The sequence below is a fragment of the Aotus nancymaae genome, unplaced genomic scaffold (genome assembly GCF_030222135.1).
Source record: "Aotus nancymaae isolate 86718 unplaced genomic scaffold, 86718_ANA_hifiasm-v0.15.2.pri h1tg000106l, whole genome shotgun sequence".
NCBI lineage: Eukaryota > Metazoa > Chordata > Mammalia > Primates > Aotidae > Aotus > Aotus nancymaae.
Genome location: NW_026988521.1, coordinates 1,811,848 through 2,092,634, shown reverse-complemented (window position 1 = coordinate 2,092,634; position 280,787 = coordinate 1,811,848). Strand labels below are relative to the sequence as shown.

Here is a 280,787-nt window from a genome sequence, read left to right as displayed (position 1 = left end):
GGCAGCAGAATGACATAGTAAGTGACATCATCACCCCGTTTCAGATGTGCGGATGTCTAGCTGGGTTCGGGATGATTTGAGACCACGCAGCCTTGTGCCACAAAGTCGAATTCCCAGGCCAGAGGGAGACATTCGATTGCCACGTTACGATCCTGTCATTGAGGGCAAAGGCAGTCTTGTTTCATTTTGGACTCTTTCTTAAATTTATATCTTACTTATGTGGGCTGTTTAAATTTCCAAGCATGTAAGAATTTTTGGTTAGCTTTTATCATTGACTTTTGGCACAATTACATGATCAGAAGCATGCTACGTGATTGGAGTCCTCTGAAATATATTGAGATTTTCTTGATGAACAGCGTAAGTCAGGTTCATTTTTGGAAGTGAACCACGTGTGCTAAGAATGGATGCATCTGCAGCATGAGTTCCCGAGGTGGAAGGAAGATGGTCGAAGGCGATGTGATGTGAGGGAGATGGTGACCGCTCGGTCCTTCTGTGCCCCGCGGGTGTTCTGTGCTTAGGCTATGAATGGCTGATGGGGAGCCTCCACTCTGCTCATGTGCGAGCTTCGTCCTGCCGTCCTGCCGTCAAGATTTTTATGTGATGCAGCCGAGACTGGCCATTAGGAACGCTGGGAGCTCAGGAAGGAAGGGGTGGCCCAGAAGCAGGGACGGGGAGGACCAGAAATCAGAAGGTCCCGGAAGGTTCCAAAGAGGACCTGTCCTTGGGATGTGCGTGGGGGCCAAGGTGGGGGAGGGGTGGTGGCAGAACATGGGTACCTCATTGAATGTCCACTGTGAGGCACCAGCCACCTGGGCCAGGGATTGGTGGAGGGGGAGTACAAAGCCCCAGGGTTGCCGAGGCAGCGCCCAGACAGGAGCAGCTTTGGTGGACACCAGGGCCCTGGTCTCCCTCCAGCTGCTCCAGAGCCTCCCACTGCCCCACCCCGCGCGTCCCAATCCTTCTCTAATCGACTTTCCCACTGACCTGTAGCTGAACCTCCCACCCAAGCTTGAGGACTTAGTTTGAACTGATCCTTTCCCAGAACCTGTTCTCCTCTTACCGCTGCAGGCACCCAACAGCCCCCCACCCCCTCTGCTCCTTTCCCTACCCACTCCCGTACCCTCCCCAACTGCCATCTCACCCCCATCCCCATTCCCTTCCCATTCCCTGCCCCAGCCCTAAGCCGCCCCCACCTCTGTCCTGGCCGCGCAGGGAGCGCGGGAGGACCAGGACGCGCAGCTGGAGGCTGGGAGGACCAGGACGCGCAGCTGGAGGCCGGGAGGACCAGGACGCGCAGCTGGAGGCTGCTCTTTCGGCTCCTCAGGTTGGGGTTTCCCGGCCATCAGTCCGCCCACGTGAGTAGACAATGGACCCACGGCATTCCTTCCTTTTCATGGGGCTGTGTCCTAATTGTGAAATGACACAGCTCATGCCTGTCATCCCAGCACTTTGAGGGGCTGAGGTGGGCAGATCGCTTGAGACCAGAAATTCGAGACCAGCCTGGGCATCAGAGCTGAGGTGGGAGGATCGCTTGGGCCCAGGAGGTGGAGGTTGCAGTGAGCTGAGATCGCCCCACTGCACTCCAGCCTCAGCGACAGAGGAGACCTTGACTCAAGCACAACAAAGTGAAATGTCATTTGAGTTCTGTGTCATCTGGTTTGATGACTTTCTAGGAACTTCGGAGTCATTGTGTCTTCGGCTCCTGGGAGCTGCCTCCAGGGAGTCTGTGTCCAGTCAGAGTGATGGGAACCCCAGAAGCCCATCAGACGGGAGAGAAAAGGGCTGCACCCTGTGGGGTGTTTGCAATGGGGGAGTCACCAGGAGTGACATGACCAGGGTGTGAACGAGGACTGCATTGCCCTTTGTTCTGTCAACTGTGTCTCCTGCAGATCATTGATTTACCCAAAGCAGAACAGGTCTTAATGTCCTTATGATTATCCAAATAGAAAGAAATCGTAGGTTTCTGCTTTGAAAGCTTTCACCCTCACATTCTAAAACCTCTCCACTCTGCTCAGGAGAGGACACCTTCTAGAGAAGAGAGTGTTTGTTCTGAGCGGCATGCACCTGATTCTCAGAGAGGGGTCTGGAAAAGTCTAGTGATGGGGAGCAACCACTGCATGGAGGCAGAATCGCCCACAGGAATGCCTCCAATCAAAGGAGAGCCTCTTGATTCTTTTCAGTCTATGAAGGAGGAAATGTCTTGATAATCTTTGTTGGAGTTATTTCCCTTTACCTGGCGGCATTTTCATAAATCAGTTAAACTCTCTTTCCCTCGCTCACCTTTGAAGTCTTGGATAAAGGTTTCTCATTGCATTTTCCACCTCTGCCCTTGCTCATGGCCATCAACTGTCAGAACCTAAGCTTTTCCTGGCCCCATGGGACCTAATCGGGGTAGGAGCCCACTGCTGATAACCTGCCTCCAGATAACTGTCAGATGTGACAAGAGTGCCCAGGACGGGGGATGTTTTCCTGGTCAGTGACAAGATGGCCTTTGTCCTTCTAGTGCATTTGATCCACACCTTTCACCATTGTGCCCAGAGCTCCTGCTTCCTTCCCAAGGGAGGCTCCTCAGGGACAGCACATCCCTCCCAGAAGCCAGGCTGCGGTCACCTCCACTGTGAGGCTGAAGACGAAGGTGCCACAGAGCTCAGAGGCTGCTTTCTAGAGAGGTTTCATTTGCACAAAACTGAGTCTTGGTATGTGGATCGGTCTGAATGGCACTTTGAATTTATTTTGTCCCCCAGTATGTGTAAGTCCAGTGTTTGTAAGATAATGTGCGCCTTGTGTGGTGGTGGCCTACATTCCAGAGTTCGTATTGTTTTCCATGAGGATTCCCAGCATTGCTCCTGAGTGCTTTAGGCGCAATGCTCTAAAATATGAAGGTGAACTCTTGCTAGCGATTACTTGGTGCTGTGTTTTTAACTGACCTAAATTCTCACAGTTTCAATCATAATTCCAGGAAGACTATGTTATGCAAATGTTTCTGGACTTTGAAAATCTGACATGAAGTGCTCCGTTTCAGCAGTAGTTGACATTGATTTTCAAAAGTTAATGTTTCTAGAAACTTGGGCTAAACAACAATCTGTGATTATTTCTGCTGGAATATAGCCTAGGCGTTCTCATTACAGCAGCTGTCCACGCTCAGCTTTGTGTGTAGACAAACATATCTTTATGTAATATTTTCATCTATAACTTTGAGGTTTTTTTCTTATATTTTTCTCATTTTTCCATACAGTGTGGGCATATTTTTGGATATATTTCAAAGAGTGTAATACAGATTTCTAAATATTAAAAAGAAGACCTTGGCTTCTTGAGCAGTGTTTGTATTTTCTTATCTGCATTTGAAATTGAATCATAATTTCTAGATAAAGTTCTATAATTATTTTAAAATATTGGCAATGTTTTTTCAGGTACTTTAATAGTTTGTGTCTCATTTCCTTCCTACTGTTTAAGTGATGTACAGTCCTGTGTATTAAGTAGCCTCTTTGTAAAGAATATGATTTGCTGACCTTTACATATGGATACAGCAGTTAAAGCATCACCACATTCCAGATTCAAGATCGTAAACACATTCCTCCCTCTTCAAAGTTTCCTCCTGCTTTTGAATCCATCTCTCCTTCTCCCTCCATCCTACTGTCCTGCCCCTGCACTGCCATTTCATGGCATGGAATCGTACAGGAGAGGTGTTCTTGCTGTGCTGAATTCCGTAAAGTCAGCAGGATCATGTTCACATTGATTTGTATTGTTTTAAATATTTTTGTTTTATTGCTGAGTAACATTCCTCTGTATGGACATATATATGGCAGTGCGTCTGTCCTCTCCCTCGGAAAGAGCTAAAAGGCTTGTTTTTCCCATTTGGTCTTCGTCCTGGGAATGAAAACCCAGAAAGCAGCACCTCTGCGAGCTTTCCCTGTGTGTACTTGCATTTTGCAACACTGAGACCAACTGACAGAAAAAACATCCAACTGATGTTGCATGTGAAATTGTTCAAACACATAGAACATAAATAATAATTATTCTGGGACTCTTGTTTAAAGGGAGAAAATTACTGACATGACAAGTGATTTTGGCAATGACCATCAACATTTAATTGTAAAAATGTTTGTAAATACAGCATCGATTTGTTAACATTTTAATGAACATGACAGCACATATGGACCCATCTTTCCATCCCTCCATCCATCAGCTCATCTTATTTTAGATGTATTTCCAACTGAATTGGAAACATAAGTGTACTTCCTGCTGAATGGTTTAGCAAAGCTAACATTAACTAGGATTCAATATTTCTTTAGAAAAATTTCTTCTCAAGAAGAATGACATAGAACGAACTATACAAATCTTAAGTGTAACGTTGCTTACTCTGAGGAGTACACACACCGGCATATCCCAACCCCCTTTCAAGATCTACAATGTTATGTCACCCCAGAAAGTGAACGCCCCCTCTTCCCAGCCAATCTCTTTCTCATCAGAGGCTGATTTTGCTTCTTTGGAAATGACGTCTATAGAGGCATGCCATGCCCTAGGTTCTCTTTTGTGTCTGTCTGATTCTGCTCAACACGGCATTTCTGAAATCGTTCCCATTGTTGCGCGGATCTCTAACTCAGTCCTTTCCATTTCGGACTCTGCATATGCTGAGTCCAACCTGTTGAATACCTGTCTCTGTTTAATTCACCATCTTGAAAGAAACACTTAAAATTAAGGTATTTTCAAGAACATACAGATCAATCCTGAGGAATCTATGTAGCAATGTTCTCAGAAGCCATCTCAACTTACTCGGGGGGAGCCTTTGTCTTCATTCGCATGAGAGTCTAATGGAATTAATATCAAGAATCATATTCATGCCATTTTCATGATCCCCACTTTGGTATTTTTAAGCACTAAAATTTGATAGTTATTTCTGAATGAAGTCATCGCTTTATTGTAGTTTTTCGACTTATGCCGATCTTTTATTTTTGAGACAGAGTCTTACTGTGTTGCCAGACTGGAGTGCAGTGGTGTGATCTCGGCTCACTGCAACCTCCGATTCCCTGGTTCAAGCAATTCTCCTGCCTCAGTCTCCTAAGTAGCTGAGGCTACAGGTATGCACCACCACACCCAGCTAATTTGTGTGTTTTTAGTAGAGACAGGGTTTCACCATGTTGGTCAGGATGGTCTTGATCTCCTGACCTTGTGATTTGCCTGCCTTGGTCTCCCAAAGTGCTGGGATTACAGGCGTGAACCACCACGCCTGGCAACTTATGCTGATCTTTAAATGGCAGAGATTCACGTAATCTAAGAAGTGTGATTCACAGGGATTCTTTTATCATATGACACATGATAAATACTTCCAATGTTATAAGTCAGTTTAAAAAGTAAGTAAGAAACTTTAAAAAATGATAATTCCTTTATAACCAGCTTGTCCAACCCACAGGTGACAGGCCACATGCAGCCCAGGACAGCTTTGAATGTGGCCCAACACAAATTTGTAAACTTTCTCAAAACATTATGACATTCGCAGCAATTTTTTTTAGCTCATCAGCTATTTTTAGTGTTAGTGTATTTTATGTGTGGCTCAAGACAATTCTCCTTTTAATACAGCCTAGAGAGAAGCCAAAAGTTGGACATCCCTGCGTTAGACCAAGAAAAAAGACACCCCACATTCACAATGCTTAAAAACACTGCCAGCCGTGCAGGAACCACGAGACTGTTAACTTCTAATCCTGCTTGAAGCAGTGGGCTCCCTGCTGGTAGCTGGGGGCTGTGGTTCCCTCTTGGAGGAGGTTGAGGGTTTCTAAGGATGATTCCTTGGGACTGGAATACGGTAAATGTCATTGAGCCTGCCGTTACTCCAGCTGTTTTATTCCAGGTCGTCGACGTGCTGCCTGGAAGTTTGCACCCCGGGCCTGGCTTTTCTGAAATTCCCTGGATGCTTATTATAACTGCCGTTTCCCTGGGAATTTCTTCAGTTGCCGCTTTGCTGTGGATAACTGGCCTCGGTGCGAGTACACTAACTTCCTGTGGAGGTACACTTGGAACCGTAAGTCAGAAGAAAGTATTTACAACAATTCACGGTTCTCAACTTTCCTGTGAATATTGGGTTTTATTTAAAAATCAGGGAAATGATTTACTACCCTAAGAATAATGAAACTATCTACCATCTACAGCATGGAAATTAAGTAGGCTGATGATTGTTTAATAGGATGTCAACAGAGCTTTTGGTGAAAAATGCGTTTTTTACCTTTGTGCTGTTTTATCAGAAATGAAGAAAAGGTGAACGCTGGAGTCGTTTTCACTCTGCCTATCACAGGACACTTCTATCTTTTCCCACAGCGCCCTCTCCTGGCCTGGCCTCTGCCCTGCGGGTTCTGGGTGCCTTTTCTGTCTGGCCCTTTTCAAAGCAACGTCTTCCCAAGAACTTCAGGCTTCTCCATTCCCAGCTGGTCATCTTTGCTGGCACCGCCAGAAGCCGTGCATGCTTAGGGGCCGAGGACTGAAGGGCTTCCAGTGTTCTGTTAGTGGAAATAACACGAGGCGATGCCACTGAGCTCCACTGCTGGAGGGCTCATGGCCCAGGGAACCCTGACTGATCCAGTTTACTCCAAATATTGTGGGGTCCCCTTTCCAAAACATGTAGGGTTTTGTTTTGTGCTGTGATTTTTTCTCTTGTCCTGTAAGGTAGGTGATTAACATTTAGAATATCTGCTGTAATCCCAGAAGTGAAAAAAAGTCAAAACTCATTCATCCAACATGAGTATGTGCTGTGTGTCATTTTGAATACTCTTCAACAGAGTCGATTCCATAACTCATCAGAGTCCCATCTGTCGGTAAGTGTGTTGTGCAAAATCGCTCCCGCCCCCACCCGGTGGCGCCCTAGATCTAATATTCTAGGTGTAAGAGCTTCCACATTTGTAATAGAAAATGTACCCTGGCTGTGAGGTAGTGAAGAGTGAGCGTCACTCATTACCTACAAGGACAGTTCCCAATGAAGACCTTCAGCGATGCTCAGTGAAGCTGGTTCCCGTTGGCCTCTGTGGTTTTGAAAGCTGCTGAGTCCTCTGATCACACATGATGGGACTTGTACACCTGCAATCAAACACATTTTTTAAACTTCTGTTGTTTAGAATTCCCACCTCATTTTTCATGGAAAATGTTATTTTTTATGTCATAGTGCACTTAAAAGTTGGTATTCCCTGGAAGTTAAAAGAAGCATGATAGCTGTGTAAACTAACATCTGGACATAGGATTGCTGTGTCAGAAACCCTCTCCCAGTTCCCCTGCAGATCTTCAGGAATCCACATCTCCCCAGAGATCTCTGCACCCACAGGTGGCACCGCCAGAGTGGAGAAGACCCTTTGTCAAGAAGGGAAGCAGAGCGGGGCTGAGAGGGTCCTGCAGCAGAGCTGGAACCGACGTCCACTCTGCCTCCTGCAAGCTGTGTGACCCTGGGTGAACGTTCTCCTTCTTTTGGGAGCCTCCGTTTTCTTAGATTTGGAGCAGGGTGGTCACACTGACCTTGCAGAGTTCTGAGACTCAGAGACAGAACATGAAAAGCCTGGAGAACATTCTCTAAAGAATAGCTGCGACTCATGTGTGAGCAGTAGGCTTTCCGTTCCTCTCTTTCTCTCTGTGGATCTGATGCAAGAAACGTGCTCTGGTGATGGTGGTGAGGGAGGACTGAGGATCAACGTAGACACCCCTGGGTCAGAAACATGCTCCTTTATTACTGCGTAGTGCCTCTGTCTTCCCGGGGACAGGCCCCCAGCCTGCCTACATTTGCAGACAGACACAGTGGCATGTGGGGACAACAGTTTGTCCCCATGACTTGTCTTCACTCCCCTGCTGTCAGCAGGACTCAGTGGAAGGGAGGCTTTATGGCACTGATGCCGCCATTTAGACACTTGAAGATGGGCAAGGGGCAAGGGGCAAGGGGCAAGGGGCAAGGACCGTCACCTGCGGCATCGGGTGCAGCCTGTGTGGGTGTTGGTGTTTTCTCTCTCGTATTAAAAGATCGTAAAACATTTCCTCCTCTGCCTCACAGGTCAACATGGCTGAACAGGAGCCTCGTCCTCTGTCGGAATGGCCCTACTTGCCCTACCTCATGGCTTGCCCTTCCAGACCATTGATGGGCTGCCGGCCACCTCCTCCAACTTCCTGTCCTCTGGGACCTCAACCACCCTCTGCAGCTGAAGGTTTTCTGGAACCTCTGATAGCTCCTCCACTGGAACATCCTCTGGAACCTGAAATGCCTTCTCCAGCTGAAGGTTTACTGAGACCTCAGACACCTCATCCACGCGCGTTTCCTAAGAGACCTCAGCAACGTCCTCCAGTGGAGTGTCCCCTGGAACTTCAGTCACCTCCTGCACCCGAGTGTCCCCTGGGCCCTCAGCCACCTCCTGCACCCGAGTGTCCCCTGGGCCCTCAGCCACCTCCTGCACTCGAGTGTCCTTTGGAACCTCAACAACCTTCTCCACCTCAGAATTCTCTGGACCTCAGACACTACCTTTACCTGAGTGTCTTCTGGAACCTCAAGTCCCTCATCCAACTGAAGCTTTGCTGGGACCCCTGGTACCTTCTCTAATCGAGTGTTTTCTGGGACCTCAACCAACAACTCCAGCTGATTGTTTGGTCGGAATTCTGACGTATCTACTCACATATCCTCCAGAACCTCTACCTTCCCCTCCAGGTGAAGATTTTCTGGAACCTGAATCACTTTCTCTACTCAAGTTTTCTCTGGGACCTCAGTCATTTTCTCCAGCAGAAGGTTATTTGGAACCTCAATCACTTCCTGTACTCAAGTGTCCCCTAGAACCTCAATGACCTCCTGTAGTGGAATGTCAACTGGGACCTCAGCCACCTCCTGCACCCAAGCGCCCCTGGGACCTCAGCCACCTCCTGCACCCGAGTGCCCCTGGGACCTCAGCTACCTCCTGCACCCGAGTGCCCCTGGGACCTCAGCCACCTCCTGCACCCGAGTGCCCCTGGGACCTCAGCCACCTCCTGCACCCGAGTGCCCCTGGGACCTCAGTCACCTCCTGCACCCGAGTGCCCCTGGGACCTCAGCCAGCTCCTGCACCCGAGTACCCCTGGGACCTCAGCCAGCTCCTGCACTTGAGTGTTCTCTGGAACGTCCACCACCTTCTCCACTCGAGTGCACTCTGGGACCTCAATGACTTCCTCCCCTACAGTGTCCTCTGAGGTCTCAACTACCTTCTCCACCTGCAGATCTACTGGGACCTGAGACAGCTCCTCTACTCAAGTGCCCACAGGGACCTCAGCAACTTTCTCCACTCGAATGTCCCCTGGAATCTCAACCACAAGCTGCACTCAAGTGTCCTCTACAACCTCAACCCCCTCCTGTACTAGAGTGTCCGCTGAGCCACACAAAGATCCACCCACACAAAAAACTGTGAGATAATAAATGTGCCTTGTTTTAAGCCGCCAAGCTTCAGAGTGACTTGTTACACAGCAGGAGATAACCACTACACCACCACCGTGATCTGTTTTCTGGCGTTTGAACACATCTCATCGATTCTCTTTTTTCTTACCCTGTTTGCTTCACCAAGACCGTCACTGACCTTGCTCAGGTTCTGCGCAATTCCTTACCACCCAACTCAGCTTCCACTTTCCCTCCGAGTCTTTCTGATTATTTCAACTCATGATTGTTTTTCCCTTCCACAGACACAGGCTTTATTGTCTCAAGCAGGCCAGGGTTTCTTTGGGCATTCCCCTGTCCTTGGAATAGCACAGCCTAGAACACAGCACAAGCAGGATTTATTTTTGTTTGTTTGATTTCTGTCCTTCCTATCTTTGTATTATACACCCTTTCACTTTTTTCTTTCCTTTTTTGAAGATACAATATGTAGTTATTAACTAGTCACCATGCTGTACGACAAGTCTGTGGAATATATTTCTCCTGTTCCGCTGAAATTTTGTATCTTTTCACCCACATTTCCTCAGCCTCTTACCCCAGACCCCAAATCTCAGCCTCCGGTAACCACTATTCTTCTCTCGGCTTCGGAGGGGTAGCCGGCCAGTCAGGTGCTGCCAGCGGAATGATCTGGGCAAACAGACTTGCACTAGACGTGATCCCAGCAGGAAAAGGGGTGTGTCTGTTCTGCTGGGTGGAAAGTGTTGCTCTTTCATTCCCAACAATACTGCCCAGATGGGGGCATCACAAAAGCCTTACAAGGGCTAACAACTCTAGCCAACACATTGGCAGAAAATGCCAGAATGAATAACCCATTTACTAACTGGCTAGATGGTTGGTTCGGAAAATGGAAAGGGATGATCGTTTCTACCCTAACATCCCTTATAATAGTGGCTGGAGTCCTAACAGCTGTAGGGTGTTGCATTATCCCCTGTGTTAGAGGATTAACCCCAAAATTAATAAACGACCATCAACAAACAAATGCCCATAACATATCAAGTGTTACTAGAAACCACATCAGATCTACTCTCTAATAGTGAAGAGTCAACAGCTCTTAAAACAATTTAAGAAGCAAAGAACACAAAATAAATAAGGAAATGGGACCAAACAGGGAAATAAAGAAAAGAGAAGGGAGTTGTAGGAAATAACGCATAGGGTGGTCCATTTCCGAGACAAGGTGCCCAGGACAGCTTGGGCCTGCCGACCGAGGAAGGAGAACCCACCGGGCCCCTGCTTTAACGGACGGCGCCGGTTGTTGGGGCCCCTTTAGTTGCCTTCTCCTGAACCAGAGTTTCGTCTAGAATGAAAGTTTACTAGCCTGCAAAATGCTCGCTGTGTCTACTCATCACCTTGCCTGACTACCTGGGTCACAAGTCAAATACTTTAAACGCCCCCGAGCTGACTATCATTGCAATGCATTATGGGCTGCAGCAAAATGCAGTGAGATGAACCTAAAGAAAACACCTAAAAGCCCCAACCCAACAACCGACAGGTAACATCCGTGAAGACCGTGACCCCACAGTACTCAGTCTGTAAGAAACAGTGGGATAGACTTTGTTGGAAATAGATGCTCGGTGACACAAGGAAGAATCAGCACTGAGATGAAGGATCTCTCAGCAATGCAGTTTTTACTTCCTGGACTGCAGGAAGGTTACTCTCACCAGCCATCATGCCGTGAGAGTACAACAAACAAATGGAAACACACAAGTTTATTCCTTACACATGTGGGGTCGTCCTTACTGCAGTGTCTGATCTCCGTTGGCTGAAGTCAGACCTCACAATCTAAACTAAAACCTGATTGGCGAACAGCTTAAAAGTTTCCTAAACAGGTAAAAGCAACGGAGAGCTGGGACATGCCTGTGAGCACGTCCAGCACAGATACCTTGGTGAAAGTACAAGGACACAGAGTGTACAACACACCTGTAAGCGTGGCGTGTTTAACAGCTACATAAGATAGGACTTAACAAAGTTATTAGCACACTATTTTTTAACAAGAAAGGGAAGTTTAAAAAGGAACTTTTTACTTCCAACAGACTTGCACTCTAGGAGACAAGCTGCTTCTTGTACTGCCCCGGGTGTGCCTGCCCACCAGACGCCCGACCCTGCAGGACCGTCGCTAAACGTCTTGCTTCCACTGTTCTCTGCGTCTCCGAGCCCATTCTTGGGGTTTGGATGGGTGAATTTGTTTCTCACACTTGTAGTCAGACAAGCTGATAAGAATAGATAAAGCAAGCTATTTTGCAGGCTAGTACGTATTCATTTTAGACCAAACATTTTGGTTCAGGTGAGGGTAACTAAGGGACCCCGATGAGCAGGCACTGGCTCTTCAGGCAGGGCGTTAGAGTATCTGTTATTTTGCAGTCTGAGGACCTATGCCTATATGAGGCATTCTAATTTGAAAATGGACCACCATACACATCATCTATAGTCAGAGAAAGTAGTTATGGGCCAGAAGCTAAAATCATGAAGAAATTGAGGAGAGGGTGATGTGGACAGCAGCCAGCCATAACAAAAGCAGAGATGGAGGCTCTGGAAGAGGGAGCGGGGTGGGCTGGTGGTGAGGGGAAGATATCACCCATCCTCTGGGACCACTTCCCAAACTAAATTGTCGGGCTTCTCAGATTATTCAGTTCCTCTAAGTCCTCACTTGCTTTTGTCTGATGATGTCCCCCATTCTGAAAGTGAGATATTGAAAGCTCCCTCATTATCATTATCATTATCATTATCATTATCATTATCATTATCATTATTAGAAGCAGGGTCTCACCCTGTCACTCAGGCTGGAGTGCAGTAATGTGATCCTGGCTCACTGCAGCCTCAAACTCCTGCTCTCAAGTGATCCTCCTGCCTCAGCTTCCTGAGTAGCTGGGACTACAGGTGGGTGCCACCATGCCCAGCTATTTTGTTTTTAATTTTTTTCATAGAGATGGGGTCTTGCTATGTTACCAAAGCTGGTCTTGAACTCCTGGGCTCAAGTGGGCCTCCTGCCTCAGTTTCCCCAGATTACAGGGATGAGCCACTGCACCCGGCCTGTTTGGTGCTTTGACCCTCAGTCCCACCTGCCACCTTGCTGCTCTGGGTTATTTTCTTTTCCTATCCTTTTTTTTCCCTTTTGCTGTTACCCACCTCCCTTTTTATGTTCAACATGTCTCTGTCACTTTGTTTTAGGTGAATTTCTTGGAAAACACATGCCAGAGTGTTGCATTCCACAGCCTCTGTCTTTACCAGAATTCAGTGTCCTCTTGAGGACTCCCGATTCTGTTTTCTCATTAGAACATCTCCTCAAGGAGCTCTGCAGGTGAGCACATCGGTGACATATTGCTGTGTTCCTGGGCAAGCGCATGTTGACATGTTGCTGTATTCTTAGGCGAGTGCATTGGTGACATGTTGATTTATTCTTGGGCAAGCACATTGGTGATTTATTGCTATATTTTTCAGCAATTACACTGGTGACACGTTGCTGTATCCTTAGGTGAATGCGCCGGTGACGCGTTGCTGTATCCTTAGGTGAATGCGCCGGTGACGCGTTGCTGTATCCTTAGGTGAATGCGCCGGTGACGCGTTGCTGTATCCTTAGGTGAATGCGCCGGTGACGCGTTGCTGTATCCTTAGGTGAATGCGCCGGTGACGCGTTGCTGTATCCTTAGGTGAATGCGCCGGTGACGCGTTGCTGTATCCTTAGGTGAATGCGCCGGTGACATTTGCTGTATTCTGAGGTGAATGCGCCGGTGACGCGTTGCTGTATTCTGAGGTGAATGCGCCGGTGACATTTGCTGTATCCTTAGGTGAATGCGCCGGTGACGCGTTGCTGTATCCTTAGGTGAATGCGCCGGTGACGCGTTGCTGTATCCTTAGGTGAATGCGCCGGTGACGCGTTGCTGTATTCTTAGGTGAATACGCCGGTGACATTTGCTGTATTCTTAGGTGAATGCGCCGGTGACATTTGCTGTATTCTGAGGTGAATGCGCCGGTGACGCGTTGCTGTATTCTGAGGTGAATGCGCCGGTGACATTTGCTGTATTCTGAGGTGAATACGCCGGTGACGCGTTGCTGTATTCTGAGGTGAATACGCCGGTGACGCGTTGCTGTATTCTGAGGTGAATGCGCCGGTGACGCGTTGCTGTATTCTTAGGTGAATACGCCGGTGACATTTGCTGTATTCTTAGGTGAATACGCCGGTGACATTTGCTGTATTCTTAGGTGAATACGCCGGTGACATTTGCTGTATTCTTAGGTGAATACGCTGGTGACGCGTTGCTGTATTCTTAGGTGAATACATCAGTGACATCTGCTGTATTCTCAGGTGAATACGCCGGTGACACGTTGCTGTATTCTTAGATGAATACGCCGGTGACACGTTGCTGTATTCTTAGGTGAATACGCCGGTGACGCGTTGCTGTATTCTTAGGTGAATACGCCGGTGACGCGTTGCTGTATTCTTAGGTGAATACGCCGGTGACATTTGCTGTATTCTTAGGTGAATACGCCGGTGACATTTGCTGTATTCTTAGGTGAATACGCCGGTGACATTTGCTGTATTCTTAGATGAATACGCCGGTGACGCGTTGCTGTATTCTTAGGTGAATACATCAGTGACATCTGCTGTATTCTCAGGTGAATACGCCGGTGACACATTGCTGTATTCTCAGGTGAATACGCCGGTGACACGTTGCTGTATTCTTAGATGAATACGCCGGTGACACGTTGCTGTATTCTTAGGTGAATACATCCGTGACATCTGCTGTATTCTTAGGTGAATACGCCGGTGACACATTGCTGTATTCTTAGGTGAATACGCCGGTGACGCGTTGCTGTATTCTTAGGTGAATACGCCGGTGACGCGTTGCTGTATTCTTAGGTGAATACGCCGGTGACGCGTTGCTGTATTCTTAGGTGAATACGCCGGTGACGCGTTGCTGTATTCTTAGGTGAATACGCCGGTGACGCGTTGCTGTATTCTTAGGTGAATACGCCGGTGACATTTGCTGTATTCTTAGAGAAGTACACTGGTGACATGTTGTATTCTTGGGCAAGTACACTGATGCATAGTCCTGTATTCTTGTTCTTCATGTCTAGCAGCTCATACAAGTTTACCAGAATATTCCTAAAGGTTCATGTTCACCATCAGTTGTACTCAAAACTTGGTTAGCCCTTTTAACAGGCAGATTCAGCTTTTCCTTTATTTCAGGAAATTTTTCTTTTGTGTTTCATCACAGCCTCTCCTCCATCTGCCTCTTTTCCTTCCCCTGAAGCTCTGCTGTTATTTGCACCTGATGTCCTAGGTCTGTTTTCAAATCTTTTCTCTCATCTTTTCAATTTCTTTGTGTTCCTGTCAATTCAAGATTTTTCTTCTACTTAATCTTCAAGACCACTAATTTGAATCTCAGTGATCATCTTCAGTTCATTTGCAACTGTTTTTCAGTAGACTTTAGTTTTTGGAAGAATTTCCGGTTCACAGCAAAATTAAACAGAAAGTGAAAAGAGCTCCCATAGCCACCTGACCCCACACATGCACGGCCTCCCCTACTGTCAACATGCCACGTCAGAGTGGTACATTCCTTACAACTGATGAGCCTACATGGACACATCATTATCACCCAAGTCCTCAGTCCACACTGGAGTTCACATTCCATGTTGCACATTCTATATAAAAAATAAGAGGGAGGCGGGTGCTGATAACCAAGACTTCAAATGTATCTCAGGGGTCTTTGGCCCTTCCCATCACAAGCTAGAGGACCCAGGCCTAGGGCCCCACTCCCCAAAAACTTATCAGGTTTTGATAAGTATAATGAGAAGAGGACAGACCCTGATCCCCACTCTGTTCTGTGGCTCTTTGTGGGACAAGTCTTTCTCCAAACCCTTCACATTCCAATCTTCTCCCAGACCATGGTCTCCAATGCTGTTCCCACGTTCTGTCCAGCCCAGGGTTTCAAGTGAAGCCTACAACCTTATCCACAACCTCACAAGCTCCACGCCCGCTGTGCTGCAGAGCGGAGGCTGAAACAGGTTGGAGTGATGGTCAGCAGGAGAGGAGAGGCACTACCTACTCAAGCCACCATCTTCCACGAACACCCTCCAAACTTTAATTCTGAAAAGACGTGCAAAATTTCTAAGTGTTAGTCAACAGAATTCAATAGGGAATCAAAATAGACACACACTATGACCAAGCTGGATTCACTGCAGGCATGCAAGGATGATTTAATACAAGGAAAGCGAGTTCCATACACAGAAGCAGAGACAACTGCCTGGTCATTCTAGGGAGGCCTGGAGATGGGTGAGTAACCCAAACACAGATGCTGCTGACTGAGCTGTTAAATTCATTTAATCAGGTAAAAGCCTGCCTTTATGAGATGCAGGTGCATTTCTGCAGAGATTAACATATAATTTGCCAGTCTGGAGGGCACCTCATCAGGACTGGGATCAGAAGTAGGGACTGATGGGGAGCAGAAGGAAAGGAGAGAAGTTCTCATACAAAAGGGAGGAATCCCAGGCATGAGCAGCTGGGCCTGGGGCCTGAGAAAGAAGGCAGCCAATGGGAACCAATGCCCAAGAGTGTGGCCAGGAGAACTGGGGAGCAGGGACATCTGGTGAGCGGACTTCAGTTTTCTTTTCAGTAATGTGCTCCTCGTGCTCTCCTCAGGGTGCAGCACACATCCCTTGAACAAAGTATCCTGGGATTAGCAGTGGTTTGGTGATGACAGTCTTAGTCTGTTGTTGCTGCTATACCAGAATATCTGAACTGGGTAGTCCGTAACGAACAGACACTTACTCTCTCACAGCCCTGGAGGCTGGAAAGTCCAAGTTCAAGGTGCTGGTGTCTGGTGTGGGCCTTCTTACTGTGCCCTCACATGTTGGGAGGCAGAAGGACAAGAGAGCATGAATATGGTGTCCTCACATGGAAAGCAGAAGAGGGTGGATGCTTTCCCTCAAGTCCTTCTTATAGCATCACCAACCCGTTACAAGCACCTCCCACTAGGACCCACCTCTCAGCACTCTTGCGTTGGGGATGATGCTTCCAACACGTGAATGCTGGGGAACACATGCAGACCATGGCAGAAAGGAACCTCTCTCCCCCATGGAGTAAAACTGAGCAGAGACCCAAAGTGGGCAGCTGGAAGAAGCAGCCTAAGTGGGGTGAACACTCTGAATGGGGAAGAGAGAAAACAGGAGCAGGGAAATCTGTGGGATTTTCAGACACTCTCAAGTAGAGGAAAAGATTCCCTGCAAACACCAGAATGACATTATATTATTATTTGTATGGCAAAGGGAAAAAATACTGGCTGAGTGTGGTGGCTCATGCCCGTAATCCCAGCACTTTGGAAGGCCAAGGCAGGAAGATTGCTGCAGACAAGGAGTTTGAGACCAGCCAAGGCAACATGGCAAGACCCATCTCTACAAAAAATTTAAAAATTAGCTGGGTATGGTGACACACACCTATAGTCCCAGCTACTCAGGAGGCTGAGGTGGGAGAATCCTTTAAGCCCAGGAGTTAGAAGCTGCAGTGAGCTGTTATCACACCACTGCACTCCAGGCTGGGTGTCAGAGCTAGACCTTGTCTCAAAAAAAAAAAAAAAAATGAGGGGATTTCCAATGATATCGTTTGGATGTCCCCTCCAATTCTTATGTTGGTGGGGCGGGATAAAAGATATTTGGATCGGCTGGGCGCAGTGACTCACGCCTGTAATCCCAGCACTTTGGGAGGCCGAGGCAGGTGGATTATGAGGTCAAGAGATCGAGACCATCCTGGCCAACATGGTGAAACCCTGTCTCTACTAAAAACACAAAAATTAGCCAGGCATGGTGGCACACACCTGTGGTCCCAGCTACTCAGGAGGCTGAGGCAGAAGAATTGCTTGAACCCAGGAGGTGGAGGTTGCAGTGAGCCGACATTGCGCCACTGCACTCCAGTCTGGCAACAGAGCAAGACTCCATCTCAAAAAAAAAAAAAAAAAAAAAAAAGATGTTTGGGTCATGGGGGCAGACCCTTCATGTACGCCTTAGTACCATACTCTTGTTGATGACTGAGTTCACCCAAGATCTGATTGTTTAAAAATGTGTAGGCCAGGCGTGGTGGCTCATGCCTGCAGTCCCAGCACTTTGGGAGGCCGAGGCGTGCGGATCACCTGAGGTCAGGTGTTTGATACCTGTCTGGCCAACACGGCAAAACCCCATCTCGACTAAAAATTCAAAAAGTAGCCAGGCATGGTGGCAGGCACCTGTAATCCCAGCTACTCGGGAGGCTGAGGCAGGAGAATCACTTGAACCTGCGAGGTGAGGTTGCAGTGAGCCAAGATTGTGTCACTGCACTCCAGCCTGGGAGACAGAATGAGACTTCATCTGAAAAATAAAAATAAAATTAAAATGTGTGGTACCTCTCCCCTCCACCTGCTCTCTCTTGCTCCATGTGGAGTGCCTGTGCCTGCTTCACCTTCCATCATGAGTAAAAGCTCCCTGAGGGCCTCACCAGAAGCCAAGCAGATATTGAAGCCATGTTTGTACAGCCTGCAGAACCATGAGCCAGTGAAGCCCCTTTTCTTTACAAATTGCCCAGCCTCAGAAAATTGTACCAGGAGTGAGGTGTTGCTACAAAGGCACCTGAAAGTGTGGAAATGATTTTGGAACTGGGTAATGGGCAGAGACTGGAAGAGTTTGGAGGGCTCAAAAGATGAGGGAAAGTTTAGAGCTTCGAGAGACAGGGTAAATGATTGTGACCCAAATGCTGATAGTGAAAAGGACAGTGAAGTCCAGGCTGATGAGGTCTCATATGGAAATCTGGAATTCATTGAGAACTGGATCAAAGGTCACTCTTGTGACGCTGTGGCAGAGAGCATGGCTGTATTGTGTTCATACCCTAGGAATCTGTGGACATTTGTACTCAGGAGTCATGATTTAGGGTATCTGGTGGAAGTAATTTCTAAGCAGCAAAACGTCTGAGGCATGACCTGGTTCCTTCTAACAGCCCACACTCAGACGCAGGAGCAAATCAATGACTTAAAGTTGGAATTTATGTTTAAAGGAAACACAAAGCATAAAAGCTTGGAAAACTTGCGGCCTGGCCAAGTGACACAGCAAGAAGAAGCATTATCATGAGGACTTCAGGAAGGCTATGGAGCAGCCACTTGCTAGAGAGATTTGCATGAATAAAAGGGAGGCAGGTGCCGATAACCAAGACAATGGGAAAAAGACTTCAAATGTATCTCAGGGGTCTTTGCCCCATCCCGTCATAAGCTAGAGGACCCAGGCCTAGGGCCCACTCTCCTGTGCAGCCTCGGGACATCATTCTCCGCATCCACGCCACTCATAGGGGCCCAGGTACAGCTCAGGCCACTGCTTCAGAGGGTGGAAGCCATAGGCCTTCGCAGCTCCCACGTGTTGTTAACCCTGCAGGCATGCAGAGTGCCAGAGTGAAGCTGTGGCTGCCTCCACCTAGAGTTAAAACCGTCTGTGAGAAATCCTGAGGGCCCAGGCAAATGTCTGCTGCAGGGCACAGCCCCCACGGAGAACGACTAGGGGAGTGTGAAGGGGAAATGTGGGGTCGGAGGTCCCACGGGCCCACGCAGAGCCCCCACTAGTGCACTGCCTGTGGAGCTGTGGGAAGGAGGCCACCGTCCTCCAGGTCCCAGAATGGTGGAGCTGCTGGCAGCTTTTATCCTGAGCACGGGAGAGCTGCAGGACTCAACTCCAGCCCATGACAGCAGCTGGACAGAGTGAACCCTGCAGAGTCACAAGGGTGGAGCTGCCCAGGGCCTTGGCGCCCACCCTCACACCAGTGCACCCTGGATGTGGGACAGGGAGTCCAAGAGATTATTTTGAGCTTTGAGATTTAATGGCTGCCCTGCTGGATTTCAGACATGCATGGGGTCTGCAGCCCCTTCCTTCTGGCGGATTTCTCCCGTTTGGAGTGGGAATGTTTACCCAATGTCTCTACCTTCATTATATCTTTTTTGGCCTTTTTTTTTTTTTTTTTTTTTTTTGAGATGGAGTTTCACTCTTGTCACCCAGGCTGGCGTGCAGTGGCACAATCTTGGCTCACTGCAACCTCTGCCTCCCGGGTTCACGATTCTCCTGCCTCAGCCACCCAAGTAGCTGGGACTACAGGTGCAACCAACCACACACAGCTAATTTTGTATTTTTAGTAGAGACAGGGTTTCTCCATGTTGGCCAGGCTGGACTCGAATACTGGACTCAGGGGATTCACATGCCTTGGACTCCCAAAGTGCTGGGATGACAGGTGTGAGCCACTGCAACTGCCCCTCATTATATCTTAGAGGTAAATAACATGTTTTGATTTTTACAGGTTCATAGGTAGAAGGAACTTGGACTTGGAATGAGCCAGGACTTTGGGGAACTGTTGGGTAGAGAGGATTGTGTTTTACCGTGTGAGCAGGACCTGAGATTTGAGGGGTCAGGCATATGATGATCTAGCCAGGAGGTCCCCTCCAAATCTCTTGCTGGAATGTAATCCCCAGTGTTGAAGGAGGGGCTGCGGGGAGGTGTTTGGATCATGGGGGTGGATCCCTATGAATGGCTCAGTGCCGTCCCCTCGGTGATGAGTGGGTTCACTCAGATCTGGTTGTTCACAAGTGTGTGGCCCCTCCCCCCTTGCTCCCACGCTCACCATGTGCCGTGCCTGCTCCTGCTTCGCCTTCCGCCATGAGGAAAAGCTCGCTGAGGGCCTCCCCAGAAGCTGAGCAGAGGCGGGTGCTGTGCCTGTGGGGCCTGCAGAACCATGAGCCAATCAAACCTCTATCCTTTATACGTCATCCAGCCTCAAGCATTTCTTTAGGGCAATGCAAAGAACGGTCTAATATACCCAGAAAGCTGAGAATGGCACGAGTAAAATATTACCTCATATAATATATATGAACATTTATATTTATATTATGCTTGCAGAAATCTACCAAATCCATCTCCAGGAGACACGATAATGAGAAATTTGTTTTCTGCTTCGTGTTTCCTGTAAAGACCATGGATAAGGTTTGACATCTAAAAATGTAAAGTTAATATTATCGGGGCAGTCAACACAGGAACATGAGGGCGCTTGGGCAGAGGCTGCCACCCATTGGTCACATGTGGTCAGCAGAGAGCAGGTGACCAGCACCCTGGGGCTCTGTGGGAAGCACCCACAGCCTGCAGCTAAGGTTTTAATTATAGGGGCCAAAACAAATAGGGAAAAAGACAAATTTAGCACACAAAGAAAGTAGACGCTCATCTGAGCCAGGAGGAAGTCACTAGCAAAGAGGAAAAAAACAGAGCTCTGGAAAAATAGTGAAAACAGTCACAAGGAAGGGCCCCGTGTCCTGCCTGACTCCGGACAGGTATATAGAGAGCCCGGGCTCAGGGGGCTCCACACCTGCCCCTCCCTCTCACCTGTTCCTCCACCTGCTCCACCCTCAACCCACCAGAAACATGGGCTGCTGTGGCTGCTCCGGAGGCTGTGGCTCCAGCTGTAGGGGATGTGGCTCCGGCTGTGGGGGCTGTGGCTCCGGCTGTGGGGGCTGTGGCTCTGGCTGTGGGGGATGTGGCTCTGGCTGTGGGAGATGTGGCTCTGGCTGTGGGGGCTGTGGCTCCGGCTGTGGGGGCTGTGGCTCCGGCTGTGGGGGCTGTGGCTCCAGCTGCTGTGTGCCCATCTGCTGCTGCAAGCCCGTGTGCTGCTGTGTGCCAGCCTGTTCCTGCTCCAGCTGTGGCTCCTGTGGGGGCTCCAAGGGGGGCTGTGGCTCCTGTGGGGGCTCCAAGGGGGGATGTGGCTCCTGTGGCTGCTCCCAGTCCAGCTGCTCTAAGCCCAGCTGCTGCTCCTCAGGCTGTGGGTCATCCTGCTGCCAGTCCAGCTGCTGCAAGCCCTGCTGCTGTCAATCCAGCTGCTGTAAGCCCTGCTGTTGTCAATCCAGCTGCTGTAAACCCTGCTGTTGTCAATCAAGCTGCTGCAAACCCTGCTGCTATCAATCCAGCTGCTGCAAGCCCTGCTGCTCCCAGTCCAGCTGCTGTGTCCCCGTGTGCTGCCAGTGTAAGATCTGAGGTTCTCAACCCAGACCGTCAGGTTTCTCCTGTTTGGTGAAAGCGTTTCTTACGGTTTTCCTGAATCAGTTCATCCCACACATCCTCCCTGAGGCTCCTGCACCTGCTCCAGCTCATATCCATGCACACGCCTCCTTCCATGGCTCAGCTCTCCACTGGGCCCTGCCTTTGGCCTCCTCACTCCAGACAAGCGTGTCTCCTTGATGCAGGAGGTGTCCTTGCCTGGACGCGGGCACCGAGCCGACTGCCACAGTGTTCCCCACCTTTGGGTGTGAATCTTCTCCCGCCGGGCTGACTGAGATGCAAGGTCTGACCCCACAAGGCCGGGCCGGCGTTTCGGAGTGATGGCTAAGAACCAGCTCCTCAACACCATCGGGACACTGGGTCCTCCTGGCCGCTGCCTATTCTCCTGTGACCCACCTGTGACCAGGAAGGGCTCCTTCCTTCCTGTTGTCTCCATCTGTTTAAAAAAGAAAACCAAAATAACTGGTGAATTTCCTTGCAATAAAGCCTCTCCTGTCTGTAAACCAACTGTACACTTGGTGCAATTCTGTCCAGCCCCTTTCCTGTGCGGTGACTGAGTCTGTGTTCTGGGATCTGTCCGCTAAGCTGGGAAATGCCTGCCAGCAGGCCTGGTGCATTCACAAAGCACCCCACCGTTCACTTCTGCCCTCCTCAAATATCTTCACCCTCTCTACTTGCAGAAGAAGAGGGCTCAGCCTGGGGCGGACTCGGCATTCAATGACTGCACTAGAGACGCTGAGGGGCAGGAGGGCCCTGAGTACTGAAGACCAGCCGAGCAGGGCGTGGCCCAGGACTCCTAGCTGCCAGCTTCCCGCTCTCTTCAGGGACCTCGGAAGGACCCCAGGCAGGGCAAGGTCGGGGAGGGGGAGCGAAGCACCGCTGAGCCACAGCGCACCTCTGATTCAAACACAAAATCCGCCTTTTAGAATTATGAAGTCAACGGGCTTTCCGTAACTAAAAGTAACCAGAAAGTTATAGAACGGCCCAAGGTGTGCTCAGAGCTCAGTCTCCCAGCAGGAAAGGGAGTTCCTGGGAAGTGACACATTTGGGGAGCCTGATCCAAGTCCATCTGTTTCATGGTGACGCATCACCACACAGCGACACAGGCAAGGCTTTAGAAATTACGCCATTGGAGGAGGGGACAAGAGTGACCTGAAGACCATCTCCTGCCAAGCAAACACGGAGGGAAAAGGTGGAGGGAGGACAGCACACAGGAGCGCCGGTGAGAAATGAGCTCCCACGGAACGCCCGCAGATCTGAGCGACTGCTGATACTGCTGGGGAAGAGCAGGGTGGAAATTTCAAAGACATCTTTCTGAGATAAAAGACGTGCAGCATAAGGAAAAATGAAATAATCTAGAAATAAAGGCTTAGATTGTTTCAAGCACATGTAGGACTGGGAATAAAAGCGTGTCGAAGGCGCATCTCGTGGGGGACACGGCTACCGTTAGTTTCCCGACGTTAAAGGGAAATGCTGCTTCAGGTAGTTTACTCAAAAACCCAAACTGGAAACTCCAGAAGGTGCAGCAGACGTGAACGCAGGGTTGACTGCATCTGAGCCCTGCACATTCCCACAGCCCACAAGGCACCAAGCAACTCAGTAACAAAACCGAAAATGCATGGTGGAGACTTATAATAAAGCGAGGTAAGCCGGGCCTGGTGGCGCACACCTGTAGCCTTGGCTACTGGGGAGGCTGAGGCGGGAGGACGGCTTGAGCCTGCGAGCTTGAGACTACAGTGAGTTTTGATTGTGCCTCTGAACTCCTGGGCAACATAACATGAGACTTTGTCTCAATAAACCAAAAACAACAAGAACAACAAGTGAACCTGAAAATACAAGCCTGTCAGGACAAGTTTCCAAGAGCCACAGTCGCCCAGGGTTTCAGGGTCTGTGCAGGAGAAAGCAAAGAAACATCTAACAGAGCGGAAAACAGGGAGCCTCACAATCACCAACAGGTGTTTGCTGGAAAATCACAGCATGAATTTTGAATTCGGCTCCTGAAATGGGGACGGTTTTCCCCTCTCCAGTGGTGAGTGGGTGAAAGGGCCCTCGGTAAGTCCCTACAGGCAATGAAAGAATGCCCGGAAGACCTGCCATGAAACAGATCACAGTGGTAGCCTACTGTTTCCAAAGGAGCTAATCAACAATGAAAGGAAATGATACAGACATAAATGAGGCTGCCTGTGGTGGCTCATGACCATAATCCCAGCATTTTGGGGCTGAGGCAGGAGAATCACTTGAGGCCAGGGGTTCAAAACCAGCCTGGGCAACATAGTGAGACCCACAGCTCTACAAAACATTTTTAAAATTGAGTGGGCATGGTGGTGTGTGTCTTTAGTCCCAGCTACTAGGGAAGCTGAGATGGGAGGATGGCTTGAGTCTGGGAGGTTGAGGCTGCAGGGGGCTATGATCCTGCCACTGCACTCCAGACTGGGCAACAGAGTGAAACCCCGTTTCAAAAGAAGAGACAAAATGAACAACAAAAGCCATAAGTAGAAGAATTGCTAAATGAGGTGACATCGCTCAAGAGGAAATTACGGATAAATCACTCTAGAAATAAAGTCTAAAATGGGGCAAACACATGAGTAAGTAAGTACAATAAATTTTAGGCCGGGCGCGGTGGCTCACGACTGTAATCCCAGCACTTTAGGAGGTGGGTGGATCATGAGGTCAAGAGATCGAGACCATCCTGGCCAACATGGTGAAATCCCATCTCTACTAAAAGTACAAAAAATTAGCCAGTGTGGTGGTGCCTGTAGTTCCAGCTACTCGGGAGGCTGAAGCAGGAGAATTGCTTGAAACCGGAACACGGAAGTTGCAGTGAGCCAGGATCACACCACTGCACTCCAGCCTGGTGATAGAGACTCCGTCTCAAATAATAATAATAATAAGCACAATAAATTTTAAAAATCAAAAAGAAATGAAGAGCTAAAAAGAATTCAAGAGACAATGACAAAAATGGAAAAGAAGCAAAGAAGATCCAAGACTCCTGCATACAGCAGGAATCACTAGGGAAGGCAACCACAGCTGTGTGCGACAGTCAAACTGTTACAGAAAAAACTAGAATAATAAAAAGGCACTAATAAAAAAGAATATAAGAGAAAAAGAAACATAGATCAGGTGATGCAATAGAAAATTCAAATTAAGAACACAGATTTAAACCCAAATAGTTCAGTAACTATAAGTAAATGCATAAAGTGCTCGTTTAAATATAGATTGCTAGACTAGTTTTCTTTAAAAATGTGTAACTCTATGTAAAGTCAAATGTTGCATCTAAAACATTAGGATTCAAAAGGTTAAAAAAAAAAAGGGGGGGGTAGAAAAAGGCATAACATGCAAAGAAAGCTATATTAATAGTAGACAAAATAAAAACAAGGGCTCAGTGGGTGCCACAGCTCACACCTGTGATCCCAGCACTGGGAGGTGGAGGTGGGAGGATCACCTGAGGTCAGGAGTTCGAGACCAGCCTGACCAACATGGTGAAACCCTGTCTCTACTAAAAATACAAACAACAACAACAAAAAAAAAAAGAAAAAGAAAAAAAAGAAAACCAGCAGGTGTGGTGGCATGTGCCTGTAATAATAGCTACTCAGGAGGCTGAGGCAGGAGAATCACTTGAACCCAGGAGGTGGAAGTTGCACTGAGCCAAGATCGCACCACAACACTCCAGCCTGGGCAACAAGAGTGAGACTCCAGCTCAAAAAAAAAAAAATAAATAAAATATATATATATATATATATATATATGCACACATAGTTATGCATCATTTATGTGCTGAGAAGTGTATAGATCACAATCCTCGGCTAATGAACCCTACATAGCCATTCTTGTTATTATTGAACTTTTTTTTCCATCATTATCCCACGTCCCACCTTCCTCTCTACCCATAGGCATTTATCCTTGCACGTATCTTTCCAATTCAACTTCCATAAGTTTATTTACATACATGTCCATATACTCATGACAAATATGCAGTATTTTTCAGTGTATATGTTTTTTGGTTTTGTTTTTCTTGGGTTTGTTTTTGTTTTTGAGACAGGTCACGCTCTGTCACCCAGGCTGGAGCTAGAGTGCAATGGTGCAATCTCAGCTCACTGCAACCGCCACATCCTGGGCTCAAACGACCCTCCTGCCTCAGCCTCCCAAGTAGCTAGAACTACAGTCGCACACCACCACGCCCAGCTAATTTTTGTATTTTTTTGTAGAGACAGGGTTTCACCATGTTGCCCAGGCTGGTCTCGAACTCCTGGACTCAAGTAATCCACCCGCCCCCACCTCCCCAAAGTACGGGGATTACAGGCATGAGCCACCGCGCTCTGCCAGATTGTGCCGTTTTAAATGGATGAACTGTATGATATATGCCTTTTATCTCAATAAGGCTGCTCTTTTATAAAAGACACATGGAGACACGTAGCAGATTTGACATTCGTCTGACTAGACACGAGAGAGACTCAGGAGAGATGAGACTGAGAGAGTTCCCAGGGTGGAAACCGGAACCCGAGGTCCGGAAAGGACGTGGAAGAAGCCGGAACCCCAGGTGCGGGAAGGACGTGGAGGAAGCCGGAACCCCAGGTCCGGGAAGGGTGTGGAAGAAGCCGGAACCCCAGGTCCGGGAAGAGGAGGAAACCGGAACCCCAGGTGCGGGGAGGTCGTGGAGGAGACCGGAACCCGAGGTCTGGGAAGGACGTGGAGGAAGCCGGAACCCCAGGTCCGGGGAGGGCGTGGAGGAGACCAGAACCCAAGGTCCGGGGAGGGCGTGGAGGAGACTGGAACCCCAGGTGCAGAAAGGACGTGGAGGAAACCGGAACCCGGAACCCGGAAGCCCAGGTGCGGGAAGGGCGTGGAGGAAGCTGGAACCCCATGTGCGGGAAGGATGTGGAGGAGACCGGAACCCCAGGTGCGGAAATGGCGCGGAGGAAGCCAGAACCCCAGGTCCGGGGTGGGCGCGTAGGAGACCGGAACCCCAGGTGCGGGGAGGGCGTGGAGGAGCCCGGAACCCCAGGTCCCGGGAGGGCGTGGAGGAGACCGGAACCCCAGGTCCGGGGAGGGCGTGGAGGAGACCGGAACCCCAGTCCGGGGAGGGCGTGGAGGAGACCGGAACCCCAGGTCCGGGAAACATGGCATGAAGCCAGCGGGAGAATCAGATGCGCAAAGCAGCTTCCGCGGCGGAAGCGGAGGTCCGGGGCCTCCAGCGGAGGGCAGAGAAAGTGAGCCGGCCGCCGGCGACGTTTTTCAAGCGCTGAGGAATTTCGTGTGCAGCCGAAACATTATTCTAGAGTGAGGGCAGGCGGGGCGCAGGGCTTACGCCTGTAATCCCAGCACTTGGGGAGGCCGAGGTGGGAGGATTGCCTGAGCCCAGGAACTCCAGACCAGCTTGGACCCCTTAGGGTGACCCCATCGCTCCAAAAATAAGTAGAATTAGCTGAGCGTGGTGGATGCGCCCGTGGTCCCAGCTGCTGGGAAGGCTGCGGAGAGAGGACGGATTGAGCCCAGGAGCAGGCCACATAAAGCCACCTCCTTACGAAACTGCGGGCTGTCTACTGACGAATGCTCAGGAGGAAACTTCCAGAAGACGTTTTCAGGAAGGAGGAAAACGAACCCAGCAGGAGGAGGAGGATGTAAGCAAGAACCACGCCTAGAGGCCTTGGTGGACGTGTGACGAGTTTATGAAAACACTGACTGTAAACAGACAATGACGAGCAACGTGGGAGGAGCTAAGACACCAGAAACGCGGAAGCTGACACAGGAGGAGCTGGGCAGGAGGAGAAGCTGTCCCCAGCTACTTGCACCCTCACAGCAGGGGAGGGAGAGAGGGCAGTCACGTGTAGACAATGTTTTGTTTAAAAATACACATGAAATGCTGCTAAAAACAGGAATAGAGTATATAACTTCTAAGTCAGTCAAAGTAAAACAAAAACAGAACCTTAAAAACTCCATGTAAGAGAAGAGGGGGAAGGAAGCACTAAAACGGGACAGGACAGTTGAATGCAAAGGATGGTGGGAGCCAGCCCACATATATCAGAAATCATAACCCCATGGGCTCAGCTTATTGGGTAAAAAACAGAGACAGACTTCAAAACACGGGAGTTTTTAAAGCAGCTCCACGGTAGTCACGAGACACAGCCTTTGCCTGGAAGCACACAGAAAGGCTGAAAGAAACTGGATGAAAATGACTTCAGAAAAGGAAGGGAAAGAGGGAGCTGGAGATTGAAGGAAGGGCCAGATGGCAGCATCTCTCTGTTCCACAGTTCCTGGCCTGACCCCACATCCAGCAGACAGCCATGCTCCCCAGCACCACCATGTTGAGAGAGTAGAAAAAGAACAATGGAGAAAATAAAGGTATGAGCAGAAATAAACAAAAATATTTAAAACATACAACAAAAACAAAAACCATACAACAAAGAATCAACAAAACCAAAAGCTAGCCTTTTAAAAGACAAAGAAAATCAACAACCTTTAGCAAAACTGATGAGAAAACAAAGGGTTGGGCAGGAGAAAGGGCACGTATAACCTGAAGCAGGGATGAAAAATGGCAAATAATGGTGAATTTAGCAGCTATTAAAAATAAGAGGCAGCCGGGTGTGGTGGCTGTCTCGACCAAAAAGAAGTAATAATGATGTAATTAGCTGGGTGTGGTGACACATGCTTGTAGTCTCAGCTGCTCAGGAGGCTAAGGCAGGAGGATCACTTGAGCCCAGGAGATTGAGGCGGCAGTGAACTGTGATTGCACCACTGCACTCCAGACTGGGTGACAGTGTCTGAAAAAAGAAAAATATATATTTTAGCAAAGCCAATCCAAAATGTAAAAAAACAATAATACCTGTGTAAGTTGTGATAACCCCCAGGAATGCAAGGATTATTGACATTTTAAATTCTATCCTAAAATTCACCATATTAACTAAAGGAGAAGCCTATCTGATCATTTCAACAGCTGCAGAAAGCTATCCAGTAAAGTTCAGTGTCCTCTGAAGACAAAGGAAAGATGACTGGCAAATTAGGAATAAAAGGAACCTCCCTTCATCTGATAAAATGTTCTATCAAAACTTTAGGCCAGGCATGGTGGCTCATGCTTGTAATCCCAGCGCTTTGGGAGGCTGGGACGGGAGGATGGCCTGAGCCCAGGAGTTTGAGACCAACCTGGGCAACATAGTGAGACCCCTGTCAAAAAACAAAAAAGGAAAAAATGTGTAATATTTTACCTAATGGTAAAATGTGAGAAGTATTACCTTTAAAATCAGGAATGAAACCACATTACTCACTATGCTGTAAAACATTGTCCCCATCAGTAGCGCAAACCATGAAAAGAAATAAAAGATATAAGGATTACGAAGGAACAACAAATACTTTCAAAATTCACCAAAAATATGTGTTGACTTGGGAAACCACAAAGAACCTACAGAAAAATGAGTAGAATGAAAACTAGAACTTGGCAGGTTTGTAGAGAACAGGATCAATATGCAAAACTCAATCAACAGTAGTCAGAACATACAATTTTAAAAGGTACCATCTATGACAGCAGCCAACGAGGAGGAGTGGATGACAATGAATCTCACCAACGCAAGCTCTTTATGCAAAAAAAAAAAATTCAGTTTTAAAGATCTAAATAACTTGAGAAATAAATGATATCCACAGATAAGAATATTCAAAATCTTTTAAAAATGCCCATTCTCTCCCAAATTAATCTACAACCAAGGCAAATGTTACAAAATGCAGACGAGGATTCTTCACAAAATTTGGTGAGTCCCCATATAGACAGAGGAACACAGGGTTGGGGCTGGCCCTGGCCGTCCAGGTCACTGTCAGCTTCGCCAGTGAAGGTAGTAGGATATTAGAACAGGGTGACTGAGAGACCGAGGGAGCAGCCAGAAAGCCAGGAAACTGCAGTGCGGAGAGACATGGCATGGTCGTCCACTGGGAAGGCCAAGGGCGCCAGCCAGGTGGTTATCCATCCGGAAGGAGAAACACAGGGAATCCCCGCTTCAAAAAAGACACAGTTCAACTCCAGGTAGGGTTGTTAAACTCCAAAGTTCCAAACTTCAGTGCACGCACACACATGCACAGGATTACTTAATGATCTTGGGGAAAAGAAGGATTTTCTGAGTGAGAAACAAACATATAAATGCTCAAGAAAAAGATTACTACATTTTACAACATTCAAATTTTAAAACTCGGGACACCAGACGTCGACAAAAAAGAACAAACTGAAAAGAAAAGCCACAGACAGGAAAAAGAGAGCCACAAGAATGCAGGTTATTGATTAGAATCCAGAAAATTCAGCCGAGTGCGGTGGCTCACCCTGTAATCCTAGCACTTTGAAAGGCTTAGGCGGGTGGATCACCTGAGGTTGGGAGTTTGAGACCAGTCTGACTGACGTGGAGAAACCTCGTCTCTACTAAAAACACAAAATTAGCCGGACATGGTTGCAGGTGCCTATAATCCACCTACTGGGGAGGCTAAGGCAGGAGAATCGCTTGAACCTAGGAGGTGAAGGTCGTGGTGAGCCAAGATCATGCCATCACATTCCAGCCTGGGCAACGAGCAAAACTCTGTCTCAAAAAAAGAAAAAAAAAGGCCGGGCACAGGGGCTCACACCTGTAATCCCAGCACTTTGAGAGGTCGAGGCAGGCAGTTCCTGAGGTCAGGAGATCAAGGCCATCCTGGCCAACATGGTGAAATCCCATCTCTACTAAAAATACAAAAATTAGCTGGGCATGGTAGCACATGCCTATAATCCCAGCTACTCGGAAGACTGAGGCAAAAGAATCTCTTGAACCAGGGAGTCAGAGGTTGCAGTGAGCCAAGATCACACCACTGCACTTTAGCCTTGTAACAGAGTGAGACTGTTAAAAAAAAAAAAAAATCCAGAAAACTCAGAGAACTTCAGACATCAATAAAAACAAAAACGATCTTGGCCAGGCACAGTGGCTCACGCCTGTCATCCCAGCACTTTGGGAGGCCGAGGCAGGTGGATCACTTGAGGTCGGGAGTTTGAGACAGGCCTGGCCAACATGGTGAAACCTCATCTCAACTAAAATACAAAAATTAGCCAGGGCGTGGTAGCACACGCCTGTAACCCCAGCTACTCAGGAGGGTGAGGCGGGAAAACTGCTGGAGCCAGGAAGGCGGAGGTTGCAGTGAGCCGAGATCGTGCCACTGCACTCCAGCCTGGGAGACAGGAGGAGAGTCTCCGTTCAAAAATTAATAATAGTAATAACTATCTCAATTTTGTGTAGTAGGCCAAGGTCATGAAATTTACAAGACTCTAATGACAGGTGATCGTGTGGAAAGAGGCACGACATCGCTAGTAACGAGGAAGAGGGCACATCAAACCACAGTTACACACCCACATGAAGGGTGTAAGTTGACAGTTGCAAGTTTGGGTGGGGGTGCCGGGAAACGAGCTCTCAGGCAATGCTGGTTGGACAGCAGCTGGCTGGGAGGACCCCTTGGGAAGACAGCTTGGTAATAAGAACCTCCTCACCTTTAGGTACCCACACCTGCAGGAGGCGCTTTGGGCAAGAAAGTTGCAGTTTGCTTGAAATAACAACAAAAAGGAAACAAAATGTCCAGCATGTAAATGGAGAAGTAAAAATATTTAGAGACCAGAGAAAACGAATAAAGGACAACCATACGTGTCCCCTAGAGAAAAGTGTCTTTAACCTAACACCCATTTTTTTTTCAAAAGCAATTTATACAAAGAGAAATACAGTGTAATACCCCTTACGTAAAGTTTTAAGCAAGTAAAACTGTCTTTTCTTTTTTTTTTGAGATGGAGTCTTGCTCTATCACCCAGGCTGGAGAGCAATGGTGCGATCTCAGCTCACTGCAACCTCCGCCTCCCAGGTTCAAGTAATTCCCCTGCCTCAGCCTCCCAGTAGCTGTGATTACAGGCACATGCTACCATGCCCAGCTAATTTTTGTATTTATAGTAGAGACAAGTTTTCACCATGTTGGTCAGGCTGGTCTTGAAATCCTGGACTCAAGTGATCTCCCCACCTCGGCCTCCCAAAGTGCTGGGATTATAGACATGGGCCACCGTGCCCGGCCGCAAAACATGTTTAAAGGAACATACATACGGAGTAGGAGCGTCAAGACCTTCACGAGAGTGGTAAATTCCAACTTCAAGAAATTGTTAGGATGGGATGGAAACGACATGGAGAGGTGAATGAACAGAGACTCCAGCTCTTCAGGCCATTGTTTCTCGATAAATTATTCTAGAGAATATGGAAAGAAATGAGTCTCTGTTCATACATCTCCCCATATCGTTTCCATCCAACCCTAAGAATTTCGTGAATTTCTCTACACCATTTGTATAGAGAATAATTTATTTTTAAGAGACTTCACTTTTTTAGGCCATTTTTTGCAAGTTGAGTGAGGGTTTTTTTTACAGCCTTTAAATAAATTTTCTCTATATCATCTGTACAACTAAAATAACTTTTTTTTTTTTTTGAAACAGTCTTGCTCTGTTGCCCAGGCTGGAGTGGTGCCATGCAGTAGTGAGATCTCTGCTCACTGCAACCTCCACCTCCTGGGTTCAAGCAATTCTCCTGCCTCAGCCTCCCAGGTAGCTGGGACTATAAACACGCACCACCACGCATGGCTAATTTTTATATTTTTAGTAGAGATGGGGCTTTGCCGTATTGGGCAGGCTGGTCTCCATCTCCTGACCTCAAGTGATCTGCCTGCCTCAGCCTCCCAAAGTGCTGGGATTACAGACATGAGCCACCACACCCGGCTAATTTTTGTGTTTTTAGTAGACATGGGGTTTCACCATTTTGGCCAGGCTGGTCTTCAACTCCTGACCTCAAGTGATCCACCTGCCTAGGCCTCCCAAAGTGCTGCGATTACAGGTGTGAGCCACCATGCCCTAAAACAGATGCTTTTGTAAATCCAGTGTGACTCAAGTTAACAGTGAGGGGCTAGACACTTGGGGGCCTCCCTCAAGTCTAGACACAGATTCAGCAAGAGCTGGGGCTCACCGAGCAGCCCATAAACAGTATTGGCACATGGGTCTGACACCAAGGGCTGATCTAGAGGAAACAAGAAAAGTGGGCCCTAAAAATGGCACAAACAGAAACCAGGAAGTGACTGTGTGCCCAGCCTCACACCTGACCCTGGGCAGGTGTATAAAGCGCCCAGGCTCAGGGGGCTCCACACCTGCCCTTCCCTCTCACCTGCTCCACCCTCAACCCACCAGAAACATGGGCTGCTGTGGCTGCTCCGGAGGCTGTGGCTCCGGCTGTGGGGGCGGTGGCTCCGGCTGTGGGGGCTGTGGCTCCAGCTGTGGGGGCTGTGGGGGATGTGGCTCCGGCTGTGGGGGCGGTGGCTCCGGCTGCTGTGTATCCATCTGCTGCTGCAAGCCCGTGTGCTGCTGTGTGCCAGCCTGTTCCTGCTCCAGCTGTGGCTCCTGTGGGGGCTCCAAGGGGGGCTGTGGCTCCTGTGGCTGCTCCCAGTCCAGCTGCTGTAAGCCCAGCTGCTGCTCCTCAGGCTGTGGGTCATCCTGCTGCCAGTCCAGCTGCTGTGCCCCCATGTGCTGCCAGTGCAAGATCTGATTTCTGGCTTTGCAGGACTCTTACCATGGCCATCTCTGGTCAGGAGCCAGGGGTTGCTTCCCAGCCTTTACCTCCTTTTCCTGGCACCCAGTGAGCCAGACTCTCCTTCCACACCCACTGCCCTATCTCCCGCCCTCCTGCCTTGGCAAGCATGAACACTTCTCTTTGACCTCCTGCTAAGAAATGCCATGGGCCCCTGTATCCAAGAAGAAGGACTTTCAAGGCCTCCTTCCAGGCATCTGGAGACCACCCCGCCCCCAGCCTGCAGCACATGCCTGTCCCCAAGCCCTGCCTGCTGGCACCACGTCCAGCACGGACACCCCTGCAGGACAACCCAGGGTGCTCGCTCACTATGCAGTCACTAGGAGTTCAGATCTCTGTCCTGTCAACGTCCAATAAACCACTCGCCCCAGCACCCCATAGCTGTCTTGGTGTATTTATCTGCTTAGTTCCCCCTCAAGGCAGGTGGGGGCATCTGTGGCTGCATTGTGTCCCCTGGTAACCCCACACACCTGCCCTGAACCAGACCAGGGCTGCAGGTGTGGTGCCCGGGCCAGCAGGGGCCCTGGACACCCGGTGGCGGTCACAGGCAGGAGCACCAGTGGCCACCTGGCTCCGCCCCTCGCCGTGCAGCCTCTACCACACCCTCTTGGTATCTGGCCCAGGGCAGGGATGTCTTGCCTTGATCCGGCAAAAGCAATCACTCGGTGTGGGGGTGTCATGGCCTGTTCAACGCATGGTCATTCTCTTTGGGCCGATGTAACAGAATACCATGGCCTGGTATGTGCAGCTGAAGTGTTTCTCAGGGTTCTGGAAGCTGGCAGTCTGAATTAAAGATGCCAGCAAGGCTCACACTTGTATTCTCAACACTTTGGGAGGCCGAGGTGGGAGGATCACAAGGCCAGGAGTTTGAGTCCACTTGGGGCAACAAAGCAAGACCCTGTCTCTACAAAAAATAGAAAAAAGTTAGCCAGGTGTGGCAGCACACAGCTGCAGTCCCAGCTACTCTGGAGGCCGAGGTGGGAGGATCACTTGAGCTGGGAGGTTGAGGCCACAGCAAACAGTGATCATGCCACTGTACTACAGCATGGGTGACAGAGCAAGACACTGTCTAAAAATAAACAAATAAATAAAGATGCCAGCAAATCTGGTGTCTTGTGAGGGCCAAGGGAGCTCTTTGAGTTTTCATTTTGTTTTGTTTGAGATAGTCTTGCTCTGTCACCCTGGCTGAAGTGCAGTGGTGTCATCTCAGCTCACTACAGCCTCCACCTCCCAGGTTCAAGTGATTCTCCTGTCTCAGCCCCACAAACAGTTGGGATTACAGGCACGCACCACCAGGACTGGCTAATTTCTGTATTTTTAATAGAGACAGGGTTTCACCAGGTTGGCCAGGCTGGCCTTGAACTCCTGACCTCAAGCAGTCCACCCATCTCCGCTTCCCAAAGTACTGGGATTACAGGCGAGCCACCACGCCCAGCCTGGGGTCTCTTTTATAAACTCACTAATTCCAGGCTCCACCCTCACGATATAATCACGTCCCAAAGGCCTCACCTCCTGATATCATCACAGTGAACTTGCGGGGACGAACATTCAGCCCATGGCAGTCCCCACCTTGAGGAGGAAGATGCTGGGCTCTTCTCCCTTCCCCGGTCCTCAACCTTGGGCCTCGTTCTGCAGATTTTGGGAATGAGGCTTAGAGGCCGTTTGATTATTTGGGGTGTGGGGAGATAAAATAAATTTACATGCATAACTTGAAAATGTAGATAAAACAGACAAATTCCTTGAAAAACACGACTTCACCACAACTGACACACGGTGAAATAGGAATTGTAAACAGTCCTACAGCCATCAAATAAATTTAACCTGTAATTAAAAACCTTCCCGGGCCAGTCATGGTGGCTCACACCTGTAATCCCAGCACTTTGGGAGGCTGAGGTGGCCAGATCACGAGGTCAGGAGTTCGAGACCAGCCTGGCCAACATGACAAAACCCTGTCTCTACTAGAAATATAAAAATTAGCTGGGTATGGTGGTGGGCGCCTGTAGTCCCAGCTACTCAGGTGGCTGAGGCAGGAGAATCGCTTGAACTCAGGAGGCGGAGGCTGCAGTGAGCCGAGATTGTAACACTGCACTCCAGCCTGGGCAACAAGAGCAAGACTCTGTCTCAAAAAAATTAAAAAAAAACCTTCCCATAGTCAGGCACAGTGGCTTACACCTGTAACCCCAGCACTTTGGGAGGCCAAGATGGGGGAACTGCTTGAGCCCAGGAGTTAAAGACCAGGCTGGGCAACGTCGTGAGGCACCATCTGAAAAATAAAAATTGAAGATTAAACAAGAACAGCAAAGGAAGCGGCAGGCTAGATGTCTTCACATATGAATTCTTCCAGACACTTAAGGAAGAAATAATACCAATTGCGGGAGACAGGATAACGGACACCCAAAAATGTGCACATCCTCATCCCTGGGACCTGTGGCTGTAGCTTTCTGATTGACTCCTGTTACCCTCCATGGCAAGAGGGACTTTGCAATGCGATGAAAGTTAGGGACCCTGAGATGGGACCTGGATCATCCAGGTGGCTGTGACGTGATCATGAGACTCTGGATAAGATGGAGGTAAGAGGGTCAGAGTCAAAGAGATGCTGACAGGCACCGAGGCTGGAGTGCTCCGAGGATGAGGATGTGCCACAGGGCAGGCACCGTCTGAGCTGGAGACTGCAGGGAACACATCCTCCAGAGCGCCCACTTCCACTCCCTGACCACCTCATCGCAGCTTGTAAGACCTATTTTGGATTTTTTGTTTGTTTGTTTTTGAGACAGAGTCTCACTCTTGTCACCCAGGCTGGAGTGCAATGGCGTGATCTTGGCTCACTGCAACCTCTGCCTTCTGGGTTCAAGCAATTCACCTGCCTCAGCCCTCTGAGTAGCTGGGATTATAGGCGTGTGCTAACACACCCTGGCTAATTTGTGTATTTTTAGTAGAGAGGGGGTTTCACCATGTTGGCCAGGCTGGTCTCGATCTCCTGACCTCGTCATCCGCCTGCCTCGGCCCCCCGGAGTGCTGGGATTACAGGTATGAGGCACGCCCAGCCATTAAGACCTATTTTGTACGTAAAGTAATACATGTGTGTTGTTTTAAACACTAAACGGCTGCACCTGTGGCCACTACTTCCGCAGCAATTGGAAATGAATGTGCAAGCCTTTCACAGACTCCTCGAGAGTAGAAAAGAAATGTTTCCCAATTGACCTCATGAGATTAGCACCCTCTTGGTCGCAAAACTAGACAAAGAAACAGCCAGAAAGAAAATGTGGCTGTTTGCACACACGCTGGAGCCAGCCACCCAGGTGACAGCTTTGGGGCCAGGCCTGGCGAGCAACTTGTTCATGCTGGGACGCTCTAGAATATTCCATCTGAAGTCAGGAACCACACAGACCCCCTCACGTGTGTCTCAGCTGCTTGGTCCTGCCTGCGCCAGCCTCGGTCCCTTGCCCTGCTGCCCATGGAGGGCCAGCCTGTGATTTGACCATCACATTCCTGCAGCAATGGGAGCTCCAGAAGCTTCTGCACTCTGCTCCAGCCTCCCCAAACCCTCAGATGCTCCAGCCTGCCCAGCGGCTGCCCAGAGGGGCCAGTAACACCACCCGAAGGTGCAGGGATGTTAACCCCCTGGAGGGTAACTCCGACCCACGAGAGCAGAAGACAGGAAGGGCTTGCAGAGAAACTCTTCTCCCCTCATCCTCCCTGTGGACTGTTCTGAGCTGAGTGTCGCTGCGAGGTCTCACAGGAGGGGGTGTGCAGATGCAGCCAGCTCCAACTTCAAAAACACCCACAGCAGCTGAGTGAGACGCAGCCCTGCCTGTGCTTCACCCCTCCCTGGCTCGGTGCGTTCCTCCCCCACGCACACATCCCTACGATTCACCCTTCCAGAAAACGTGTGCACTGAGCTTTGCGTCTGGCTACTTTCTCGGAAATGGAGGCTGAGGCTCCCACCATCACCACATCCACTCAGCACCGTCACGGTGATCCCAGCCCAGGCAACACACAAGGAAACGAGCAACGTGAGGTCACCAATGATGTGGCCATCTACCCGGGAAGTCCAAGTGAAGCTACCGACAGCCGCCTGGAGGAGTAAGAAACGTCAGAAAGGGTGATCGACAGCCTACCCACGACAAATAACAGCACAGCAGAAATCGTGGTTTTTATAAGAAGCCTTTCACAAAGCAATTGAAACCATACGCTCAGGAGTAATGTATGCAATAGGAAGACATCAAGCAATATGGCCGGTCGCAGTGGCTCACGCCTGTAATCCCAGCGCTTTGGGAGGCTGAGGCAGGTGGATCACAAGGTCAGGAGTTCAAGGCCAGACTGGCAAAGATGGTGAAACACCATCTCTACTCACGAGTCAGGCAGCTAAAGCAGGAGAAGTGCTTGAACCAGGGAGGAGGAGGCTGCCGTGCGATGAGATGGCGCCACTGCACTCCAGCCTGGGCGACAGAGCGAGACTCCATCTCAAACAAACAAGCAATATAGAAGGACGTCTTCAAACTAAATATGCAGCCTACGTGAGAAGACACCCCAGTGTCCTCCTCAATCTGTCAAGCAAATGCAACTACAATCAAAATGCCTAAAATCCCAAGTGTTGGCAAGGGTTTTATTTTATTATTTTTTTGAGACAGAGTGTTGCTCGTCTTCCAACCTGGAGGGCAATGGCACAATCACAGCTCACTGCAACCTCCGCCTCCCGGGTTCAAGAGATTCTCCTGCCTCAGCCTCCCGAGTAGCTGGGATTACAGGTGCCCACCACCACACCCAGCTAACTTTTGTATTTTTTGGTAGAGACGGGATTTCACCAAGTTGGCCAGGCTGATCTCAAACTCCTGACCTCAGCTGGTCCACCTGCCTCAGCCTCCCAAACTGCTGGGATTACAGGTGTGCACCACCACGCCCGGCCCTGGCAAGGGTTTTAAATGGCGTTCTCCTAGCCTGCTGGCGGGCTGTGTGTTCAAATTCCCCAGTCAGGGCAACTTAGCCATATCTGAGGACCTGGAAGGTGGGAACCCCTGCCACCTGGCAAGCCCACTTCTCAGACCCACATTCCTCAGACAAACCCGCCCCAGGGTTGCGGTGACCGTGTTTCTCCCAGGTTGCGGTGCGAATGGCATGGCTGCTCTGGAAGACGGTCCAGCAGTTTCTTCTAAAGGAAACCTATACCTTCCATGCAGCGGGCCCCCTCCTAGGCATCGGCCCTGGAGAAGTGAAAACTGTATACGTGGACGTTTACTGTGGCTTTACTGGCAGTCTCCAAAAACTGAAAACAAGGCAAATATCCCGCAGTGAGTGAATGCGGAAACGGGGTACAGCCCTGCGACAAAACACGGCTAGGACTAAAACGGCACGGACGGCTGCCACCCACAGCAACCTGGGTGAACTCAAAAGCGCTCCCAGGCTGGAGTGCAGTGGCACGATCTCGGCTCACTGCGACCTCCACCTCCAGGGCTCAAGCGATTCTAGCGCCTCGGCCCCCCGAGTAGCTGGGACTACAGGTGCACGCCACCATGCCAGGCTAATTCTTTGTGTTTTAGTAGAGACGGGGTTTCACCACGTTGCCCAAAGTGGTCTCAAACTCCTGAGCTCAGGCAATCATCGGCCTCAGCCTCCCCAAGTGCTGGGATGACAGACGTGAGCCACCGCACCAGGCCCCAAAGGCTACACATCAAGGTGGAGACCAGACCTGTTTCCCCGGGCGGTGGGGAAGGGAGGCAGGCAGGCATGACTCTAAGACAGCTCGAGGGAGGTTTCCCAGGAGATGGAGCTGCCCGTATCCTGATGGTGATGATGGTATGTGAATCCACGTGTGTGAAAATTCACAGAACTGCACACCTCAAAAAGTCCTTCTGGCAAGGAAGTCAAGAAATTGGAACGCTTCCGTGTTGGTGGTGGGACTGGGACTCGGTGCTGCCACTGTGGAAGACAGTTTGGTGGCTCCTCGAAAGCTAAACAGAGAATTGGTGTGGGATCCAGCGATTCCAATCCTGCGTACACACCCAACAGAATCGAAAGCAGGGCTCAGGTGGATCCACGTACACCCACGCCCACGGCAGCCTCGTTCACCAGAGCCGAAAGCCGGACACAACCCAGTGTCCACTGACAGATGAACGGACACACACAATGGGGTCCATCCACGCAGTGGAATACGACTCAGGCTAAAAAGGAGGTGGGTTCTGACCCCCGCTGCAGCATGGATGACCTGCCTAGAGAACACCACGCCAAGTGAAACAAGCCGGCTGAAAAGGGCAAGTGCCACATGACTCCACAGATAGGAAGGTCCCGGAATAGGCAAAGTTATGGACAAAAAGCAGAATGGGGTTTGCCAGGGGCTGGGAGGAGAATGAGGAGTGAATGTTTAATGGGAATGGAGCTTCAGTTCGGGACGATGAGAAAATTCTAGGTGCTGACAGTCACACAACAATGTGAATGTACTCAAGGCCACAAGCCGTACACTTAAAAATGGTTAAGATGACTGTTTTATGTTATGTGTATTTTATCACAATTTTTTTAATGCCATGAATGAGTCCACTTTACCGTACAATACTTCTTAAAGTGAAATAAAAGTGTGCAAAAAGGACAATAAAACACTCAGATGTGGCCGGGCCCGGTACTCATGCATAATCCCAGCACTTTGGGAGGCCGAGGCAGGCGGATCACCTATCACCTGAGGTCAGGAGTTCAAGACCAGCCTGGCCAACATGGTGAAACCCCACCTCTACTAAAAATACAAAAAAATTAGCCAGGCATGATGGCACACACCTGTAATCCCAGCTATTCAGGAAGCTAAGGCAGGAGAATTGCTTGAACCTGGGAGGCAGAGGTTGCAATGAGCCGAGATCGCACCATTGCACTCCAGCCTGGGCAACAGAGCAAGACTCTGTCTCAAAAAAAAAAAAAAAAAAGCTAGGCACGGTGGCTCATGCCTGTAATCCCAGCACTTTGGGAGGCCAAGGCAGGCAGATCACAAGGTCAAGAGATCGAGACCATCCTGGCCAACATGGTGAAACCCCATCTCTCCTAAAAAAATACAAAAATTAGCTGGGCGTGGTGGCATGCGCCTGTAGTCCCAGCTACTCGGGAGGCTGAGGCAGGAGAATTGCTTGAACCTGGGAGGCGGAGGTTGCAGTGAGCCAATATTGCACCAGTGCACTCCAGCCTGGGCAACAAGAGCAAAACTCCATCTCAAAAAACAACTAGGGAAGAAAATAATCCTGTAATCCCAGCATTTTGGAAGGCCAAAACAGGAGGATTGCTTGGGCCTAGGAGTTTAAGACCAGCCTTGGTGACATAGCGAGACCTCATCTCTACAAAAAAAAAAAAAATTTTTTTTTTTGAGATGGCATCTCACTCTGTCCCCCAGGCTGGAGTGCAGTGACACGATCTCAGCTCATTGCAACCCCCTCCCGGGTTCAAGCGATTCTCGTGCCTCAGCCTCCCAAGTAGCTAGGATTGCAGGCATACAGGCCACTAGACCTGGCCGAAAAAATTTTTTTTTAATTAGCTGGACATGGTGGCACACTTCTGTAGACCCAGCTACTCAGGAGGCTGGGGTGGGAGGATCCCTTGAGCTCAGGAGGTTGAGACTGCAGTGGGCTGTTTCCACCAGTGCACTCTGGCCTGGGTGACAGAGTGAGCTCCTGTCAAGAGAGAACAGGGAGACAGGAAGGACGGAATGATGTAAGGAAGGAAATAGGGAAGAGAGAAAGGGAAGAAAGAAAGAAAAGGAATCTGAAGTGTGTTAAAAACATGTAGGAGTTGGGTGTGGTGGCGCATGCCTGTGATCCCAGCTACTTGGGAGCCTGAAGCAGGAGGATCACTTGAGCCCATGAGGCGTTCAGTCCAGCCTGGATAAAATAGTGAGACCCTGTATCCTTTTTTTTTTTTAAGCATATATAACAGGATGCTACCCATTGCAGTTTTTTACAGCCCAAATATGAAACTAACCTAACATGTAAAAAATGAAGAATTGGTACTATCGCTGTACACCCATGAAATACAGTACTACGCAGATAGTTATTATCAGGTTGTGAGAAAGCAGCAAGGTGGATGAATCTCAAAAGTATTTCCTTAAGGCCGGGCGCGGCAGCTCACGCCTGTAATCCCAGCACTTTGGGAGGCTCAGGTGGGCGGATCACTTGAGGTCAGGAGTTCGAGACCAGCCTAGCCAACATGGCAAAACTCTGTCTCTACTAAAAATACAAAAATTAGGTCGGCGTGGTGGTGGGCACCTGTAATCCCAGCTACTCGGCCAGCTGAGGCTGCAGAATCGCTTGAAGCCAGGAGGTGGAGGCTGCGGTGACCCGAGATCACACCACTGCACTCCAGCCTGGCGACAGAGAGACTCTGTCTGGAAAAATATATATATATAGTTTTTCCTTGATGGAAAGATGCCAGGGCAAAAGTCCACTCACTGTATGTTTCCATTTCTATGAAGTATATGAACAGACAGCAGTAACTGACGGTGACAGGTCAGAGGGTGAGGATGGGGCACCAGGGAACTTCTTGAGTAATAAAGTTTCTAGGTCTCATTACAGTGGTGATAAAACTGTATATACAGTTGTCAAAACCCATCTACTGGCCAGGCGTGGTGGCTCATGCCTGTAATCCCAGCACTTTGGAAAGCCAAGGTGGGAGAATCACTTGAGGTCAGGAGTTCGGGACCAGCCTAACCAACATGGCAAAACTCCATCTCTACTAAAAATGCAAAATTTAGCTGGGCGTGGTGTCACGTGCCTGTAATTCCAGCTACGCAGGAGGCTGAGGCAGGAGAATCGCTTGAACCTGGAGATGGAGATTGCAGTGAGCTGAGATTGTGCCACTGCACTCCAGCCTGGACGACAAGAGTGCCATTTACTTGAATAATGGGTGCCAAACGCTACGGAGGGGCGTTGGGAACTAAGAACTAACTGTCTAATAAGCACAGAGTTCCAATTTTGCAAGATGAACAGCTCCAGAGATGGGTGGTGGTGATGCTCACACAGCGATGTGAATGTACTCAATGCTGATAAATTCACTTGAAAATAATTCGGCCGGGCGTGGTGGCTCATGCCTGTAATACAAGTACTTCGGAGGCCAAGGCGGGCGATTACCTGAGGTCAGGAGTTCAAGACCAGCCTGACCAACATGGTGAAACCCCGTCTTTAAAAAATAAAAATAAAAATAAATAATTCATATGGTTCATGGCATGTTATCGTATGCTACTGTATTTTACCACAATAAAAAAATAAGGTTTTTAAAGACATTACTGGAAAAAAGCCTACTTGAACAGCTGGGATGGGCATTTTATTGAGTTAACTATGCCTTGACTTTAAAAAGGTTGGGAAAACCGCGGCACAGAGGTTTGCTATATATAATTAGTTGAAACAATTATATGCGCATCAGCAAGAAAGTGAGCCCCACAGCTCCTTCCGCGCGGTAAGGATGCTTTAGGAAACGACCTTGGGCGTCCTCCTGGCGGCGAGCCTGCGGACGGCAGAGGGCGCGCGCGAACCGCCGGGCCGGACTGCTCAGACCCCACCCGTCCGGCCCCGAACGCGCGTCCCGCGCCACGACCCGCCAGACCCCGCGCCAAGGCCCCGCCACGACCCTCGCTGCGGCCTTGGCGCCTGCCTGGCCCCTCGCAGGGTCCTCCCTAGCCCCGGAGACCCGAGGCGGCGTCTACAGGCCCGGGTCGGGACTGACACCGCAGCTCCCTCCCTGGGTCGCGCCTGCCACCCATGTCCACACCTGTGCTGGGAGTCGGTGCGGCCGCCGAGTTAAGCTGAGCCGAGCTGAACTGAGCTGAGCCGGTCGGGGCACGAAGGCCCCTGCGCCCACCCCAGGCATGCACCCAGCCCGCCGGCCACTGCTGGGTGCAAAGGGCACAAGGATCCAAGCAGCGGGGCTGCAGAAAAGCCACCGCCAGTCCTCTCCAGAGCGCCACCTCCCCAGCCCTCCACCCTGGTTGGGGGCAGATCCTAAGGCTCTCACTGCTTATTTGCACGAAAATGACCACGAGGATTATAACAATCGCGCCCAAGGGCGCTCCCCTCCCCAGGGACAGCCCAGGCCCTCCAGGGGAAGCTGAGTTCCCCGCCAAGCCACCCCCTGGGAGCCTCCAGGAGGGATTCAAGGTCGCTGCCTGCCACCTGCTCCAGCCTGGCCAGGAGCTGCCCAGGGTATAACCAGAGCTCTTAGGGGACAATGGGCACTCCCAGGCCACAGGCAGATGCGGGCCACATCCCAGCTGGGCAGCAGACGCACCGGTCCCTTCCCCATTAGGCTCACCTAGGCCTTGCAGGGCGGGGAGTAAGCCAGGTGAGGCTTTCCCCAAAAGACAGCCCCTCTATCTAACCAACAGCCTCCACGCATGGGGTCCCAGGCCCTTCCAAGCCTGCGACTATCTCCTCAGGGGTCTCATTCGCCCCCTGTGGCCACCCGGCCCCCTCCACGTCTCAGCCTGAATCGTCCTGCTCCCTCCCAGGGCCAAGCCTCTCCCATTTTTTAAACCCAGCAAGCCTGTGTCCCTCACCCCCACTCACCAGGACCCGCGTCGGGATCCCGCAGCTCCAGCCCCGGGGTCCCCTCCAGCCAGGGCCTCCCTTCGCGCAGGGCTCTCTGCTTTGGGGCGCAGCCCCAACCCCACTAACCCCTGGGTTCCCAGAGCTTCCTTCCGGGACAGCCCCACGCCCGCCAAGGCATTTGTCCTGTGTGCCAACTCTGCGCCGGGAACGTACGCCACCGCCACCCCCACCCCACCCGGGCAACTGCCTGGTCCCCTCAGGCTAGCCAGGGAGGGAGCTGTAAGCACTTATTAATCGCCAGCTGTGTGCTCAGCTCTGAGGCCGGCAGGGAGACTGGGTATGGAAACGGGGGACCCGGAGCCCCGCTCAGCACCCCCTGCTGCCCACAATCCTCCCCACCCCCAGCCTGAATCGCCTTCACACCCCGAGCTCTGGGGTCCCGGGTGCCCACCGAGACTTCTGCGGTCGTCGCGCCTGCTTCATTTTCTGTGGCCCTTCATTCAACCAGCGGCCGAGGCCTCTCACAGCCCCAGGGTGACCGTGGGAGGCCCAGGCAGAAGGCGGACCACCCGCACGCTCCCTCTCCACCCGGCAGCGGGAAGGGGGAGTTTTAGAAATGGTCTGGTGTGTCTGGTCACCCCCCCAAAAAAAATCATTACCTTCAAAGGCTCCCAGGCTCCTTGGCTCCCGGGCAGGGGTCTTTGTCCCCTTCCTCCGGGACAGCGAGGCCTCCGCCCGCCCTCCCCGTCCAGCGCGAGTCTGACCCCGTCGCTCCTGCCCAGGACCAGCGGGTGCAATTACCCACGCGTTCTTCCTGCCCCGGGCTCGCCGCGTCCCCGCCGCGCGCGCGGAGCTGTTCCCACAGCGGTCGGCGGGGGGCGGCCACTCAGCAGCTCGCACGGGGGTCGTCGGGGAGGCTTTCCACGGAAGCGGGAGGGCCGGGTGTCCTGCGGGGCAGCGTCGTCTTGGGGAGCCCCCCTGGGGTTCGTGGATGTGTGGCCAGAGGCGGGCGGCTCGCCGGTGATCACAGCGTCCCGGGTCCGACCGAGTCCAGGGGGGCTCCGGCTCCGTCCTGCGGGGGTCGCGGCAAGGCCAGCGCAGCCGCTGCAGGTAAAACGTGCGCCCGGGACGCGAGGGGCGACGGCGCGGGTCTGGGGAGGGCTCCCGGCGGCGGCCCCGCGCCAACGAAGGCTGGGCGGAGAGGGGAGCGGGCCGGGGAGAGGACTTCGCGCCCGGGGCCGCTTGGCGGGACCGCCTGGGGTCTGTGCGGCGCGGTGGGGGTCCCGGGAGAACGCAGAACGCGGGGCCGGGAGGGCTTCCTGGAGGCGGGGTCCGCGCGCACCGGGCCCAGGCGCCGTGTGGCTCCTTTAAGAGCCGGTCCCGGAGCGAGCGCGGAGGGCGGAAGGCGGCGGCGGCGGCGGCGGCGCGACCCGACCCGCACCCCCCCGCGGCCGCCGCCTCGTGTCCTCACCCCGAGCCCGGGCTCCGCTGACGTCACCTGCCCCCGAGCCGCGCGCGCTGATTGGCTACAGGTGACGTCAGGGGCTTTTTTCGCTCGGCATGACCTCATCCCCGCCGGCCGCCCCGCCCTCCGCCCCGGGCCTGTCACTCGCGGCCGAGCGCGGCGGCCCAGCCGGCTCCGCGGCCCCCCCGGCGCCCCCCGCCCCGCCGGACGCCGGACGCCGGAGCCCGAGCCCGAGCCCGAGCCGCGCCGGAACCGCCCGGCCGCGCCCGCCGAGCCGCGGGGCTGGGATGCGCGCCGCGAGCGCGCGTACCCGCCCGCAGTGCGCGCGCCCCGGCCCGAGCGAGCGCTCCCCGCGGCGTTGGCGGCGGCGGCGGCGGCGGCGACGGCGACGCGGCCCGCGCGCTCCCCCGGCCCCTGCCCCGGCTGCGCGGGCCCCCGCCGGGCCCATGGACGGCGCAGCCGAGCGGGCGCCCTGAGCGCGGCGCGGGCCCCCGGAGCGCCCTCGAGGCGAGCGCCAGCGAGGTGAGCTGGGGCGGGGGCGGGCGCCGGCGGGGACCGCGTTGGGGTTCACCAGCCCGGCCCAGGGGCGCTGGGGGCGGCTGCACCCGGCGGGCCCCCGGGAGAAGGAGGCGGCGGCCCTGGAGGCGCCCGGGACGGCGAGGCCCTTCCCCGCCCCCCGCAGCGGCCGGCGGACCCCGGCCCAGCCCACGCCCGCCTGCCGCGCTGCCGCCCTTCTCCCCGCAGCTCCCTCTCCGGGTGGGGAGGGCGGGGGACGCACATCAGGGACCCTCCAGGGCCACCTGCGATCCAGCGCGGATCCGTGCGAGCCCCCGCGAGAGCCCCCGACGCCCCGAACGGCTCCCCCGCGGGGGGCAGAACCCGAGCGGGCGGACCCCGGCCCTGAGCCGACCCGGGAGGTGCGGAGCCTGGGCCGTGGGAGGGACGTGGCGGCCTCTGGCCTGGGAGACCCCGGAAGGGGCCGCCCGCTGTCGGGGGGAAGGCTGCAGATCCATCCTCCCGAATGTCCAGGAACCCCCATCCCCCACCCCGGGGTGCCCAACCGGCCCTGCGGGATGAAGCCCCCGCGTCCTTCCGCCTGATGCAGAGGCCGCCTCGGCGCTGGGGGAGGGGCTGGCACAGCCAGGCTGCTGCAGCCACCTCACAAGGCCCTGCTGCCTGGCCGGGGATGCGGAGCAGGCCAGGTGGGGGTACCTGAGAGTCTGGCCTGGAAGGGAGAGGGTGACAATAGGCCCAGCCCCCACCAGGTCACCCCGTCCGGGATAATCTGCCTCCGACTCCCTGCTCCTGGGTGTACCGGCCTCTGCTGGGGGCAGAAGGGGCCCTGGTGCTGCATGATGGGGGCGGGGACGCCGTGGGATGGAGGAGGCAGCGTGGCTCCGCAGTGCTTTTGCTGTGCGGCCCGGGGTGGGGGTGGGGTGCTGCAGGCCGGGGAAGCTCCTTTTGTGCCCCTGCAAGGGGTCTGAGTGGAGGTCCAGGCCCCTGCCCTCTCCCTTGCCTCCCTCCTGGCCCAGCCGTCTCAGACACTGTTGCACCTGGGGGGGTCCGGGGGTGGCTATAGCTCCCTAGGCCCCAGCCCTGCACCCGGAGGACAGTGCTATGCATTCACTGCTAATAAGCACTGGATGCGGATGGCAGGTCATGTGACCCAAGCTGGCAGTTCATCCTGAGGTCTCACTGAAATACCTCCTGCTGCAGCCAGTCTGGGGCTGCACGAGTGTTTCTGGGCATGCTGCCGGGCAGGTTCTGTTCCTCTGGTGCCCTCCGTCCTCGAGGAGGCTTCTGGGAATAAAGTCCCGTGAACAGAGATGCAAAAAGACATTTAGAGCCAGTCTGCTCCAGGACTCCTCTCTCCTCAGACTGGGGCTGAAGTCAGGACCTAGAGGCTACCACTAGACAGGAGCCTTCTCGAAGGGGCATCGGCCGGGGACTGAAGAGACCTAGGAGTCACTTCTTGCAGAAGGTGGGGAAGGGGGTGGACCCAGGGCGGGAGAGAGATGGTTGGACTCTGGCCATGAGAACTGTACGGGCTGAGGCCCCTTCTGCCTGAGTTGCTCAGCGCCGTGACCTGTGGAAGCCCTAGGCTTGTCCCGGTGTTTCTCGTGTGGTACAGTAACTGGGAGGAGGGGCACAGGCCCGGTGGGAAGGGAGGGAACCTGGATTGTCCGGCTCTGAGGGTCAGCTGTCACAGTCCCCTGTGCCAGGCTCAGACCCTGTTGCTGGGATCGCAGGCAACCTCCAGCCCACCCCACTTTCTCCCAGGTCCACAGCTTCCCAGGCCAGGGTGGCTCTGCCTGGCCTTGCCGTTGGCCCAGTCGAGCAGAGTGAAGGCAGTTTGAGTCCTGCAGCACTAACCCAGAGAGCTGAGGCGATGCAGGGATGAGGGGCTTGGGGGAGCCCAGCGGGGCAGATGAGCTAACCCGTGAGAGTGCAGGGCCCCTGCCTCCCAGAGGTACCGCCCACCAGTCTCTCCCCAGTCTCCTTAGCATGATGACTTCTGCCTCCAGAGGCACCCCGGTGACAGTGAGCCGGACAGCTCCGAGGGCCTGCCTGGGTGTGAGGGGGAGGCGTGGTCCCATCCCCCCATGATTGACAGTCCTGGCAGCCGTCTCTGAAGGTAGTGAGTTCCCTGTCTCTAGGTGCTGAGCAGAAGCTAACCTGGTGAGGATGCTGTCAGTGGAGGGTTGGGGATGGCCCAGGACTCCCTGGTCCCATCTGTGCTCAGGGTCAGGGATGTGCTGCATGGGGGCCTCAGGTGTGGGAGCTCTCTTGTGTGAGGAGTCTGGAGCTGGCCCCTGGGGCACTAGGGTCCTGGGGTTCCTGGAATTCTGCGTGCAGAGGGCAAGGATGTGCATGGACTCTGGTGCGTGCCCAGCACCACGTGCGTGTGCGCACATTCTCACGTGGGTACTTGCACACAGGCAGGTGGATTGTGGGTAAGCTGGGAGCACCAGCCCGTGTTTGGAGTGGGTGTGCAAATGGGTGTGTTCTGGCACACACACAGGGCAGTGTGCACGCCGCACTGGAGTCAGGCTGCTGTGTCCCAGGGGAGGGCGGCTGTCCGCTGCCTCCTGGAAGGTGTGAGCCTGGGAGGAGCCTCCTTCTGACTTTGGGCTTGAAAACTTCCTCCTGGGCCCAAAGACCTTTGAAGAGGGTATATGGGGCTGCGCCGGGGTTGGGGGGCGGACATCCCGTCAGCCATGGCTCTCACCACCCAACCCACAGGCCCTGGAATAGCAGGGCCACAGGTGCTTAGGAGGGCTTGGGATGTGCGGAGGGAAAGGAGAGACAGAGCCAGCATCCGGTTTCCTTTCCCCTGTTCCCACGTGGCCAGTGCGGCCCCACTGATCTGCACCCGGCTGTCCCTAGTGTCTCCGCTCCCCGCCCCACCCAACCTGCCCCATCCCTGGCATAGCTGGGCCCTGATCCTTAGCATCTGGGGAGCCAGAGGTGAGGGACCTTCCCCCTGGGAGCTGTATGTCCAGAGACCCTGTAGGTGAGGATGCTCTCCCAGAGGCCAGCACGGCACGGAGGCTTCCTGCCAGAGGGGCACTCGGCCAGCCCTTCGAAGTACAGAGAAGGCCTCCGAGGGGCGGGAGCCAGTGAGCTGCAGGGAGCGAGCCTGGGCACAGCGGGTACTGAGAGTGGACAGGAAGGTTAGGACCAGGAAGACCAGAGGAGCGGAGGGGCTGGGGAACCCACCCCACTGGGCTCTGGACTGCCAGGCACCTGCTCGGGTGGGTGGGAGCGAAGGGAGGGGCACATGCCCACTCTGCAGAGAAGCCTGCTCCGTGGTGGTGGCTGCCGCAGGAGCAGCGGTTGCCTGGCACCTCTGCTGTTGCCATGGCGACGATGGAGGTGCTAACTTGCTAATGAGTCCCCTTCGGCTGCAAATAACAATACTGTTGGTGGTGATAGGCCCAGCTCCAGCTCGGGGTTACTTGGGAGGCAGCGCAGGCCCAGGTAAAGGCCAGACCCATCCTCCCGCGCCTCCAGCCCCTGCCCACCTACCTCACTGCAGCCAGACTCGCCCCCTCCCTCTGCCCCCTCTGGGGCTCAGGCCTGGCTGTCTGTGGTGCCAGCACCCCTCTCCACCTCCTGGTGGTGTCAGGACTCAAGGCTGTATGATGGCCAGAAACTGGCTGCAGGGAAGGCAAGGGCCTCTCCTCACGCCTGGCCTCCTCCCTGCATGGCAGAGGTGGGGGAGAGGTTGGCGGGGGGAGGGGTATTCGCTTCTGTTGATTTCAGTGAGAGGGGATCCACCCCCGTTAACGGATGAGGACATGGAGGCCAGGGGTGTTCCTAGAAGGACCCCCAAGTGTCTCTGCCCCCACGGCCTTCTTGGGGTCCTAGGCCTCTGAGCTGGGTCCTTGGGTGTCGTATGGGGCACCTAGAGCCACTGTCTCCCCAGGACCACACATCTGGGCCCTTGTGTGTTGCCACCTGCACAACGCTTGGGTAGAACTCAGAAGAGGCGGCAGGTGTGGCCCTGGGGAGGGCGCCCTGTGGTGGAGGCTGGTGCACAGGCCGGGGAGTGGCATCCAAGTGGGTTCCTGAGGCCCCGCCGACCAGATGCCACCATAGGACCAGGTGTCAGCCGTGGGGTCAGCTGAGGCAGATGTTTCCCTGGGCTCTGGTGGCAGCAGGGGTGGTGGGAACACACAGATGCCTGGGCCTGGGAAAGGCGGGAGGCGTGTCTGGAAGAGAGTGAGTGCGAGGCTGGGGCTCCTGGGCAGGGAGGGGCTGGGACCTGCCCCTCGGGCTGGATTCGGGCTGGGCCAGGGACACGGTCCACACCGGCCTTGCATCTGCTGCTCTGTGAACTTTCCTATCCACTGTCCCCAGCCCATTTGCAGTGATGGGTGTCCTCAGGGCACCTCCACCCAGTGCCCCTTGTGGCTGTGGTTGGGGGCCTTGCTTGCTGAGAGCCCTCTGCCCACCGGAGCCCCCTCTGCCCACCGGAGCCCCCTCTGCCCACCGGAGCCCTCTCTGCGCACCAGAGCCCCCTCTGCCCACCGGAGCCCCCTCTGCCCACCGGAGCCCCCTCTGCGCAGGGCCTGGGCTGCATCTGTCTCCCAGCTCCCCTCACCCCTGAGCTGGGTGGAGCAAACTTCCTGACTGACAGGCAGCCATGGGGGCACCGGGAAGATGGCCTTGCAGGGACACCCAGTGCCCATCTGTGTAGCCTGGAGTGGGTTCCACCCCTGCCCTAAGCGTCAGTTTCCCCATAGTTAAAGCAAACTCATCATCCTTACTCCGCGTGCCTCCTAGGGACTGTGAGTCTAAAGTGGACCCAGAGGAAGGCCAGTCCTGGCAGGTGACAGGGAGATGGGCCCCAAAGTGGGGCAGTGACAGAAACTTGTCAAACCAAGCCTGCAGGAGGGGCTTCTGGAGACCCCATCCCCAGACACGCCTCCTCCACCTGCCTGCCCTTCAGTCTGAGGGCTCTGCAGGCCATGCCAAGGGCCTGGCACCTTTGGGTTCCTGACACTGACCTTCCTGCTAGGGCTGCCCCCCATCCTGGGCTCCAGCAGCCCCTGAAGGGGCCCCCTAGACCCCAGGCTCTGCTGAGGGAGGGGCACTCTGTGGGTATGACACCCCTGCAGGAGCCGGGCACTCACCCCCAGCAGGCACATGGCGCCCACTAAGCCTCAGCCTGCAGGCCAGGTGGGCAGCAGTGGGAAGGGAGCTGTGCCTCTGTGCCCAAGCCTGTCCCATACCCTGCCTGCCATCCGGCTGCCCTGGGAGCCCACTCTCGGGCAGAGACAGCCACCATCCCAGGCCACCATCCGCCAGGGGCTGGATTATCGGCTTACGGAGCCACCCTGCAATCCAGGCTCTGGGGATTGGACTCCCCAGGGCTGTGCCGAGGGAGGGAGGGGCAGGTGTGAGAACAGCGAGCCTGGAGAAGGGCAGAGGGCTGCGCCATGAGGGAGGGTGAGACGCCGTCTGGACCCCTGACTTGCTGGGGGTCCTGTGGTGGGGAAGATGCAGAGGTCAGAGCAGGGAGACGCCTGCATCCCAGGGATGAGATGGAATGTTCTGGAAGGCATAAGTGTCCATGAACTCCAGGGCCCAAAGGAAGGACCCCTGGCCTCGTCCTGCCTGTCGGCCCAGTCCAGTGCTGTGGGCTCATTTGCCCCCTCTGCCTTGCTGCATCCTGCTCAGAGCTGGCCTTGTGACCTGGACAGGGTCTCTCCGGAGGGAGAGGGTCCCCGCAGGCACATTTTGGGCTCAGATGTCCTGGCGGGCTGGGGTCCCAGCTCCGGCCTGTCCTGGGAGCTTCTGGGTGCCACAAGGGGCTGACCATCCCCCTGTCCCTGCAGGTCCGGCACCATGTGCTAGGTCACTCCCAGCGAGAGGCCACACCCTGGGCCATTGGAGCAGCCCCTCCTCACTTCAGGGGTCACCCTCCCCACCACCCACTGCCCCACCATGGCCGGGGACCGGCTCCCAAGGAAGGTGATGGACGCCAAGAAGCTGGCCAGCCTGCTGCGGGGTGGGCCTGGGGGACCGCTGGTCATCGACAGCCGCTCCTTCGTGGAATACAACAGCTGGCACGTGCTGAGCTCCGTCAACATCTGCTGCTCCAAGCTGGTGAAGCGGCGACTGCAGCAGGGCAAGGTGACCATCGCGGAGCTCATCCAGCCGGCCACACGCAGCCAGGTACCCAGTCCTCCGCCCGCCAGCCTGCGCCACCTCCAGAGCCCACGGCCAAGGAGTCCTCAGCTCAGGCAGCCTCCCTCCTCTGCCCTCCAGCCCAAACTGGGCTCCTTGGGGTCACAGCCAGGGGCATGTGGGGCAGTCCCCTCTGGCACTTGCATTTCGCTGCTGCCTGCTGTCCCTGCTCGGGCCCCCCCGACCCCCTGCAGCACCCCTCCCCACCCTCCCCCCAAGTCCTCCTCACTCAGCACCTGCACGGAGGTGCTGGCCCTCCCCACGCAGACGGGACTATGTGGCTGGGACCGGCCCAGGCTCATAGAGAGGAGCAGTGAACGGAATAGCCAGGTGTGAACACACAGGGGTGGGAGCAGCCCAGACGCCCACTCGGGAGAGGGACAGCTGTGTCAGCCACTCCCGACTGCTGTGAGGACAGAAGGGGTGGTCAAAAGGCACACGTGAGCAGCATGTCCCCATCCCACAGCTCCCTCTGGCCCTGAGTATTCAGGGACCCAGAATTCTCTCTGTGACCCCCCCCCCCAGGAACGTCCTTCTGGGGAAGGACAGCTCGTTCTCGTTCTGTCTCAGGACTATCAGGTGCAGCTGGGAGGGACCAGCTGGGCTGTTGACTTGTGAAGGTAGCAGCACCTCCTCCTCCAACTGTCTCACAGGGGGAACGAGGGTGACAAGCTGTCAATCCTGGGGGCTTTGAGAGGGGTCTGGGTCACTGACATGCCCCGTTCGGAGCTGGGGCATGGGAGGACGCAAGTGAGATGGCCACTGGCCGGGAGTCCGCCCGCCCTAAGGCCAGAATTGGCTCCCTTTGGCTTCCAACAAGGGGAATCCGGTGATTAATGACGCCCCCCCCCCCCCCGCCCCGTGAGGACTCCCGGCAGAGTGCGATCCCATTGGCTGCCGGTGACGTCACCCAGCCTGGGGTTGGCGGCTCAGCTGGCTTAAGGGCTGAGTGTGCTCGCCGGGCGGGCCGGTGCTGTCTGAGCAAAAGCCGCTCAACATCTGGTCTGGCCCTTGGGGCAGGGGAGGAAGACAGGAGGAACCCAGCTTCCAGCTGCTGCCTCCGGAATTGGTGCAGGGACCTGGGGTCCTGCCACAGCCCTCTCTTTCTCCGCTGGGGGCTGGGGAGGGGAGAGGGTGGAGAGCAGAATTGCTGGCTCCAGAGTTAGCCCCACTGAGAGCCCACACCTGAAGGCACCGCCTCTAGAATCTCTGAAATGGGCCGAGCCTCCCTTTCCCTCCACCACCCCGGGAGCCAGCCAGGTCCTGTCCTGAGCTCCCATCGCACTCACCTGTGTCTCCTCGACACAGGCCTGGCCAGAGTGTCTGTCCCCTTCTCCCATGTGCATGGCATGGGGGCCCAGCTGCAGAAGCCCACCCCTCCCTGCCCCCGTGGCTGCTGTGTGGCGTGGGTGTGTGCACCTGGCCGCTGGCAGGTGGAGGAGAGTGTGTGACGTGTGTGACTGCACCTGCCCTCCCCCCAGGCAGCAGGGTGACAGCTTTCACCTCCCATCGTCCGACACCCTCACTATTCCCTTGGGCCAGTGTGGCTGGGACAGGGCGAGGGCATCAACAGGTGGGGGCGGCATGCTGACCTCTGCCCCATGGCCCGCAGGTGGAGGCATCGGAGCCACAGGACGTGGTGGTTTATGACCAGAGCACGCGGGACGCCAGTGTGCTGGCCGCAGACAGCTTCCTCTCCATCCTGCTGAGCAAGCTGGATGGCTGCTTCGACAGTGTGGCCATCCTCACAGGTGAGTCTGGGACCCACACCTCCCCGAGGCACTTGGTCTGTCAGCAGGGGCTGGGGCTGGGGCTGGGGCATCAGAGAGGCCAGCGTCTGCTGTGCACAGGGAGAATCTGTGGTTTCGAGGCCCCGCCATCCTCTCCCCACACTTCAGGACCCACCAATATGAGTTTATCCTCAACACAGAAGGAAACCCCAAAGTACAACTCGGCTCCGGAAGTGTAGTGCGAGGCCTGCGGGCATGGGACCCTGCTCCCCTTCCCAGAGCGCCTGTCAGAAGCCGAGGCAGAAGCCCCACCCTCTGGAAACTCAGTTGGAGCCATGGGGTCACGAGGAAGTCTCCCCACCCTGAAAGCCCAGCTGAGTGCAGGTTGCCTGGCATCAAGGCTGCTGCCTGGGTCCCAGCAGAGAGCCCCCAGGGATCCCCATGGCCCAAAAGCAGCCTGAGCAGCCAGCCCCAAGCTCTGGAGGCAGGGAAGCCACCCTGCCACACACTCATACACACAGATACACACTCATACACACAGATACACACTCATACACACAGATACACACATACACACAGATACACACTTATAGACTCATAGACACAGATACACACATACACTCATACACACAGATACATATATACACAGATACACACTCATACACACTTGTATACACTGATACACACTTGTCATCTCCGAGGGTGCTTTCCTCCCCTGGGCTGTGGCTGAGAGTGAGTCTGAAGAATCTACCTCCTGAGGTCTGCCCAGGTCCCAGAGCCAGGTGGAGCTGGCCTGTCCCAGGGACCTGCACCCTCCCCCACCCAGGGCTGGGATCTGTGTTCAGGCTTCTGCCACCCAACCTCTGCTACCAGGGGCAGTGGCAGGCAAGCAGAGGGTGTGGGGGACTGCGGGGTGCAGGCACGGTGGGGTGGGGAGTGGGCGGCCAAGCCAGACCCTTGGACCTGCATGCAGTGGGAGGGGGGCCTTCAACCCAGCCTGAGGGTGACTGTGGGGGGGTGAGGGGTGACAGCCGCTTTGGCCAGGCCGACCTCCCGAGATGCCATGTCCTGGGACCTAAAGGGCACCCAGGAGGCGTAAGGGTGGTCTGGAATCTCTGGCATCTCTGGCAGGAGCATTGAGGCCTGGCTTCCTCCCTACCTGTCTGCATGCAAGTCCAGCGCCCTACACTGCTGGGTGGCCATGGTCAGAGGGGGTCTGGGCGCCTGTGCATGGCTCTGGGCGTCTGGTGACCAGCATCTGCCTCTGCATGTGTGTGTACGTGGGTGCATGTGAGTGTGGGGGCGGGGGGGCCCGCATGCATGTCCACGCAGGTGTATTTGTGTGTGTACTCGCCCGTGCTTGTCTGGGTGGGCCGTGGGATTTGTGTGCACATGGGTGAATTCTCTGAACCAGAAGCCACAGGATGATACACTCTGATCCAACCCTCATCCCCTGGGTTCATTTGAGGGCTGAACTGGTGGGGAGGGGAGGGGAGAGAGAGTAGTTCGGGGCTTTTTACAGGTTTCCAGGCATAGTAGGACCCCAAGGGCCAGCTTGCTGCCCTAGCCAGGAATGAGAACCAGGAGGCCTATCTGTGAGGCTGAGAAGGGTCCCAGAGTGGCAGCCCCTCCCCCTAGGTGGATCCTGGGAAAGTCCCCAGCCTGGAAGGTCCTGTCTCCCTCACAGCCAGGGTGGGACGGTGTGGGCGGCTGGGGCCATCACCCAGCACTGGTGGGTGGGACAGCATAGGCGTGGAGGTGGGCATGGGTGTGGGCATGGGAGGGGCCGGGCTTGGGCTGGGGTTTGCCAGGAGGGCGCTCCTAGGGCCTGGCAGTGCCCGCTGACTCTCGGGACCCTCTGAGCTGCCTTTCTGTGCCGACATCCGCCCTGCAGGGCTCAGTCCTTGACCCTTTTCTCCCGAAGCACAGCTGCCAAGGAGTCCCAGCCCCCATGGTGTAGAGGGGGCTCGTGACGACACCCAAGCAGGACCCGCGCTCGGGATAGTCCCCCACAGGTCGTGCCCTCAGGCCCCTCCCACCCTGAGATGGGCACAGACCCTTCTCTGGGCTGGCTCTGGAAGAACCAGGGAGAGTGGAAAGTGACATATTGAGTACAGGGGTGCTGCACTTAGAAGAGACAGTCCGGGATCCCGCCGCACAGGCAGGACAGTTCCTTGGTCCATTTGCAGGGACAGCAGAGGCCAGAGCGTGAGGACCAACCCTCTCTCCTCCTCACAGCAGGGCAGGTTTTCCTGCTTCCCCAAAACCTGCCCTGTTGCGGGGAGGAGAGGCCGCGCTGGCGTCCCAGGACTGCGGTGAACCCCACCTCCAGATGCGGTGCTCATGATGCTGGGGGGCAAAGCGGCAGGGGAGGGGAGAGGGGCCTGGCCCTTTAAGCAGCGGCCCGCAGTTGGCCTTGGACCCCAGCCAGGGAACTGCGCTGCAAGTGGTGGAGTGGGGGCCCCATCCCGGCGGAGAGTCCGGGGGTCATGGAGGTGGCAGGCAGAAGCATGTCTGTGACTGTGGCCATAAGCACTTGCGGGGTCTGCAGGGTGGCTCGGTAGGGGCATGTGTCCTGGTACCCACACTTTCATTCGAGTCTGGGATTTCATTGTGAGTAGCAGGCGAGCTGCAGGCACCCCCTCACACACCCCTGAGTCAGGGAGCAGGGACAGTGGGAAGGCGCCTTTGGGGAGGCCTGGGGATAGGGGTGCCTCCCCCAGGCCCAAAGCATCCCTCACTGAACCCCAACGCCCCTCCCTTGTCACTCACCCGCCCTAGAGCCTGGGTGGTACTGAAATCCCTGGAGCCTCAGTCCACAGTGGGCTCTATAGGGGGCATCCATGCTACCCGCTCTGCCTGGGGAGGTCCTGGGAAGCTTCCCCAGGGAATTGCTGCCACAGCTGTCAGTCTCTGCACCTGCCCAGAGGCTTTCCTGCCTTACCTCCTGTGGGAGAGGGGAGGGTTCTGATGGAATCCCCCCGCCGCCACCACTCCCTTTGGCCAGGCCCTGAAGAAAGCAGAGCCACAGGGAGGGGGGAGGCAGCAGCTACCAGGGAGGAGTCTGTGGAGAGACGGTGCGGCCCCTGCCCTCTCGGAACATCAAGAGCATCCAGGGCTCCCCTGGCTCAGATCAGTGAGCGGAAGCCGGCCACAGCCCAGCCTCTGCTCAGGGGAACCTGCAAGCTGGGGCATCATTGGTGACAAGTCCCCTGCTTCCCCCTGTCCAGCCAGCAGGTTCCCATGGAAGGGACTGTTTCTCCAAGGCTGCTGCCTTAACCTGCCCAGCCTAGAGCTTCCACCATCTCCACAGCCCCCATCATCATGCCTTTTTTGGGGACACAAGGAGCTGGCACAGCAGGCGTTCTGGTTGGGGGTTTGCACACACTCCCCTATGCTCAGGAGTTATCCAGGTCCCTGGCACCAGCCTCTTCTGCAAACCAGGACAAAACAGCTCTGAGGTCCCCTGGCCCTGAGCCCCGCCCTTCAAAGCCCGGCCTCCTCCAGGGGTATCAGGCAGGCCTTAGCCCAGCGGTCTCATGTTCTGCACCAGCAGGAACCAGCTTGCCATGGGGGCTCATGTCCCAGAAGGTGTCCCTGGGGTGGTGCTGGGCAGTGCTGGCCTCACCCTTCAAGAGCTGGTGGCCATCAGGTGGATGCTTCCCAGTTTCTGGTCCGCATTGGTGGTCACCTCAGCCAGGTGGGGGCAGCCAGGTCCATTCTCGCTGTGCATCCTCGTCCCCAGCGCCTTCTCGAAGCTGCACAATGCCATGCAGCAGGCAGGCTGAGGAAGCAGAGACCTGAGGCATGACATGCACTGCCCATGGTCACTGAGTCACACGTCCCAGGGATTCACGCTCCGGTCTTTCCAACCGATGGAGTTCCTCCCACCAGCCCGTGCCTTGGACTTGGATGTGTGAGGAAGGAGGCAGCACGCGCTGGTCACATGTGCAGTGGATGCCCCCTGCCTGCCCCGAGTGCCCCCTGCCTGCCTCAAGTGCCCCCAGTGCCCAGGGCTCCTCCACTCTTCTCCCTTTCATGCTTGGTGGAGTGGAGCCATAACCAGACGCAAATGCCCCGAGGGCTGTGCCAGGGTGATGTCATGCCTGGGGAGGGGGAGGGGACAGCCTCTCGGAAGCCCTGGCCTCCTGGTCCTGGCACCCAAGCCTGGGCCTGGGGCTCCTAGCCAGCTGGAGGCAGGAAGGTGTTGCATCAGTGCCGGGGAGGAGGAAGGCCCAGCCTGGCCCCAGGCCACGCGTGTAGGGGGAGGAGCTGGCAAGGGCCTCTCTGGGCTGCATGACCCACACCCTCAGCAGGAGCCCCCTGTGGTCTCTGCGCCCGCCCCTGCCCGGGCCCAGTGCGTGCCACACTGGCCAGCCACCTCAACCCCACCTTTATGGGCATCACAGCCGCGTCCTCAGCTGGCTCAGCCCCTCATTAGCGTGAGGAGGAATGTGGGCGTGGGCTCGGGCTGTGGATGTGTGGCAGCACCCCCGCCCCTGCCGCAGCCAGAGCTGCCTTCCAGCAGCCAGACCAGGTGCTCGGCCAGAGGCTGGCCAGCTGGGCTCCAGCTTGGGTCTGGGCTGGGTGTGACTGATCCTTAGCAGTAGATGGGGTGCCGTAGTCAGACAGGGCATTTCAGGCAGACGGAGTGCCCTGGTGGTTATCTCAGCCCACCTGACAGGCCTCCTCCTCCCACAGGGGGCTTTGCCACCTTCTCCTCCTGCTTCCCCGGCCTCTGCGAAGGCAAGCCTGCGGCCCTGCTACCCATGAGCCTCTCCCAGCCCTGCCTGCCCGTGCCCAGCGTGGGACTGACCCGCATCCTGCCTCACCTTTACCTGGGCTCGCAGAAAGATGTCCTCAACAAGGTGTGTGTGCAGCGGAGTGGGGGAGGGGGGTCAGTGGGAAAGGGCAGGAGCTCCAGAGCCAGCTTGGCAGCGGAGTAGGGATGAGGGGAGAAAGGAGCTGAAGGCAGTGCGTGAGCTGGGTGTGCGAGAAGCATGGGTGGGGGCCAGGAGGACCCCAGGCTCCCACCCATGCCCCTGGCAGGACCATAGCAGGGCTTGGGGGAGGGCCCAGCAGGGCTGGGTGGAGGAGCAGGGAGCTGGCATGCCAAGCTGCAGATGTCACTGGGCCCCTGGCCAGCTCTGAAAGAATCCCGTGTTTTAAAAATGGTGACAAGTGAAAAGGGTAAAAGCCACCACCCAGGCAACCATAACGTTCCTGGGAGCCCACTGCCGGCATGGGCAGGGCCTGCAGACAGAGCCCAGCCTGCCCCTGTCCCCCGCACGGGCTCAGGATGCCAGGATGGAGACCAGAGAGGCCTCCTGGGCCCACCCCTGATACACTGGGATCCAGGACAAATTCCAGGGCTCCCAGGAGCACCCAAGATTCTAAAGGCCCTTCTGACTGCAGGGCAGGGAGAGCCTCCACCTTCGCGCCCGCCCCGGAGCCTCTCCCACCCCTTTCCAGACTGTCCTCCCGTCCCTCCAGGATCTCATGACGCAGAATGGAATAAGCTACGTCCTCAACGCCAGCAACTCCTGCCCCAAGCCGGACTTCATCTGCGAGAGCCGCTTCATGCGGGTCCCCATCAATGACAACTACTGTGAGAAGCTGCTGCCCTGGCTGGACAAGTCCATCGAGTTCATCGGTGAGTCTCTGCCGGCCAGCGGAGGGCAGGGCCTGGCTGGAGGAAGGCTAGGACCGGGCGTGGCCACAGCCACAGGAGGGGTCTGTGGGAAGTGGCCTGGACGGTTGGCAGTCGGGAAGGTGGGGTCTTCTACCCGGGGCAGGGAGGAGCTGCCCCCCAGGGCCCTCACCTGCCCCCATGGCCCACCTGACCAGATAAAGCCAAGCTGTCCAGCTGCCAAGTCATCGTTCACTGTCTGGCCGGCATCTCGCGCTCCGCCACCATCGCCATCGCCTACATCATGAAGACCATGGGCATGTCCTCTGACGACGCCTACAGGTACCGCCTTCCCCGCCACACACCTGTGGCTCACAGCGCCGCCTCCTTCCCCCAGCTGCTCGCTTGCGCCAGAAAGGCCCCACGTTCCAGGACCCCCGGCAAGGGAAGGGGGTCTGAGACCAGCCCAGCGCACACGAGCTCGCCTGCGGGTGCGTCGCGCGGGCAGCCTGGCCCCGGGGGTGCCTGGAGCTGAGCCTCCTCTCCCACAGGTTCGTCAAGGACCGGCGTCCGTCCATCTCGCCCAACTTCAACTTCCTGGGCCAGCTGCTGGAGTACGAGCGCAGCCTGAAGCTGCTGGCCGCCCTGCAGGGCGACGCGGGCACCCCGTCAGGGACACTGGAGCCTACGCCCAGCCCCGCGCCCGGGGCCCCGCTACCGCGGCTGCCACCACCTACCTCAGAGAGCGCTGCCACCGCCAGGGAGGGCGGCCCAAGCGCGGGCGGGGAGCCCCCGGCTGCCCCTGCCACCAGCGCGCTGCAGCAGGGCCTGCGCGGCCTGCACCTCTCCTCCGACCGCCTGCAGGACACCAACCGCCTCAAGCGCTCCTTCTCGCTGGACATCAAGTCGGCCTACGCGCCCAGCCGGCGTCCCGACGGCCCCGGGCCCCCCGACCCCGGCGAGGCCCCGAAGCTCTGCAAGTTGGACAGCCCGTCGGGGGCCGCACTGGGCCTGCCCTCGCCCAGCCCGGACAGCCCGGACTCCGCGCCCGAGGCGCGCCCGCGGCCCCGCCGGCGGCCCCGGCCTCCCGCCGGCTCCCCTGCGCGCTCCCCCGCGCACGGCCTGGGCCTGAACTTCGGCGACGCGGCCCGGCAGACTCCGCGGCACGGCCTCTCGGCCCTGTCGGCGCCCGGGCTGCCCGGCCCCGGCCAGCCAGCCGGCCCCGGGGCCTGGGCGCCGCCGCTCGACTCCCCGGGCACGCCGTCGCCCGACGGGCCGTGGTGCTTCAGCCCCGAGGGCGCGCAGGGAGCGGGCGGCGCGCGGTTTGCGCCCTTCAGTCGGGCGGGCGCGCCGGGACCCGGCGGCAGCAGTGGCGGCGACCTGCGGCGGCGGGAGGCGGCGAGGGCCGAGCCCCGGGACGCGCGGACGGGCTGGCCCGACGAGCCGGCCCCGGAGACGACGCAGTTCAAGCGCCGCAGCTGCCAGATGGAGTTCGAGGAGGGCATGGTGGAGGGGCGCGCGCGCGGCGAGGAGCTGGCCGCCCTGGGCAAGCAGGCGAGCTTCTCGGGCAGCGTGGAGGTCATCCAGGTGTCCTGACCCCTCCGCGGGGTCCCAGCGCCCGCAGCCGGGCCCGTTATACATATATATTATATATAAAGCGAAGAAAGGTAAATGGTTTTACTGCGATTTTTATCGAGAAGTAAATATTTCGATTTTTTATTTATTTAAGCTGTTCATTCTGGCAATGATTTGGCAACAGCGCGGGTGGTCCTCGAGCTCTATTTTTACTGTCTGGTATTTAAACTGAAACACACGTTTCTAAGCAATATGAGGCCACCTTCAGTCGCAAGCTGGGTGCCAGGCCTGGGGCCCCCCCAGTTTCCCCGCCCCAGGAAACACTGCTGACCTTTGCAAAGGCTGCCGAGCTTTCGTGCACTTTTTACATAAGAAAAAGGTGAAAAAAAGGAAAAAAAAACTTCTTTGCCACAAACTGAGCCGCAGAACCCCCCTTCTTTCCCCACCCACCTCCTCTGCCCTCTCCCTTCTCTATGCCTGCCTCGGGCTCTGCACCAAAGCCATAGGTTTGGGGAGCAGGAGCTGATGTGCCCCAGAGAGGCACGGCCAGCCCTCCACCAGCTCCAGGCACCAAATCTTGGTGGCAGGGAGGGCACCTGGCTGCCCGTTGCCCAGAGCTGCCCCAGAGCTGCCGGGAATGGACGGGCATTGGGCCTCGTGGTACCAGCGTGTTCAGAGGGGCTGAGGAATAGAACAGTGTGTGTAGGGGCTTGGGGCCAGGGCTTCTGGAGCGTCAGATGAGGTGGAGCCCGGGGAGGATGTGGGTGTTCATGCCCCCACTCCTGCCAGAGCCCTGGTCCAGCCACAGGGTGGCCCAGAAAGGCCATTCCCAGAGGGCTGCTGCCCTTCCCTCTCCCTTGCCCACGCCCCAGAGCTGCCTGCTGGGCAGGGCAGCACCACGGCAGTAGAGGAGCTTGGCCTTGGGATCAGGCAGGAGGGTCCCGGCTAGCCTGTGCTGGGTCCACTGGGCAGGGAGCCCTGGACCCCTAGGTATGAGGAGGGGTTAGGCTGAGGGTCCTGTTCCAGGCCCGTCCCCACCTAGCAAGGCCCCAGGCAGGACTTGGAATTCAGGTGTGCACCTGCAGGCTGGGGGCTCCGTGAGCAGGTGCAGCCTGGCATGGGGCGAGTCGGTGCCGGCCCAGTCCCCATACTTCCAGCAGGCCTGATAAAGCCCCTGATGCGAGCAGGCGCAGGATGTGCCCCCTTGTCTGCCCTGAGCCCCATGGGGGCCTCTCAGGAGAGAAACTCCCTTGCACCCTTCCCCAGGGCACTCTTCGGGTATCTTCTAGGTGGCATGCCAGCCCCCAAACACAGGTGGCTTTTGGGCTCAGGTGGGTCAGCCGGCTGCCCCTGCCACATACCCTCTCAGGCCATTGGGACCCCTGCCCTTCAGATATCCTAGGGTCTAGCAGTGGGGCCAGTCACCATGGGAAGAGGCTAGGGGCTCTCTGGGCAGGAGGGGTGGTCCAGGAAGGACCCAGTCAGGAGTCCTGGAGCAGGGCCAGGGAGGTGCCCACCCCACCCTGACCAACCACCCTCTCTGCTGTTTCTTCTGTTTGTTCTTCTTTTCACCCACAGCCCTGTGTTCCTGTCATCCCTCCTTTCAGCAAAAGTCCTGTTCCCTCTGTCCCCACCCACTCCTGTTCCCTAAGAAAATAAGCTATCGTTGTATTTGCAATCTATGGATTAGAGGTTTAAGTATTTATTATTATTGGTTAATTATTATTATTAATTATGTAAATTTGCCTCCCGTCTGTCTGTTGCGTTGGGTTTCTGAGGTGACCCCGGGTGTGGAGGGTGCACTGGCTCCCGATTCTTGACCCCCAACCCTATGCTGTCTGGGAGACAGTAGTCTGGGGCCACTGGTTGGGCCCCTCCCCCCTCTCCTCATCCCTTCTCCAGGGCATGGGGGATCTGTCTGTCTCAGTCCGTCTCTGCTCCCGCTCTTGAGGCACTGGTCACCCCAAAGTGAGCAGCCAGGGTGGGGAAGAAGGTCCTGTCTCAGCCACTGCCGCCTCCAGTGTTTCAGGAGGCGGGCCAGGGCCCCATCCTGGTGGCTTTCTCCCACCTGGGCCCGGAGTCCTCCCCAAGCCCCTCCCGCCCCTCCCACCCGGCCACTGCCCGGCATTGGGAATGCCTCACAATGGACCCGGCCCCTCCAGTCATTTGCTGGGAAGTCCAGCGGAGGAGTGGGTGCAGGTGCCCCGCCGAGCCTCCAGTCTCTGTGGACTGGGCTGCCGGCCCTCCAGCCCCCCTTGGAGCCCCTCCCTCCGCGGCTGCACCTACCGCTCCTGGCCCCTCCCTTTGTATTTGGAGACAATGTGTTGTAATAAAGCTTAAAGTGGATGTTTTCCCCACGACTCGCTGCCTCTTCCTTCAGACTGGTGGTGGGCCGGGTAGGGGCAGAGGCCGCCTGGAAACTTGCCCCAGGCTCACACTGTGACCCTGCTCTGAGAATAGGCCCTGGGACCAGGCATGGGCACAGGTCCTCAGCTGCGCTTTTAGGGTGAAAACACGCTGTTTTGGCTGTTAGGTGCTAGTACAAGCTTAAATAACTTAAACCGATATAAAATAAAATCTCAGTGTTACCCATCAACTCCCCTCACTCCTGCAATCCCAGTGTGAAGAGTCGGACGCTTCCCTCCCCATCCCGAGTGTGCTTGCGTGCGTGTGTGTGGGTGCATGTACGGACCAGCAGAAATGGGTTTAGCTGTATATAGTATCTACACCAGCTTTTCTTTTTCTTTCTTTTTTTTTTGAGTCAGAGTCTTGCTGTGTCACACCGGCTGGAGTGCAGTGACACAATCTCGGCTCACTGCAACCTCCGAGTCCCGGGTTCAAGCGATTCCCCTGCCTCAGCCTCCCAAGTAGCTGGATTACAGGCACGTGCCACCACACCTGGCTAATTTTTGTGTTTTTAGTAGAGATGGGGTTTCACCATGTTGGCCAGGTTGGTCTCAAAGTCCTGACCTCAAGTCATCTGCCTGCTTCGGCTCCCAAAGTGCTGGGATTACAGGTGTGAGTCGCCACACCCGGCCTCCAACCAACTTTTCAAATCTTAGATAATGTGCACATCGTACAAGCATCAAAGGCACACCCGGGTACATGGTAGGAACTACTGGTTTGTCTTCCCCAGCCTTGTCCCCAGCCTCCAGGTTCCTCTCCCTGGAGGCAGCCCCAACCCGGCCTGCAGCACCCACCCCCCTGCCCCAGGGCAGACCTGGCCGCTACCAGTCCCACAGGCTGCAAAGATTCACAGTGTGTGTGCAGCCTGGGCTGAGGCTTACTCACACCTCGGTGGAAGATACCAGATCAGTGCTCACCGCACAGCCCTCTGGCTCACACAGCTTCTTCCAGGTTTATCGTGCCCATCCCAAGGACCTCTCCCAACCAATGACACTGTCCAGATCATGTATGTGTGAGCGCTCATGAGATGGGAGGAAGAGGAGGCAAGAGAGGAGAAGAGGAGGGGCCAGACCCTCCTTGGCGGCTGCAGGAGGAGGCAGGGTCCTTTAATCCTGCATCCTTAAGAGTCTTCAAATAGGAGGAAAGCTAGAAACAGTCTGATGCTCCCGAAAGGCTATTTTTGGCTGAAGAACATCTATTTATAACTCTGGCAGCCCCCAGCAGTCAATAAAACCGAGGTCTGGAAAGAGCTGACGGCTGACTCAAGCAGCACCGAGGTGCCCCCCTACCCCTCGTGCACGGAGGCACCTGCACCTGCAGGAAGTGGGTGACAGGGCCTCTACCAGGATGACCATCTGGGGCACACAGGTCTCAGGACCCTGGGGGCAGTGTAAGACTCCAAATGGAGAGGGGGGGTCTCATTTACCAATTCAACTAGGCTCCAAGTCCAAGAGCTGCCCAAAGTAGGTGGTGAAGACAGAGTTGAACACTGGTGAGCTGGCCTCCAACTGCTACACAGGGTCCCCCAAAGGCTTGATGTCCTTCCTACACCTGTGTCTCCCCCAAGGCCAAGAGCTTTAGGTGCTAGATGGGTCTTGGATGGGTGGGTAGATGGGGGAGGAGGGAGGGAGAGATGGATGGATGGATAGGTGAATTTATGGATGGGCAGATGGATGAATGGTGGCTGGCTGGCTGGCTGGATGGATGGATGGATGGGTAGGCAGATGGATGAATAGGTTGAGGGATGAGTGGAGTGGATGGGTGGGTGGGTGGATGCATGGGCGGATGGATGGATGAATGGGTGGAAGGATGAATGGGTGGAGGGATGAGTGGAGTGGATGGGTGGGTGGGTGGATGGATGAGTGGATGGATGGATGAATGGGTGGAAGGATGGGTGGAGTGGATGGGTGGGTGGGTGGATGGATGGATGGATGGATGTGTGGATAAGTGGGTGGATGCATGGGTGTATGGATAGATGGATGAATGGGTAGAGGGATGAGTGGGGTGGGTGGGTAGGCAGCTGGAAGTGTGGATGGATGGATGGATGGATGGATAACTGGATGTATGCATGGGTAGATGGGTAGATGGATGAATGGCAGAGGGATGAGTGGCAGGGATGATGGATGGATGGGATGGATGGATGGGCAGATGGATGAATGGACAGAAGGATGAGTAGGGTGGATGGATGGATAAATGGATACATAAATGAGTATCATAAATAGACGTGGATGGGTGTATAGGGAGTAGAAGGGAAGGAAGTATGGGTGGATGGGTAGATAAGTGATTGGGTGGATAGGAGGTGGATGGGTGGATGGGTAGATAAGTGATTGGGTGGATAGGAGGTGGGTGGGTGGATGGGTAGATAAGTGATTGGGTGGATAGGAGGTGGGTGGGTGGATGGGTAGATAAGTGATTGGGTGGATAGGAGGTGGGTGGGTGGATGGGTAGATAAGTGATTGGGTGGATAGGAGGTGGGTGGGTGGATGGGTAGATAAGTGATTGGGTGGACAGGAGGTGGATGGGTGGGTAGATAAGTGGGTGGATAGGAAGTGGATGGGTGGATGGGTAGATAAGTGGGTGGACAGGAGGTAGATGGGTGGGTAGATAAGCGGGTGGATAGGAAGTGGATGGGTGGATGGGTAGATAGGTGATTGAGTGGATAGGAGGTGAATGGATGGGTAAATAAGAGGGAGGGAGCGAAGGTGGGTGGGTAATAATGTTATATTGCATTAGGTGCACTTCTGTTAGTCTTATATTGAAGCTGTGTGCTTACCTCCGTTCTCCATTGGACTACAAACAGTCACCTGGTCTTTGCATATAGAAGGCACCCAGTGAATGTCCAATGAATAAGCCACATACTAACTGTCTTGGAGTGGGACATCACAGGAGAGACCCAGTTAAACCCTCTCCAAGGCCTAGGGAGAGGAACGGGCTTGGTCAATGTCCCTCAGAGGGTCAAGGGCAAAGTTGGGGCTGGGCTTGGTTCCTGGTCTCCCAGGCACCATTCCTCGGCCTGCCAAGCAGTGCCTGGAAGTGACCCGGAGGCTGGTCTCAGTGGCGCCCCTGCCAGCTCCCACTGTACTCCTGTGGATGGACTTACCACGGCCCTTCCAGGGCTCAGAATGGAAGAGATTCCGAGCAGGAGAAAGGGCAGAGAGCCAGTTCTCAGGAAGACTTCCAGGAGGAGACAGTGTTTTGGCCTCTGAAGGCCAGGTTGTGTTTGGAGGGGCTGGGGGCATGTGGGCAAAGGTCCATAGCATGGGAGGAAGAGTGGAGGGAGGAGCACCCTACTGGGGGCCAGGCGGAAGCTGACGGCCTCTGGCCAGGCCAAGGCCCTACGGGAAGAGGGTGCAGCTGGATGAGACTCTGATGGTGGGCCGGCTGGGGGAGTGTCTAAGAAGAGTGTTTCCTTGGGGACAAGATGAGGGGAGACCATGGAGTCTTTCAGGAGCCTACAAAATGGACATGAACAGAGGTTGCCCCGACCTCCCAGGAAGGGTACAGGGCACAGGGCAGGCCCTGGACAGACGGGCGGGAGAGCAGAGGCTGATTCTCAGCAGAGCTTCACAACGAATGCCCCGTGTGATTCCTCGCCCAACCTGACCCTGCAGCCAGTGGCAGGGATGGGGCTTGGAGACTTTGCTGGCCTCGGGGAGGACGAACTGTGGCCAGTGTGGAAGCCAGATCCAAACCCGGGCGCCCTGGTGCCTGGCTCTGCTCGGTCACCTCTGGCCCACCTACCTAGCCGGTGCTCACAGGCTGGGGGCCCAGAAGAGGATCGGAAAACCACAGGCACTGGGAGCCAAGGGGCAGTGGCGCTTTGAGGATGAAGGGCACAGGACCTTCCTGGACACCCCTGAGCCCCCAGCTGTGCCAGGTGGTGACTTTAGCCCCGGTTCTCACTGTGGGACCTCCATCTCTTGGAGGGCATTAGGGCTGGCCAGGCGCGGCCCAGGAAACTCCAGGAGGGGCAGGATTGAGAGTGGGAAAACTCAATGATCCCTCCAGGCAGCTGGGGTTCGGGGGTGCAATTCCCTCCAGAGAAAGCACACCCTTCTGGCCCAGGGGTGAGGCAGCCCACGGTCCCAGGGCCCACTCCTGTCCCTGGGAATGGGTCTAGACAGGAGCCTTTATGGAAGGAGCTGGGCCCCTGAAGGTGTGATGATGGCTTTGTGAAGTGAGTGGCCCCTGACTGTGAGGACCAGAGCTCAGAGGGGACCCTGGTAGGGCAAAGGGAACATGCTTGTGCCCGCCACCTTCAAGCAGGGTGATGCCAGGGCAGGCCTTCGCCAAACACCAGGCAGGTGCCTGGGTGGGCACCCTTCAGTCCTTCCAAACCGAGCAGGGAGACTGTCTTGCTTCAGAGCCCTTCAATGTCCCCCTCCAGAGGGCTCTGGGTAGGGGGTGGTCTCAGGGAGGGGAGGGGTATTGGAGCTGAAGTGGAGTTGAGTGTGATGCTGAGGAGAGGGTGGCCTCAGTTGGCGGGGCAGGGGGAGGGGGCGCGGGTGCGTAAGAGGAGGGGAACTCAGTGAAGGGCCTTCATTCGGGAAGGTGCGGCGGAGGGGGGTACTAGGCCCAAGGGCATTTCTGCTAGTCTTTGCAGACACCACCTGTGAAACCAAGGAACAGTGGCCTGTCCCCACGCAGCTCCCAAGAGGAAGCTCTGGGAAGGAAAGGGGAAGACACCGCTTACTCCTTCCCCTCCACCAAGTCCAGTGCCCTCCACCAAGTCCAGTGCCCTCCCACTCCTCTCCAGCACTTGCACCCTCGCCCTCGGGGCTGAGCGCACCTGCAGAACGCCCTCCCGTCCCCTACACACCTGGGGCCTCCAACTAGGACCTCGAAGGGCAGATGAATGCCCGGGAAGGGTAGGGGGATGTGGGGGCACCGTTGGCATCGCCGGCCGAAGCCGGACCCGGACCCGGACTGACGCAACTGCCAGATGGACACAGCTATAAATAGCCAAGGAGAGCTGGAAATAGAAGCCCGGGAAGGGCGGGAGGTGGGTCGGGGGAGGAGTTTGGTCTTGGGCACCTGATGCCTTTGGAGGAAAACAAAACTCATCCTAGGGCTCCCCTCCCCCATGCCACCCCAGCCCAGAGGGGCCTTTGCACCCGGAAACGTTTGCGGAAGCAGGGTGAAGTCAAGAACCTGTCCGACAGTGGGTGGGGCCTCCCTGCCGCGAGGGTAGGGACGGGTGGAGCCTGCGTTGGCCAAAGCCCACAGTCTTCTGCTGGGGATTGTCTGTGGGGCAGTGGCCCCTCCTGATGTCCACCCCACCCCCCAGCAGAAAGAGATTCCGGTGCCTCTGCACCCTCCTCACCCCACTCCCCGCGTCAAGTCCCTGGCCCAGGAGACCCCTCCGACACCCCTGGTGCACAGGCCTCATTGGCAAGATCAGTGGGCACTAGGCCTCCCAGCACCTGGCCGGAGGGGCGTACTGGGGGCGGGAGCAGGGTATTGGGGGGAGTTTTTCTATCTTTCTCGCCCAACCCGACCGTCCAGCCAGCGGCGGCGGGAATGGGGCTCAGAGACTTTGCCGGCCGAGGGGAGAAGACTGTGGCCAGTGTGGAAGCCAGATCCAAACCCGGACGGCCCCGGTGCCTGGCTCTGCTCGGTCACCTCTGGTCCACCTGCCTAGCCGGTGCTCACAGGCTGGGGGCCCAGAAAAGGATCGGAAAACCACAGAACTGGGAGCCAAGGGGCAGCGGCGCTTTGAGGATGAAGGGCGCAGGCCCTTCCCGGACACCCTGTGTCCCCAGGCGTGCCAGTGGTGACTGCAGCCCGGGTTCCCACTGTGGGACCTCCGCCTGTCGAGGGCGCTGGGGCTGGCCAGGCGCGGCCGATGGGGCCCTTCGCCCGTTGGGACTCTAACAGGGAACTCCAGAGGGGGCGGGATTGAGGGTAGTAGGGCGGGATTGGGGTGGGCGAGGGCACGTTTGAGTACCCCTCCACCTCCGGGCAGCTGGCTGGCGGCCCCGCCTTCCCTGAGCCCAAGGACCCCGCGGCGGGGAGGACAGCCGCTGCCTGCCGGCGGTGGGTGGGCGCGGGCCCATTCGCGCGGGCGGGGTCCGCCTGGACGGGCGGTGAGGTCAGCCCCCACGTCCGGGACCCGGAGCATCGCCAGGGGGCGCGGGCGTCTGGGCACCCCCCGCGGGAAGCTCCCAGTCCCCATTTCCCCCAGGGTTCCCCCCTGCCCCGCCGCCAGGAGCCCAGAACCCGCCCAACCTGCGCGCGCCGCGGGGCCCGGGGCTCCGAGGCCCAGGAGGCAGGGGCGGGGGTGCGCCCGCTGCTCGCGGTGACCTCACTCCCGGCGGGGCCGCGCCCACTGGGACCGCCCGCCGCGCCCTTCATCCTCAAAGCACCGCCGCTCCTTGGCTCCCGCGTCCGGCGCGCCCCTCGCGGGTCCGGGGCCCCAGGCGCCGCTGGCGTGGAGGGCGGGCGCGGTGAGCACCTGCTCGGCTCCGGGTCCGGGTCCAGGTGGGCGGACACCTGTCCCGCGGGGGCGGGGCCAGCGCCCCTCCCCGGAGCCTGCCTGCCCCGGCCGGGGGCCGCGCTGTGAGCTCTTCTCCCGCCTCGGGCTCGCCGGCCACCCCCATTCCGCGCTCCCCGAATCCGAGGCGGAGCGCAGCCCGGCAGCGCCATCTGCTGCCCGCGCCCGCCGAGGCCTGGGCCGGTTCTCTGGCTGGGGGCCCTGCACGCACGCCCACCCGTTGGGGACCCACCGGCTGGGAGGAAGGCACAGCCCTGTCTCCACCCCGCAGCCCCGCCCTCCCTCCTCCGAAGGCCCTCCCCTTGGCCCGGCGGCAGCCTCAGCTGTGCCCACAGCCTGCAGCTGCTCTGGGCCTGCCCGTCCCGCAGTAAGGTCGCCCACACCGCGGCCCCAGGGACGCACGCAGTCAATGGCCAGCGGTGTCTCCAGCCAGGCTTCCTTCCTGTCCTCCAGACCTGGCAATGCCAAGCTGCAGCGGACACCTGCGTCTGGCTGGGTCCCCATCTCAACGCTTCCAGCACCCACCCCGCCCAGCCCCTCCTTCTCAGGTAAACAGTACACCCAGCTGTTGTTCTTGGCCCTCCCCCAGCACGCCCTCACCTGGATGGTGCCGCCAAACCCCGCAGGCCCCTTGGTCCGCCCCAGCCCTACCTAGCTGTCTACAGAACGCATTCCTGGAAGGGCCCCTCCCTGGTGGGCCTGTGTGCTCTGCACTCCTCCCCCAGCCCAGGTGCAGGGCGGCACTCGGAATCCCCCGCTCCTGCAGAGGAGACATTCACCTCGGCCCTCGACTGCCCAGCAGGGCCTGGCATTGAGGGTCCTGCCCTGGGATACTGTGTGTGGCCTGGGCCTGCTGGACACAAGCACTGAGAACCAGGCGGCTTCAACAGCAGAAAGGTCTCTACGGCCGGGCGCAGTGGCTCATGCCTGTAATCCCAGCACTTTGGGAGGCCAAGGTGGGCGGATCACTTGCAGTCAGGAGTTCGAGACCAGCCTGGCTAACACGGTGAAACCCCGTCTCTAATAAAACTACAAAAATTAGCCAGGTGTGGTGGCGGGCGCCTGTAATCCCAACTACTCAGGAGGCTGAGGCAGGAGAATTGCTTGAACCCGGGAGGTGAGGGTTGTAGTGATCTGAGATTGCACCACTGCCCTCCAGCCTGGGAGACAGAGCAAAACTCTATCTCAAAAAAAAAAAAAAAAAAAAAAAAAACGGAAAGAAAGAACGAGAAAATAAACGTCTCTCCAAGGTCTGGAGGTGTGGGTAAGTGGGCTCTGTGGAGGCCGGGAGGGAGCACCTGCTCAGCCCCTGCCGGCTTCTGACAAGGCCATCCACACACCCCACTCTAGTGTCGCCTCATCTTAACCAGTTTTATCTGCAGTGACTCTAGTTCCAAATAATGAGGTCACATTCTGAGGTAGTAGGGGTCAGGGCCCCACCCATAACTGATATTGGGGGAGAAGGAGGTGCGCACCCTTTGGGGCCTCCCATGGGAGCCCTTCAGACTGCCTTCCCCACACTGCTGGCAACCAGTCCTGCAGAGCCGGCCTCCCCTCCCAGGAGGCCAGGGCCCACATGGGTTTGATGAGCAAAAGCTGCCAGGCTGTCAGGGACCATTTGGTCCAGGGATGCCCACCCTCTGGCCCTTCAGCATCACCTGGGGGGATCTTTAAATGCCGGTCCCCGGCTCCTGCCCTGACCTACACCGCCAGCCTCTGTGGGGGCAGGGCTCAGGAATCTGTATTTGCAAAGCTTCCAGGGGCCTCTGCCGCATCTGTTGGTGAGACATTTGGGGACCTGTAATCTAGGGCCCTCACCCAGTGGGTGGAGTGGACAACAGTGAGCCCCAGCTGGCTGCATGCAGAAGCAGGAGGAGGGCTGAGCCTCCTGGCCTCCATCTGTAGTTTCCGTGTGGGTGTGTGCTCCTTCACTGCTCCCTACCCCTCCACGCCTCCAGGCCACGCTTTGGCCATCTGCACAGCCCACCCTGCCTCCCAGAGCACAGGCTGCCACTGGGACAGCTTTCCTCACACCCCAATCCTGCTCCAGGCTCTGTGTGGTTTGTGGGGGCAGCAGCAGCTCCCACCTGGCCCTGCAAAGCAGAGCTGTCCTGCCAGTACTCCACCTGTGTCATGGGCCTCAGCGTCCCCATCCGGGAGAGGGAGCTGGAGCAGGCCCGGTGCCTCCTCGTTCCGCCCGGGAGGCGGGGAGCCTGTGTTCAGGCTGGCTCTTCCATGGCTTCCGTGCTGCGCCGCACCCCCGGGCCCTCTGGGGCTTCAGGGTCTTGTCTGCAGAACAGGAGTTGGGAGGGGTGGAATGTCGGTGATTTAATTTCCTGTTCCGCTTTTTGTGGATTTTTTCCGTTAGCTGACATGCATGGGGGTCTTCTGGTGCTGGGGATGGTCCCCAGGAGTCGCCGTGCATGGGAAACAAGCCTCACTGTGAGATCAGTGGTTTCTGTGACAGGTGCGTACAAGAGGTGCCACCACTTAGGAAGAGGGTGGCAGGAAGGCTGCCTGGAGGAAGGGGCCTATGAGAGAGGCCTTGAGTGATGAGCAGGAGTTCTTGGAGAGGAGCTTCTCTTTCCCGACAGGAGCAGCACATTTGAAGCCCCGCAGTTCAGAAGAGCCCACGACAGCAGCCGCAGTAGCCCCAGTGGACCACGCACCCACCCTGGGGCCGGCACTCTGCGTGCACGCAGGATGGAGTAGTCCCTAGAGCTGGGGGAGGGGCAGGGTACCGTCAGCTCCCAAGGATCTCAGACTCTGTCCCCAGGGCGAACAGAGCAAACCTGCAGGTCCATGCCTGCAAGGGCGGTTTGTTAGGGGCTAGCACCACCAGCCAGGAGGGGTGGTGGATCCCCGCTGGGTGGGTGGCAGGAAGGGTGGTCACTGGGGACAAAAAGGGCAAATTCCCAACTCCCCAGATCAGTGACCTCTTTGCTTTGAGGGATGGCCTGCAGATGACTCTGGGGCTCAGGGCCTCAAGGAGCAACCACGGCAGCTTGGACGCTGCCAGCTCTGAGTGCTCTCTGCCCCGCCTGCACTTGCGGTTGGCAGGTGGCCTGTGCCCCCGCCTCAGGCCTCATCCGCATTTGCAGATGACCAGCACCTTGCAATAATGATTCCCAGGGGAGATGAGCGTGAGCAGCAGTGGTGGCCGGCAGTCAGCAGTTCCTACTGGGGGTTGGGACCTTGAGTCCTGGGTTCACCTGGGGACTCCCTCTCTCTTGCCACCACCTTCCTAAGTTGCCAGATCCAGGGTCTCCCCTGGGTCCCCTCCCCCTCCCCCAGCCTGCTACCCCTGGCCACTGTGCCGGGCAGCAACTACTGGAAAGGCTCTGCTAGGACCGGCACCTCCTTCCCCAGTCACCCCCGCCCCCCCTGGGAATGGAAAACAGGAGCTCCTTCCCATCACTCTCCTGCTCCACAATGGGAGGGACCCCCAGGAGAGGGGGGCAGGAAGACCCCTTGGGGACTTGGGCTACAAGAAGGTGCCCTCTGCAGGCCCATGAGGCCCCACCCCGCTTAGGGTGCAGCTCCCCAGTCTGAACTCTGGTCTGGAATGGGGATCCCAAGACCAGCGCAGACGCTAGGACGAGGGAGAGGCACTTTGGGCACCACCGCGGCTCTGGAGTGGGCGCCTCTGTGAATTTTGCCCCCTCCTTGAGACTCATTAACAGCTCCATTCAAAATCCAAGTTCACCCAAGCACCAGCCTGTGCCAGGCCCGGGGAGCTGTCCTGTGTGCTGGAATGGCCTGGAGCCTATTTCCCGCAGTCCGTGCTAGGGACTCACAGGCAGCCAGGAGCAGGAGCGCGTTGGCAATGCTGCACACTTGGCCACGTGTTCACCTTCTTCTGAAGAACGAGCAGACCAGGGACGCTTAACCTGGGTCCTGGGCAGGGACGGCCAGCAGGAGACCGGCCAGCCCTGGGCCCCACCCTCCGTGCTCATCCACTCACCTCCTGCCCTCCAGCGCCCAACAGACATCGGTGTGTGAGGGCCTAGGGCAGGAGGCACTTTGCTTCCTGAAATCAGTTCCTGCCGTGCCAGGCTCCAGAGCGGATAGCCAGCAGTGCCGACCATGCAACAGAAACCGTCCCCTTCTGTGTTCAAGAAAACCCACCATGACCTTTGAGGCCCATCCCAGTAGCTGAAGGCCCCCTTCTCCACTCTGCTGTAGGAAGGCCAACGAAGGAGAAGTTAAGTCCAAATGAGGCTGAGGTTAGCAACACTTTTGAAAACGGCCTCTGAAGATTCACGTGGGTGGAATCCACCAAGCTGGGGACAGGTTAGAAACACGGCAAGCTCTGCCTTAGGAATGACCTCCTCCTGAGAGAGGCCGGAGCGCCCATCTGGGAAGCCAGCGTTTAGTCAACACCAAGTAACGTGAGCTTAACAACTCAGGGAGGATTTGGGGAGCCCCATCTCAGCCTCAGGTAAAGCACACCCTGTGCGCTTTCAATCACGTGGCTGGTAACTACACCTGTTACAAGTTGAATTGTGTGCCTCAAAAATATATGCTCAGAGCTGGGGCACGGTGGCTCACACTCATAATCCCAGGGCTATGAGAGGCCAATGCGGGGAGGGTTGTTTGCACCAGGAGGTTGAGGCTGCAGTGAGTTTTTTTTTTTTTTTTTTTTGAGACGGAGTTTCACTCTTGTTACCAGGCTGGAGTGTAATGGCGCGATCTTGGCTCACTGCAACCTCTGCCTCCTGGGTTCAGGCAATTCTTCCTGCCTCAGCCTCCTGAGTAGCTGGGATTACAGGCACGCGCCACCATGCCCAACTAATTTTTTGTATTTTTAGTAGAGACGGGGTTTTACCATGTTGACCAGGATGGTCTCGATCTCTTGACCTCATGATCCACCTGCCTCGGCCTCCCAAAGTGCTGGGATTACAGGCGTGAGCCACCGCGCCCGGCCCGGGCTGCAGTGAGTTTTGATGGTGCTGTTGCACTCCAGCCTAGGTGGCAGAGCCAGACTGTCTCAAAAAAAAAATATATATATATATACACACACACACACATATACACACAAACATATATACACACACATACACACACACATATATACATATACACATATATACACACACAGATATATACACACACATACATACACACATACACACACATATACACATATATACACACATATATACACACATATATACACACACATACACACACATATATACACATACACACACACATATATACACATACACATATATACACACACATATATACACACATACACATATACACACACATATATACACACATACACACACATATACACACACATACACACACATATATACACATACACATATATACACACACATATATACACACACATACACACATATATACACATACACATACACACACATATATACACATACACATATATACACACACATATACACATATACACACACATATATACACACATACACACACATATACACACACATATATACACACACACATACACACAAAGATATACACACATACACACACATATACACACATACACATATATACACACACATACATACACACATATACACACATATATACACATACACATATATATACACACACAGATATATATACACACATATATACACACATACATACACACATATACACATACACATATATACACACACATATATACACACATATATACACACACATATATACACAAACATATATACACACACATACACACACACATATACACATACACATATATACACACACAGATATGTACACACATATATACACACATACATACACACACATATATACACATACACATATACACACACATACACACATACACACACATATATACACATACATATATACACACATATACACACACATATACACACATATATACACACATACACACACACATACACACATATATACACACACATACACACACATATATACACACACATACACACACATATATACACACACATACACACATATATACACATATATACACACATACACACATATATACACACACACGTGTGTGTGTATACAATAACAAATATGTATTTTATTTATTTTTTATTTTTTTTGTTTTTGTAGACTGAGTCTTACTCTGTCGCCCAGGCTGGAGTGCAACGGCATGATCTCGGCTCACCACAAGTCGCGGCTGCCCTCAGCCTCACTTGGGACTGTCCCAAGAGCAAGAACCAGCTCAGAGGTGAGAGGGAGCCATTGTTCTCCAGCCTCTGCAGCGTAGGAGAATGTGTGTGTCACGAGGCCCACCCCGTGCCAAGGCCTCTGGGCAGCACAGCCTGAGGGGACAGAGAGGGGATGCTGAGCACCGGCTGTGTCCCCTGCTGGCCCCAGAAGGCAATGAGTGGGCCCAAGAGAAGGACAGACAGGGTCACAGCAGAGTCCATGAATGACCCTGCAGGGCTTAGCCTGTGTCTGGAGTCAGCAGGTGACTGGGGAAATCAGCTCTTTCCCCTGAAACATGCCACGAGGTCATCCTTATCCTGGAAGCCTCGGCTTTCCACCCCACAATGGAGGACAACTGTCCTGAGGATCTCCGCACAGGTCCTGCCTTCAAAGGGCCCCCAGTCTAGATGGAAGCGTGATTGGGAAAATTGAGCCCCTCACTTCTCTGGCCAGGAACTCCCAGGGGGCACAGCAGCCCCCGGGGCTGCCCTGGAGCCAGGCAGAGGGGAGGCACCTGATTAGAAAGGGCAGGTGCTGTCACAAGGTATGACAAGGATCACAGGCACATCCCACCACGCCCAGAATATTTGCATTTTTAGTAGAGACGGAGTTTCACCACATTGGCCAGGCTGGTTTCAAACTCCTGACCTCAGGTGACCTGCCCGCCTCAGCATGAGGTACCGTGCCTGGCCATTTTTTAAGACAGAGTCTTGCTCTGTCGCCCAGGCTGGAGTGCAGTGGTGTGATTGTGGCTCACTGCAACCTCCACCTCCCAGATTCAAGCAATTCTCCTGCCTCAGCGTCCCAAGTAGCTGGAACTACAGGCGCACGCCACCACGTCAGGTTAATTTTTTGTATTTTTAGTAGAGACAAGGTTTCACCGTGTTGGCCAGGATGGTCTTGATTTCCTGACCTTGTGATCCGCCTGCCTCTGCCTCCCAAAGTGCTGGGATTACAGGCGTGAGCCACCGCGCTTGGCAAATTCCCCCTTTTTATAAGGTCACCAGTCATCTAGGATTGGAGTACTCCCACTCCACTAGGACCTCATGTTAACAAATGACATCTGTAGGCTGGGTGCAGTGGCCAAGGCGGGCAGATTACCTGAGGTCAGGAGTTCGAGACCAGCCTGGCCAACACGGTGAAACCTCATCTCTACTAAAAATACAAAAAATCAGCTGGGCGTGATGGTGGGCACCTGCAGTCCCAGCTACTCAGGAGGCTGAGGCAGAAGAATCACTTGAACATGAGAGGTGGAGATTATACTGAGCCGCCATTGCACTCCAGCCCGGGCAACAAGAGTGAAACCCTGTGTCAAACAAACAACAAAAAATCCAAACAACAACAAAAGCTCCCGCTTCGGACCTTACTGGTACGGGGGGTTAGAACTTCGTCTCATCTTTCTGGGGACACATCAGCCCGTGGCACTGAGCATGCCGTGACCCTCTCCCCAGCTCTGTTTCCCCCAGGGTCCCGGTCACTTTGGAATGTGCCGCCTGCTGTATTAGGTTTCTCGCAGACTGTCTGCAGCTCCCCGCGGGGAGGCTTTAGTCTGTGGTGTCTGCTCCTGTTCTCCAGGCGCCTCACAAGTGCCTTGTCCTTGTACGTAGTTGCCACTCACTACTTATTCGTCAGATGAATGGGTGAATGGAAGGAGGAAAGGGCTGAGTGAAAAGCCTACGGGTCTCCTTTCCTGCCAAAACCGTGAACCAAAAGCAAACCTTCATCGCCGGAGATGCCCGGAAATGGGTCCTACCCTCCCAGTCCCCAAAGATGCGGAGAAGGGGCCCCTCTAGGATTCCAGTCTCACTCCCACATCTTGTCTGTGCAGAAGATGGAAGGGTGTTGGTGACTGACAGTGGGTCGGAAGATGAAATGATTCCAGCTGCAGCTGTTTTTCCAGACGTGGCGTCCTCGTTGGAGCCGATCAACAGTTATGATTCAGTTATTGATCAGGTAGCCACGCCCATCTCAATCCCAATAAACAGAGAACACCAGAATCGGGGTGTGTTTATTTCATGAGATTGGCAGTATACCCCCCGCCAGGCCTCAGGGTCCCACAGACTCCAATTCGCTCTGAGTGTTTATTTCAAGAGATCCACAGCACACCCGCCACTCAGGCCTCAGCGTTCTACAAACTCTAATTCTCTCTGCCACAATTTTGTCCACAGACACTTTTTTTTTTTTTTTTTTTTGAGACAGAGTTTTACTCTTGTTACCCAGGCTGGAGTCCAATGGTGAAAACTTGGCTCACTGCAACCTCTGCCTCCCAGGTTCAAGCTATTCTCCTGCCTCAACCTCCTGAGTAGCTGGGTGCATGCCACCATGCCCGGCTAAATTTTTTTTGGTACTTTTAGTAGAGATAGGGTTTCACCATGTTGGCCAGGCTGGTCTCCAACTCCTGACCTCAAGTGATCCACCTGCCTCAGCCTCCCAAAATGCTGAGATTATAGGTGTGAGCCACTGCGCCTGGCCTAGTCCACACAGATTTTGATTGTCTCAGCCTGCCTCAGCATATCACATCATAAGAATGCTGCCATGTTCCCTAGAGCTGAGGACCTAGATACTCTAGACACTAAATAATACATGTGCTTGCCAAGAGATACATCCCATGAACATTCAGGGATTTGGTAACATTTTGGGGATCTATGGTCTGAGAATATGAAAATATTCTTTTCAAAGGAAAGGATGGGCTGTTGCACCTCCAGCACCATGACACACTGATGCATGTGTCAATTAGACAACTGTATTTTCCTTCAAGTAGCAGAGATTCAGAAGAACTATGATTTAATCAGTATTTTTTCAAATAACCTAAGCACCTTGGTAAGAAAATCAGGACCGTCATGGAGGGTTCTGAGTTTCAGCAGGAACCTAGGTTCTTTCTGTCTTTCTGCTCTGCCACCATCACTTCCTCATGCTCCAATGTGGCTGCAAGGGCTCCAGCCATCATTTTTTTCCATTCTGGTCAGGAAGCAGGAGACTGGGCCAGGGTTGGGGTAGACAGGAAGGACAAAAAGGATTTACTGGAAGCCACAGAACAAGCTCGTTTTACATCTCGTTGGCCATCTTGCCTACTTGGGAATCTGGGTAAAAGAGTTCTTCCTGTGGTCACATTGCTCAGTTGTTCAATGACTAAGTAACAAGAGGAGGAGGAAGGAGGAGGAAGAGGGGGAGAAGCCAAGAGAAGAAGAAGGAAATGGATGTTGACGAGAGGCAGGTGACCTGTCCTCTCTGGCCACTGCTTACTGAACGTGCTGTTCTTAACTAATTAGCAAGAGGCCCAAGAGTGCACAAAGCTTTAAATGTGCCCCAGATTGAGAACAAGGTTTAACTGGGGCTGCGGTACAAGCAGTTCTGACACTTATCACTTCCTTTTCCTTTTTTGTCTTTTTTTTTTGACATGGAGCCTCGCTCTGTCACCCAGGCTGGAGTGCAGTGACGCGATCTCGGCTCACTGGAGCCTCCGCTTCCTGGGTTCAAATGATTCTCCTGCTTCAGCCTCCTGAGTAGCCGGGAGTACAGGCGCCTGCCACCACGCTCAGCCAATGTTTATATTTGTAGTAGAGATGGGGTTTCACCATGTTGGCCAGGCTGGTCTCAAACTCCTGACCTCAGGGCATCCACCCGCCTCGGCCTCCCAAAGTGCTGGGATGACAGGCGTGAGCCACCGCGCCCAGCCACTTGTCACTTCTGACTCAACAGACCCAGTGGTGCCTCACGTGCTGCTGCGAGGAGAGGGCAGCAAGCTCTACTAGGAGGGTGAGCTGGGGGGCCCCAGGGCTTCGGAGCAGAGCCCTGTGCTCTTAGGAAATAAACATGGTTCTTTCAGATGCACATTCCAGCTTGCCACTGGGCTCCAGATCAGATGATACGTAAGACCACGGGATAGCACACAACACGTGATCTGGAAGGGGCACATGAAGCCACGCGTGGGGTGAGCTGGGCAGCACACCATCCCCGGGGGAGGAGGGCCGGGCCGAGGCAAGAGAGCTGCCCAAGCCGGGGGCCACGCATCCATCATGCCCATCCACTTCCCGATGGCTCCTCACCTCCTGCAAGTTTGCTAGTATCATTTCCATTCCACTAAAAAGGAAGCTGAGGCACAGGGACATTAAACAACCTGTCCAAGTCAGCGGCTGGGCGCGGTTGCTCACGCCTGTAATCCCAGCACTTTGGGAGGCCAAGGCGGGCAGATCACAAGGTCAGGAGATCGAGACCGTCCTGGCCAACATGGTGAAACCCTGTCTCTATTAAAATACAAAAAATTAGCCAGGCATGGTAGCACGCGCCTGTAGTCCCAGCTACTCAGGAGGCTGAGGCAGGGAAATTCGCTTGAACCTGGGAGACGGAGGTTGCAGTGAGCCAAGATTGTGCCGCTTGGTGACAGAGCAAGACTCCATCTCAAAAACAAACAAACAAAAAACCTGTCCAAGGCAGGCAGGTAGTCACCAGGATGGCGAGTGCTCCACGGGGCAGGAAGGAATGCGGGTGTAACCTAGGGGTTGCCTGAAGCACCCCCTAGGACCACCATGTTCAGGGGAGCAGTTGCTGGAAGAGGCCAGCACGCAGGAGCAGGCAGGGTCACTAAGGGCTGCTAGTCCTCAGGAATGATGGGTTGGGTCACTCTGCGAGGTAAAGAGACAGAGCCAGCCGAGTGAACGGTTCATTAAAGTGAGCATGGAGTAGGGAGAAGGGGGTCCTAGACCTTGGCCACACGAGTGAGGTAGCCTGTCCTCTCTGACCGGCGCTTACTGAATGTGCTGTTTTTGAGATGGAGTTTCACTCTTGTTGCCCAGGCTGGAGTGCAATGGCACGATGGCAGCTCGCTGCAACCTCCGCCTCCCGGATTCAACTGATTCTCCTGCTTCAGCCTCCCAAAGTGCTGGGATTACAGGTGTGAGCCACCGTGCCAGGCCGCTGTTCTTAACTAATTAACAAGAGACCCAAGAGTGCACAAAAGTTTTAAATGTGCCCCAGATTGAGAACAAGGTTTAGTCGGGGGTGCAGTACAAGCAGTTCTGACACTTGTCACTCTTTTTTTTTTTTTTGAGACAGAGGCTCAGTCTTGTTGCCTAGGCTAGCGTGGTGGCATGGTCTTGGCTCACTGCAGCCTCTGCCTCAACAGTCAGAGCCCAGCGTGAGTCTGTCTTTTCTTCCCTCCTGAGATGCCGTGTGTTAAGTGCGTTTCCCTCCTCTTTCCACTGTCTTTCCTCACTATTTTATCTCTAGTAGCTTTTGCTGGTCAACTTTGTGATGTTCACCCATGGGCTTTACAACCAGGAAAGCGACGCAGCAGGAGTGGACGCCTCCCAGTCTCCTGGTCGTTGCTGATAAGCTGCAGGCTGGTCCTGGAGGGAGTGGGGGTTCACCTCTATAAGGCTCAGTTGTGTTATGAGGGCAGTAAGGGGAGGTGTGGGCAGAATGGTGTTTGTGCAAAGCAGCAAAATAGTGGGCCATTTTGTTCTTCACCATGTAAGCATCTCAACTTCCCGAAGAAACCCCTCCTTAGCAGGCCGGGTGTGGCTGGCATTGGAGAAGCTGCCAGCCGAGGTGCAGGCAGAAGCCCTCGGCTTCCCGGTCAGCAGCCCCTGTCCAACTCGGAGCAGGAAGCAGCGTGCACGGGCCCAGCATCTCCAGCACCAGCACTCAGGATGTCGGCCGCTGGTGCCATGGTTGCAGCAGTGACGCCTTTACAGTCCCAGTTCTGTGCTCACACGTCAAGCAGAAAGAGGCTCAGCTGTGACCAGCAGAAATTCCAGTGCGGGCTGCATTCCTCACACATCAAGAACTCCGGAGAAGGCAGCCCGTGGCTGGTGCAGCAGCTTTGTGGAGTCATCCACAACCCAAGCTCTTCCTGTCTTCTCTGTCTTTGTTTTCTGTCAATGCCTCCTACCAAGGCAGCCCCAACGCCTGATTCCCGGCCTCCAAGTGTCCTGCCCTGCAGAAGCCTCTCTGCGGGGTGTCATCCTCTCATGCGGACGCGAAGCCTCCCTGGCCGACTTCTGCTCTGACTCCATTGACCATAACCGTGTCACGCAGCCTCCTGCAGCTGCAGGAGGGTCTGGGATTGAAACATTTCACTTGCTGGTCTAACTGTGGGGCAAAGCTGAAGAGAAGGGACTAAGAACGGAGGCCACTACGACTGGAGGTGTTCCTAGATGCACAGTCTTAGAAGTTCTCAAGCTTTCTGGGCAACGCTGTGAGCTACCCAGGATCTGTTATAATTCCTTTTCACCTTAAACCTTTCTTTTTTTTGTTGTTTTTTTAAGACCAAGTCTGGCTCTGTCACCCAGGCTGGAGTGCAGTGATTCATTTGATCTTGGCTCACTACAACCTCCACCTCCCGGGTTCAAGCTATTCTCCTGCCTCAGCCTCCTGAGTAGCTGGGATTACAGGCGCGCACCACCACGCCCAGCTAATTTTTTTGTGTTTTTAGTAGAGACAGGGTTTCACCATATTGGCCAGGCTGGTCTCGAAGGTCTGACCTCGCGATCTGTCTGCTTCTGCCTCCCAAAGTGCTGGGATTACAGGCCAAATCATTCTCTTGATGGCAACTGAGACCCCTGCCTGATGCCTAAGCATTCTTGAGCCTGGAGAGAGGCCAGGTGGCAGGAGGGGACCTGGGGAGAGCAGAGAGGGGCTGCTTCCCCCTGGCTGAATGAATACAGGGCAGCAGGCAGCAGGCAGGTTGCCCTTGGAGGGGCAAGGTCAGCCGGCCTGATTCAGTCACTTGTCTGACAAGCATGGTGGAGTGACACAGCCACTGGGCCTCAGACAAGTGACCGTGTCAGGCCAGCTGGCCCCACCGTCTCCAGGGTCAGCCCCACCTGCAGCCTGTATTCAGCTAGGGGGAAGCAGCACCCCCGACTCTCTTCCCATTCTGCGCTCTCCCTATCCAGGTTCTGGGCTCCTCGAAAAGCCTTGCCCGCGGGGAGGACGGGGGAATCCGGCCCTTTGACAGGCACTCAGTAACTGCTCTGGGCCGGGCCCCGGGACAGAGTGGCCAGGAGGGCAGATGCCCAAGGGACATGGGGACATGCAGGGTCTCAAGAGGAGAGTCTGGGATGGGGGAGGGACAGCCAAGAGCGAGGTGATACGCAGCCCACGGAGCGGGGACAGCGCAGGGAGCGAGGAGACGGCCTAAGGTGGGAGAGGACAGCCGGGGGCGCAGGGGGACGGCCCGGGAGGGAGGGGACAGCCAGGGTGTGAGGGACAGTACCCGAGCAAGGGGAGAGCGCCAAAGGCGGGAGGGAACCGTCCAGGGCGGGGGCGATGGCGCGGAGAGAGCCAAAACGGGAGAGCACAGGCAGGGCGTGGGGAGACAGTCCAAGTGCGCGGGGACAGCCCGTGGACCCAGGAGGCGCCCGCGGGGCCGGAAGCGCAGGGTGCAAAGCAGGAACTACGCGTCCCAGCAGGCGGCGCGCGGACGCGTCACTTCCGACGGCGGCGGGCGCGTGTGAGAGCGAGCGGGCGGGCGAGTGTTTACTTCCGGCCGCCGGGGCTGAGGCCGAGCGCGTCGGGCGGCGGGCGCGGCGGCCCCGCGCAGCCATGGACTGGCTCATGGGGTGAGTCTGCGGCCGGGCCGGGCTCGGGCGGGCGCCGGGCGGGGCGGCCGGGGAGTGGGTGCCTTGCGGGGCTCGGCGCGGGCACCGCCGCTCAAGGGCATCGGGCCCGGGTGGAGCGGGTGGAGCGGACGCGCCTGCCCTGGGCGGGCCGGGGCGGGCGTCTCGGGGACTGCCCGGTTCTGGTCCCGTCCGAGGCCAGGCCCGGCAGCGCCGCGCGCCCGGCTGTCGGTGGCCGGGGCCTCGCAGGCTTCGCTGCCCGCTCCGCTTCCTGCGCGGGGCTCGCTTCTGGAGTAAGTTGAATGCCGGCAGAGACAAGTTCCTGAGAGAGAAGCGAAAGACCCCGGCTTTCCCAGGGTACCCGCGGGGCCGAGGCCGGAGAGGGGAGCAGGACTGGCCGTTGCGGGCTGCGGACCGGCGGAGGGTCCCTGGGGGCACAGGTCTCGCTGCGGTCCGCGGGCGGCCGGGCGGGAGGGTGGAGTAGTAAGGAAGCCGGGGTCACTGCCCGCTCGTGCCGCCGAGCCGCGGCCGTGCCTCCCTTCCCCTCCGGTCTGTGTTTAGCCTGCTGGAAACGGAGAGGCGCTCCGGCTGCGGGAGCCTCGCCGCGTGGCCCGCCGGTTATTCTGGCTAAAGCGATTTGAAAGAAAAAAAAACTTTGCTCCTTTGGAAGAGCGATGAGGACAGACCCTTTCACCCCTCAGCGTGGCGCTTGCGCGTCTCTGCCCGTCCCGGTCTCTGCCCCTGTGGCCGTCCCGGAGTCCGCTTACCCCCCACAGGGGCCTGGGGTGGAGCGGGAGCCAGCGCTCTGGGTTTGGCTGGTGGAAGGGCCGGTGTAGACACCGCAGTTCAGAAAGTGACCTAAAGGCTGGATGGGCATTTCGCTTCAGTGTCTCTCAGGCCCTTGGGAGTCAAAGGGCGGCGCGGGATCGGGGGTCGGGGGCGCTGTCAGGATAACCAAGGAGAGGGATTAGAACCGTTCCTGGCATTGCATCCCGTGGACTCTGGTGACGGGGAAACCAGGGGTTGGGATGAATCAGGAGACCCCAAAAGTGCCCAGTGCAGCAGGGATAGTCTTGGGGCCAGAGTGCAGGGGTCAGGGCGCTGTGCAGGTGGCTCGGGAGACCAGCCGTAGGGTGGGGGGGTTCATGGCTTCTTGAAGAGGCGGCAGCTCCAGCCCTGCCGCTTTTTAGCTGTGTAGGTGGTCCTTCACATCTTTCTTTAAATCACCTGCTTTTAAAAAATCACCGGCGGAAGCTACGACTTGCAGTGTGTAGCGGCTGTGGAGGGAGAGGCCAGGATGAAGGCTTAGCACAGTGCTTGGCACGTGGTGAGTGTTGGCTGCTGTTAGTAATGCAGAGTTTTCTCCAAGGCCTGCGAGACCCACGGGCACTGAGAGTTGAGAGCGCACAGCTGTGTTTGCCTGGTTCCCAAGCATAGGCGCTTGCTTGCTTGCTTGCTGCATTTACTGGAGGGGGGACTGCGTTGAGAGGCTGAGTGCCTGTGCCTGCTGTGTTCTCTTCTGACCATCGTTAGGACCGGAAGAGTGGTCCACAGATGTGCAGGTGAAAAGCCACGTCTTCCTTGTCACTGGGAGAAGAGCTAAGAGCCAGGCGCTGCTGCTTCAGAGGGCCCTGACCAGGGAAGGGGTGTTTGCCGCTCGCTGCCTGGCTGTAAAAGTGTGCAGTTTCAAGAGGGCAGTAGTGATTTTAAAGTGGGGTGCGGTTATCTTTGTGTACTTGGTTTTAAATCCAGTGGATTGCTTATTGGACATTGTTGAATTGGCACCCAGGCCTCCGAGTGGGAAGTGGACTCTTGAGCGGGTGACTTGAACCCACGGGGATTCGTGCCAGTGGGACCGGCCCAGCCAGCCAGGTTCCTGAGGAAGCAGCTGATTGCGTTTTGTGAATGTGTGATTATTACCTGTGTGTGCTCATAACTAGCAGTACTTTCTGCCTGGAAGCTGACCAGCAATCGGTCTTTTTAAACTCACTGAGGTCTATGCTTTGTGGATTTTGCTGTCATCATTCTGAATATTCAGAAATTAACTGCTACTAGGCTTCTGGGGTACTGACTTTTTTTTTGAGACGGAGTCTCACTCTGTTGCCCAGGCCAGAGTGCAGTGGCATGTTCTAGACTCACCGAAACCTCCGCCTCCTTGGTTCAAGTGATTCTCCTGCCTCAGCCTCCTGAGTAATTGAGATTACAGGTGCATGCCACCAGCCCAGCTAATTTATATGTTTTTAGTACAGATGGGGTTTTGCTCTATTGGCCAGGCTGGTCTCGAACTCCTGACCTCAAGCGATCCACCTGACTCGGCCTCTCAAAGTGTAAGGATTACGGATTTGAGCCACCATGCCCGGCCTGGGGGACAGATTCTTGTGACCCTCGTTAAGACTTTGGTAACCAAGTGGTCCTCGTGGCACACTCATCTCATGGGCCCCAGTCTGGGTCTGGGTGCAAGGGGAAGGCTGGCGAGGACCTTGGTGCAGCTGCTTCAGAGGGCCCTGGTCAGGGAAGGGGTGTTGGCCGCTGCCTGGCTGTAAAAGTGTGCAGTTCCACGAGGGCAGTAGTGATTTTAAAGTGGGATTAGGATGGGGTGCAGTTATCTTTGGGTACATGGTTTTAAACCCAGTGGATTGCATATTGGACGTTGCTGAATTCTTTAACAATTCCTTAAATATGTGCTTCCTGTTTTAAGTGATGCATTTCAGTGGTCGAGCACTGCTTTCCTCCAGAGCCTGTTTTTAAGCTGGTGTCCAAGAATGCGGAGCAGAGAGGGCCCAGAGGTTACACTCTCTCTTCTTACCTCTGCTCATTTCACGTGTTTATTGAGCACCTACTATAAAAAATAAGTTGTAAAAGCTGAAGAGTGAGTGAGCCGCAGAGACCCTCAGGTTTCTTTCATTCTGGTCCACTGCTTGCTTAATCGGGCTCTGCTGCTGGAGAGGGGTCAGCCGGGAGTGAAGCAGCTTGTTCCTGTCTGAGCGGCTTTTGTGTGCTTGTTACTAGGGCTTCCTTTGGCCATTAATCCTTTAACTAGGTGTCAGTCTGGAATTGGGGAAGTGTGTTATTTTTTTCTTGCTATTTTTAATTCAAAGCATTCACTGTTAACCAAGTAGTTTGGAATACAGGTTTCTTATGTTTTAAGAGTCTTTTTTTAAAGAAAGGATTTCTTTGAATAAGTTCATCTCAGATGACAAAGTGTGGACTCTACAGTAGCAGCAAACAGTGTCTGTGCCTGCTGTGTTCTCCCCTGATCATTGTTAGGACCGGAAGAGTGGTCTGTAGATGTGCAGGTGAAAAGCCATGTCTTCATTGTCACTGGGAGAAGAGCTAAGAGCCTGGCCTGCTGAGCCTTCTAGCAACCTTATCGTCAGTGCTCCCAGCTGCTCCCGAGGATGGGGACCCTGCAGGGAAGCCTGCTCGGGAAACCAGAACAAAACCCCGCACGACAGCACTGGTGATGATGACGAGCTTTGACGGGGCTTTTCTGGAGAAAGTTTGCAGACGTGGCTCTCCACCGTGCTTCTCATAGGTTTCCTTTGCTTAGCATTGCTTTGAGTTTGCTGGTGAAGTAGCTGTAAAGATAAACTTTTTTCTTTCTCTTCCTTTCTTTCTTGTACAAAGAGTAATTCGTAACTTGAAAAAGGTTTCCACTTCTTGTATAGTCAAGCTCTATTCCGTTCTGGACGGCGTGACAGGGTGTCATCCCTCACCCCTGAGCTGTGGGCAGCTGGGAGGAGAAGCTTGAGCTGCGGCGGTTTCCGTGGAGGCGAGGGGAGGGAAGAACTCGACCTCACGGTGTTTGCAGTTTCGGAGAAACTTGTCTTATCTTTAACCCACAACAGGCATTTGTGGACAGAAGGTGTGAGTGCAGTTTCAGTGTTCCAGCAGAAAGCACAGCCCAGAAGCTGCTGAGCATCTGGGAATGCAGGAGAGGAAACACACTTCCTCCCCTCCTGGCTGATGGGAACGTCGCCGCCCTCCCGCTGGCCCTGCATAGGTCCCAGCATGGTGGAGTTTGCACAGAAAGACCCCTCTCCTCCAGGCAGCTTCTCCAGCTGGGCACAGCCAGGGTGGGGGTGGCGGGGGGTGCACATTGGGGCTCTCCTTGCTCCTTCTGAGGCTCTCCGGTGCCTTGACACCAGTGCCCTGGTTACTGTCCAGGCAGCAGGTGAGCTGTGGTTGGTGGGCTCGGGCCCTGGCATTCCTGTGCTGGCGACTGAATGCCAACTGCAGGTGAGGCGGGGAGGGCCTCTCTCAGGCCGAGAGCTTGTGCTTACCTGCTCGGCTCTCTCAGCTGCCTTCAGGTAGCCTCCTCTCTGGCTGAGATGAAACCCCGTGAGCGTGTGTCTCTGCAGGAATGTGAATGGCGTTTTGATGACCTTGTTTTTCTTCTTTCTTTGCCGAATGGGAGGGTGTTACTGCTGGTTAACAACTGAATCTGATTATGAGGACACCCAGGCTGAACTTGCTTGAATCTAGACTTTTTGTAACAGCCTCATTGAGGTTTACTTCACATACCGTAAAGTCAACTTAGGTTTGCAATTAAATAATTTCTAGTAAGATTACAGGGCTTAGTAACCATCACCACAGCTTAATTTGCGAACTTTGCCATTGTGCCCAGAGAAGCCTCCTGTCCACTGGCATGGCTCCCATCCCCACCTCCAGCCCCGAGGCAAACCCCGGTTCCCGCCATCTGTGTGGCTGAACTGACTCATGGAAATGGAATCCCAGTCGAGGGGCTGTGTGCCTGGCCCATGGAGCCCAGTGTTGTTAACGTCCGTCCGTGTTGGTGCGTGTCTGCAGTGCCATCCTCTTCACCACCACGTGTGATTCCATCCTGTGGAGATGTGCACCCACCGCTCTCCTTCCACCACCGATGGGCAGTTGGGTCGCATCCGCGGTTTGTGACCATGGCTTTTAGGACAGTGAGCTGGGCCTCTTCTTAGCTGGGTCCCAGCTTCCTGTCTGAATTCATGGGCTGCTGTGTACCAGGCTCTGTGCTGCAGTGAAGGTTGGGAGATGGAGACACAGCCATTCCCGCTTTTTAGAATGAGCCCCCTATATGCCCCTAGTGATACCCACCCACTTCTCCTGCTCGGACCATCTACTAGGAACGCTTGCACAGGTGTCCTTGAAGCTAGTGGGAGACTGGCTGGGGGTGAGCCCACCAGGGGAGCTGCACGTGGCCCCCGCTCGTCGGGGCTGGGAGACACCAAGGCTGCATTTCTCATTGCGGGTATCTCTGAGACAGCACAACTCCTGCCTCCAGCTTGTGCTTTAGTGTTGCCACCACCAAGTGCCACCCTGTGTCCTGGCTCATGAAGGCCTCTTCTCAGCCCTGAGAAAGCCAGCCCACGTTAAGGGTCTGCCCGCCAAGTGCTGCTGTCAGAGCTAGCAGGGGCTTGGTGCGCCACCAGACTCCCTCTCTGGAGGAAGCTGCGGTCTCTGCTGTGGTCATCCAGTAGGGGAGGAGGGGTGTCGAGGCCACTGTGAGGGAGGACTCCGTGCCATGCACCCATCATTCTAGCATTTCCTCTTCGGCCACACAGTGGTCTGGGTTAGAAACACCAGGCCCACTGCGACTTTTGTTAGGGCCACTGAGTGCTGGTTGGGAGCTGCAGGGCAGTGGCCTTTGTTTCTCCACGCTGGTTTCTGCTTGTCCAGCCTCCTGCCAGTGTCAGACCTGTCCGGAAGGGAAGGGGCGTGTGCTGTTCCTGTCTGTCTTGGCCAGAGGGCCTCCCATTCTTTGCCTTCACCGTGTTTGTTTTCTTTTCTGCACAGGATTTCTCCTGGCGGGGGCACACCCACTGGTGTTCAACGGAAGTAGACACAATTGGAGCAAGCATAAAATGTGGAAGCTTAAAGAGAAAAGGAGGAGATGGTGGGCAGGGCTTCCAGGCCACGTGTGATCTGTGGCACTGCTTGGCCCATGGACTGTGGCCACATTCGCATTGCTCTCCCTGGCTGCCTTCTCTTTGAAGGCCTCCTTTTTTTTTTTTTTTTTGAGATGGAGTTTCGCTCTTGTTATCCAGGCTGGAGTGCAATGGCGTGATCTCGGCTCACCGCCACCTCCGCCTCCTGGGTTCAGGCAATTCTCCTGCCTCAGTCTCCTGAGTAGCTGGGATTACAGGCACGCGCCACCATGCCCAGCCAGTTTTTTGTATTTTTAGTAGAGACGGGGTTTCACCATGTTGACCAGGATGGTCTCGATCTCTTGCCCTCATGATTCACCCGCCTCGGCCTCCCAAAGTGCTGGGATTACAGGCGTGAGCCACTGCGCCCGGCCCTGAAGGCCTCCTTTGCCAGCGTGCATGGCTCCGGGTTGGAATATCTGTTCATTCATCCCTGCAGTTGTTTGTGGATGTCCCAGGGCTAATGTGATATGGTTAAGCGCCACAGCTCCTGTTTTTTTCCCTGTGTGGTGGCGACTTTGGTCTGTGTCATCGAGCATTTCACTGTGGCAGGGAGGCAGAGAGTTCCCACAAAGGTATGCAGCTTTTCCCTGCAGAAAGCAGGCGAGCTGGAGGGTTGGAAAGCACAGAGGCGGCCATGCTGTTTCCCTTTTGCCCGTGACCTTTGCAGGGTTGGGAGACTTTTCTTCCAAGTACCCTGTCAGCAGTGTCTCTTTCCCTCCAGGCGTGGTGGCTGTGCAGGTGGTGGGTTGGCAGACTCTATCCCCCCAGCACCGTAGTCTCAGGAGCCCAGGTGGGGCTGTTGTCTCAGGGTTTGGCCTGCAGCATCTGTGTCTGCGGAAGCTCCTAGCTCCTGCTTTGCCAGGACTTGTCCTCAGTCTGGGGAAAGGCCTGATGGTGCCAGGCGGCCCTGAGGAGCCGGATGCCCGAGCTTGGGGCCAGGCCTGGGCGTGAGCCCAGGAGCATAAAATTAGCTCGAGTGTGGGTTTAAAGCTGCTGGTGTGAGTGTGGCTTGTCTGTGTTGAGTTTGTCATGCACAGCCCTGGCCTCTCCCCCGAGCCTGCGGCCGCCCTCTATAAGGAAGGCCGCTCTGGGTTTCTCCTGCCAGTGCGCCTGCCCTTCTGCGTGCCCTGTTCTTTGTGCCTTGTGTGACAGGACCATTTGTCATAGCAGCGGTGTCATGAAATAAAGAGTGTGGGCCTGAGAATCTGGGTTGAGTCAAGTTCCTGCTGGAGCCCTGCACGCGTACAGCCTGCTCTGAGCACTCAGGACGTGTGTGAACAGAGGCTGCAGGAGCCACCCCTGGGCAGCTTCCCTGCTCCTGACGGGGACGGGAGTCAGGAGTGCGACATGGGCCCTGGAGGGGTGCGCAGGAGAGCTGTTTGAATCCGGGCTCTAGAAGGCCGCTTTGAGAAGATGCTGTGAGCCGAGACTGCAGAGGGGAGGGAGGGAGTCGCCGTGCGGGCCTATGGAGTGAGCCTGGCTCCCTGTGCCTTGTCTCAGAAGGGCTGCCTTGCCTCCCCACTTATGGCGCCATGGACATGTGGGGTTTTTTTCTCTTTTTTCTTTTTTTAATTTTTTGACACTCAAGACCATACATTTTCCATTTGGGACATGTGGGTTTTTATTCATTTAATGTTTTTCAGTCGATTGTCATCTTTAATAATATTTTGATGAATGGGCTGTCTCAAATTTAGCCAGCAGGAGCATATATGACTCCGCTCCTGTATCGGTGAATAGATGAAGGGGCAGGGAGGGAAGCCTCCATGGGCAGGAAGCAGTGAACCTGGCTATGTATCACCTGGATAACCACCAAGCTGAAGAGCTGTGCCAGCAAAGCCCTCAAGCTCAAGTGTGGGCATGGGGGTGGTCTGAGGACAGGAGGAACAGCAAGGAGACCTCAGGCTGCGCTTAGGAGGCTTTGGTGACAGGTCAGATTTCTCTCACAACTTGGCAACCATCTTACGAATATTGTGGGTTAAAAAATAATCCATGTCACCGGTAGCCGAGTTTTTAATGTGGAAAAAGATACAATATAAAATAACAAACCCCTCTGCAGGGTTCAATGCGGCATATTACCATGAGGGGATAATTCTGTTTGTTGGCTCTGCACCCCCTGCCAGCGGTGGGCTTCCCAGTGGGCTGCCTTGGCTCTGTGTATGACCCGCTCGACCTGCAGCACCGTGTGCCCTCCTGAGCAGCTCTGCTCTGGCTGTTGCTCTCAGCAGAACTAACCCCACTGCATCTGCTCCGGGTAGGGCAGTGCAGCTAGGGTGCACTTGTGCATTTCACGCCCAGGACTGGCTGGCAGGCCACACGGTTGGCCCCTGGAGTCGGGTCAGGTGCTGCACCAGATGCATGCGTCTCTGATCTTGGGCATGCCTCAGCAGCTTCTGGCTTGGCCGTGGGTGGGTCCCGCTCACCTGTTTCTGAGTAATCAACCCTGGGATTTCTGGGCCCAGAATGAGGATTCATCACCCTTCCCGTGTCTGTGGGCTGGTGGGTGGGGCTTTGGCCCCACAGGTTATTCCTGCACTGCCACCAGTGGGGGCTGGGCTGGCTTCCCTCAGGGGCCTTGCTGTCATGGCTGTCTTGCTGCTGGCCGTCTGTTGTGCCACAGTTTCCCTCAATGGATCTCTCTGGCTGGAGTTTTATATCCTTACTCTAGAGCAGGGTTTTGGACTTCTTGCTCTCAGGACCCCTTTATACTCTTAAAAAAAGTCCTTGTTGAGGTTGGGCATGGTGGCTTGTGCCTGTAATCCTAGCACTTTGGGAGGCCAAGGTGGGAGGATCACTTGAGGCTAGGAGTTCAAGACCACCCTGAGCAACATAGGGAGACCCCATCTGTAGAAAAAAGCAAAAAGAATTAGCCAGATGTGGTGGTGCATGCCTGTACTCCCAGTTGTTCAGGAGGCTAAGGTGGGAGGATTATTTGAACTCAGGAGTTGAGGCTGCAGTGAACTGTGCACCACTCACTCCCAGTCTCCGTGAGAGTAAGGCTCTGTCTCTAAATGTGAAAAGAAAAAAGTTCTCGTTGAGTTTGCATGAGTTGAGCTATTCATCTTTTTAGAAGTTAAATTTCAGAATGTAAAACAACTTCAAAGAATTAAAAACCCAGTATATCTTAACATAAAAAAATAAATAAATTTTTTTTATTTTAAATTAAAAAAAAAAAAACTGTTATCTTCCAGAGTAAAATAAGTAAAGAGAGTGGCTTTACTTTTTGCCTATCTCAAGAGCTAGATTCTGTTAGCTTCTGTGTTCATCCTGTTGTAATTTTACAGGTCAGGTGGCTTCTGAAAAGCTTTGGCACGTGGCACCTTTGTGTTACTGTAGAGAGAGTGCTAACCTCGTGGTCGCAGACCACGCTTTGGTCTCTAGGGCTCCCCGAGTGGCATCTCTTTGCCTCTGCTGGGAAGGCCTTTATCCCAGGAACACCATCGTGGAAACAGCTGGAAGATGAGCATCCTTTCAGCCACTTTCTGTTGGTCAGGGAGTCATAGAGCCACCTGGATCTGGGGGTGGGAGTGGGTGGGAGTGGACAGCTTGCCTCTGGACGGAGGGGGGCTCCAGCCAGCCCTGGTTTTCCTGCCTCCTCCAGGAGGCCCTGGCTGGCCACCCCAGAGACCCAGACCTTTTCTCTCTCCCCCTAGCTTCTGGGCACTATGCTGCCTTCCTCTTCCTGCCTTTTAGTTTTCTTCCCAGGGCATGCAGCCTGGCACCACTGTGGGCCATGGGGTTGTACAGGTGGGGTGGGTGCCGTCTCTGGGTGCCACAGAGGGCCGCTGAGGCAGAGCCAACACTGGATGTCCCGTGTTTCCCTTGCTGAGCTTTCGTGGCACCTGCTCAGGTGAGCGTCACCCCAGGACCCACCGAGCCACATTGCCTGGGACTCACCAAGTAGCCAGGTGGTCCTAGCAAAAAAGAAAGGCGGAAATTGTGTCAAACAGGCTACGAGCAGATAAGCTGCTCCCATGTGGCTGCGTCCATAGTGTTTTAAGAAGCTGAGATTGGTTGGTTTTTGCCCTTTCTCATGTTTGGTCAGGCTTCTCTGCATAGGCACTGCACGCGCCTTCACCACATGGCTGTCTGCACTGGCAGTGGCATCAGCCCTGGCTGGGTTCCTTGGCTGATCAGCAAGACAGGCCTCTTAGGGCTTTACAAGGGCTATTCTCTGATTCAGTGAACGAGACTTCAGAGCACGGGCCCAGTGGTCCCCAACAGCGGGGGAAGACTGCATGGGAGGTGAGATGTCCTGAGTAGGGTCTCTGGCCCCACAGGGTGGGCAGAGGGAACTGCAGGCAGGGACAGTGGGACTCTCCCTGTCACTGCAGCTCCCTCTGGGTTGGTGCTTTGACAACAGCGGGCGGCACTGGCTGGTGGCTGGGGAGTGGTGCTGAGGGTGGGGCTGACCTGCACCTGCCTCTGACTCCCCAGGGCCTGCCCTCAGGTTGCTGTGCTCAGCGGCCGCTCATCTGCCTAGGACCCACTGGACCCTGCTGGTGTCCTGTGTTCTTTGTGTTGGGGGACCTTAGAAAGAAGGACACGTCCCTGCTCACCTGGGACTTGGTGTTACATGTCCATTGTAGAGACACAAAATACAGGGAAAAAAAAAAAAAAAAAGCAAATCCTCCTGCCACCCGGAGACAGTCTGTACTTGACGTTAAAACTAGCCTCACTCCGAAGTAGGACCTTGCCACCCAGACCCAGTTGTCCAGAGCTGTCGGTGGGTGCATAACACATGTGCTCCCCTGCCGGTGGGGATGGGGACGTTCCTGGGCTGTGTGAGTCCCTGCGAAGGGAGTGTGGGGCCAGTGCTGGTGTTTCCACAGGTCGATACCCGCATCGCGCACGGCCTTGCCTGCCACTCGCATGCGTCTTTTCTGAAAAAGATGTTTGTCATGTTTACAGGCTGAGAGCAGCGCCCTGCTCAGTCCACATTTCCTCTGGGAGGGCTGGTGTCACTCACGCTTCTGTGTGCGGTGGGCTGTGCAATCATCTGCTTGGTCTTTGCCTATTTTGTCTTAATTGGTCCTGTGTTTTCTTATGACTGGCAGGAGTTCTCTTTATTTTAAGGATATTAATCTTGAGTGTTAAGATTTTCGAGCTTGTTCTTAAAGAGACAGGTAAAAGCCCAGGTGGAAACTATGGGAAGTGCTGGAGCCGGAGTCTCCACGACTCCCCTGGGCCACAGAGGGCAGAGAACAGGTGCACCAGGAGCCAGACCAGAGGGCCAGGGAGTGCCAGGGGCCGGGGGAGCTGGGGGCCAGGGGGCAGCCTGGGAGGGCGAGTGCCAGGAAGTCCTGGGCCTGCTCCTGCTCTTGGCGGGGCCTGAGGGCTGCTTTTCTTTCCACCATTCTCTACCTTCTTTTACAGCCTCCCACCTGCCTCCTTCCTGAGTGGCTGGAGCTGCGTGCTGGTTAGCTTCTCTATCAGGAAGAAATCCAGGCCACACTGGCACTCAGCGCCACTGACCTGTTCAGGAACTTGGTGTGGCCTGGTGCAGGTTGGGACCACATTTGGTCACAGGCTCCACAGAACATAGGGCAGTGGGCACAGGGCCACGCAGGGGGCTTAGGGCAGTGTTTCTCAAGGTCTGTCAAGAACCACTAGCCCTCGTAGACAACCAGGTGAATTTGGGAAGCTCCAGATGAAGTCTGAGACCTCTTGGAAGCTCCGTGGACGGCAGTGGCTATGGGCTTTGAGCAAGGGAACTGTGGTTGACTGTGTGACCTGTTTCCACCCCCTGGCTGTTGCCACCCACCGTTCCTACTCCCGTCGCCTGCCCTCATCCTGCTCTTAGCTGTTGGAGGTGACAGTGGAACAGGGGAGCGTCCAAAAGAACTTAAAGCCTCAGACGGTCCACAGGCACCACCCCCAGTGCTGACGGGGTGTAGGCCTGGATGTCTGCCTGGCTCTGCTCCAGAAGTGATTTCACTTCCCCGCATGGGGGGTCAGGTGTTTTTGCACTCAGCGATGTTCCTTTCATGCCCTGGACCAAGCATGGTGGCTGAGAACCACAGAGGCTCTGTGACGTGCGCCCTGAGGCTGCCTGCGCTGGTGGGCGGCCGTGCGGCGGGGTGCAGTGGAGGCCTGCTGCTTCTTCGGAAGTGCAGTGGGCACTTTCATTTCCCAGAGGTGGCCATCTCTCCCTCGGTGACAGCGGCGTCCCTTCATTTCCCAGAGGTGGCCATCTTTCCCTCGGTGACAGCGGCGTCACTTCATTTCCCACTTTTCCCGGAGGTGGCCATCTCTCCCTCCGTGACAGCAGCGTTTCTGCTGAATGGTTTCCTGTGTCCTCCTTGCCTTCATAAATGTGTAACAAATGCTTCTGCTTTAGGGTGGGCTTCATCTTCTCCCCAGACCCACATGTAGCCTCTGCTGTACCTGGCGTGCCCAGGGCAGGGAGCAGGTGCTGGATGGGTCTGACCACGCAGGGTGTGCCTCTGCCTGGCCAGCCTGCTGCCTCATGGACGCCTGGATGCAGAGCTTCCTGAGATGAGCTCTGCTTTGGGATGCACAGAGGGGATTTGCTTCCTCTCAGGCTTGGGGTCTTGGGAATGCTTTTTTTTTTTTTCCCTCCGAGTCGGGGTCTCACTCTCATTCAGGCTGAAGTGCAGTGGCACAATCACGGGTCACTGTAACCTCCTCCTGCCTCCCAGGTTCAAATGATTCCCATACCTCAGCTTCCCAAGTAGCTGGGATTATAGGCGTGTGCCGCCCTGCCAGTCTATTTTTTTTTTTTTTTTGAGATGGAGTTTTGTTCTTGTCACCCAGGCTGGAGTGCAATGGTGCGATCTTGGCTTACTACAACCTCCGCCTGCCAGGATCAAGTGATTCTGCTGCCTCAGCCTCCCGAGTAGCTGGGATAACGGATGAGCCACTGTGCCCTGCCTTGGGAGTGCTTTTTGACATTCACTCCTGTGCTGTCAGTCAGCGTGAAAACCCAGGCGCTTTTCTGGAGGTGGCCGCTGTCAGGAAGTTTAGAAAACCTTTGTCATTAAAACCTTTATTTTCAAGTACATTCTGTTCCTGCTGGGAAGGCCTCCTACCTTTTTGGCTGAAGAAGTGCTGGGCCAGGCTGAGTTGTGTAAGGGTTCCTGGGCATTTATAATTCATGTGAAAATAAAAGCATTGTTTCATGTGACCCTGTGCTGCTCTGAGGCCCTTCCTCCAAGGCAGACCGAAGGCAGCTCTGTGCTGACGATGCAGGATCCTGGCCCACAGCTGTCCTCACAGACTTCTTGGTAGGAGCGGCTGTGTGTGGGGTGCTCTCCCCGAGCCGTCTTCCCTTCTTTGCTGCCTTCTCCTTGTTGGGCACACAGGTTCTAAGTAGTAGCATTTGTGCTTTATCAGCTCCTGAGTTCTGCAATGTCACCAGGAGTGCAGCAGGTCCCAGGGTTCAGTAACAGTGTCCTGTCTCCTGAGATGGCTCCTGAGCTGCCCTGGTGGTGGAATGGAGACTTGGGGCCTGGCTGTCCCTAGAAACCTTTGTGGAGCTCACATCCCACTCTCATGAGGGTTTGGAAAGGCCTGTGTCCAGGGGCTTGCCATGGTGTTCAGTGGCTGTCCACGAGGCACCTGTGAGGGTGGGGTGGGAGGCCTGTCCTTTCAGGGCCCACTGTGCAGCGTGGACTTGAAGGGCGCCGGTCTGTGCTGTGCAGGGGCCTGCGGCCACCTTCTCTTCCATTCCCCAGCAGGCTTCTGCTCTGGGGCCATTGCAGTTCCTGTTTAACTGCCAGAGACCTCTGTGCGTTGTGCCCCTCAGCTGTGTGCGTGTGCTCGTTGCTCCAGGTGGACAGTTGGTCCAGCCTAGCCCAGGGGGCATGTTGTTGGAATAGCATATGAGCAGGGTACCTGGTTGGGGGGGTCCTGATGTCTGTATCCCCACTTCCTGTCTGCCTCACCGTGTGCAGTGTTCATCCTGCCCTGTCATGACAGCAAAGACGCATTGGAATGGGGCTGACTGAGGGCTGGTACATGACAGGCAGAGGCACCGTTGCCTTTGCTGTCCCAGGGAGTAGATGGCAGTCCCCTGTCTGCTGCCAACTTTATGACCTTGAGCTATCATCAGGTCTCTGAGCCTCCTTTGCGCCACCTGCGGTGTGGGGACAGGGGTCTTTCTCTCTCACTGGTGTGCAGTGACTTCTGCCACAATTGTAGTGGTGGCCACAGTGGTAGGAGCAGGTGCCACAGTCAAGGCCATGGGACTGGTGTCTCCACAGTGCCCTGGCCCCTGCACTGACTTGGCAAGGAGGTTGACATCTGGCCTCCTTGTGAGCTTTCTTGGCATCAGTGAACCCTGAGAGCTGTAGAGATGCTGGCTCAGGCTGGCTGTTCCCCACAGGTACACATGAGGCTGGAGGAGCAAACACATGGGGCTGGGGTTGAGCGGATGGGGCTGCCTGCCATCCCCACGCTGCACCTAGTTCCTCCTAGAAATGGAGGGACAAACCTGCTTGGGTTTTCTCTGAAGTGCCCCCACCTGGTGACCTGAGTCAGGAGGCCATGCCCATGGCTGTATTTTTTGAGTCCTCTGATGCCTGGTTTTAGCCAATGGTCAGAGTGGGGTCAAGGCCAGTGTGTGCATCCTCTTAGGCTCCCTGCGTATCTGGCTGTCACTGGGTCAGGAGGTCCTCCTGGTAACAGAACAGCTGAGAGGGCCCCCTGCCCTTCTTAGGGCCAGCATGCCCGCCAGTTGTAGTTGACAGGCAGAGCTGCAGTTTTCTGTCTCATTTCTTCCCCAGAAGTCCAGGTCATTTCATTTCTTTTTCTTTTTTCTTTCTTTTTTTTTTTTTTGAGACAGAGTCTCACTCTGTCACTCAGGCCATAGTGCAGTGGCATGATCTCGGCTCACTGCAATCTCTGCCTCCCGGGTTCAATCCCTCAGCCTCCTGCGTAGCTGGGATTACAGGCACTCACCACAACACCCGGCTAATTTTTGTATTTTTAGTAGAGACAGGGCTTCGCCATGTTGGCCAGTCTGGTCTTGAACTTCTGACCTCAGGTAATCTGCCTGCCCTGGCCTCCCAAAGTGCTGGGATTACAGGCATGAGCCACCATGCCTGGTCAGGTCATTTCATTTCTAATCAAAATAATCTCCCCTAAAATGACATGTGGAAGGCCCTAGGGTGAGGATGGAGCCCTTTCAGTGAAGGACCTTTTGTGGGTGGGTCCCTGTTACAGAGCCTGAGGTTTCAGTGGTGGCCCGTGTGTCCTGGGCCTGGAGCCTGCTGCTTGGGAAGGCCACGTCCTGCCTCCCTTCACACCTCACCCTCCCTGCCGTGGGGCTCCATTCCGAAGCCTGTGAGGGTTTTGTTGGACTCCCTAGGCAGGCCCATGCTTTCCTGGGCTGAGGCCTAGGCTGTCAGCCATAGGCATCTGGTGGTGGAGGGGCACGTCTGTCCTTATCTTTGGCTCATGCTCCATACAGCCACCCGAGAGGACCCACATGTCATCCTCCTACAGACAAGGCACTTTGGTGGATCCCCATTGTCTGTGAGATGGAGTCCCCTGTCATTGTCTGTGAGGTGGAGTACCCTGTCTGTCTCCGGCCCTGCCCTGTGTGCCCCAGGTGCACTTCAGCCCGGCTGGCCCTCCAGTGTCCACAGCTCTGCTGAGACACCTGGCCTGTGTACACACATGTCCTTGTGTGACCTTGGGCTGTTTGTTGTCAGGTCTCTGAGCCTCCTTCCCACCACCTGTTATGTGGGCACAGGGGTGTGACCTGCCTGACTCCCGTCTGTCTGCCTGACCCCATGCAGGCTTCTCTGGCTGTGGGCTCTCAGGCACTTGATCTCTGGCCTCCCTTGTGCCCCAAGCCTTGGGACTGAGACACAGGTGGGGACAGGTGGAGGCAGGTGGAGCTTTCCATTCACTGGAAGATGCTTCTCCTTTCTTTTTTTCGTGCCTTCCTGTAGTTCCTCCACAGCCCTTGACGAGAATGCAGGGCTGCCTCACTGCCAGGGCCCTGGGAGGGTGTTGGAGAGTGAAGTGCAACCCCTGCCCAGGGCTAACACCTGGGAAGGAATTGGGGCCTGGGATGGTGGGCCTTTGTCCGCAGATCAGCTTGGCTGTATTCACCAGTCAGCGTGAAGATTTTAAAACCAAACTCACACATTTCCCCTGACAGGGAGAATAGGGAACCCACCTGGGCAGGCTGCATGCACCCTGTGCACGCTGATGGAACGTTGACCAAAACCTCTCTCATCTCAGTGAACTCAAGTCCTCTGGAGCGTGCTCTTGACCCAAATGGAGTTAAACTAGAAATCTGCAAAGTGACACTCCTTATACTTAGAAATTAGGAAGCATGCTTCCAAGTAACCAGTGGGACAAAGGAGAATTTGTAATGGAAATTAGAACATATTTTTTAGCTGAAAGATAACAAAAATCTGCCATGCCGTGACTTGCAGGGTGCACACCGGCCAGGAACGGTTCACACCCTCAGGTACCCATCACTCTCCGAGCAGTAGCTGAACTCAGAGACAGTGGGAAGAGGGAACTGAGGCCGGAGCGGAAGTTAACAAAGGGGAAAATCAGTCTTCCACAGAGAGTTCATCGAGGCCAGAGTTGGATTCTCTGAAAATAGGAATACAATAGAAAATCTGGCAAGAGTGATCAAGACAGGAAAAAGGAGATGGCACAGATAGCCAGTCTTTTTCATAAGTCATGCTGGCCAGCCAGATATCCATATTAAAAAAAAATTTTGACCTGTACCTCACAGCCTACAAAGAACAGTTCAGCCAAGTAGAATGTAGGTCGGTGTAGAAGGTTCTGGAACTGCTGTCCAGCACCGTCGTCAGCCATGTAGCTAGGCAGCACTGGAGGTGTGCTGAGTGTAAAATATACTAGATTGGAAATACAGTGGCACCTTGTGTGTTTTGTATTGATTGGAAGTCGAAAATATGTTAGATCTGTTGGGTTAAATAGAGTGAATCTTGGCTGCTGCTTTTACTTTTCACTGGGGCCATTAGAACATGTAAAATGACATCCATGGCTCGGATTATGGCTGGTGTCATATTTCTCTTGAACACCACTGTTATAAAAGATGCTGTTCTTGACCCATGGGTTCAGAAAAGTTTTTTAAAACAGGACTAGAAAGTACTCATCATCAAGGAAAAGATAGATAATTTGGTTTACATTAAAATTAAGCAGCTCTGTTTATCAAAGATATTCCTCAAAAACTGAAAAGGCCGGCTGGGCACTGTAGCTCATACTTGTAATCCCTGCACTTTGGGAGGCCGAGGCTGGAGGACTGCTTAAGCTCAGGAGTTCAGGATCAGGCTGAGCAACATAGTGAGATCTTACTTCTCCAAACAAACAAACAAACAAATAAAATTAGCTCGGTGTGGTGGCATCTACTACCTCATGGGGACTGAGGTGGGAGGATCCCTTGAGCCCAGGAGGTCGAGGCTGCAGTGAGCTGTGATCTCACCACTGCACTCCATCCAGGCTGGGTCACAGAGCAAGATTATCTCACACACACACAAAAAACAAACAGGCAACCTTTGCAGGGGAAATGCACTGTACCTAAAACGGACTGGAGCTCGGAGCCAGACTTCCCTAGGGGCTCCAACGAAGAACAAGAAACAACTGGTCCCGTAGAAGACGGGCAGAGGCTTGAACAGATGCCTCATGAAGAAGGACACGCAAATGGCCCCGAGCCATGGGAAAGAGCCCTTGACCGCGTCTGCCTCGGGGAAAATCCCAAGCCTTAGATGCACCGCGCGTGATGGCGAATGTCTAGTGAACACCGCACCACTAGAGTGGGTCTCGGGTTGCCTTCTAACCCTTCCTGCCTGGTGTGCTTGCTGGTATGTTTCACTCCCATCTTGCTGTGCTTTTCATCTTCCCGTGCTTTGTTTGAATTTATTCTTTTGTTTTGTTTTGTTTTGAGATGGAGTCTTGCTCTGTAGCCCAGGTTGGAGTGCAATGGCTCGATCTGGGCTCACTGCAACCTCTGCCTCCCAGATTCAAGGGATTCTTCTGCCTCAGCCTCCCGAGTAACTGGGATTAAAGGTGCCCACCACCACGCCTGGCTAATTTTTGTATCTTTAGTAGAGACAGAGTTTCACCATGTTAGTCAGGATAGTCTTGATCTCCTGACCTCGTGATCCACCCGCCTCAGCCTCCCAAAGTGCTGGGATTACACTGTGAGCCACAGTGCCCACCCCTCCTGTAGTGGTTTGCTTACAGCACACCCCCTAAACTTCCAAGGTCTGGTGTTGATTTATAGCTTTATCCACCTCTCTGAAGTACCCAAAATACGAGACCACTTCGGTGCACTTTCTCTCTTGAGTTGTAAGCACCTGATGTGTTTTAAATTCTGTGCACTTTAGACCCCCCACGTGTTACTGTCTTGTACATTGGTATTGGTTTAGATAGACTGGTTTTAGGCTGTGCCCTTTCCTTCTTCCTAGACCCCATGTTACTGTCCCGCGTGTCGGTATTGGTTTAGATAGACTGGTTTTAGGCTGCGCCCTCTCCTTCCTCCTAGACCCCCATGTTACTGTCCCGCATGTTGGTATTGGTTTAGATAGACTGGTTTTAGGCTGCGTCCTCTCCTTCCTCCTAGACCCCATGTTACTGTCCCGTGTGTTGGTATTGGTTTAGATAGACTGGTTTTAGGCTGCGCCCTCTCCTTCCTCCTAGACCCCCATGTTACTGTCCCGCGTGTTGGTATTGGTTTAGATAGACTGGTTTAGGCTGCGCCCTCTCCTTACTCCTAGACCCCATGTTACTGTCCCGCGTGTTGGTATTGGTTTAGATAGACTGGTTTAGGCTGCGCCCTCTCCTTACTCCTAGACCCCATGTTACTGTCCCGCGTGTTGGTATTGGTTTAGATAGACTGGTTTTATTGGCTGTGCCCTCTCCTTCCTCCTAGACCCCCATGTTACTGTCCCGCGTGTTGGTATTGGTTTAGATAGACTGGTTTTACACGCTGTGCCCTCTCCTTCCTCCTTTGTGTTTCTGGTTTTGTCCTTGCTTCTGTGCCTAGTTTTCCTCTGCCTGTGGCACAGCCTTGAGCTTTCTTGGATTTCCTTTCGGGTGACTCTGCTGGGGGCATCCTCTCAGCCTCTGTCTGTCTGAAATGCCTTCAGCTGGCCTTCGTTCTTGGCAGAGCTTTTCGCTGTATGTTGTCGTCTTGGTTGACTTTCTTTCAGCCCACTTTAGACGCCAGGCCGCCGTCCCGGCTTCTGGCCATGAAGAAGCGGCTGTCAGGTGCACTGCTGCTCCCTCAGGGGTGATCTGCCGCCTCCCAGCCCCAGCTGCTTCTGATGTTTACATTTTTAAATTTTTACATAATTTCAAAGTTAGAAGTTGCCAAAGTAGTGTAAATAGTTCCTGCATACCTTCTCCCAGATTTGCCAGTGTCAGCATTTTTGCCATATTTGCCTTATCATTTTCTCTGTCTGGCACACGCACACACGTTTTTTCCCAGCAGTTTGAGAGTGACTTGCATCTTGACCCCAGCATAGAATAGAATGCATTTCAGGAGGGAAACACTTGGGTCCACCCACACAGAAGGAGATGGTGAAGGGGTCAGACTCGCCACCCTCTTCAGGATAAACTTTGAAACAGGCTCAGAAGGCACTTTGTGTGAGACGTAGGGGAGACTCAGAGGCACGGGTGTGAGTGAGAGTGATGGCAGATCAGGCTTGCTGCTCATTGGGAGGGGGCTTCGGAGGAAACTGCCAGCACAGAGCAGAGCCACGAGGATGAAGCGAGCCAGGGGGTGGCTGGCTTGATGACCAGTACCTCAGTGGCATCTCCCTGGGCTGCAGCCTGAGGGGGGCAGGGCAGCAAGCACGGCTCCTCTCTGGGATCCTCACTCTCATTGAGGTGCAGGTTCACTGCCTAGTTCCTGACACCGTGGAGACCAAGCCCCTCTCTGGGGATTGGAGGAGAGACTGGAGCAGAGGGAACAGAGCATGCCCCTGAGAACCCTGGGCGGCGAACCCCAGGCGGCACAGAGTGGGCTGCAGAAACAGTGGACAGGCCCCAGATGGCCTTCTCACAACCTTGATTACTTACCGAAATTTTGTTTTTGTTATTGTTTTTTGTTTAGAGACAGGGTCTTGCTCTGTTGCCCAGACTGGAGTGTGGCGGCACGATCACAGCTAACTGCTGCCTTGACCTTCTAGGCTCAACAGATCCTCCCTCCTCAGCCTCCCGAGTAGCTGGGACCACAGGTGTGTACCACCATGCCCCACTAATTAATTTTTTTTTTTTTTTTTTTTTGTAGAGGCAGAGTCTTGCCATCTTCCCTAGGCTGGTCACAGACTGAAAGACTTTTAAAGCAGTCATTATTAATGGAAATTAGCAAGACTGTTTTTTATTTCTCTACTGATTCAATAGTACTTAATTTTATGTTATTTAAAAGGAACCTTAAATCCCTTTGCTTCTCCTTTGCAGTCATGATTCTTGATTTTGTATTACTGAAGGCTGCATTAAAACCCGTTTTGACTAATTATGAGGTTGGGAATTCTAAAGTCTATCGAGTAAACAGCTTGTGACAAATGAGGCTGCTGGTGATTTCTGGACACTTGATTCCATCTGAGCTTCCTTTTCCAGCATAACCTTATCCTGAACACCTGATTTTGGGGTAACTTCTTATAAAAATCCACTGTGTGTTATTGTGGACATGTTCCTCCTGGCGTCCCCCTGCATGTTGACAACCAGAATGCCCTCGGGTTTCCGACCCTCGCTGTCCTCACTAGTGGCTTATGCTCTTTTCCATGTCCTGCATCTCTGGTCAGCACCACAGTCTGTGTTTCCTGTGCTTCTGCTGAGGTGGCCAGAGGCCACCGAGAAATGACCCAGATTCACACCCTAGCCTCCTGCTCCCCTGTAGCATGCTGGGCTTCTCTCCACAGTAGCGTTTGCCTGAAACATCCGTCGTCCTTCCCATCCACTTCACTTGCTGGCCTTCCCTGGGAGCCAGGGGCAGTGAGTTCTTGGGTTTGGTGTCTCAGGGCAGTCCTGGGGCAGGTCTCCAGTAGATGGATGTGCACTGGGTAGATGTGGAGAACCCTGCAGAGTGCGCATCTAAGTCCAACTGCTACACTTGCTCACCCTCGAGGGGAGTCTGCTGCATGCCGCTGAGAACTGGGGGGCACACGGCCCCACTTGGTCCTTGTCGCATCCCTGTCCCAGAATGGAGCTGCATAGAGGCCGGGTGGTGTGTCTGGCACTGCAGGGCGATGGTTCCCCAGGTGGGGTGTGGGCGGCGGCAAGGCGGTGATGAAAGAAAAACTTCAGCCAAAACAGATGTAAAGAAGTTTCATTGAGCAAAAAGCAGTGCTCGAATTGGCAGCCTCTTGAGCCAGAGCAGACTCATAGACTCCAGCGCAGCCTTGTGGCGGAGGAAGATTTATGGACGGGAAAAGAAAAACGGAAGTGAGGCACAGAAACAGCCGATGGGTTACAACTCGGCATTTGCCTCATTTGAACACAGCTCCAACAGTTAGCCACATGTGATTGGCCAAAACTGGGTGATTGGCACAAGTATAGGCTATGTTCTGTTGACACCTCCACTTGTCACAGTTCACGATGTACAAAGAAACGTTTAGGTGGATCTTAAAATATGTCAGGAGGCAACTGTAGGCTGAACTTGGTTTCACAGCGGGCTGCCTGGACCTGGTTAGAAACGCATGGTCCTGGGCCCCGCCTGGAACCATTGCTGCAGAGATGCAGGGTGGCCCGGCTGGGTGTGCAGATGAGCCCTAGGCATGCGGCCTCAGGGGCCATGGGGCCACCTCCCCCAGGCTTGTCGGGCCCGGAGCTCCTGCTCCCTTGCTGTCGCATGTGTGAAGCCATCCTGCGTGCAGGCTGGTCTCATGAGGGTCACCACGGAGTGTGTGCACCACACTTCCTGTCCCTTGATCCACCTTTGGGCGCTGAGGTTTTCCCATGTCTTGGCTGCTGTACCTGGCGGCTCTGTGGAGTGACTGCTGCAGGCTGTTCCCGAATCACGCAGTGTGATGGGAGGGAGAAGCCACTGTGTCTCACCCTTCCGACCCTTCCTTTCCCCTTGCAAGTGATCTCTTTAAGGTGAGCCATGGAGGGCAGCGTCGCTCTGCATCCTCTTGGGGTTGTCGAATATGGCCAGGTGGGCCCTGAGGTGGGTCTGTCAGAGCAGAATCTGCGTCTTCCTGTTGTCCCTGGCCCCTCCTTTCTCTGTGGAGGTTATGTGGCCAGTTAGAGTGGCCTATAGCTGCCACAACGTGCGGAGTCACAGCAGGCACAGTGCTGGCAAGGCGGCGGCATGGTGGACCCCGGAGCTCTGACTGTTCTTATGCTCACTGCCACTACCCTGTTTTGTAGGTGCCAAAATGGAGGGACAGACTGGTAGTAGGAGCCTGCCTGAGGTGCTGAGAGGTGGGAGTTGCGTCTGGCCCAGCCGTGCTTGACCCTGTTCCAGGGTGCTCTGGCCAATGACAAGACGGAATTGACAAGCCCCACTGTGGGGAGGGAGGTGGTGGGGATGGCAACCAGGTGTCCCTAAGCAGTTGGGGGCGGGGCATCATCTGTGGAGATGGCAGGCATTGGGGGCGTGCCTCTCAGAGGCAGACACAGTGTCTATGTCAGACATCTCTGGACACAGTGAGCTGGAGGTGAGCTGTCTGGTGTGCCCTGAGCGTGCTGCCTGGCAGAGAGTGGTCTGGGCGAGCCGGATGAGGGGGGTAGCGGTGACAGTGGGAAGAGCTGGTGCGAGGGAGAAGGAGCTGGGGGTGTGACTGCAGGGGAAGCCGCAATCAGCCTCCACAGGTGCCTGCCCCTGTGTTACAGGGATGGGAATTGAGGACATGGCCAGTTGAGGGTGGCCTCAGCCAGAGCTGTCTGTGGTGTGGCAGAGGGTGGTGGAGAAGGAGAAGCAGGGGGTTGAACCCCCGGGAGGTGAGGGGGTGGAGCCAGCATGAGGGTGGCACGTGCCCAGCGTGGCTGTGGAGGGCGGGAGAGTGCTGTTGGCTTGGGAGGTGGCGCGTGGGTGAGTGCCCACCAGGGAGGTGGGGCCGGGAGGCCTGGCCCCTGGGCACTTTCTGCCCTTTGCATCCTTTCCAGTGAGCCTGGGGTTATGCTGGAACCGGAGCCAGAGAGGCTGGGCACCGGCCCACCCTGTCCTGGGGAGCTCGTCTTGGCTCTGTGTTTCATTTTTTGGTTTATGTAACATTTTTCTTCGTTTTTGAAAGAGAGACTATAAGAGTAAAGTCACACGCTTCACCTTCAGTGAGGAAAAGTAGCACGGAAGCCTCCGTCCCTTCCCACAGGGGCCCGTGTGCTGGACCTGGACACTCCTGTCTTCCTCTCTGTCCTAAACAAAAATGGGCTCTTCCTCTTTTCTGGGTCCTGCCTGATGGCACCGCCTGCAGGCCCTGCATTTGGATGCAGATGCAGCCCTCCTGTGGACAGGACTGGACTCCAGTTTCTCTCTCCTTTCTGTGAGTGATGGTCCACTCCATGCCACCGTGTGGTGCTTGGGGCAGAGCAGCAGGGCCCACGCGGGCCCATCTCTCCGGTGCTTGTGTCTGAGAAGGGGCACCCATCTCACCTCTGGCCTGATAGGTTTTGCCCCTGTCTAATTGTCCCCTTCCCCTACAGCGCAGGCGGGCAGGTGGGTGAGGGGCGGGTGCCAGTCTTTCCCTGCCCCACCCCGCTCCATTGGCGGCATGTGGTTTCACCTGCCTTGGGCTGCTCTGGTTATTGGGGAGGCGGAGCGTATTTCGTGTCCTGGTGACCAGCCGTTTCCTGTGATTGGCTCCCCATGGCCTCAGGATGCCTTGCTTCCGATTCATGTGGCCACCGCTGAGCAGTGGGTATTTTGGGTACTAAGGCGATTGGGGGGAGTGTCACAGTCAGACCCAGAGAGACCTAGAAAGCAGCCAGTGCTTGGCACCTTCTGTTTGCACAGCTGGAAGATTCAGCTTCTCTGTGGTCACTTGGAGCAGAGATTGCCACAGAAGTGTCTTTTTTTCTGGTCACCTTGGTTCTGTTGAAAATCATCGCTCAAATAGTATATTCAGAAGTACTTGGGTCACTGCTCCCCCTGTTGGTGTGGACCCTCCTTTTGGGCAGCTAGGAGGTGACTTTGCTGGCCTTGCTATGCCCAGGAGTGTCCAGGGGCTGCTGTTGGATTCCCTGGGGAGTGCTGTAGCCTTCCGCCCACTCGGGACATCCTGGAGGTCAGCATTGGCATTTTATAGGTGGGAAGCTGCAGAGAGGTGACATCACGGGTCAGGGCCCTGCAGCTGGGAATTGAGCCCAGGCCATCTGGTTGATAAGTGGCAGCCCCCTCTGCTCCGAAGCCCCTCGTGCTTCTGTGAAGGCTGTGCCTCTGAGGAGGGTCCAGGCCGATCCCTGCACTCTGCTCCCAGGAGCACCCCTGAGGCCTCTAGTCCCTGGAGGGCCAAGGAGTGCAGTTGTGGAGAATGGGGGCCTAGACCAGGGCGCCAGGGACCCTCCTAGGGCTGATGGAGAGAGGGCCATTCTCTAGGACTTGGGGACTTGACCAGCCACTGCCATGGGAATGCAGTGCCGCAGAGGCTGAGGCCAATCTCCACCAGAGGGCGCTGCTGGCTTTTGGAGGGAGCCGGGTGCCAGGCAGTAGTGGCTGTGAGCACAGTGGTTGGGGACCACTCTGGAGCCCCGACACGTGAGTGTGACTCCTTCTGTGAGTCCCTCTGCCACTGTGGGGTTGAGCTGGTGAGCGCAGGGGAATGCACCAGATGCCTGGGGCAGAATGGGAGTGGGGTGCCAGTGCTGTGTAGGAGAACACACGTGTGCACACGTGCTTGAGGAGGTGGGTGTCCAGGGCTGTCCCTTTACCAGCCATGTGGTGCAGCCATGGTGAGAGAGCTTGTGTGCCCCCTGAGTCAGCGCCAGCTGACATTAGAGCCTTCGCCTCTGACGGTGAGGAAGGGTATTGTCTTCATCAAACCCGTCTGCCCTGTTTACTTTAACCTCCCTGCCCCAGTGCTGGAGTCCTGTTTGAGGGCCTCCTGGCACCTGTCAGGACAAGGGTCCAGGATTGGTTCCCCTACTGAGCTGTAAGCCCTGAAGGCAGGCAGTGCCTGCGCCTGGAACCATGTCCAGCTTGTGATGGGGGCCAGTGTTTGAGTACCTTTTCTGAAGGGGGCACCGGGAGGAGGTCTGCATTTGCCCCAGAGTCGGCCCTGGGCTGTGTTCACTTGTTGAGGTCCCTCTAAAGGTAGTGCCCTGCTGAAGAGCTGCCGTCCACTGCTGTCCCCACTCTCATGTTGTGTGGGCCAGTCACTGCCGAGATTGGGGCTCCCTGTGGCTCTCCCCATCAGGGTGGGACTCTCTGAACCTCACGAGCTTGTTCCACGGTTATTGCCAGCAGGCTTGTGGCTGAGCTCGCATGCTGGCATGGATTTGGGGCCAGCACATTCTGTGCTGCAGCTCAGAGCTCCTGCTTGGCGGGGCTCCTCAGGAGCCTGCTATGTAAAGAGAGAAGCAGTGCGGGTGTCGTGCAGTAGCTGTTGTTGGGGGCCTCCGGAAGGGCAAGCAGGTGGCCTGTGGTGATGAAAGGCTCTGCCATGTTGTCCTTGCCGTTCCTGGGTGCTCCTCTTCCGCCAGCATGCCATAGAGCAGAGAGACAGGGCTCTGGTTGACCAGCACCAGGGAGCCTGTGCTGGCCCTGCCTCCCGACCCCACCTGGGATAAGCAGCCAGGAGTTTTGAAGAGGCAGAAAGCCCCAGGAGCAGAGAGGACAGAGGAGACGAGAGCAGACCCATTTTGGAAGCTGGAAAGCTGAGGCTCGGGTGGAGTGAATGCAAACACAGGAAGGCTGAGCTCTGACCAGCAGGGGAAGTGTTTTCACAGAGGAGCTGCGGGTGGTTCCAGGTGGAGTCTGGGAGCCCCCTGGATGGAGGCTGGAGGTGTATTTAGAAGCAGATGTACACCCCCTTCACGTCCGATCTAAGTCTGGAGGATGAGTCTGAGCGTGTGGGATTGTAGCACTGTCCGCTGACAGGCTGGCTCAGTGGAGGGTGTCATCCTGCACATGAAGCCTTGACAGCTCTCCACATCCACCGTGCAACGTCCCCTTCCTGCCACTCCCACCCTGGGTTCTCAGGACCCCAGCAGCTGAAGTCGACCCTCCAGGCAGAGAATGGGAGTCTGCCCAGCCCAAGAGAAAAAACCCTCAGACCCTGAGAATGGGGACCAGGGGCTGCCCCGTGTTCCCTGCTGTTCTGAAATGTCGCAGTTGTGTTCCCTGATGTGGCCTCTTCATTCATTGACGTGGATGTTGGGTGTGGGTGAGTCCCTTCAATCTGGTAAGTCATGTCCTGTGATGCTGGAAAGGTGTTGAATAGAGCCAGACTCCCCCAGCGAACCCCTGCCAACGTGCACCTAGAGCCGTTAGTGAGCTCTGCGGTGCCCCCCAGCCACGTGCGATGTGAGGGGCAGGGGTCACCAGATAGACCAAAGCAGATGAGAAGGCAGGAGGCCAGCCTAACCCACAGTAAAGCAGAGCGTCTGTGAGTCTCTTCAGGGCTGTAGAGACCAAGCAGCAAGCAGGAGGAAGAGCAGACTTGTACAGCAAGGAGCGTCCGGCGCACAGCAGAGAGAGCCTGCGTGAGGAGGGCCGGGCAGCGAGCGAGCAGTGGGAGATGGCGCTGGGCGCCCTTCCCAGCAGGCAGGCCAAGCAGGGCAGGCCACCAGGCGTGGACGGCAGGAGTGCGAACGCACAAAAACTGAGCGTCAGACGGGGGTCTCTGCAGCTTGCTAGGAGTTCCAGGAGGAGCAGGAAACAGAAGGGAGGAAATCATCAAAGGAATGCCACAGTTTCCAGAATTGAATTCACAGATTAAATGGGTTCACATGGTGTCCAGCACAGTGAATGAAAAGGCCACAGCAGAAGACACCAGGGATAGAGCTTCCAGAGGGAAAAACAAAACACACAAACCCCTTAGTCTGTTTTGTGCTGCTGAAACAGAATACCCGAGTCTGGGTGGTTTACAGAGAACGGAGGTTTATTTCTTATAGTTTGGAGGTTTGGAACTCCAAGATAGAGGGTCCCACGTCTGGCAAGGGCCATTGTGCAGTGTTGCCCTGTGGGGGAAGGCAGAAGGGCAAGAGGTGGAACTCACAGCCCCAAGCCCTTTCAGAATGGCATAATCCATCGGGAGGGCAGAGCCTCACCCCATTCCTGATCACCTTCTACCAGCTGCCACGTCCCAGCCCTGTGGCACCACATGCTTGTGGGGGACACGTTCAGACTGCAGCGCCAGCTCATCTACAGTGTACTGAGAATCAGAATATCAGTTCCAACCTGGAAACTAGGAGATGGTCATCAAAATGCTGTCAGAAAAGCGTTTCCATAGTAGACTTTAGCATTAGTTCACTCATCAATCATATAAAGGTTGAATGAAAATATTATTATTATTTTTTTTGAGACGGAGTTTCGCTCTTGTTACCCAGACTGGAGTGCAATGGCGTGATCTCGGCTCACCGCAACCTCCGCCTCCTAGGTTCAGGCAAATCTCCTGCCTCAGCCTCCTGAGTAGCTGGGATTACAGGCACGCGCCACCGTGCCCAGCTAATTTTTTGTATTTTTAGTAGAGACGGGGTTTCACCTTGTTGACCAGGATGGTCTCGCTCTCTTCATCTTGTGATCCACCCGCCTCGGCCTCCCAAAGTGCTGGGATTACAGGCGTGAGCCACCACGCCCGGCCAGTGAAAATATTTTCTGATGTGTGAGTTCTGAAAAAGTTACTTCCCAAGCACCCCCTTCAGGAAGTTCTGAGGAGGTGAGCGTGAGGAGAGAGGAAGAGTCTCAGGATGTGGAGAGAGCGGGCAGCGGGTGGCATGCTGGCTGGGTGGGGGCGGCAGGACCACCGCGTGTGGCTGTGCCAGCAGCAGGGAGTCAGAGATGAGATTTTCACCCCTGGTCATCAGGAACTGCTTGGAGCCTGCCAGGGAGGCCTAGGGCCCTATCCCAGTCGCTGGGGGCGGCCTTGCCTCAGGCCCGTCTTGGGTCTTCCACATTCTGACGGGCTGTGCCTGGCTTCATCGTGAGCAACTCACGTGATGGCACCTTGCCTGAGACTGGCGGAGTGGCGCCGGTGGCCTGCAGTCTCAACACACACGTGAGTTCATGGCACCTGCCTGCGCTTTTTATTCTCCCCTGTTCTACATGCAGTGCCCACTTGTTAAGGACATTTTGAGGGGAAAACCGGTTTACTTCTTAAAACGGAGGTAAATTCAACCCTAGCCTGTGTTCCGTCCTGAAGAAAGTTCTAATGACGGCGTGAGTCATCCCGGCTCTGATGCTGTCCACCTGATCGGGGCAGCCACCAAGCCCCCCAGGCCGTCTCCTCAGTCATCGCCCTGTTTGTGCCTCAGCAGCTTCTGCTTGAATTGGACAAGTTGCATGTGTGAGCAGCTGTTTTTTTGTGATATGGGATCTTGCACACCCACGGTGGGGAGGCACATCCAGAAGGCCAGCAGCTTCAGACGGCCCCAAGAGGCAAGGCCGGCGATATGCCAGGCTGGTCTCCTGCAATGTGAAAAGTCATGATTCCCAGTGATGGAAACGTGCCAGGAGCTTCAGCCTCCCGAGTAGCTGGGGCCACAGGGGCACGCCGCCACGCCTGGCTAATTTTTAAATTTTTTGTGGAGATAGGGTCTCACTGTGTTGCCCAGGCTGGTCTTGACATAGGCTTAAGAGCTCCTCCTGCTTCAGCTTCCCAGAGTGCTGGGATTATAGATAGACGTGAACTACCATGCCCCAGCTGGAAGCAGCTGTTTTGAAGGCATCATTCACATACAGCAGAATTATGTGATTTCAAACATACAATTCAGTGAGTTTTGGCGAACGCATAGGTCTGTATGGGCAGTGCCTGTAGCCTGTGCCATCCTCAGGAAAGCCCCTCATCCGCCCAGAGGTTTTGCCTGTTCTAGAACATGGGGCGATGCCCCACTAGCCCCACTGTCTTCCACGTGGCTCTCTCTGTTCTAGAACGTGGGGCGGATGATCTCCGTGGTCCCACTGTCTTCTGTGTGGCTCTCTCCATTCTAGAACGTGGGGCGGATGGTCTCTGTGGCCCCACTGTCTTCTCTGTGGCTCTCTCCATTCCAGAACTTGGGGCGGATGCACCCCATGGCCCCGCTGTCTTCCACGTGGCTCTCTCTGTTCTAGAACGTGGGGCGGATGATCTCCGTGGTCCCACTGTCTTCTGTGTGGCTCTCTCCGTTCTAGAACGTGGGGCGGATGGTCTCTGTGGCCCCACTGTCTTCTCTGTGGCTCTCTCCATTCCAGAACTTGGGGTGGATGCACCCCATGGCCCCGCTGTCTTCCATGTGGCTTTCCCACCCTTTTGGGGAGTCTGCACGCCGTGTGTGCCAGTTGGTCCTTTTGGTGGTGGAGCTTAGTGCAGATTCGGTGACTGGCATCTCCATTCCCCAGCAGGGAGCATCTGGGACCCAGTTTTCAGCCATCATTACCAGATTCCTTTGATTCCTCACAGACAAACCTCCAGGTGCATAGTGAGGCGGGCATCGTCGAGTGTGTGAAGTTTTCAGGAAACTGAAATGTTTTGCTATATATAGTTTTTAAAAATCTATGTTAGGATATAGATAGTATGCATTTTTTCCAATTATAAAAGGAAGATTAGTGACAATTTTATGTTCTCTATGTTCTGAGGAGCTTCTCGCTGGGGGTGCCCAGCACTGGCTGCCATTGGAAGGTCTTGTCTTCCGTTGTTTCTGAACTAGGAAAATCTACCTTCTTACGTTTATTGATCATTTGTAGTTTTTTTCTGCCTGTGGATGGTTTCTTCTTTGTCCCTTTTTTGGGGGAGGGGGCAATGGTCACTTGGTTCTCATTGATTTGCAAACAGTCTTATTTGTTTGTATATGAGGAGCTCACTCACTCAAACACTTTCAGGTTCCAGCTGCCAGCACCGGCCCTGTTTTCAGCTCCCAGGACTGAACAGAAAATCACCCACTGCCTCGTTTCCCACTCCCCCTTCCCGCTCCTGTTGGACTGACAGACCCAGTAGGACACGGAGTGAATGGTGTTGCTGGTCGAGGTAGAGGCTGGGGTCTGCTAGATGACACTGGGCAGAGGCTGGCAAGAATGACGTTGGGGGCGAGGGAACAGCCTGGGGACTCCTGGGGCTGAGGTCTCAGGCAAGGCCGGCCTGAGGGGGCACATGCGTGACCCAGAGATGGAGAGGCAGGCCCCAGTGACTTGGGTTTGAGGAGGATTATCGGGCTGAGGCCTGAGGCTGGGCCAGGGTTGTCCAGGTGGCCAGTGCAGAGGCTGTGTGGAACTCACTGTGCAGGAGGGACTGGGCTGCCAGGCCGGGCCTTGTCCTGCAGTGGGACAGCCGTTGTACCCCTCTGTTCACAAGGGCGCCCTGTGCTGTGTCCCCTCCCTGTGTGGCCTCAGCCATGGACCCCCGCTTGAGGAATCTGAAGTATGGGCAGTGGCACCTCCCACTCTAGTTTTTCGTCTTGCCTTGTGTCTGTCACCTTTGGAATGTGAGGTACTCCCACATGTGACGCTTTTCCTCCAGTTTCAAAGATGAAAACAGCATTTCCAATTAGAGGGGAATGTGCTCTGAGGAGCTGCCCACCTACCCGTCTGGTGCCTTTTTCCCCTGGGAGTGGGCTTCCGGGTCTTCAGTCGCATTCCTCCCTCCCAGCCTTCTGGAACTCACCATGGTACCCTCTTTACCAGACACCTCGGGCCAGAGCCCTGCCCCGGGTGCACCCCACACCCAGCGTCCACAGCAGGACAGGGAGGATGGTATTTGTTCACGCTGTCAACTCAAGGGGGTCTGTGCAGTGACTTTTGACCACACCCTTTACAGTGTGGCCGGTGTGTGCCTGGAAAACTGCCCTGCCCACCCAAAGCCACCTGCGCACACATCAGGAGTGCCCATTCTCCCACAGGCCTGTGATGGTGGCTTTGCTGAGGACCGTGGGGGGAGGGCAGGGCACCATCACCCCCATGCCTGTCTTGGGTTGTGTCCGTCTCTGGAGACTCCCCCCACCGTTTCAGAGCGCAGGGACATACTTCCATTTCTGTCTGGCATTTTTCTAAGGAAAAGCTGTTTCTCCACTGATGTCAGTAGTTTTTGGGGAAAAAAATACTGGCAGAAACATTGATTTCCAGTTTTTTTGTTTGAGCCCCTGCAGGCCAGGTGGCCATGGCAACACTCCTGGTCAGGCCTGTGACCAAGAGGGTCCCCACAGCCAGAGATCATCAGGGGCCAGCAAGTGGGCAGTTTGGGCTGACTTCTCACCAGCTCCAGGGGACTCTGCAGGGGCAAGGAGTGGTGTGCCCTTGCAGCCCACTGCTCCTCCCTCATGGAGCTCCCAGCTTCCTTCCTTTGCAACTCAGCCTGGGATAAATTTTGCAGCCAAGGATTTTATACCAGCCAGAAAAGGGCGGGTTGGCCTGGCAGGGCTCCACCGCCCTGTTCTTAGGCAGCCCGGTCTCTGGCTGCCTTTGCTCATGCCTGCTGGGCTTGGTGAAGCTGGGGGTGGGGAGAGTGCAGAGTGACAGAGAGGCAGGGTCTCACCTGTCCCTTGCCTTTTCTGAGCCTGTGAGCTCCTGAGGGGATTGTGAGCCCTCTTGTTTGTTTTAACCGCCAGTCCATGCCCCACCACCTTGCTATGAGCAGGTGAGTGTGGGGGCTCCTTCACTTTTTTCAGCGGCATGATAGATGAGGACTCTTAAGCCCTCTCACCTATCCCCCAGGCCAAGGGTTTTCCTGGAGCCAAATTCGGGCTTCAGGAGGCAGAGGGGTCAGGGATCACTGGAGGCTCCTGCCCTCCCCAGTCAGTGGTGGCTGGGGGCCAGCAGAATGACTAGGCAGGCTCCAGTAGCCACTGTAATTGTTTGGAGTTTGGCTTGACTTGAACTTGAAATGGACAATTTTGGAGGTGTGGTGGTGCATTACTCTGCCTTCTAAATTTATACTGAAATCTTGGCCCTGGCCCTCCTGCTGATGGCTCCAGGCAGCTCTTTCTGCATGGCCTCCCTGCCTGGCTCCTGGCCTTCTCCTGGCCTTCTGGCAGTCTGTGATCACCCTCACCCCAGGAGGACACTTGACCTCCAGCCTGGACCCGCATGTCTTCCTGGATGTCCTGTGGCCCCTGGCTGTGCTGTGGAAGGCGTACTGTCTGAGGGTGAGAGGCCTGTGGTGGTGCCTGGGACTTCTTTCAGGGCTGGGATGACCCTGGCTTACTTCAAGCATGCTTTCAGTGCCACCTCAGGTCTCAGGTGCTCCGTGGATGTTGGCACCTCCAGGTCAGCTGTGGAAGAGAAGTCCTTTGCACTAGGAAGAGAGGCTGTCACTGTCTCCTACTGGGGTGGCATGGAAGAAAGCTGTTGTGTTTCGGGCATTTTCTTCTTTGGTGTGAGGCTTGTTGGCCAGTGTGCTAGGAGCAGGGATGGGTTTGGGGTAGACTTGATGGCACTTTCTCCTCCTCTGCCCCTTCCTGTGCTGACCGGGCTGTGGGAAATAGGAGGGCAGTGCCCACTTGGGAACTGGAGGCAAGCCAGGGACAGAATGGGCTTGTGCTGCACTCTGGGCTGAGCATGTAGGAATAAGCCCCTTTCCCTTCCACATGCTACTGTCCCCCTTGGGGACAGTCGTGTGTGAAGGCTCGAGCCAGGCTGCCGGCACAGGGGTCAACAGGAATGGCCTTGGCTGCTGTGTGAGGAGAAGCTTGGGGCTTAAGGGTTCGTGCACACCCTGCACCAGTGGCTCTCCCTGCAGAAACTTGCCCCCCTCTGGCTACCCCCTCCTAGTCCAGACTGCGACTTCCTGGTGGCCTGTGGTCTCCTTTTGATTTGTGTTGCTCATAGGCGCGTGTGTCCTGAGCAGTCTCTTCGAGACTCCAGCTCGGGTTTTGCTTGCCTGGCAACTCCAGTTTTCCCTGCCTCTGATGTGCAGTATGGCAGCTCCATGTAGCACTCCCGACTGTCTGAAGTCACAGAGCAGCTTTTCTCAGGGGGCTCCTGGGACATTTCTATCACCAGGAGTAGTGACTTCTCATGTTGCAGGGGACGAGCCCGGCGTATCGAGCCTGGCGTATCGCCGGCCTTGCCTCCTGGAGCTGTCTGAAGCTGCTGGCCTTCTGGTTGTGGCCCCCTGTGGGTGTGTATTCACTGGGGATTGTGGCTGGGGATGGGGTTGAGGATCCTTGGCCCAAGGCCCTAAGGATGGTTTGCCCTCCAGGTGGCCCTGGGCCTTTCCCATTCCCAACGTGTGGCTTGCTTGCTTCCATCTTGAAAACATAGGCACAGCTTCTGTGACTGTGAAATCGTTCACTTAAAAGCAACTGTGGGAGAGAGATCCAAGATGGCCGATGACTAGCAGCTCGGGCACGTACCTCCCAGTGAAAGCGCAAAGAACGAGAGGACGTCACACTTTCAGACGAATATTTGTTGCTCACGGACCAGGAGATTCCCAGTGGAGGAGCCCCACGGGTCGCCAGGGCGACTCTTGTGGCCGGCGCGGCGGTTTTGCTGGTGCCTCAGCGCGCCAATTCTAGGTGCAGAGTCCGGAGATTCCTGGGCAGAAAAGCACCATCAATCTTAACACCGCTGTTTTGGCCGGCACAGTGGATTGCTCAGATTTCGGCGCTGTGAATCAACAAGTTGGACGTCAGAGACCTAGTTAGAAAGTTGGCAATTACAAAGACGACAGACGGATAAATATATAATGAAGGGAAGAAACCAGCGTAAAAAGGTAGAGAACACTCAAAATCAGAATGCCTCTCCCTCTACAGGGGATTGCAATTCCCCATCAGTAACGGAACAAGGCTTAATAGATTACACGTGTGTTCCAATAACAAGCAGGCTTCAAAACGTGGGTGATAAGAAACTTCGGTGAATTAAAAGAACTTGTTTTAACCCAATGCAAAGAAACTAAGAACCTTGAAAAAAGGTTTGACGAAATGTTAACGAGAATGGACAAGATAGAGAAGAATATAAGTGAATTGATGGAGCTGAAAAACACAACACGAGAACTTCACGAAGCATGCACAAGTTTAAAGAGTCGAATTGATCAAGCAGAAGAAAGGATATCAGAAGTCGAGGACCAGCTCAGTGAAATGAAACGAGAAGAAAAGAATGGAGAAAAAAGGATGAAAAGAAATGAGCAAAGTCTCCAGGAAATATGGGACTATGTGAAAAGACCTAATCTACGTTTGATAGGTGTACCTGAATGTGATGAAGAGAATGAATCCAAGTTGGAAAATACTCTTCAGGATATCATTCAGGAAAACTTTACCAACCTGGCAAGGAAGGGTAATATTCAACTCCAGGTAAGACAGAGAACACCACAAAGATATTCTTCAAGAAGATCAACCCCAAGGCACATAATCGCCAGATTTATTAGGGTTGAAATGAAGGAGAAAATACTAAGGGCAGCCAGAGAGAAAGGTCAGGTTACCCATAAAGGGAAATCTATCAGACTTACAGCAGATCTCTCAGCAAAAACCCTACAAGCCAGAAAAGAGTGGGGATCAATATTTAACATCCTTAAAGAAAAGAACTTTCAACCCAGAATTTCCTATCCAGCCAAACTAAGCTTTATGAGCGAAGGAAAAATTAAATCTTGCAAACAAACAAGTACTTAGAGAGTTCACCACCACCAGGCCTGCTTTACAAGAGCTTCTGAAAGAAGCACTATACATATAAAGGAACAACCAATATCAGCCTTTCCAAAAATATATCAAAAAGCAAAGAACATTAACATAATGAAAAATTTACATCAACTAATGGGCAAAACAGCCAGCTAGCATCAAACGCCAGTATTAAACTTATATATATTTTAATTGGATAAAAAGCCAAAACCCATCGGTATGCTGCATCCAGACCCATCTTACATGCAACAATACACAAAGACTCAGAGAGAAGGAGGAAGATTTACCAACCAAACAGAGAGTAAAAATAAACTAATAAACAAAAAGCAGGAGATGCAATTCTCGCCTCTGATAAAGTAGACTTTAAAGTAACAAAGATCAAAAGAGGCAAAGAAGGATATTACATAATGGTAAAAGGATCAATGTAACAAGAAGAGCTAACGATTCTATAGATCAATGAGATAGAAATTAACAAGGACATCCAGGACTTGAACTCAGACCCGGAACAAGTAAACTTAATAAACATTTATAGAACTCTCCACTTCAAATACACAAAACATACATTACCACCTCACACCTATTAGAAAAGTGACTATATAATGGGAAGTAAATCACTCCTCAGTAATCGCATAGCATTTCATAGGTTTAAATGAAATATTGGTTGGCTGTTTGTTTGTTATCTTCTTCGCTTATTCCTTCCTGATTACATCATTAAGTATAATTATCATTATAAAAGAGGTTTTTAATAACCATTACCAAATTGTGTTCTAGCCTGGGCAAGAAAGCAATACTCCCATTCTCTCTCCCTCTTTCTTTTCCTTTTTCCTCTCCCCATTCTCTTTCTCTCTTTCTCTTTTTTCTTCCTCCTTGGAAAAAAAAAAAAAAAAAGCAACTGTGGCTAGGCGTGGTGGCTCACGCCTGTTATCCTAGCACTTTGGGATGCTAAGGCGGGAGGATCTCTTGAGCCCAGGAGTTGGAGACCAGCCTGGGCAACATAATGAGACATCGGTCTCTACAAAAGAAATTTAAAAATTAGCTGGGTGTGGTGGCTCACACCTGTAAACCCAGCACTTTGGGAGGCTGAGATGAGAGGGTCACTCGAGGAGGTGCAGGCTGCAGTGAGCGGTGATCGCACAACTGCATTCCAGCCTGGATGACAGAGCGAGACCCTGTCTCAAAAATAAAATAAAATAAACGAAACAGCAAAAAAACAGTTGGGAACTATGCAGTGAACACACGGTAAGCACCATTTAGCAAAAATGAAGCATCATGAGCACAGCGGTCCTCTGTTGTAGAAACATTGCTGAACGTTTCCTTTTTGGGTGTCAGGTATGAAGCGTAGCACACACAGGAAAGCACACAGGTAAACACACGCCGGCCTGTGATGTGCAGTTGGGAAGCCAGCAGCCCCTGGCCCCTGCGCCCCTCCTCAGCGCCCCTCCTCTGCGCCCCCGGCCCCTGGCATCCAGCCAACTTTGAGCTTGGTGTTTTGGAGTCACACAGCCATCCCCTGCCTTGTTTGCTGTCGCCATTCACTATCTCGTCTATGGGATTCATCTGTAGTGATGTGCAGGCCCGGAGTCCAGGGTTTTTCCTTGAGGTGTGGACTCTGTGTGTTTGTGTTTGGTCAGCTTTCTGGAGGTAAGATTTATATTCGGTAAAATCACCAATGTGGAGCATGCACTTTTTGGTATGTGTAGGTTATATGCAATAAAGTGTATGCTTTGGTGTGTTCTGACAAATGCAGGTGGCCTCATAACCACCCACAGTCACGATTCGGGATGTCTAAAGGTCTCACTGGCCCCTTTGAAGCCAACTCCTTGACACGCCCTCGGCAACCGTGGGGCTGCTTCTAGCACTATCGTTCTGTTTCTGCTGGACTCTTATATTAATGCAATCACGGTCCCTGTTTTTTCGTGTGTCTGCTTCTTTCACTTAGCTTGATACTTTGAGATTCATCCGTGTGTTTGTGTGAGAACCTTGTTCTTTCTCTAGCTGAGACGCAGTCTCGTGTGGATAAGATACAGTCTGCTTGTTCCTTCACCGATTGATGGTCGTTCAGGTTGTTTTCAGTGCTGGGTGGAGAGTAGACAGAGGCTGTACCAGGTGGGAGGGCGGGTGTGCTGTGAGCAGCAGGAGCGAGGCCGAGGTTGAGGGTGCAGGGGGAGGAGGCACCTGACCAGCCAGGGGTGAGCAGACCCTAGAGGATGCCTGGAGGGAGAGCGGAGGAGCCAAGGTCCTGCCCATGGTGGGCTTGAACTTGTGTGCCTGCGGATTGCTCAGGGGCCCAAAGGACCCAGAAGAATGGGGGTCACAGGCTGGAGGTGGGGGGCAGAGAAGGAGCAAGAAAGAAGGGAGGGCAGTTGCCAGACAACCAGTTACACACGCACACACAGATACATGCACACTGGCAAGGGCACACACACACAACTTTGAAGCGGGCAGCCCCGGGGGAGCCTGAATGGAGGGGGGCAATCCAGGGGGCAGCTCTGTTAGGATTGTTCTTTGTAAGAAAAGTTATGAACTTGGGTGGATCAAGTGCCGGGAAACCTCTTTGCCCGCTCAGCTGGAGCCAGGTTTGTGCTTTTATGTGTATATGCCTGGTAGCTATGCTGTGCCTTGCAACTAGGGCTGGGAGCTTTTTTTATCATCCATTTTCCCATGCCTGAAATGGGTGTGGAAATAGGATCCTTTTGCGGATCCTTTTGCGGCACTGGGAGCCTCTGTGGGGACACTCAGCATGGGGCGCAGTGTGCATCCTAGGGAAGCTGAATTCCGTTGGGCTCCTTCTGCAGAGCTTTGCCAGCTTTTACAGATTTTCTTTTTTAAAGCCTTCTCTGCCCCGTCACTATAGGGGTTGTATTCCAGGACTCTGGAGGCTTGGAACCTCCAGCGTTACTTTTCAGTGTTTGTACAGAGTCTTTTCTAGATCTGAAAACTCCGTCAGTGGGTGCCAGGACCCTGAATGAGTATCCCGTCAAGCTTGCTTCCTTAGCAATAAAATGGGCAGGGGCAGATCTGGGGGTACCAGTTGGGGAAGTTGAGGGTTTCTGAAGCCTGCTTATTCAGAGCTGGCTGTTCCCAGAACCCAGCTGCTCCCCTCTTTGGGCAGGCCCTCTAAGAGCCCCCCAACCCCCTTCGGATCAGCCTTCAGTTTGATATGGGCATGGTTCCTTTCCGGGTAGTGTTGCTGATCCCTACCTTGGGATCTGCTTGCTTCAAAAGCCATTTGGGGGTCCTGGGACGAAGTTCAAAGGCAGTGTGTTTGCTCCTAAAATGCACATTCGTGTTTCCTTTAACTGTCATTTATTTAGAGAGTCAGGGTCTCACACTGTCACCCAGGCTGGGTCATGTCACCCTGAATTCCTGGCCTCAAGCAGTTCTCTCGCCTCAGCCTCTCAAGTAGCTGAGACCAGAAGTACACCACCACGCCCAGGTAATTTTGAAGATTTCTTTGAGACGGGGGTCTCCTTATATTGCCCAGGCTGATCTCAAACTTCTGACCTCGAGCGATCCTCTCACCTAGGCCTCCCAAAGTGTTGGGCCAGGGTGGCTAAATTTGTTTTTTTCTGCAGCAGGACCATGCTTTAGAGGAAGGCAGCCTTGAGTTCCAATCAGAGGACTCCTTTCTAGCGGTGGGGTCCGGTGAGGCTGTGCACGTATATTCCAGCTCTGCCCTGCAGCCGCCTCTTGGCTGAAGTGGGGGGGCAGCACACGCCGATGTTCATGTGGGGCTTGGCACTTAGAATCTTCTCCATGAACGTGTCTCTGTCCCTTCCCTCCCATTTTATTCGACGGTTTGCCTAAAGTCTGACAAAGCCAGCCATGCGGTGTCTGTGCGTCGCATCTGTGCCCCAGCCTGGTCCCTCCACCTCAGTTCACCCTCGGTGGCTGCCAGGCTCGGCGTGTGTCTTAGCTCCTGGGGCAGCTGAGAGCATGGGTGCCAGAAGCCACCAGCTGTGTGGGCTGCCCAGTGGGCAGGTGCTGTGAGCCCTTCCATGGAGGAGGCCCTGGCAGCCCTGGAAAAAAAACTGCCTCCTGAGCCCAGACCTCCCTTCCCCTCACCCTCCCAGGGCTGACATCCCCCTTGGTGCAGTCATCATTGTAATTTTCAACCTCATGGCCATTTCTCAGCTGTAAATTGTGTAGGTGAGAAGTGGTGGCAGGTACTGTCTGGAGTCCAGTGGAAGGCTGCCCCGCTCCCACCTACCTGCCCTTGCCAGGCTCCGGGGGCAGCCAGGCTCCTCCTCCTCCTAGGAGTGCCCCGCTCCCATCATGGGTGGGCGGGCTGGGCCATCACCCTCTTCACATCCTCCTGGCTCTCTGGCCTCTTTCTGCCTGGGGACATCTCCTTTTCTCCAGGCTCCCAGCTGTGGACTCCTGGTGAATGAAAGGCAGGAACGAGCTACCCCAGCCAAGGCTGCGTGAGTGGCGCTTCCTCTTGGCGATCAGAAGGCTGCCACTTGTTCTAGACCTCTTCCTAAGAGCACTCTCCCGGGCATGCGGCTTGCGAGGAGTGGCTCCCACACCCCAGCGAGGTGCTGCGCCCCTGGCCAGCGCCTTTCAGCCTCCCCTGCGGCTTTCAGTGAAGATCAGGAGCCCGTGGGACTGGTGGGTGCTACATGACCTTGGAGACGAAGGGCCCCTCTTCAGACCCTCACATGTGCCCTGGAGAGCGTGCTGGCTGTGCTCACTGGTGACAGGCACTGAGAAGCTGCTTTGCTGTTGTCCGGACCTTCCTGCAGATGGGTCTGGCCCCAGGAACCCAGTTCAGTTGTGAAGTTGTCCCAGATGCGACCATTTGTAGACATCAGTGTATGAGAGTGTGTGGGGGACACCTGTGCCCGTGGAGGGCCCTGCTCTGGGGTGTCCGCTGCTGTGGGGCCCCCACAGTAGAGCCCTGCGGTGCTGGCAGCCAACTCTGTGGGCTTCTGTGGTCGTGGGGGTGTTGGTAATCTGCCCTTGTGTCCGGCACTGCAGACCATGTGTGCAGTCACCTGGACAGGGTCCAGTCTGGAGCCTGAGCAAGGAGCTGTTTGGGGCATCTCTCAGTTGACCCGGGGCTGCCTCATTTCCATCTCCAGGGTGAGGCAGGGCCTAGGTAGGGACTCCATGCTTCTACATGGGGATGAACAGTGCCACCTGAGGTGACAGTGTATGTGTATGGCATCCAGGACTTCTGGGTGGGGGCCGGGGCCTGGCTCCAGGCTTGGTAGCTGAGCCTCACGCCCAGGTCTGGCTGTGGCCCAGAGCTGTCTGGAACCGTCCACCTCCCTGTCTGCTTTCCCTGAGCTGCCGGCCTGCCCCTCCCCGACCCTTCTCCACATGTTGCAGGCTGGGCAGCCTCAGCTTTCTCTGCCTTGGCCACAGTCCAGAACCGAACCTCCCCCACTCTCCACACCCTGCCCCACTGCACTCTTGGTGGGTGGATTTAAAGCCTGCTCCCAGCTCTCCTCTGCACATGCCTCTCTCCAGCCAGCCACAGAGCCCTCTTCCTCTTTGTCCCCTGAGGAGGGCCTTCCCCTTCCCCAGTCACCTCTTCCCGAGGCCTGTCAGGGCTTGGACACTCACCGAATGCTGAGACCTTGGGCTTACTGGCTCCAGGTTGAGGCTGTGGCGGGCTTGCTGTGAGCAGAGGGCGTGTGGCCTGAGTTCAGACAGGAACCTGCTCGGAGTGCCCCCCGCCTGCTGTGCCTCGAGCTCCCCAGGAGCTGCGCTTTGGCCTAAGCCCCACTCATGCTGTGGGGGAGCTGGGATGGGACCCAGGACGCCCCATGCTGCCCCACTTTCTCGCTCAGGGCACCAGGGGCTGCCAGGGTGTCCTCGCCTGGCCACATGGTGCTGCCGGGAGCAGGTCTCCATCCGCTCTTAGAGGGATCTGCAGGACAGCGGGGTGTCAGATGCTTGCTCTTCAAAGTCAGGTGCCTGGGAACCAGCAGGTCGTGCCTGCTGGGAATCATGGGGACTCAGGCCTGGGGAAACAAAGCAGGGCCATCTGCCCACAATGCCAGGCAGGACACTGCAACTCAAGGGCCTGTGGACCTGTGGGGCCTCATCTCCACCTCGGGCCGACCCCAGGGCTGACCGTCAGGTTTCCTTCCTCTGGTGGCGCCTGAGGCCCTGCCTGGGTGGGCTGGGGGAGGACGTGTGGAATCCACGGAACAGGCCTTCCTAGCTGAGGTCTGATGGGACCCCAGCCCGGCGATGTGTAGAGCCATATGTCTGTGCCCTGGGTGGGGCTGGGGCTCCAGTATCTGGCAGCAGCCCTGAGGGTAGTCTCTCGAGCAGCCATGTCAAAAAGGCATTTTCATGTTCTCTGTTGGGCGTTTAATTCCTAGCTGGTCTGCCTGCCATCATCAGCACACATTTCTGTAGCACCTGCTGTAGCGCCCAGGGCAAGGCCCTGAGGAGCAGCCCAGACCCATGGCCCCGCTCAGGCACTTAGCCGGAAGACAGAGTGGCCCATGTGGGTTCTGCCTCTGCCACCGGCAGCTGAGAGGGGATGCCAGGTGGGGCCAGCAGGATCCCTCACCCTCACTCTGTAGGCTCCTCGCTTCCAACCATTGTTAGTGCCTGAGATTTTGTTCTCTGAGATCTTTCTTCCCCACCTCCCACCCCCAGGGATTGCATGTGAGAGCAGGGGCAAGATTACTCAGCCCGCATCTGTGGAAGGAGGATTGGGAATGAGTGGCTGAAGCCAGGTACAGGCATCTTATCTCTGCCCCTTACCACAGCTGCAGTTAGTGGTGAATGCTCAGTTTCATCACAGTCGCCCGGTGCAGGGTCAGGCACGAGGAAGGCTGCAAGTGCGAACAGATGGCCAGGCTGAGGGTTGACTGCAGCCACAGAGACAGTGGTGGAGCTGACTGGGCATGGAGGGGTGCAGGATTACTTCCTTTGTACCCTGGCCTCCCTTCTCCATGGCAGGCGCAGTGGGGTTGGAAGAAGACTGAAGGAGGTCGAAGCAGCAGATGACAGGTGGCAGTGCAGCCACAGGAGGCGGTGGTGTGCAGACGTGCACTTGCGGGGCGGTGGGGCTGGAGGCCAGCCTGGAGGGACGGGAAGAGCTGCGGACCCGACACTCACTGCCTAGCCGGTTACCCTGCCGTGGGCCCTTTTCACCTGGGCTGGCTCCCATGTTCAACAGATAGGGCACATGGCTAGCTTTCCCCCACTCCCTTCCCTTGGCGGCACAGGTGCCACGAGTCCTGAGGTCCGCTCTCTCCAGATGCTGCCATGGCCAGTGTTGGGGCTGTGGTTCCCTTCTAGTTGAGCCTGCGCATTTAGTACTGGCATCTGCACCAGTGTGGGTGACTGAGCCCTGTTGAGCACTGGGGCAGCGTGTTTCATGCAGATGCCACACCTGGCTCCAGGGGGTCAGCCCCCGGAGGATCCCCTGGCACCCTGGGTGTTAGCATCACTCTGGATGTCACGGTGGAGCCATAGGGCACGGGCATGGACTGAGAACGTGAGTGAGAAGGGGAGACAGGTTTCGTTCACTTCCCACCACTCACCCAGAGCTTCTCTGTGCTCTGAGGGCTGCTGTCTTGCTCTGTGCTGACTTGGTATCTCTTCTATTTGTTTAGCAACTATTGACTGCCAGCTGTCCCCTGTTCCGGTTCCAGGAGTATAGCAGACACAAGACCCCTGCCCTTAGTGGCCTTACATTCTAACAGGAGCGCTGGACAGATGTGCCTGTCTCCCGCAGACTGAGGAGCACAGGGTAGGGTGGCCAGAGATGGAGGGTATGAGTGGCCGCCCGGAACAGGGGCTGGCTGAGGAAGAATGCTCTGGCCACAGCAAAGGGCAGGTGGCCAGCCCTGCAGCACATGTATGCTGGGTTTCCAGGCCACAGAGGAGACTCAAAGGACCAGAGCGAGGGGGAGGGGGAGTAGGGAGAGGTGGTGCTGGGAGCATTTGGGCTCATTCGCAGCATGGCGTAGGAGCCGTGAGGGACTTTGAGCAGCAGAGTGTGGGGTCAGAGCTTACTTGCCAGGATCACGCTCATGGTCACATGGAGAGTGGATTGGAGGGCGGGCGCGCAAGGGGGCCTGCCTGAGACCATGGTAGTGGCACAGGAGGCCCGCAGGGCATGGGTGGGGGACGTGTGGGGAAGAGAGAGCTCTTGGTTTGTTTTGTGGGTAGGGCCGTCAGGACCTGCTGATGGGTGGATGTGGGGTCTGAGAGGGTCAGGGAGGATTCCCACACTCCTCTGAGGCAATGGGAGGATGAAGTGAGTCTCTCTGGAGTTGCGGAGGACACCTGACCCGAGGAGCCAATTCTGGAGGGAATGTCTCAAGTCTTGAGATGCCCCTTAGTCTAATGGGGACAATGGGCAGGCACTGGGCCAGGAGCCCAGAGAGGAGTTGCTTCTCTTTTAAAAAAGAGAAGCAGTCACACCTTTTACATTTCCTGGAATTCCCGCGAATGGAATTGCAGGAGGAACTTGACGTTCCCATCGCTGCTGTCACTCAGCACAGCTGCCGGAGGACTCTTCCATGTTCCTCATGGCTCCCAGGCCACTCCTGTTTGAGGTTGAGGCACACTCCACGGATGCTGAGGCCCAGCATGTCGCCTCCCCGCTGGTGGGTGTGCAGGTCCTCCCCTTTCTGACGATCACACCTGCAGCTGCCGTGAACCTTTGTGCATGGGTCTCAGTAGAAATATGTGCTCTCCATTCTTTCTATTAAGCTGCCCAATTGCTTTCTAAAGTTCTGATTCCACCATTTTGCATCCCCGCCAGCAGCCTCAGGGCCCTGCTTCTACATACCATGGTGAGGCATGTGGCATGCTCATCCCGTGGGTATGTGGCATGCTTGTCCCGTGGTCATCTGCAGGTATGTGGTGTGGTCGTCCCATTGGGCACATGGCATAGCCATCTTGTGGTCCTGTTGAGCATGTGGCATGCTTGTCCCGTGTTCATCCACGGGCACATGGTATGGCTGTCTGGTGGCCATCCCATTGGGCATGTGGCGTGACCATCCTGTGGTTGTCCCATTGGGCCCATGGCATGGCTGTCCTGTGGTCGTCCTGTTGGGCATGTGGCGTGGCTGTCCCGTGGTCATGGCCATCCCTGTGCGTATGCTGCAGTATCCTGTGCTTGTGTTTGACATCTCACTGATGGCCAATGATGCTGAGCATCTTCTTTGGTGAAGTTTGTGTTCCGTCTTTGCCCGTTTTCTATTGGGTGACTTGCCTTCTTGTTACTGAGTTGTCAGAGGTAATTATCTATTTTAGATACAAGTCGTTTATCAGATCTGTGTGTTGTAAAATGTTTTCCAGCCTGTGGCTTGTCCTCAGCAGGTGGCCCGAGCTCAGGCGTGGGGTTGTGAGCTCTATCTTCCTCTGCAGTCTCATTCTGAGCCCTCCTCCGCTCTGTCTTCCTCTGCAGAGTCTCATTCTGAGCCCTCCTCCGCTCTGCCTTCCTCTGCAGTCTCATTCTGAGCCCTCCTCCGCTCTGTCTTCCTCTGCAGTCTCATTCTGAGCCCTCCTCCGCTCTGTCTTCCCCTGCAGAGTCTCATTCTGAGCCCTCCTCCGCTCTGTCTTCCCCTGCAGAGTCTCATTCTGAGCCCTCCTCCGCTGTCTTCCTCTGCAGAGTCTCATTCTGAGCCCTCCTCCGCTCTGCCTTCCCCTGCAGTCTCATTCTGAGCCCTCCTCCGCTCTGTCTTCCCCTGCAGTCTCATTCTGAGCCCTCCTCCGCTCTGTCTTCCTCTGCAGTCTCGTTCTGAGCCCTCCTCCGCTCTGTCTTCCCCTGCAGTCTCGTTCTGAGCCCTCCTCCGCTCTGTCTTCCCCTGCAGAGTCTCGTTCTGAGCCCTCCTCCGCTCTGTCTTCCCCTGCAGAGTCTCGTTCTGAGCTCTCCTCCGCTCTGTCTTCCCCTGCAGAGTCTCGTTCTGAGCCCTCCTCCGCTCTGTCTTCCCCTGCAGAGTCTCGTTCTGAGCCCTCCTCCGCTCTGTCTTCCCCTGCAGAGTCTCGTTCTGAGCCCTCCTCCGCTCTGTCTTCCCCTGCAGAGTCTCGTTCTGAGCCCTCCTCCGCTCTGTCTTCCCCTGCAGAGTCTCGTTCTGAGCTCTCCTCCGCTCTGTCTTCCCCTGCAGAGTCTCATTCTGAGCCCTCCTCCGCTCTGTCTTCCCCTGCAGAGTCTCATTCTGAGCCCTCCTCCGCTCTGCCTTCCTCTGCAGTCTCATTCTGAGCCCTCCTCCGCTCTGTCTTCCTCTGCAGCGTTTCTGCTGCTGTGTCTTTGAGGGCAGCCACCTTGGCTTTGCAGCAGCCCTGAGATGCTGCTCATCTCAGACATCTTCGTGCCCACATCTAGAAGTGCAGTTTGGATTTTAAGAAAAATCTTCCTTATCTCTGTTTACCATGTCTCAATGTTTCTTCTGGCTTTCTGCGTGGATGGGATACAGTTAGAGTGACTTTTAAAATGTCGTTGCCTTCTAGTTCCGCCATTTGGCCATTTATGGGGCTTTTTCTGTGAATTGATTTGACTTCTAGGAAGGGATTATTTTCCTTTCTTCCTTGAATGTGTGGTGGTCTTTGATGAGAAGCAAAACACTGTGCACTCTGTTTTGTTTTGTGTTGCAATGTTTTGCGGGTGAGGGATGTCTCACTATCGCCCAGGCTGGAGGGTGGTGGCGCGATCTTAGCTCACTGCAGCCTCAGCCTCCCAGGCTCAGGCGACCTTCCTACCTTAGCCTCCTGAGTAGCTGGGACTACAGACACACCATCACTACTGGCTAGTTTTTGCATTTTTTGTAGAGACAAGGTTTTGCCGTGTTGGCCAGGCTGGTCTCGAACTCCTAGACTCAAGCCATCCGCCCGCCTTGGGATCCCAGAGTGTGGGGATTACAGGAGAGAGCCACTGAGCCTGGCTGCTGCATATTTTTGTTTGTAAATCAATACTTTGGAGACCTGTTTTTGGGCTCAGTTAAGTTCTTTGGGAAGAGTGTGTTTCTTTCAGTTATTTTGTTTGCTCTTCGTTTGTGGGATTGTGGGCTGTTTTATTAGGGCTGCGTTTTCTCCTGACTGACACACAGTCTTGCGGAGTGCCCGCTGCTGTCGGTGGGTTGCTGGTGTTTCCGTGCTGGAGTGGCGGAGCTGTTTTGGGTTTGTGTGAGCCTGGAGACCGTCACTAGTCCTTTGAGGCGGCTCTGTCCTCACCTCAGGGGCTCCCTTAGAACCACATCCTGGTCAATGCCCAGCTGAGGACTCAGTGCAGCCCTTAGCAGAGCTCTCCTCTCTGGCACTCTGAGGAACCGAGGCCCCCCGAGCTGTGCCCCTGGACTCAGGAGCCTGCTGGACTCCATGGGTCTTCCCTGCTGTGCGGGCTCCTTGGGAAGGACAGGCAAGCGGACGGCTCCCTGGTTTGTTCCCTGTTTCTCGGGCACCACCAGCCTTTGCTGCCTGATGTCCATCCAGTGTCTTGAAAGCCATCGCTTTACAGGTGGTGAAGTCGGGTCCCTGTGACCCCACTGTGCCCGGGTGTGGCCGTCCCTCTGGAAGATATCTTGGGGCCTGGGTCTGGAAGGTGTGCTTGCCGGTGACCAGCAGCAGCTGCCCCATGGCCACGCGATCCACTTCATTACTCTTCCCACTCGCTGGACTTGGAAGCCTATGGTCTGCACACGCTTGGTGAAACTGAGAGCTCTGGTGGTGGTTTCCAGTCCCCTGAACAGTGTCGGGTTTTCCCCTCTTCAGCATCTCTTTTGATTTCTCCAGCAGCAAGTCTAATGCAGCTGGGCGTGGGGTGGGGGACACTGACCACAGGGCCCCCAGTAGCAGGCTTTGCCACCCCAAGACAGGGCCGTTCCACTGCCTGGCCGGCGAGACTCCGGGGAACGTGTCTCTCCGCTTCTTTGGACAGACAGAAGCCTGGAAGCGCGTGGGTGAGAAGGCGCCGTCCCCACAGAGGCAAGGCAGGAGGCAAAGAGTTTCTCGTTGCCACCACAAGATGCGCGTCTCAAGCGTGGGCCTTAGCAGTTAGGCACGTCCTCCCTGCCCAGTGAGACCCTGTGATTTTAAAGAAATCACTACAGCCATCATCAGTAGTTGCTGTAATGCGGGCTTTCCTTTAAAATCAGAACTGTGTGAGGAGTTCTCATCTCCTGGCTTTATGGTCAGCTCTCCGGAGCGTGTGTATCTCACCTGGAAGATGATGAGATCAGTCATCCCACTCCCACCTGCAGGGCCTGTGTGCCACAGACCCCTCCTGCACACCCAGCAGATGCTCTCGGAGGGGGAAGGAGCAGAGAGGTTTGGGTCAGCCGTGGTTCCTGTCAGTGTAGACGGGATTCCCATGTGCCCGCTGCCCTCCTCCGCAGTTCTTTCTAGAGGCTCTGAGGGCAGTGGTGGGGAGTGGCTCACACGCTGACATGCCACGGTTTGCTTTTCCTTGCAGAGGAAGCACTCAGTCAGCCTTCGCAGGTACCAGCTGCCCCATGTCCCCCGCACAGACTGAGGCCTGGCATTGAGGCAGGGTCCCGGGACCTCTCCTGGTTTGGATTTTGGCTGTGCCATTTCCCATGGCCTACATTTCTCAGACAAGGAAGAGGGGTAACAGGTGTGGTTTCTACACAGGGTCACTGGGGGTTTCCACGGGAGTCACCTTCTGGCTAGCCTCAGACACCCAAGGCATCCACAGAGAAAGACACATGGGTGAGCCCAGCAGGGCCGCTGGGAATGGTGGTGGTGTACCCAGGGTCACGGCATGGCAACTGTGCTAGGGGCAGAGCGCACATATGCATGTGTGCACACAAGCACGAGTTTTGTGAGCCAGAAGTGCTGTGTATGCACTCTCGCTGAGAAGAGCTCACATCCTCGAGCCGCACCTGACCCTAGAGCTCTTCCGTTGTGGCTCCATGTTGCCTCCATCACAGCTGCAACTCTGGCCTGGAGCATAAATCGCTAGGCTTGGGTAGCTCTGCTCTCCTGAAAAGCCAGGAGAACCAATGGAAAGATGTTGTTGGGGAAGACACTAGATGGGGTGTTCATGGGGCGGCTTCTCTCTGGAAAAATTCCGTGCGTTCCTTTGATAGGGGTTGGATTCATGAACTGACTTTAAAAGAAGGGTGAATGACTTTTGGTGGGCACACATGTTCAAAGCCGTGTGTTCGGGCTCTCACCCAACTTAATTGTAATTTTCCCACATCACCCAGATGATTTTGAAGGAAATTCTGAACATGTTTCATCTGTGACTGCTCTGTATGTCTGTAAAAGAGAAAGATTCTTTTCTTTAAACAAAATGTCTCATCATCATACCAAAAGTAGTGATTTTTTAAATAACATTTAGTATCCAGCCTTTATGTTTCTCTGCTATCTCATGACTTGTTTTTAGTGTTGAATGTGGATTCAAATAAGGTCCATGCATTGCACTTGGATGACAGATTTGGAAACTCTCTTAAATTTATATTTTGAAATAATTATAAATTCATAAGAAGTTGCAAAAATTGCACATATTCCAGGGCCACCCTCAGCCAACCCCCACAGGAAGAGCACCTTACACACTCGAGTGTGGCATCGGACCAGAGGTGACAGGCACAGGTGTGGAGTGGTGACTGGGCTGCCAGCTCTGCTCTGTGTGTCTGAATTCCGTCAGTCCTTCCTGTTTATTTTATTCTGTCCACTTATTTTGTTAATGGAGCCTGCCTGTTCTTCCTGTGATGTGTCTCAGGGTCTGAATTTTGCTAATTGCATGCTGTGGTATTGTTTAGCACATTCTTTTGTACTTCCTGTAAATTGGCAGATGGATTGAGGCCTTGGTCACATTCACATTCTTTTTATTTGGAGGCCAGTTGATTCCGCTGGTGGCTGTGTTCCCCCAGGGAGTTGTGTAATATCTGGGTGTCTTTTTGTGTTGTTTGCAGCTACTGTTGACGGCTGCCTAGAACCTTCCTCTCCTTATAAGGCCAATAATCCCATCACGAGGGCCCCTGTCATGACTTCATCTAACCCGAATTACCTCTAGTGGCGCCACCTCCAAATGGCATCAGAACACTGGGGGTATGGGCTTCAACCTGTGAATTTGAGGGGGACAGAGATTCAGTCCATGACAATAGCCTTTTGATTTAAAGTGTTATTGGTGTCTAAGGAAATATAATTTCCTTTGTATCCAAATTTACCTTTTATCAAAGGACTTTCTGTTTGTCATAAGTCTAGTAATTTTACTAGAATACCTTGGTGTGGATTGGTCTGGTGTGACATGTGCCTTTTCCGTATGTAGTTTCCTTTAATTTTGTCTGCTGCTTTCTCTTAAATGCTTTCTCTCTTTCTTCCTTTGTAAAAACTTTTAGTTTTTAAGAAGTTGACAATGAAATGCATGGATCTCAAGCGTTCAGCTAGGTGAGTTTTGATGAATATGACTTCCCCTATAGCCCACACCCCTGTCAAGATGCCAGATATTTCCATCTTCCCAGAAAATTCCACCACGTGCCTTCTCAGTCAGCCCTCACTGTTTGCCTGCTGCCTCCCTCCCAACAGGCAACCATTGTTCTGATTTATTTTCATCAAAGACTAATTTGGCCTTTTCTAGAACATCAGATACATGGAATTAGATGGTCCCTACTCCTGTCTCTGGTGTTTTTCCCCGGCATCACATCTGTGGGGCTTAGCTGTGCTTTGCATGTTAGTGGTGGTTTTATGCTTTGGGCTACTGAGTGGTGTTCTGTTGTGTGAATGTACTGTCGTTTATTGAGCTGTTCTTCTGTTCGTGGACTTGGGGTTGTTTCCAGTTTCTAGCTGTTGTGAACACTGCTGCTGTGAACATTCTTGTAGGAGCCTTTATGTGGATATATGTTTTGTTTCTCTTGGGTCAGTACTTAGCCACAGAATTATGGAATCCTAGATGCATATTTAACTTCATAAGAAACTGCCAGCCCTTTTCCTTAATAGCTGGGCCATTTCTCACCCTACCAGCAGTGCATCAGTCTGCTAGTTCCTGCCTTTTTGTGCCTTGCGTGTTCTCAGCCTGTGCAAGTTTAGCCATTCTAGAGGGCGTGGCACTTGCTCTTGTGCTTATTGGCTATTATTTTTCTTCCTTTGTAAAATGTCTTCCAGTCTTTTGCCCTTCTTAAACATTGAGTTGTCTCTTTTGTTGTTGAACTGTAGACCTGCTTTCTGTTGTTTAGCTAGAAGTCTTTTGTCAGATACATGCCATCCGTGACTTGCCTATTCATTTTTCTTAACAGTATATTGAATAGAAGTGTGTGTATGTTTAAATTTTGATGAAATATATTTTGTCACTTTTCGGTTAGTGCTTTTTACATTCTAGGAAATTTTTGCCTACTTTGAGCTTGGCACAGATACTCTCCCGTGTTTTATTGTAGAAGCATTGTAGTTTTGCTTTTATGTCTGGTTCTCTGATTCGTCTTGGTGTGAGGTAGGGATTGAAGGTTTCTTTTTCCTCAAAGATATTCCGTTTTCTCAGCACTATTTATTTAAAACATTTTCCTTTCCCCATTGGATTGATTTCACACCTTTGTTGAAGTCCAGTTGACCATGTAAGTGTAGGTCTAGTTCTGAATGTTATTCTGCTTTATTTATGTTTTTATCAATGTTAACACTACAGTGTTTTTAACACTGTAGCTTTAAGGTAAGTCTTGAAATTCATGTGAGTCTTGCTACTTGATTCTTCTTTTGCAGGAATTATTGGATCATTCAAAGTCCTTTTGCATTTCCATGTGCATTTAAGAATCCTTTTGTTAATTTCTTTTAAAAATAGGAAATTATTCTGGGATTTTGACAGGATTATATTGAATTAAGAAAATTTACATCTTAACAATATTAAGTCTTCTAATCCATGGCCATGGTAAATTTTTTCATGTGTTTAGGTCTTTAATTTTTCTTAGCATTGTTTTGCGCTTTTCAGTGAGAGGTTTTGTACATATTTGTGTTAAGATTATTCCTAAATTTAAAAATTCTGTTGTAACTAGCAGTTTTATAAATTGTATTTTCCATTTATTTGTTGCTATTATATAGGAATAAAATTAATTTTCAATATTGACCTTGTACCCCATGATGCCACTAAATTTACTTGTTAGCTGTAGCAGACGTGCCAGTTTCCTTAGACTTTTCTGTTGACATCACCATGTTGCCTGCCAAACAAGACGACCTTTTCCTTTCCAGCATTTATGCCTCGTACACCTTTTCCTTGCCTCATTGCAGTGGCCTCATCATGCCACCAGGATAGTACTGAGTAAGAGTGGTGAGAGTGAGAAGTGCTCAGAGCCCTTGCCTTGTTCCTGATTTTAGGGGGAACATCTTTACTCCATCAGCAGCATTTGCTGATAGCTTTCAATTTTTTTAGATGTCCTTTCTCAGCTGAGGACGGCCCCTTCTGTTCTGGTCTTCTGAGAGTTTGCCTGCATGTTTTGCCATGTGCTTTGTCTCCATCTAATTGAGATGGTCATATTTTTTTCTCCTTTCATTAATGTGGTGAATGATGTTGATTTTCAAGCATTAGCTAAGCTTATGGTCCTGGGTGAATCTCTTTTGGCTGTGCTGTATTATCCTTTCAGTACATGGCTGAATTCGTTTGTTACTATTTTATGATGGAGTTTTGCATCCACATTCATGAAGGGTATTGGGCTATAATTTCCCTTTTCTAGTAATGCTGTTGTCTCACTTTGGTAGCAGTGGTATGCTGGTCATCCTCCTCTGTTTTCTGAAAGAGTATGTGTATGGTTGGTATTATTTCTTATTTATGTCGGTAGAATTCGTCTGTAAGCCATCTGCACCCGCTATTTCCTTGTAGAAAGGTTTTTAGTCATAAATTTAGATTTTCTGCTTCTTTGTATGTCAGTTTTGATAGCTTTTGTTCGTGAAAAATTTGTCTGTTTCATCTACATTTTCTCCTACCATTCAGTTGTTCCTTAAAGTGTCTTGTTATCCACTTGGCATCCATAGGATCTGTAGGAATGTCCCTTTCATTTCTGATACTGGTAATTTATGCCCTCTTCCTCTCTTGGCTTTCTGACTCTTTTCTGCTTAGTCTGCTTGGGAAATTGATCATTTTTTTTTTTTGAAATTTTCTGGGCTAACTTTGTGTTTATTTAATTCTTCATTATTTGTCTATTTTTCATTTCATAGATTTCTGTTATTTCCTTCCACTTTGCACTTAATATGCACTTCCTCTTTCTAGCTTCTTAATATGAATCATTCATTTTAAGCTTTCTCTTCTAATATGAACATTTATAGTTATAAATTTCTCCCTAAGCCCTGTTAGCTCCATTCTATAAATTTTAATAAATGATGTTTTTATTGTAATCTTCTCTTTACCACTGTTTAATCTGATGTTAATTCCATCTCATAAAAGTTTCATTTCAGATTTTCTTCAGTTCCAGGAATTTGTGTTTATTTTTTTGTGGAGTTTCCATATTTTTTTTCAGAGCCCTAATTGCTTTGTTTATTATGTCCATCCTTTCCTCTAAATATTTGAATATATTGGCTGGGCATGATGACTCATGCCTGTAATCTCAACACTTGGGGAGGCCAAGGCGGGCAAATTACTTGAGGTGAGGAGTTTGAGACCAGCCTAGCCAACACGGTGAAACCTCATCTTACAAAAATACAAAAATATAGCTGGGCTTGGTGGCATGCACCTGTAATCCCAGCTGCTCTGGAGGCTGAGGCAGGAGAATCACTTGAACCCAGGAGACAGAGGTTGCAGTGATCCGAGATTGTGCCAGTGTGCTCCAGCCTGGGCAATAGAGGAGACTCCGTCTCAAAAAAAAAAAGATAAATACATAAATCTTTGAATATATTTATTTCATTCTTTTAAAGTCTTTGTTGCTCTTATTGTCTTTGTTATCGCTGGGCTTTTCTGTTGACTTATTTTTCCTGGTTATGAGTTAAATTTTTCTGCTTCGCCTATCTAGTAATTTTTTTGTATGCCAGGTATTGTAGTAGCAGTGTTGTTGAAAGTCTCAATTCTGTTTTCCTCCCTTAAAGAGTAGTGTGGTTTGTTCTGGCAGGCAGTTAATTTGCTGTTGGTTAACTAGGATCTATTTGAGGCTTGTTTTTAAGCTTTATTAAGGCAGGTCCAGAGAAACCCTCACTCTGGGCAATTGTAGACATGCAGATGGAGATTGAGGCTCCATCTACGTGCCTGCAATTCCACGGCCATAGTGGAATCTCTGTCGAATGCTCAAGGTCTCTCCAGTCTGGGTGTGGGAACACATCTGTCTCCTGCCCCATGTGACCTCCAGAACCTCTCCTCAGCTCACTGCCCCGGAGCTGTTCTCTGCCAGGCCTTCCAGGTGTTCTCTCTGCACACCCTCAGCTGTTTGTCCAGAGGCTTCCTTGGATCCCTGTGGATGTTTTTGGAGTCCCCTTTCTCTGCAGCTCTGTCCTGACCGGCTCCCCATCCTGCTGTTTTCAACAGCTCAGCAGCTCGAGACTTCCATCCCTGCCATCTCTGCTTCTTTAGACTGCAGGCCGTGCATGGCTTCGCTGTCCCCACCTACAGCCTCGGAGGCTCCCATGCATTGCCTGTGTGCAGGGGCCGCCGTCCTGCATGGCGTATCTCGGGTCTGAAGCCAGGCGCTTCATAGATTCTACCCAGTTTGTGGTGTTGACAGTGGAGGTGAGGTCCAGTGTCAGTGACTATCCCGAGTGGGAGCAGAAATCTCTTCTTTCCTTTATTACGAAATTCTTCCTTCTCATCTTCTACTTTGACATTGTGGTGGTTTCTAAGTTAGACTTCATTTCAAAAGTGGTTTATCCTCTCATTCTTGATTCTTATTTTGCCTCTTTTTTCAAATCTTTTCTGAAATCACATTGTTTCCGTGACTGACTGGGTTGCAGTCTTCGTACGTGTTATATATATGTCTTTCTGGGGTGTTTTAATTGTCAGTGGAGGTGTTACTCTCCTTTTTATTTGTTTTGATTTTCACTGGACTCAACCATGAACTTTGGCCGGGCGCGGTGGCTCAAGCCTGTAATCCCAGCACTTTGGGAGGCCGAGGCGGGTGGATCACGAGGTCAAGAGATCGAGACCATCCTGGTCAACATGGTGAAACCCCGTCTCTACTAACACAAAAAAAAATAAGCTGGGCATGGTGGCGCGTGCCTATAATCCCAGCTACTCAGGAGGCTGAGGCAGGAGAATTGCCTGAACCCAGGAGGCGGAGGTTGCGGTGAGCCGAAATCGCGCCATTGCACTCCAGCCTGGGCAACAAGCGAAACTCCGTCTCAAAAAAAAAAAAAAAAAAAAAAAAAAAAACCATGAACTTTGAAGTAGCCCCACTTCCCCTGTGCCTTTGTGAGGGTGCTGGTGGCGTGGCTTTGCTGTTTCTGTAGTGTGTGAGCTCCCTCTTCCGTTGTGTCACAAAGCGATTAAAAACACCTGGTTTCCCAGAGTCTCCTTGTTGGAGAGGAGGCTCCAGACGAGCAGTGGAGGGGCCGGTGTGGTCCAGGCAGTGATGGCTGCAGGGATGGACTGGAGACCTCAGGGGGACGCAGTTAGCTTAGTATACATGGGAATGTCCACATGGAGATGGAGATTGAGGCGTATGAGTGCGTGTGTGTACGTACATGTCCCTCCACGTTCTTCCTGCTGAGAGAGCCTGGAAGGAGTGACACCCACTAGCACCGAGTCCACTGAATGTTCTGGTCATAGTGGTTTTGTTTTTCATTTGTGTAGACCCATGGTGGAGTGCAGTGGTGTAGTCATACTTCACTGCAGCCTCGACCTCCTGGGCTCAGGCGAGCCTCCCACCTCAGCTTCTCAGTAGTTGGAACAACAGGCGCGTGCCACCACACCCAGATAATTTTTTTAAAATTGTTTTAGAGACGGGGTCCTGCTGTGTTGCCCAGGCTGATCTCAAACTCCTGGCCTCAAGCAGTTGACTCACCTGGGCCTCTCAGAATGCTCTGAGATTCCACATGTGAACCACCGTGCTTGGCCAGATCTCAGTTTTTAATTCATTCATTAATTTTTTGAGGCAGGATCTCGCTATGTCACTCAAGCTGGAGTGCAGTGGCATAATTATGGAGCCTCAACCTCCTGGGCTCAAGTGATCCTCCTGCCTCAGCCTCCCATGTAGCTGGGAACACAGACACACGCCACTACACCTGGCCAATTTTTACATTTTTTGTAGAGATGGGATCTCACTTTGTTGCCCAGGCTGGTCTCAAACTCCTGTTCTCAAGTGATGGTCCCTGCTCAGCCTCCCAAAATACTGGGATTACAGGCATGAGCCACCATGCCTGGCCAGTTTATAATATTCTCCAATGAAAAGGACCCTGGGCTCCTTGGAAAAGGAGCTGATTTCCGGGCCGGGGCAGGGAATGCAGGAGGAGCCTGGAGCACCCTGCAGTGCCAGGAAATCAGAATGTGCCCCAAAATGAAGCGTCTGTTGACGGGGGCGCATCAGGGGACACAGCAGCCAACTGCAGGAGCTCCCCAGGGCCGAGGACGGGCAGTGTGATTCACAAAACAAAGTAGGTTGTGTTCTAGCTCAGAGTGCAGCCTCAATCTCCGTGACTTCCTCTCAGTATAAACAAATGGCCGAATATATAAATCAGTGGCCCAGAAGAACTTGCAGTAGTTCCCGTAGCTGCTCCTCTGTCAGGGTGTTAAGCGGTGGTCCCGCGCCCCTTTAGTGTGGGCTACATGCAGCAACTTCCTTCAGGAGTGCAGTGTAGGATGGGGAATACGAGAGCGTCTTTGCATGGGGACTCCTGACAGCCACAGCCTCAGCCAGGAGATCAGGTGAGCTGCCCTGACAGGACGGGCCGTGGGCATGGGGCAATGAGAAGGGCGTTTCCCTTGGTGCTCCTCCTTCCCACACGCACAGCCCAGCCTGATCATGAGGAGAGCACCAGATGGAGCCGGACATCTGAGTCAGGTGTGGAGCTTGCTGCGTCAACGTGGATTCATTCATTGTTAACAGAGCATCCTAGCACACGGGTTAGCCACAGGAAGAGCGAGTGTGGGGCCACGGGGATTCTGTGTTGGCGACTTCTTTGTACCTCTGCAGCTTTTCTAGAACTACAAGCTTATTAAAGGTGAAGTAACCTCCAACACAGACACACAGCTCGTGCCCCAGCCCGTCCCGCCGTCGTTCCACCCGCTCCCCTCTTCCTAGTGCCTCTGCCCGCTCTTGTGCTCTCTCTTCCTGGCCCACTCCCGAGCTTGGCTGTGCCTGGAGAGGGTCCTTTTGCTCTTCCTTTTCTGGGGTGGTGGGGCCAGGCTACACCGGCGTCCATCACCAGCCTGCAGGCCTCTGTGGCAGTTCCCCCTGGAGTCCGCAGAGCCTGCACCGAGTCTGCTCCTCTTCTCACTGTGGCCTCTGTGGCTTAGTGTCCTTGGGTGCCAGCTGCCCTTCCCCCTCCCCATTCCTGCCCCACCCCCCGAGTTTTCATCAGCAGGAATACCTGCTCTCTGCACATGTCCCCGAGTGAACAAGCACAGATGGATGTGGATGTTACTCTGCGCACCAGCCCAGCCCTCTCAGGACAGTCACACAAGCCAGAGAGCTGCCGCATGCTGACCGGACCCACTGGGCTCACTTGATGTGCTCCCCCCACCATACCTGGCACTTGGTCCTGACAGTACCCCCATCCCCATACCAACCTCACCACTGCCTTGCCTGGTTGCCTGGCTTCTTGTGCCCAAAGCCTCTACCACCCCCAGCTTCCCTTCGCTGTGCCCTCCAACCCCCAGCAGGCTCATTCTCCCTGTCATGGGCCTCTGCGTGACCGCCTCTGTCCGGGCCAGGCTTCCTGAGAGCAGGCAGCTCTGCACCGTGTACCTCTTGGTCCCAGCCCTGCTGCTCACAGCGGCCTCCCCAGACCCGGAGCCTGCTCTTCCTGTGGATTCCTTTGCCACCTGGGTGACCTGCTGGCACCTGTGTCCCCACTGTTGTTGATGGAGCCCTGAGGGCAGACTGGCAGTTGTGAGCATGGTGTCTGGGTTCATGTGGCACCACAGGGCTGGGGGATGGCCTTGCCAGGGCAGAGGAAGGCCCGTGGGCACATGGACATCCTGAGCCTCACTGGGCTGTTGGTTCTGTAGAGACGAGTTCCACACTGCCCTTGTGTCTGAGGGACCGGCCTAGTGGGGAGAAGGATACTGCGGCGTGTCAGGCCTGCTGCTGCTGTGCTGCTTAGGGTGGGGGGCCACCTGGGGCCGTCCCCCTCTGCTGTGGCGCCTGGAGAGTGTGTCTGCACTGGGTTGGCGTGCTGTCTCTGTGCCCAGGCTGTGCGTGTGCATGCAGTCGAGACACCACAGCCCCCGTGGCGGCTGGAGTTGATGGGGTGAGCCCACCTTGGCTGCTTTCCCGATGGCTCTGTGCTCCCCACAGCACCTGGTGTCATGGCTGTGTCCTGACTCCTGCAGGGCTTCACACGGACAGAGCTGCTCGGACAGGGTCTGAGGGGTAGTGGCTGGAGATGCTGGGGTCTCTTGATTGGCAGGAAGCACAGGAAGTACGGCTCCTACACGGGTAGAGGCTCCTGATGAGCCCGTAGTGTCGGGGGTAGGGGCTGTCACTGCCAGTGGGGCCCACACTGACTCAGGTCGAGGAGAGAGCGCTGCCCTCTCAGGTGTTTGCATTTTTAGAATGTGGTGGTCTCCTGTGTGCAGACCACCAGAAGGAAGGCTGGGGCTTGCCACTCCCTGCACCCCTATGGGGAGCTGCTTGGGACGTTTCTCTTGGGCTGGGTGCCCTGTGGCTCTGGCTGGCAGACTCGGCCAAGCCCCCTCCAGGCACCCAGAAGCTGGTGGGCCCCTTCTCTCTCTAGGGCCATCCAGCAGGAGAGCTACTTTGAGTGCCTCCAGCTGTGTACATACTACAGGGCAGGGCCACCCATCTATCTGTCCGTCTGTCCCCAGTCTGAGCATTGACTGGGCTGGGCTGGGCCACACAAGGGTGAGGGTGCCATTGACCCGGAGCTTGTCAGCAGAGCTGCTCCTGTGCTCAGAAGGGCTTTCCTGGGGGCTTGGCACCAGAGCACCTTGAGATGGACTCCAGGATCTCTCTGATGGGTCATTCTTGCAGGCCGAGGATGGCCCTGTCCCCTCCCTTCTGACCCCACCCCCACCGCCTTTTCTGCCCTGCCACTTTGAAAGGCCGATTCAGATGCTCCCTTATTTAACCAGCCTTGGCCGGCCCTTGCCTCTGGAAAGGGAGCAGCTGTTTGTCTCTGCCAGGCGTCCCATTGGCCAGGGAGTGAGGGTGGAGGGCCGAGAGGCTGGAGGGCCTGGGCAGCAGGCACTTGCAAGTGCTGGCCAGCCAGTACCCCACCCGCTTCCCTTCCCTGCTGCCCACATCATGCTGGGAGACCACTGCAGTCTCCCCGAAGACCAAGCCCTGCCCAGCCAGTCCCCCAAAACCGGACTCTGCTGCAAAATGGTGCTTCAGGCCGTCAGCAAAGTGCTCAGGTAACACCTACCGGCCTGGCCGGGGGAGGGGTGTGGTATGTAGGACGTCTGTCTGTCTGTCCTGTTCCTGCCCCAAGGAGGTCAGGCTGGGGAGGCAGCGGACCGTGTCCGTGGCTACCCTCCCGGTGTGGCCAGCAACTGTGCAGTAAGCTGTGCCGGGCAGCCCTGGGCCAGCCTGGCGGGTTTGCTCTGGAGCGCTGCCGAGTGGGGCTCTCCTTAGCCACTTGCACTTCCTCTGCTCTATGGGAGGGGAGCGGGTCTCGATTTCCTCAACTTTTGGGGCTGACCCCACCTTGCCAGCACAGAAGCCCTCACTCCTGCAGCCCGCAGGATGTGGAGCCTCAGCCACCCATGGGTGTGCCTGCCTGTGTCCCAGCCCGCCTGGGCATGGGCTTTGGCCACCCAGGCGGAGGTGACCCAGAGGCTGTCCTTGAGTGGCCTGGTCCAGAGAAGTGGCACAGGGCTCCTGGGCGCCTGGTTTTGTGCTGGCTGCCATAGGGAGGTTGCCGGAAAATGCATTTCTGACACTTTCTTCACCTTTACTTTCTCTGACCTGCTGCTGGCTGTGTGCAGGGGCGCGTGTGGGAGCGAGCACCCGTGTTTGAGCTTGAAGGCCCCGGGGCGTGGGGCAGGTACTGCCCGCTGTAGCAGCAGATGTGTCCTCCCCGGTGGGTCGCTTGGGGGGTGTAAGGCAAGCATGCCCTGCTGGACATGCCCCCCAGGGGCCGGGGCTGCGGCACCCACGTGCAGCTCTGTGCCTCTGCCTGTCCCTGGGCACCCGGCTCCATCTTTGTCTTCGTGGGATCCTTCCCTGCCTCCTGATCGCCAATGTGTTCAATGGGGAGGGCTCTACAAATTGACCCAAGGGTGCCAGCCCATGACCCCGCCAAACATGTCCTATCTGAAGGTGGAACTGTCAGGTTTTGGAAACGTGTGGACAAGTTGGCAGTACTGGTGAGTTCAGATCAGGAACGGTGCCTGACATCAATGGGGTGATGGGACTGCATGTGTGAGGGACTGGTGTGTTTGTGTGTGAGGGACTGGTGTGTGTGTGTGTGAGGGTACTGGTGAGTGTGAGGGACTGGTCTGTGTGAGGGACTGGTGTGTGTATGTGAGGGTACTGGTGAGTGTGTGAGGGACTGGTCTGTGTGAGGGACTGGTGTGTCTGTGAGAGGACTGTGTGTGTGAGGGACTGATGTGTGAGGGAATGTGTGAGGGACTGGTGTGTGTGAGGGGACTGGTGAGTGTGTGAGGGACTGGTCTGGGTGAGGGACTGGTGTGTCTGTGAGAGGACTGTGTGTGTGAGGGACTGATGTGTGAGGGACTGGTGTGTGTGTGTGAGGGACTGGTGTGTGTGTGTGAGGGTACTGGTGAGTGTGTGAGGGACTGGTCTGTGTGAGGGACTGGTTGTGTGTGGGAGGGTACTGGTGAATGTGTGAGGGACTGGTCTGTGTGAGGGACTGGTGTGTGTGTGTGAGGGACTGGTGTGTGTGAGGGTACTGGTGAGTGTGTGAGGGACTGGTCTGTGAGGGACTGGTGTGTGTGTGTGAGGGACTGGTCTGTGTGAGGGACTGGTTGTGTGTGTGAGGGTACTGGTGAATGTGTGAGGGACTGGTCTGTGTGAGGGACTGGTGTGTGTGTGTGAGGGACTGGTGTGTGTGAGGGTACTGGTGAGTGTGTGAGGGACTGGTCTGTGAGGGACTGGTGTGTGTGTGTGAGGGACTGGTCTGTGTGAGGGACTGGTTGTGTGTGTGAGGGTACTGGTGAGTGTGTGAGGGACTGGTCTGTGTGAGGGACTGGTGTGTGTGTGAGGGTACTGGTGAATGTGTGAGGGACTGGTCTGTGTGTGAAGGACAGTGTGTGAGGGGACTGGTGTGTGTGTGTGTGTGAGGGACTGGTGTGTGTGTGAAGGACAGTGTGTGAGGGGACTGGTGTGTGTGTGAGGGACTGTGTGTGTGTGTGTGCCTGTGCCAGTACGTGCACTGTGTCTGAGGGCAAATGCTGAAGGCAGCTCCACAGGAGACACAGAGGCAGGACTGGAGCCCAGCCAGGCCCTGAGGAAGATGGGCGGAGTCCCCTCTCTGGGGCTTAGGAAGGTTTCAAGGGAAGCGATCGGGAAACCACGTTGGCTGGGAGTTGAACGTGTGAGGGGCCGAGGCGCGGCGGAGCATGGCGACCACGTGGGGCTGAGGTTCTAGGGCAGCAACAGCACCTGCCTGTGTGGACGTCTGGGTCTGCGATGTCTGCCGGGTGTTAACCTGTGCCATCTTGACTTTTTCCTTCTCAGTGTGCCTTCTCACTTTGCAGAGGGCACAGTAGGCTGGTGAAAGCTCGCTTTGTCTGGGGCTGCTGATTTGTTTGGGGGTGCAGACAGTTAAACCCAGAAGAGGAGAAGTCCCATTCCACAGCCTGAGGCCCTGCCACAGGGCTAGCACCCAGGGAGAACTTGGGTTAGAACTGCAGGTTTCAGGCCCCACCCAACACCCAGAAGGCCAGTCAGAAATGTAGGGTGGGGGTGGCACCAAGCACCCATGATGTGATGCCCTCTCCTGCATTTTGGGGTGACAGGATGCCCCCCTGGCATGCACCACAGGGAGCAAGGTGTGCTGAGCCCCAGGCTCTGTGCCGGGTGGCTGCTGGAGGCTCTACCTGGCTGGGTCTTGGGGAAAGGGGTCACTGGGAGCCCTGACTTTCAGGCTCTGGGTGGACCAACCAGCACTGACACTCACCCCAGCCAAGGAACGTGAGGGCCCGCTGTAGACAACTGCAGGACACGCCCTCCTGGGAGGCGGTACCTGCTGGCCCTTCTCTCTCTTCCACCCCACGTCGCCTGGTCACTGTATTTTCCAGGCCTGGGCTTGGGAACTTGAGTTTCTGGGCCCCTCACACCTGCCCTACCCCTTGGAGTTGACCTGTGGTGGGAAGTGCCTAATGAGGGCCACCTCTTGCTGCCACCCACCTACCTCAGAGTCTACTGTCTTCTCTTGACTTCCATAGCAAGTGCGTTCTGGGCAAGTGGGGGCGTCTGTGAGCCTGGGAGCACCCCATTCCTGTGGGCCATGGGGTCTGGCCAGGGTTCCATCTGTGTGATAATGAAATCGAAGGCTCATGGCACAGGCGTGGGTCACTTGGTTGTGCTGGCCTCATCCCTCAGGACGGATGAGGAGTACGGGGCTCCCAGCCCACTCCCCAGCTCCCCCTGCCTGTGAAGCAGTGTGCGCCCGCTGTGGGCAGGGTGAGGCAGGCCCCCTGTGTGGTGACTGCATGGTCTGTCTTCTCCATGGAGCCCAGCAGTGCTGATGCCTCCCTGTGCCCCTTCCCCGACCCGCCAAATTCATGTCCAGCAGGGGTTGCCCCACTTCCCAGTAGGGATCGGTTACATGCTGGGTGCCAAGGAGGCCGAGTGGCACAGTGTCAACTGGCGAGAATGGGGAGGGTGGCATTTGACGGGCTCTTAAAGGAGCAGGAGAAGTTTGCCAGGCCTGGCATACAATGGGCAAGTTGGCAGAGCAGCAGCTGGTACGCACAAGCAGGGTGCAGACCCCTGTGGTGGACAGGATGGGGCCTCTGGAGCAGGGAGGAGGGAGGTGAGGCTGGCGGGTATGTGGGAGGCAGGAAGGAGGTGCTTCTGGCTGGCCCGGCCCTCCCAAGTGCACGATGCCTGCCAGGTGGGGCCCAGGCTCAGAGCCTACCTGTTGGACTGGGAACAGTGTGAAGGGCTTTGTTCTGGGGGTGTGCACACACTGTCTGCCTCTCTGCTTCTTCCAAGAGGTATGGCAGCCCTGTGGGTGGTCTGAGGTCCAGCATCCACTCCCCAGTCCCTTCGGCGCCATCTCTGTCCTGCCTGCATCCGGGGCCTGCTCCATGTCTTTCTGTGCACTGGGGCTCCTGGCTAGCAGCACAGGGGGAGCTGGGAGCAGGGCACAGGGCCTCGGCACATCCCTGGGTGAGGGGTAGCCTGGCCACTGAGGCCATGTCTGGGGAGATCCCTGGGCCTGGGTGGTGCAGAGCCTGTTTCAGAGCCTGTGAGTCTGGGCAGGGGGTGCCACAGAGTTCTGTTTTCTCCACTGGGCAAAGCTGAGAATGACTAAGGATGAGGAGGGTGCTACGGGGGTGTTGTGTGCTATGAGGCCTCAACAGCTGCTGCTGGCTTGGACTGAGCAGTGAGCTGCCTCAGGGTGACTGCCTCCTGCCTGGGCCTGGGCCTTCGCCGAGAGCCTGCCCTTCTGGGAAGGAGGACACTTGAGGTCAGGGAGATGCAGCTGCTGCCAGGTGTTCAGTATCCTCCTGTGAAAGTCCCTCTGTGGGTGCCCACATGGCCCTTCCTGGAGCAGAGGCTGTGTCCTGCACGTCCTTTTGGACCTGCTACCTTTGGGCCATTGCCCATCCTCCTGCCCCATGGGAATGAGTGACCAGGTCCAAAGAAGGTGGGCTAGCAGGAGGCTTGTCCCACAGTGCACCGAGTTTGGCCAGCCCTGGGTGCTGGGGACAGGGTGAAACTGGGGGAGCAGCTTGGGGAGGCCCAGCCTGGAGGGCCTGGTGCACACTTGCCTCTGTGTTCTAGGTGAGCAGGTGCGGGAGGAGTCAGGGAGGCTGAGGCGCCAGTGCTGGAGTGGCAGCTGCTTGACACCTCCTGACCACAGCCAGAGCCTGGGAGAAGAGCCTCAGAGGGAAGCCAGGTCTCCAGGCTCTGCCTCTGCCCAGCCCCCTCTGAGGACCGGAGAGGGAATGTAGCTCCGGCGTGGAAGGCTGGCGAGAGTGCAGGAACTGTCAGTAGGGCAGCCTCCCTGAGCGGAACCCGGGGCAGACCCTGAGAGTGAGCATGCTGACAGCTGCTCCTGCTGGCACCCTGCGTGACCTCCTGGTAACCGCCACCTGGAGCTTGCCAGGTGCCACAGCTCCTAAGACACAGAGCAGGGAGATGGCTCTGCAGCCTGCCTGGCAGCCGGGGTCCCCACTGCAACCACCCCTCCAAATGGGAAGGCCGAGCCCAACCTGTAGCTGCCCAGCTGGAGTGTGGTGTGCCATGAGAGCACAAGGCAGGGAGGCTCAGGCCTGCCCTCCGGTGGTCAGGGTCAGGCCCGGCATCATGGGGAGAGCCTACCCTGTGGTGGACATGCCGGCCATGGCCTGGCAGAGGCTGGTGTGGAGTCTGGGTGCCTTGCTGTGTCCGGGAGAGGGGCTGCAGGCTGCAAGGAAGCTCAAGTCCATGTCTGTCCCACCCCTGTACTGTGGGGACCCCAAGCGCCCAGGCTGCATGTGGCCCATCCACATCTGCGCTTCCTCTTCCTCAGACCCCATGCCCTGTGCTCTGGAGAGAGAGCAGAATGGGAGCCCTGGAGCCCATGGGCCCTGACCCTGCTCCCTGCCTGGCTTTGGCCACTCCCAGCACTGCCCCCAGAGGCCTGTGCTTGTCGCCTTTTAAGGCGAAGATTTCTGTGAGAAGCTGAAAGGGAAACATTTCCCTGGCATTCAGGGAGCATTTTTTCCTTTCTCTTTCTCTTAAATAAACCATTACCAACTTTTCAAAACAGAACAAAGGAAGAAAATAAGGACAAGGTCAGGTTGCCGCATAGACCTTTGGTCCCCATCACCCTGTGGCCTCCCCAGGCCTGGTGGAGAGCAGGGACGGTGGAGCTTCAGGCCAGGCTCCCGCCTGATACCAGGGGCTCGGTGCTCACAGCCAGTCAGGAAGGCAGGTGCCTGCTCTGTGCCCTGCATAAGGCCTGCAGTGTGTTTTCACTGGGGCCACTGGGGATGGGGTAGGCCGGCCAACTCAGAAGAAACCAGGAGTGAGAGGGTTTGCTTCTCCTCTCCTTCCAAGAGCACTGGAAAGCTGGAGGCTAGGCTCTGGGGGCCCTAATCCCTGGGCCCCTCCCTGGTTAGAGGAGGTGGTAAGGATGCCCTCCATGCAGGGCCCTATGATGACAAGTGATAGCGCCAGCCCTTCCTCCCCAGGAGGTGCTGTGCCGGACAGCTCCACTGGCCCTCTGCGGAGCAGTCTCTTCGCTGGTGTCCCCACAAGCCTGGCAGGGAGGCAGGGTTGCCCCGATGGTCTCAGGCAGCTCTCTCTACACCTGCGCTTGCCACAAGTGACCCCATGGGCAGACCTTGGGTCTGGTGGGCACACAGTGACCACACCGTGTCTCCTCTCTTGGCAGGAAGTCTAAAGCCAAGCCCAATGGCAAGAAGCCTGCTGCGGAGGAGAGGAAGGCCTACCTGGAGCCCGAGCACACCAAGGCCAGGATCACCGACTTCCAGTTCAAGGAGCTGGTGGTGCTGCCCCGCGAGATTGACCTTAACGAGTGGCTGGCTAGCAACAGTGCGCGTGGGCCTGGGGGTGGGGCCCTTCCCTCCTCCCTGCTCCGCCAGCAACAGTGCGCGTGGGCCTGGGGGTGTGCCCCTTCCCTCCTCTCCGCTCCTCCTGGAAGGCCATCCTCGAGGAGGACCCCCACAGCTGGTGCTCAGCAGCCCCCTGCTTCGAGGGGAGAGCGTGGCCTGTGGACTGGTGGAGCTCACCCAGCCGAGCTCCCGCACCTGTTGCTGGAAGCAGGGGTGGACGGGGTGGCTCAGCCCTGGCGTTTTTCATATCTGGCTCCTTCTCTTCTCTTCCAGCCACAACATTTTTCCACCACATCAACCTGCAGTATAGCACCATCTCAGAGTTCTGCACAGGAGAGACGTGTCAGACGATGGCCGTGTGCAACACGTGAGTGCCGCCTGCCTACAGCCTGACTCCTCTTGGGAGCCCCTGTCACCCCAAGCTCCTGTCCTCTCGGACTCCGTTCTCACCTAGAGATCCTGAGAAGTCTTAGCACAGGCCTTCCACCACAGCATCCACCTCCTGTCCCTCAGGGGCCAATGGCCCAGCCAGTTGGGTCCCCGGTGGGGTCCGGGAGGTGCAGGAGCTGGTGGGGATTGATGGGGTGTGTTTCTAGGGGCAGAGATGTTTCCAAAGGGAATGCCCTAAGATTACAGAGAGCTCCTCTCGGCCGACTCCCGTGAGAGCTCTCTGTGGGCCCTAGAGGGACAGTGGGGGCTGGGCTGGGCAGGCCACAGCTCCTTGCTCCACCACTCATTTCGTGGGGGCTCAGGTGCCATCTCCATGACTGTGCAACAGGCCTGTTGCTGGTAGCTCTCTCCTGGAAGCACTATGCCCTGATTTCCTCAGTAAGTGGGTGTCGCTTAGTGGCCCTGGGCACCCCACTTGCGTAGCATAGGAAGGAGTGCCACCAGGCCTGGGTTGCTGGAGGCTGCAGGCAGGAGGAGGCTGAGTCTGGTGGGCTCAGCCTGGGACGTGTGTGGCTGGGGAGGGCGGAAGCTTCCCCTGATATCCCGCTGTTGTCAGTGCACGCAGGTCAGGGACAGAAGGTGGGCTTGTGAGTGCATCCCGAAAGTCATCCTGCCCACAGACATGGCTTTCCTGGCCCTGGCACCGGGAGACGTGGTCCCCAGACAAAGCTGAGTTCTGTCCTCAAGAAGCCACGGAGAGCTTCTTCACAGGCAGGTGGCAGGCGTCCCCTTGGCATCAGTCCTACTGGCCCTGCCCTCATGGCCCCCACACGTCACAGCTGGGTTTGGTTCTGGTTGACACAGGGGCAGGTACAGACAACAACTGGCTTCACTCTCTTAATTCCCCAGGAAGATGAGGTGTCATGGCCAGGCCCAGCCCGGGAAGATGATGGGGACAGTGCTTATCACCCTGAGGGGCGCAAGCTCAATGTGAGATGAAGGTGGCCTCTGTGGATCAGGCGCAGAGGTGATCCTGAGGTGGCAGAGCAGTGCCCGAGAGCTACACAAGAGCCTTGTGTCCACTGTGGCTCCAGAGCTGCCTGTGGCCAAGCACTGGCCGAGCGGCCCTGCTCCTGGGCAGGCAGGGCCCAGCACCCTTCCAGTGGCTCTGCTCCTGGTGCTCTGTGGCACTGGGTTTGTTTGGAAAAGGGGTTCCTTGGAGGAGCAAAGGACGTGGAGTTGGGCAGACCTACGTCCCCTTGGAGGGCCTAGGCCACTCAGGGTCCTTGGCATCTGGAACCAGCATCGTGGTGGTAGTAGATGGCTGTGAATGAACTGCATATAATGTCTTCCCAGGAATCCTTTCAAGCCAAGGGACAGAAATCCACTCAAATAAGAAACACAGAAGCTTCCCAGAGGGCCTCAGGGCCACTTGCCACCTGTAAGACCAGTAGGTCTGCCTGGTAGCATGAGGGCCCTGGGGTTGAGGCATGTGTCCTCCCTGCTGGCGCCTGTAGGACAGTCCCAAAAAGGTTGATGTCGGACTCAGAAGAAAGGGGATGGGACCAGAAACACACTGTAGCAATAATGGCTGAGAGCTTCCCACAGATACAAACCTGCAGACTTAAGCTGAGCAGACCCCATGTAAGGCTAAACAGCCATGTGCAGACGTCCACAAACCAAACGCTGAGAACTGGGAGCAAAGAAAAAGCCCTTGGCAGCTGTCCTTCATCAGCAGGTGGCCTGGTGCTGACAAAGGATGCCACAGTGAATGACTCTGGCGCTCGCTAGAAACCCAGGAGGCCAGAAGGAAGACGGAAGCCCCACGCATCTTACAGTGCTGGGAGAAAAGAATGGTCACCCCGGAATTCCACATCCGGCCAGTGTCCAAAGTCGCTCCAAACCAAGAGCCCTCACAGCCAGCCGACCTGCTCCAGAGACGCCCTGTAGGGCTCTCCCGACAGAAGGAGATCCTCCTTCCCCTGAGTGTCTGGAGATGCGAGTGATGGTGCAAGAAGACAAGGGCAGTGTCCGGCCGTGCCCGTGCAGCGCCGTTCCCAGGACAGCTATGGCGGGGTGGGTCCTGTGGCGGTGGAGGGCCTGTGGCGGTGGTCGGGCTGTAGGTGGGAGAGCTGCCACGCTCCAGTGTAAGCGTGTGTGCGGGTGCCACATCGAGCGCACAGGGTTAAGGTGCCTGCTACAACCCTTTGAGCAGCCTTGCAGAGCTTGTGTGTAGAGACAGAGTTGTCATACATATTTCAAATGAAATACAGAAACATTCAAATGGCCCAAAAGAAAGCCCAAAGGAACAAGCAACAGAGGCAGCAAACAGCAAATAGTGGAAAACCTAAATGCTGACTGATCAGCAGACGGGACTGGTGTAAATGCACCAGTCAGGACAGCGTATGAGGATAGATTTTTAAACTAAGCCAGCTCTCTGGTGTCTGCCAGAACCTCATTTGTTGTATTTCATTTGGGATGCTGTCACGAAACGTGATAGACTTGGTGGCTTGTGAACAACAGAATTTTATTTCTTGCAGTTCTGGAGGCTGAAAGTCCAAGGTCAAGATCAGATCTGCTGTCTGTGGACCAGTAAGGGGGCACTGATGACATCACTGAGTCTGATTAGCCCGATTCAGTGTCTGGTGATGGCCCCTCCTGGTCCACAGACAGCACCTTCCTGCTGGAAGGAAGGTGGGTGAGGGAACTCCGTCGGGCCTTAGAAGAGCACTCATTCTGTTCATGAGTGTTCTGCCTTGCAACCTCATCACCTCCCACAGGCCCCATTTCCAAATACCCTCAAATCTGGGGTTCAGCTTTCAACACAGGAATTGGGTACCAGTGTCCCGTATGTAGCATCACCATAGATTCTGTGGTGTAGGCAGGTTAGAAGTAGGAGGACAGAAGAAGAGGGGCTGAGAAAACCCACCTCAGAAGGGGGTGGGAGTGGCTATTTCAGGCCAAGTGAGACCTGGAGGGAAGAAATGAGCAGGAGTGAAAAGGTTCTAGCTTTAGAAAAGGGGCAGCTCTTGAGGAAGAGAGATCATGCCATAAACGTGTATGCACAAACAGCAAGGCTTTGGACACACAACACACTGAAGGCGCTGCAGGAGAAACAGGCAGAATCACAGCATTGCTGCAGATTCCAGCACTCCTCTGTTGACAGAGCCTCCGAGACAAGACAGTGAGGGCAGGGAGCCTGATGACACCACCAGTCAGCTGGATCGACAGTGCAGCCTCAGCAGCACAACTCCATCTTTTTAGCTCACAAAGACAAGCCACCACAGTGGATCACACCTGCCACAGAAGAGCCTTTAACACATTTTTAAAAACCAGGACCATATGAGTAAGTTTCCTGACCATGGTGGAGTTAAACTGGAAATCAGCAACAGAAAACAGGGAAGTCTCCAAACACTTGCACATCAACACACTTCTAAATAATCCATTGGTCAGAGAGGACATCTCAAGAAAAATTTAAAACTTTCAAAAACCGTACACACATTAAAATACAGCATGTCAGAATTTGAGACATAACGAAAGCAGTGCCTAGAGGGGATTTACAGGATTAAATGCTGTTTTACAGAAAGAAGATGACTTTCAATCTAACTTTCCAACTTTAAAAAGCTTGAGAGAAAGCAAAATAAACCCGAAGCAGAAGAAAGTAAATAAGAACAAAAGCACCCAAATTTATTTTTAAGACAATAGGGGAAATCAATGAAATCAAAATGTGATTACTTGAAAAGATAATAAAATTGGTAAACCTTTAGTAGATACAAAGATAAGAGAGAAAATGCAGTTACCAATAAAGAGGAGTGAGTGTTACTCTCAACCCTGTGGATGTAAAGAGAAGTGTCACTCTCAACCCCGTGGATGTAAAGAGGAGTGTCACTCTCAACCCCGTGGATGTAAAGACGAGTGTCACTCTCAACCCCGTGGATGTAAAGACGAGTGTCACTCTCAACCCCGTGGATGTAAAGACGAGTGTCACTCTCAACCCCGTGGATGTAAAGACGAGTGTCACTCTCAACCCCGTGGATGTAAAGTGGAGTGTCACTCTCAACCCCGTGGATGTAAAGAGGAGTGTCACTCTCAACCCCGTGGATGTAAAGTGGAGTGTCACTCTAAACCCCGTGGATGTAAAGTGGAGTGTCACTCTCAACCCCGTGGATGTAAAGTGGAGTGTCACTCTCAACCCCGTGGATGTAAAGACGAGTGTCACTCTAAACCCCGTGGATGTAAAGTGGAGTGTCACTCTAAACCCCGTGGATGTAAAGAGGAGTGTCACTCTCAACCCCGTGGATGTAAAGTGGAGTGTCACTCTCAACCCCGTGGATGTAAAGAGGAGTGTCACTCTCAACCCCGTGGATGTAAAGACGAGTGTCACTCTCAACCCCGTGGATGTAAAGACGAGTGTCACTCTCAACCCCGTGGATGTAAAGACGAGTGTCACTCTCAACCCCGTGGATGTAAAGACGAGTGTCACTCTCAACCCCGTGGATGTAAAGACGAGTGTCACTCTCAACCCCGTGGATGTAAAGACGAGTGTCACTCTCAACCCCGTGGATGTAAAGTGGAGTGTCACTCTCAACCCCGTGGATGTAAAGTGGAGTGTCACTCTCAACCCCGTGGATGTAAAGAGGAGTGTCACTCTCAACCCCGTGGATGTAAAGTGGAGTGTCACTCTAAACCCCGTGGATGTAAAGTGGAGTGTCACTCTAAACCCCGTGGATGTAAAGAGGAGTGTCACTCTCAACCCCGTGGATGTAAAGTGGAGTGTCACTCTCAACCCCGTGGATGTAAATTGGAGTGTCACTCTAAACCCCGTGGATGTAAAGTGGAGTGTCACTCTAAACCCCGTGGATGTAAAGAGGAGTGTCACTCTAAACCCCGTGGATGTAAAGTGGAGTGTCACTCTCAACCCCGTGGATGTAAAGACGAGTGTCACTCTCAACCCCGTGGATGTAAAGAGGAGTGTCACTCTCAACCCCGTGGATGTAAAGTGGAGTGTCACTCTCAACCCCGTGGATGTAAAGTGGAGTGTCACTCTAAACCCCGTGGATGTAAAGTGGAGTGTCACTCTAAACCCCGTGGATGTAAAGTGGAGTGTCACTCTAAACCCCGTGGATGTAAAGAGGAGTGTCACTCTAAACCCCGTGGATGTAAAGACGAGTGTCACTCTCAACCCCGTGGATGTAAAGACGAGTGTCACTCTCAACCCCGTGGATGTAAAGACGAGTGTCACTCTCAACCCCGTGGATGTAAAGAGGAGTGTCACTCTAAACCCCGTGGATGTAAAGAGGAGTGTCACTCTAAACCCCGTGGATGTAAAGTGGAGTGTCACTCTAAACCCCGTGGATGTAAAGTGGAGTGTCACTCTAAACCCCGTGGATGTAAAGTGGAGTGTCACTCTAAACCCCATGGATGTAAAGAGAATGTCACTCTAAACCCTGTGGATGTAAAGTGGAGTGTCACTCTAAACTCCGTGAATATAAAGAGAAATGTCACTCTAAACCCCGTGGATGTAAAGTGGAGTATTGCTGTAAACCCCTTGGATGTTAAAAGGATAATAAGGAAGTATTACAAAAAATAACCCTCTGTGCACATCAGTTTTACAGCTTGGATTAAATGGACCAACTCTTTGGAAAGCATAAAATACCAAAACTAGCCCAAGATAGGCAGTGCCGTAAGGTAAGAAAAAGGAATAAAAGAAACCCAAATTGGAAAAGAAAGAAAACAGTAGGTCCCCCTTCTCTACGGTTTCAGTTACCCATGCTCAACTATGGTCTGAAAATGTTAAATGGAAAAATTCCAGAGATAAACAGTAAGTTTTGAGCTGCACACTGTTTTGAGTGGCGTGGTGCAGTCTCGGCTGTCCTGCTCCAGGCGCGTGTCCTCCTCCCTCGGCCCAGCTGGGCCTCAGCCCCCCTGAGCCGTCCACTGCTGCAGTGCCAGGTGCTTGTGGTCAGACTGCCCTTAATTGACGTAGGCGGCCCACAGTGCAAGAGTATGATGCTGGTGATTCAGATCCGCCAAAGAGAAGACATAAAGTGCTTCCCTGACCTAAAGGTGAAAAGGTGAATGAATGTTCTTGAGTAGAAAGAAAATTGTGTGCTGAGGTTGGTAAGATCTAAGGTAGGAACAAATCTCCATGAAATTGTGAGGAAGGGAAAAAAAGTCACTTTAATGAAACTATGAAAGTGGCAGCCACGGTGCGTGTGCAGCACTTGGATCTGTGGGTGGAGGATGAGACCATGGGAGCAGCAGCATGGTCCAGGAGGCTATAGGAGGCCGGCAGGGGGCCCCCTGACATGTGACACAGCCGCTCACTGCAACTGACTGTCCCCAGTTTATAAATGACACTGGCTGTGGTGGCTCACACCTATAATCTTGGCTACTAAGGCCAGGAGTTTGAGACCAACCTAGCAACATAGCGAGACCCTATCTCAGTCAATCTGATCTTCCTGTCTTTATCTTAGTAACGTACGCATAGGAGAAAGCGCAGCATATTTAGGGTTCCGTGCTGTCCGTGGTTTCAGGCATCCCTGGGCTGTGGCAGTGCATCCCCTGTGGATGGGGGGTGTTGCTGTACCCCTGTGCACACATTGCGGGACTGGGAAGACCTCAAGGATTGCAGCAAATAATAATGATTACATTTAGCAAGGTCAACACACAGATCACTGATGGCTCTATGTTAGCAATGTGAAATTGAATACTGAATATTTAAAATGGCTCCAAAAGTAATGAGATTCTCAGTTATAACCCTAACAAGACATTCCCAGGATCTGCACCCTGGAAACTCCAAAATGCTGGTGCAGAAAATTGAACGTCTCCATCATGGAGAGACACACCACACTTATCTATCACCCGAGGTCTCCATCATGCAGAGACACACCACACTTATGTATCACCTGAGGTCTCCATCATGCAGAGACACACCACACTTATCTATCACCCGAGGTCTCCATCATGGAGAGACACACCACACTTATCTATCACCCGAGGTCTCCATCATGCAGAGACACACCACACTTATCTATCACCCGAGGTCTCCATCATGAAGAGACACACCACACTTATCTATCACCCGAGGTCTCCATCATGCAGAGACACACCACACTTATCTATCACCTGAGTCTCCATAATGGAGAGACGCACTGCGCTTATCTATCACCTGATGTCTCTATCATGGAGAGACGTACCACGCTTATCACCTGTCTTCATCATTGAGAGACGCACCATGCTTACCACCTGAGGTCTCCATCATGGAGAGATGCACCACACTTATCACCTGAGGTCTTCATCATGGAGAGACGCACCACGCTTATCTATCACCTGAGGTCTGCATCATGGAGAGACGCACCACGCTTAACACGCGAGGTCTCCATCATGGAGAGACACACTGTGCTTACCACCTGGAAGATGACTGCAAACAGATTCTCCCCCAGACTGATCTGTTGGTTTAGTGCAGTCCCAAGCAAAATCTCAGCAGAGTCATAGACCAGTTCTAAAATTTATATGGAAGGGCAAATTGATTGAAATAGCTACAACGGTTTTGAAAAAAAGAGGAATCTCACATTTTTGAGACTTACTATGAAACTATAGAAATCAACAGTGTGCAGCGTTGAAGAAACGGATACACAGCTCCATGGAACAGAGTCCAGAGACAGACCCACAAACGTGTGGAGAGTCCAGAGATAGCCCCACACAAATGGGGCCCTCAGTTCTGACAAAGAGCAAAAGAAACTGAAGGGAGAAAGGATAGTCTGTTCAACAAATGCTGCTGGGAAAAGCACCAAACGCTGACTAACCCTCGTGCCTCATGCAAACGTCTAAAACTATGTTAAAGCTTCTGGAAGAAACCACAGGAAATCCTCACGACCTGGCATTAGGCAAAGAGTTCTTGGACTGACAGCAAAGGTGCGATCCATCGATGAAAAAGAACCAATGAATCTCACTTCATCAAAATTTAGAACTTTTGCTTCAAGAAAGACACTTTTAAGAGAAGACAAACTCCAGGCTGGGAGAGAAAGTATTTGCAAATCACATATCCCCCAAAGGACTGGTATCCAGAATACACAAAGAACTTACACAACTCATCAGCAAGAAAACAAAACAGTCCAGTTAACTGTTGGCAAAATAAATGAGCAGAACAGCTCACCGAAGAGGGTATAAGGATGGCAGGTGAGGCAATTCTGGATTGTGTGTCTAGCAATTAGCAAAATGCATGCCGAAGCCATGGGCAGACACTGTCCACCTGCTCACTTGCCCATCAGGACGTGGGTGCTGTCCAGGATGTGGCCGCCTGGGACTTTGTTCTGCTGGCAGGGACACGGATGAACAGATGAACACGCTGTGTCTGTCTCTGCAGGGGCTGTGCCTGGGCAGTGAGAAGCCGTGGACTCCCGACACGCCTACTGTGTGGCTGTGTCCTGGTGGCCTCCTGCGAGTGAGAGGGACCCGGCTCAGGAGGATACGCACAGCGTGACTCCTTCCCACGGCCCATTCCCAAGGAGCCATCCTGGCATGCTAGGGGCAGAGCAGCACAGCTGTGAGGGGCCACGTGAGCCACTCTATGTCCTGATTGTGGTCGTAAATGCGTGCACACATGGATAAAATTTCATTCTTAGAACCGTATACCAGAAACAGTTAAGTGATAAAAAGGAAAATGAAAAGGACACAGTAGAGTTCCATCTTGCAGAACAGACGGGACAATCCGCAGTGTCCCTCAGTCGCTGCTTTCTATGGGCTTTAGATTACGGAAACGTGTTTTCTGTCTCTGACCTCCATTGTTGTGTGACCAATCTCACACCTGTGGTCAGACGTCAGCGTGCAGTGTCAGCGTCCCTGGAGCCAGTGTCTGACTCCTGCAGAGTGCTGGGCTGTCCTGACTGGGTCCCCTCCCCAGAAATACGAGCCTCAACCTGGCCCTCGGGGGCCCAAGCCTCCCCTCTACCATCTGGGAACCCCAGGACAGTGGGAATACGTGCATCCTCCACATAGTTTTCAAGGAGCTGATGCCGAAAGGACTGTTGTCTCTGCATTCTCAGAGGGTCTGACAGCTCAGTGGCGATGCCTAAGGTGAGGCCTGCAGCCTGGGCAGGTGGGTGCGGAGGTCACACGGAGCTGTCCTGTGGGGAGGATGGCACCCAAGAGGCCGATGTGGGTGCTGCGTCCCCGTCCTCGTGGCCTGTCCGTTTTGGGGCCGCACTTTCCTTTTGGGTGGCCTGACTCAACCATGCATGGAGCACTCATGAGAGCTGGTTTAGCTCTGGAGGTGGGTGCCAGGAGGTGCTTGTCCTAGGGCCCTGGTGGTGTGGGGAGGTGGCCTGGCCGCCATTTTTCTTGCAGAGGGTGGGGTCCCAGCATGCAGGGCTTGCAGTGTCATCCTCTAGCCTCTTGGTAAACTGGTGACTCCCCCTTGGACCTGCAGTGCACAGGCTGAGGGGCTTTTTGGACACAGCAGAGGGGTGCCCAGAGACACCGGAGACCCCATGTCCAGCTAGAAGGATGGCTTCTCTCGCCACACCCCCAGTGGCCCTGTCTCGGACCTCGGGGCGTCTCCCCAGGTGCTGGGTGGGCTCTGGAATCCAGGGCACAATGCTTGGTGCCAGCTGAGAGAAGAGCAGCCTCTGGAGTGGAGCCTGGGTCCATCCTTCTCTGTGCTGCCCCATCCGGGGCCATTCCAGGCAGAACCGTGGCTGGATGAAGTGGGGTGGGAGCGGTTTGTGTTGAGCCTGGCACCGCGAGGCTCCTTGTTGGTCTGGCTGGGCAGTGGAGGCAATGCTGGTTGTGGCCACGCTGTGGCAGGGGTGTTTGCTCAGTGGCCAGTACTGCCTTATGCCATGTGGCCCCTTGCCAACTGGTGAGCTGGGAGCTGGCTCTCTGGGAGGAAACCCCACCCGTAGTGTTGGCGTGTCTCAGGTGTCAACAGTCCACCCACAGCGTTCTCCACTGCCTGTGGGTGGGACTGCGGCATCGCCCCAGTGCGCCCTGGTTCAGGCCTGTGGCGCAGCTACTGTGGGCATGGCCTTGGAGAACTGAGGCCCAGCGCCGTAGGGGTGGTGGTAGACTCCAGGTGAGTGCCCGGAGTCTTGGTGTTACGCTCAGGAAGGAGGGGTGTTAGGGGCTGGGGGTCACCTTATATTGACATGAACTAGAACATAGCCTTGTCATGGCTGGACCCAGCAGTAAGAGGCAAACCCAGGGTCTCCATGTCCTTGGGATGCTGCAGCCTGCTCGGGGGCCGCCAGTCTCACATCAGGACCGGCTGCCCTGCGTACCGGGACAAGAGGGGCCTCGGAGTGGGCCCTGTCCCAGCCAGGCTGCTGACTGCAGGTGCCCACAGAGGCCACTGCACTCTCCTGGATCCCCCGGAGAGAGGCTTGGCTTCTAGCAGTGAGAAGGGCGCTCCCAGAGGGTGGAGCCTGGCTGACAAGTCACAGCACAGCCTCCCGGGAAGGGAAGGAGCCTCTGTGCTTTTAAAATGCAACAGAAAAACAGCACACGTTTGTTTAAGTGAATACAACTGAAGCCACTTAGCAGAGGAGATGAAGATGACCCCTTCGTTTGATCACACGTGTTCGGCCATGTGGCTGGCAGGGTCCCCAGCGTGATCCTGGCTTAGTTCTAAGTCACCGCAGGGCGATCCCTCTGGCGTGCAGGGCGGTTGCCGTAGGCGTCAGGGGAGTGTGCCTGCCTGGGGAGGGAGACGCTTGGGTCTGCCACACCTCTGCTGCTGGCACCACCTCTGCCCGCAGATGACCTGGACGGGTGGGACCCAGTGGCTGGGTGGGTGTGCAGCGGGCACGCACCCTGACCATGTCTCTGTCCCCACAGACAGTACTACTGGTATGATGAGCGGGGGAAGAAGGTCAAGTGCACAGCCCCGCAGTACGTCGATTTTGTCATGAGCTCTGTGCAAAAGCTGGTGACGGATGAGGACGTGTTCCCTACAAAATACGGTTCGTCTTTCCCCCTCCAGCACTGGGTGGTCATCCTCACAGGGTGGGCAGGGGCATTCAGGACGTGGCTGTAAGCGACCAAGGCTCTGCTGCAGGGGGCAGAGGCATGGAGGGTGGTGGCTGTACTGCCCCAGACCCTGCTTAGTAGCATGGGGCCACCTGGGCTGTGGGGTGAGGCTGGAGCCCTTGGGCAGGGGTCAGCCCAGCCAGGGCCGAAGGCCGTCTGAACATGGCCCCTGTTAGTCTCTGCCTCTCATGCTGCTGTCACTGTCTAGCTTGTGGGGGCTTGGGCCGGGGAGCAGCTGCTGAGCCCGTGTCCAGATTTTGGTGGGGCTCCACCCCACTCCTGTGCTGCCAGAGGGACGTCAGGGGACAACAGGCCTGTGCCACCATTGCCCCTCCATCCCAGCCTGGGAGAGGGCCCCAAGTGTCTGTTGGGGAGACATGGGGTCCCAAGTGCCCCTCCCTGAGGAGGAGGGCCAGGATGGTCCAGTGAGCGCCCAGCCCTTGGGGCAGGTTTAGCTCCAGAGCCTGAGCTCGCAGGGAGGCCTCAGCAGCCCGGCCTCGGGACTGGCAAGGCCCTGTGGTGCTGCTGGTGGGCAGAAGCTGTTGCTGCTGGGGCTTTGCAGCCTGGAGTGTGGCAGGGTCGGGTGGGGCAGCAGGCACCAGACCCACCAGGCCAGGTGCCAGGGGCCCGGCCTCTCTTGGGGCCAAGGGACGTCTGCAGCTTCTGACGCTGCGGCCTCCCCCAGGCAGAGAATTCCCCAGCTCTTTTGAGTCCCTGGTGAGGAAGATCTGCAGACACCTTTTCCATGTGCTGGCACACATCTACTGGGCCCACTTCAAGGAGACGCTGGCCCTGGAGCTGCACGGACACTTGAACACGCTGTACATCCACTTCATCCTCTTTGCCCGGGAGTTCAACCTGCTGGACCCCAAAGAGACTGCCGTCATGGATGACCTCACCGAGGTGCTGTGCAGTGGGGCCGGCGGGGTCCACAGTGGGGCCGGCGGGGACGGGGCTGGCAGCGGGGGCCCAGGAGCACAGAACCACGTGAAGGAGAGATGAGCCCCATGGGCCGGACGGGGGTGCACGTGTGCAAAGAGACGATGGTGTGTGTCCTCTCCGTGCACCTGCGCGTGCACACATGCTGGGCACGCGTGCGGCGAGTCTGAGAGGGCCCCGGCTGCACTGGTGTGGGCTGCACAGACGCAGATGGCCCGGCCATGTCCTGCGGCCCCTGTTGGATGGATGCGTGCCGTTTGTAGAGAAGAGCCTTTGGGCCCGTTTGCTCGTTCCGCAGACACACGTGGGACTGATGCTTTGTTTCTTCTGTGGGGTTTTCCTTTCTCTGGTCTCCGTGCAGCCCCTGCCCTCCCCAGGGTGCTGGTGGCCTCAAAGGAGAAACTCTTGGGGGGGGTGCCTCCCCCAGGAGGGCGTGATTTGCAGACTTGGGTCTCTGCTCTGCTTTGGGGGTGGGGCTTGCTTTCAGAGACCCCCTCCTCCCTGCTCGCCCCTTCCTCTCCCGGCCTTGCCAGGGTCTTGGCTATTGGCAGCTCAGAGGTGGGCGAGGCCTGGGGTGCAGGGTGCCCTACACCTGCTCCTGCTGCCCCTTCCTGCTGCCTCCTCTGTGCCCAAGGAGTGCCCATGGTGCAGTCCTCAGGCAGGGCCAGGACGGGGCTGAGGCCCTGCGTGGAGGTGCTGCACCAGCAGCAGGCCGAGACCCGCTTACCTTAGTTCATCTGTTCACTCTTAATAAAAAGAATTCTCTCAGGTCAGAGCCTGTGTGCATCTCAGCGTCTCGGTGACCCCCCCACACTGTGGGCAGTCCCAGGAGCAGGCACCCGGGAGGCTGCCCTCAGAGTTGGGGTCAGAGCAGATTTGCCCCTCACTCCCTGTGGGGGTCCACAGCCAGCCCACAAGTGCCATGGGGGAAGATCTCCCCGGCTGCCTCAGCCACCTGCCTCTCCCCATGCTGGTGGTGGGGATCCTCAAATGTGGCTGGAGTCAGCTGGGGGCATCTTCTCCGAAGTGTTCTGGGCCAGCCCAAAGCGATGGCTCTGCTGCAGGGGCCATTGCTGGCTGGGACAGTGTGGCCCAGGGGCTGGGCCCAGAGGTAAGCAGGTTCATGTCCTCAGCCTGGGAGTGGGTAGGTGCATACTGCAGGGAGGGGGGCCCTAAGCTGAAGCCTGGCCTGGGTGGGCTGAGAAGCAGAAAGAGAGGGCTTCCCAAGTCAGGGCCTGGTTGGCACATACCTCTGGACTGTGGGCCCCTGCCGATGGTGCCTGCTGGACAGTGACCTGGGGCAGCCACACCCCCACCACTTAGCTAGTGGGGCCTGCCCAGGTCGTGCTGCTACCCTTGCCTCGGGCTCCGCCTGCAGGACACACCTGTGGCCAATAGGCTGGTTCTTGGCTCTCCCAGGGACAGCTGCAGGTCAGAGGCCCTTCCCCTGCCCCGTCTGTCCTCCCACCGCAAGAGCTGACAGCTTCTGAGCTCCTCAGAACGTGTCTGGAGTCAGCTGGGGCATCTCCTCCAACATTCACGCATACCCCAAGGTACAGTGCCTGGAGCCAATCCCGGTTCCAGAGAGATGCCTGCTGGGTGTCACCCCCCTTGTCTCCTGATGCTCCTGTGTGGACCCCCAGAACGGAGGCCCCAGGATGCCCACAGAACTTGACTGAAGGGGCTGAATGTAGGAGCCTGAGGCAGGGACCAGCAGCAAGGAGCCCCTGGACAAGGGAGGGTGGGAGCAGGGTGGGGGAGGCCTGGTGGGACTGCCTCTTTGGCAAACGCCCCACTGGGGTATGCAGGGAGCTCCTGGCCGAGGCCACAGGGAGCGGGTGAGGCACACAGCCTGGGTCCCTGTGTGCTGGTGAGCCTGGGTCCCTGTGTGCTGGTGAACCTGGGGCCTGGCTGCCTGATGGAGGCTGGGAAGAAGATTGGACTGAGTTCTGTGGGGCACAGGGGACTTGGGGCCGTCCCCACTTGGGCTGGAGGGGCCAGGAGGATGCCGGGATTCCAGCTGCAGCCTTGGAGGCAGCCTCAGATGGAGCATGTGTGGAGCCTGCAGGACGGCCTCAGGAGGTGTCCAGGGCTCGTGTTCATGCCGGTCTCACACTCAGAATGCAGCTGCAGGGTCCCCAGAGCATGTGGGAGTTGCGGGCACACGTTCCCATGGGAAGGACGGCTGGGATGAGGGCTGGCATCGGGGGCACCTGCTGCTCGGGCGGCTGGGATGAGGGCTGGCGTTGGGGGCACCTGCTGCTCGGCCGGAATGAGGGCTGGCCTCGGGGGCACCTGCTGCTCGGGCGGCTGGGATGAGGGCTGGCGTCGGGGGGTACCGGCTGCTTGGCCGGAATGAGGGCTGGCCTCGGGGGCACCTGCTGCTCGGGCGGCTGGATGAGGGCTGGAGTCGGGGGTACCGGCTGCTCGGGCGGCTGGGATGAGGGCTGGCGTCGGGGGCACCTGCTGCTCGGGTGGCTGGGATGAGGGCTGGTGTCGGGGGCACCTGCTGCTTGGCCGGGATGAGAGCTGGTGTCAGGGGCACCTGTGGCTCGGCCGGGATGAGGGCTGGCGTCGGGGGCACCTGCTGCTCGGCCGGGATGAGAGCTGGCATTGGGGGCACCTGCTGCTCGGCCGGAATGAGGGCTGGCCTCGGGGGCACCTGCTGCTCGGGCGGCTGGGATGAGGGCTGGCGTCGGGGGTACCTGCTGCTCGGCCGGGATGAGGGCTGGCGTCGGGGGTACCTGCTGCTCGGCCGGGATGAGAGCTGGCGTCGGGGGCACCTGCTGCTCGGCCGGGATGAGGGCTGGCGTCGGGGGCACCTGCTGCTCGGCCGGGATGAGGGCTGGCGGGGGCACCTGCTGCTCGGCCGGGATGAGAGCTGGCGTCGGGGGCACCTGCTGCTCGGCCGGGATGAGGGCTGGCGTCGGGGGCACCTGCTGCTCGGCCGGGATGAGGGCTGGCGGGGGCACCTGCTGCTCGGCCGGGATGAGGGCTGGCGTCGGGGGCACCTGCTGCTCGGCCGGGATGAGGGCTGACGTCGGGGGCACCTGCTGCTCGGCCGGGATGAGGGTTGGCGTCGGGGGCATCTGCTACTCGGCCGGGATGAGGGTTGGCGTCGGGGGCACCTGCTGCTCGGGTGGCTGGGATGAGGGCTGGCGTCGGGGGCACCTGCTGCTCGGCCGGGATGAGAGCTGGCATTGGGGGCACCTGCTGCTCGGCCGGGATGAGAGCTGGCATTGGGGGCACCTGCTGCTCGGCCGGGATGAGGGCTGGCCTCGGGGGTACCTGCTGCTCGGCCGGGATGAGGGCTGGCGGGGGCATCTGCTGCTCGGCTGGGATGAGGACTGGTGTCGGGGGCACCTGCAGCTCAGCTGGGAGTCTGGTGGACCCGTCCTGCTCCTGGGCTGCGGGGACTGTACTGTGTGCTGTCCTCCACTGGGATGGCTTCTTACAAAACCTGGAGTCCTGGCCAAGCCTTCCTGCCTTGGCCTCAGTTTCCCTCCCTGAACAGGAAGCCTATTAACTGAGGCGGGGGAGCTCAGTGGTGTGGCCTTGGCCCCACCTGCAGCCTTGGCTCACTCAGTCTCTGTGGTCTCTGTTCTGAAAGGCAGAATGGTGGTCTCCAATATGGTCCCCAAAAAATATCCGTGTTCTAATCCTGAGCACCTGTCAGTGTGTTGCCTTATGTAGTACAGTGGGATGGAAGCTACAGATGGAATCAGGTTCCTGATCACTGGTCTCGGGATGGGGTGTTTTTCTGGATGGGCCCAGTGTTGTCAGGAGGGCTGAGGGCACTGAGCAGGCAGGCAGTGCAGCGTGGACGTGGGAAGGGCCTGAGTAGAAGCCGGGGAAGGAGGGAACCCAGAAGGAACGGGCCTCGCTGACTAGCCCGGTGAGACCCGTTGAAGATAGGTTCATTTTGTCTCCAGCACGAAGTTCATGGCAACTGCAGCAACAGGAGCGGAAGCAGAGCTTGGTTCTAGGCACGAGGTGCCGCTGTAGCAAACACCTAGAAAGCTGGAGGTGGCTTTGGAATTGGGCAGAAGCTGGAAGAATTTTGAAGGTGATAGAGAAAGCCCACGACGCCCTTAAAACGGTGGTAGTAGAAGGATGGGGGTGAGTGTGGCTCAAGGGGCTGGGAGGTCGAGGCTTTGAGAAGGGTCAGAGCTGCTGTGAACCGCCCGTCCTGAGACACGGGGGTTAACGGTGCAGGTGGGAGCTCAGAAAGGAAGGAACGGGAGTCAGGGAGAGCCCGGTCCGTAGGGGAGAGATGCAGCTGCACTGTGTCGTGCTGCCACGCACGGGTGGTCAGCCCGCGTGGAAGGCGCCAGAGGTGCAGCCTGGCCCCTCCCTTCACTGCTGAGGTCGGCCGTGAGAGGGAGCCTCGGGTGAAGGAAGATGTTAACAGGTGAGCATCCTGCCTTCGGGAATTCTCAGCTAAAGACGCTGACGGAATGTGTGCTTGGAGCTCCTGGAGGAGAGAGAGCCTGTGGCTAGTGGGTGCCCCGGGTCACCCGAGCAGATGCCGAAAGCAGGCATGGCTGTGGGAGGACCTGCCATGGGCCCCAGCCCTTCACTTGTGGGGCGAAGCTCCGTGAGAACCATGAGGGGATTTACACCATCAGAAACTCAATTGGCTTGGACTGAGGCAGATGGGATGTGATGAGAGGCTCCTGGACTCCCAGAAATGATCGGGGAGGAAGCAGACTAAACCGTTCAGCTGCAAACACTTGCCACGTTTTGTAAAAAGAGAGCGTGGTCTCGAGGCGCAGCAGGGCCCAGGACCCACTGAGGGAGTTCCCAGGCCTGGCTGGGACCAGAGGGAGTGTGCCCAGCTGGATTTCGGATTTCTTGGGAGCAGCGACACGGGCACCCTGCAGTTTTCTGCATGTGTGTCACATCCGTATGTACGTGTACGTGAATGACCGGGTCTCACTGTCACCCAAACTGGAGCGCTGGATGATCCTAGTTCACTGCGGCCTCAGACTTCCGGGCTCAAGTGATCCTCCGCCTTCAGCCTCCCGAGTAGCCAGGGCCGCAGCTGTGAGCCCACACCTGGCTGATTTTGAAATATTCTGTAGAGGTGAAGATTCACTACCCAGGCTGGTCTTGAACCCCTGGGCTCAGGTGATCCTCCTGCCTCAGCCTCCCAAAGTGCTGGGCCCCCACACCCAGCCAGACTTTCTTTGAAACAGGGATGTTGGTGACTGGCATTCTGCGTCTGTCCTCCGGTTGTATTTTGGGAGCATGTAACTGGTTCTCTAGCTTTAGGGGTCCACAGATAGAGGGAAATTGCCCCAGGGTGGAATGCCCAGAGTCTCACACATACCTGATCAGGGTGGCTTAAAGGGTGTGACTTGGGACTTGTGAGGTTTGGGACTGGAGTGAGTGCTGTGTTCAGTGGAGACTGTTGGGGCCACGAGAGGAAGGTTGCATTTGCACGTGGGATGCGTGTGAAGCAGCAGGGGCAGGAGGGTGGGCTGTAGTCAGCATAAGACGTCCCTCACTGCCGGGTATGTGCACATCCTAGTCCCATGGAAGTGAACCTGCCACCCAGCACAGCAAAGGGGAATGAGAGCAGCAGGTGGGATTAAGGGCGCCAGTGACCTTGAGGCAGGGATGGTCTGGGCCTAGTGAGGCCTTCATTGTGGAAGCCGGAAGCTGGAGGCCGGCTGGGGTGCGTGGACACAGCTGTGAGGAGGCTCCACCCACATGCTCCTGGCTGCAAAGGTAGAGACCCCAGGCTGTGGGATGCAGGCGGCCACAGACTCTCCCCTGGGACCTCCAGGCGCACACCTTGATTCTAGACCAGGGAGACCCCTTGAGTGAGGCCTGCTCAGTCCTTGACTCTGGAGCTATGAGGTATTGGTGTCTGAAGCTTCTTAGTCTGTGGTAATTTAACTATGGTGGTGATAGGAAACCGTAGGAGGTAATACGTATACCAAGTGGGCCAAAGTGTTCTCACAGGGTCCTGGGTGGTGGGGCATAAGAGGGCAACTCCACAGCATGAGACCCCCCAGTGTAGAGTGTAGCCCCGTGGGCCCGGCCAGCATGCAGGTGGCCCTTCAGGTCATGTTCCCTGCGTGTCTGTCAGGCCCTCCCCGCCCCCTCCAGCAGGCTCCGCTGCCTGGAAGGTCGCCGCTGGCTCTTCCTCCTGTTGTTGGTCTCCTCCTCCCCCTCTCTGGCTCTCTGCTGTCCCGACCCCCTTGCCAAATCACACCAAGAGACCTGGGTTGGTGGTGGGTGGGGTGGATCCAGGGAAGGGAAACTGAACTGGGAGGAGAAGTCACTGGAGTGAGTGGGAGGCACTGGATGTGGCCTGGGGTGAGGGCAGAGGGCCTGGGCGCTACGCCACTGGAGGGCAGGAGGAAGGCAGGATGGGAGGCAGGGCCAGGCCTGGGTGAGCTCCCGGGTAGGGGGTGGGAGCAGGGCAGCTGGAACGCCACACCCTGAAGCGGCATGCGGGCATCAGCCTCCTCCTGCAAGCTCTGAGGCTTTGTAGCACCAGGAATTGTTCCGTCTTAAAGCTTAGGAGGCCGGGGCTCTGTGCCTCTGCCCTCAGTGACTGTGGGAAAAGCAGGGCAGGCTCAGAGCTAGGCCGGGGCTGCTGCGTGCAGGCCCCTTCCCAGAGCACCCACCTCCTGCCTGCTGGCATTGAGTCCTGCGTCGGAGGTGGGCCAGACTGTTGTCCCCACCAACCACCTGCCATCCCATGGGTGGGCTCGCCAGTCGGTTCATCACCAGGGCCCAGCTCTCAGGCCAGGCAGTGGCAGGCTCTGACCCCAAACGTGCCTGTCAGATTATCCACCTGAGAACCGAGGACTGGGACTGAGAAGCCGTCCTCTCACTGGGCGGGCTGACCCACAGCCACATCCCTTTTTTCCAATCTCCATTTTAACTTCTTCATGGAAATGATGTGAGGACCAACTGGTGAAGTCCTCCCGTATTTGTTTTCATTTTTTATACAAATACCAACGGATTCTGGCTTAGCTTGCTTTGGGTTCTGTTATTTACAACCAAGAGAGCTTGGTGTCAGCGTGGGACTGCAGGGCGCAGCCCTTCCTGAGCAGAGCGGGAAGTGGGCAGGGCTTTTGGACACACTTTCCTTTTGGGCCTCCAGTCATGTGCCTGAGAAGGCTGACTTCACACGCGAAAGTTGGGCGGAGGCCCAGGAGTGTGTGTGTCTGCCACTGCCAGAGAAGCACGTGTAGGACACAGGTCAGGAAGGCTTCCGGTCCGGGCCAGCAGCCTGCGCCCCACAGACTGTCCTGTGCCGCTGAACCAGGCAGCCATGTTCCTTTTCTCAACCTGTTTCTTAAGGTGAGATGTACCTGGACACTGTGTGATCCAGGGATTGGAATGGAGCCCGATTCCCTGGGACCCTCCCAAGTGCCTTCTCTTCAGGGCACCCACCTGTGAGCCACTTGGCAGTCCAGGGTCAGGCAGAGGAGGACAGCCCAGCTTCCCTGTGTCCTGGGCTCTGAGTGGAGCCCTGAGCTAACTAACCCTGACAAACATGGTGGCCCCCTGGCTCCCTCCAGAGAGATGGGCACAGGCATAGCTTGAAGTTCAGGGCAGTGGTTCTCACCTAGCGGAGATTCTGTCCCCCACCAAGAGACTGTCAATGTCTGGGAACTTTGTCACAGTGGAGGCGGGGCAGCTATAGCTTCTGTTGGACTGAGACCAGGGTTGTAGCCCCCACCCCAGTGTCATCCCACCCAAGTCACTGCATGGAGCACCTGCTCCAGTGATTGACAGTGGGGTGCAGTCCGGCCACACCGGAGTCCTTCACACAGGAGGGGAGTGGGCGTGGGCCTCCCGGGTCAGCTCTGTGGATGCTGCACTCTCTGTCCAGACCCTCCCGAGGCCTGCTCCTGGCCTCCAGGCTGCAATGGAGTCCCGGCCACTGGCCTCACAGCATGGGCCTGGACCCGCCCTTCTGCTGCAGCGCCAGATGGGCAGCTAGGCCAGGGCGTTGTGCCAGTGGAGCCCATGGCCCTGGCTGTCCTCGGTGGCAGGCACGGCTGGACGATCCTGCTCTAGCTTCAGGGGCTATGCCTAGCCTGGGCCCCTTGCTCCCAAGGCTGGGTCATGGCATCCCATCCGATTCTTCCCAAGTGAGGAGGGGGAAGAAGGCTCCTTCTCCAGGAAAAGGCCCAGGCCCAGGGTGGCCCGTGCAGGCCTCATGGTGGTGGCAGAGGTGCTGTGCAGAGCGCTCCTCCCCAACCCTCAACAGGAGCCCAGCTCAGGCTGGGGCAGCCTTAGGGGATGGCCCCCACATCGGAAGTGACCTCTGACCCTGGCTGCCCGGACCCTCGCCCTCTTCAGCTGGGCAGAGGGAAGCTGCGTTCACACTGGCACAGCCCAGGGGCCGCAAGCAGGGAATGAGAAGCTGTCCCGGGCTGTCCCAGAGCCCTGTGCGCCCGCCCTGCCCGGATGAAGAGCTGCGTCGGAGTCTTTGCGGAAGGGATTTATTGTTCCGGAGCCGTGGCTGCTCACAGTATGTGACGGGGGTACACTGCAGGGGCGTGCCCGTTTCCGTGGTGCCTGCTGGAGTCCGCGTGTGTCACAGAAGCAGAAGGCGGGCGAGAGGCACTGCTCCGTGGAGAGCCCTTCCCACCTGTTCCGCCTGGCGTTTGCTGTCCTATATGACTTTGTTCTTATGTGTTGAAATCCCAGCCTGTGGCAGAGGTCTGATGTTAACAGAAGCGTTAAAATTGATACATGAGGTGGGTGGGAGGCAGGGACACCGAAGCAGATGGACTCTGTGGCAAAGGCATGCATCAGAACTGCCACCGCCCTCCCGGCTGCTGCACCCGGGCACTGTGCCCACCTGGGGAGCCGGGCACACGGGAACACAGAAGCTGGAGCTGGGGTGAAGCGAGGGTGGCAGGCACCAAGCAGGATGGGCCTGCAGCCGCCACTCCCCCCCTGCACTCTGCACAGAACACCCTGCAGAGGAGCGCCACTGGCTCTTTCTGTCCTTCGGTTTAACTTTTTTTGATTTTAATAAGAAAAGCCCCAGTGCCCCTGCCGTCCTGTGTGTGGGGAGGGCCCTCTGAGGGCCTTTCTCCTACCCATTCTTCACCCTTGGACACAAAACCAAGGCTGCCCCAGCCTGGGTCTTGACGAGGGGCATGGGCACTGCCGCCCGCTATGAGATGCCCTGAGTCCCCCCGAGGTGGAGCCGCTTCTCCACGGTGAGAAGCAGAACCCAGGACAGATCGAACCATGCCATCTGTAGCTAGATGAGTGTGCAGAAATAACCGGGAGCCCGGGCTGAAACACAAAACCTGGCCCTGGCCCTGCGGCGCCCCCACCCCCACACCCTTTTCCAAAAACCACCAAGAAAAAAAAGTTTATAAAAATATCTTGCAGGAATTCTTTAAAGTTTACAGTAGCTTGCCAGCCCCCCGCACCCCGCCGGCTCTTGTCCTCAGAGGGCGCCCTGGCCCTGGACCCCCCACTGCCCGAGACGCACAGACGGCAGGGGATGCAGCTGCCGCCCTTCCCTGAACAGAGGTGCAGAGACTCCATAAATTAAAACAGCAAATAAATAACACTGATCCCAGCCCAGTGGCCTGGCCGGCCGGGAAGGCTCTGACACCCCACCTCTCTGTTTCCACCTCAGCCAGGGAGGAGCGCCAGAGCCCACGACCGCCCCAGAGGAGGCAAGGGAGGCGTGTGTGAGACAAGAGGACGGGAGGGGAGGCGGCGCAGCCAGGGAGGCGGGCACGGGCCTGCGAGGCGTGAGGAGGCCTCCGAGTGCGGCGTGGAGGCGGCGGACGGGGTCTGTTTCTGCGGCTACTTGGCCCACCGGGGGGTCCCGGCACCAGAAGGCCTCCAGACAGGCTGTTCTTGCTGAGGGGTCAGGTGACCGGGTGACCAGGAGTCCGGGCTGGAGGAGGCTCCCCCGAGCCTGGCCCTCCTACCACGGGCTGTGCGGAGCCGAGGCGAGGAGCTGCCTCGGGGTGGACGGGGCGCTGGGCTGGGCCTCGCTGCCCGGCAGCAACAGCAGGAGCGGAGGGAGGGCGGGTCCGCAGCAGCTGCCTTCGGTCACAGAGGATGGCCTCGTGGAGGTGACATGTTAACTTTTCGGGATAATTCCTGGTATCAGAGTGGAAACAAGTGATGCTGTCAGAGACAGGCAGAGACAGAGACAGGAGAGAGAAAAGAGAGCGGGCGCGGTGGCGGAGCCCACAGGCCGGCCCCGGCGCCCCTTTCCTTTCCTCCCAGGCTCTGAGAACAGTCTGGATGGACGGACGGGCGGCGCGGCCGCGGGTCCACTCGGGGCAGGGCGGGCGGCGGGCGGCGAGGCAGCCGCTGTCAGTGCTGTGCTGGGGGGGGGCTAGTGTGTCTAAGGCTGCTCGCGGCGGGCGGCGGGCGGGCCCGTCTCGGCCGTGTCCTTGCCCGTTGGGTACTCGGCGTCCCCTCCGGGGCCAGGGCCAGCGGCCGCGGAGTCACCGAGTGGGCCGTGGGCACTCCGCTTGGCGGGCGTGCTGGGGGCCTGGGCCGCCTGCCCGTTCTTCTCGTCTGAAAAAAGTTGTTTAATTACGTCAAAGAAGTTACTCAATGGGCTGCCTAGGTACACAGAACAGAGACAAAAAAAGAGAAAAGAAAGAAAAAAAGAAAAAAAGGGGGGAGAGAAAGAGGAAGGGAGAGAAGGAGAGAGAAAGAGAACAAACAAACAAATGAACGAAGGGGCCTTGACGAGGGAGGGAACCCAGAGATGAGGCTGAGATGGGGCGGGGACCAGCGGGCAGCAAGCGGGTGGGAAGGCGGCCGCCAGCAGGGGCTGTGCGGTGTGGGGAGCTGTATGCCGTGGGGCCAGGAGCTCACGACCCCAGCACCTTCAAGCTGTTGCCCAGGACCCGGGGCTCCTTTGGAGAAGTGAGGCTTGGGACAGGTGGAGAGACCCTTCCTCCCTCCATCCCTCCCCCACCTCAGGCCTGGCCCGAAGGCCCTCCCCCCCATTCCTCCCCACCTTGCAGCCTCAAGGGCTGGCCCACCCCAAATCCAGAGATGACAGCATCAAGACCAGGGTCTGCTGGGAGCTCTGAAGCCTCGAAGGGCCCTGGGGGCAGCTGCTGGCCCCCCTGCGTGAGGCCCAGTGGAAGACGGGGAGAGGGTGTGCCCGCTACACCCCCCCAGAGAGGCCTGAGGCCCGTCCCCCAACCAGCTTGGATACAGTTTGGCAGCAGACAGACAGATGGACAGATGGGTGGACAGGCATGGAGGAGGTGGGTGTGGGAGGCAGGCTGGGGGGCTGGAGACAGCCAGCGAGTCACGTCCCAGGTCCCTCGGATGGGGGCAGTCCGGAGGATTGGGGCGTAAGTGGAGAGCCCACCCTTCCTGGGCCCTGCGCTCCCTGCCCACGTGTGCCGTGGAGGCACCTCCACCCCACTTCCTAAGCCTGACCCACACCTGAGCCCCGAGCTGTGGGCCCCTCCGCTCCCTGCCAGGCACAGCCTCCAGTGAACAGAGGGGATGGGCACCGGCCCCTACCCCAGGCCACAGCCTGCATGTGGGACTCTCACTGGCTTCAGGCCTTGGTAGGGGGGGCCCTTCCTGGGCCTGTCCTGATCCTAGGGCTGGGCAGGGGTGGGTAGAGGATGGGGTTGGGGACACCTAAGCTGCTGGGTGCCTACATTTATACAGGGAAGCCGGGACAGCCGGGGCGGCGAGTGTCGGCCAGAGCGGGCTGGGATGAGCAGTCGGGTGGCAGGCAGAGGCGCCAGGTGAGCGTGGGGGATTCTTACCACATTTGGAAAGCCGCCCCGTCATCATTTCCATACAGTTAGTGGTGTCTGGAGCACAGAATGAAGAGAGGAGGGGAGTGAGTGAAAGGCTGCCCCCATCCTCCCTCGGGCTGGCTGGACGCTGGCAGCCTCTGGCCTGGCCCTGGAAGGGGGCGGAGCCAGGAGTGGGTGGGACCCCAGAGGCAATGGTTGGGCAGACTGGGCGGGGCTGGAGCCAGAAGTAGGTGGACCCCCCAGGGGGTGGGGCCTAGAAGGGGCAGGGCCTGGAGTGAGGCAGGGAACAAGTCAGAGCCACCTGGGCAGCTGAGGGTCCTCCAACAGCCTGAGCCTGGATACGGCCAGTGCCCTGGGTTGGTGGCTCCCTCCCCAATGTCTCCCCTGGGCCAACGACTCTGCCCTGGCCACGGCCTGTGCCAGTGGCTATGCATCCTCATTGCGCCACTCAGCAGCTCCGAGGCCCTGTGGTTTCCAGCTGCCCTCAACTCAAGGCAGGCACCCTCTTCCTTGGCCCTCTCCCCGATGCTGGGCCTGGAGATGATGCTGGTGCTGCCAGGCCAGGACTTGGGTGGGAGCAGGGCCCTGGGAGGGCTGCTCCTTCAAGGCCCTCCCTGGCACCTGCACAGGGTGGGCACATGCACTGGTCTGCTGTGCCTGCTCACTGGGGGCTTAGCCTTCCCTCTCTCAGCCAGGCTGGGGTCTCGTGGAGGATGGACAGTGCCTGAGGAGGCCCCCGTCTGGGGCTCCCGAAGTCCAAAGGGAGACAGATGGGGCCCAAGAGCCTCTGCAATAGGCCCCACTGAAGTCAGGGTCCAGGGCAGGCATGGAGAGGGGCGGAAGTTGGCTTGCGGGGAGTGGTATGTGCTGATGGGCAGGACCGCACCTTGCAGGGCCAGGCTGGAGGAGCTCTGCCCACAGCCCACGCAGGAGCAGGCTCAGGTGCCCAACTGGCTGTTCAGGTGTAAGGACACCCTGGACAGCACCCCAGGGGCCGTCTCTTGACCCTCTTGGACACCGCCTGTCCATCTCCGGCCTTGGTGGCTGTCCTCTTGTTCCCTGGCCTCAGTTTCCCTTCCTAAGATGGAGGCTTTCAAGGCTCAGAGAGCCAGAGGCTGCTGCTGGCCAACAGCACGGCCTCCAGGGTAGGGCAGCACCACGTACGCTGCAGGCCCAGGCACCTGGAATCCTGCTCCTCCTCACCCACCGTGGCAACATGGCTCCCGAGGTCAGCAGAAGGGGCCACTGCTCCACCCACTGGGGCTTGGGTTAGGACCAGGGCTCCTGGGGACCTCAGCCCCCAGCCCCCAGCAGGGTGAAGCACACTCTGAGGGGGCTTCCACAGGCAATGGAATGAGGATGGAATGAGGATGGTGCAGCCCGTTCTGGCCTCCAGGACCCCACACAGAAACAGGTGATCCTAGCACGCCACAGAGCTGTGGAGATGCAGGCCGGGACGGGCCCCCAGGGCCCAGCTGGGTGCTGCCCTTATGTGACACCCAGTGCCCCCACGCTGCACCGCCGTTCAGAGGCACGCCTGCACACCCTTGCTTACAGACCAGGCCCATGCACATGCCCAGCATTCCGCCCTGTCCCGTCACACATGGGCCCAGGGGAGTGCGGGCAGCGCTTCCTGCTTGATGCTGGGTGGCACGGACCCTCCAGCTCTGGCCCCTGGAGGCTCCAGGATGGGGCAACCCTCCCCTGCGTACACCCGTGAGGCTGTGGTAGAGCCCCCGCTCTGGCTGGGATCAGGCCCCTCTTTCCTGCTGGAGGCTGGGCCCCAGGCTGTCAGGAAGTGTAGGGAGATGAGAAGTCACGGCCCCCATCAGGCAACCCATGACCCTCCTGGGGTGCCATGGCAGGAGCCCTGAGAGCGGGACCTTGTCACTGCTCTCCCAGGGCCTGGCGGGCTGCCCTATGTCTGGCTCCCTAGCAGATGGGCTGCCTGGGGCACACCTGGCCTGTCCAGGGCTGAGACCTGCGGGTGGGCATGGAAGGCCCTGCTGAGGGCCAGCCTGGCTCCGCTGATGACCTGCCCGCAGCCCCTCCCACCCCAGAACAGGCCGGCGCCTTACCTGCCAGCGTCAGAGGCTACTCTCGTAGCTGGTGGCCACCTTCTGGCCCTTAAGCCCAGCACCCCAGCTTAGTCCTGGCGCTGGCGGGGGGGGTTCTACGGTGGACAAGAGGCACCTTTCAGTGTGGTGCGGCTGAGCCCTATGTCCCTGGCGTGCAGAGGCAAGGCGGTGGTCCCGCCGGGCTGGGGAGGGGCCCTGATCCCTGAGGGGTGCAGCCACAGCTTAGGGCAGGGAAGTGGGGGCAGCCGTCAGAGGGGCCAGGAGGCTGCGCCCAGGTCCTCATGCCTCCCGTCCGCACAATACCAGCTGGCCACGCCCCATTCGCAGGCCGCAGGGTGGCCGGAGCTGAGCCCGCCTCACCTGACAAGTGCTGGGCCGAGGGTGGGTCGTGTGTGCTCAGCAGCTGGGTCTGGATGGTCTCCACCACCCTCTTGAAGCGGCGGCTGGGGCCTGGGGAAGACAGGGGGTTATGCCTGCACAGGTCTGGGCCCGGGGCCGCCCCAGGGTTGCCGGCTTACCTGAAAGCAGGGTGAAGGTGACGGAGTAGATGCCGTTCTCCTTCTGCGCCTCCCCGCCCTCCGTGTAGGTGATATCCACCTGGAACTTGACTGGCTTCTGGAACACGGCCGGCCCCCCCGTGGCCTTGTACTCGGCCCGGAAGCTCGTCTGGGAGATGACACTGTGGCTGAGGCTGGGGATCTGTGGAGGGGGTTAGCATGAGCATGGCTGGCCTGGCGGGTCCCCCACCGACCCCCTGGGGAGCTGCTCTGGGGAGAGTCAGCCCTACTGTGCACAAACTGAGCACCCAGGCACCTCTGCTTCCGTATCTGTGAGGGGCATGGGGCAGGTGGACTCCATTGGAGCAGGGAGGGGCGTTTCCAGCCCCCACCCTCCAAAGCTTTGGTCCTGTCAGCAGGGGTGGCTGAGCCCCTGTCTTGGGCTTTTCTCAGGCAGCCACAGCACAGGACGGCCAGGACCTTACAGAGGAGCCTTAGAGGTGGAGGCGACCCCTACAGCCCGAGGTTGGGGTCCAGGGTGGGAGCCGATGGGAAGGTGGGGAGTCTGGGAGCTGCCACTGAGGGGTGGGGCATGGGGTTGGGGCTGGGACTGTGCCCTCCTGCTGGGGCTTCCTGGGACTCGGCGCCTACTTCAACCACAGTTGCCTGCTGCTTGTGGGACCCAGGGCGCTTGGCACTGGCTGTGTGGGCTCCACAGTTACCAAGGGGCAGCTACAGGAAGCAGAACTCCGGCCACCCAGTGCACGGCGTCCGGGCTGGACACGACCGCCTCACTGGGGCCGGCAAGGGGAAGGGCCAGGGCCACTGCTGAGTCTGAGGTTGGCCATGGCAACTAGGGGCGGCATGAAGGGACATGGTGCGGGGAGGAGACCCCTGAGAGGATACGGACATGGGGCCGGGCCACTGAGGGCCCCTGAAGCCAGGGTCCAAGTGCCTGGCCCTGCCCTGCCTGGCACTAGGCTTTCCCAGCCCCCAGAGCCTTCCGTAGGGGCTCCGAGCTATCCCTATGGTGCTAAGGGAACCTCAGCTGCAGCCAGAGCAACGGTGGCCTGAGTGCCCAGAGCGTCCAGTGAGGTGGAGGCCGGCCCCCTCCCTGCTAGAGAGGCCGCCGCAGTAAGCCACAGCCTGATCTTGCCAAGATCCTGGGGCCAGAGAGGGCGCCTGGCGGTGGTGAAAATGGGGCAGGACAGCAGCCCCAGGGGGTCAGGCTGGGTGCAGTGAGGGTGGCAGGTGGGGGCAGTCCCTGTGATGCCTGGTGGGAGGTCAGGCTGGGTGTGGTGGGGGCAGCAGGTGGGGGCGGCCCCTGTGATGCCTGGGCACAGCACAGAGTGGACAGGGCTGGCAGGGAAGGGGTCTCCTGGTGGGACCCGGCACTCAAGTCCTGGCAATAACACTTCTCTATTTGAAACTTTATGGGTCCTTCTGCTCCTCTAACCTGAGGCCCAGTAAAGACAATTGAAGCCCACCCAAGCCCCTGAGTGCGGCCACCCTTGTGGAAAGCCATCCAGCCTCCAAGTGCAGGGCAAGGCCAGGGAAACTGAGATACCCGAGGCTTGGGGGTGTCCACTGAGAGCCCGCAGAGCCCCATGGAGTCCCTGGGGTCATGGCCTTGCAATGGCTTCTCCCTGAGTCTCATGGAGGCGTCGCTCTCTGAGGCCTGCCCCGCTGGAGCCTCCCTCCTGCCCCACGTGCCAGCCGCCCAGGCCTGCCTGGCACACACGTAGGGCTGCCTGGGACCAGTGAGTGAGGTCCTGCTTCCCTCCACAGGCCAAGTGCCCCAGATGGGCAGGGACCCCTCTCTCGAGAGGGTGGGCAGGGGAGAACGCCTGTCCGGTGCAGGCAGCTGGGCAGGCCCACAGGTGAATGATGTCCGTTCTGTGTGTGAACATGTCCTGGGTCAGGACAGATAGGCTTCTGGATTCTCTGGGGAGCTGGGAGGTGTGGGGTTGGGGGGACTGCCATTCTCGGGGGGAGCTGGGCTGCGTGGGGTTGTGGGGGCTGCCCGTTCTCAGCGGGGAGTTGGGTGGTGTAGGGTTGGGAGGGCTGCCAGTTCTCGGGGCAGGGGGAGCTAGGCGGCATGGGGTTGGGGGGGCTGCTCATTCTCGCGAGGGGAGCTGGGTGGCATGGGGTTGGGGGGGCTGCCCGTTCTTGGGGCGGAGTTGAGTGGTGTAGGGTTGGGGGGGCTGCCCGTTCTCAGGGTGGAGTTGGGTGGTGTGGGATTGGGGGGGCTGCCCGTTCTCGGGGCGGAGTTGGGTGGTGTGGGGTTGGGGGGGCTGCCCGTTCTCGGGGCGGAGTTGGGTGGTGTGGGGTTGGGGGGCTGCCCGTTCTCGGGGCGGAGTTGGGTGGTGTGGTGTGGGGTTGGGGGGGCTGCCCGTTCTCGGGGCAGAGTTGGGTGGCGTGGGGTTGGGGGGCTGCCCATTCTCGGGGCGGAGTTGGGTGGTGTGGGGTTGGGGGGCTGCCCGTTCTCGGGGCAGAGTTGGGTGGCGTGGGGTTGGGGGGCTGCCCGTTCTCGGGGCGGAGTTGGGTGGTGTGGGGTTGGGGGGGCTGCCCGTTCTCAGGGCGGAGTTGGGTGGCATGGGGTTGGGAGGGCTGTCCATTCTCGGGGGGGAGATGGGTGGCATGGGGTTGGGGGGGCTGCCCATTCTCGGGGGAGCTGGGTGGCGTGGGGTTGCCGGGGGGGTTGCCCATTCTTGGGGCGGAGTTGAGTGGTGTAGGGTTGGGGGGGCTGCCCGTTCTCAGGGCAGAGTTGGGTGGCATGGGGTTGGGAGGGCTGCCCATTCTCGGGGGGGAGCTGGGTGGCATGGGGTTGGGGGGCTGCCCATTCTCGGGGGAGCTGGGTGGTGTGGGGTTGCCAGGGGGGCTGCCCGTTCTCGGGGCAGAGTTGGGTGGTGTGGGGTTGGGGGGGCTGCCTGTTCTCGGGGGAGCTGGGTGGTGTGGGGTTGGGGGGGCTGCCCGCCCGCCCTGGCGCTTGCAGCCTCACCGACAGGAAGGCGTGCACGATGTCAGCCTTGATGGAGCTCAGAGGCTTGTCTTTGATGACCACGAAGACCTGCTCCTCCTTCTCCAGGCTGATGAAGTTCCCAAACCAAGACTTCTTGGCCAGCCTAGGCAGTGGGAGACAGGCTGTGAGGACGGAGGGGTGGTGCCGTCCACACCACTGCCTCCCTGAAACCTGGGGTTGGAGCGGCGGAATTCCTCAATTTCCACGCGACAGAAACAGCTCTCCACAGCACTAGGCAGAACCCATGGCCCTGACCCTGACCTTTATCCTGGCCCCAACACCCTAACCCTGGCCTAACACTAGCCTGAATGCCCTGAGCTTCACTGTGGCCCTAACCCATGACCCTAACCAGGTTCCACAGCCCTAACTGGTGCCTCTTGGCTCCGCAGAGCTGTGCCTGGGCAGAACACTAGAGACCCCACTGGGAAGAAAAGGAGAGGGGAGTAGGGTGCCCCCTGCCCCCAGCCTTGCTTTTATGTTTCTGGCTAAGCCCTCATCAGCTGCCCAGTAGCATCCTGGCCGAGGTGCCCAGCCTGGAGCTGGGGAAACCAGGGAGCTGTACGCAGGCAGTGGCAGGACAGGTACAGCACAGATGCCAGGGGCTGTGCCCCCTCCCACCAAACACCAGACAGGGCAGCCTAGCAGATGCCGGGCTCTGTGCACCCTCCCACCGGGCAGGGCAGCTTCGGCACCCCGGGGCCACCCTCCTGTGTTTAGGGCATGTGGCCATGTGGCTTCCCTGTGACTCCAGCCTGGCAGGGCCAGTCCCCACCCTGTAGAGCAGAGATCACTTCCAGACCTCCAGGGCTGGCTGGGGAAGTTCTGGGCTTGCCACAGACACGCAGACCCCGGTTCCCCGGTGCCACCACAGCGGGCGGTCCCCACCCCAGGCTGGGGCAGTGCTGCCAACCTCACGACCAGTGGGCCTGACCCACATCACTTCCTCTGCTGGACGCAGGGCCCAGTGAGAATGGCTGGCACCACCCACCTGCCTAGCCCACCCCGCACTGCTCCATACCCCGGCCCACCTTGCCAGCCTGCCACCCGCTCCCAAGCCTGGGGCTGTCCCTCCACAGCCAAGCCCTCCTCACAAGGCCCCTGTGGGAGATGGCTTGAGCAGGGCTCCTCAAGTCACCTGTGCCCCCCACCCCCAGAAGCAGGCGGGGCCTGCAACTGGCTTCCAACAGGAGCGGGTGCTGCTTCTGAGGCCACAGAAGGTCGCTCCCATCTTGCCCGCAGGCCCACCCCAACGTGCAGAGGCCCTCTGCTCCGCCCCCCCCAACCCCCTCAACTCAGGCAGAGGGTGCTGGGCGGCCGTTGTCTGGGAGGGCTCTCCCTGACAGTTTCCGCTGCCACCGCTGCCTGGACGTGGGACCAGGGCTGCAGGGAAAGGCAGAGGCAGGGACCGGGAGGAGGCACCAGTGGGGCTGGGCTCAGGGTGCCCTCTCCCGGCATCCTGGCTACATAGCTTCCCTTTCCCTTGCCAGTTTCTGGAGCTGCCTACTCTTCGGCCACTGCAGCCGTCCCTGTGAGGCCCAGGAGTCCTGCCAGGCGAGCACGGGGGCTGGCTCGGCCATCACTTAGCTTCTCAATACTGCCTCAGTGTCCCGCCGGCCTCGGCAGCTGGCTGTTCTGGGTTTGAAACTCCAAGGGCCAGCTTTGGCTTACCCCAGCCCTGTGCCAAGGCCTGGAGCCAGGAAGTGCACGGGGCAGCCAGGCAGTGCACGGGGCAGCCAGGCAGTTCTAGAAACACAGACGGGGGGTTCTGCATGTCCCATATTCTGCCATGGTACACACGTGACTCTCTGCTTTGAGGCCTGGGGGTGTGGCATTTGTCAAAAATAGTCCCACGTGTGAAAGATGCCAGAGGGCCCAGGGAGGCTGGCCGACGAGGCGGGTGGGAGGCTGGGCTGAGGAGGCGGGTGGGGCCTGCGCCGTGACTCCCATGCCCACATGGCAGACAGTGCACAGCCTGGCGGGACGTGAGACTGGGTGTTGCTGCAAAGCCATTTTTAGATGAGATGAACTTAAATCAGTCACCTGTGACACTGGCGGGGGACCCTTCCTCACGGGGTGGGCCGCATCCGCCAGGTTCGGGCTTCCTGGAGAAAGATCCCCCCTCAAGGCTGCAATCTGGAAACTGCCTGGGCTTCCACCCGGGGCTTCAGACTCAAGGACATTAGCCCTGGGTGTCCTGCCTGCGGCCCTGCCTGTCCCAGACAACCACCCCTTCCAGAAGACGGTCACCTCCCATGCACACACAGCGCCTTGTTCTGTTCCTCTGGGGCTGGAGGCAGCTGGGACTGAGGGTTGTCTCAGGTCCCCAGCAAGCGAGTCCTGGGCAAGGAGCGGCTGTGAGAGGCGGCTGTGCCGGGCCCTCGGGTGGGGCTGTCTGTCCCTCTGGTGGGGCTGTGGGAGGCGGCTGTTCTGGACCCTTGGGTGGGGCTGAGGGAAGCGTCTGTCCCTCTGGTGGGCTGTCTGTCCCTCTGGTAGGGCTGTGGGAGGCGGCTGTGCTGGACCCTCGGGTGGGGCTGAGGGAGGCGTCTGTCCGTCGGGCGGGGCTGTGGGAGGCGTCTGTCCTGGACCCCGGGGAGGGTCAAGCCCTCTGGGTGGTCTCAACGGGGGAGCGAGAAGCCCCGGCAGCCGCGGCGCCGTCAGGCTACGGGGGTGCATTTTCCACCTTTTCTGAGGAAGGCCATTATGAGTCTGTTACTGGAAGCTTTTGGTAGTGGCAGAAACGCCGCCACGGCCTGGGCAGAACATTCTGAAGTCTGCCGAGCCCTGTACCTCTGGGCTTGTGACGCTGCCTGTATGCCTCTGACCTGGGCGCCCAGCTGGAAGGGCCACCTGCTCGGCCCAGATAGGCCCAGATACTGACAGTGCTCCTCAGGCTTCCACTGAGCAGTTTGCACAGGGGCCCCTGGTTTAAAGTCAGCAGCAGGATGAGGGTTCTCTTACTGAGTCCACAGCTAGCCACACCTCCATTTCCTGGGGTCGCCTGCAGGAGGTCCCACTCTGCAGCTGCCTTGTGTGGGGTCACACTGCAGGGTCACTTGTGTATGCCACCAGTTACCCGGTCACTGAGACACTGCCCAGTGACTAAGGCCATCGTGGAGGGCAGGGAGAGGGCCTGGGGGCTAGGAAGGGGTCTCTGGGGACATCTTTGCCCAGACACTGGTCACACTGACTGCCAGGAAATCTCAGCACCCGGGCGCTGCAGAGTCTGTGCAGTGGCACCTCTCATGGCTCAGAAAGGCGGCGGGGCAGGGCCTTAGCCTGCCTGCTCTGCTCGGCCCCTGCAGGCATGTTCCCACCAGGCCTGCCCCGCTGCCCCGGCCTGCCTCTTTCTTCTCAGCACAGGCTGCTTTCTCCTTGAGACCTGACCCACCCCGAGTCTTCCCTCAGCGAGCTCAGGCCCTGGGGAAGACTTTGCCCAGTGTACCCCCACTCGCCTCCAGCCAACCCCAGGCTCCCCCAAGGGCTGAAGTTTCTCATCAGGGCTGGGGGCTCCTTCCCTGGACGGCCCTCCCCTCACAGCCGGGCATTTGAAGTTCAGACTCAATGGCTGCGACGGGCCCTGCCTACAGTGGGAGGTGAAGCCAGGTAGAGAAGGAGTCCCCGTCGGCCACAGGGGAAGGATTCCATGACCCTCCCTCAGCCCAGTGCCACGTGCCAAGCAACCTCCAAGCAGGGGCCACTTACTCTGGGGATGACTCTGGGGTCAGGTTGGACATCTCCTCTGGCGTCGGAACTGTGTACACGGGATGAACAGAAGGGAAGGCCGGGTGAATGCCTCATCCTTCCCCTGCCCTGGCCACCTTGAGCCAAGGTCAGGGTCATCAGGAGTCCACCACACACTGGGACACCCCCCAAGGCCACAGGTCCACCCCAGCTACCAGCCACCTTAGAAGCCCCACTGGCCGAGGCGCCCCCGGGCTGTGGGGAGCTGTCCCAGCCTCTGGTGCTGAAGTCAGCTGTGCCTTCTCCAGCAGCACTAACTGGCCCTCGGTGCCCCCCACACGGAGCCTCCTGACTGGCAGTGCCCACTCGGTGGCCAGCTCGCCTTGCTGTGTGCCTGGCCCAGGACATGGAGTGAGTGGACTTGGGAACACAGAATGTCCGGAGGGGATGCCAGCTTGGGTGGCAGGCAGGACACGAGCTGCTGCCCGGCACTTTTGTGACAGCGAGCCATGGGCAGTGGCAGGCCTAGGCCTCCCATGCAGCTGCAGGTCCTTTGGACTTGTCTGGCACCGCTGGGTGGGCCCTCCCAGAGCAGTCTCTGCGCTCTCCCAGCCTTGCTCTGGCACCTCCGAGCAGACACTCACCTTGCAGTTTCCGGCGGTGGAAGCGGGGTGAGCCCAGGAAGCTGTTCTTGATGGAATTGAGTCTCGCCCTCCATGGCACCCCTCCGACGCTGGGGCTGGACGGTGGCGTGGGGTTGGGCGTGCCAGCCGGGCTCTCCTTTGGCGTGTGGACAGGTGTCCCCTTGGGGGTGGGGAGGGGACTGCCCCTCGGTGAGGGGTGAGGGGTCACCTGTATGGTGGGGACAGATTTGGTGTTTGGTTCAGTCCCGGTGGGTGGGGGCCGGGGAGGCACCCGCAGGGCAGGCGGGCCCAGGGGTGGTGCCAGCTGGGGACCGAGGCTGGCGGCGGGAGGCCGAGCTGGTGTGCTGGCCGGGAAGGGGTTGGACTTGGTGCCGTGCAGAGGCTTGTCGGTCAGCTTGGCCTTGCACGGCAAGGTCTGGGTCTTGGGGTCAGGCCGCGGGGCAGCCTGCGGAGGGAGGATGTGTCCAGGCCTCGAGGTGCTCCCACAAGCTTCGGGCTCCTCGGAGGTGGCCAGGGGGTGGGCCACGAATGGCAGCTCGGGGGGCGGAGGGGGCAGGACAAGCTTCCTAACAGGCTACAGGGAGGCGCAGGGAGTGGGCAGTGTGGGGGCAGCCGCGGTGGGCAGGGTGGGGGCAGCCATGGTGGGCAGGGTGGGGGCAGCCACGAGCATGTGCAGTGCAGTTCCCAGCATGCACATCGCACAGGAGGACCAGAAAGAAGCGGGAGGGCGGGGAGGCGGGAGGGTGGGGAGGGCAGGGAGGCGGGCAGGCACGAGGGAGGGCGGGCAGGCAGGAGGGCGGGGAGGGCGGGGAGGCGGGCAGGCACCAGCGGGAGGGGTCGCCACAAAAGCAAACAAGTGACACACGAGAAAAACAAAACAAAACAGAACAAAAGAACGTGCAGTTAGAGCAGCCCTCGCGCAAAGCAGCAGCTGCCATGGGAGCTCGGGCGTGGGGGCCGCACCGCCTGCCTGCGTGCCTGGGGCTGCTTCCCAGGGTCCGCGGAGGCCTGCCCCCACCCCGGCACACGCTGACTGGGAGGGTTGGGACCTCTGCATCTGAGCTGGGGGGGTCACTCACCCGGGGGCTGCTGAGTGGGCTGGTGGAAAGGCCTGAGGAGGCACCGCTGATGGACCGAGACCTGGGGGGTCACAAGGTACAGGGCCATGGCTCAGCCAGGTGCAGCAGAGCAGCAGGCGCTGGGCTCTGCTCCCCCCAGGAAAACCCTCCAGGAGGCCTGGAGCCCGGGTCAAGAGCCCCGAGGGCCTGCTGCATGCCCTGCCAGTTCCAGGAGGACCCAGGGTGCCTGGCTGTGCCCAGCCCCACTGGGGTCATCAGAGCCCACATGTGGGGGGCCACCCCATGCCAGCCACCCAGGCACAGCACAGCGTGCGGCACCCCGCGGCCACGGCAAAGGGCAATCCAGGTGGACAGAGGGACGAGGGGACAGATGGGGGCTTCCTGGGAGCTGTATCTGGCCCCTTCCACTCTAGGCCTCATGCTGGCTCCAGCCTCCCATGCCCCAGCTGCCAAGGCCCATGGCTGAGCTGTCACAGGGTCTGCAGCCTGGCCTCACGTCCACAGCTGCCCATGAGGTGCCTGGGTCAGCAGCCGGCCCTCTCCTTGCCCAGAGCCTGGAGGGCCTGGGCAGAGCCAGGCTGGGGTGGCTGTCGGTGGGGCCGGTGAAGCCTTGTCCCACCGCCTACTTGGCCGGACACCTGCACACCGCAGGAGGGAGGCCCTGGCCCAGTGTGCTGGGCTGAAGACACTGGTGTGCAGCCACCCAGCCCGCTGCACCCCCCGCCTCGTGCAGGGACCAGGGCAGTTGTTTGTCACCAAACAGACTAAGCCGGTGCCCACGCGCCAGGGCACTTGCCATCCTTGGAGGAGGGAAATGCAGGGAAGAGACCGAGACAGCCACCGAAGAGAAAAGGACAGAAGAGTAAAAGACCATCCTGCGCTGCCCACCAGGCATGCCCACCACCAGCTGGCCACGAGGGGCCTTACTGGCCCACAACATGGCCCAGGCTGTGGACTGTGCGGAGCGCTGCAGGGGCCAGCGCCCTGAACCCACACCAGTCACACACCTGGCTCCCGGACACCTGGGGGCTGGGCCCCACAGCGACGGCCCTCCAGCTTCCCCACCAGACGCAGCCAAGGGGGCAGGGAGGCAGCGGGGACCCCATGCCCAAGCCAGCCTGTCTGGGCCAGGTGGCACCCAGGGCTGGGGCTGGACCCAGAGCCATTAGGGGCTGGGCTGGGAGCGGTGGATGGCCCTCATGGGGGCAGCAGCCACTGGTGAGGCCCTGGACCTGTGGCTCCTGCCGAGCCCGCCCAGAGCCCACGAGGAAGACAGAAGAGGTGCCAGAGGCCCCAGGTGGAGGGGCCGAGCCCCCGTCCCGTCCGGCCAGGCAGCCACTGGGAACACTGAGCTACCATTGCTGGGGCAGGGGCAGGAGAGAGGCCGCCAGCCCCAAGGGCAGCCAGGGCAGGCAGGGTGGGGGCACATGGGCAGGGGTCACAGGCAGGCGCGGGGCTGATACTCAAAGAGAAGAGGCCGGACTGGCAGCCAGCCCAGCAGGCAGCAGCCCTGGGATTCGGCGCCACCTGCCTAGGCTCAGAAGGCCGGCCCCAGGCAGAGGCCTCTCGGTGGCGCCTCCCACCCTCCTCAGCTCTTGTGGGCTGGCATGGGACCACTGCTCCGCTTCACCTCTGGCCGGCCCCAGGGGCAGCAAGGCCACGGCAGTGCGCTGGGGCTGGCAGGAAGCGTGGCACAGCCTTCGGCCACGCAGGACTCTAGACCAGGCCCTGGGAGCCACGGTGCGTGGGCGCCGGCCTAGCCTCAGCAGTCCCACCCCTCCTCCTCGGCCTCTGTGCAGCCGAGGGCCCTTCCCTGGCTTGCTGGCCGGCTCCACTGCCGCAGGGGCCCTGCAGCCCAGCCCGCCACCAGACCCGCCCATTTGCCTGCCCGGACTGAGGCAGGACAGCGAGTCTGGGGCTGGGAGGTGCAGGGACGGGTGGTCAGGGTGTATACCTGTCGTCTTTGCTGAATTGGGGATGGGCCTCAGCGATATCCAGGCTTTTACTGAACATTGCTTTACTACAGCAGGAACAAAGCGAGAAAACACAGTTACTGGCGGCCACACGTGGGCAGTCGGCCAGGGCCTGGGCTACACCAGGCGAGAACTCCATGCGGCTCTGAGGCCCGGGCATAGCCCCCCGAGCCCAGGCCGGTGCACAGAGATGGTGAGAGAGGAGGCCGGGCCGGACAGCACGCCCCGCACCGTGTGACTGCTGGGCAGGGTGGCCTGGGCGGCCCCACCCCAGCCCCCAGGACCCCTGCGTCCCTAGTCAGCAGCCCCGTGTGGTCCAGCACCAATGGCTGGATCTCTGCCGACTGCACAGATGGCTGCGCCAGGAGCGGAGTCTGGCTGGGACATGCCAGGACTAGTGGCTTCCCGAGGCCCCGCAGTGGTCCAGGCCTCGGCCCATCCCACGCCTACCCCAGGCAGCCAGGCCTGGGAGCTGCAGCAGAGACCAAGAGGGCAGCCTCCCACACTACTGACCGGAGGCCAGGCAGTGGGGTGTTGGGGTCTGCCCTGTGGGGTCAGGGGAGCCCAGGGGAGGCGCCATGCAGGCAGGAGGCAGACGCAGGGCTAGGGGTTGAGGTGCACCCATGACACGCAGCCACTGAAGGTCAGAGCCGTGGAGTGTAGACTGGAGGCTCCTGGCTGACCCCTGTATTGGGGCCAAGGCCGTGACTGACTGCACCCTGGGAAGGAGGTTCCAGGGAGCTGGGACCTGAGGTTGGAGGCTGGGCCAGCCTGAAACCCTAGGGAGGGCCTGGACTCCCAGAGGGCCGTGGCCTGGGAGCCGGTGGAACTGGGACCACCAGTGCAAGGGCCAGGGCTGGGGCTGGAACAAGTTTAGCCTGATGGCTGCCAAGCTACCTTACAGTTCCTCAGTTTCCCCCAAGTTCCCAAATCCTCAGTACAAGGAGGGGGCCCTGAGGTGCTGAGGTTCAGACCACAGGGTGGACCGGAGACTGCCTGGGCTCCCGGACTTCCTGCTGTGCTCCCCACATGCTGGAAGCCCCCGCCTGGCGAGGGATGCTTGGGCTCATCCCTGAGAGGCCGCACCAGCTCCAATGATTTGCTGAGGGCCTTGTGCAGGCAGCCTGGCCCTGCCCCCACCCAGCAGAGGCACCACTAGGCCTGGGTGCCCTTCCTCCGGCCACGGGTCTCGTCAGAGCAGCCCACACCTGCCCCTCACTGCCGAGTTCTATGATGCCCCTGGCCACACACACCACACTTGCCACCCAGAGACAGGCCCAGCATTGCTGGGGCCAAGGGGATGGGCTAGCTGGGCTGATGGCTTCGAAGCATGACGTGACCATATCACAGCTCAGCCTGGCCAAGCTTGGGTCAGCTCAGCCCTGCCCAGCCTGGCTCAGCTCAGCTCAGCCAAATCCAGCTCAGCCCAGCCCTGCCCAGCTCAGCCCTACCCTACCCAGCCCAGTTCAGCTCAGCCCTGCTCGGTTGTCTAGTTCAATACAGCCCAGCTTGGTCCAGCTGAGTCCATTCTAGCCCAGTCCAACCTAGCTCTGCCTAGTCTAGTCTAGACCAGACCAGTCCTGCCCAGTCTAGCCCAGTCCAGCCCAGCTCAGCCCAGTCTAGGCCAGTCCAGTCCAGTCCAGCCCAGCCCAGCCTAGCCTAGCCTAGCCCAGCCCAGCTCAGCCCAGCCCAGCTCCAGCCCAGCCGAGCCCAGCTCAGCTCAGCTCCAATCCAACCCAGTCTAGGCCAGCCCAGCCGAGCCCAGCTCAGCCCAGTTCAGCTCAGCTAAGCCCAGCCCAGCTCAGCCCAGCCCAGCTCAACCCAGTCCAGCCCAGCCCAGCCCAGCCCATCTCAGCCCAGTCCAGCTCAGCCCAGTCCAGCCCAGCCCAGCCCAGCCCAGCCCAGCCCAGCCCAGCTCAACCCAGTCCAGCCCAGTCCAGCTCAGCCCAGCTCAGCCCAGCCCAGCTCAGCCCAGTCCAGCTCAGCTAAGCCCAGCCCAGCCCAGCCCAGCCCAGCCCAGCCCAGCTCAGCCCAGCTCAGCCCAGCCCAGCTCAGCCCAGCTCAGCTCCAGCCCAGCCCAACCCAGCTCAGCTCCAGTCCAGCCCAGCCCAGCTCAGCTAAGCCCAGCTTAGCCCATGCAGCCCCACGAAATGGTCTCAGCCAAGACTCCAGGACCATGGGCAGGAACGAGCCAGGCAGCGGTGCCACGCAGCCAGGGCCCAGGGAGGGAGGCCAGCAGCCTCGGGGCACACACACCTCTGGCCGTGCTGGGCCATCTCAATGGCGCGCCGCGCAGGCACCGGGGAGCCGCCGTCCGTCACACTGAGCACCTCCATGGACTTGCGCTCCGGCCGCCGCTTGCCGTGTCGGTTCAGCATTGGGGAGTCCACACGCTTCCGGGGAGGGTCTGTGCACAGACAAGCGTCAGGCCACGCAGCCCCTGAACCCAGTGGGGCAGTGCCAGCCGAGCTGAGGCCACCCCCAGACCATACCTATCTCATTCCGGGGGGGCAGGTCCTCATCCTCCTGGCTCGGGTACCTTTCTTTCCGGTCCAGGAGGAGGAAGTAAATCATCTTCTCCTGGTTCTCCCTACAGTGGGCAAGAGGTGCGGGGTGCACTGGCACACAGGGCCACCAGCTCCTCCATGACGGGGCTCCCACCCCCAGGCCCCCGCCACCGCCCCCAGGGCGCACTCCTCCAACACCAGCTCCTCCATGATGGGGCTCCCACCCTCAGGCCCCCGCCACCGCCCCCAGGGCGCACTCCTCCGACACCAGCTCCTCCATGATGGGGCTCCCACCCCCAGGCCCCCCGACGCCGCCGCCCCCGGGAGCCTCCCAGGACGCACTCCTCCGACACCAGCTCCTCCATGACGGGGCTCCCACCCCCAGGCCCCCCCCGCCGCCGCCCCCGGGAGCCTCCCAGGACGCACTCCTCCGACAACAGGTCCTGCAGCAGCTTGTTGCGGTCTCGGAAGCAGCCCAGAGAATGCATGCTGTCCAGCACGTCAGGGTCAATGTCCTCCAGGCTGGGCAGCGAGCGGATCTGGACCTTGCGGGGAATGGGCTGCTCCGGCTCTGGCTCATTCTTGCCCCCTCTGTGGACACAGGGCAGGTCGCCCGGCTGTCAGCACTGGCCGGGCCGGGGAGGCTGGGAGGCCCGCCCTCACCTGGGGCCCTGCATCCTGCCACTCTCCCTGTGCCCAGCCCGGGGAGGCCTCCTGCGTCCTGCCCGCACCCCGCACCCAGCGCAGGCCACTAAGGGCTGAGGGCCAAGGCGGGGCAGGGCCGGCGCCCTCCCCCCGCCTTTCCTAGCAGGGCCTCCAGGCCACAGCGACAGGCAAAGCAGGCGATTAGTGGGTGGAAAAGCTACTTACATATACCATATGTGTTTCTGAATGTGCTCTAGCTACAAGGAAAGAGAAACAGGGAGTTAGTATGGACAAGGGTTGGAGAGAGCCCACATTAGGAGGTGAGGGGAAGGCAGGGGCTGGGGGTGCAGAGAGAGCAGGAGAGGGTGAGGGCAAGTGAGCAGAGGGAGGGTGGGGAGGAGGATGGGGAGGGGGCTGCATTCCCAGAGGCTCAAGGCCAGCACCCCTGCCCCCGCCTCTCCCAAGTGGAGAAGAAAATGCAGACCTCGAGGAGGAGGTAAGTTGGCGGTCAGGGGTGGGGGAACTCCAGGTAGGGGCAGAGGCCCAGGGAGCAGAGGCGGGGGTGGGGGCAGGGGCCCAGGGAGCAGAGGGAGAGGGGAGGCAGGGAAGCTGGAGCCAGGGCGGCCCCAGGTGCCTGTGCTGCCTGGGCCAGGCCCCTCCATGGCTCTAAACAGGAACCAAGGCAGGAGAGCAGGGAGCTGAAGCCAGGAGAACCCGGCCCACCTGTGTGGCGGGGGCGGGGCTGGGTGCAGGTGCGAGCAGGAGGCTGGGAGGGCCGGCCAGCCACACGGCCCCTTCTCTCCACCCTGACTCAGAGACAGCTCGGGGGTGTGGGGTGGTGGCCTCTTGGGAACAGAGCAACACTACCCTGGAAAGGCCAGCCCAGAGGGTGACCTGCTCCTGTCAAGTGGACGTGCAGGGGCCCCACACCAGACCACCCTGGAGGAGGCTGGGACCAGCAGCTGGGGGTTACCTTTGGCTTTTGCCAGCCCCACAGCTGCCAGGGTCCCTTAGGGGGAAGTGTTCACACAGCCTGGGGCTTTCCTCAGCGGCGTGTGGAGGAAGATGGCCGCGATGGGGAAGCGCCCATGCTTCTGTGTAACTTACAGCCCAGGCCTCACCTGTCTGTGCACGTAGCCCCCCCACGCCTGCACCCCCACCCGCCCACCCACCGTGCCTATGCACACCCACACCTGTCGAAGTGCTCACAGGCACCTGGACACACCTCCCCACACGTGCACATGCCCACGCCTATGCCCCCACCCACACACATGAACCTGGGCACCCCCACACCTGGGCACCTGTCCACACACCCTGGTGCCCACACATCTGAGCACACACCCGCCCCTGCGACGCCCTGGGGCCACCCCACTCCGAGGCGGGCACACACCGTGAGGCGACGTGCGGCGTCCACCTCGATCATGCCCCGCAGCAGGCTCTGGCAGTCGGGCGGGATGAAGTGCGGCATGTGGAACACACCCCGCTTCACCTTCTCCAGCAGCTGCCGCAGGTTGTCATCGTCGAAGGGCAGGGCCCCCTGTGGACAGCGGGCGGGGTCATTGAGGCCCGGTGTGTGAGGGGTGTGGGGGAAGGGCGAGGCGGGGGACTGGGGCGGGGGCCGGGTCTCACCACCAGCAAGGCGAAAAGGATGACGCCGCAGCTCCACACGTCCGCCTTCCGGCCGTCGTACTTCTCCCCCTGCAGACAGCAGTGCCCGGGCTGTTGGGGGGGGTGCAGGGTGGGGCAGGGGGCCTTGGCGGGGCTGGACAGAGGGCCTGGGAGGAAGTCGGGCCCCAGGACAGGCGGCTGAGCAGCGCCTGCGGGTGTGGCAGGCTGGGGTCCCACCGGGGTCAGGTCCCTGCCACCCTGGGACCCGCAGGGTGCACACAGCAGCGGCGACTCACCCGGATCACCTCGGGGCAGGCGTAGTGGGGTGACCTGCAGGCAAGGGCAGAGGTCAGCGGTGGGCTCTGGGCACTGGGCACTGCCAGTCCCTCCTCCCAGGGCAATGGTGCATCTCGGGGCCCTCAGGTAGGCTCACTGGGCTTTGGCGCCAGACGCCCCCACGTTCCCTGAATCCCCAGGACGGCTTCTGGGAGGAGACCAAGGTCGGGGCACTGGGTCTCTGCTTCGCCCAAGGCTGTCTGCCCACTCGGCCGAGCAGGGGCCGGGGGTCTCCAGGAGAGGGGCCTGTAGGCGGGTCCCAGCCTCACTCCCAGGTGGGCGGGACGCACCCCTATCCTCACTGTACAGACCTTCCAGGGGTCCCACCTCCCCACCACCACTAGGCTGGTGGGGTACTGGGAAACTCAAGCACATTGTCGGGGGTGCCGGGAGGCTCAGGCAGGCTGAGGACCTCTCAGCCCGCCGGCTCCTCCTCTTCCCCCAGCCCAGCCCATGCAGAGCCAGCAGCAAGGAGAGCCACACACCCGCAGCTGGTCTCCAACAGGCTGTCGCCAACCTGCAGGGACGCCATGCCGAAGTCCGCGATCCGGATATTGTTCTTCTCGTCCAGCAGGAGGTTTTCGGGTTTCAGATCCCTGTGGCTGGGGAGGAGGGCGGTGAGGCTGAAAAGGGCCTATCTCTGCCTTGAGCGCCTCCCGGCCCTGGAGACCCCTGCCCAGCGTGCACTGGCTCTCCAAATGCCAATCACACAGAGGGGCCAATGGCAATCCAGCCTGGTGATGTCACAGGCAGCCAATCAGAAGTCGCCCACCTGGTCCGTTTGGCTCTTGCCTTTGATCAGGCATCCCTGTGCCACGCCCTCCTTCCTGCCCCTCCTGCTCCCTAGCACATCTTCTCTGGCCTAGGGCAAGCTAGGGCCCCCAGGCGCGTAGGGATGCATGGAAGAGCTCCCAGAGCCCTTGGGTGGGCACCAGGCAGAAATCTTCCCAACACACTGCCCACTCCAGGGGGAAGGGGAGGTGCTGGGGGTTGCTGCTTCTGGGGCTGAAGGGGAACACCTGCTGTGGCATGGTGCACAGGAGGGGTAGCTCCTGGGGGGAGGATGATGCACGGGAGGGGTAGCTCCTGGGGGGTGCACTTGAGGGGCAGGTCCTGGAGGGGGCATGGTGCACTTAAGGGGTAGCTCCTGGGGGGGGCATGGTGCACCTGAGGGGTAGCTTCGGGGGGGGGCACGGTGCACATGAGGGGTAGCTTCTGCGGTGGAGGGGATGGTGCACGTGAGGGGTACCTCCTGGGGTCGGGGGGATAGTGCACATGAGGGTTAGCTACTGGGGGGGACAGTACATGTGAGGGATAGCTCCTGGGGGGTGCACTTGAGGGGTAGCTCCTGGGGTGGGAAGGTGAACATGAGGGGGAGCTCCTGGGGGGGACGGTGCCCGTGATGGGTACCTCCTGGGGGGTCAGTGCATGTGTGGGTAGCTCCTGAGGGGAATGATGCACATGAGAGGTAAGTCCTGGGGGAGGACGGTGCGCTTGAGGGGTAGCTCTTGGGGGGATGGTGCATATGAGGGGTAGCTCCTGGGGGGATGGTGCACGTGAGCAGTAGCTCCTGTGGGGGTTGGTGCCTGTGAAGGGGAGCCCCTGGGGGGTGCACATGAGGGTTAGCTACTGGGGGGATGGTGCATGTGAGGGATAGCTCCTGGGGGCTGCACTTGAGGGGTAGCTCCTGGGAAGGGATGATGAACATGAGTAATAGCTCCTGGGGGGTCAGTGCACGTGAGGGGTAGCTTCTGGGGTAGGCGCCTGGGAGGGATGGGGTGCCTTGGAATAGCACATGGCGGGGTGTAGTCCTTCGGGCCATGGGGCATCTGGGGTGGTGGGTCCCTGGGGAGCGGGGGCAGCAGGGCGAGGACTCACCATATGGAGTGGCTGTGGCAGAAGTCCAGCGCCGAGATGATCTGCCGGAAGAACTTCCGGGCCTCCTTGGGGGTCAGCCTCCCCTTCTTCACCAGGTAGTCGAAGAGCTCCCCGCCCGACACGTGTTCTAGCACCAAGTATCTGCAGCAGACGAACCCCCAGTGTGCCCAGCTGTGGTGCCAGCTGATGCCCCCCTTGTCCCAGGGCCTCCCACAGCCACCACTTGGCCCAGCCTCCCTGCAGGCCGCCCCCATTCTCCCGTGGGCTGGGGAAGCAGCTCAGAGGACCCGACTGCAGGGCAGACCTCAGGCCATCTGGGTTCCTTAGGATGGGCCTCAAATGACTCTGCAGGGACCCTGAGGTGGGATTAGGGGGGAGGGTGGGTGAAGGGATGGGTCTGGGGGCACAGCCGCCAGGGAGGGTTTGGAACCCACATGCTCAGTGTGGTGGGTGCCAGGGCAGGGTGCAGCATGGGGTGGCCTCGGGCTCTGTCCTGCCTGCTCTGCCGTTTCCGCGTCTGCAAGGCGAGGCACTCAGACCCCGTCATCCCCTGCACCTCAGTGGCACGGACGCCCAACGGGAGACTGCGAAGTCGCATCCAGGGGCCCAGGGACCCTGGGATCCTCTGGACTGCTGTGAGCGGGGACAGGAGGTGTGAGGGCTGTGGGGAGGGGTGAGGAAATGGCGTGGCCCTCCCTTTCCTGCCCTGGTGGGCTCCTGGCCTCCCATGGGGTCTCAGCCACATGGAGGGTCCTGAGGGGCTGGTTCCTGGTGGGCGTCCTGTGGGACACTGGATCAGACTGCCTGGGGGCTGCTCCGTCCAGGCTGAACCAGTTTGGGGGAGGCCTGTGAGGGCAGTGGCCCTAGGTGTGGCCGCGGTGATGTGGGGCCAGTGAGTGGCCTGGGATGAGGGAGTAGGACCTGGAAGCCCACTCAGAGCAGTGGTGAGGACTGGAGTGACCAGCTGTCTCAGAAGCTGGTCTTGGCAGGAATCCAGGGCCCAGTGCAGGGATGGGAGCAGAGGCTGTGGTGGGGGCACAGGGTGGGCTGTGGGCAGGAGGCTCAGCATAGGCCACACGGTGTGCAGAGGGGGTGGGACAGCACCCAGGGCCAGACCTCAGGAGAAGCCCCCTAAGCGCAGCCATGCCCACACCCTGGGCAATTTCCTGTCCTGCCCTCCCCAGGACCTGCTGCTCTAGCACCTCGTCACAGCAAACCAGCCATGCCCACCCACTGGGCTCTTTCCTGTCCTGCCCTCCCCAGGGATCACTGCTCCAGCACCGCCTCACAGCAAAGCAGCCATGCCCACCCCCTGGGCTCTTTCCTGTCCTGCCCTCCCCAGGACCCACTGCTCCAGGACCACCTCACAGCAAAGCAGCCATACCCTCGTCACAGTCCCCTCGCCGGCATCAGGGTCCAGGGCGGCCCCCAACCCCAAGCCTATGGTGGAAGTTTCTGTGATCCTGCTCACGGGGGTGGGGGAAGGCAGCTCCCCGCACCCCAGCCCTGGGTTTTCTCTCCCCAGCGACACACTGGAGCTGGCCACCTGCACGTGCTCCCAAGGGGATGCGGAAACCCCGGCCTGGCGAGAGCAGGAGTAACTGCTCTGGGATGGGGAGTAGCGGGTTCTGGCCAGGCACTGAGACACCTCAACCTTCAGCCTCCTCACCCCTCAGCTCACCCCTCAGCCTTCTGACTCCTCAGCCCCCTCACCCCTCAACCTTCTCACCAATCGGCCTCCTCATCTTCAGCCTCCTGACCCACAGCTCAACCCTCAGCCTTCTCACCCTCAGCCTCCTCACCCTCAGCTCACCCCTCAGCCTTCTCACCCCTCAGCCTCCTCACCCCTCAGCCTTCTCACCCCTCAGCCTCCTCACCCTCAGCTCACCCCTCAGCCTTCTCACCCCTCAGCCTTCTCACCCCTCAGGCTTCTCACCCTCAGCTCACCCCTCAGCCTTCTCACCCCTCAGCCTTCTCACCCCTCAGCCTCCTCACCCTCAGCTCACCCCTCAGCCTCCTCAACTCTCAGCCTTCTCACCCCTCAGCCTCCTTACCCTGAGCTCACCCCTCAGCCTTCTCACCCCTCAGCCTTCTCACCCCTCAGCCTCCTCAACTCTCAGCCTTCTCACCCCTCAGCCTCCTCAACTCTCAGCCTTCTCACCCCTCAGCCTCCTCAACTCTCAGCCTTCTCACCCCTCAGCCTCCTCACCCTGAGCTCACCCCTCAGCCTTCTCACCCCTCAGCCTTCTCACCCCTCAGCCTCCTCACCCTCAGCTCACCCCTCAGCCTTCTCACCCCTCAGCCTTCTCACCCCTCAGCCTCCTCAACTCTCAGCCTTCTCACCCCTCAGCCTCCTCACCCTGAGCTCACCCCTCAGCCTCCTCACCCCTCAGCCTCCTCACCCCTCAGCCTTCTCACCCCTCAGCCTCCTCACCCCTCAGCCTCCTCACCCCTCAGCCTTCTCACCCCTCAGCCTCCTCACCCCTCAGCCTTCTCACCCCTCAGCCTCCTCACCCTCAGCTCACCACTCAGCCTTCTGACCCCTCAGCCTTCTCACCCCTCAGGCTTCTCACCCCTCAGCTCAACCGTCAGCCTCCTCACCCCTCAGCCTCCTCACCCCTCAGCCTCCTCACCCCTCAGCCTCCTCACCCCTCAGCCTTCTCACCCCTCAGCCTTCTCACCCCTCAGCCTCCTCAACTCTCAGCCTTCTCACCCCTCAGCCTCCTCACCCTGAGCTCACCCCTCAGCCTTCTCACCCCTCAGCCTTCTCACCCTCAGCCTCCTCACCCTCAGCCTCCTCACCCCTCAGCCTTCTCACCCCTCAGCCTCCTCACCCCTCAGCCTTCTCACCCCTCAGCCTCCTCACCCTCAGCTCACCACTCAGCCTTCTGACCCCTCAGCCTTCTCACCCCTCAGCCTTCTCACCCCTCAGCCTTCTAACCCTCAGCTCACCTCTCAGCCGTCTCACCCCTCAGCCTCCTCACCCCTCATCCTTCTCATTCCTCAGCCTCCTCACCCCTCAGCCTTCTCACCCCTCAGCCTTCTCACCCCTCTGCCTTCTCACCCCTCAGCCTCCTCACCCTCAGCTCACCCCTCAGCCTTCTCACCCCACAGCCTTCTCACCCTCATCTCATCCCTCAGCCTTTTCACCCCACAGCCTTCAGACCCTCAGCCTTCTCACCCTCAGCCTCCTCACCCTCAGCCTCCTCACCCTCAGCCTTCTCACCCTCAGCCTCCTCACCCTCAGCCTTCTGACCCTCAGGCTTCTCACCCCTCAGCCTTCTCACCCTAAGCTCACCCCTCAGCCTTCTCACCCTCAGCCTTCTCACCCCTCAGCCTTCTCACCCTCAGCTCACCCCTCAGCCTTCTCACCCTCAGCTCACCACTCAGCCTCCTCACCCTCAGCCTCATCACCCTCAGCTTCCTCACCCTCAGCCTCCTCACCCTCAGCCTCCTCACCCTCAGCCTTCTCACCCCTCAGCCTCCTCACCCTCAGCCTTCTCACCCTCAGCTCACCCCTCAGCCTCCTAACCCTCAGCCTCCTCACCCTCAGCCTTCTGACCCTCAGCTCACCCCTCAGCCTCCTCACCCTCAGCCTCCTCACCCTCATCTCACCCCTCAGCCTTCTCAACCTTCAGCCTCCTCACCCTCAGCCTCCTCACCCTCATCTCACCCCTCAGCCTTCTAACCCTCAGCCTCCTCACCCTCATCTCACCCCTCAGCCTTCTCACCCCTCAGCCTTCTCACCCTCAGCTCACCCCTCAGCCTTCTCACCCCTCAGCTTCCTCACCCTCAGCCTCCTCACCCTCAGCCTCCTCACCCTCCGCTCACCCCTCAGCCTTCTCACCCTCAGCCTCCTCACCGTCAGCTCACCCCTCAGCCTCCTCACCCTCAGCCTCCTCACCCTCAGCCTCCTCACCCTCAGCCTCCTCACCCTCAGCCTTCTCACCCCTCAGCCTCCTCTCCCTCAGCCTTCTCACCCTCAGCTCACCCCTCAGCCTCCTAACCCTCAGCCTCCTCACCCTCAGCCTTCTGACCCTCAGCTCACCCCTCAGCCTCCTCACCCTCAGCCTCCTCACCCTCATCTCACCCCTCAGCCTTCTCAACCTTCAGCCTCCTCACCCTCAGCCTCCTCACCCTCATCTCACCCCTCAGCCTTCTAACCCTCAGCCTCCTCACCCTCATCTCACCCCTCAGCCTTCTCACCCCTCAGCCTTCTCACCCTCAGCTCACCCCTCAGCCTTCTCACCCCTCAGCTTCCTCACCCTCAGCCTCCTCACCCTCAGCCTCCTCACCCTCCGCTCACCCCTCAGCCTTCTCACCCTCAGCCTCCTCACCGTCAGCTCACCCCTCAGCCTCCTCACCCTCAGCCTCCTCACCCTCAGCCTCCTCACCCTCAGCCTCCTCACCCTCCGCTCACCCCTCAGCCTCCTCACCCTCAGCCTCCTCACCCTCAGCCTCCTCACCCTCAGCCTCCTCACCCTCATCTCACCCCTCAGCCTTCTCACCCTTCAGCCGCCTCACCCTCAACCTTCTTACCCTCATCCTTCTCACCCTCGGCCTCCTCACCCTCGGCCTCCTCACCCTCAGCCTCCTCACCCTCAGCTCACCCCTCAGCCTTCTCACCCCTCAGCCTTCTCACCCTCAGCTCACCCCTCAGCCTCCTCACCCTCAGCCTCCTCACCCCTCAGCCTCCGCACCCTCAGTATCCTCACCCTCAGCTCACCCCTCATCCTTCTCACCCCTCAGCCTCCTCACCCCTCAGCCTCCTCACCCTCAGCCTCCTCACCCTCAGCTCACCCCTCAGCCTCCTCACCCTCAGCCTCCTCACCCTCAGCTCACCCCTCAGCCTTCTCACCCTCAGCCTCCTCACCCTCAGCCTTCTCACCCCTCAGCCTCCTCACCCTCAGCTTTCTCACCCTCAGCCTCCTCACCCCTCAGCCTTCTCACCCCTCAGCCTTCTCACCCTCAGCCTCCTCACCCTCATCTCACCCTCAGCCTTCTCACCCTCATCTCACCCCTCAGCCTTCTCACCCTCAGCTCACCCCTCAGCCTTCTCACCCCTCAGCCTCCTCACCCTCAGCCTCCTCACCCTCAGCTCACCCCTCAGCCTTCTCACCCTCAGCCTCCTCACCCTCAGCCTTCTCACCCCTCAGCCTCCTCACCCTCAGCTTTCTCACCCTCAGCCTCCTCACCCTCAGCCTTCTCACCCTCAGCCTCCTCACCCCTCAGCCTTCTCAGCCCTCAGACTCCTCACCCTCATCCTTCTCACCCTCATCTCACCCCTCAGCCTTCTCACCCTCAGCCTCCTCACACTCATCTCACCCCTCAGCCTCCTCACCCTCAGCCTTCTCACCCCTCAGACTCCTCACCCTCAGCCTCCTCACCCTCAGCTCACCCCTCAGCCTCCTCACCCCTCAGCCTTCTCACCCCTCAGCCTTCTCACCCTCAGCCTTCTCACCCTCAGCCTCCTCACCCTCAGCTCACCCCTCAGCCTCCTCACCCCTCAGCCTCCTCACCCTCAGCCTCCTCACCCTCATCTCACACCTCAGCCTTCTCACCCTTCAGCCTCCTCACCCTCAGTCTTCTTACCCTCATCCTTCTCACCCTCGGCCTCCTCACCCTCAGCCTCCTCACCCTCAGCTCACCCCTCATCCTTCTCACCCCTCAGCCTTCTCACCCTCAGCTCACCCCTCAGCCTCCTCACCCTCAGCCTCCTCACCCCTCAGCCTCCTCACCCTCAGCCTCCTCACCCTCAGCTCACCCCTCAGCCTTCTCACCGCTCAGCCTCCTCACCCCTCAGCCTCCTCACCCTCAGCCTTCTCACCCTCAGCTCACCCCTCATCCTTCTCACCCCTCAGCCTCCTCACCCTCAGCTCACCCCTCAGCCTTCTCACTGCTCAGCCTCCTCACCCCTCAGCCTCCTCAACCTCAGCCTCCTCACCCTCAGCTCACCCCTCAGCCTTCTCAACCTCAGTCTCCTCACCCTCAGCCTTCTCACCCCTCAGCCTTCTCACCCTCAGCCTTCTCACCCCTCAGCCTTCTCACCCTCAGCCTTCTCACCCTCAGCTCACCCCTCAGTCCACCCCTGCATGTTCCTTGCCCCCACAGTGCCTGATGCCCCAGAGATGCCTGGCCAGGACCACCTGGTAGTCAGGGCGCTGCCTTGGGAGCAGCCAGAGTCAGAGGGGGCTCAAGGCCAGACAGTGCTCAGCAGCAGCCCCTCGCCGCTGGGACGCCCCATCAGAGCCCACCAGGAGCCCATCCTGTGAATGACTTCTGCATCTACTCCAGGAGCTGGCTGAGGGTGGGTGGTGGGTGATGGGGTTCACACACAGGCACGCCTGGCACAGGGAGGGGATTTCTGCTGGCCTTGGCGGCTGTAGGGTGACGGGGTCAGCCACACTTGGCAGCCGGAGTCCATCCAGGGCGGGAACCTGGAGGCTGTGCCTCGTGGGGGAGCCTCGGGGATGGGGGTGTGTCTCAGTGGGTTGGAGGAGCCCTGGGCAGAGGCCAGGAGGCTCGATGTGGCCTTGTGGGGAGGACCAGGTGCTCCCACCCCTTGACCTGAAACCCTGATCCCCCCTCCAGAAGGCCCCATCCCCCCTGCTGGCCTCAGGCTCAGCAGCAAGCCCCCAAGAGGGCAGGTGTCTGGTCTGGTCAAGAAGCACAGGGCACATTGGGCTGGCCGAGACCGTCCACAGTCAGGTGTGGGTGCTGGCGGGGCCAGGGCTGACAGGGTGCAGTTGGCGCCCCTGGCCTCCAGTCCCTGCACTCCCCATGCCCCGGCCGCCCGCCCTAGACCGACAGCCCCACCTCTGCCACCCCAGCTCTCCAGACCCAGCAATACCTACAAATATTTTTTGTTTTCATAAACGTCGTGCAGCTTTAGGACGTGGGGGTGCTCAATGAGCTTCAGGATCGCGATCTCTCGCTCCACCTGCACGGGAGAGACGAGCACGTCACGCTCGCAGGGCTGTGGTGCCCATCACTCCCCACAGACACCGCCTTTGGTGCTAGCTGTGGGGACGCAGGGACGCGGGCTGCTCTGCTGGGGCCTGGCTGGTGGAGAGAGCCCAGGCCCCATGCTGATGCCAGCTTGGGGGCTGGGGGCCCCTGGAGCAGGAGGGTCCCTCCCCGCTCTGCCAAGGCAGGCAGCCTGGGCCTCGGCGCTGCCCTCAGTGTGAACCCAGCCTCAGGAACGGGGCCTGGAGCTGTGGGGGAGGAGGCCTCCCAGGCTCCCAGCCAGAGTCGGGTGGAGGCCCTTCCAGGCAGGCTGCGCCCGCGCTCCGTCCTTCCTCACAGTGGAGGCCTCGCAGCGGAGGACCGGACAGGCCTCTCTGGGCTCAGGACTGGCACGAGGTGGGGGTGGACGTCCTGTGCGCAGGGTATGGAGTGGGTATGCCCGCCGTGGGCAGGGCACGTGTCCCCCATCCATAGGCTCCCAGCTGGCAATGTCCTCAAGTGGGGAGGGTAGCAATGTCCCAGGGCCCCAGGGAGGGGCAGAAGTGACCCCTGAGGGTACCTGACTCAGGACACGCAGTCCTGCTCCGAGGTGAGGGCAGGGTCTCCTCCCTCAGACCTGCCAGTCTGGTCAAGGCCACCTGGGGCCCTTCCCAGCACAGAGAAGTGGCTGTGGCAGTGTGGAGGCTAGCCAAGGCAACAGCCCGGGGCACCTAGCACTCGGGAGCCAGGGTAGACAAGGCTTTGGAGCTGGGGCCAGTCTTGTGATGGGGTCCCAGCCCTGGTGAGTTGGCCAGCCTGTCCCAAGCCCTTCCCTTCCAAGCGGGCATCTGTGCATGGTGCCTGCAGGTGTCAGGGCCACCTCTCCTCCTCCGCATCTCCAGGCCCTCCTTCCTCCACTCAGGGCTCACAGGCACCTCCCAAATTCAGCATGGGGCTCTCCCCAGCCCTGCCCTGCACTGGGTTTCCCTCCACCGGGCACGGTCCTGGCCTGTTACTCCCAGGGCCTTGGTTTCTCCTCCAAGGCAGGGTCAGAGCCTGCCAGCCCCACCCAGGCAGCCCTCAGTGCTGCTGCCACCTCCTCCTGGGGTCCCCAGCCTCCCCAGTGCAGTCTGGTTAATTCCTCCACGCCCCCAGCAGCTGGGGGGACTCTGAGTGTAAATAAGGGTCCCCAAGCATCAGCACCTCCCACAAGTCTCCACCCTCTGTGCTCCTCCCACTAGCCCCAGCCCCAGCCCCAGCCCTGCCCTCGAAGGAGCCAGTGCAGGGATAGGTGGGGCGGGAGGGCCCCACAATGGATGCCCAGGTCCCACCATGCATGAGACGTGGAGGAGCTGGGAGTTGCAGCCTCTGCCTCTACACCCAGGGTCAGGCTTCCCTGCAGTCGGGGCAGCACCCTCCCCACTGAGAGGAGGGTCAGAGGCCAGGAGTCCTCCATCCAGGGTGGCCTGCCTGGTCCCCACAGTGGCCAGACACCACCGCATGGAGGCCAGGCCCCAGCGGAGGAGGAAGGCGGGGCTCCCCTCTGGCAAGATGGGCCCTGCCCGGCAGGGGACAGGCTACTCCGAGGCAGGGGCCCCCTCTCAGTTCTAACTGGGGACACTGAGGCCCTGCCACCAGAAGCCTGCAGGACCCCCGCACTCCTCCACAGGTCCCCAGGAGGCTGAGTCCCAGCCCCCTGTGCTATTCCCTGACCTAACCACAACCGGCCCCGCCTTCCCCCCATAGCCCCGCTCACCTTCATCAGCACAGACTCGCTGAGCTTCTCACGGTTGACAATCTTGATGGCTACCTTCTGGCAGGTGACACAGTGAACCCCCAGCTTCACCAGGCCTGCAGGAGAGAAGCAGCCGCCACTCAGACCCACCCGGACTGTGCAGGTTGGGGGGCCTCCTCCCGAGCCCTGGTCAGCAGGGGCCCCACACTCTTCAGGGCTGGACTCGGCCCCTGCCCGCCTGGGTTGCTGTCCAGGACAGCTCCATGCTGGTGTCACGCTGCCCCACACGGCTGTGTCTTGCCTCCATGCCGGCCCTTTGGGCTTCTCAGGTCTCCGTGACCCCACTCGCCCTCTCCCCTGTCCCAGGGCACCTAGAGCCCCTCTCTCTGGCTTTAACCACTGTCAGCTGGGAGCCAGAGTGCCCTCAAGGCCCCTGCCTGGCCCAGGAAGCCCGTCCCCCGCACATCCCCACCCTGAGGCCCCCCCACAGCCCTCTGCTGAGACCCCCGCCCACAGCCCTCTGCTGAGACCCCTCCAAAGCTCTCTGCTGAGAACCCCCCTGCAGCCCTCTGCTGAGACCCCCCTGCAGCCCTCTGCTGAGACCCCCGCCCGCAGCCCTCTGCTGAAATCCGCCCCCCGCAGCCCTCTGCTGAGACCTCCGCCCGCAGCCCTCTGCTGAAATCCACCCCTCGCAGCCCTCTGCTGAGACCCCCGCCTGCAGCCCTCTGCTGAGATCCCCCCTGCAGCCCTCTGCTGAGATCCCGCCCGCAGCCCTCTGCCGAGATGCTGCTCTGCTCCCAGGCTGGCCCTGTGCCCACCCCAGGACAGCAGGAGGGGAGCAGCACTACCCCAGACCTCCACGGCCCCTTGGCCCTCTCCTTCCCAGACCCACCTAAAAGGCAGGCAGGGTGCTCTGGGAATGTGCCTCGGCTGGCACACGGTCCTGATCCCCCCACCTCAGCCCACCCTCCCTTTCTCCTCTTTCCTTTTCACAGCCAGATACCCGCTCCCACCCAGGACAGCCCTGCCACACCCCTGAGCCTCCCCCGCCCCCCACACTGGGCCTGAACTGGGACCTTGACACTAGAGACGCCCTCGGGCGCCCACAACCCAGGCCACCTCCCACCAACAGTCCCAGGTGCACCCACCGGCCTACTCCGTGTTGGGTCATGTTGGAACCATGTGGGGTTCAGGTTACCACAGGGTACCCCTCTTCCTGGGAGCGCCCAGACACCCAGAGCCTGGCTGGCGTTCCTGCTGGGCTTTGGGGGACACCATCCTTCCGTGCACTGCCCTATGTCATCGGCCGCCCTCTGAGAGTCTCATACCACCTCTGCCTCTGTGGCTCCAGGTCTGGCGCAGGAGCCCCACCTCCTCCAGCACCAACGACCTGGGCTGCCCACCTGCTCTCCAGACGGGGTGGACCCCCTTCTTCCTGTCCCAGAGTTGGGGGGAAGGGCCAGGCAGCCTGGATCTGGGTGAGCCCAGGCCAGCCGGGGGACCCATGAGCTTGCCGGAAGACGTGGGCTTCCCCAGCGGCAGGGGGAGCTGCAGGCTGGGCGGGGACAGAGGCTGGGCGAGGAGGAGAGCCCAGTGCCTGGGGTGGGAGGGGCCTGGCAGGGCAGGGGCTGCTCACGGAGAAGGGGCCGCCTCTCCCTGGCAGCCTTTGATCCGGCAAGAGGCCTGTGATTCGCTCAGCCAGGGGAGCACTCAGGAGGGCACAGCACCCTTCATCCATAATTCAGGGCGGCCAGAGGCTCCTGTAGTGCACTCCTCCCCAGGCACAAGGCTGGCCTGCACCCCATGGCGGGAACCCCCTACACGGAAAGGAGCAAGAGCTCAACGTCCCCCAAACATGGCTGCAAGGCTAAGGCGTGGCCCCTGCCAGAAGCCTCTGGCCCCAAGGCCATCGAGCTCCAAAAACTCCCCCAGGACCAAACGCTGGGAGGATGCAGCCGGAGGCCAGGACAGAAACTCCCAAAGAAGAGATGACCCAGACGTGCCCAGCGTGAGGCACCCTCAGGAGACCCCGAAGGAGGAAGGGCCCGCACTCTGCCCCAGGATGTAATGAGAGCCGGGGGCGAAGTGGGAGGGAGGCTGTGGTCAAAGCCCCCAAGGGCACCGGGATCACATTCCTAGGTGGGTGACGAGGTCTGTGGGTGGTCCCGGTGGCTCTGCATTTTCACAAACAATGGCCCCACACAGGAGGCGAGTGAAGTCATCAGGGCGCAGCCACCAAGGGCCTGGCAGCTGTTAGATGGTGAGACCTGATCAGACGGCAGAAGACGCTCACTGCTGAGCGCAGAGGATGCTGGTTACAGAGCAGCAGGTCCCAGTGCAGGGACACGCACTGTGCACACACTGAGGGGTGTGCACACACTGAGGGGTGTGCACACCTCTATGCATGCACACACACACCAGGGCACACTCATGCACACACGTGCCCATGTGCACACGCACACACACCGAGTATAGACACCCCGTGTACATATGTGCACACACACCCAGTGCACGCACTCGCATACACACATGCCTACACCCTGTGCACACACACCTCATGCACACACCATGCACACACACAGGCCTACACCCTGTACATACACCTGTGTACACACAGACCTACACCCTGTGCACACACACACCCATGCACATGCCCATGCACACATGCACGCCTACACTCTGTGCACACACCCAGCGCACACACCCGTGTACACATGCCCACACCCTGTACACATACCCCCTGCGCACACACCCATGTACACAGATGCCCACACCCTGTGCACACACCCGTGTACATATACCCATGCACACACTCGGTGCACACACATCCAGTAACACTGTGTGCATACAGTACACACTGCAGTGCATGTACACTTGCAATTACACACATACACTCGTATACATGCACATACCCATAGTGCACGCCTACCCCCTCATGCACACACACCCCCAGTGTACACACACCCTCATGCACACATACAGATATACAGGCACACTCCCAGCCTGTACAGACACATCCTTGAATGACAGGAACCAAAAGATGTGTGGAGAGCACCATCCTGCTTCCAGAAAAGGAAAGAAAGGGGACTGAAAATGGAGGGGAGCCTGACAGCCACCTGGGCCACCTTCCCGGAAGCCGATATTGAAAGGGTGCTGCTGGCCCCACCACCAATCAGGAGCACCGGCCTTGCGCCAGGTGCTGCTCTGAGTGGGGGCCCCTCCACCAGCATGTCAGACGAGGAAACTGGTTCCATCTGCTGCCAGCATATGTGGCTCAGAAGGGCCAGGAGGACAGGGGGCCATGTGGAACACGGCGTTCCTGACAAGCCCTCACCTTCCCAGAGGAGGTTCCAACGGGGATGGTGCCACTGGGGTTGGGCCTGGCGCACCCACAGAGCCCGCCCACTTCCTTGCATCTGGGGCCTGGGGGCTGCAGGTGGCGGCGGCCTCTCGGATGGCGACAGAGGCACAGAGAAGTCACAGCCACCAAGAGCCTCCTGCCAGTGCTCAGGTGCCTCAGGGCTCAGGTAAAGGCAGCCAGGACACAGCAGGCTGGGGCGCAGGAGAGCCGTCCCCAGCTGTGTCCTGGACCTCTGGCCGCTCCTGCCTCCATCTTCTTCCACTTGTTTCCCCTATGCCCAGAAAGTCCTCTCCCCATTACTGTACCCTGAAGACTCCTATACATCCCTCAAAGCCCACCATGGAGATGTCCCTCCTAAGTAAAGCTTCCCTAAGGACCTAGGCAGCAATGCCACCCTCTGCATCCTGGTCCCCCCAGCTTCGGGATTATGAGCAGAATGTTTGGGTTATGAGCTGTTTTGCCACTTCCTGGATGCAGGGAGTGGGCAGTGTGCTGTGAGAGGCCCTCCTGACTGGGTCACAGCCTGGAGGGTGGGGGGCAGGAGGCTGCAGTGGGGAAGCCCAGGACCAGCCTTCATCATCCACCCTGCAACGTGCTGTGGTTTATTTTCCAATTGAGATTGCATCTCTAATTACTGTCTTTACACACACACAGGCTCAGCGGCGAGAGGAAAAGCGTGCAGTGCCACGGATCACTGCACAGGGCCCTGCGGGTGGGCGGTGGCGCTGAGCAGCGGTGGCCAGCAGCTCACATCAGGCCCCATTTCTGTGGGAAGGTGTGCCGGCGGGTGCCCAAGGGTGCTAGGTCTCCCTGTGCCCACTGCAAGGAAAAGTCCGGGCACCGTGGAGCTGCAGGGCATCCCAGGGAAGGCCCAGGTATGCCGGGAGGGTGCTGGGCCTCAGGGAGCAGAATGGCATATTAACACATCCCCAGGAGCTCCAGAGCCAGCCGGGAGAGTCAAAGGGAGCTCTGGGACCATCCTGCACCTGGCATCTAAGAGCAGCCTTCTGCCTGAGGCATTGGCGGGTGCGGGGGTGGGGGTGGGGGGTAGGTACACCCAGGAAGCTCAGTGTCCTCACTCTGCCCTGTCCACGCCTCCTCCCATCTCCACCATGCACACCAGTGCCACGGCCGGCCCCGTCGGGTGTCTGCTGCCCACCCTCGCCCAGAGTGGGGTGAGATCCAACAGAAAGGATGGGGACAGCTCATCTACCCCAAGGCCAGTGGAGAGGATGCGGGCAGGGAAGGAGCACAAGAGCGGCCGCGCAGGGGTGGGCTGCTGTCCTTGGTGCTGAACGTGTCCCCTGCAGGTGAAGAGCCTGCCTCCAGCAGCCTCCGGGCCCAGGCGGCAAGGAGGAAATGCCCCGAGGGGTGGGGTCACTGGACAGGCCTGCCCTGCTCCCACCCCACGAAGGAGGCTTCCAGAGACCAGCACAGGCCACAACCTGCCCCGTCATTGTCATCACCCCACACTGAGGGGACCAAGTGGGCCTCACCCACGTGGCCCCGCTCTCCAGACGGCCACAGCCAGCGGCGACCCATTTTCCGGACTGCCGAATCCACATGGCGGGGCCGCAACTCATGGGGGTATGCAGAGCAGGCCCCTCTTCTGGGGGACAGAACGGGGCAGCCTCCAGCTGGCTCTCCATGAGGAAGGGAAGCAGCACCACACGGCTCTTCAGAAAAACCAGAAGCAATGCCAGATGCTGCTGAGCGGCCGCCTCTCCCGGCCCGGCTGTCCACACAAGCCAAGGTGCAAGCCTTGGAGGGTGGCCAGAGAGAGCCAGGCGGCCAATATCCCAGCCAGAAGGAAACGGCTTCCCCAGCTCCCCAGGGCCTACGCCAGTCCGATTGAGGGCAAAGGGACAGGTGTGTCCCCAGCTCAGCTGCCTCTGCTCCTCATCCTTGCTCTCTCTGTCCCCTTAGTCACCCCGTGCCCCAGATGACCATGAAACACTCTGCCCACAGCAGCCTGTGTCCCGTCTCACACTGTGTTGTGGCTGGTCTGTGGACCAAGGGAGCATGGCAAGGGGAGGGTACATGTTTCAAAGACCAGACCACAAGGACACCACAGCATTCTCTTGGGCTCTGGGGAGCTCGGGGGAGCCCGGTGGCCACATCTTGAGGCAGTGCCCTGTAGGACATCCATGTGCTGAGGATCTGAGGCTCCCCACACACAGCCTGCAGGAACCCCCCGCCCCCTGCCCAGGAAGCCCTTCCAGCCCAGGTAGCCCTGGGTGCTGCCTTCACCAGAGCCTCCTGAGAGGCCTTGAGCCACAACCACCTGCCGAGTGGCTTGGACGGACGACTCCAGGGAGCAGAGACTCCAAGTGCTGCACCCACCGGGACTGACCCACCATGCAGAGCAGGACAATGAAGATGCTGGGCTTGTCATGCCCAGGCCTCCACGTGGCGCCCAGGACTCCCACGCCCAGGCCTCCAGTGGCGCCCAGGACTCCCACGCCCAGGCCTCCACGTGGCGCCCAGGACTCCCACGTCCAGGCCTCCAGTGGCGCCCAGGACCCCCACGCCCAGGCCTTCAGTGGTGCCCAGGACCCCCACGCCCAGGCCTCCACGTGGCGCCCAGGACTCCCACGCCCAGGCCTCCACGTGGCGCCCAGGACCTGTGTCTGAGTCCCCACCTGGCAGGAACAGCCTCACTAAGTAGGAATCACATGGCCTCAGTGGCAGGGCCTGGGGCCGATCCCACCAGCCACGCAGCCTCTGACAAGGATCCCCGAGTCTTCACCCATGGAGGCAGCAAGAACACCTCTCCCACCAGCCTCTGGGTCCACAGGTGCTGTGTGTGAGCCCCGGAAAGGGAAAGCACAAAGTCCTGCTCGGCCCCCACATCCCACCCCCACCCCACCAGCCTGCCCCAGGGAGCCCGCCTGGCAGGAGCCCAGGTCCAGAGCCCCCATCTGTCTCAACAGAGCCCCAGCCAGCTCCACAGGGCCCTGCCTGACCCCCAGGACTCCCTCTGTCCACCCAGTCTCCACAGGTCCTGAGCCTGGGCGTCCTGGGCCAGGGTGGAGGGTGAAGCGTGGGAGAGATGGCCTGCTGGCTGGATGCAGGTGGAGGACAGGGCAGCAGGTACAAAGCCATCCCGTCCTGCTGTCAGGACACAGAGCAGTCCAGGTCCTGGTGAAGGGTCCTGGATGCTTCTCCTCTAAATGCTGGGGAAGTTCTTGCTGCTGGGCCCCACCCCAGTGAAGGGGGCCTCTCGCCTACCCCTGATTCCCACGCTGGTCACACAGCCCCCACTGTCTGCCTGGAGGGATCCTGAGGGGGGCCACCCCACCAGGACACCTTGTCCCCCTCAGTTCTCCCTGCCCTTCTTCCTCCTGCCCCCATGCTCAGAGCCACCCACTGCTGGGCACCCCCGTGTGAGGCAGTGCAGGTGAGAGCCTGGCAGGGGCCCTGGGGGACCCCCCAGCAGGAGCTTCCCTCTGCCTGGTCTGCAGGACCTGCTGTCACTCCAGGGGAATGGTGGGGCTCCAAGGGACTCACAGAGCAGCTCCGGAGGCCACGGGGATGCCAAGGGGGCCTCACATCACAGGTGGAAGATGCGCGGATGGAAGGGAGGCCCCCGAAAGATTTGTGTCCTGACGTCCGGGGCTCAAGAATGTGACCTGACTTGGTAAAATGGCCTCTGCAGAGGTTTCTAAGATATGGATCTCAATATAACATCACCCGGGATTTGGTGTGGACCCTAAACCCAATGGCCAGCCTTCCTATCAGAGAAAGGCAGAGGAACGTATGGCTGGGGACACACCGAGAGGGCGCCACGTGAGGGTGAAAGCAAGATGTTGGTGGAGGGGGCTTCTGCAGGCAGGCCCAGGGTGCCAGGAACACCCAGCCAGGAGAAGCGAGGAGCAGAGCTTCCTGCCACCTGGAAGAGCCAGCCCCGCCCATCCTGCATCTTGGACGTCCTGCCTCCAGAAAGCAAAAGAATGTATCCCTGCTGTTGAGTGAGCAGGTCTGGGGAACTTGTCCCTGCAACAGCAGGGACCTCACATGTGCCTCCTCCGCTCACACAAGTGTCTGTGGGCAGCATCCTTCATCATGATCCTCCTCAGGGATCTCAAATTCCAGGACCACTGTGGCCTCCCGCCCTTACCCCTCTCCTGGTCTCAGGAGCTTCTCCCCAGACATGCTCCCGAAGAGTGTGAACCCGGCCAGAGGCCTCAGCTCCTAAGCGGAGGCTCCACACTGAAGAACGCACAAAATCTCGGGCCCACTCTCAGCCTCCAGACACTAAGGATGGAGCTTGGGGGAGGGTACCCGGTTCTGTTGTTCCTGAAGCCCAGACAGCCAGGACCCCACTGTCCCCACCAAATCCCATAGGAGACGCAGCTCTCGGGGGATGCCCTGGGGTGCACGGACCCTGGAGGTACCTGGATATCGGCCTCCAGGCTGCTCTCTGGCCAAGTTAAGGCTCCCAAGCTGCATTACCCTCCCCTGGATCCGCACAAAGCTCTGTCCCTTTCCCAGGAGGGGACGTGGAGGACTGGGGAGTGAGGGCGCCTGCTCAGAAACCCATGTCTGCAAGACCCCAAGACCCGTCCACACGCCACATCACCAGGTTGCAGCTGACTGTGGGGCTTCCTGGGCAGGCAGCGGCCCCCAGCTGGGACCGGCACAAGCTTTGTCTCTGTTGCCCCCGCAGTCCTGGCTTGAGGAGTGGACACAGGGCTGGGCAAAGAGATGGCAAAAGTGAGACTCAGAGGGAGTGTGTCCAGTTTCTAACAGGCAGCTGAGCTGGGTCGGTCCCCCGGGGTCACGGAGCTCTTCCAGCACCATGGACAGGACTGTCGCGGGTAGCGGAGAGTGTCCTTGGAAGGAGGCTTCACTGCCTCAGAGGCCCCACCCTGGACTACATAACCGGGGAGACTGCTATCAGCAGTGTGCCCTGGGGGTGAGGGTGCCATATATGCTGCACACTCAGCAGATTGGTGTGAGGACAGTGTAGACACTGCATACTCGGGAGACGGGGTGAGGACAGTGTAGACACTTCACACTTGGGAGACGGGGTGAGGACAGTGTAGACACTGCATACTCGGGAGACGGGGTGAGGACAGTGTAGACACTGCATACTCGGGAGACGGGGTGAGGACAGTGTAGACACTTCACACTTGGGAGACGGGGTGAGGACAGTGTAGACACCGCACACTCGGGAGATGGGGTGAGGACAGTGTAGACACTGCATACTCAGGAGACGGGGTGAGGACAGTGTAGACACTGCACACTCAGGAGAGGGGGTGAGGACAGTGTAGACGCTGCACACTCAGGAGAGGGGGTGAGGACAGTGTAGACACTGCACTCTCGGGAGACGGGGGTGAGCACAGTGTAGACACCGCACACTCCGGAGAGGGCGTGAGGACAGTGTAGACAGGGCACACTCAAGAGAGGGGGTGAGGACAGTATAGACACTGCACACTCAGGAGGGGGTGAGGATAGTGGAGACACTGCACACTCGGGAGACGGGGTGAGCACAGTGTAGACACCGCACACTCGGGAGACGGGGTGAGGACAGTGTAGACACTGCACACTGAAGAGACGGGGTGAGGAGAGTGTATACACTACACATTCAGGAGACGGGGTGAGGACAGTGAAGACACTGCACACTCAGGAGAGGGGGTGAGGACAGTGTAGACACTGCACACTCAGGAGAGGGGGTGAGGACAGTGAAGACACTGCACACTCAGGAGACTGGGTGAGGACAGTGTAGACACCGGACATTTGGGAGACGGGGTGAGGACACTGTAGACACCGCACACTCAGGAGACGGGGTGAGGACCGTGTAGACACTGCACACTCGGGAGACGGGGGTGAGGACAGTGTAGACACTGCACTCTCGGGAGACAGGGGTGAGCACAGTGTAGACACCACACACTCAGGAGAGCGGGTGAGGACAGTGTAGACACTGCACACTCGGGAGACGGGGGTGAGCACAGTGTAGACACCGCAAACTCGGGAGATGGGGTGAGGACAGTGAAGACACTGCACACTCAGGAGACTGGGTGAGGACAGTGTAGACACCGCACACTCGGGAGACGGGGTGAGGACAGTGTAGACACTGCACACTCAGGAGACTGGGTGAGGACAGTGTAGACACTGCACATTCAGGAGAGGGGGTGAGGACAGTGTAGACACTGCACACTCAGGAGACTGAGGACAGTGTAGACACTGCACATTCGGGAGACGGGGTGAGGACAGTGTAGACACTGCACACTCAGGAGAGGGGGTGAGGACAGTGAAGACACTGCACACTCAGGAGACTGGGTGAGGACAGTGTAGACACTGGACATTCGGGAGACGGGGTGAGGACACTGTAGACACCGCACACTCAGGAGACGGGGTGAGGACCGTGTAGACACTGCACACTCGGGAGAGGGAGTGAAGACAGTGTAGACACTGCACACTCAGGAGAGGGGGTGAGGACAGTGAAGACACTGCACACTCAGGAGAGCGGGTGAGGACAGGGTAGACACTGCACTCTCGGGAGACGGTGGTGAGGACAGTGTAGACACCGCACACTCAGGAGAGGTGGTGAGGACAGTGTAGACACTGCACATTCGGGAGACGGGGTGAGGACAGTGTAGACACTGCACACTCAGGAGAGGGGGTGAGGACAGTGTAGACACCGCACACTCGGGTGACGGGGGTGAGCACAGTGTAGACACCGCACACTCAGGAGACGGGGTGAGGACAGTGTAGACAATGCACACTCAGGAGACGGGGTGAGGACAGTGTAGACACTGAACACTCAGGAGAGGGGGTGAGGACAGTGTAGACACTGCACACTCAGGAGAGGGGGTGAGGACAGTGTAGACACTGCCCACTCGGGAGAGGCGGTGAGGCCAGTGTAGACACTGCACACTCAGGATAGGGGGTGAGGACAGTGTACACACTGCACACTCGGGAGACGGGGGTGAGCACAGTGTAGACACCGCACACTCAGGAGACGGAGTGAGGACAGTGAAGACACCGCACACTCAGGAGACGGGGTGAGGACAGTGTAGACACCGCACATTCGGGATACGGGGTGAGGACACTGTAGACACCGCACACTCAGGAGACGGGGTGAGGACAGTGTAGACACTGCACACTAGGGAGACGGGGTGAGGACAGTGTAGACACTGCACACTCAGGAGAGAGGGTGAGGACAGTGTAGACACTGCACACTCAGGAGAGGGAGTGAGGACAGTGTAGACACTGCACACTCGGGAGACTGGGTGAGGACAGTGTAGACACTGCACACTCAGGAGACGGGGTGAGGACAGTGTAGACACTGCACACTCAGGAGACGGGGTGAGGACAGTGTAGACACTGCACACTCAGGAGACGGGGTGAGGACAGTGTAGACACTGCACACTCAGGAGACAGGGTGAGGACAGTGTAGACACTGCACACTTGGGAGAGGGGGTGAGGCCAGTGTAGACACGGCACACTCGGGAGATGGGGTGAGGACAGTGTAGACACTGCACACTCGGGAGAGGGGGTGAAGCCAGTGTGGGGTGAGGACAGTGTAGACACTGCACACTCAGGAGAGGGGGTGAGGCCAGTGTAGACACTGCACACTCGGGAGAGTGGGTGAGGCCAGTGTAGACAGTGCACACTCGGGAGATGGGGCGAGGACAGTGTAGACACTGCACACTCGGGAGAGGGGGTGAGGCCAGTGTAGACACTGCACACTCGGGAGAGTGGGTGAGGCCAGTGTAGACACTGCACACTCGGGAGAGGGGGCGAGGCCAGTGTAGACACTGCACACTCGGGAGAGGGGGCGAGGACAGTGTAGACATTGGACACTCGGGAGAGGTGGCGAGGCCAGTGTAGACACTGCACACTCGGGAGAGGGGGTGAGGCCAGTGTAGACACTGCACACTCGGGAGAGGGGCTGAGGCCAGTGTAGACACTGCACACTCGGGAGAGGGGCTGAGGCCAGTGTAGACACTGCACACTCGGGAGAGGGGCTGAGGCCAGTGTAGACACTGCACACTCGGGAGAAGGGCTGAGGCCAGTGTAGACACTGCACACTCAGGAGAGGGGGTGAGGCCAGTGTAGACACTGCACACTCGGGAGAAGGGCTGAGGCCAGTGTAGACACTGCACACTCGGGAGAGGGGGTGAAGCCAGTGTAGACACTGCACACTCGGTAGAGGGGTGAGGCCAGTGTAGGCACTGCACACTCGGGAGATGGGGTGAGGACAGTGTAGACACTGCACACTCGGGAGAGGGGGTGAGGACAGTGTAGACAGTGCACACTCACGAGGCCACACGGGCCCCTGTGCACGGACCCCACAGCTCCTCATGTGCCAGTCACCACCACAGAGCCTCCTGACTCCCTGAGCCACCCTCAGCCTCATGGGCTGCTCCCCCTGTGGCCAGCAAACCTACCCCAGCGACACAGGGACCTCCTTCTCCCCAGAGCACCTGATGGGTGGCATGCAGCAGACAGGGTGCAGAAGAGGCTGGAAGAGGGCAGGCCCCACCCAGGAATCTGTGCACACAGGACACCAAATGGGCAACACACACACACACACACACACACACACACACACACACACAGGACACCAAGCAGCTCAGGAGGGGCCGGGGGCTGGAAGCTGCCATGAGGCAAGGCCAGCCCACACCCCACAATCTGCTTGACTCGCCCCCGTTCCCACCCACCTGCATGCTCCCGGCGGGGGAGCTCACAGCTGGGGCGGGGCTGGGCTGGGCTCTCACCCAACCACAGCGTTGGTCCTGACCCCGCCTCGAATACATGGAGGATGGCGACACAGGCACAGACGCCACTGTTTCCCCACCTGGTACCCCAACTTTGGGCGAGACCCCCAACAGGCCATGACCCCTCAGGCTGCCCAGCCCCTGCCCCGACCTGCGCCCTCCTCTCCTGGGCGCTGGACAGGCTGGTGTGTTCTTGTCTCAGGCAGAGCCCCGGTGTTGGGCAGCACGTTTGCCCCCCAGGTTGAGGGTATCCCCACTTGCCCTGACAGGGCCTCAGAAGTTGCGACAGACATTGAAATCTCATTCTCTCATTAGCACCCAGGCTCCTGCTCCCCAACCCTCGGCCTCCTCGGTTTACAGCATGCCAGGTTCTATGCAACCCCACCCCGCACATCCACGGCAACAGCCCGACAGAGGAGCCGGGGCGGGGGCAGGAAGGAGGAGACCCCCAGCACACACTCAGAACATTAATAGATCCCACAGCCTCCTCCGCCCACCAGCGCCTGGTGCACAGGGAGGGATGGCACATCTCTCTCAAGACAGCTCCGCTGCCTCTGCCTGGCTCCCGCCCTCCTAGCCCAGCACCCAAACAAAAGTAGGGATGCAGCTCCCGTCAGGGACCAGAGAGTAAAGGAGGGGCAGCTTCCCAGCCCCAGGCTGTTCCGGAACCCAGGTCCCTTCCAAGCAGAGGCATCCCTGCAGCCAGTGGGTGGGAGCCAGGGCAGGACTGCAGACGCCTGCTTCCCTCCTGAGTGTGACCCTGGGTGCACCCAGCCTCAAGGGTCTCCAGCCACCCAGTCCTGGCAGATAAAGATTAAATGAGAGCCCCCACACATCCACAGCCCTCGGCTCTCACAATGCCCTCCCCTCCAAAGCGCAGCCGGGGATGACACCAGGAAGAGGCCCAGGGCCGGCCAAGTCTGGCGCCCACAAGCAGTCCAAAGCCCCTGAAGACTTGATGGCATCGCCGTGTGCATCCCCAGCTCCGCTCTGCTCTGCATCCAAATGAAAGATGCCAGTGGGAGGCCCCAGTCAGGCCCCAGGGTTGAAACCCACTTGCCAGCACCCAGCCAGAGGGCTGAGGGTGCCTCGGTGGGTGCAGACCCCTTCCCCATGAGAGGCCCAGGCCAGGCTGTTGAGGCCAGGCGGAAAAGCAGGGAGTTGCCGGGCCTCTGCTGGCCCCACCCAGAACTGAGGACAGAAGTGACCGGAGGAGTCCCCCAGCCGGGCCACGAGGAGGATGACGGTCAGGGAGGAGGCTGCAGGGAGGGGTGGATCCTGGGGGGAAGGCCAGGTGGGGAGGAAGAGGCTGGAGCTGGGGACCAAGGGGGTGGAGACACGACCTGGGAGCCACAGGGCGTCCAGGCAGGGCCTGCACGGGGAGGAACGGAGGCCCAGGCAAGACCTCACGCTCACCTGCCAACCCTTTCCGGATTAAACAAGAGGAAGCCCGGCCGTGACGGGGGAACATCAAAACATTCCAGAACCTTCTAGAAGTGGGCAGGCAGAAGAGGCAGGGGCTGGCCTGGGGCTGCCTGTCTCCAGGGGACACAGGAAATTGACAATGTCTGTGTCGGCCAGAGTACAGGACAGGCCTCGGATGGGGCTGCAGACACCCTGGAGCATCTGGCCGTCCACGGAGTTGGGGCAGCCCCGGTCAGCCTCTCCCTGCTCTGGGCCAACAAGAGGGGCAGCCGGGGCCACACTCAGCAGAGGGTAGGGGCTGGGGTCCACCCCTGCAGCAACATCTGTCTCATCCTGACAAGGCCATCCCCACTCCCTGCCCATCAGCCCATCACACACACAGGCACACACAGGCACATGCACAAACACGCACAGGTACATAAACACATGCATACGTACACACATGCACATGCACACAGGCACAGACACACGCACACACAGGCACACAGGCACATGCACACAGGCACACACACACAGGTGCACAGGCACACACATGCACACAGGCACATGCACAAATGCACAGGTACATAAACACACATGCATACGTACACGCATGCACACCCACACATGCACACGCACACGCACATGCACACAGGCACACACACACAGGCACACAGGCACACGCACATGCACAGGCACATGCACACAGGCACATGCACACAGGCACATGCAGGCACAAGCAGAGAGGCACACACAGGTGCACAGGCACACACACAGGTGCACAGGCACACACACGCACATGCACAAACGCACAGGTACATAAACACACATGCATATGTACACACATGCACACCCACATATGCACACGCACACACTCGCACACAGGCACACGCACATGCAGACAGGCACGCACACACAGGCACACACACATGCAGACAGGCACGCACACACAGGCACACACAGGCACATGCACAGGCACACGCACACAGGCACATGCAGGCACTCACAGGCACACACACATGCACACAGGCACAAGCAGAGAGGCACACACAGGCACATACAGGCACACAGGCACACGGACATGCACAAGCACATGCACACAGGCACACACAGGCGCACACAGGCACATGCACAAACACGCACAGGTACATAAACACACATGCATACGTACACACATGCACACCCATACATGCACACACACACAGGCACATGCACAAACACACACAGGTACATAAACACATGCATACGTACACACGCATGCACACCCACACATGCACATGCAAATGCACACACAGGCACACGCACAGGCACACATACAGGCACACGCACATAGGCACACGCACACAGGCACACATACAGGCACACAGGCACATGAACACAGGCACACACACATGCACACAGGCACAAGCAGAGAGGCGCACACACACGCATGCACACAAACGCACACACAGAGGCACACACGCATGGGTGCACGGACACCGAGTCCCTGTGCAGAGGCCTTGCCTTGCAGAGACTCAGACAACGTTCCTTCTTATCCAAGAGAGAGGAGGCCCTGCACTCAACCAGGCTTCCTTCGAGATGAACGGCCATGCACCCAGGTGCGGGAGAAGGCACGGAGCCTGGAGGAGAATCGGGAGCACCAGCCCTCAGGACGCAAGGATTTCAAACAAACATTCTTTTTTTCCTTTTTTTTTTTTTTGCGACAGAGTCTCACTCTGTGGCCCAGTCTGGAGTGCAGTGGTGCGATCTCAGCTCATTGCAACCTCCACCTCCCGGGTTCAAGTGGTTCTCCTGCCTCAGCCTTCTGAACAGCTGGGATTACAGGCACTCCCCCCACACCCGGCTAATTTTTGTATTTTTAGTAGAGACAGGGTTTCTCCATGTTGGCCAGGCTGGTCTCAAACCCCTGACCTGAAGTGATCCAGCTGTCTTGGCCTCCCAAAGTGCTGGGATTTCAGGTGTGAGCCACCACACCCAGCCAGAAACAAGTATTTCAAAAATTATCTTTATTGCACCAAGGTGCTAGAATTCGTGAGTGGCTGCATCTATAAACAAGAGGTCCAGAAAAAGGACTAAGAAACAAAAAAATGCTCTAACATATTAAAAATAATAACTGCTAGAATAAGAAACTAAATAAGGACTGAAAAAATGAGAGAGAATTGCTTGAACCCGGGAGGCTGAGGTTGCAGTGAGCTGAGATTGTGCCACTGCACTACACAGCCTGGGGGACAGAGCGAGACTCTGTGTCAGGGAGGGAAAATAGAAGCTGCCCTCTTCCCTATTTGCTTTCTCCTGTATTGAGGGTTCTAGGAACATGTGCCTTAGACTGGAACGCTGTCCTCATTAGATACCCACTTCCCAAGCCCCTCCCCAACCCTTGGCATCCATTATTCAAATAAATGGATTTTTTTTTTTTAGATGGAGTCTCATTCTTGTCACCCAGGCTGGAATGCAGCTAGCATGATCTCAGCTCACTGCAACCTCTATCTCCCAGGTTCAAACAATTCTCCCACCTCAGCCTCCTGAGAAGCTGGGATTACAGGCATGCACCAGCACACCCAGCTAATTTTTGTACTTTTAGGACAGACAGGAGTTCACCATGTTGGATAGGCTGGTCTCCTGACCTCATGGTCCACCCGCCTTGGCCTCCCAAAGTGCTGGCATTACAGGCGTGAGCCACCGCGCCCGGCTAAAGAGGCCACTTGTTTTTTTGTTTTTTTTTTTGAGATGGAGTCTCCCTCTGTCACCCAGGCTGGAGTGCAATGGCTCCATCTCGGCTCACCGCAACCTCCACCTCCCAGGTTCAAGCAATTCTCCTGCCTCAGCCTCCAGAGTAGCTGGGATTACAGGCACGCACCACCATGCCCAGCTAATTTTTGTATTTTGGGAAGAGATGGGCTTTCACCACGTTGGTCAGACTGGTCTTGAACTCCTGACCTCAGGAGTTCAATATCTGCCCACCTCAGCCTCCCAAAGTGCTGGGATTACACACATGAGCCCCCGGGAGAGGGCACATTTTAAGAGAGACAAATGAAGAATTTCCTCCAATGTATTAAGTACATCAGCCTACGGATCCACGGGGCTCACTGAACCTCAAGCAGGACAGAAACCTAGAGGAACCCACCGAGGCAGGTCACTGTGAAGCTGACGAAACCGATAGATAAAGAGCAAAATTGAAAAGCAGCCAGAGACGTGCACCGCACCCAGGGCTCAGTGGCCGCCGCCTCTCACCAGCAGAGGACGTGGCTTCGCACCCGCTAAGCACCTGAAGGAAACCCGAATTCTACACACAGTGAAAGCATCCTCCAAAACCGAGGCTGAAACAGCCACCTGCAGTCAGAAAAAGCTGGGGAACCGCGCTGCACTCGGACTCACTCAAGGGGCACGGGAACGGGGCACAGGAGCCTGGTAACCCATTCTTACAACAGCATCGCTAGAAGGCAGATCCTGCAGAACAGCGCAGGCACTGCGGACGTGCCACCCAGGGAAACAGAACACACAACGCCCGCAGTCCACAGGCAGGGCTTCCGGGCTGTGCGGCTGGAAGGGCGTCCCCGACTCCTCAGCTCAGGATCCCTCGTGCTCTTAACAGTTACTGATTAAATCAAAGCACTTCAGTTTCTGTGGTTTTAATCTGCCAACGTGATTGCGCTTGAAATTGAAACGGAAATTTTATGAACAGATCCCTCCCCTCCCCCTGCCCTAGCTTGGGTGGTCCCAGGCCCCGGCCACCGGGAAGGTCCCCTGTGCGCCAGGTGTGGCCTGGGGTTGCCGGGAGCAATCATGAACTTGGCTCAGCGTGCCTGGTTCCTGTGCCCACTGGCGACGGACTCAAACTCTCAACTCCTCCCAATTTGAAAAACTGAAGTCACAGAACAGAACCACCAGGGACACTCGCCTGCCCAAACTGGGAGCTCCAGCCGTCCCCATGGCTGCCCTCCCAGAAGACAGTGGCCAAAGGGGCTTCACAACAGAAGGGACGGCCACTCCAAGCCCTCCGCTGGGACCACCCTGTGGGCAGCGTGCAGGTGACAGGTTCCTCCAAGCCAACAAATTCTATGGAGGGAAGTGAGGGACCCGAGGGGGTGGGGCATGCCCCAGGCAGGCAGGGGTGCCAGGCTTCCATCGGGGACCAGGGCTGCCCTTTCTGTGGGGACTTAAAAAGCCCAAATGAGACCGAAACTGGATCCAATGAGAAAGTGGCATCTCCTCAAAGTTAAACATAAGCCAGACGCAGTGGCTCCAGCCTATAGTCCCAGCTACTCGGGAGGCTGAGGCGGGAGAATCACTTGAACCCGGGAGGCAGAGGTTGCAGTGAGATGAGATCTCGGGGATTGCATTCCTGGGAGACAGAGGGACACTAAGTCTCATAAAAAACAAAGACAAAACAAAAAATGCCATTTCCAAAACACAATTCCTCCTCGGCCTAAGTTCCAAGCAATCACTGCCTCTAAAGCTGCATTTGAGCACGCGGTGCGGTTCCTTAGCGATTAATGCACCTGCGTTTCATGCAGTAGTTCATCCTGGGACCCTGGTGATGTGGACTCTGCGCAGAGAGAAGTTCCTAGCGCCCTGAGATCCCGGGAGCACGGTGGGGAGTGGCGTCCCCAGCCTCAAGCTGCCACAGGGGCGTGGAGACAGCCGTCCAGACGGAGAAGCAGCGTGGTCACTCCCAGGCCGACCGCCTCCTGCCCAGCCTGTGGAGATTCCCATAAACAACTGAACAATGGCAACTTTGGGGGTGGTATTTTTTTTTTTTTTTTTTTTTTGAGACGGAGTCTCGCTCTTGTTACCCAGGCTGGAGTGCAATGGCGCGATCTCGGCTCACCGCAACCTCCGCCTCCTGGGTTCAGGCAATTCTCCTGCCTCAGCCTCCTGAGTAGCTGGGATTACAGGCACGCACCACCGTGCCCAGCTAATTTTTTTGTATTAATAGAGACGGGGTTTCACAATGTTGACCAGGATGGTCTCGATCTCTCGACCTCGTGATCCACCCGCCTCGGCCTCCCAAAGTGCTGGGATTACAGGCTTGAGCCACCGCGCCCGGCCGGGGTGGTATTTTTGACCAGAGCAAATCTTGGTCCATATAGGAAAATCTGAATATCTTCACATTTGAAGGTAAACTCTTCTTTTCAAAGTAATAAATGATTGTTTTAAAACTAAGGAGCAGAGAGAAACTGCAGTGACCCCAGGGGTCACATGATTATTCCAGGTCTACAGTGATGAGAGCGGGGAAGCGGCCGGCCGGCACTACAGGTCCAGTGTGGGAGGCGCCCACGCTACTCGGGGTGGAAGGCAGGGCTGGGAGCTGGCCTGCCCCCTCTGTGAGGCAGCCCCTACCCGTCTCCACCTGAGCTCCGGCGCCTAGCTGCTCCTGGCTCTGGGGCCACTGATGCCACCAGAGGCGGCAGGAGGGGCTGATGGGGTGGGGGTGCCAGGTGCCACCTCCCTGGGCTCAGCTCTGGACCCTCCTCTTGGTTCCCCCAGTTCTGCCCAGGCCCCACCATAGACCTGTGTGGTCAGTGTCAGAGGGTGGTGGGCAGTGCAGGGAGCCCAGGCCACACCTCCCTGGGTTCAGCTCTGGACCCTCCTCTTGGTTCCCCCAGTTCTGCCCAGGCCCCACCATAGACCTGTGTGGTCAGTGTCAGAGGGTGGTGGGCAGTGCAGGGAGCCCAGGCCACACAGCTCAGCTCCGGGCACAAAGACCCCAGGCACCCATGCCCACTTCTTTCCTGGCTTGGGAAGTTCTACTAGGGAGCTGGGTGCCAGGGCCCGTGTGGGCTGTGGGGCTCCCAGGGCATAAGGCCAGGGCACAGCCTGGGCACAGCGCCCCTCCTGCCGCAGAGACCCCACGGCCAGGGCCCTTAGGCTAGACAGAGACTGCTCAGGCCCTGCAGGAGGCCCTGGCGTCCGAGAGGGAGTGTCCCCTGCCTTGGTCCGGGGGCACCACCTCTAGGACTCTCCTAATGGCCCCTGAAAAGGGCTGCAGGGATGGGAGGGGTAGGCCAGAGGCAGGGTCCCTGGGCTGACGCGAGTGGATGGTGGGGCCCTGAGGGGCCGTCCCCAGGGGACGTCTGGGAGGTGGAAGCCCCCAGAGGAGCTCATGGCAGCTAAACATCTGACTGGCTCCAGCCAGAGATCCCGGCTTAGGTATGAGCTGGGCCATGAGACGGACAGAGACCCACCCTAGCCCCTGCCCAGCCCCATCCTCCCCAGGAACTAGGGTTCTGAACATGGGGTCCTAACACAGACGAAGGTGCCAGGGCCCTGGGTGCTGGGGCAGCGCCTGCAGCCATCAGTGTGGGCATGCACGGTGGGCCGGGGGACCCTGCCCCTGGGGAGGGAGTGCCATTGCTGTGCTCTGGGCCAGAGACCCGACCGGCCTGGGACATGGGGTGGCTCTGGTGGCCAGGGCGCCGTCGCCCACTCCCAGCAGGCAGGAGGGGCCCATCTGGGCTAGGGCTGCCATATCTGATCCACCAGCCACTGTCCCTGGCCCAGAAAAGGTTTTCCCATGGACACCCCAGCTGTGCTGGGCCCCTCCCACCACTGGACCCTTGCCCAACCCTGTCCCAACATTTTCTGAGGATGCCCACTCCCTCATCCCTGCCCACCAAAGAGCCCAGACTTCACCCACCGCACCGCCACCATTAAGGCCGGTGACTGAGAACACATTCCCCACAGCCAGAGGATGGGGAGGGTAAGACCAGGGCCCGGATGCCAGGCAGGTCAGTGGGCAGGAGCCTCCCCACCACAAGGGGGCAGGCAGGGCCAGCATGGGAGCCCTCCAGGCAGGTGCAGCCCGCCGGGTGCTGGCGAGGTTTTCCCGTCTCTGCTGCGGCTGCAATCCTCACACGTGAGCACCCTCCCCCCTCACACACGCGTGTGAGCACACACGGGGCCCAGGCAGCCACGGTGTGAACTGCACCTGCTGGCCAGGCTGTGGGCAGAGCCAGGTCTGGCCTTGAGGAAGGTGGCAGTGCAGCTGGACCAGTTGTGGGCCGGGAGTGTGACCAGCTGGTACTCTGTGACGTGCGGCCCCTCCCCTGCCCACCCCTGGGCCAGGTCTGGGCTCTCTTGGGGAGCCGAGGGAGGAAGGGCAGGACGCAGGGCCTGCGGGGACCTGCCCATCGGCTGGGGTGGCCCTCAGGGCTCATGGGGTGAGGCTGGTGCCTTGCCAGGCCCCCTCCCCAAACTAAAGCCAGATGGGGCCAAACCCTGCCCTCTGCTCAGGCACCACCTTTGGGGCCCCGGCCAGGCAGCCTATGGTGGGCATTAGCACTTCCCGCCTGCTCTGTGGCCCGGGAGCAAGGCTGTGAGGAAGGAAGCTCGGAGCTCGCGCAGAGCCCGCCCTCCCCTCGGTATGGCTGGCTGGGTGTCCGGAGAGGAACAACACAGCTGGCCCAAGGCTAGAGCCCCCACCCACGCCCCTGAGGGTCCCCGGCTGCTCTCCAAACCCAGGCTGCCTCCTCCATAGCCCGCCCCCTCCTCCTTCCTGCCAGCCTCCATCTGTTGCCATGGCGACGGGAGCAGAAAAGGCAGGCGCAAGCTGCTCTCCCCGCCCCTGCTCCCGCCCCCTCAGCCGGGCCCTGGGCCAGAGCCCCCACCCCAGCCTGCAAGGGCCCTGGCCTCTGAGTCTGGGAACACCCACCTTCTGCACAAAAGGCCCCTTAAGCCCCTCCCACCAAGCGGCTGCTGCGGCTCCCCCTCAGGCCCCGCCACGGTGGTCTGGGTGGTCCCTGCTGTGTCCTGATGACCGGGGCCTCTCTGTGGCCTTCTCAACCAGAAGGGGTGTCCCCCCCCAGCCCCCCAGAATGGAGGGCCAGCCCCCCCCACGGCCCCACCTTAGGCAGGCAAGGGCTTCTGAAGGCAGGGGTCAGGCAGTGCTGGCTCAGGCAGGGCCGTGGGTGTGCCTGAGTGGGTGACCAGCCCTGGGGCACACCATGTGAACCCCTGCACCCGCTGCCCCCAAATCCACTCCCGGGGACCAGAGAGCCGGATGAGGATGAAAGCAGCGCCTCGTGTTCTGAGCAGGGCCTTCGAAGCACCCAGGTCTGCAGGCCCAGCACCCAGAGCAGTGCCACTCGCCAGGCACTTTCACGACGCACCTCCCAACATGGACTCTGCGACTGTCACCGCTCTGTGAGGCCAGTGACACAACCCCCCAAACACGGATCTGCCACTGTGGCCACTCTGCGAGGCGGGCATCACGAGCACCCCACCGGCACGCAGGGCTCTCCCCTCTGCTCTTGGAGCCACCGGCGTACTCAGAAAACCTGTGTCTCCGGCAGGCTCCCCATCTCGGCACTTCCCGAAGCTCCGTCAAGGTGTGAGTGACACACGACAGCCAGCCCGAATGTAAAGCACCACGAGCTGGGGGTGTCCCTGTGCCCTTCATACACCCCACACCCACCATGGCGGTGTCTCTATCTCTAGACGGTGCCTTCTCTGCAACACCCACGAACAGAACCACACGGCACAGACGCCAACCTCCACAGACGCCATGCAGCTTCCAAGGAGACGTGGAAGTGACTCACAACCCCAGCACGTCCTGAGCAGGGCAGCCCAGGTGAACTAGGGGAAACGGCCCTTTGCATGGGAGATGCACTGATCAGTTCCTTACAAAACCACCAACACCCTAGCTGTTTTAAACAAACCAAGGATAGGCAATTCACTAAGGAAATACGATTCTCAAGACACGCACAAATGCCTAACACCTGTGCGAAGGAGCGCCTACCCCACTGCCCAAGAAGCACAACCCAGCAGCACAGGGAGACGGGCACCAGCTGCCCATCTACAGCCCCAGCCCAGCTCCAGGCAGCAAGGGTGAGCGACATGGCTGGGGCAGAGCAGAGAACCAGAGTGGGAACTGCAGGCCCTTAGGAAAGCCAGGCGCATGCCTCTGGGGTCAGACACACACACAAATGTTACACACACCACTGTAGAGGCAAACGCACTCCTGCACAGGCAGATACGCACACCTGCACAGACACACACACCCCTGCACACACACACACACACATACCTGCACAGGGAGACACACACCCCTGCACAGGTGGACACACACATGCCCCTGCATGGGCGGGCATGCACACACACCCCTGCACGGGCAGATACGCACACCTGCACAAACACACACACACCTGCACAGGCAGACGTGCACACACACAGATGTGCACACACGTGCCCCCCACCCGACTCTCAGATCTAGAAGGGACCCAGAGGGAGGGTTCTGATGTGGACCCGGACCTGTACAATCATGTTGAGGGTCTGCGGTGAATTCTGCCTGTTGTCAGGATAGTAGAATTCAAGGGGTGTCCTTGAGTCCAGGCCTTGGACCCGCCCAAGGAGTGGTCACAGCACTTGGGTGACTCCTGGGAAGAAAGGGGGCCCTTGGCACAGGCTTCAGCCTCAGGATACCCCCAGTCTGGTGGCCGCTGTGTGGAGACCCCCACCTCACACAGCCTTCTCACTAGTTCTCCCACAGCAGCTGTCCTGGGACTGGACACTGGACTCCTGGGGTGGATGGTGACCTGGGACCCTGGACTCCACCATCCCCAAAGCCAGGGGCTCCAAGCGGGATCAGCAGGAGCTGAGCAGATGACCGGGACACGAGTGTGCGGCTGCAGGGGCTGCTGGACACAGGGAGGGGAGCTGGCCGGGTGGCCAAGAGGAGGCCCCAGCAGTGGGACCATGGGCCCTAGGAAGTGGCGAAGGGAGGCCGGGGCCTGAGGCCAGGCCCGCCCCATGCTCCCCACGCCATGAGACTCACAGACCACCCCAGGGAGAAGAGAGGATGGACTGCAGAGGGTATGGGGCCCAAAGGTGGATTCTGCAGTGGAAGGATCTGGGACCAGGAACTCCTCCCCTGGGAAGTGATGGAGGCGCCCGGGCAGCCCCTGCCCCCTCTAGCTGCAGGGTGGGTGGGCTCAGCTCCAGGATGGGCAGGAGACCCGGTAGCCTTCTCTGGAGGGCACACCAGGCAAAGGGAGCAGCAAACAGCCCCTCCCCGCCGGGTCCGCCCCACACTCTGGGAAAGCCCTCTGCACAGACAGGGACCCAATCCCGGCGGAGCCAGATAATCACGTTAGATTTTTATTAACTGGTTTTCACAATTCAATATTGTAAAACTAGCCCAATGAAGTATTTTTATTGAACCCTACAGCTATTTGGCAATCCAGTCTCTGAACCTAGTGTTCCAGTTTAGGGGGTATGGCCAGGCTGCTAGACCCCCTGGCAGAGCTGGGGCCTGAGGAACTGCAGGAAGGAGGAGGTCTCCTCGGGGCCAGCAATTCCCTTGAAGGTCATGTGGGGCACGGGGCAGGGACAAGGGTCAGGGAAGGGAGGTCCACGCAGGGAAGATGAGGGTGATGCTGTGGCCAAGGGTCAGATGTGAGAAGCCCCCAAGTGGACTCTTTGGGGCCAGGAACACACTTCCAGTGTGGACACTGCAGTGTGACCAGAGGGGCACAGGTGGCAGCAGGGCCCTCTGCAGGCAGTGGGGCTGGAGTGGACACAGCAGAGGTGGCCAGCGGAAGCCAGTCAGAGCCAGTGACTCATACCAGGCTCAGAGAGGGCTGGGTGGGAAGGAGACAGCAGATGCAGGGGAGTCATGCAGAAACCACAGCAGCCACTGCAGCAGCCACCACTGCAGCCACTGCAGCAGCCACCGCAGCAGCCACCGCAGCAGCCACCACTGCAACCACTGCCACTGCAGCCATCACCACAGCAGCCACCACAGCAGCCACCACTGCAGCCACCGCAGACGCCACCGCAGCAGCCATCACTGCAGCAGCCACTGCAGCAGCCACCACTGCAACCACTGCCACTGCAACCATCACCACTGCAGCCACCACTGCAGCCATCACCACAGCAGCCACCACAGCAGCCACTACTGCAGTCACCACTGCATCCACCACTGCAACCACTGCCACTGCAGCCATCACCACAGCAGCCACCACTGCAGCCATCACCACAGCAGCCACCACAGCAGCCACCACAGCAGCCACCACTGCAACCACCACCACAGCAGCCACCACAGCAGCCACCACTGCAGCCACCACTGCAGCCATCACCACAGCCATCACCACCGCAGCCATCACCACAGCAGCCACCACTGCAGCCACCACTGCAGCCATCACCACAGCCATCACCACCGCAGCCATCACCACAGCAGCCACCACCGCAGCCATTACCACAGCAGCCACCACCGCAGCCATCACCACAGCAGCCACCACTGCAGCCACCACCTGCACAGCCATGACCACAGCAGCCACCACTGCAGCCACCACTGCAGCCATCACCACCACAGCCATCACTACAGCCATCACCACAGCCATCACCACAGCCATCACCACCGCAGCCATCACCACAGCAGCCACCACCACAGCCATCACCACAGTCATCACCACCACAGCCACCACCACAGCCATCACCACAGCCATCACCACAGCCATCACCACCGCAGCCATCACCACAGCAGCCACCACCACAGTCATCACCACAGCAGCCACCACCACAGCCATCACTGCAGCCATCACCACAGCAGCCACCACCACAGTCATCACCACCGCAGCCATCACCACAGCCATCACCACCGCAGCAATCACCACCGCAGCCACCACCGCAGCCACCACCACAGCCATCACCACAGCAGCCACCACAGCATCCACCACCGCAGCCACCACCGCAGCCACCACAGCAGCCACCACCGCAGCCACCACCGCAGCCATCACCACAGCAGCCACCACCACAGCCATCACCACAGCCATCACCACAGCCATCACCACCGCAGCCATCACCACCGCAGCCACCACCGCAGCCATCACCGCAGCCACCACAGCAGCCACCACAGCAGCCACCACAGCAGCCACCACTGCAGCCATCACCGCAGCCATCACCACAGCAGCCACCACCACAGCCATCACCGCAGCCATCACCACCGCAGCCATCACCGCAGCCATCACCACAGCCATCACCACAGCCATCACCACCGCAGCCATCACCACAGCAGCCACCACCACAGCAGCCACCACAGCCGTCTGCTCTGAGGCCTGCAGCTCCCTCCACTCTGTACCTGCCAGGCCCCACCCTCGGCAGCCCAGGGGACGGCTACCAGGTTGCTGTGGTGACGTTGGGGCTGCCTTCCCTAGGAAACCCCGGGAACCTCGGCCTGTCATTCTGGGTGCAGGCAGACAAGGATGCACAGACCTGCTGGCACAGATGAACATGCACACACACACAAGTCTGCACACACAGGCGGGCATGCACACACCTGCACATACAGACACACCACACACACAGACACACACTAACAGGTATGCAGGCACACACGGATGTGCACATGCAGATGTGTGCACTAACGCAGATATGCACCCTCCTGGAGGGGGCAGACACCTGGCATCCCCACCTCAGGCCCCTGGGGCTCCTCTTTTCCAAGCTGCAGGCTGACACCTGCCAGCCCCTCCCCAAGCCCAGCAGTGGCCCAGCGACAGCCCCACTCCCGCCTCCTCCAGAAGCACAGCCAGCAGGGGTCCGAGTGCTAGATGCAGTTGTCCTTGCCCCCGAGGGCCTCCTCATGCCGGCTCTGTGAGGCCCATCTTGAGAGCCTGGGGCCCCTCAGTGGCATCCTTGGCAGGGGTTTGGGGCCACGCCCCTCCCATGTTGCCAAACATTAGCTCCCCTCACCCCCTGTGCAATCTGCCAAGCTCTCTGGGGTCCTGAGTGGCAGGGACAGCCCAGATGTGCTCAGTTATCTTCTAAGAAAGGGCCTCTGGTGGCCGGGTAGGGAGGGGAAGAAAAGTCTGGGAGGAGGGCAGGCAGGAGGAGCTGCTGGCCAAGGACACCCTGATCTCATCAGAGGTATGGGCAAGAAACAAAGCCGGGGAGGAGCTGGGGTGGAGTTGGGAGGGGCTGGGGCGGAGTCGGGAGGGCCTGTCTCTGTATCTTGGGTGGGTTTAGGAACCTGTGGGGCTTGGGGGGTCTGGGAAGGCTGGGGATGGAATGGCACAGGTGCGGGCCAGGGTCTGACGTACAGGAGGGGCGCCTGGGGCTGAGCCACTCTGCAAAGGGTGCAAGGCCTGCAGGGCCAAGGAGCTGGGACTGGATGGGGTCCACGCAGGCAGGCAGGCAGGCAGGCAAGACCCAGCGCCGGAGGTGTGGGCCGGTGGCTGGGGCCACACTCGGGAAAGGACGTACCTCCCCACCCCAGCACAACCTTCAGGCCGGCCTGAGCCCAACCACTGCGCACCCATTTTCCTGGCTCAACCCTGGGTCCTCAAAGCCTGGGAGCAGAGGCCAAAGCCAAGCCTGTGCCCTCAGGGGGAGCTGGGGCTGCTGGTCAGTCCCCCATCCCAGATGCCTGGACAGGACAGGGCACGTCTTCCTAGAGGAGGGGGCTGGGGCTGGCAGCTCACCACCTGTAACTGTGGGCTGCTGGCTGCGGGCACTCCCTATGACCCCAACTCCTCAACTATGAAGCAGCGGGGCTGCCACCAACTCCACCCACAGTCCTGAGCCTCGAGAGCCACAGAGAGCAAGCTGGGCAGGGGCTGGCACCCGCCCTCTCACCCCAGCTGGCACTTGGGCTCCAGGAGCAACATAGGCTCCTGCCCCAACTGGGGAGGGGTGGAGGGTCCCAGGCAGAGGGCTGGGAGGATGTCCAAGTTCCCCAGCCCACCAGCTGGCCCAGGCCACTCCCAAGACCACTCCCTGGGTGACTGACCTCCCTGGGGCTGCACTGGATGCTGCTGGGCCCCTCAGCCAACCCCCTGAACCCCCAGAGAGGGAGGCCCACACACCTGCCTGCCTGCCACAGCTTCGGGGGCTTCGTGCCAGGACATGGGGGTGGCGAGGGCTGGGGAGGGACTCCACACAGGGCCCCAAGGACACCACCCTCCGACAGGGTGCGAGTGCTGACGCTGCCCCCACCCCGAGTCTGCCCGTCCTGCAGGAGCCGCCACCACAGGGGTAATCTCCAGAGTGTGGTAAGAATAAAGCTGCTTAGCAGGCAGCGGGTGGCTTGCACGAGGGGCAGAGAGGGGAGAGGCAGGGGCTGCAGGCCCACGCCCATGACTCTCGCCCTCCCAAACATCAGCATCTGTCTCTGAGTGCCTTGTGGTCTGAGGCAGGGGCCACATCAGGAACCAGGGCAGGGCATCCATCTCTCCGCCTCTGCCCTCCCACAGCCGGTACTTCGGCTGATGTCCAGGGAGGAGCTGCGCAGATGGCCTCCCCAAGGGCCCCTCCTCACCCCAACCTCTACCCGGTGCCCGGACAGGGACGGAGGGGAAGGCAGAGCAACGGCAAGGATCAGAGGCGGGTGCGACACTCAGCCTACGGGACGTCCGTCCTGGGAGGCTGAGGCAGAGGGACGCCTGGCTGGGACAGCGACCCCCTCCCGTGACCACTCCCCTGAGAGGAGATGTGATGGGAGGGCAGGGTCAGGGAGGGGGCAGCACTGAGGACATGGGGCTCAGAGACTGGAGGGGAACGCAGAGGAGTGTGGCCCGGGCAGGGAGCCAGTTCCCTCCACCCCGATCCGTCGGTGCCTGTGGGCAGCTGGGGCAGGCAGGGGCAATGGAGAGGGCAGTGGCTTCACAGGATGGCCTCGGGGCCGAGTCTCCCACCTCCTGGGGCCAGGCTGGAGGCGCTGTGTCCCCACACTGGATCTGCGGGACGGGGAGAGGGTGCTGGCTCTGGAAGCTTCCACCGGACAGACTTGAATTCTGCTCGCACATCACTAGTCCCTGACCTGCAGCTGTGGCCTGGCTCAGAGGTGTAGGAAGAGGGGTGGGGGGGAGCCAGGACACCCGTCACGGTCCCAGAATTGTAGCGGAGCCAGGCAGGCCCCTCTGAGGGACAGGCAGGCAGATCCAAAGAGACAAACGGCCCTGGAAGGTCCCAGCAGGTGAGTGAGGCCCAGGATTGGGGTAGGGGCTTGGGCACAACTCCAGGCCAGGCCCTGCCCGTGCGCCCCTTCTGCTGGGCCTGCTGCCTCCCATCCCAGCCCTGCGATGCCACAGTCCTGGGTCACACAGCGGGGCCTGGAGCCCGCCCGCCTGCCTCCCCGCGTGGGCAAACAGTGTTTTCCCGCTCGACGCCTGGCCCTCCCCAGTCACTCTCAGCACAGGTCCTGGGGGCTCAGTTTATCCCACACCACCCGGAGCCGCACAGCCCAGAACAGAGCCTACTTCTGTCCCCCCAGCACGGGGTCCACAGGCCACCAGCAGCGCACCAGGTGCCCCAACAGGACTGTCACCCAGCACCAGCAGGTGAGGGACCTACCAGGGCTGCCAGATGCCACCCAGCTGGGGTGACGGGAGCTCAGGCCACACTGTCAGAGGTGGGGTGTCAATTACCCCCTTTCCCACCAAACAGCCTGCTCCAACCACCAGGGCCCCTCCTCCACTGCCCCCTGCACATCCCATGAGCCTGGGGGTTTTTGCGGCGCAGCCCCGAGTGGAAGAAGAGCGGAGCTGAGGCCAGGAGCCCAGGACCCTAGGTCCGAGAGCAGCCTTCAGCTCCAACGCCCAGCACCAGCAGGGGTGCCGGCAGGGTAGCTCAGGCAGGGAGGACCCCACGGTGACCGGTGAGCCAGTGATGTTGTGGCCTGGGATGAGGGGTGGCTGCCTCGCACACACTGCCACACACGGCAGCCTCCATTCTGGGCTGGGGGACGATTGCCACGTACCCTCCAGCAGGCAAGGCCCATCCCGGCCCCGTCACAGCAGGCAGTGCACCTGCCCCGGGGGGAGGGCAGGCCCCGGGAGGACGAGGCCCCACGCTGGCTGACCCCATAGGCAGCCTGTGGGATGGGAGCTTAGCACCCTGTGGGTGAGGGGCCAGGAAGGGGCCTGCAGCCAGGCATCTCCCCCCATGGTGAGCCCCAAAGCCCCCTCGGGCCCTGCCCGTCCTCCCACCCGTGCCATCTGCAAACGCCCTCAGCCGCCCTGGCTTTTGCTGGAGAAGGCGCTCATCTGTGCCACTTCACGATTAGTCACAAATCCCCAGGGATTTGGGGTTTAGGGTCAAAAAACATCCAAGCTGATCTGAGTCCTCCCCCTTAGAGACAGTCGCAGCCCCTTGCTCCGTCTGCCAAGCTCAGTGCCCCTCCCGCCTCTGCTGGGGGCTGGGCTCCCAAGGCCCATTCTCTCCCCGTGGTCAGCTGCCTCACTCTCTCCTCCTTTGGCCAGAGACCCTCTTTTCTGTCCTGGCCTCCTGAGTCCTGGCCCTTCCTCAGTACTCAGGCAGGATCAGATGAGGCCCTAGAGGACCCTCTCCTGTGTGTGGGGAGCTCCAGGGAGACGATGTCCCTCACCCACCAGGAGGAGTCGGGAGGGCTGGCTGGGCTGGTGAGTCCCTGGAGGAGGGTGGGGCAGCCAGAGGTTACACTCAGGACCACCCACCCTCCATGATGCTCCTCCCAGAAGGCGGGGTTCAGGCTTAGACAAAGCGCAGCTGGGGGTGGCCCAGAGCTGGACTTGCAGAGGTAGCTCCTCCACCCACGCCCATCTGCCCCCAAGGACACCATCTCAAACTCCTGCAAGTCACCCACCCTCAGACCACAGGAGCCCCGAAACAAGGTGACTCTCTGGAGTTTGTCACAAAGGGCTCCTGGGAGTGAGATCCAGGGCACGTGGACCAGACCCCACCCCAGCCCACTGTGCCCATCCCGCCTCAAGGGGCCCCGACACCCACTGCCTCTGGAGAGCACAGGCCAGGCCACCCAGACTTCCCTGGGCTGCTCCGTGCCTGCTCCCCAGCACCCACACGCAGGGGCACCCGCAGCTCTGCAGGACCCTGGCCCTCCCTCACGCTACAAGTTAAAGACAGAGAGACCTCGGCAGGGCACAAGCGGTGGGGCCGGGGGACTGGCCAGAGAGAGGTGCAGAGTGCGTTCCATTCCCCCCTGCCCCTCCTCAGCACAGAACCAGACACCCACCACTGGGGACAGGTTTGGGATCTTGCCAAAAACCTCCGACCCTCACACATCTCTTTCCAGCAGCAGTTGGGGTGTGAGGACCAAGTGCCAACGCAGGTGTGCTCTCAGGGGGCAGCAGCTGCAGACTTCAGCACGCTTGGTGCTGGACAGCTCCCGGGGCCTCCTGCCTCCCGCCTCCCGCCACCGGAACAGGCGCAGGGCCCTTTCCTCTTCCAGAAAGTCGGTAGAGCTCCCTGCTGCGTCCCCAGGGTCCACTCTAGGCGACGCGGCACTTCAGGGGCCTCCGTGCCACCCACAGCTTGCCGCCCACTTCCCTGGAGACCAGAGAGGACAGGCAGGGGCTGTGCCAGCCGCTGGCATGGGCCCTCAGGGGCTCTGTGCAGTCTGCAGGACATGGGGCTGCTGGCCCAGGAGTGACATCCCCCTGCTCCAGGAACATACTCAGGGGTACGCAGGCCCTGGTCCTGGGTCTCCTGAGTGCCCCCAGATTGTGCAGAAAGGTGTCGGGGGCTGGAAGAGTGACCTATTCTTCCAGGTTGTGACAGTCCCGGCCAGACAGATTCACCATGACATGCAGGCACATCCAGGAGAGCACCCACACCCCAAGTGTGAGCCCCACCTCACAGACGTCGGGCAGCAAATCCCAAAATACAGACGCACGAGGGCAGCCAGGCATCAGTTGCTCACGGTGAGGTGACGATGGGGCGCGTGCTGAGGAAGGACACAGGCCAGGCACCTTGGCAGGGCAGCCCCAAGAAGCCTGGAGCCTCGAGGCCTGTGGAGAAGGCAGGGCCTCCCCCGCGGCTACAGCTCTGTGACCGGCTCCGCCACTGTTTCATCTGCTGGTCCTCCCCGAGTGCCCAATGGTGACCGTCCTGGCATTCACGTGGCCTGAGTGGAAGGAGCCCCCATGCCCCGTGCTGAGCGCAGCAGGGATGGAAGGAAGGAGGGTCACGCAGCCCTGCCATCGGCAGCTGCTGGGCCAGAGGAGCGGACGCCGCAGGGTCCCAGCACCATGAGGAGCCTGGAGAGGGCCACGGCCTGACAGGGAGGACGCCTTCCTCATGCTTGAGGGCCACCCAGCCTCGCACCTGGAGCCTGGCAGAGCCCCAGGCCCTGGGCCGGCTCCTCATCTGCACCCCTCCCAGGGCGAGAGCACCCAGGGTGAGCGGCCACAGGGCCCAGGGAGAGCCACCGGGTCCTCCACTACCTGCCCCCACCACAGAGAACAGAACTGATGGGGCCCCACTCCTCCCACGTGGTGTCTACCCCCGAGACCACCTGCACATGTGTGGCATGCAGGGAACATTCTAGAACATGTGTCCCGAGGCAGGCCAGGACGTCTTGCTGTCCCCATGCCTGGCCTGGTGCTGGCAGCGTTTGGCACCCAGGAAGGATGTGGACGGGCAGATGGACCCACAGCTGCCACACAGGGTCAGAGGTCATATGAGAGGAGGCCACTGCCACCCCAGCTCTCCAAGTGGGGCCCCCAACCAGCGTCAGCACCACCTGGAAACTTCTAAGAGATGCACAGCCCACCCCAAGCCCGGGCCTCCAGGGAAGGCTGAGGCTCAGGGCCCCTGGGAGCAGCCCCAGCCATGGACGGGGCAGGAGCCTGGGTCCACAGCCCCAGCAGAGCCCAGTGCCTGCCCGGCTCCTGCTGCAGGGACACTGGGCTGGCAGCAGAGGCCCAGGCCTGAGAACCGTTCCTTTAAAGTCACAGTCCCCATGGTCTGACTGGCTTCCTGCCGGTTTCTAGAAGTCAGTGCTGATTTCTCAGGGTGATAACTGCCCTTAGGTCTTCAAGGGCTTCTCTGTTCTACCTACACACCAGAAGTTTACAATAAACAAGGCCTGGGACTATTTTGGAACAACGGAGGTGGGGGTGTCACCGGCCGCTGCAGGCAGTGCTCGCCAGGCTTGGGGTGCTCTCCTCTGCTCTCGTGTGGAAACGCCAGGACCTGGAACATGCCCTCCACCCCAGAGAAGCCTGGGGAACCACAGGGCTGGGGCTCAGCGCCGCACCCAGGGTGCCGAGGACAAAGGAAGGTAGGCCCGACAGCACCGGGGAATGGGGTCAGGCCCCGAACTCACTGTTTCCCGGGTACCCCAAATGCCCCACGCCCACCTGACAGAAGTCAGGGCCACAGCAGGTGGTGTGAGATGTGTCTGGGGTCACTGCCAGCAGCGGGACGGGACAGGACAAGCCCCTCACCAGCCCAAAGCCCTGGGGGTGCAGCCGCCAGCTTGAGCCGAAGGGACAGTGTGGCCCTGGTGTCCCCAGCTGGCCGGCCCAGCTTTGCCACAATCCCTGTCACGGCTCCCCGCTAGCCGCCCCCACCACGGAGAACTCCACAAAAATGCCAGAAGTTGGGGGAGGGCAGCAGAGTGACACCGTCTGAGCCACTTCTCCCCACCTTGGGTGCCCTGACCCACAAGCCATCCTGCTCCTCGGCTCTGTCCTGAGGGTCCCGCAGGCCCCAGCTGCAGGGCTCAGCCCCAGCAGGAGCAACCCCCCGGCACCACCCACCGTCCTGCCCACGCCACTTCACGGGGACACTGAGGCAGGGACACAGGTGACCGCTCAGCTACCATTGGCAACCAAGTACCCTGGAGGGACCCTGCCCACAACAGGGAGCACAGAACATCCTGGCCAGAGACCCCAGTCACAACAGCTCTGTGGCTCTGGCCTGGGGCGGGGCTGCCTGCCAGCTGCTTCCTGGTTGGAGGTGCCTGTGTGCTGTGCCGTGGAAGGGAAGGAGCACTCTGCACCCCCTGCAAACCCTGTGTGCAAGAAGCCACCAGGGGGCTGGCAGGGGGACCCAAGCACACTGGGTACCACGGGATGAAAGCCAGCCTCCGCCCCAGACACCAAAAGCGAGCAGAGGGGTTGGGGGGTTCCAGGGGACCCCACACTTCTCCTGGCAGCTACCAAGGACCATGGTACACCCAGGCCCCATCACAGATGAGCAGGAGCGGGGCTTGAGCATGGGGACCAGGGCTGCTCAGGGCGCCTGAGGCCACACCACCATGGCCCGCAGCCTGACCCTATCTGGCCACCCCAGGTCTCTGAGAACCCAGCTTGGGGTTGACACTCCAACCCCTGCACCCCCAGTGGGGCAGTGAGTGCCCAGGTGCCTGACACAGCCACCCTGGCCAGGACCCTTCCTGGGGTGGGCACCACACCTATCACCTCCGTCTGGTGCAAGATAACTCTCAGCCCGGGGCAGTGATGTCACCCCCACGCAGGGAAGCAGCCAGTCAGGGACCCACGCCAGCCCCAACCAGTCAGCTCAGGCAGCAGGGTGAGCAGCAGCTTATTCAGGGTGCCAGAACCTTGGGCCTGAAGCCAGCTGTGCGGAGGGGCCTTCCCTTGGCATGGAGGGCCACCAGGCACTGCCCTCCGGCCCCTATCCTGACCCCTTTTCCCATACGTGGGGTTACCCGGGGACTCCAACGCCAAGCCGCCCACAGAGGCCACATTCCTGGCCTGGTAGGCTCCCCGTGTCCCCGCAAACCATCCACGGCTCTGAGCCTCAGCCCGATTCACAGCCGCCCCCTGTATCACAGGACCACGCAGGCAGCTATCCAGGCACCCTCCCGCCTCTGCCCAGGGCCGGGAAGGCCAGCCTCCTCTCTGGAGCCCTGGACTCCAGCTTGAGCCCAGCAGGCAATGACGGCACCAATGCCCTGGGCACCTTCATACCCCTCAGGCCAAGGCGCCCGGGACTCCCACTGGCCCTACCCAGCCCAGCCCCAGCCCAGCCCAGAAGTGTCTGTTCCCCTCAGCCAGCACCACGAGGCTGCCACGGCCACCCAGGAAAGACAGCTCTGTCCTCGCAGGCTGGCACCCCCCAGGGCAGACAGGACCTGAGCTCAGCCCAAGGACACGGCACCTAACGAGGAGCCCGGTGCCCAGTGAGATGCATGCCGACTGATGGGACCTCATCATCTGCCAGGGGTGGTGCTGTCACTCTCCAGGGCTGAGGGAGGAAGCCAGGCCCAGCCTGCAGCCTGGGCCCCTGGGCTAGAGCAGCACAAGGAGGCCTGGGCCTCCATGGGTCCCGGGACTAAAAGCAGAAAGAGCCCAGGAAGCGGGAGGTGCCCAGGAAAACGAGGAGTTTATCTTTAACAGCCGGACTTTGGGGACTGCTGCTCTGTGGGTGGGGCCCAGCTCCCAGCTGCTGGGCCCAGAACACTGGCCCCTCAGAGGTGGTGGAACAAGGCCTGGACCAGGCGGGTCAGGCCCTGAAAGGCAGCTGGCCTGGCACAATCCCTGCTTTGTCCCTGCAGCCTCGGCCCCAGCCCAGCCTCCATCTTGTCCAGAGCCCTGGGCAGCTGGCTCGGGGCAGCCTAACCCGGCGGGCATCCCTGGGGCAAGGCCTTAGAGAGGCCTGCAAGCAGCTCGGTCAGCCGGCGCTAGGACCTGGGGCTCAAGGCTGACACAGGGGCCAGCCCTAGAGGTGAAAGCACAGCTGCCCCACAGATGAGGGCTCTGTCCCAGAGCCGGGTGCCATGGACAGGACATCCTGCAGAGCGCGGGGCAGCAGAGGACCAGCCGCGTCAGCCCCACGGGGCCTGACAGATGCTAGTCTGCGTTCCCCCACCCAGCACAATGTTTCCAGGCACTGAGACCTGCACAAGCTCCATGGAAACCCCGTTCTGCACACAGGGGCCCAAGGCGCCAGGGCTTAGCTGGGCTGTCCAGAGCTGAGGGCAGGGCGCAGCATGGCATGGTGACGCCCCACAGTGCCACGAGGCCTACGAGCCAGGCACAGCCCACACAGGCGGGTGCTAGTGGCAGTAGTCACGGGGACCAACCGCCTCCTCTCCTGGTGCCGGCCACCCAGCAGGGCTGCTGACTTCAGAGACAGCCTACCCTCCCCAGGTGCCCGAGAAGCCAGTCTGTGCCCAGTGAGGCCTGGAAGGCACAGGAGCCCTCAAACAAGCACCAGCAGGTGTCGGCGAAGGGGCCTTCCCCACGGCGCCTCATGAGCGCCAGTGGCAGGCGGCGTGGTGTGGCCCACTCAGGCTGTTCCCAGGGACCAGGGTCTGACCTGCCCTCGGGCCAGCCTGAGGGGGTCTCCTGTCTGTTGCAAGGCACCCAGAGCGCCAGGGCAGGTGAGGCTGTGATGAGAGAGCCCCAGGGTCACTCCACAGACAACCCTGGGAGTGAGAACCAGGGGACCTCGCTCAGGCCCGGGGCCAGGAGCCTGTTCGAGCAACCCTGGTGTCCTGGGGTACACGCCTTGCTGGCCCCATGAAGTCTTCAAGGCGGTTGGGAGGGAAGAGGGACCAGGTCCAGGGGATGCAGGTCCACACACACTGCTGCAGCGACAAGACACTCCCAGCCACCCTCAGAGCGAGGGAGGGGCCCCGGCCACCTCGGCAACCAGTGATGGGTGGGACCCAGAGTCCCTGGAGCTTCGGTGGTGGGCAGAAGCCACGGTCCTTGGTGGCAGCCCCAGCTGGACCCGCGTGAGACCTCGAAGCCCAGAGCCAACCTCAATCACAGCCCAGACCCCGCACTCCCCAGTGGTTCTAGATATGACTCCCCGCTTGGGTGGATGGCGGGGCAGGCGGGCAGCAGCCACGGTGACTCTGGAAGGCCCTCCCTGGCACAGCTGGGAGCAGGGACACAGCCTGGCCCTGAGGCTTCTACCTCCAGGAAATCCACAGCATGGACTGAATGCACTCAGCAGAGCCGGGTCAGCACGGTCAGGGCTGGGCAGTACCCTCTGCTCAGTGTGTCTTTTCGAGCCATTGCCAGTGAAAAGGCAGGGAGAGCCATGTCAACGGGGACACACACACACCGGAGGTGCCTGAGGCCACTGAGGGCAGGGACAGGACATGGGCCTGGGGGAACTGCCTGTCCTCACCACCTGGAGCCTCTGTGCCAAGGGCCCTGACAGGGACACTCAGGCCAGCTCTCAGCTGGGAAGGGGGCTCCCTGCGGAGGGCCTGCAAGGCAGAAGAGGCCGGGGCAGCATCCTGAGGCCTCCACCCTGGTGCAGTCACTGGTGTGGCACCCGGCAATGCTGAATGGGCCTTTTCAGGGACCTTGTGGGGAGGGCTGTGAAGTCCATGCTGGCTCCCCAGGCTCTGTGCATGGCGCCCTAAGAATAGCGTCCTGAGATCTGGACTTGTGGAAGCCCCATGCAGGGCAGATAAGGGGTTCAAGCCCCAGGCAGCAGCTGCCCTGACGAAACAGCTGGGGTCAGATGGCCAGGGCCTGACAAGGGGGGGGCGGGGCACAGAATCTCAGGGGTCTCACAGTACAATCACATGGCCAGGGCCTGGTGGAGGGGTGGCACAGAATCTCAGGGGTCTCACAGTACAATCACATGGCCAGGGCCTGGTGGAGGGGTGGCACAGAATCTCAGGGGTCTCACAGTACAATCACATGGCCAGGGCCTGGTGGGGGGGTGGCACAGAATCTCAGGGGTCTCACAGTACAATCACATGGCCAGGGCCTGGTGGGGGGGGTGGCACAGAATCTCAGGGGTCTCACAGTACAATCACATGGCCAGGGCCTGGTGGGGGAGGTGGCACAGAATCTCAGGGGTCTCACAGCAGAGTCACATGGCCAGGGCCTGACCGGGGGGGGGGGCGGGGCACAGAATCTCAGGGGTCTCACAGTACAATCACATGGCCAGGGCCTGGTGGGGGGGTGGGGCACAGAATCTCAGGGGTCTCACAGTACAATCACATGGCCAGGGCCTGGTGGGGGGGTGGCACAGAATCTCGGGGGTCTCACAGAGTCACATGGCCAGGGCCTGATGCTGGGGGGGGTGGCACAGAATCTCGGGGGTCTCACAGAGTCACATGGCCAGGGCCTGGTGCTGGGGGGGTGGCACAGAATCTTGGGGGTCTCACAGCAGAGTCACATGGCCAGGGCCTGACTTGGGGGGGAGGGGGACACAGAATCTCAGGGGTCTCACAGCAGAGTCACATGGCCAGGGCCTGATGTTGGGGGGAGGGGGACACAGAATCTTGGGGGATTTCACAGCAAGTCACACAGCCAGGACCTGATGCAGCGGGGAGGGGGGCACAGAATCTCGGGGGTCTCACAGCAAGTCACGTGGCCAGGGCCTGACGCGGGATGGGGCACAGAATCCCCAGAGCAGACACCCCACACTGAGTCCACCTTCACGGCTGGGGAGGCCACAGGGTCCTGTCTGCCCACGTGCTCTCCGGGCTCAGCCCTGCATGGCACTCTTGCAGGACTCCTTGGCCACCGACCCTATCTCCAGGGCCCATCTCCAGGGCCCCGCACACCACAGCCAATCACTGCCCATCTTGCTCAACATTCTAAACCGACCTCATCCCAAGCCAGCTTTCCTCCCCTCCACATCTGCCTTTAGCTCCTGGGCCTGGGGTCACCCCCAGGGCCTCCCCAGCATAGGCTCTCTCTCCCCTCACCTGTTCCATCTCACTAGCTTCTCCCACCCCAGGACCCCTCCCCACCTGGCAGCCACCAGGGCTCAGTCCTCCCAAAGACCGATGAGAACTTGGAGGGAATGTCCCAGGTCCCTGGCAGACTCAGGCCCTCCCCCGCCCCACAGCAGGTGACCCTGCCAGGTGAGCTGCAGGGCAGCCCCTCCTCCAATCTCCTCTCCTTCGCTACCTGGCAGAAGAGCCCTGTCCCGTTCACCTTCCTTCTCCTGCCCCTGGACAGAGCCCAAAGGCGGGCCCCTCATGGTCCTGTGCAGCCCCACCCCAAGCACAGCTCCAAGGGCCCCAGGGCCTCCAGCTTCTCCCAAGGGGCCCTCCCAGGCCTCCCAGGTAGGAGTTGAGCCCAGGTCTGGGTTGTGCCCTGCTCAGCGTACTGATGGAACAGCGAAGGCCCCCCACCCACGCAACACTCCCTCCTGGACCCATGCGCCCCAACTCAGAGCATCTCCACATGTTGCACCCTCTGGCCTCCACGGTGCCCTCAGTGGCAGGGACTGTGTCCCGGCATTGCCGCAGTGGTCCAGCCCAAACAAGGCTACAAAAGCCTTTCTCAGCCCCGAGAAAAGCTGGGGCGGCACCTTTGCAGGTGGGTTCCCACCTGACCTCAGCCTATGTCACACCAGAAACCACCGTGTGTCCGGCGAGGAGGCTTCTGCGGCTGCTCTGCGCTCTGAGGGCTTTGCCTGGGGTCTAGCTCAGGCAGTGGGACCACAGGAGGCAATTCCCACAGCCACCGAGGGGGGCTGACCCCACAGCCACAGCAGCAGCAGTGCAGGACGCACAGACCCAACAAGCCAGGCGGGCACTGTACAGGTCAGACCGTGGAGCACTCCCACCAAAAGGCACAAGAAGACAGCTGACCAGACCCTGAAGGGCCTAGTCGGGCATCCCCAGGCCCCAGGAGAGGGAGGCAGCATGGTCTCACCTCCACACGCAGCCTGATGTCACCTCCCACACAAGGACAGATTTCAGAACACATCTGTGGCCCACCTTCCAACAGGCCCAGCTCGGCTCAGCCTGGCGTTAGGGCTTTCATGGCACTGCAATGCTCACGGCCACCTCGAGTCAGCAGCTCCCGCTTCCAGGGACTCGGGCAGAGGGGAGGAGATGAACAGAGAGGGCCAAACCAACAAGCTGCCAACCACGGACGTGGGAAAGGGGCTGGAGTCACGTCCACGCCAATGGCCCCCAAGCCAGGCCTCCACAGCTCCCCCGTGGCCAGGTCCCGGCAGGATCAGACCATCCTGGGGGTGGCAACAGCAGCAGCAGGAAGCCCAGCCTCCCGTTCTCACACAGAGGTCTCCTGGCAGGCAGCCTGTCTCTCTCCCGGGCGTGGGACTGGCAGCTCTCCTGGCATCTGGTACCAAGTGGCCCAGCGCACACACGCGGGGCCCCATGTCCGCCCAACTCCTGGTGACCCTCAGCCGTAGCAGCAGGAAGACGCACGGAAATGGTGGCCTTCTCCCGGGCCCTCCCGGCGACGCATTAGCATTGTGCCAGTCAGAACTGAGAAAGAGGGGGCCGCTTTGTGCACACCCCCCACACAGCTGTTTTCTAAACATCTCTCTCAGCACGTTGTAGACACATACAGCCTATCCTTTTGTATTCATTACTGTTAATTACAGTGGAAACCTCCGGTAATTAACCCGCCACCAGTAGAACTCCGTGAAGAGTGGAAAGCAGCCCTACCCACAGCCGCCGGCTCAGCGCTGCACGTCACTCGGTGTCTTCACTCACAGGCAGAGGCTTCCTTATCATAACGTTTTATTGAGACCGTAATTAGATTATCTTCCTGACTCCTGCATCTTGCTGCCCTGGGCCCTCCCTTCACCAAGGATTTCACAAACTACAGTTGTTCTTTCTGGGAAAGACAAGAATCTTAAACTCAGGTGGACACTGGCTGAATGCCACCTCCTCCTCCAACCCAGGCCGCACCACCCCGACTGCCCAGGCCCTGCCCTGTGCCAGGGGCCCATCATGCCGTGGCGGGTGGGGAAAGGCCGTGTACCCAGGTGAGGCGGCTCCCTTGAACCCCTGAGCCCCCGCCGAAAGCCCTTCCTGCAGTTCTGCCATAGTTACATCACAGCCGCGGCCCTCCCCCAGGAGCCTGGCCCACTTTCCTTCCCAACACCACCTCCCAGCTCCTCCTCTGTGCAGCCGTGAGGGGCTGAGCCTCCACCCTGCGCCAGCGCCCTCCTCCTCTCTCCCTCCACCCCTGCCTGCCCGGGTCTGAGAACTTCTCGGATTGGAAGGGAGAGGCAGTGCCATGGGACCTCGGGGACACCAAGAGACGGGCCGCCGGTCGTGGGAGAAGAAAGAAAATGGCTGAGCCCCAGCTTCCACAAAGGCGACTCTGTGAAGGCGCCTGGCGGATCAGATGAGGGGCTGGCCGAACCCATGGGGCCGGGAGAGCTGGCCGCAGGCTACGGTGGCCGGGCTTGCCTCTGGCCTGGGTTGGGCCTCGCAGGGACCTGGCCTGTCACCCAGAACGACAGTCGGGCCCAACTGGGAAGCCCCCTCCACCGCCAGGCCGCGGGGTCGCTCCACGGGCCAGGCCCCACGCACTTCTGTCCCAGCAACCGCGGCCTCTCCCTCCCCCGGGGGAGTGCGGGTCACAGACGCTCCGCCCGCCCGAGCCCAGCCGCGTCAGGCGCTGTCCAGCCCTCTGCGGGTCCCGCGCTCTCCCGCCCCCACCGCGGAGGCAGCTCGGGCCTGCCCGGCGGCCCCGGCGCGCGGAGGTGGGAGTCCCGCCGGGGGCGCAGCTGCTCGGGCAGCACGCCTATTAGCGCGGCCGCGGCAGACGGCAGATGGGCGCCCGCGCGGCCCCCTCCTCCCGCGGCACAATGGGCCCGGCCGCCGGGGCGCACAATGCGGCCCGGGCCGCGCACCTGCAGCCGGGCCCGGCCCGTGCGCCCCCGTCCGCCCGCGCGCCCCGCGCCGCGCCGCGTGTCCTTGGGCCGCGCCCGGCCGACCGCAGCGAAGCGGCCTGCGGGGTCCGTGGCGGATCCCGGGCGCGCGGGCGGACGGGGGCGCACGGGCCGCCCATTGTTCACGGCCGGGCCTCCCCCGGGCGCCCCTCACGCCGCGCGCCGCCCGCGCGGCCTCCCCGGCCCCGGCCCCGCCCCGGCCCGCGCACGCACCTGTCTGCCCCTTGCCCAGCGTCTTCTCCAGCCGGTAGGGCCCCACATACTGCGCGTGCTGCGCGCCGCCGTCCTTCCCCGTCGATGTCATCGCTCCCGGGCCCGGCGCCGGCCAGGGGCGCCCGGGCGCGCGGGCAGGAAGGGGCCGCCCAGCGTCCGCCCGCGTTCGCAGAGCGCCGTCCGCGCCGACCGGGCCGGTGCGCCCCTGCGGGCCCCGCCGCTCCGCGCCGCCCGCGTCCGCCCGCGCCGCCGACCCCCGCGCCCGCTCCGACGCGGCAGTCCAAGGCCCGGCCCGCGGCGACGCCTCCGCTTGGTCGAGAGGACAGGGCGGGCGGGGGCACTTGGCTTCCGCCGCCGCCGCCGAGGCCCGCGCCCCGCGCCCCGTACCCCGCGCCCCCAGCGCACGCCCGTCCGCGGCCGCGCAGCCGAGCCGAGCCGAGCCGAGCCGCGCAACTGAGCCGAACAGCCGAGCCCGGCAGCCGAGCCGAGCCGAATGGAGCCGAGCCGAGCCGAGCCGCGTAGCTGAGCCGAACGGCCGAGTCCGGCAGCCGAGCCGAGCCGAACGGAGCCGAGCCGCTCAGCCGAGCCGTGTGGCGGAGCCGAACAGCCGAGCCGAACAGCCGAGCCGAGCCCGGCCGCGCCACGAAGCCGAGCGGACCCGAGCCTGTGCGAACGCAGCGGGATGCGGCGGCCGCGGCAAGCGGTGCCCGCGCCGGCCAATCACCGCCGCCCGCTTCTGCCGCCCCGCCCCGCCCCGCCGTGGCGAGCGCTGCAGAAGACTCGAGCGGGCGAGGCGAGGCCGGGGCGAGGCGGGACCTGGGAGCCTCCGGTCCGCCGCCTGCCATGTCCGGACCACCAGGCAGCCCGAGCTCCAGCGGCCGCCCGACCCGCCCTTAAGGCGCAACCTGAAACGGAGCAGGCGGCGGGCCCATGGCGAGGGGGTGCAGATGGCTGCCCTGGATGGGGCGGGGGGGTTACCTTGCAGGCGGTGACCCCGTGTGTCCCAAAGACTTTCCCTCCCCTCGAGGGGGTGCTGCACGCGCCGGCGCAGGGGGTGGGGATGGTGCGCTGGAAGGGGGCGGGTGCTGCACGCGGGGCGGGGGAGATGCTGGGGAGGCTGCACGCGGCGGCGGTGGGGGTGGGGAGATGCTGCACACCTGGGGGGGCTGCACGTGGGAGGGGAGATGCACACCTGGGGAGGATGCACGCGGTGGGGGTGGGGAGATGCAGCACCCCTAGGGGGGCTGCACGTTGGGGGGAGATGCACACCTGGGGTGACTGCACTCGGCGGTGGGGGTGGGGAGATGCTGCACCCCTGGGGGGGCTGCACGTGGGGGGGAGATGCATACCTAGGGAGGATGCACCCCTGGGGGGCTGCACGTAGTGGGGAGATGCACACCTGGGGTGACTGCACTCGGCAGTGGAGGTGGGGAGATGCTGCACCCCTGGGGGGGCTGCACGTGGCGGGGGAGATGCATACCTGGGGAGGATGCACGCGGTGGGGGTGGGGAGATGCTGCACCCCTGGGGGGGCTGCACGTGGGGGGGAGATGCACACCTGGGGTGACTGCACTCGGCGGTGGGGGTGGGGAGATGCTGCACACCTAGGGGGCTGCACGTGTCGGGGGTTGCTGCACAGGGAGGGGGCGCTGTCCAAGCAGTGATTTTGCACCCCTGGGAGGACGTGCTCCTCCGCCTCTGCTCCTGAAGGAGAAGCCGCAGCTTTTCCCGATTATGCCACGGTGATCTGCAGGTCGTGGAGTCAAGGACTCACCTGGAGTCTGGCCGCAGTCCCTGGCGCCTCCCAGCCCATGGTGCCGACCCCTCCTTCAAGTTGAGCAGCTGGGCAGGGGCTGCAGGGAGTAGCCTTTGGAGGTCTAAACGCGGGCAGCCAAAGAGGCAGCCAGACCTGGGCTGACCCTATGTTTCTTGCAGAAAAACACTATTATTTCCTTAAGCACGTGCTGCAGAAGGTAATGGGAAAGGAGAGATGAGGGGGACCCGGAACTCTGCAGACCATGGGGTTCCCAGACCTTGGCTGCTTGTTGTCTGCGAGCAGCATTTCCCCTGAGTTCTGCCAGGCGCTGCTGCTGCCCCTTGTGGCCCCCCACCCTGGGAAGCCCGTGAGATCAGGAAACTGCGGGGGTCTTCCCAGTGCTCCCTCCTGCTCTTTGGGCTATCTGCATTTCCAGCTGGGGAGGAGGAGTGAGCCCCCAGGGCGCCTGTCTACACTCGGCCTGCATGGCCCCAGCCCGCTTCCCTTCACATGCTCTGAACTAAGGGTCCTCCCTGCCCAATTCTGGGGCCTGTGAGGTGAGGGACCCTCCAGTGGGGATGGGGGAGGGGGGCCAGACGGGCGGCTGCTGCTGTGCGTAGGGCAGCAGGCATTTTCAGCTGAAGGTAATGAATGTGTGGGGCCTCAAGCTGGAGAACCTGTCAGACGGTGAGGTCTGGCCGGAGGCTGACTGGGAGTGGTCTGGTCCAGGTGCCAGCAGAGGCCAAGGGTGCGTAGGAGACCAGGAGAGGGCATCGGACCACAGCCAGAGGGCAGGGGCACTTTCCCAAGATGCCCTGTCTCTGCTGCCACGGCCACCTGCCCTCCCAGCCTGTGGGAGAGTCAGATGCACCTTTGTGGGGTCCTCAGCAGCCTTGCGCCCTGCTGGCTGTTTGCATCCGGCTGCTCAAGTGGCCAGAATTCTTGCTTGCTTCTTTCTGTTTCCTTGCCAGCAGGCAGCCCACTCCCCCACCCCTCACTGCGGCCCTGGGGTCTTTTCTTCCCTGTCTGTGTCTGAGCAGCCCACGCCATCAGTGGCCTCTAGGGCTCAGTCTGGAGCGTCTCTTCTGGCCCCTGCCCGTCCTCCAGGTGCGAGGGGCCACTCAGCCTTCCGCCTCTGAGTGCCCACCCTGGAATCGCACCCCTGGCCTCCCTTGGTTCCGCTGTCCCCCCTTGAGTGGGCTGCGGGAAACCCCAGACTCAATGCCTTCTTGATGGCATGTCGCACCCCCTGCCCCCATCTTTGTGGGGGTCAACGGGACAACTGCCAACGGGACACCCACACCCTGGCACACCCCCTCCCGGGGCACCCCAGCACCAGTCTGTGGCCAGCTAGGAGGCACTCAGATGTTTTGGTCTTGGAGGTGGGTCCCTCGTGGCCTGGCTCCTGCTTCTGGTGCCACCTGTAAAGGCTGGTGCCACCCTTTAAAGCCTGCAGAACCATGAGCCAATTAAACCTCTTTTTAAAATAAATTATCCACTCTCCGGCATTTTTTTTTTTTTTTTTTGAGACAGAGTCTGGCTCTGTCGCCAGGCACCAGGCTGGAGTGCAATGGCGCAATCTCAGCTCACTGCAACCTCCACCTCCTGGGTTCAAGCAATTCTCCTGCCTCAGCCTCCCAAGTAGCTGGGACTACAGGTGTGCGCCACCACACCCAGCTAATTTTTGTATTTTTTAGTAGAGACGGGGTTTCACCATGTTGGCCAGGATGGTCTCAATCTCTCGACCTCGTGATCCGCCCACCTTGACCTCACAAAGTGCTGGGATTACAGGTGTGAGCCACCGCGCCCGGCCCCAGTCTCTGGTATTTATAGCAACACAAGAACAGCCTAACACACTATCTCTACGAAAACTAAAAATAAAATAGCCAGGCATGGCTACACACCAGAACTACATGCTTGTAGACCCAGCTCCTTGGGAGGCTCAGGTGGGAGCATTGCTTGAACCCGGGAGATGGAGGCTGCAGTCAGCCATGATAGAGCCACTGCCCTTTAGCCTGGGCAACAGAGCGAGGCCCTGCCTCAGAAAAAGAATGACTACAAGTTAGAAGACGCACAGCTCCTTACACTCTCCGACACTGCAGATGGGAGTGAAAAATGATGCTTCGGGAACCAGTAATTCTGATACAATTAAACATACGTTGCTGTACAATCCAACAATCCCACCTCCAGGTGTTTTCCCAAGAAAAAGAAAAACTCACAGCCACACACCACTTGCATGCAAATGTTCATAGCCACTTTATTTGTAACAGCCGAGAAGTGAACAGCCAACCCGCTGTCCTTGGGTGGTGACTGGGCAGACAGGCTGTGGTGCACCCACACGGGAACGAGACTCAGCCGTGACCAGAGCGAACCCGGGAGCCTGGCTGCAGTGTGAGCGAATCTCAAACACACCAGGCCAAGCGAAGAAATCTGGCCTCAGAAGGCCACGCACTGCACGATGCTATTTCCAGGACATTATAGAAAAGGCAAAACCACAGATACAGAAGGCAGAGGGTGGTTGCAGGTCCAGGGCCATAGGAGTGCTTGTGCATCCTGAGGGCTGGGTGCTTTGCAATACTCACAATCGTCCACATACAGTCTTACTTCAGTAAAGCCGCCCAGCAAGAATGAGCTCCACCCCGAAGCGCCCACGGCCCAGGCAGGGAGACACACCTGGGTGCACCTGGTGCCCTGCTGACTGCAAGGTCCACCCCCCTCCATGGGTGGGTGGGCACATGGCGTGGGGAGGGCTTCCTGTAGGATGGGTGGGCACATGGCGTGGGGAGGGCTTCCTGCAGGATGGGTGGGCACATGGCGTGGAGAGGGCTTCCTGCAGGATGGGTGGGCACATGGCGTGGGGAGGGCTTCCTGCAGGATGGGTGGGCGAGTGGTGGCGGGGAGGGCTTCCTGCAGGATGGGTGGGCACATGGCATGGGGAGGGCTTCCTGCAGGATGGGTGGGCACATGGCGTGGGGAGGGCTTCCTGCAGGATGGGTGGGCGAGTGGTGGCGTGGGGAGGGCTTCCTGCAGGATGGGGGGGCACATGGCGTGGGGAGGGCTTCCTGCAGGATGGGTGGGCACATGGCATGCGGAGGGCTTCCTGCAGGATGGGTGGGCGAGTGGTGGCAGGGAGGGCTTCCTGCAGGAAGCAGCTCCAGCTGTCTAAGGATGTAAATGCAGGCCAATGGACAAGTGGGTCACTGAGGCCAGGCACGGTGGCTCACACCTGTAATCCCAGCAGTTTGGGAGGCCGAGGCAGGCAGATCACCTGAGGTCAGGAGTTCAAGACCAGCCTGGCCAACATGGTGAAACTCCATCTCTATTAAAAATACAAAAATTAGCTGAGCCTGATGGCATGCACCTGTACTCCCAGCTACTCGGAAGGCTGAGGCAGGAGAATAGATTGAACCCGGGAGACAGAGGTTGCAGTGAGCCGAGGTCATGCCGTTGCACTCCAGCACTCTTGTGGCACGATGGCTAGCGAGGGTACCCTTCCTGCAGCCCAAGAAGTGAAAATTGCATTGCTGAAAGATCCTTTGTCTCAGTGCTGATTTTTCTTTGCAGCACCGAGCATCTGTTTCCAACACTGAGAGACAGAGCAAGACTCCATCTCAAAAACAAAACAAAACAAAGGGGTCATTGATCCTGAAGGACCCCAGGGGACAGGAGGATACAGAGGGGTCACCGGATGGCCCATCTCCATTGCCAGCCTGGAAGTTTCTGATGGGGGGTGGGGGTGATGTTTGTTTCCAGACACTGCCCCCCGAGAACGTGTGTCCAGAGGTTGTGAGGCTCTGGGCGTCAGCTGGTGTTTTAGGTCCCGGCTGCTGCTGCTGCTGCGGAACTGGAATCACTGACGTCATCAACCTTCTCTCCCTCCCAGCTCCCTCCCCGACTGTCCTGGACCGCAGGAGTCACCCACTGCTCCTGGGCCCTGGCCACGGCATGTGTTTCCCGCGGTGGGAGCCTCACTCCACGTTGCCCGGGGTTCATTTATTTAATCCCCGCCCGGCAGCAGGGATTAAAGACCGTGTTCCAGCCCCTGCCCCAGACTGAGCAGGTGCACAGCCAATGACGAGGTGTCCGCTAAGCAGCCTCGCGATCTGCAGGACAAGCTCGCGCCCGCTGGGAGCTAGGGCAAGGGCCTGGGGAGAGGAGAGAGGCAGGTGGCGGGGGGTGGGGGAGGGGTGGGCAGCCGGCCTGCTGATGCACCCATGCCCGGGGCCTCCCAGCCAGCCTCACACCCACCCCTGGGCCCACCCCCTCCACCCGCCTGAGAGCTGGGCTTCCTCCCATTCTGTCCCTGCCCCATCTCTGATGTCCCGTCACCAAGGTCGGAGTGTGGAGGAGGAAGAGCAGCCACTTTCTGGTTCCCAGTACCATCCACGGACATCAGGGACACCTCTGGCCCAGCCCCCTCCCTCCCCACTCGCGGGATCTCCCTGGCTGGCCCAGGCTTCCTATGACCACGTATTGCAAACAGATCCCCCACTACCTTAGGGGACCGTAGAGAGACCACCCTGCCATGGCCACACCTGCCTCTGTCCTCTCTGCTCATGCCCTAAACCCACCTGTCCCTGGACAGGAGTCAGAGAGTTGGGTCAGGGTGGCCCAGGTGACGGTCTCTGTGGCTGCTGCCCCCGCCCCACCCCCGCCCTGCCTTCTTCAGGCCATCGCCTATCGTCCTCCCTCTGCTCTCCCATCAGTTCCCTCCTGGAGGCTTGCCCCGCACCCACCAGCCCCGCGCCCGCCAGCCCTGCTCCCACCAGCTTTGTGGGCTCTCAGTTACAATTCTTATGCCAGTACCATACTCTTGACGATACGCTTCACAGTAAAGTCTGAAACTGCGAAGTGTGAGCCCTTCAACTTCGTTTTGGTTTTCGGTTTTTCCCCCAAGGCAGTTTTGGCTCTTCTGGTCTCTTGCAATTCCATACGAATATTTCTTTCTTTATTTTTGAGACAGGGTCTCACTCTGTCACTCAGGCTGGAGTATGATGGCATGGTCTCTGCTCACTGCAACCTCTTCTTCCCAGGTTCAAGCAATCCTCCCAACTCAGCCTCCTGAGTAGCTGGGACTACAGGTGCACTCCACCATGCCCAGCTAATTTTTTTTATGTTTTTGTAGAGACAATATTTTGTCATGTTGCCCAGGCTGATCTCAAACTCCTGGGATCAAGTGATCCACCAACCTTGGCCTCCCAAAGTGCTGAGATTACAGGTGTGAGCCACCGTGCCCTGCCCATATGAATTTTAGACTCAGCTTGTCAATTTCTGTAAAAAAAAAAAAAAAAAAAAAGGCAGCTGAGATTTTAACGGCAATTCCATTGAAGCTGTAGATCAATTTGGGGAGGATCATCATCTTAGCAATATTAAGACTTCCAATCCATGAACATGGGATGTCTCACCATTTCTTTAGGTCTTCTTTAATTTCTTTCAACAGTGTTTTGTAGTTTTTAAGGAACAAGCTTTGCACTTGTTCTGTTAAACTTAGATTTAAGCATTTTATTCCTTTTGATGCTATTGTAAATGGAATTGTTTTCTTAATTTCCTTTCAGATGGTTCATTGCTAGCATATAGAAATAAAACTGATTTCTGCATATTGATGAGCACTCTGCATTGTTGCTGAACTTGTTTATTAGAACTTGTTCTGATAGCTTTTCAGTGGATTCATCAGGATTTTCTGTATACAAGTTCACGCCACCTACAAATAGAGATAGATTTACATCTTCCTTTCCAATCTGGATGTGTTTTGTTTCTTTTCCTTGCCTGAATAACCTGTCTAGAAGTTCCAGTACGATATCAAATAGAAGTGGCGAAAGCAAACATCCATTTCTTTTCCTGATCTTAGGGAAAAGCAGCTGTCCTTCATCACTAAGAATGATGTTAGCTGTGGCTTTTTTAAGAAAATGCTCTTTATCAGGTGGGAGACATTCACTTCTGTTCCTAGTTTGTTGATTTTTTTTTAATTATGAAAGCAGGTTGGATGTGGTCATGTGGCTTTGCTTTTTTATCCTATTGATATGGTGTATCTCATTAATTGACTTTGGAAGTTAAACCAGCCTTGCACTCCTGGGATAGACTCCAGACGTTGATCACGGAATATAATCCTTTTCCGTGTTGCTGTATTCAGTTTACCAGTATTTTGTGGAGGGTTTTTGTGTGTATATTCAGAAAGGATATTGGTCTATAGCTGTCTTATTTTTTCTTTCCTTTTCTTTGTTTTGAGACAGAGTCTCGCTCTTTGCCCAGGCAGGAGGACTGGAGTATAGTGGCATGATCTCGGCTCACTGCAACCTCCACCCCCTGGGTTCAAGCAATTGTCCTGCCCCAGCCTCCCGAGTAGCTGAGATTACAGACGTGCACTACCATGTCCCGCTAATATTTGTATTTTTAGTAGAGACGGGATTTCACCATGTTGGCCAGGCTGGTCTCAAACTCCCGACCTCAAGTGATCTGCTTGCCTCGGCCTCCCTAAGTGCTGGGATTGCAGGTGTGAGCCTCTGCGGCTGACCAATAGCTGTCTTTTCTCATGAGGTTGTTGTCTCGTTTGGGTGTCAGGATGGTTCAGCCCCTGTGGAATGAATTAGGAGGTGTTCCCACCTCTTTGATTTCTTGGAAGAGTCTGTGAAGGATTGATACAGATTCTTCCTTAGGTGTTTGGTAGAATTCACCAGTGAAGCCAATTGGTCCGGGGTTTGTCCTCATGGGAAATTTTTAAATTATTCATTTGACCTCATTTAGAGTTTCTGTTTCCTCTTGAGTCAGTTTTGGTAGGTTGTGTCTTTCTAGGAATTTGTCCATTTTAACTAAATTATCTAATTCATCTAATTAAGTCATCTGATTTGTTCAACTAAATGATTTGTTGGTATAATGTTTATATTCATATTGACAAGGTGTCTGTGGCCTTCGACTTTCACCTTTTGCCACAGGCAAAAGCCTGTGTTAAACACAGGCTCCGAGGGACCCTCCAAGAACATAAGGCAGAGTCCAGCCCCCCTTGGCTTGCACCCTGCTGTGAGCCCTTCTCACTCAGGGTCAAAGCCAAGGTGCCCCCATCTCTCTGGCCTCGTCTGCCACCCACTACCTGCTGTGCACTGCTCTGGCTGGCCGGCTCCTCCTCAGGGTGCAGTGTGGTGGGTACACCCTTGCCTCAGGCCTGCTGCACTTGACTGGCCCAGGGGGGCTTCCCTTTCCATGCACCTGACTTGCTCCCTCAGGGCCTGTCAGTTTTTCCTTTTCTTTCTTTCCTTCTTTTCTTTCTTTCTTTCTTTCCTTCCTTCCTTCCTTCCTTCCTTTTTTTTTTGAGATGGAGTCTGTGGGAAGAAAAGTTCCTCTTTAAAGTGTCCTTTCTTGTTAGAGAATAAATCGTAAGTGTGCTAGTAACTCTTTGTGAAGCCCTATCCCATGTAGCTGTTAGACACGCTGTGCTTACAGGCACGTAGTACATTCTATGACCTTGTACTTGCACCAAAATGTCTGTGCTGGACGTGCTCACAGGCATGCCCCAGCTCTCCATTGCTTTTATCTTTCACTCTTGTTGCCCAGGCTGGAGTGCAATGGCACAATCTTGGCTCACTGCAACCCCTGCCTTCCTGGTTCAAGCGATTCTCCTGCCTCAGCCTCTGGAGTAGCTGGGATTCCCGGTGCTCGCCACCATGCCCAGCAGATTTTTGTAGTTTTAGTAGAGACAAGGTTTCACCATGTTGGCCAGGCTGGTTTCGAACTCCTGACCTCATGATCTGCCGGCCTCGGACTCCCAAAGTGCTGGGATTACAGGCATGAGCCACTGTGCCCGGCCTCTCTGATTATTTTTCTGTTGGGAATTTCCTAATACTGGGCTGTTTTTAGGGCAGGTGACGCTGCACTCTCAGCTTCTGATCCACCACGTCATCCTCTGAAAAACTGCTCTGATTTTTTTTTTTTTTTTTCTTTGAGACAGGGTCTCTCTGTGTCACCCAGGCTGGAGTGCGGTGGTGCAATCTCAGGTCACTGCAGCCTCCACCTCCTGGGCTCTAGCAATCCTCCTTTCCCAGCCTCCCAAGTAGCTGAGGCTATAGGCGTGCACCACCACTCCTGGCTAATTTTTATATTTCTTGTAGAGACGGGGTTTCACCATGTTACTGAGGCTGGTCTCGAACTCCTGAGCTCAAGCAATCCTCCCTCTTTGGCCTCCCAAAGTGCTGGGATTACAGACAAGAGCCGCTGCGCCCAGCTGAGTGGCACTGATGTCATGGCCATAGGGTCATGCTGTGGGTGGGAACCAGCCACCCTGGTGTGCCCTCGCGGGCCGTGCCCTGACGCTTGTAACTCTGCACGCTTCCACTCACTGCTGAGGCTCCGCGTTCTTTCCACGTGGTTAGCAGCCATTTGGCTTTTCTTTTGTGAGTTTTTCACGTCCTTTCTGGTTTTTAATACTGATTTATAAGAGCCCTTTGTACACGGAAGATGTTCTCACTCTCTCTGGCATGCACATAGCAATGTGTTTTCCTAGCTCATTGTTTGGCTTTCAGTTTCCTTGTGGTATTTTGGGGGCTGGGGATATTTTCCCGTGTGTGTGTGTGTGTGTGTGTGTGTGTGTGTGTGTGTGTGTGTTCTTGAGTCGGAGTCTTGCTCTGTCGCCCAGGCTGGAGTGCAGTGGTGCCATCTCAGATCCCTGCAACCTCCATCTCCTGGGTTCAAGCAATTCCCCTGCCTCTGCCTCTTGAGTAGCTGGGATTACAGGCGTGTGCCACCACGCCTGGCTAATTTTTGTATTTTTAGTAGAGATGGGGTTTCATCACGTTGGCCAGGATGGTCTTGAACTCCTGACCTCAGGTGCTCTGCTGGCCTCAGCCTCCCAAAGTGCCGGGATTACAGGCGTGAGCCACCTCGCCCATCCTTCTTGTCAGCGTCGACAGAACTCAGGGCCTTCCTCTCTAAGGCTTAAGTGCAGCAAGGGCCTCGGGCCGTCGCCACAGGTCAGGGCTCTCCTCGCAGTTGAGCTCACATCTAGGGCTGGGCCCCGAGTTATTCTGTTCGGGTCTGGCTGTGGCTCCGTGGACCGGGCGCCATCTGCCCACGTGGAGCCCACTGGGTCCTCCTGATGGTTTGAGAGGAGCCCAGAGGTGCCCTAGGCTACTGCTTGTGTAACCTGAGGACCCAGAAGCTGGGGTGCTGTGAAGATGCCTCGGGGGCCCTGAGAGGTGAGGAGGAAGGGGTGTGGGAGGAGAGGCTTGGGGGGATGGGAGGTTCGCAGTGGGCTGAGGCCAAGGACCCAGCAGGTCCCAGAGGCTCCTCGGGCCAGGCCCCGCCTCGGAGGCGCCAGTCCCGTATCCCCGAGGACACTTCCCTGTCCACCAGGCTCACCAGGTGGGACGCTGGCCACCCACAGAACACTGACCACACCGCTGAGGAACCCGAGCAGATCCCAGATCAGTGTCTGGCAGCCTCACTCTCTGCTGTGAAAATGATAGCTTTTGTGAGGGCCAAGCACCGCCTGCCTGCATCACCTCCCCAACACCCCTAGTTCACCCTGGGGCACTCCAAGTGAAAGCTCCACTCGTTTCTGAGTACTAAAAATATAAAAAATTAGCCGGGCGTGGTAGCATGTGCCTGTAGTCCCAGCTATTCAGGAGGCTGAGGCAGGAGAATCGCTGGAACCCAGGAGGTGGAGGTTGCAGTGAGCCGAGATGACATCACTGCACTCCAACCCGAGCGACAGAGCGAGACTGTCTCAAAAAAAAAAAAAAAGGTAGATTTTTCCCACTTTCCCCTCCGTGGACTTCCAGGGGCTGCACCCAGCTCCCTCCGGCAGGTGCTGGGTGCAGGGTGGGAGGGGCAGGAAGGAGGGTGTCATCTCCGGGGGTCTCCCAGGTGCAGGCCAGATGCTTTTGGAGCATGAATCTCATTCCTCGAGAGGAACAGGCCAAGTCCCCGTCGCCTGAAGTTAGCAGGAGCCAAGTGAGGAAGGACAGGGCCCCACTCACAGAGGAGGAGAGACGGAGGCCACACCTGCCGTCGCACTTGCTAACGAAGCAGGGAGCCCAGGGGCCGCAGGGGCCCGGAGGCCACTCTCCTCCCTCCTGTCCCTTCCTGAGCTTGCCATGAAGAAGCCATGCAGAAAGAAACTACGTCCAAAGCAATTGAGCAGAAAATGCGGCGCGCGGCACCTCCCCGTCTCACCGATACCAGGAATATCTAACGTCATGATGTTTACAGTCTGCTGAGTTGTGGCTTAATATCCCCGTGCATCTTTAGTATGACTGCCTTTGTATTAACTCGTTTAATGAAATACGGCTCTCCAGCCCATGGCGAGATCCCTGCCGTGGAGCGGCCGCCGTGGCCGCTGTGGCACCCCAGCTCCACCTTCCCAGACGCCTGCACCTCGCCTGTAATGAGACCCTTTATTTATGGTTTCAATTCGTTTTTATTATTATTATTATTTGTTTTTCAGATTTAGGAGAACTACATCAGACATTCTCTCACCCCCAGAACGGGGCCACACAGCCCCACTGCACGGGAGCAGTGCTTTCCATGGACACAGGGAGAGAGACAGTTCATGATTATGTTGAAGCTTAATAATTAAAGTTGATATGGCTCCGAGGGCCGAGCCCGTATTTCTTGAAACGTGCCTGTTCCATCGGTAGGCAGCCCTGCATGACAATTCCTCGTGCCAAGCAGCTGGTAGATTTCCAGTTCTGTAAAGTTAGTATTTCCCATGCAATTTGCATTTAAGAAGGAATTTTCTCTTGGTTCTCCCGACCCCCCTCAATACCAGAACTGGTGTTTTGATATTCCTCCAATGAGACAGGGTCTCCCTGTCACCCAGGCTGCAGTGCCGTGGTGTGATCTCAGCTCACTGCAGCCTCAACTTTCTGGGCTCAAGTCATCCTCCCACCTCAGCCTCCCAAGTAGCTAGGACCACAGGTGCATGCCACTATGCCTGGCTAATTTTTTTTTTTTTTAATGAGGTCTCCCTGTGTTGTCCAGGCTGTTCCCGACCTTCTGGCTCAAGCGATCCTCTCTCCTCAGCCTCTGAAAGTTCTGGGACTGCAGGCGTGAGTCAGGGCACCCAGCTCCATAACTTGATCTAGACCTGTCTCTAGTGTGAGGCCAGCTGTGGCTGGGGGCGTGGCCAGCTGTGGCTGGGGGCGTGGCCAGCTGTGGCTGGGGGCGTGGCCATTGGCTTACATTGTGCTGGCTCCCTGGAGAGATGGCAGTCCCATCCACCATCCCAAAGAGCTGTGGCCCTTGAGTCTCCAGCCCCTTCTCTGAATGAGCCCCACAAAAGGCCCCTGCCTCCCTCTACAAGGCCTCGGAGGGGAACGGGGTCTGCGCTGTCACCCCCACCCTGAAGGTAGCTCTGCAGCAGACCTGAATCCGGGCTACTTTTGGACAGAGACGGCCTGTGGCGAGACCCGCATGGGGTGGCCTCGGATCAGGATGGGCTCCAGGTAGGATTAGTCATTCTTTCCTGGTTGCCTGAAGGTAACGCCTTTCGTGGTTGGGTGAGGTTGCCGGGACCCGTTTAAAATCCTGGAGGCCTCCTCCTCCTCTTCTCCTCCTCCTCTTCCTTCCCCTCCTCCTCATTGCTTGTCCCTGAAGAACTCAGCTGGGCCGGGCTGCAGGTGACATGCGGCTCCTCCACGGGGCTCAGAGGGGCAGGGGGCCCCATCTCCTGCTGGGGGGCAGGGCTGGGAGGAGCAGGTGGGACGCGAAGTGTTGCCATGGTCACTCTGGGAACACATGACGGGCCACGCCGGCCACCATCTCTTGCTGGCCTGGGCTCCCCTCCCCACCTCCTTCCAGGGCTGCCTTGAGCCCCTTTCTCACCACAGGCCCCCACCCCCATCCAGAGTATGGTCAACTTTCTCCCATCCTGACAGCTTGGGGGATCCCAGGCAGGAAGCGCCCGAAGCCTGGCCCTGCCTCACCCACCCTGCCACCCCACACTGGACTGCTGGGTCCCCGATGCCAACCCCAACCCCAACCCCATCCCACCATTGCCTCCTTTCCTGCAGGCACGGAGGGTGCAGAGCTCAGACCCTGGTGTGCAGCTGCGGCCTGAGCCACGAACCCTCACACTGCAGCGGCTCTGAGACGCCACCTGCCTCCTTCTGGTCCCCCGAGATGACCGGAGCAGGGACACACACACCCAGGTGTGGGAAGTTCCAGCCAGTTCACCCCTCCCTGATCTGTTGCTGGGCTCCCTGGATGTGGGAAGTAGAAAAGTTCCTTTTTAAAGTTCCCTTTCTTGTTAAAGAATAAATGTGCTAATAACTTTGTGAAGCCCTATCCTATGAAGCTGTTAGACACGCCGTGCTTACAGGCACATAGTACATTCTGTGTCCTTGTACTTTCACCAAGATATCTGTGCTGGACGTGCTCACAGGCATGTCCCAGCTCTCCATTGCTTTTACCTGTTTAGAAAAGTTTTAAGTTGTAGCCAATCGGGTTTTAGTTTAGATTGTGAGGTCTGGCTGCAGCCAACGGAGATCAGACACGGCGGTAAGGACGACCCCAGATGCGTGAGGGATAAATTTGTGTGTTTTCCTTTGTTCTTTCTACTCTTGTGGCAAGATGGCTAGCGAGGGTCCCCTTCTTGCAGTCCAGGAATAAAAATTCTGTTGCTGAAAGGTCCTTTGTCTCAGTGCTGGTTTTTCTTTGCGGCACCGCGCATCTGTATCCAACACGGGTGAAGCCTGGTCCCTCTGCTCTGGCTCCCCCACCTCTCCACCCTGGGGTCCATACTCTGCTGGCCAGTAGGTTCCCACTCAGCCCTTCCCTGGACGTTGCCTCCTCGCCCTTCCCTTCCCTCTCCTCCCCGGCACACACACAAGTGCCCACACGTGCCTCTGAGGTCTGACCAGGGGCTCCCCTTCTCCAGGAAGTCCCTGGGACTCCTTTGGGGCCCCGTGTCCACCTTAGACTCCTAGGGACTGCACATGCCCAGTGAGTGTAAGATCCACTCAGGGCTGGGTCACTGAGCTTGGCCGGGAACTCCTCAGTGACCCCCACGTCAGCTCCCAGGGATGGCTCTGCAGCGAGAGGTCACGTCCAGTCCTGCCGGGGCCCAAGGCCACTTTCCACTCAGCATAATGTTCTCAAGCTTCATCCATTTTGTAGCCTGTGTCAGAATTAATTTCTTTCCTTTTTTTTTTCTTTTTTAGAGACAGGTGAGATCATAGCTCACTGCAGCCTCGACTTCCTGGGCTCAAGCCATCCCCCTGCTTCAGTCTCCTAGGTAACAGGAACTACAGGCATGGGCCACGAGACCCAGCAAATTTTAAAAAACATTTTTTGTAGAGACAGGGTCTCATTATGCTGCCCAGGCTGGTCTCAGACTCCTGGCCTCAAGCCATTCTTCTGCCTCAGCCTCCCAAAGAGCCTGGGTCACAGGCGTGAGCTGCAGGATTTCCTTCCTTTCCTTTTTTTTTTTTTTTTTTTTTTGAGACAGAGTCTCGCTCTGTCACCAGGCTGGAGTGCAGTGGCACAATCGCGGCTCACAGCAACCTCCACCTCATGGGTTCAAGCAACTCTCCTGCCTCAACCTCCCAAGTAGCTGGGATTACAGACACGCCCCACCACGCCCGGCTAACTTTCGTATTTTAGTAGATGTGGGGTTTCACCATGTTGGACAGGATGGTCTCTAACTCTTGACCTCGTGATCCGCACAAGGAAACGAAACAAGACAGAAGACAAACTGGGTGTTTTATAAACAACAGGAACATGCCCCACAGCTTTGGAGGCTGGAGGCTGGAGCGCAAGGCCAAGGCGACGGCTGTGTCTATGAAGGCCAGCTTCCTCTCAGACGGTGGCTTCTGGCTGCACCCGTACGCCGCGCAAATGAGGCTCCCGTGGGCCCCTCTCCTAAGGACACCCATCCACTCATGAGGGCTCCGTCACCATGACCTTGTCACCTCCTGAATGTCCCACCTCCCAACGCCGTCACCTTGGTGATTAGGTTTCGATACGTACGTTTCGAGGTGGACACAAACACTGAGACCACAGCAGTCACCGTACGTGGCAAAGCCCTATAGGTCCCGTGAACAGAGTAATGCCGAGAGCCAGCGTAGTGGAGAATCTGGCTTGTCCCCAAATCCCAGAACTGAGCAGCTCAGAAGCCCTGAATGCTGCGGGACTGGACCTCCTTACAGAAGGGCCCCGAGACACCAGGGCCCCACGATCATGCGACAGTCGGAGCGGGCGGCGGGCTCAGTTCGGAGGTGCTGTCCAGCCGCTCCCCAGGGCACACCGGTTCCCGCCTTCAGTCTGCTGCCACGCTGACAAAGGGCCACAGACTCCTCCAGAGCAATCCAGATTCAGAGCGCACACTGGCAATGGTATCCCCGATTCCTTTTTCTTTTTTTTGAGACACAGTCTGGCTTTCTCACACGGGCTGGAATGCAGTGGGACCATCGCGGCTCACTGCAACCTCTGTCTCCCGGGTTCAAGTGATTCTCCTGCCTCAGTCTCCCGAGTAGCTGGGATTACAGGCGTCCGCCACCACATCCAGCTAATTTTTGTATTTTTAGTAGAGACAGGGTTTCACCATGTTGGTCAGGCTGGTCTCAAACCTCCCACCTCAGCTGATCCACTTGCCTTGGCCTCCCAAAGTGCTGGGATTACAGGCATGAGCCACCGTGCCCAGCCGGTATCTCAGATTCCTATCACGTCATTTCACTTCCCCTCCTTGGCCTGTGAAGGACAGAGGTGGGTTCTGGAAGTGATGGCAGAGGCTGCAAACACAGTCAGGTGAGGGCTCCGCTTGCAGCTGCTCCTCCCATGTGACCCACATGGCTCCTAGGAGGACACTCACCCGACAAACGCTGCTTCCTACCACACACAAGGGTGGAGGTCACAGAGGAGGCCGCCGCCGCCTGGCAGGGACAGCACACACCCGAGCTCCCGCTTCTCAAAATGCAGACCTCAGGGCCCTTGCTCACCCCAGTCCTGGCCATCCCAGCAAAGGGCCAGTTCGCTCTGCTGCTGGCACAGTGGAGATCAGACCTGGTGGCAGGAAGTAGCAGATACTCAACTGTCTTAGGCCAATTCGTGCCTCCGTAGACATCCTGTGGGCTGGGGTATATGAGGGTCTGTTGGAAGCAGATGCTCGGTGCTGCAAAGAAAAATCAGCCCTGAGACAAAGGATCTTTCAGCAACAGAATTTTTACTTCCTGGGCTGCAGGAAGGACACCCTCACTAGTTCATTGTACAGTGAACAAAGGAAAACACACAAATTTATCCCTTACGCACTTGGGGTCGTCCTTACTGCCGTGTCTGATCTCCGTTGGCTGGAGCCAGAACCCACAATCTAAACTAAAACCTGATTGGCTACAACTTAAAACTTTTCTAAACAGGTAAAAGCAATGGAGAGCTGAGACATGCCTGTGAGCACGTCCAGCACAGATACCTTGGTGAAAGTACAAGGATGTAGAATGTACTACGTGCCTGTAAGCATGGCGTGTCTAACAGCTACACAGGTAGGGATTAACAAAGTTATTAGCACACTTATTCTTTAACAAGAAAGGAAACTTTAAGAACGAACTTTGGCCGGGCGCGGTGGTTCACACCTATAATCCCAGCACTTTGGGAGGCCGAGGCAGGTGGATCGCGAGGTCAAGAGATCGAGACCATACTGGTCAACATGGTGAAACCCCGTCTCTACTAAAAATACAAAAAAATTAACTGGGGGTCGGGCGCGGTGGCTCACGCCTGTAATACCAGCACTTTGGGAGGCCGAGGCGGGTGGATCACGAGGTCAAGAGATTGAGACCATCCTGGTCAACATGGTGAAACCCCGTCTCTACTAAAAAAACAAAAAATTAGCTGGGCATGGTGGTGTGTGCCTGTAATCCCAGCTACTCAGGAGGCTGAGGCAGGAGAATTGCCTGAACCCAGGAGGCGGAGGTTGCAGTGAGCCGAGATCGCACCATTGCACTCCAGCCTGGGTAACAAGAGCGAAACTCTGTCTCAAAAAAAAAAAAAAAATTAACTGGACATGCTGGCGCGTGCCTGTAATCCCAGCTACTCTGGAGGCTGAGGCAGGAGAATTGCTTGAACCCAGGAGGCAGAGGTTGCGGTGAGCCGAGATCACGCCATTGCACTCCAGCCTGGGTAACAAGAGCGAAACTCCGTCTCAAAAAAAAGAAAAAAAAAAAAAAGAACGAACTTTTCTACTTCCCACAAGATCTGTGCCCCAGCTGGGCGTGGTGGCTCCCACCTGTAATCCCAGCACTGTGGGAGGCCGAGGCAAGAGGATTGCTGGGGCCCAGGAGTTCAGGCTGCAGTGAGCTGTCATGGCGCCACCACACTCCAGCCTGGGCAACAGAGTGAGACTTTGTCTCAATAATAATAACGACACCTGCCCCAAATTTCTGTTCTTTGAACTAAGAAGGTGGCACAATGCTGCTGGGTAGGCCTTTAGACCCTGGAGGGCTCATGTGCCATATTGAAGCAAGGCTGCTTTGACCATATGGAAGCCCACGAGGCTGTCAGCTTTGAAGGGACCCACAGCAGCAGAAGGCTCTGCAGAAGTCCAGGCTGCCATCGGGCGCCTTCGCACGGGTGTCTCAGCAAATCAGATGGTGGCGGCGGGTCCGTATCAGACAGGGATGCCACGTGCAGCTTCAGATGGTGGTGGCGGGTCCGTATCAGACAGGGATGCCACGTGCAGCTTCAGATGGTGGCGGCGGGTCCGTCAGACAGAGATGCCACGTGCAGCTTCCTACAAACCCTACGGAAGTAACCCCGCACAGCCACCCAGTGTTTTGGAGAAAAATCATGCCCTCTTCTGAAGGTCACCATTTTTCTTTGGAGATTCAGCTCCTGGCTTCCCACTGGGCCTCGGTAGAGACGGAGGTGTCAGGTGACCACGTGACCTACTGGTCATGAATGAAGCAATGCAAGATTCGCCAAGCATTAAAGCTTACTGTCCCCGGCATCCCGCCACCGTCACTGCAGGGGGAGGCTACGGCACAGTCTCCCTCCTCTGGGACTGCACCCTTCCTGCTCATTCAGGTGGCTGTCCACCTGTGCCATGCACCCACACCCACGCCACCCAGGCCCATGGCACCCACACCCACGGCACCCACACCCACACACCCACAGCATCCAGGACCACAGCACCCAGAACCACAGCACCCATGCCCACAGCACCCAGGACCACAGCACCCACGTCCACGGCACCCACACCCACAGCACCCACGCCCACAGCACCCATGCCCACAGCACTCACACCCATGGTGCCCAGGCCCACAGCACCTGCACCACAGCACCCACACCCAGGGAACCCATGCCAGGGCACCCATGCCCATGACACCCGGGTCCAGAGCACTGTCACTTCTCCCTCCACAAGCACCAATGGCCTTCCAGGGCATTCCCAGCCACAGAAGACTGAGGAATAAAACACTCACCCTCAGTTTCCAGGCAGTTCCAGGCAACACGGGCACCAGCCGAGAGTGGGCAGTGCAGCGCTGCAGTCCCATCTGGCGATGGCCCTGGAGAGCAGCAGGACAGGGACGTCCTCCTAGCGGGCAGAGCTTGGGGCAGCCTCACTGGCTGTCCTGTGCCTGAACAGAGGGACGGGGCCAGACCTCTTCACAGGATGTGGCAAATAGTTTTCCAGATGGTCCAGGACTTGGAAGCCGTCTGTTTGGAAGGTCAATGACAAGGAAGTCAGGGAGAGACTTGTGGATGAACCTTTCCAGAGGGGCACAGGGCGTGGGGATATTTGTGTGTCCGTGGAGGAGGCGTGTCGTGGCCAGCTGGACACACGGCTCATCTTGGGGACCTCACCAGCCACCCCAGGCTTGCTTGGTGGCTCCTGGGCAGTGCCCACAGCAGCGGGCATGGAAGCTGTGCCCAGCCTCAGACGTGGTCCCCCATCACGGCAGAAAGCCTGGTCACCAGCAGCAGAGAGCCAGAGCTGTGGCCCTGAAATGACACCGTTTCCCAGGGGGCGAGCTGGTCACAGGGGGAGGTCGGTTTCACTGGACCCCCCATCAGGGAGGGCGCGGCATGTGGCCCAGTTGGAACGGACGCTTCCTCTGGACATGAGTTTCTGTCCCTGGCCACGTGCTTCTGCCAGCACCACAGGCAGGGCCTGAGCAGCTGCCGCTGGGCACCATGGGCACCATGGGCACCATGGGTCCTCCACAAGGCACTAGCTGCAACCCGGGGCGGCGTTCTCCAGAAAACGGGGAGCAGAAGGGCTCGGCCCTACGGTTCCATACTTACCGGGGCCAGGTCACCCACGTCATGGGCTGCCGAGGGCTCACTCAGGTGACAATGTGTGACAGCTGTCACAGGGCGAGGCCTTGGGAGGGTGCGGTCCCACAAGGTGGGCCAGGGTCCATATGTGACGTTCTCCTGAAGCCGGGTCACATAGGCCCAGGGTGGTTCCCTGAACCAGGCCCTAGCAATGCACCAGCTAAGCCCGTACTCCCACGCGAGCATGTCTGTGCTTTGCCGGTTCTGAGCAGGTGGGGAGTATTCACATCACACACGCGCCTCCTCTGAAGGGAACGCCTGGACGGCCACGGGCCCGGGGTCCTTGAGCCACCGGAGCAGTCGGCTTCTTGCTGGGGCAGTGGGCTCAGGTCGCCGAGGAGAGTCAGGATGGCTCCTTCACCAGGGCAGCGGGGAGGAGGCTGAGCCTGGAGTGTCTCCAAGACCACTTGGCAGCCACGGTTGAGGGGCGACATTTTGTTGGTGGTGGTTTTTTGTTGAGACGAGAGTCTCTCTCTGTCGCCCGGGCTGGAGTGCAATGGCGCAATCTCACCTCACTGCAGCCTCCGCCTCCTGGGTTCAGGCTAGTCTCTTGCCTCAGCTTCCCGAGTAGCTGGAATTGCAGATGCCCGTGACCACGCCCGGCTAATTTTTATATTTTTAGTAGAGACAGGTTTCGCCATGTTGGCCAGGCTGGTCTCAAACTCCTGATCTCAAGTGATCCTCCCGCCTCAGCCTCCCAAACTGCTGGGATTACAGGCGTGAGCCACCGTCCCCGGCCATGGACGCCATTTTGGAACAATCCAGAAGAGCAGAACAAATGACGGCTCGGCCCCTTCGAGGACACACAGCAGTGGAGCTGCAGAAAGGACACCGTGGCCACGTGGAGGTGGCGGGGCTGTGGCGGCCGTGGCTGTGCAGAGGTGGCTGTGGAGCTGTGGCAGCAGTGGCCATAGGGCTGCGGCAGCCACACACGTTTTCTTCCCCCACCACTTCCCCTCAGGGGGGCCTTTTCCTGCTGTTTTATGTGGGGCATGGTCAGCTCTTATTTAATTATTTGTTTATGTTATCTATTGCTGGGATACATTTGGTATTTGATTACACGAGTGAGTTCTTCAGGGGAGATCCGTGAGATCCGGGTGCGCCCATCACCCGAGCAGTCTACACTGCACCATATATGTTGTCTTTTCTCTCTCGCCGCCCCCACCCTTCCCCCCCATCCCCAAAGTCCACCATGTCATTCCTATGCCTTTGTGTCCTCATAGCTTAGCTCCTGCACGTCAGTGAGAAGGTATGGTGTTGGGTTTTCCGTGGTCAGCATTTTTTTTTTTTTTTTTTTTTTTGAGATGGAGTTTCGCTCTTGTTACCCAGGCTGGAGTGCAATGGCGTGATCTCGGCTCACCACAACCTCCGCCTCCTGGGTTCAGGCAATTCTCCTGCCTCAGCCTCCTGAGTAGCTGGGATTACAGGCACGCGCCACCATGCCCGGCTAATTTTTTGTTTTTTTAGTAGAGACGGGGTTTCACCATGTTGACCAGGATGGTCTCAATCTCTTGACCTCGTGATCCACCCGCCTCGGCCTCCCAAAGTGCTGGTATTACAGGCGTGAGCCACCGCGCCTGGCCCCGTGGTCAGCTTTTAAACTCGGCGTCTGAGTTACAGGATGGCAAGAGAGGACCAGCGTTGACCTAGAAAAGCGGCTTACCTGCCCGGAGGTGGCCACACTGACTCTTGGCGTCTGCTTCCCCTTGGCAGGGGTTGGGGTGGGCCTCGCTGGAGCGAGTTGCTGGGGGCATCGGCCGGTGGCATCGCGAGAAATGTTTGTTCTGCTGCAGGGTGGCCAGGGCTGGTCTTGGTGACCGGGAGGCTGCGCTGGCCTGTACAGCCTTGCACACTCCCACGCCCATGCGCTTTCCTCCCACGCCGCGGGAGAAGCCTGGACTACGGCCCCTGGGGTGTCTTTCTGGAGAGGTTCTGCATCAGGCTGTGCCTGTGCTGCGCAAAGCAGGGGCTGGGCGGCAGCTTCCCCGCCTCTCCCGTCCAGAGCCCACCTTCCCAGGTCTCCGAAAGCCTCTCGATCTCCCTACGTGCTCCCTACAGATCTAATGGTGGAGTTCCTCGGAGAAAGGAGAAGGAATCCGAAGACTGAGGAGTGCGGGAGCTTGAGTGGAGCTCGGGCATGAGCAGCTGACCCGCCCGAGTGTCCCCATGGCCCAGCCCTGTGATTTGCTGCACGGACGCTGCAAGACAAATATTTGATAAAATTCAACAGTATTTTCAGATAAAACTCTTCCCAAACTAAGAATAAAATATATTTTTTAACTTTATAAATGGAATACGTAAAAAACAAAAAACAACGCCACAGCGACCGTCACGATTAAGTATTTTTTAATAAAATCAGGAATGAGACAACTCACCCTCACCACCTCTAGCTCACGAAGCACCTGAGGGGCCACTGAAAACCACAGGAGAAAAAGGAACAATGGGCCGGGCGCGGTGGCTCACGCCTGTAATCCCAGCACTGTGGGAGGCTGAGGCGGGTGGATCACCTGAGATCAGGAGTTCAAGACCAGCCTGGCCAACGCGGCTAAACCTTGTCTCTACTAAAAATACAGAATTAGCCGGGCATGGTGGCGCACGCCTGTAATCCCAGCTACTGGGGGCTGAGGCTGGAGAATCACTTGAACCCGGGAGGTGGAGGCTGCGTGAGCTGAGATGGCACCACTGCACTCCAGCCTGGGCGACAGAGACAGTGTCTCAAAATAAATAAAATACAATAAAATAATAAATAAAACAATATATTTAAGAAAGAAACAATGGATATTAAGAATTGGAAACAAAGAAACTATGTATTGATGAAATGATTACTTACAAAAAATACTGCAATCCACAAATTATGATAATTAAGAGAGTTTAGCAAGATGTTCCACTATTAAGGTCAACACGCGAAAGTCATTCGCAGTTTTCTATGTAGGCATCAAACACAGACGGAAACGTTAAAATTCAAACCCCAAAATGAAAACTGCTTAGGAATAAACCCAGCAGAACACATACAAGACCTGTGAGCAGAAAATAATTAAAGTTTCATGAAAGACTTCAAAGAAGACCAGAGAGAAAGAGAAAGAGAGAGAGAGAGAGAGGTTTGTGTGTCAGAGTCAACATTGTAACAATGTCATTCCTTCCCAGGTTAATATCTGTGTATAGTGCAACTCCCGTCTACATTTCACCGACATTGTTTGCAGAGGCAGGTAAAGGGGATTGAGAAGCAGGCGGAAAAAGACCCCAGAGATAAAGAGTCAAAGCTGTAGGAGCTCTGAGTGCCGAGGTGACGGCCAGGCGGCGTGGGCGGACGGCGGCACTGGGGCCAGAAGGAAGGTTGATATTCTGAAATTACATCCACCTTTTCTCCCGTCCTATTCTCAATGGGTCCCTAACCCAGGCAAGGAAGACGGGGGCCTGTTTGTGGTGACTCACACCTGTAATCTCAGCACTTTGGGAGGCTGAGGCAGGAGGCTCACTTGAGCCCAGGGATTCAAGACCAGCCTGGGCAATATAATGAGACCCCGTCTCTAAAAAATATTAAAAATTAGCTGGGCATGGTGGCATGAGCCTGTGGTCCCAGCTACTCAGGAGGCTGAGGTGTGAGGATGATTTGAGCCTGGGAGGCTGAGGCTGCAGTGAGCCACAATCACGCCACTGTACTCCAGCCCCGGCGATGGAGCCAGACACTATAAACAAAAAACCCGGGGAGCCAGCAGGGCAGGGGGTGGGGGTCCAGGCGTGAGGCCTGGGGGAGCTGGCAGAGGCGGGGGGGTGCTTTCCACCCACCCGTGGGACCATCAGGAACGACCGGCTGTTTCTCAGGGGCACGGAGGCATGAGGTTGGAGGTCAGACCTCACGTCACACTGAGGGTGTACCCAGTAATTACTAATTACACATGTAACAGATGAGTAGACAGAGAACATTTAAATAGAACATAATTAGCAAGCTCAGAAAGATTGGTAAAACATATAATTAGTAAGCTCAGGAAAACTGGAAAAACACGGAAATCCTAATGAAAACAAACACGTCTGTGTAACTTAGCGCAGCGGAGCTTCCACGAGAGACCCGTGGCCATCGGAGGGTCCAAAGTGATTCAACCTTTGTAAAGTCAAGGTCAGGGCGATTCTTCCCCGGTAATGAGAACATCAACACCCTCTGACTCAGGATTAGCTTCTGGGCCAAATTTTAAAGAAACAATTCCAAGGGAGAATTTTTTTTCTCTTTTGCATGTTAGAGTGTTAGCTCTAAGAGGCAGTATTATTGGGCCGGGTGTGGTGGTTCACACCCGTAATCCCAGCACTTCTGGAGGCCGAAGCGGGCGGATCACCTGAGGTCAGGAGTTTGAGACCAGCCTGGCCAACATGGCAAAATCCTGTATCCACTAAAAATTAAAAAAAAAAAATTAGCTGTATGTGGAGGTGGGTGCCTGTAATCCCAGCTACTTGAGAGGCTGAGGTAGGAGAATCACTTGAACCCAGGAAGCAGAGGTTACAGTGAGCTGAGATCACGCCACTGCACTCCAGCCTGGGTGATAGAGCAAGACTCTATCTTAAAAAGAAAAAAAGAAAAGAAAAGAAAAAAACAAGAGTAAACAGTTGACCAGATTACGGTACATTCACTTCAATTCCTGTGCCACTGGGGATAATTGTCAAATGCTGAGGGGAAATGAAAGATTACAGTGGCCAGCGTTTATGAGACCCACCGTGGGTCAGGGGAGCTCTGTCTGTTTAACTCATTTAATCTCCACAAAGGTCCAGGGAGTAGCTTTGACCGTGTCCCAACCTCTACGGATGAGGAAACGAAGTTTCATGCCCACAGTCCCAGTCCGTGAGCAGCAGAGCCCAGACCTCACCCTCCCTGGCCTCTTACAGCCCCAGCCTTGGGGTCAACTCCCTCCTACCCGGCGGGAAGGCTCGGGGATGGAGAACTCTTCAAAACACCGTTTCCTGGGTGGAGAAGGGCCGAGGAGCCCAGGGGAGCTGAGGAAGGCCGCTCGTCCAGGGCGTCGCTGCCTGGTTTACACCTGATCCTGTGGGTGGGGTGGGTATTAGAGGGTTCAAGCCTCACCAGCCACTGGCCCTGAAGCAGGCGGGCCTGGCTGGGTGGTGGGTGTCCACTGCTGTGGGGCCTCCAAGTGGGAGGAGAAATTCCCAGAGCACGGCTCCCAGGCACTGACCCCGGAGGAGGCGGAGGAGGCAGAGGAGGCATGGGGAGAGGGCTGGGCAGGAGTGCCTGTCAGGGCCAGGGCAGGGGTGGCCTTGCCTCCCAGGTCAACCCCGCTGCCTGCAGGGGGTCGGGGTGCCAGGCTCTCTTCTGGGGCCGCCACTGCACCTCGAGTAGTCAGATTCTCCCTGGCAGAGGGGCCGGGCCCAGGACCCTCTCACTCTGCAGGGTTCTGGGAGCATGGGGCCGGGGGGGAGGGCAGCAGGACCCTCAGAAGTGGACGGACTTGGGCTGGACCCATAAGACGTGGCAGCATGCGGGCTGAAGCCAGCTGTGCTCTGGGAAGAGCTGGAGAAGGGGCTGTATCCCCCACGACCCCTGGGGCCATCGTTCCCTCTGTCAGGGGCTTTGACGGCCTGAGAAGAGGGAAGGGAGGAGGTTCTCCTGCAGGGCCAGGGTGGGCGCAGGCTGAGGGCCGGGTGTGGGGGGGCGCAGGCTGAGGGCGGGGGGGGCGGCGCAGGCTAAGTGCTGTAGGGGGGGTGCAGGCTGAGGGCTGGTGTGGGGGGGCTCAGGCCGAGGGCCGGGCGGGGGGTGCAGGCTGAGAGCCAAGGTGGGCACAGGTGGCGTCTGAGCCCCTGTCTGTGTGCGTTGCTCTCCAGGCAGCAAAGTCGCTGGAAAACTGCACCCTGGCCAGGAGCCAGTGAGGCTTGACTGACAGCAGCTCTCCCTCCGCCGGGCACCAGCCCCGAGATGAGCCCCGGGACCCTCACCATCCGTCCTGCAGCCACCACCCCAGCGTTCTGCCCCAGAGTCGCCCCCAGCCCCGCCAGGCCTGTGCCCCCCATGCAGCCAACCCCACAGCCCCCTTGGGTACACAGGCCACATACCCAAGGGCTCCCGCCACTCCCCCTGCTCCCTGGCCGGCTCCCTCCTGCTCCCTTCGCTGGCTCCTCCGGGCCTCGTCTCCACCCAGCTCACCTCTGGGGTGGGGTCTTACTCCCGTTCAGCCCTGTAATCCTTCTGAGTCTCTGGACCCGCAGCTGGCACTCCAGGCAGCCCCTTCCCTAAGTCCAGACAACCCCACTGCGGCCTCCTCAGCCCCTCTCCCAAACAGCCAGTGGGCATCTCAACCAGTTTATCCATGAGAGGCGACGCCATCACCCAAGGGCTGCAGGGTGCAGGCCGAGGTCAGGGGGCCCATGCCCACCCCCACGTCAACAGATGGTGCTGCCAGCTCCACCCTTGCAGCATGTCCAGGCCCCGAGCCATCCCTGGCGGCTAAGCAGCCCCTCGTGACTCGGCTTTGCCCCTACAACTCCGGGTTGATTTTCTGCACAGCAGTCACATCGCCTTCTGTTCAGACCTCAGGGGCGCTGCACCCCAGCCTGGGTGATGGAGCAACACCCTGTCTCAAAAGAAAGCAGAAAACTTTTTTTTTTGAGAGACAGGGTCTCGCTCTGTCACCAGGCTGCAGTGCCAGGGCGCAATCTTGGCTCACTACAACCTCCACCTCCTGGTTTCAAGCAATTCTCCTGCCTCAGCCTCCTGAGTAACTGGGACTACAGGTGTGCGCCACCATGCTAGGCTAGTTTTGTACTTTTAGTAGAGATGGGGTTTCACCGACCGTGTTGGCCAGGCTGGTCTCGATCCCCTGATCTTAGGTGATCCGCCCGCCTTGGACTCCCATAGTGCTGGGATTACAGGTGTGAGCCATCGCACCTGGGCTAATTTTTGTATTTACAGTAAAGACTGGGTTTCACCGTTTTGCCTAGGCTGGTCTTGAACTCCTGACCTCAGGTGATCCACCTGCCTCGGCCTCCCAAAGTGCTGGGAGCCACCGAGCCTGGCTGAGAGTAGAAGATCTCAGTGTCTTTCTGCATTGAATAGTTTGGCTGCCTTGTGGGAAGTCAGATGGTCATAGATGTAATATTTTACATCTGGGCTCCCATTTCTATTCCATAGAAGTTTTTTTTTCCTTTTTGAGAAAAGGGTTTTGCTCTGTCACCCAGGCCGGAGTACAGTGGTGCAATCCTAGCTCACTGCAGCCTTGAATTCCTGGGCTCAAGTGGTCCTCCTGCCTCAGCCTCCCCAGTAGTTCGTCTTAAACTGCTAGCCTCAAGTGATCTCAACTGGGTCTCCCAAAGTGCTGGGATTACAGGCGTGAGCCTCCATGCCTGGCCTCCTCTGTGGTGAGGATGCCTATTGGATTTAGGGTCCCCTGGGTAATCTGGGCTGCTCTCACCCTGAGCCCTTCACGCACTCACACCTGCAGACTCTTTCCCCATATTAGGTCCTGTTCGCAGGTGCTGGGGGGCAGGACGTGGGCAGGAATTTGGGGCCCCCCACAGCCCACAACAGCTCTCAGTCCATCCGGCCACAGCCACGCATGGGAAGGAGCTCCCGCTGGAGACAGCGTGGACCCTTCCTGATGCAGAGTGGGGCTGAGCCGGGGTGGGGCTGGCAGCTGTGCCTGGACACAAGAGGAGGACTGGCCAGGAGCATCCTAGGGGTCCCATGGCAGGGCTGAGGTGAGAGGCCAGCCCCACCCCGGATTCCAGCAGGGCCTCGAGAGCCACTGCCCCCACTGCTGCAGCTGGTCTCTTCCCCCGTTTGGTGGCACCACGGGTTAAGCACCAGTGCTCTGAGTGGGAGACGCCACTGTAAGGTGGCTCTGAATTCTTTCCAGAAACCCCTGTAGCTGGGCCGTCCCGCCTGCCTGCCGATGCAGGACAGCCTTGCAGGTGGGGGCAGAGCCCGGGGCTCTGCAGGAAGGCTGGGCCTCCTGTACCCCTCCCTCACGGTATGGCATGGACCCTGAGCCCAGCACCCCCTCGGCCTCCTGCACCCCTCACTTGTGGCAGGGCGTGGACCCTGAGCTCAGCACCCCCTCAGCCTCCAGCACCCCTCACAGCAGGGCATGGGCCCTGAGCCCAGCACCCCCTCGGCCTCCTGCACCCCTCACTTGTGGCAGGGCGTGGACCCTGAGCCCAGCACCCCCTCGGCCTCCTGCACCCCTCACTTGTGGCAGGGCGTGGACCCTGAGCTCAGCACCCCCTCGGCCTCCAGCACCCCTCACAGCAGGGCATGGGCCCTGAGCCCAGCACCCCCTCGGCCTCCTGCACCCCTCACTTGTGGCAGGGCGTGGACCCTGAGCCCAGCACCCCCTCGGCCTCCTGCACCCCTCACTTGTGGCAGGGCGTGGACCCTGAGCCCAGCACCCCCTCGGCCTCCTGCACCCCTCACTTGTGGCAGGGCGTGGGCCCTCAGCCCAGCACCCCCTCGGCCTCCAGCACCCCTCACCTGTGGCAGGGCGTGGACCCTGAGCCCAGCACCTGCTTGGGAGGCTTCCATGGGATCCTGCGTGGAGCATGACCTGCAGGCCTGGCTCTGGTCCTCCGTCTTCCCCGCTATAGGCCAGAGGCCCTTTCCCCACCCTCCCCCAGACCCTGTGTCTGGAGCCTGAACCGGGTCTCTGTGAGGATGTCACTTGGTTCGTGGGTCCTGGAACTGCTGGACCTCAAACTGACCCAGCCCCTGGATAATGTTGGGCCCAGCTCCTGAGGTCCCAGTCATGGAGCGGGCCCCGGGTGGTCAGCTCTGTCCTGCCCCGGGGGCCTGCGGTGTGAGCAGCAGGCTGACCCGCCCAGCACCAGCAGAGGAGGGCGTCCTGGGGACCTTCGGAAGCCCAGGGAGCAGGAGGCAGAGCACCCTGTGAGTACCAGCAAGATCCATAGCAGAGACGGCAGGGTCCTACCCACCGCAGTGAAACAGCAGGGGGCCGGGTCCTCCTTCGCTTGTCACCACGTATCTCCCTCCTGGTGGTCCCTCTGCATCGGTGGCTGGTTCAGGGATGGGTCCCTTACTCCCTCAGATAGACAGGAAGTCTCTGGAAGGCAAGGAGGCATCCCCGCTCAGGGCACCTGCCACGTGCAGAAGAATCCGGAGGAAAACCCGCAGGTGCCTCACCTGGGGAGGGGTGTGCGTGCCCAAAGCTGGCACGAGGGGTGTGGGACCATGATGTCCCCAAAGATTAGGACAAGGGGAACCCCTCCTGGAAACTGGGGAGACGTGAGTTTAGGGGGAATGGCCCCGGCATTTACGAACCTGGAGGAACTTCTGACCCAGGACAGAGGTGGCCTCGGTCGTCTGCGGGTGGGACCCTCGGAGACACCCCACCTGCTAGTGGACCCAGGCCCCAAGGCCACGTGTGACTGTCCAGCCCCGAGGCCACGAGCAGGCCAGGATCTGCCCCTCCCTCCCGAGGTCTCCTCAGAGGCAGGAAACGGCTTCTGAATTCCATGGGTCATCTCCCTCTGGAGGGGACGTGGCCCCGTGCCCGCAGACCCCAGAAGACCCCAGAAGACCCCAGGGACAGAGGCACTCAGGGCAGGGAGGGGCTCTGGAAAGGGGCTTTGGGGATCAGAGCAGCAGCAGCCGAGAAGGGCAACCATGGGCCCCTCTGGACACCCGTGCGGTGGGCGGTAGGGGGAGGTGCTTCCCAGCTGCACGTAGATACAAAGCCAGACAAGGACGTTGAGGGTGGCCGTGGTTGGTGCTGGGCCTGTGCCCCAGGGGCCGTAGACCCTGAAGGGCTGTGTCTGCTGGGAACGCCCCGCCCGGCAGGGCAGGCCTGGGACTCAGAGGGGAAGCGGGAGCAGCTTGCAATGCTGCGTGTCCTTTGCCAGCAGCTCCAGCTTTGCGTGATTTAAACTGCCCTCCCTCCTGGCTGGAAGGTACGTCCACCCAGCCCCCAGGCCTGCAGGGTAGAGCCACAGCGTGGGACTGGAAGGTCTGGCAGGGAGGACAAGGGACAGAGCCTGAGTCAAGATGTGGCATCTCCCAAGGCAGCAGACAGAGAGCGTGGGCCTCAGGCCTCCAGGGCCTCGGGAGTCCTCTACGAAGCTGAGTTCCCCTCATTGAAATTCTAACGGCAGTGTGGCCACAGGTTCCTCTGGGGTATGCCCTCCCTGCCTGCCCAGTGCCCCTGAGAGCCCAGACCCAGGTCACTAGGTCACGAGGCCGCAGGCAGAGGCCGCCCTGGAGAGCTTAGGGTGGGCGCCCTGCCTGGCTCTCCTGAGGACCACAAAAAAACCAGGTGAAGGATTTTTTTTTCTCTTTGGAGACAGAGTCTTCTTCTGTCCCACGTGCGTGTCGACTGGGTGGCCGCCCCGGTCCCACACAGCTGCAGATGGTCGGTGACGTGCTGTACGCTACAGAGACATGGACAAACATGACAGGGTCATCCCTGTCACTGGCCAAAACCCAGCACCCGCCTGTGATGGAAGTTCTCCCACCAGGGATGGAAGGGAACCTCTCCCACCTGAGAAAGGGCAGCTTGGTGCACACCGGCTTCTTCACTCAGCCGAGTGCATCGCTGTGGGCTCGCGGCGTTTTATTCTGTGGGTTAGATCCGGGAAACTGTCGCCCAGTGCCTGGGGCTTCCATTTCCACTCCCAGGTCCCCTCCCCACAGACCCTGCTCCTTCCACGCATTTCCTGACGTTCCGGCGCTGTGAGTGCTCCGGGCTCAGCCTGACCTTTTCCGGCTCCGGCCCTGGCACCAGCCAAGAGTCCTCCCACTGGAGGGTGACATCGGGGACCGAGCCCCCACCCTGTGCGTTCTTTGGTACTGGGGAATCCCAGCCTCTGGGCCCTCGTGGTGGACAGAGCCAGAAGATGCATGCGTGTGTGCTAACCACCCCCTCCACACACACACACAAACACATCTACCTGTGTGCAGATGGAAGATGCCTGCGTGTGTACTAACCCTCACATACAAACACATCTACCTGCATGCTGGTGCTGTCCACTCCAGGGTACAGGCCCCGTCCTCTCCCACCCCTGCAGTACGCTTCCAGACATCTGTTAGGCAGGCGTGGTTAACCTTGACAGTACAGGCTGAGGGGCAATGACGCCTGCACAGGAGAAAACTCCCACAGAACTTTTTCTGACGGGGTCTTGCTCTGTTGCCCAGGCTGGGGTGCAATGGTGTGATCTCAGCTCACTGCAGCCTTGAACTCCTGGGCCCAAGGGTTCCTACCTCCTCAGTCTCCCAAGTACCTGGGACCACAGGTGCGTGTCACCACACCCGGCTAATTTTTGTGTTTTGTAGAGATGGGGGTCTCTTTATGTTGCCCTGGCTGGTCCCGAACTCCTGGGTTTAAGCGGTCCTCCTGCCCTGCCCTCCCAAAGTGCTGGGATTATAGGCGTGGGCTACTGCGCCTGGCCTGATTCCCAGAAATGAAACTATTAATAGCTCATTGCCGACCAGAAGCCTTTCCAATAGCAGGAACAGCTGAGGAACGGATATTTTATATGTTATATATGTCAACTACTGTATTCTTAGAATCAAGTAATCTACAGAAAAGAATGTGTTATTAAGAAACTCATAAGGAAGAGGCTGAGTGCAGCGGCTCACGCCTGTAATCTCAGCACTTTGGGAGGCTGAGGCGGGTGGATCACAAGGTTAGGAGTTCAAGACCATCCTGGCCAACATGGTGAAACCCCATCTCTACTAAAATTACAAAAATTTGTTGGGCGTGATGGCGCGTACCTATAATCCCAGCTACTTCGGAGGGTAAGGCAGGAGAATCGTTGGAACCTGGGAGGCGGAGGTTGCAGTGAGCCGAGATTGTGCCACTGCACTCCAGCCTGGGCGACAGAGCGAGACTCATAAAAAAAAGAAACTCATAAGGAAGATAAAACATATTCGGGAAGTGGCAGTGGACCATCCTCAGTGCCCTCATCCCCACGTCTTCACATCGAGTGGGCTGAGGAGGAGGAGAAGGGGCTGGTCTCACTGTCTTGGGGGTGACAGAGGCGGAAGAAAGTCTTTGTTCAAACGGCACTTACTGAAAATCCCAGCTTTGCCCTGTGACTTGTGCAGTCGCCTGTGTCCTGGGGGTCTCCTCTGCAGGCCCGGGGCATCTGTACCTGCACCACCTTCTGTCTCGGGGTTTCGGGGTATGTTCCATCTGTGAGGGTGCTCCCAGCTCTTCTTACCAGAGGGTTTTTCTGTAAGAACTTTGCTATCAAACTAACTCCATAAAACTGCAAAGAAGGTGTGGGGACCTTTGTGGGATTGCACTGACCTTGCACGAGGCTTGCCCCCACCCCCCCGGTGCATCAGGACCACTCATGCCTCTCCTTTGGGGGTCTTAGGATTTTCCCTTGACACATCTCAACACGCCATTTCTCAAAACGGTGGCCCACGGACACCGCCAGGGTTTTCTTCTGAGTGGCTGCTGCCAATTTTGCAAATTCTAATGCTGGTGCTTAAAAAAAAACCATCTCACTGGAAGGTGTTAGGGCTAGGCTCCAGCCAGGGGCAGGACTCACGTCCCTTCTCTAGATCATCCTGAAATGGCGTTTTGCAGGACACCTGCCGAGGGCCGCTGCTGTCCAGCCTCACCCCTGGAGGAGCTGCCCGGTTGGGAACCGCCGGCCTTGCCCATGTGCCCTGTCCCAGGCGGCGCGATGACAGTCATTAGGAGATAGTGTTCACAGCGAGGGGCAAAAATCCACGCCCTGGGTGTTACCCACCCTGGACCCCGTGAGCACGTGACCCTGAGGAGTGGCATCCGTGCGTGGCCACGTTAGCAAAGGAAGGAAGAAAATCCCACATTCACCTCCACGGATGCCAAAAGCACTTTTGATAAAATCCAACATTCATTCATGGGTTTTTAAAAAACAACAAGAAATCTTAGCAGACCAGGAATAGCAGGAAACATCCCCAGTCTGAGAGTGGGTGAGTCACAGGAGCTGAACAAGATGGGGCCGGGTGTCGTGCTGTGTGCGGTGCTGAGGTGAATTTCAGAGCCAAAAGGGAGACAAGAGGAAAAGCAGGGTGATGTCATCACACAGGAAGTGGTCGGGTGCGTGGAAAACAGAGACCCTCGTGTCCCGGGTGGGACGGTGGCCCCCGCCCTGCACTTGGACATCGGGGCCCTGATTGCCAGGACCTCAGAGGTGACCTTATTTGGAGACAAGGCCTTGCGAGGTAAAGTGAAGCCATCAGGGTGGGCCCTAACCCAACGTGACCGGTGTCCCAGCGAGAGGAGGACATTTAGACAGACCCGTGCACAAGAGGAGGAGGCTGTCTACAGGCCAAGGAGCGAGGCCTCAGAAGGACCCAGCCCTGCGCGGGTCTGAGAAGAAACCTCCAGCCTCCAGGACTGTGAGAGTCGCCGTCTACCCTTGCCCACCCATGGGGCTTTGTATTTTTAGAGACGGAGTGTCGCTCTGTCGTCCAGGCCGGAGTGCAGTGTGGCGTGATCTCGGCTCGCTGCAACCTTCGCCTCCCGGGTTCCAGCGATTCTCCTGCCTCAGTCACTGAGTAGCTGGGATCACAGGCATGCGCCACCACACCCGGCTAATTTTTATATTTTTTGGTACAGATGGGGTTTCACTCTATGTTGGCCAGGCTGGTCTCGAACTCCTGGCCTCAAGTAATCCTCCAGCCTTGGGCTCCCAAAGAGCTGGGATTATAGGCATAAGTCACTGCACCCAGCCAACTGTGGGGCTTGTTAAGGCAGCCCTAGCCAGCTACTTTACAGCACCCACCTAAAAAATCAAACACTGGGAATGTGCTTCATGCTGCCAAACTACACACTGAAACACATTTAATATGAAAAAATTAGCCAGGCGTGCTGGTGCGCACTTGGGGTCCCAGCTACTTGGAAGGCTGAGGCGGGAGGATGGCTTGAGCCCAGGAGGTGGAGGCTGCATGCAGTGAGCTGTGATTGCACCACTGCACTCAGCCTGGGAGAGAGTGACACCCTGTCTCAAATTTTTGGAAAAAGTTTAACACAGTAGATTGTAGGTTATGTGTATTTTAACATAATAAAGAAATTCATATATAAAAATTGACACATCAGTGGCAAATCACCGGAAATCAAATTGGGCAGCTGTTATTTATCATGGCACCCAAAATAGCAAGTGCCTATAAATACATTTAAAGGAAGATGTGGAAGAACACGGTGGTGGGAATTAAGACATTTTGAGAGAAATTAAAGATTGCCACTGAAAATGGAGAAATAGACCCTATTCGGGGATCAGAAGACTCGGTGTGGGCAGGATGTCAATCTTTCCAAATCTCCACCCACGTCTTATTCCAGAGCTTCACGGAATGCCTATGAGGGTTCGGTGTGAACCAGATGGTCACTGTGTGTTCTAGTAGATACACTGGACGGAAGGCAGGAAGCTCTTTTCCGTTCCGCACGTCCTGAGACTTCACCCAAGCTCCGAGTGAACGGAATTGCATTAATAGACTCCCGATGTCAGAACACCCGCGCAGCCGAGATAAACTCGCTTCTGACTATGACGAGCTGCTATTTCCATCCCTCGCTGGCTTCTGTCTGCTAGCGTTTTATTTAGGTAAGTGGGAAGCAGCACTGTGTATTTCCATAAGCAGCAGAGACCCCGCCCTACACCATGGGACAGCGGTCACACTGTGTGTCTCCATCTGCACAGAGACCACACCCTACACCATGGGACAGCGGTCACACTGTGTGTCTCCATCTGCACAGAGACCACACCCTACACCGTGGGGACAGTGTCAGCTCTGGGGAGATGAATGGGCTGGCCATGGGACACATCAGTCCTGGGTATCTAGGCACTGTCTGTGTCATTGTATGATCTGTGTTTGGCTTGTGCAGTTAAAAGCATAAAACGGAAATTTACAGAATGTTTGCAACTATGTTTTTGTGTGATATTGCCCTGCAGCTTCCTGTTTTCCATTTCTTTCTTGGTGTTTGTGACTGGCTATGTGTGTCACTGGGTGTGTGTGTGGCTGTCTGCTTTTCCTTCTGTGTCAGTGTGTATGTGTATTACCGTGGGTGTGTCTGTATTTCTGAGTGTGTGTCTCTCTGTGTCTCTGGATGTGTGTGTGTATCTGTATGTATCTCTAGGTGACTGTGTGTCTCTGTGTCTGTCCAGATGTGGGTGTGTTGTGTATCTCTAGGTGTATGTCTGTCTCTGTGTGTCTTCATGTGTGTGTGTCTGCATTTCTAGGTGTGTGTGTCTGTTGTATTTCTAGGTGTGTATCTGTGTGTCTGGATGTGTGTGTGTATTACTAGGTGAGTGTGTCTCTGTCTGGATGTGGGTGTGTTTTTTTCTAGGTGAGTGTGTCCCTGTATGTGTCTGGATGTGTGTGTGTGTATTTCTAGGTAAGTGTGTATCTGTGTGTCTGGATGTGGGTGTGTTGTGTGTATTTCTAGGTGAGTGTGTCTCTGTGTGGGTCTGGATGTGTGTATTTTTAGGTGAGTGTGTGTATCTGTGTGTCTGGATGTGTGTGTGTGTGTGTCTGGATGTGTGTGTATTTCTAGGTGAGTATGTCCCTGTATGTGTCTGGATGTGGGTGTGTTGTACGTATGTCTAGGTGAATGTGTCTCTGTGTGTCTTGATGTGTGTTTGTGTGTGTATTTTTAGGTGAGTGTGTCTGTGTGTCTGGATGTATTTTTAAGGTGAGTGTGTCTCTATGTGTCTGGATGTGTGTGTGTATTTTTAGGTGAGTGTGTCTCTGTGTGTCTGGATGTGGGGGTGTGTATTTCTAGGTGAATGTGTCCCTGTGTGTGTTTGGATGTGGGTGTGTCATATGTATGTCTAGGTGAGTGTGTCTCTATGTGTCTGGATGTGTGCGTGTGTGTATTTCTAGATGAGTGTGTCTCTATGTGTCTGGATGTGTGTGTGTATTTTTAGGTGAGTGTGCCTCTGTGTGTCTGGATGTGGGGGTGTGTATTTCTAGGTGAGTGTGTCCCTGTGTGTGTTTGGATGTGGGTGTGTCGTATGAATGTCTAGGTGAGTGTGTCTCCATGTGTCTGGATGTGTGTATTTCTAGGTGAGTGTGTATCTGTGTGTCTGGATGTGGGTGTGTTGTGTGCGTGTCTAGGTGAGTGTGTGTGTGTATCTGGATGTGGGTGTGTGTGTGTATTTCTAGGTGTTTCTGTATTTGGATGTGGGTGTGTTGTACATATTTCTAGGTGAGTGTCTCTATGTCTGTGAGTGTGTTTGTGTATTTCTAGGCAAGTGTGTCTGTGTGTCTGGATGTGTGTTGTGTGTATGTATAGGTGAGTGTGTCTCTGTGTGGGTCTGGATGTGGGTGTGTTGTATTTCCAGGTGTGTGTATTTCTAGGTGAGTGTGTGTCTCTGTGTGCATCTGGATGTGTGTATGTATTTCCAGGTGAGTATCTCTGTGTGTGTCTGAACGTGGTTGTGTTGTGTATTTCTAGGTGAGTGTGCCTCTGTGTGTCTGGCTGTGGGTATGTTGTGTGTATTTCTAGGTGAGTGTGTGTCTCTGTGTGCATCTGGATGTGTGTATGTATTTCCAGGTGAGTATCTCTGTGTGTGTCTGAATGTGGTTGTGTTGTGTATTTCTAGGTGAGTGTGCCTCTGTGTGTCTGGATGTGGGTGTGTTGTGCGTATTTGTGTGTCTGGATGTAGGTGTGTTGTGTGTATTTCTAGGTGAGTGTGTGTCTCTGTGTGTATCTGGATATGTGTGTGTATGTATTTCCAGGTGAGTATCTCTGTGTGTGTTTGGATGTGAGTGTGTTGTGTGTATTTCTGGGTGTATGTGTGTCTGTGTTTCTCAGTGTCTCTATATGTGTGTGTATTTCTGGGCAACGTCGTGTCTGTCTCTGTGTGCGTTGTGTCTGTCCACGTGTGGGCCACAGTAGGAGGGCCTAGCATGCCCAGCTGTGGTCCCAGGGCCACGGGAGCTGTCCACTGTCCCTGGATGCTGTGTCCACGTAACACAGGCCAATCCTGCTTCTTGGAGATTCTCGGGGCTGGGTCTGCAGGTCTCCTGGTTGCTGTCGGGGGTATGGGCACCATCTCATGTCTTCCTGGTCATGGCTTGTTCCGGTTTTCTGCCTCACTTGGGTCCTGTGAGGTCAGCACCTCAAGGGCGGGGGTCCCTGTGCATCTCCTGACACCTCAGCAGCCTGGCTCCTGGGACAGGCCTCCAAATGTCTAGGAACGAATGAATGAAAGAACAAGTCCATTCTTCCCATGGTGCCTCAGAAAGGATCTACTTCATCAAGGTTTTCAAATGTACTGGTATCAGTGTGCGTGACTCATTCTTAGCCTTCAAACGCCTTCAGCCTCTCTTGTTACCCACTTTCCTCTTTCCCATGGTTGTTGGTTTGGTTTTTCTTTATTTTAGATGGAGTCTCGCTCAGTCACCCAGGCTGGAGTGCAGTGGTGTGACCTTGGCTCACTGCAACCTCCACCTCCCAAGCTCAAGCAATTCTCCTGCCTCCTCCTCCTGAGTAGCTGGGATCACAGGCGTCCACCACCACACCCTGCTATTTTTTGTATTTTTAGTAGAGACAGGGTTTTGCCATGTTGGCCAGGCGGGTCTCGAACTCCTGATCTCAAGTGATCCACCCACCTTGGCCTCCAAAAGTGCTGGGCTGGCAGGCATGAACCACTGCACCTGGCCGGATTTTTGTCTTTCTGTTGAATCATTTCTACTTACCTTGGTCAAATTCATTCTTTTCCACACCTAGCTTTGGGTTTTATTGAGCAAGTCTGCTTTTTAATTGTTCTGTTTTATCACTTCCTATTTCGCTTTCAATAATTCCTTTCTCTGCTTTACTGGAGTGTGTCTCATTGTTCCTGACTCCGGCCCGACTGGCTCGTTCTCCACCTTTCCTGTCTGTTTTATCACTTTCTATTTCGCTTTCAATAATTCCTTTCTCTGCTCTACTGGAGTGTGTCTCGCTGTTCCTGACTCCGGCCCGACTGGGTCGTTCATCTTTCCTGCTGTACAGTCAAGCCCTTTACGTTACTCTGGGAGCTCCGTTTGGCGACTTCCTGGAGGTTTTGCTTCGAGAACTCGAGGCCCTTCTTCTCTAAATAGCTCGTAATCTAAGTTTTTGTTTCCTCCACAACCAGAAAGTTATTTACGACGGCATTTGTTTCACGTCAAGGGACCTGATTTCAAAATCTTATTGCATGATAGTGCACAGGACCCACTCATGCACACGCCACACACATGCAGGGTGCACGTTACATACATGCGCATCTGCTTACACTCACGGATGCACACGTGTCATCCCACCAGCCACATCCCCCGTGCCCGGAGCAGTGCCAGGTCCCAGAGGATGCCCTGACAGATGAACGGCTGAGAAACACCGAAGCTTCCCACCGGGCACAGGCATAGCACAGGGAGGAGGTCTGTCCTTTTGAGGAGCGCCGTGTGAGTTTCCGCAGACACTCAAGTGCAGAGAGGAACGTTTCCTGCTGGAGGATGGGCAGCTCCAGAATCATCCACCATGGCCCAGACGCCCCAGCGGGCCTCACGGCCAGCGATCACTGCCGGAGTCTTGGTGCTGGGGACGCTTCTGGGACGTGGACAGCCTCCGGTCTGGAACTCACCTTTTAGGACTTCATTCTCACGCCGCTATCAAGAAAACCCGAGACTGGGCAACTTATAAAGAAAAAAGGCATGACTGGGGAGGCCTCAGGAAACTTAGAATCATGGCGGAAGGCACCTCTTCACTGAGCGGCAGGACGAGACTGAGTGCTGAGGAAAGGGCGAAGCCCCTTATGAAACCATCACATGTGGTCGGGACACTCACTCGTTATCACGAGAACAGTATGGGGGACACCCCTCCCCACCCGTGATCAATCACCTTCACCTGGCCCGAGATTGGTAAATGGGGATTATGTGGATTACAATTCAAGGTGAGATTTGGGGGGACCCACAGCCACACCATATCACACCTGAAAACAAGGGCAAGGAACTGAAAGGGGGTTTCTAGGGGACCAGGGCAGATGGAGAATGGGGAGAGGTGGAGGAGACGGGGACGAGAAAGTGGAGGACGGGAGGGGTGTCGGACACCTGCCAGGTGAGCTGGGGACGAGGCCTGGGCAAGCTCCGCAGAGCCAGGGATGAGCAGCACCTGGAGATGGGGGGTACCTGTGGGTCCCAGGCCCAGAGGAGAGACCCAGGGGGAGGGGGAGACAGAGAGACAGAGACAGAGAGATGAGAGATGAGAGACAGAGGCAGAGAGACAGAGATAAACAGAAGAGTGATGACAGACACAGAGACAGAAACAGAAACAAGAGACAGAGACGGACAGCCACAGGCGAGGCCGAGAGAGACCAGACGGAGAGGAGGGATGGGCAGGACACTTCGGGGCCTAGCCTGTGAAACTGGGGTGGGCGCGGCTCTGGGCAGGAAGGGGGTGAGGCTGTTGGAAGCCTGCTGCCCCGTGAATCAGAGGCTGGCCCTGGGCCCCCCGCCCGCCCTGTCCCTCCACGG

At 57.5% G+C, this 280,787-nt stretch overlaps 5 protein-coding genes across 14 annotated transcripts; 3 read left to right on the top strand and 2 right to left on the bottom strand.

Moving 5' to 3' along the window:
- Positions 1-3,766: 3,766 nt before the first annotated feature.
- LOC135272109 (pinin-like) lies at positions 3,767-32,975 on the bottom strand. Its single transcript, XM_064370258.1, is given in 7 exon segments — positions 3,767-6,488; positions 6,944-7,062; positions 20,025-20,125; positions 20,809-21,469; positions 22,687-22,759; positions 32,425-32,475; positions 32,640-32,975. Coding segments are annotated over 6 exon segments (1,341 nt in total). The 3' UTR covers positions 3,767-6,488.
- An 18,294-nt stretch (positions 32,976-51,269) lies between these two features.
- DUSP8 (dual specificity phosphatase 8) lies at positions 51,270-60,670 on the top strand. Its single transcript, XM_021677011.2, has 6 exons — positions 51,270-51,693; positions 53,318-53,456; positions 58,137-58,303; positions 58,929-59,088; positions 59,283-59,406; positions 59,616-60,670. The coding sequence occupies exons 1-6, from the start codon at positions 51,463-51,465 to the stop codon at positions 60,658-60,660; spliced, it is 1,866 nt and encodes a 621-aa protein (XP_021532686.2). The 5' UTR covers positions 51,270-51,462; the 3' UTR covers positions 60,661-60,670.
- Positions 60,671-61,833: 1,163 nt separating this feature from the next.
- Positions 61,834-62,969, top strand: LOC105719875 (uncharacterized). Its single transcript, XM_012456132.3, is given in 4 exon segments — positions 61,834-62,281; positions 62,284-62,442; positions 62,445-62,544; positions 62,546-62,969. Coding segments are annotated over 4 exon segments (1,131 nt in total).
- Positions 62,970-83,203: 20,234 nt separating this feature from the next.
- Positions 83,204-160,721, top strand: MOB2 (MOB kinase activator 2). 4 transcript variants are annotated; one of them, XM_064370299.1, is made up of 5 exons: positions 83,204-83,319; positions 147,402-147,562; positions 147,856-147,949; positions 158,809-158,933; positions 159,686-160,721. In XM_064370299.1, the coding sequence occupies exons 1-5, from the start codon at positions 83,303-83,305 to the stop codon at positions 160,000-160,002; spliced, it is 714 nt and encodes a 237-aa protein (XP_064226369.1). In that variant the 5' UTR covers positions 83,204-83,302; the 3' UTR covers positions 160,003-160,721. The 4 variants fall into 4 exon arrangements, with proteins under 4 accessions (XP_064226369.1, XP_012311553.1, XP_012311549.1 ...); XM_012456130.3 differs by lacking the exon at positions 83,204-83,319 and adding an exon at positions 132,105-132,197; XM_012456126.2 differs by lacking the exon at positions 83,204-83,319 and adding an exon at positions 140,903-141,240.
- A 9,228-nt stretch (positions 160,722-169,949) lies between these two features.
- On the bottom strand, positions 169,950-241,445 carry BRSK2 (BR serine/threonine kinase 2). 7 transcript variants are annotated; one of them, XR_010340225.1, is made up of 22 exons: positions 241,355-241,445; positions 200,345-200,439; positions 198,498-198,583; positions 191,644-191,784; positions 190,251-190,367; positions 189,726-189,759; positions 189,451-189,519; positions 189,212-189,358; positions 188,047-188,078; positions 187,603-187,767; positions 187,162-187,259; positions 186,926-187,076; positions 184,651-184,716; positions 182,697-182,757; positions 181,618-181,825; positions 180,995-181,043; positions 177,272-177,395; positions 174,292-174,472; positions 174,134-174,223; positions 173,774-173,868; positions 171,702-171,749; positions 170,011-170,049 (listed from the first exon to the last, which is right to left on the bottom strand). XR_010340225.1 is itself a non-coding variant. In XM_064370295.1 (21 exons), the coding sequence occupies exons 1-21, from the start codon at positions 241,443-241,445 to the stop codon at positions 170,030-170,032; spliced, it is 2,073 nt and encodes a 690-aa protein (XP_064226365.1). In that variant the 3' UTR covers positions 169,950-170,029. The 7 variants fall into 7 exon arrangements, 5 of the variants coding, with proteins under 5 accessions (XP_064226365.1, XP_064226367.1, XP_064226363.1 ...); XR_010340226.1 differs by lacking the exon at positions 170,011-170,049 and adding an exon at positions 170,458-170,475; XM_064370295.1 differs by lacking the exon at positions 173,774-173,868 and having other exon boundaries at positions 169,950-170,049.
- Between the last annotated feature and the right edge of the window lie 39,342 nt (positions 241,446-280,787).

What these genes read in the sequence shown, in the direction of transcription:
- DUSP8 (XM_021677011.2), top strand. Translation starts at nt 51,463, where the DNA reads ATGGCCGGGGACCGGCTCCCAAGGAAGGTGATGGACGCCAAGAAGCTG. An exon ending in AGCCGGCCACACGCAGCCAG is followed by an intron (nt 51,694 to 53,317) that starts GTACCCAGTCCT and finishes CATGGCCCGCAG; the next exon opens with GTGGAGGCATCGGAGCCACA. An exon ending in CAAGTCCATCGAGTTCATCG is followed by an intron (nt 59,089 to 59,282) that starts GTGAGTCTCTGC and finishes CCACCTGACCAG; the next exon opens with ATAAAGCCAAGCTGTCCAGC.
- MOB2 (XM_012456126.2), top strand. Translation starts at nt 140,939, where the DNA reads ATGCTCCCTTATTTAACCAGCCTTGGCCGGCCCTTGCCTCTGGAAAGG. An exon ending in CGAGTGGCTGGCTAGCAACA is followed by an intron (nt 147,563 to 147,855) that starts GTGCGCGTGGGC and finishes CTTCTCTTCCAG; the next exon opens with CCACAACATTTTTCCACCAC. An exon ending in CGTGTTCCCTACAAAATACG is followed by an intron (nt 158,934 to 159,685) that starts GTTCGTCTTTCC and finishes GGCCTCCCCCAG; the next exon opens with GCAGAGAATTCCCCAGCTCT.
- BRSK2 (XM_064370297.1), bottom strand. Translation starts at nt 241,445, where the DNA reads ATGACATCGACGGGGAAGGACGGCGGCGCGCAGCACGCGCAGTATGTG. An exon ending in TGCCACAGCCACTCCATATG is followed by an intron (nt 190,368 to 191,643) that starts GTGAGTCCTCGC and finishes CCTCCTCCCCAG; the next exon opens with CCACAGGGATCTGAAACCCG. An exon ending in CCACCGCCGGAAACTGCAAG is followed by an intron (nt 181,044 to 181,617) that starts GTGAGTGTCTGC and finishes CCGTGTACACAG; the next exon opens with TTCCGACGCCAGAGGAGATG.